Source organism: Tenrec ecaudatus, chromosome 1 (genome assembly GCF_050624435.1).
Source record: "Tenrec ecaudatus isolate mTenEca1 chromosome 1, mTenEca1.hap1, whole genome shotgun sequence".
Taxonomy (NCBI): domain Eukaryota; kingdom Metazoa; phylum Chordata; class Mammalia; order Afrosoricida; family Tenrecidae; genus Tenrec; species Tenrec ecaudatus.
In genome coordinates this window covers 199644076-199932433 of record NC_134530.1, presented here as the reverse complement: position 1 = coordinate 199932433, position 288358 = coordinate 199644076, and the positions used below count along the sequence as shown (strand labels likewise).

The following is a 288358-nucleotide window of genomic DNA, read 5'->3' as shown; positions in this document are numbered from 1 at the left end:
GTCTTTGGATCCAGTGGCATTGTAAGCTTCTCAGCACTGGCAGCAGTCTCCACGTGGCTTCTCCAGCACCCAGGGCTGCATCCGGGTAGGTTCATATGGCTTCTCCTCAGGGATTTCTCGCAGGAAGTCAGCACAGAGAGAAAAGTGTCTCCCACCTTCAAGGAGGAAAACTGCAGTTCCCAGAATTCTCAGGAGAAGGCCATGCCTCACTGACTTTTATGTCCCGATTGACAGACTGGACTCCACCCCTTCACTCTTAATCCTCTCCAGTACCAAAGTGACACCAGATTAAGTACCGGGCACAGGCTTCATGCTTGGTAACGTGGAAGATCACCAAAAGAACAATCTCCCCGTGAAAAGGATTGGTGCAGTGGCAGCAATAACAGGTTCAAACGGAACAGCAGGTAAGGAGGGTGCAGGACATGCTCAGACTTGCTCGAAGTCAAAAGCGACTGGATAGCGCCTAATAATAGTGGTATTTGAGATATTTCCTGGATAGTAAAAACAATTAAGGCACTCAGTGCTAAGCAAAAGAATGTAAATTCAACTTCACCCAAAGGCAAGTCAGAAAAAACGAACTGATGATTTACTCCGAAAAGCCAGTCGTTGAAAGCCCTGTGAAGCACAGTTTCACTCTGATACATGGGATCAGGCTAAGTCAACCGCAAGCAAGGATTTTGTTGAATGATGTTTTGGAAAACCACACTCAGCAAGTATGCAGTGATTAAGTCAATTGGTTAATCCCGGCATTCAATGGGATCACTATCAAAGATAGGTCATTATAAGGATTGTGTGACACAGGCAGAAAATGTGTTATCATCCTTAGTTTATAAAGAAACAAAAAGAATCTCAAAGAAGTTCATTTGTCAAAGGACACACAGACAGAAATAAAGCACGGACACACACCTAGGTCTTCCTAAAAAGGAGTCCTGGGTTCTTTTCACAGTGCCACATGATCCTTCCAAAGATGATGCTTTGCTAAATTCGCTATGGTTGATTTATCTGTCTTGCTTCGTTGTTTGGATTCATTAAGACTTTTCACAATGGTCTTGGACTTGCCTCCCATCACAACTGTTCTGATAAATTACACTAGGGTAAGTCAAGAAAAGGTTTACTGAAAGCCACATGTAGTTAAACATGTCTCTGAGTAGTAGATGTTGCAGACACATTCTCTCAGTAATACGTTCGGCTTAGTCTCATTGGTGTAGTTTCAAAAAGACCTTTCCAGGTTGCTGCAGGGCCAGTTAAATTCAATGCAGACAGAACACAGGTTATAGCTACTGCTTTGGGGGGTTCCAAAGTGATAATCTTATTGGATTTCCTCAGAAACACAGAGGTAGCTAAAAACAGGATTATCAGAGGGTCATATTTTATGGAAATTTTAAGCAAATTGATCACTGTATTGTAGGGGAAAGTTGCGGTGTGACTTTCTCCCCATTGTGACAATGGCCCTGCTCACTCGCAGAGGGGAGAGCAAGGGCTGTGCTGAGAAGTTCGCTGGGACACTTGTCCCTTCAGACTTCTTTTTGTTCACCAAAACTCAAAAAACATTGGAAAGGAATACAATTTAACAGTGCCACAAGTACTGTTCTGAGGTGTGGTAAATAAAAAGCGCATCATTCTCTGAGAAACGGTTAGAGAAATGGAACACTTGCCTCAAGAATGTATTGACTGATTCCTCTTTCTCCCCTGGCCCCCAATACGTAGTGGGGTGTGTGTGTGTGTGTGTGTGCTGTGCACACTATGGACCATTGCACGATGATCTGTGAGAGGCACAATCCACAGGAATTTCCAGGTAGACAGCATTACAAAAATGGTAAGCGATTGGTTCTGAAGCCAGGCTGCCAGGGTTTGAATTCTGTTTGTTACCTTAATCTAGATTACTGAGCTTCTCTGGACCTCAATTTGTTCATCTGCCAATAAGACTAACAATATTACCTCTCTCATAGGGTTCTTATAATGATCCAATTTTTTTCATTTTTCAGTCCATGTGCATACAGTGTTTGGCATGTCCCCTAAATATCAGCATGGTTACGTTATTATGTTGATCCATTTCTCCCCTTTAACTCCTTTATACGAATGGACCATCTCCATGTCCCTCTCTGGAACATTTGTGTGATTTCTAGTTTTTCCCCAAATTAAACTGATGCGGTGAACATGCCTCCTGGTTTGGTGTGGGAGTTTTCTGGACAGATGCACAAGGTCCATTCATGTGTTTGGATGAGTGATGGATAAACCCAGAACAAATTCAGTTCATCAGGAAAAATAATGTATTCGCTTAGATGGAGGATATATCAAGAAACAATGCCTTCACATTTTGATGTTTTTAGTTAATAAAGATTTTGTAGCGATACCTTTTGGCTATCCCCTCTTGGTGGTCTTGAATAAAGCCTTGACCAGGTGCAGCTTCACACTACGACCAGGAGGAGGAGAATTAAACCCTCCTCCAGACAGAATCTGGAACTAGCAAAGGGCTTGCACACAACGACCCAGTAATGTCAGTACGCCAGTATGGTAGAAGTGGGCCCCAGAAGCTCAGAATAGGCCTGCAAAAACAAAGCCAAACTCTCGCTCATCAAAGGAACTGTGACTTGGGAACAGAGGAGAGCCACCCCTGTGGGTTTCTGAGGCTGTAAGTCTTTACAGGAATAGAAAACCCCATCTCTCTCCTGAGGAGTGATTGGTAGATTTGAACTGCTGACCTTGTGGTTACTACTCCAACACGGTGTAACCCAGACCAACACCAGGACTCTCTGGCATTTGGAAGAAATTCTGTTAACATTTGCTTAATAAGCGATTGAATGAACACAGCTATATTGAGCATGTCTGGTTAGGCCAGTATTCTCCAGTATTCTTCAAGGAGGCAGAAAATATTACAACATGAAGGTTTTAACTCATCTTTTAAAATTTCTGTTTTGTTTTTTATAATACACATGATAAATCATAACTTTGGTACCTAAACATAATTTATGAGTAAATAAATATAAAACATTAGGACTACAGCGACAAGATGTTTTTCTTGACAGAGATGACAAAAAAAGAAGAGAAACCACTGGTTAAGAACAATTGAGCAGCAATGGCTTTCATGAGCTATGCACCCCATCAAATCTTCAATTCACCTTTGACGTTTCTCAAAATGTAGTGTGTACAAGTATAGCGAAGATGAAACATACAACTTTCCTCGAATTCTTTGGTGCTTCCTCCCCTCAACTATCATGATCCCAATTCTACCTTACAAATCCAGCTAGATCAGAGGATGTACACTGGTACAGACAGGAACTAGAAACATGGGGAATCCAGGACAGATGAATCTCTGAGGACCACTAATGAGAGTAGTGATACCAGGAGGGCCAAAGGAAGGTGGAGTAGAAAGGATTCACTGATGACAAGATCTACCTATAACCCCCTCCCTGGGGGATGGGCAACAGAAAAGTGGGTGAAGGGAGACGTTGGACTGTGTAAGACATGGCAAAATAATAATTTATGAATTACCAAGTGTTCATGATGGAGGGGTGGCGGGGAGGGAGGGGAATAGTGAGAAGCTGATACCAAGGGCTCAAGTAGAAAGAAAATGTTTTGAGAATGATGATGGCAACAAATGTACAAACATGCTTGACACAATGGAGGGTGGATGGATTGTGATAAGAGTTGTATGAGCCCCCAATAAAATTATTTTTAAAAGAAAAAACCATTTAGTGTGCACAATAGTCATTTGAATGACTTTTAAGAGTGCAGTTTGCAGGACCTCCACACCCAGATATACTGACTCGGTAGTTCTATTGTAAAATCCAGGAATTTTTATGTTCTAACAAAGCCAGGTCATTCCGCTGCTACAAGTGTTTTCAAAAGACACAGTGTCTTACAAAAACTACAGTGAACTGGAGAACTTCCACCGCCCTCCATAACCTTTGCCTTTCTAAAGTCGCACAGTATGAGTATGAGTAGTGGACTTTGAGAACTGAAAGGATCCGTATCCTCCCAGGGAGCTCACATGTTTAACACTTTGAAGAAAATATACAGTGAGAAGGACAATGGTAATGACATCAAAAGAAATACTGTGATGATTACTAGAAGTAGGAAGGGAAGGGAAATTGCTGGCTAGGGAGTAGGCATGTGTTAACTTGGAAGGAAAAGGCAAGATACAATAAGGGGGGATAGGAATCAGCCAACAAATGATGAGGGCAGGAGAATACACTGGGCGAAGTGCAAGAGTTTAAGGCAATGGAGCTAAATATTGTCATATGCACAATCTTCAGCAACGGTGACATGTGGATAGATGCATGGGTAGATAGAAAAGCTGTACAGATACGGGAGGCACAGTGCGAGTATGTCGTATATACCCTCTGTGTATACATATATATATAGACACAGAGGATATTTTTGTGTGTGTGCATGATGTAAATACGGTGGTGCATATAGGGCCAGTATTAAAAAAACTTCTTTGACATAAGCAAACATCTTGAGAGAATGAGTCATATGCCAATTGGGTCAATTGGCAAAGTAGAACCCACACAGACACAAAAAATGTTCTATATCCTACTTTAGTAAAAAGCAACTGAAGTCTTAAACGCTCATGAGTGTCCATCTACTATGCAACCAATCGCCTCTCTGTGTCCAGAGTGATTAAAATCAAAACCATTAGTCATATGGAGTAGCAGACCACACAAACAACTCTCTCCCCGACCCTGAGCTCAGAAGAACTAGACGACGTCTGGCTACCGCTACCAACTACTCAGAACAGATCGCTGTAGAAGATCCTGAATAGCGTGGAAGAAAACTATAGAACAAAACTCAAAATCATAACACAAAAGACCAAACGTACTGGTGAAGATAGAGGCTGGGTGGAACCAGTGAGACTCTGGTCTTTAGTCACCTTTACGTGAGGAACTTAACTCACTCTGGTGGCTCAATTCAGCCAAATGACAGACAAGTCTCTAGGGGACCAATAAAATGGAAACCTTAGAAAAATCAACCATTGGAGAGAAAAATGAAGCATTTCCTGAGGAACGAAGTTCAGAGAAGGAGGAACAGAAACAGGAAACACAGGGAGGAAATAGGACAAGTAATGTTACCTTCTGAGGATTGTAATCAGTGACATTGAACAAAATGTATAGGAATTCTTAGTGGAAAACTGATGTGCTCTGTAACATTTTGACCAACTTGCAACAAAGTTTTTGGCTTTGCTTTTTATTTAAAAGTTTTTACAATAATAAAAAGAATAATGGTGATGAGAACATTTTCTATTCTTTATAGAGTATCCCTTAATATATAGTAGTCTAGTCATCATAATAATCCTATAGGGTTGCTATCGGCAACCTCATTTCACAGAGGAGAGGATGGGTCTCAGGGAGGTTACCTAGATTTTCAGTGTATTCTCCTAAAAGCTTCTGGTTGCAGAAAAATCCCTGATTAGGACTTTTCAGAAACCCATTTTCCCACTAATGTGTGAACGAGTTAGGGATGTGATCTGGATCCTGCTTGTCATTGAGATTCACATCATTCAGAGCTGGCTGAGAAACAGGTTCTCATCATGACCAACTACTATCCTATCCCCATTTATAATGAGCTTGGGAAGTCCCAAGGTTGCTTATCTATACTCCATTGTGATAATCCACCCACAATGAAAGTTAATTAAGGATCAGGACACTTTTAAGTAAACCATTCCCAAGTACTTAACAGAAATTTTCACTTCCATGCCCTCAACTCCATTTGCAAAATGAGACGTTTGGCAAATATTTATTCGAACTTTCTCTCTCAGAAAGAAAACAATTATTATTTACCACAGTCGTCACAGACACATGAAGGTCGTTTGTTTAGGCTTCAGCGTCAGAACAGTGGCGCCCACCATTCCCAACGCCTCTCCTTTCCTCGTTGCTGTGGAGAGCATGCGCGAGGGCAGCATTTCCGCATCTGCAGGGCAGCGACGGTGATGTCCTTCTGCAAGCCGTGCCCCCCTTATTCTCGCCCTCCTTTTCTGGATGAGGATTCTTCCCGCATTGCCTCTAGCTCACCCTGCCCGCTCCTTTGAATTTCCTTTGCTCTCCTGGGAATACATACTGCCTTCCCTTCACTCAAGTTAATACTTGTCATCCTCCATCGTATTGTTCCATCTTCCCTACCCCCTCCTTCTCTCCCTCCCTTGGTAACCTCGAAAGGAAAAAGTATATATGGAATGCTTCTCAAATTTTGGTGTCATTCTTACACAGAAGTCATGCGAATATTCTCTGTGTCACTTCAGTTTCTGTCTCTGTGCTGCCAGAGCCAGCGGAAAGCCAACACTGTTATACAACATCTTGAGAAAACTGGGCTCTCACCACCCAACTAAAGCACTCACCCTCAGAAACCGCGTGAGATACTCTGTCTGCTACTCAGCTAGTAACTATCGCATGATCCAAAATACTTTAAAAATCTACTGAGTCACTATAAGTGACAGAGATTTGGAAATAACAAATACTGAAGTGTGAAAGGAGAATAATGCTGGCAATGTTGGCTAAGGTCATGTATCAACTTGGCTGGCCATGAGTCTCAGTGGTTTTGCAGTTAAGTAACTATTTAAATAGGCAGTCAAATAATACTAAAAGTTGGAAATTAGGTAATAATAAAATCTGGAAATTGTGTAATGATATAATTTGGCAGTTACGAAACAATGTAGGCATCTGCCATTTTGTGATCTGATGTGGTCATTCTCTAGTTTCATACTACCAACATGCAAACAATGTAACAACACGGTCTTCGTAATCTAATCATGTGGAGTACAAGAGAAAGAGTAAAAAGGGTGACAACATGAGCTAACTATGTAAGTGAGGAGTATATGTAAATGATTGTATGTTAACTTAAACATACAAATACATAACAACCCAGCCAAGGCTCACCTCTGAGACAGAGTACCCAGTTCACACCTTCAGAGATTAGTCCGAGCAGAGAACGTGGCCTGAGCATAAAAACAGTATTGTATAATTGTGCTTGATTGACGCCTATTTCTGTAGCAAGAGACCTAGTAGTGTTAGAGCTACACAGACGCCCATGAACCACAAGGTCTGCAGTTTGAAACCACCAGCTGCTCCTCAGGAGGAACATGAGGCTGTCTGCTCCTGCAAGGGCTTAAAATCTTTTCCCGTAACACAGTTTCAACTAAAGCCTTTTAAAAGACGCTGCTACTGTTAAGTGTTATAGAGACTGGTCCAACTCATAGCAACCTCATGGATAACAGAATAAAACATGACCCAGTCCTATGCCCTCCTCAGGATTGACTTTGTGTTTGAGCCCATTGTGTTAAGCTGCTTTGCCTAGAGAAACAAAACTACTGACAATCATATATGTATAAGTAAGAGCTATATATCCATAAATAATCGCATATCAGGAAAAGCTCCAAGGCCAGTCTGTGGTCCAATGCTAGCAGGAGCCCTCTGTAGACTCATGCTTCAGGCTGATGTCACAGAAAGATGAAGTGAGATGCATGAAAATCACAGGCCAGCGGGTGCAGTCACATGGATCTAACATCAGTGGAAATGTGGCAGGCTGCCAACAGCTCTCAGGGTTGGGTAATCCACATGTAGCTTCTCCTAGAGGCAAGCACAGAGTCCCAGCAAGCAAGAAGAAAGAGTCCCTAGTGTCTCACTTATAAAAATGCCACACCTCCCAAGAGGTATCGTCAGGCTCTGACGTGATGGACAATCTGGACTCCATTCCTGCACAATGCAAGTTGACATGAATCTATCACACTATTGCCGCAGCCACTGTGCCAATCCAAAGCCTGCCTCTTTTTCACTACCCCTCTACTAGACTAAGCATGATGTCCTTCTCTAGGGACTGGTCTCTCCTACAACATGTCTGAAGTACAGGATACAACATTCTCCATCCTCTCCCGTAAGGAGCATTCTGGCTGTACTTCTTCCAAGACAACTCTGCTTGTTTTTTTGGCAATCCATGGCACATAAAGATACCAAATTAAAACCAGAATCGTGAAAGCACAGACCCAGGGGGAACCTTATAAACTGCCTGGTACAAGCATATCGTTGCACAGATGAGGAAATCAAAGTCCGGAGGGGAAGCAGGTTTGGGCCACAGTTCCATAGCTCAGTGACTACAGAGCATCTATTGATCATTTCTTTGAAAAATGATCATGTATTTGCTTCACTTTGAAAGTCTTCGTTAATTTTTAACCTTAATGTGGTAGCTATATAATCATTTTGTCAATTTAAGAGGATTATGAGCAAAGGGGTAGAGTCTAGTCTGTCAATCGGGTCATAGCCAATGAGGCCTCTGTGTGGGCGTGGTCTTCTCCTGAGGATTCTGGGACCTCCTGTTTTTCCTCCTTGGAGGCAGGAGACATACTTTCTCTCTCGGCTCACTCCCTTGGAGACGCTCTACTGACAAGGCTGCCTCCCTGGGAGGCCTCCCTGAGGAGAAGCCATATGGACCTACCCTGATGCAACCTTGGGTGCTGGAGAAGCCATGTGGAGACCCCTGCTAGCACTGAGATGCTTACACTACTGGATCCACAAGACCTTCCACCCACTTGCCTGAGATCGTCCTGCATTCAGCATCAGTGCATGTGGTTTGTGAGTCTGAAGAGGACTTTATTGATTGGTATCAGACATATGGGCCAGTATTGGACTTATGGATTTAATCTGGACTGGGCTGGGATGTTTTCTCAATATTCAACTGCTTCTGTATATAAAGCTCTTTCTTATACACATATGAGTCTCTATGAATTTGTTTCTCTGGTCTACCCAGACTAATACACTTAGTTTGGGTGACAATTTTACTAATGCATTTTTCTACAGAAGTTACTCTACACAAAGCAGTCCTCAAAGAGCTTTATAACTTTATTGTACATGTTAAAAGTAAGCATTTTACAAGTGCAAATATTTAAAACGATTTACCAGTATTTGATGTTCATGCTTACCTGTGCAATGAAGCACTGCAAGGTGTAGACCATTCCAGTCCGTCTGTCAGAGGAGATGACACCAACATGACAGTCTATAAAATCAGCTTGTCCTGCATTTCAGCAGAAATATTTTATCAAAGAACCCCATCATGTAGTTAGTTATAACAACACAAGCATTTTTATAATCCCAGCTTATGTGTATAATTATAATTATGAGGCTAAAACTCTGTGTTAATTAACATGTTAAACCTTCTAGTGCACTCTGGTTAAATTTCTCATTATTATGTAATTGCAATGACGCCTTAATTATGTAGTTTCACATGTACATATGATAAGAATATGCTGTAGTTTTGTTGCTACCAGTGTGTAGTCACTAATTGTATCCAATTTTTGGTGTTTAATGGAATAAATTAATATTTGTGAGACTGGCCCCTAGAGCAGAACTTCACATTTGGTACAGTAGAGGCGCAAAGGAGAGGAAGGCCCTAACAGCGATGGATTGGCACCACGGCTGTAGCAATTGTCTCAAGCACGGGAGCAGTTGGCAGGGTGGCCCAAACATCGCAACAATTGGGAGGGTGGCCTAGGACGGGCAGTCTGTTGTACATAATGTAGCTATGGATCAAAGCTGACTCGATGGCACTTAAAAATCAATAAATTTTTTGAGAATGAAGTAGTAATTCAGCACAAAGAAGGGAAGCCGGAAGAGTTCCAATAAAATTATAATTTTTAAAAAGGAAATAATCTAAACAAGAATAATCATAATACTTAACCTGGCTGGCAAAGAGGGCTTGAGGTCAAGTTGGGTTGGTGTTTGGCTTGTTGTTCTTTTTCACGGACAGTTCTGATAGTTTTTTTCTCCTTCTTCCCACAGTATTGAGGCAATTTTCGTACCTCACTATAAGTCCATTATTTTCAGATATCTCATTACCACGTAACAAGTGGAGTCCCTCTCTTTTCTCATGTCTGCCTGTTTATACTCGCCAGACATCATTGTCCCATGGTTTGCGTAAATAGCATGCCTCTCTTGTTATTTAAGCATTTGTCTGCTAACCTAAAGGTTGATTGTTCCAATCCACCCGGCCAGTCTCTGAGAGAAAGACCTGGTGCTCTACTTCTTTAGAGATTATAGCCAAGAAATCCCTATGGATCAGTTCTACTTGATCATAGCAGGTCACTATGAGTCAAAAGTAACACGACAGCACCTACCACCGCCCATCTTATCTCTGTCTCCTAGTGTGATTTAGCTTTCCCACCTCCCCTTGCCTCTTCCTCATTATGGTCCAATCACTATTCTCAGGGAGAGATTCTCACTGAGGTAGAAAATAGTTCTTACTCATTGAAAGACCATGATCCAGTTAGGGAAGTTGGAAATTTGTATTCAGTCTTTGTCTCCAGGGTTCTCTGTGGGCTGGTAGCTAAATCAATGTACTGTCGAGATTGCTTTTGCACTGGGCCTCTTGCCCTAAATGAGTTTAAACCACTGCAAAATTGTCTTAATTGCTACAGTCAATGTTATTATGACTGTTCAGCAATGTGCATTTGTTTGCTTTGCAAAGGGCATTGGTAGTCTGTTAGTACATTAGCATCTTGTCTAATATTTTAAAGCATGGTTCCAGGGAAAACAACAAAAATTTGAAATTTGAAGTGCGTTCAGTCTAGGGAATGGGGATGCCAGGAATCAGGATGTGTAACTTCTATATGCTTACCGTATCTTATACTGAAAGAACTAAAGAAAACATTCAAGCCTCTAGCTGCAATATTGAAAAATTCTATGGGCAATATATTGAATGATGTAGGAAGCCCCAGAAGAAGGTGGAAAGAACACAGAATTGCTGTACCCAAGAGAACTAGCTTACCTTTCACCATTTGAAGAGGTAGCATATGAGCAAGAGCCAATGGTGCTTAATGGAAAAGTTAAAGCTGAAGATGTTAGCTACAAACAAAGCTCCAGGAATTGATGGAATACTGTTGGGAGCCGATGGCCATTAAGGCCCTGGTCTCAGCCACGTTGCAGAAACTTGGCTGCTTCCTAACAGCAAAGCTTTGTTTCCTGCCCAACTCCGCCCCCACATCCCAAGCTACGTGCTCAGTAGCACGGGCGGTTGTGATAGCTGACCTTGCTGCCATTGGTCAAAGTACTGAACACCCATTGAACTGCAGATATACCATATTAGAAACACAGTGATAAGTTCACCCGGTAAACCTTAATTTGCATGCGGACATCACCACGGACGCCTTTGAGAACTGTTGTGCACCCTTTTTACCTTATTAGGAATATGTGCCTGATTGGTTGTTATACAGTATGCTTCATTAGAATATGTGCCTCCCACTTCCTACCTGCTGCTGATTGGCTAACGTTGTTATGCTTCATTGTAATACACATATTGTATTGGATGCTATGCAGTATGCCTTATTAGAATATACACCTCCCAGTTCCTCTTTATTGTAGATATATACCCCGAGTTTTGACAAAATAAACGGGCTTGATCAGCACTTGTCTTGCTCCATGTCTCTGTGTCTTTCTTCCATCCAGGTTCGCTGCCCCTCCAGGTCACTGCGTGAGGGTCTCGCTGGACGAGACCCCCACAGAATACAAATTGAAACGTTTCAACAAATTGATGCAGCTCTGGAAGCACTCGCCCATCTATGCCATGAAATTTAGAAGGCAGCTACTGATCCAACTGACTAGTAGAGATCCATATTTTTACTCATTGCAAAAAAAATGTGACCCAATAGAATGCTCAAAATATATAATAATATCATTTATATCCATGCAAGTAAAATTTTGCTGTAGATCATCCAACAACAGTTGCCACGGTGCATTTACAGAAAGCTGCCAGAAGTTCAGGCCAGATTCAGAAGAGGAAAATATAAAAAGGAATATCATTGCTGATGTCAGATGGATTTGACTGAAGCAGAGAATAACAGAAAGATGTTTACGTGTGTGTTATTGACTAAGCAAAGGCATTTGATTGTATGGATCATAAGAAACTATGGACAGCCTTGAGAAGAATGGGATTTCCAGAACACTTCATTGTGCTCATGTAGAACCTGCACGTGGATCAAGAGGCAGGTTTGTGAACAGAACAGGGAATATTGCATGATTTAACATCACAAAAGGTGTGCATATTCCCAACATTCTCATTCAATTTATATGTTGAGCAAATAATCAGAGAAGCTGGAATATATGAAGAAGAATTCAGCACCAGGAATGGAAGAAAGTTTATTAAAAATCTGTGATAAGTAGATGACATAAGCATGCTTGCTTGCTGAAAGTGGGGACAACTTGAAACTTTTGCTGATGAAGTTCAAGGATCCATGCCTTTAGCACTGATTACAACTCAACTCAATGTAAAGAAAACCAAAATCCTTACAACTGGACCAGTATGTAACACGATAGATGGAGAAAGGACTGAAATTGCCAAGGATTTTTGCCTTGCTTGGATCCACAATCAATGTTCATGGAAGCAGCAGTTAAGAAATCAAACAACACATTACAAAGGGTAAATCTGCTGGATAAGATCTCTTGAAAGTATTGAAAATCAAGGACAAGGGTGTGCCTGACTCAAGACATGGTATTTTCTATTGCCTCATATGCATGTGATAACTGGAAATTTAATAAGGAAGACAGAAGAAGAATTGATGCATTTGAATTATGCGGCTGGTGAAGACTGGGGAAAGTACCATGGACTGTCAAAAGAACATAAAAAATCTATTCTGGAAGAAGTACAACCAGAATGCTCCTTAAAGGCAAAGATAGCAAGGCTTCATCTTATGTAATTGGACAGATTGTCAGGAAAGACCAGTTCCTGAAGAAAAGCATCATGCTTGCTAGAGTAGAGAGGCATCGAAATAAGAGGAAGGTGTTTGACAAGATGGCTTAACACAGTGGCTGTGAAAATGGACTCAAATATAAGAACAATTATAAAGATGGCACAGGACTGGGCAGTTCCATTCAGTTACCCATCGGGTCTTTAGGAGTCGGAAGTAACTCAATAGCACCCAAGGGCAACTACCACCGCCCATGCTCGTATACATGGACAGACCTTGCCTGTTGACACTTGGTCTTCACGTTAACATGTGGCCTTCTGTTTGGAATGAGAATTTCTACAATTCATCTCCCAGTTGAATTCCTGCCCCTCTAGTGACCTGGGACTTAATGTCAAACTTTACCTTGAACCAAGAGGATTTAGATTATCTACAAAGTATCCAAATACAGTCGCTACAACAATGGACTCAAACATGACCGTGATTGTTAGGATGGCCAGGGCTGGGAGACTCAATAACACCTAACAACAGGATGAACACAAAAAGCACATTTTGATTTGGGTTAGTCATGGAAGCTGTAATCCAGGGAGAAGGCAGTATACCCTTAGTGGTCTCACAAAAGATTTAGCATGTGATCTTATAAAAAAGAAGAGGTGTATAAACATTTATTGAATGTCCATTTGCTATCCATTAATTGTTTGAAATACTATATATGTAATTTTTTAATCCCGAAAAATTTCTATTAAAATAGATGCCATATGTTGTGTTCTTTTTGGAAGCGGATGCTGAGTCAGAGTCTGACAGGTAAGGTGCCTATTTAGGTGTGTCTTTAGGACTAAAATCTATGAGGAAAAATAGGGACAAAGTAAGACTACATAAAGAGGAATTTTAAAGTGTGATACAGACCCAATGACAGCATTGGCTGTCTCTGGAAGAATGTATCTGAAGTGTTATGCTAAGGTAGGCCAAGATGTCCAGGCCTGTATATTCTTGTTTGATTCAATCATGGGATATGAGCAATGTGGCCCTGGAGTACTGTTTCTCTGCAGTTATGGGTATATCCCAAGTGACTCACAGCTTCAAGTTGTTGCAAAAATCACATCCAGTGATCGGGGGCAGCAATCTTTGATTGAAAACTGATCAAGGGTGCTTTATCTCAATGCCATTACACAAGGTTTATTTATCATCATCTTAAAGATGAAGATGCAGTCACTGTTGTGGTTAGGTGCCATTGAGTGGGCTCCAACTCATAGTTGCCCGATGTATCATATCATATCAGATTAAAGCACTGCCTCGCATCAAAGAGTCAGAACAAAAAATTATATCGATGTGAATGAGGGTGAGGGGGGAGACCCAAAGCTCATTTGTAGACAATTGGACATCCCCTCACAGAAGGGTCGCAAGGAAGAGACGAGCCTGTCAGGGTGCAGTGGAGCTCCAATGAAACTTACAACTTTCCTCTAGTTCTTTACTGCTTCTTCTCCCCCCACTATCATGACCCAAACTCTACCTTACAAATCTGGCTAGACCAGAGCATGTACACTAGTACAGATAAGAGCTCACAACACAGGAAATACAGGACAGATAAACCCCTCAGGATCAATAATGAGTGTAGCGATACCAAGAGGGTAAGGAGAAGGTGGGGAGAGAAAGGGGGAACTGATCCCAATGATATACATATAACCCACCCACCCTCACAAGGGGGACAGGCAACAGAAAAGTGGGTGAAGGGAGACAGTGGTCGATGTAAGACATGAAAAATAATAATAATTTATAAATTCTCAAAGGTTCATGAGAGAAGTAGAGTGGGGAAGGGGGGAAATTAACTGATACCAAGGACTCAAGTAGAACGAAAATGTTTTGAAAATGATGATGGCAACATTTGTACAAATGTGCTCGACACAATGGATGGATGTATAGTTGTGATGAGCTGTACAAGTCCCCAGTAAAATGATTAAAAAACAACAACAAAAAAACCACAACCTGGCCCTGTGTCATTCTCACAATTGTTGTTCTTTTTGAGCCCCTGCTATGTCAATCCATTTTCTCAAGGATTTTCCTTTCTCTTTGCCACCCCTTTATAATTGTACTAAAGTCATGTCAGCATTTTCACAGTTGCTATTTGGCAGGACTTCTCCTAAGCACTTCGGTTTTGTTCTTGTGTAAATCTCAAAACCACCCTGTGGGATAGGGACCATTACAACCATCCTTTTAATAAATGAAGCAACTGGGCACAGAAAGAGTATTAAATACACCGGATAGCACAGCAAAAAATGGACGATCTAGGTTTCTAATACTGCATCGGATGCCAGAGATGATGAGCTTAACCACTGCACCACATGGCAGCTGTGAAAACTTGAAGCCAAGACTTTCTGCTAACCAATCCTGTTCGCTTCCCTTTATACTAAAATGGATTATTTAAGCTTGTGACTTTGATAATGTATTGGAGAGCTTGAGAAAGAGTAAATAAATAAAATCTTTACTCAAACTGAAACCTGAAAAAAGATTTAATGGTTCAGAAACCCCAGGCAGGCAGTTTTACCCTGTCCTATAAGGTCACTATCAGTCAGACTCGACTCACGGGCAGTGAGTTTGGAGTTTGAGCTTTATTTCCATGTGTGCAATCTTCAAAATCATTATCATGAATGAGCCGCCCTCCACCTCCTCCTGGCTTGCCTTCCAGGATATAATCACTAAGGAAATAATAACTTTTGGAGCAGATGTCAGTCTGGGATTAAAGATAAATTCATTAAATTCTGACTCTTATGTAAGCTCATTTTGATCCTGAACCAATCCCAAGTTTATGTTATGTTTTTTGACAGATTACACGAAATCAGAGTTTTCAGAGAACCTCAGCTGGTCTATGACGTTCGTATAGCTGAACCAGCATCATTTCCTGACTCTGTTGAAACTTATGGAATTTACATAAACGGGCATTTAATTTTAGCTCAGAAGAGAGCGAGGTATATTGAAGAGAATATTAATTTTTCTCAGCAGGAGTTTGTGAGTCTTTGGGCCTTAATGATCCTCTATGTGACTATAAATATGACCAGTAAGTTCTTGGCTGGAACAACACGCCACTCAAATAAGATACGCATCAGCCTTAACTGTTTCATCTGGGCCTGGGGCATATCCTCACCACAGAGTTGGAATTCTGAATTCAAAAGAGCATTTTGTTACAGCAAAGGAGGCAGGCGGAGACCAGCAGCAAAGGCAAGGAGACCAAGAGCCACAGCAAAAGAGCTGTGTGAGATTATGGGATAGTGGGGCGAGCAGTGAGCTGGCTTCGTGATCCACAGAGCAGTGGCCAAGGGACAAGGTGGCTGAGAGGCTGAGGGCCGGAGAGAAACTCGGCTGCTGCCTGTGAAAAGGTGTTGCTGGGGGCCAGTCACTATATTTAAACTGTTTACTGATTCTGACTGTGGCCACCCAGTAACTTCCCTAATCCCCCCCCCCCGCCCTAATTATCACCAAAAACCAATCCTGTTTGTGTGACGGTCTTTACCCTGACTGCTTTTAACCGTGTGCTGCTCCTCATTCTCCTCCGCTCTGGTCATATTGTGCGGACACCCCTTTATCATAGATTGCCATTGCCGTCACCCGAGTTAATACATAGCAACTTTCTAGCGAGCTATCTCCCCACCCATCCCACTCCGCCCCTGATAAACAAACACCGAATGATGTTTCTTTCTACGGGTGAAACTTTCTTTTCTTTCATAGTACTGGAGTGATACAGAATTTGTCCTTCTGTTGTTGACTCTCTTCACTCAGCACAGACGTTTCTCCAGATTCATCCATCTTGTGAAGGGCCTCGGGGAGTCTTTTAACCATATCCCGCTGTGTGTGTGCATCATAGTTTATTACTCATCGTTAATGGTTATCTCCATTGTTTTGTTATTGTAGTTGATGCTGCAATGAACATGGTGTGCATATGTCCATTCGTGTCCAAGCTCTCATTTCTCTAGAATGTACTCATACATCTAAGTGGATTACTGAATCAAATTGCTAAATCAGTTTCCAAGTCTTTGAGGAAGCCCCATAAGAGTTACATAGAGTTTGCTCCTTTTACAGCCCCACCAGCAGCGGCTGAATGTTCTAACCTGCCCTGCTTCCGCCAAGTTCAGGGAAACCGGGATAGCTGGATTTTCTCTTTTAAAGGTTAGCCTGAAATCTTTTAAACTGTACATTTAGTTGCCATCATCATTCTCAAAACATTTTCTTTCTACTTGAGTCCTTGGTATCAGCATCTCATTTTCCCCTCCCGAATCCCTCCCCCAAGAACTCTTGATAACTTATAAATTATTATTATTTTGTCATTTCCTACGCTGTCTGACATCTCCTTCATAGTAGGGGTGCTTATCAAGCATATTTGTACATATGTTTCCATCATCATTTTCTAAACATTTACTTTCTATTTGAGCCCTTGGTGTCAGCTCCTCATTTTTCCCTCCCTCCCCCTCCCACCCTCGTGACCCTTGATAAGTTATAAATTATCATTATTTTCATGTCTTACACCAACCACTGTCTCCCTTCCCCCAATTTCTGTTGTTTGGTTCAAGTTTATTGGGAGGCACACCAGAGGAAAGACCTACAAGCCACGGCCACCAGGAGTTCTGTGGAGCACAGTTCTAGTCTGCCACACGAAGGGACCTCAGTCACAGCCAATTCCATTGCAACTGCTGGTTTGCTTTGTTTTGTTTTGCTTTGCTTTGTTGTTTTGTCTTCGCTTTATTTTGTACTGTTTGATGCCACTATCAGAAAGGCTGAGGGATAAAAGCTCTATCCGTAGGAGAAAATATTTTTGTGGGTGAAAGTGAAGAATCGTCACAGGTGGTATAGTTCTGGCTGGCTGCCCATGGGCCCCAGCTTGCTGGTCCCCGTAGGCATTGGGATGGCAGTTCCCACACACCTGATCGGCTCTGCCGTGTGCAGCAGCTGTCGCACGCACTTGGTAGCTCTCCTCGGCAACAGCATACTGGCAAGGATGCACAGGCGGCTGGTACAGGAGAAGCATTAGTGCACAATACCTCACACACTTGAAACTTCCTGACAGAAACCCAATGTTTGCCATTGCTCTGCCTCTTGTAGAAAATCAGACATGCCTTATCTTCCCTGACAAGGGTTTCCTGAGCACCCGTCGAATTAATTTTTGTGCTTCATTAATCTTGTCATCAAGAACTCTCTAGGCAAACACATAAACCTAATCCTGGTATCAATTTTAATAACTCTTCTACACAGTAATTATTTATGAAATGCTCAACTCCTATAGAAATGTGTGTGTGTATGTATATGTGTGTATGCGGGGGGCAATGTTTACATTCTTATCTGTGTTAGCAGAGTCAATCCTTTTCTTTAAAAAAAAAATTAGCTAACCTGTAACCTGGAGGAAATGGTGATTCTCATCTTCATAGGGGCAATGAAAATGCCTTTTTGTGGGAGTGGGGAGATGACTCATAATTTTCTCCCCAGAAAGCATCACATGCTTAGTTCATAGTAAGAACTCAAGAAGCATAAATGGGATGAATGGATGGGTGAACAAACGGTACAGCAGTAGTCTTTGGAGTTGGGAAGTGATGCTTTCAAAGCCTATTTCCTAACTGATGTTCTGAACTTCTCCTAGCCTGGTGTCTTTGAACAAGCCACCTCTCTGCACCTCAATGTCCACAATGGTAGAGCAGGAATAAGAATAAGCCTCCAAGAGAGGGTGTGAAGATTAAGTAAAATATCCAATGCGTAGTACACAGTGGATACTCAATGGATACTCAATAAACAGTAACCACAGGCATATCTTCCAATATGAAATTGGAAATATGCATTGAAATGGTGGTGCTGGAAGAGAATATTGAAAGTATGATGGACTGCTAAAAGGACAAGCCGATCTGTCTTGGAAGCAGAAAGACCAGAGTGTTCCTTAGGGGCAAGGATGGCAAGACTTCATCTTACATACTGGACAGATTGTCAGGAGAGACCAGACCCTGAAGAAAGACATCATGCTTGGTAAAGTGGAGCGGGGTGGGGGCGGGGGTTGAAAAGAGGAAGACTGTTGAAAAGAGGAAGGCCGAATTGACACCATAGTGCCAGCAATGGACTCAGACGCAGAAGGACAGGGCTGGGAGGCGGAATTGTTTTGTTCTGTTGCGACCAGGGCTGCTATCAGTTGGAATCAACTGGAAAGCACCTCTCAACAAGGACAGCAAGGCGTATCTTCTTTGATTGCGCTTCAGAGACACTGCTTATTTTATATCTGTAAACTGAAGCTGTGTGGCTTGCACTAAGTAAGTCAATCAGCAGCAATTTTCCAATAGCATGTGGTCACTTCTTGCCTCTGTGACACATTTTGAAAATTCTCACAATATCTTAAACTTTGAAAGTATGTTATGACATGTACAATGTCATGGTTGGTGTTTGTTGTTGTTGTTGGGTCCCATCCAGTTGGTTCCAACTCTATTTACAACAAAATAAGACACTACCTGATCCTTCCCCATCCTCCCGACAGCTGTAATATGTGAGCCCATTGTTGCAGCCACTGTATCTATCAAGAGTCTTCCTCTTTCTTGCTGCCTGTCGACGTTACTAAGCATGATGTCTTTTTCCAGGGACCGCTGTCTCCTGAGAACATGGTCAAAGTAAAGGAGATATGTCTCGCCAATCTTGCTTCCAAGGACTGCTCTGGCTGCACTTCTTCCAAGACAGACTTACTTGTTCTTTTAGCAACCGTGGTACTTCGATTATTCTTCATCAGCACGATTCCAGTGCAGCCATGCTTCGCTGGTCTTCCTTGTGCTATGTCCAACTGTCCCATTGCTGTTGTTAGGTATTCTCGAGTCAGTTCCGACTCACAGTGACCCTATGTACAACAAAATGAAATGCCACCGGTTCTGCGTCGATCTCACAATTGTATACGTTGGAGCTGATTATGGTAGCCACAATTTAAATCCATCTGCTTGAGGATCTTCCCTCTACTTTACCAAGCATGATGTTCTTTTCCAAGGACTGCCCTATCCTGATAACATGTGTTAGACAGGGTTCTCTAGAGAGACAAAACCAGATTGCTAATACTTTTATATATATATATATATATATATAAAAGTATTAGCAATCTGGTTTTAGATAGATAGATAACACAAGAAATAAACAGTTAAATTATAAAGCAGTACAAATGGCTCAGGGCAACCCACTCCCGTGAGAAAGTTGGGAGACATTGGCAGTCCTTCAAGTCTGGAGGGCTGCCAGGTAGTCCTCTGTAGAGAGAATTCCAATTATCCAAGTACAGGCAGCAAACAGTCAGCCAGGTCACCAACAGTCAGCCAGATGACCAGGTCCGACAGTCCCCAGCTCAAGAAATGTATATTCCAGTAGCGTGGCGAAGCAGGTCTTGAGGAAACCTCAAATTACAGTGACACAGTCCACGGGTTAGGTGTCCCACAGGTAGTGTAGCTTGCAAATGGAGGCACAGAACGAGCAAGGCAGCCGCACACTGGTCCGATGATCAAAGAGCAAGAGACAAGAAAGGCGAGGCTCGCCGAGCCATTGAGCTCTCCGCCCTTCAATGAATCCCACATGTGTTTATCGGCCAGGTTGGCACAATAAACTAACTACCTCAAACATATGACCAAAGTAGGTGACACAGAGCCTTGCAACCTTTGCCTGTGAAGAGTATTCTGGCTTTGCTTCTTCCAAGACAAATGTGTTTGTTTTCTTGACAGTCCGTGGTACGTTTCATAGTCTCCACCAACACCATATTCTAATGCACTGATTCTTCCTCGGTCTTTCTTATTCAGTGTCCACCTTTCGCATGCAGATGAGGCCATGGGAAATGCCACAGCATGGTCAGGTGCACCTTAGTCCTCAGAGTAGCATCTTTGATTTTCAATATTCTGAAAGGTCTTATGCAGCAGATCTGCCTAATACATGTCTTTTGATCTCTTGGCTGCTACTTCTACGCGCATCCAAGTAACTCCATTAATTTCTCCCTTAATCATAATGTTACTTATTGATTGTGAAGATTTGGGTTTTCTTTACATTCAACTGTAGTCCATTCTGAAGGCTGCAGTTATCTACATCAGCAAGTGCTTCAAGTCCTCCTCACTTCGGACAGCAAGATTGTGTCAGCTGCGGACTGAAGGTTGTCAATAAGCCTTCCTTTAATCCTGATGCCACATTCTTCTTCATATAATCCAGCTTCTCCGATGATTTGCTCAGCACGCAGATGGAATAAATATGGTGAGAGGATACAATTCTGACACACACCGTTCCTGATTTTAAAGCACGAAGCATTCTCTTGTTCTGTTTGCACAAGTGCCTCTTGATCCATGTACAAGGTCTGTGGAAGCACAATGAAATGTTCTGGAATTCCAATTCCAATTCTGGAATTCCACAGTTTGTTATGATCCATACAGTCGAATGCCTTAGTATAGTCAATAAACCACAGATAAACAGCCTTTCTGGTAGTCTCGACTTTTAGCTAAGATCCTTTTGACATCAGCAATGATATCCCTGATTCTGCCTCTTCTTCTGAATCCGACCTACATTTCTGGCAGCTCCCTGTCAATGTATGCTACAACGGCAACCGTTGTTGGGTGATCTTCAGTACAATTTTACTTGTATGTGATATAAATTATATTGTTCTATAACTTGAGCATTCTGTTGGGTCACTTTTCTTTGGGATCAGTGCAAATACAGCTGTCTTCCGTCCGATGGGCCAATTGCTTGGTGTATGTGAGCAAATGCTTCCTGTGCCTCATCAGCTGGTTGCAACATTTTGTTGGTTTGCTGTCAGTTCCTGGAGCCTCGTTTCTGCCTAATGCCTTCAGTGCAGCTTGGACTTCTTCTTTCAGTGCCATTGGTTCTTTTTATTTTTTAATGTGGGGTTTTGCTTTAAAAATTTTTTAAGTTCTTGGCATATAATTCACATATCATACAATTTAATTGTTTAAACGTATTAAAACAAGTTGTCAATCATCACCACAATCAGTTTTAAGGCATTTTCTTTTTTATTGTAGGGGTAAGCATCCTTGGTTCTTAATCATATGCTACTTGTTGATATGACTGAATGGCTGCTGGCCTTTGTGGCGCAGCGACTCTGTGTCTTCCCATCTTCTTTGGATGCTTCCTGCACCATTCCATGTTTTCCCATGGAATCTTTCAACAGTGCAACATGAGACTTGATTTTAAAAATTTAAGATATGCTGAGCGTGCCTTTCATTTTTGGTTTTCTAACTCTAGGTCTTTTCACATTTCATTATAACACTTTCCCTTGTCTTCCAGCAGCTCTGTGAAATTTTCTGTTCCACTCTTTTACATGACAATTTCTTTAACTTGCTTTAGCTACTCTATGATTAAGAGCAAGTTCAAGGTCTCTTCTGATATCCACTTTGTTCAGAAACCTACAAAGGCATATCTACTCTGCCCTATAGTGTCACTGTAAAGTGGAATCAACTCAATGGCAGTGAGTTTGTGTTTTCTACCTCATCGAGGGTGACTAACCTCATACAATTCCTGTAGAGCTGAAAAAATGCAAATAATGTCACTGTCCAGGAGAGTTCACATCAACTGTTCTGTGGAGGTTGCTGCATCTAATACTAATGTTTGCAGAATGGTGATACTATTTCTAGTCACATTTTGAGAGAAAGTAATTATTCCTCAGGGTGTATTAATGTTTACCCACTAGTACTATCTACAAAAACATCTTTGGTGTATTTTTAGAGTGGACTCATTGCCAGAGATGAACATCAAGATTAGCTCGCTTTTGCTCTCTTTTTTTAAACAGCGGTCTCTCCATCCTTCATGACTACCACATCCCCACCATCCAGTCCAGCCACCTTCCAGTGTGCCTTCCTGGGCTGCTCACATCTCCCCAATCTCCTTACAGCTGGGATTTTAGCTTTATTTTGCCCCACCAATCAGGTGTGCTGGCATGAGACAAAAGACCAGCTTCACAACTTTTGCTGTTTCTGCTGGCACCACTGGAGTGCCAGTGACCAGTTTTTCCAGAGTATCTTCTTGGTCATGACAATTCCTGATGGCTCTGACCTTCTCACGCTGGCTTCCTGGGGCTGGCTGTTGAATTTGTCCCAGGTCCTGTAGCTGGCACATCAGTATCCCAGTTCAGTTACAGGTCTCATGATTGAAGAAGGGCAGTATGCCTCTCTGGTTCACCCAATGGATATCATTCAAGGGTGTTCCTGAAAGACTAACCCAAAGTCTGTTTCTTCAGACTTCTTAATGACCACATGACCACGTCCTGTAATTAAGCCCTTTCTGCTTAAACTAAGTAGAGTGAGTTATCCTCTTTGCAGCCAAGTCCTGAAAGAGCAGTCCTGAACTTCCAACTTTGGAAATTATCTTCTGCCTGAACTTGGTTGGGAGGTGTTTTCATTCGAGAGCTCCATAAACTATGGATCTAAAACTGTTCTAGACTCTGGGGATGCCTGATAAACAAGGGCTATGAGGTCCAGTACTCAAGAAGCAATCAAGAGTTCAGAGGAAGAAACAGAAACTAACCATAGAAACAAGATTATTTTGGAGATGAATGGAAGGAAGACATCTGAGCCTAAGAAGAAAGCCACTCGGGAAGAGAGGGAAGGGATGGGCCATGTCGAAAGAGTGACCAGAGAAGGTATCTCTGAACAAGTGGTAGAAGAGTGGCATGAGTAACAAGATGGCATCTGCCACGTGACACCCCCCACCCCCGGTAGGTAGGTCGAGTTTTTCAGTCGGTGGTAACAGAAAGAAAAGGGCAGAGAGGTGAGAATGAGCTGGTCATGTGCTAGAGGCAGACAATGGGCTAATATGATTAGAATTCAGTGAGCGCAGAGGAAAAGGGTAGGAGCTCAAGATGGATTTATGTGTGCCATTATTGATTCATTCGATCATTTATTCATTAATTGTTGAGACCTATATGCACCAGGTACAATTTTTAGTGTTTTAGTTGTAGCCATGAGTAAAAGAGACAAAATTATCTATTCTTGTGGGAGGAACAATGATTGAATAAGTAAAATACATATTATATTAGACCACTAATTCTAAACCAGGAATTATTTTGGGCCCCTTGGAGACACTCAACAATGGCTTAAGATATTTATTTTTTCCCCAGGGGGAAGGGTAAGCTACAGGACAGAGACCAGGGATGCTGTAAACCTTCTACAATGCACTGGGGCAGTACGGGGATTTACTGGATTTGGCTCTTGTAGTCCTAGTCTTTGTAACTACCACCAAAGAACTCTTTCCTGAGGGGTCCTAGTAAGAGAAGGTGTAGGAAGATGCTAATGGGGTCCATTGTGAGTGATGATTTGCAGGGCTGGTTAGCATTGTAACATCTTGGGACACTCACAGGGACCAGAGAGAGGTGCGCTTGCAGACACCAATAAGTAAAGGATCCGGGCCAAAGAACTGTGCCCTGGACACCCCTGAGCTGTATTGTGACCCATTAGCTTCTCCAATAAGGCCCAGGGATGTGAGTATGGTCTGTGAGTTGTGTGAGGCCATTTCAATGAAACTGTTACCCCAACGCAGAATGCCTTGGGAAGGATGGTAGGTGTTAGAATCGGTAAGGAGGTTGGAGGGTGAACCCCTGTTTCATAGGAATCTTCAGCGTTGGGCTGATGTAGACTTTGCGTCTCCTTCACCCCTGCAAAGTCAGAGGAAGTCAGACACTGCTTACTTGCCATATTTTTACAACAGGGAATCTCCCAATAACAGAGAATTGCCCCCATGATGCCAAAAGTGCCAAGATTGAGGAACCTGTATTAATTGATGAGAAAAGTTCTAGAGGGAAAAAAAGCAGAGACTGGGGTAGAAGATGCCGGAGTGGTGGGTGAGGCAGGCAGTCCGGGAAAGAACTCACTCAGACGATGACATGTGAACAAAATTCCAAAGGACACAAGGCTTCCCTGCCATATGGAGATCTACAGGAAGAACATTGTAGGGCAGGCAATGGCATATGCAAAGGCCCTGGAAGGAGGAGCCTGTTTGGCAAGTTCAAAAAGAGCAAGCTAAGTAAGAGGTGAAATTGAGAAGGTTACAGGGGCTGTGTCGAGTCCCAGCTTGTACTCTGAGTGACACAGAAAGCCATGAGCAAGCTTTAGGCATAGCAGAGACAGGAGTTCTGACGAGGGTTTTAAAAGCAGCACTTTAGCTGCCAGTTAGAGAATGATTCATAAGAGAGCAAGGAAGAACAATTAGGTGGCATTAAGTTGATTGCAAGAGAAAGGGAGGGTCAGAATAGCAGCCACCCAAAGATCTGAGCTACAGTGCACTGAGCTGGGGAGGAAGACTGACAGCAAGTCAGGCTCAGTGGGTTTTCCATGTTGAGTGTATTGACTCTGCAGTGCTTTCTGAATGCCCACGTGCAGATATCCCGGACTGTGAAATAGCTGAGCCTAGGGCTGACAGAAGCGGTTTGGACTGAATCTATGGCAATGGAGATGCATCCGACTGAATAGACAAAATAGATATTGGAGCCAACAACTGGATGTGTCCATCTGAAAGTTGCGAGGAAATCACCAAGGAAGTGAGTGAAGCAAAATCTGGGCATTAGAGAGGGAAGCAGGACCGGGACCAGCAGAAGAGTTATCAAAATGCTAGAAATGCAGGGTTGAATATTTTACTAGAAAAGACAACTTAGAAGCATAGCTCAGGATCCTCTTTTTCAATGTGTCATTTGAATTCACCTTCATCTATTCATCTTGTGGATTGATGCTCAAAAGTGAGTGTTGCTATAAATTTTTACAGAAACACTCAAACCAAGATATTTCAACTTTCCACTAAAATCATCTATACTAACGTTGCTTAAGAGCTCGTCAGCTGGACCATCTGCATATAAAATAACAGAGCAAAGGAAACTGAGGCCTAAGTGGCCTGAAGAATGCCGTATGCTCAAAGTCACACAGCTAATTAAGAGCATAATCAAAATTCAAAGCCACAGCTCCGATTTCTCTCTCCAGTGGACTTCCGGGTTTCTCACGCTGAGAAGTCCAGCTTAAAATACAGAAAAATGCTTCCAACGTAGTCCATTCAATTGGGGAAGAGCATTAGCTGTTTATGTACATTAATAGTCACAAAACTCATCCAACAGACTGCCTGTAGAATAAAGCAATGCACTGTTGTATGTGTAGAAGAATAAGAGGAATTCTGTGCACGGGACCCAAGAGAGAAGCCCCAACCCTATTTGGGGGGGGGGGCGCCTAAATGAATAAAATAAGCCTTCTCAGAAGTAGCCCTGTAGTTTAGCAGCTAAGAGTGAGTAAGGAAGTGAGCCAATACGAGGATGTAACTTGGTCAGCCCAAGATTCCGTTCTCACTCTTCAATAGCAAGCCAACATTGAGAAGGATGTCAATAGTTTCGGATTCTCACTCTGCAATAACAAGTCAATTGAGAAGGATGTTAATAGTTGCGGGAGGGAGAATGATTCTGGCCTGCGCATAGAGAGTAAACGAATCGATCTCTTTTTCCATGCACATCCTGTGTACACAGTTCCCTGCATCAGAGAACGGTGACGAGACTCTCAGAGCCCTACTGTACAAAAAGGAACCGAAACATCAGCCCGGGAAGAGTGGGCTGGTCTAGTTCGCCTGTGAGTCAGCGGTGGAAGATTCAGCCTTTTACTCGTGGCAGAACCACTGACCCTATGTCCCTTCTATTGCCAGGACGGCACCCAGGCCTGCCCCTGACTCGGGGGGAGCAGTGAGCCGCACAAGAGAGCTTGCACGCCAGCTGTGCATGACCCAGATGATGCCTCCAAGGAATGCCAAGCTGACAGCTGCAGGCTTCGCAGCCTCCACAGTCAGACATGCCTGGTTTCTTCCTCTTAGATGCCATTTGTCAACTGCTAGACCAAATGTGGATTGTTCGCCATTTTCTTCTTCTTTCTTTTTTAAATTAATTCTGGACCAAAACACCTGTAAAATGTTTCCTTTGGACGTGTTTTCAAAATGGATAGGGTTAAAAGTTGCTTTGTGAAACTCCATTTCCTTTCTTCTAAGGCAAAAAAAAAAAAAAGATTACACCAGGGACAGGACGTTTAGTTCAGTAGAAACCTGTTGAAAAGAGAGCTGCCAACAATAATAGCAGCTTCTGAAAAGGGTATAATCATCCATATTCCCTGGGAAGTGGAGTCCTTAAGTAACTTGAATCCTATATTTTTCTCCCATATGATAGAACTGATGCTTATTTTCTAAGTGACTCTTGGAAATGTCTTCATAAATTGTAACCATATTTCAAAAGTAAGTTCATATGCCATCTCTTCTCTGAGGTTCCCTTGACCACTCCTGGGCAAAGTTTGGGAATGTGTGTGTGTTCCTCTCTTATGCTGATGTCTAAATCTATCAGACCACGATTTCCTTAAATTCAAGGATTTACTTGCAATTCTATATCTTTCCTCATGGCATTTTTGCATCAAAATGACAAATATTGATATAAAGGTAGCTAGAAGGGAAACGTTGCTTAAAGGGATGTCTGTAGATGGTTAGTGTGTGTGTGTGTGTGTGTGTGTGTGTCTGTGATGTATAAATATGCCTCTGAAAGTGACTACCCGATGAGAGCATCAATGGCCATTCCAGGCCGTTGAAGGTGCTCAAGCAGAAAGTAGTCTGGTCTTGTTGTGCCTCCATGGACACTCCTCCTATAGCCAAGCCATTCCAGAAGCTTTTACTAATAACTCATCTTACATCTTCTAAAGAATACATCATAGAAGCCTCTCGCCCTGGCATTATCCCATCCTCATCTTACTTATTCATAAAAGCCAATAGTTCAGAAAGCCCATAAAGTGATGGGTACTTAGACTCTTTAATTCTCAAACCCAGGGTCAGAAAGTCAGTGCCAGTCTCGTGCTCACTTGTTTTATGCTCTCGGGCTCTCCAACCACATCGGCTGAGAATAATTATCTTGATGTTTACCACTGTGACTCTCCGTCTCTGGTCAAGGGGCATGGCGTTTTGGATGCTTCTACTCTTGTCCAATAATCTTATGTGGAGGGTTGGTGACAAAGAGTTGAAAATATACCCCTTGACTATTCCACACTTCCTGATTATCAGTATTCCTTAAGGTGGGACTACCAGTCACTAAATCACATGCACAAAACATTACTGAAAAGATCTATGACTAACAAGATGGAATGATATATTCAGAGTACAATATCAAGCATCAATGGGGTTCAGGGACAAAGTTGGAAAGAGTTTCAGATGGCACAAATCGCCCAGTGCCTCACTACTAACTAAAAAGATGACCATTTGAATCTACCAAAAGGTACCTCAAAATTAAAAAAAAAAATTTTTTAAGCTAGCAATCTTCTTAGACATGGAAAGCCATAGAGAAAGGTTTCCTCTACGAGTCTGGACCAGTTTAACAGCAAGTCGTTTGGTTTTTGGTTTATCCGTGACTCCCTCTATTTATTTATTTATCTCTCCCTTTATGCACATCACAGCTCATCATCCGGTGGCACTGTGGCTCAGGTGTTGAACTGCTAACCACAAAGGCAGCAGTAAAACTCCACCAGCTGCTCTGAGAGAGAAAGAGGAGCTGTCTGCTCTCACAAAGACTATGATCACAGAATAAGTTCACTCTGAATCAAAGCAACTCAGCTGGAGAGGGTTTGGATTGGATGGTTTAATCACAGCATGTATCAGAGGAATTCAGTCCCTATGTGTTTTGTATGCAGATGTATGTAAAGCACACAGCTAAAAGGATGGAAATTAATCAGGCCAAATAATAATTCAAGTTATATGAGAAACTACCTTTTTTCTTTCTTTTCGATTTACTGCTTTTAGAGAGAGATTGATTAAAAACAAAAATGCAGAACAGACCTGTCAAATGTCTCTTTTTCTCAGTTTTTCACAGTACAACTCTCCTTACGCTATTAATGTTCCTTTTTCAGTCAGAGTTTGTTCTTGTCAATACGAGGGTAAATACTTGGTATACTAAACTCTAAAGCATGATTACCACAAATTACTTAAAGTAGTTCCAGCTAATTGAAAATAAGCTTTCCATTTCAAAATCAGCTATAATGTTTCAAGAGCATCTTTTCAGTTAATGGGAAAATGCAATCTGCCTGGTATCTGATGAAAGTAGTTAATGTGGAAAAACCAATCAAGTCACACCCTTGGGAAAATAGCCCAACAAATGAGGGCAAAAACCACGATTGCTTCCGTCTGTAAAAAGACTTCTTTCATGAGATCAATGTCAAGTTCTTGCCCAGGCTACTGGGTGGAAGTCCTTAGACGATGACCCTCAATCACCCTGGTGGCTCAATGTTCAGCCACGCAGTACTCAATAGTCCAGTCTATAGAGAAACAGTAACATTAGGGAGGCACACACCTTAAAATAATCAACTACTTGAGATTTAAAAGGCAGCATTTACTCAAGGGCAAGGTTCACAGGTGTTGGAAAGAAAAAGCAATGAGAATAAGCCCAATGAAGAGGTGGGATAGGTGATGTTACATTACAGTGATTCTAAACAATGACTTACAATGTGTATGAGTTGTTGAATGAAAAAAAAACTGTTGATCCGGTCTGGAGACTTCACTCAATTCACGATAAAAAGTTAAAAATTACATTTTAAAAGGAGAATCAAAGTCAAAACAAGAGTGTCTCAAAAGCAGCCAAAGGGAAACACAGTTTGAGGGCAGGTCGTGTGGGCAGGGAAGTGGGACAGAGGGAGGTACTTGGGTGCTTACGCTATTGTCTAGGAATAATTTTTTTAAGTGTATACTAATCGGTTTGTGGGAACCCTTATGGGGTTCGGCTGCTAGCTGAAAGAGTGGCCGTTGAAACCTACCAGCCAGCCGAGGGAGAAAGCGGAGACGGTCTGCTCTCCTAAAGATGTACAGCATCAGGAGCCTTCGGAGGCAGCGCTGTCCTCTAGCATCTCTGTGACCTCTCGGGATGTTGACCTCACGGGACATCAAATGTTGTCTTTTGTAGCTTAGCGCTTCCATAGGGAATAGTTGATAGGTTGAACTAATTTGAATATTCAAGTTTGATTCTTCATAACACTATGATCTCACTCTTTGGTGGACAAAGAAATTGAGGCATCTCATGCATGTCAACGGCGATACAGAAGAAAGGGTACCACGATCTGTAACAGGCCACGGGAAGGGGTTCCAGGAGTCACCGGAGGTTCGATACTTTCCATGGAAGTTGGAAAAAGGGAATCAGCTGCCTTCGTTTTCTAACTGGAAATCACTGAGCAGGGCATGGAAAAACCCCACACCCAGCGACTCTACTGCCTTTCACCAGCCTTGCCGGCATCCTGGCAGACCGATTTGGAAACCATGATTAATCCCTTGGTAAAAAGAAAATAGGCTCTGGAGCCAGGAGAAGTCCAACCTGAGTCACTCCCAGGAGACTACCCCTTCGCGCCAATATAGCTCTGCCTCCTCCTCCTCCAGGCGCTGCCTCACTCGCCTGGTGTTTGCAGCAAACAGAAGCATCTCTCTGTTGTGACAAAGGAGACCAAAACGTTTCTGTAAGTAACTCACCATGACTGATGTCACCCAGTTAAATGTGCAGGCCACGTCGTCCTATGTAATTCAAATGAAACTGGCAGGAACACCACGCCGGTTGAAACTCACAAACTCAACCTACATGCTCATTTCTTCAAGCACGGTGGGGGGGCATTTGGCTGGATAGCATGTCTGGCTGGGGCTGCGGACGGCCTTGCCAGCATAGGCATGCCGTATTACTGGTGTCCCGGGCTGAAGGTGGCCCTAATCCCCTCATGCCCGTTTCGCTTGATTTACTTTCCTCCCAAATCTCATTGATTCGAGGTTCAGGGTAACTAATTTTGTGGATGATTCAAGACAATGGAGAAGATTTCAGGAAAGCACCAAAAGCAAATTTAAAGTTAATAATAATTATTATTATTATATTATATATCTTTAAACTCCTGCAACCACCCTGGTATCAGAAGTCTCCTACCAGCCACAGACACTGGCTCCCCACTTTGTCCAATTTCTAGCCCCTCCCCCTACCTTCTCTCGAATTAGAGACTGTGTCCTAGTACTCTTAAAACATTTCCCTCAACAAGGACACTCCTTTTCCTAAAAGCAATGTTAGGGTCAGGTGGTAAAATATATTTTCATACACACATATGTATAAGCATGCACAAACATCCAGACGTAATTATTTAAACACAGGATATCAGAGTTAAGTCCCCAAAGGGTGTGCCCATAGCCTAAAGGGGAGAATTGGAAAGAATGAGAGATGTTTGTTTGTTTGTTTGTTTGTTTGTTTTTATGCTTCGATTGCTAAATACGATGGCTGATTTGCCCTTACTTCTCTAGGATGTGATGTTCACTAGGCATATGAAAGGTTTTGGGTTTCTGTATGACAAGCTCTCTTAGGTGCACCTTAGACCCTTAGAAGCCTAGTTCTGCTTAAACACTGTGACAGCTCAGGATATGCTGGATCCATGTGCTATGGCCACTTACACACACACACACACACACACACACACACACACTTTTTGCCTCCTAGAACACATTTCCACCTTTCACCTCTGAATCAGACCCACTCTTCAAGGTTTTTCTTTATGAAGACTCACAGATTGTGACATTTTACTTTATTCTTTCTCTTACTCATTTCATTTACGTAGGCTTTTCCCCCCTAATAGAAAGCCAGTTGCCATTGAGTGAGCTCTGACTTAGGGAGCCCCCACGTGTGTCAGAGTGGAACTGTGCTCCGTGGGGCTTGCCATGGCTGATTGTTTGGTTTGCGTTGGTGTCGACGCGATGGCAGAGTGAGATGGGCTGATCATTCTTCCAAGGTGCCTCTGCGTGGACTTGAACCATCAACTTTTCATCCAACTGTCCAACGCATTGACCCAGGACACTGCTTTCTGAAAATTGAGATAAATTCTCTGAAATCATGCTTTTTTTTTTTTTTTTTTGGCTTCCCTCACATGAACTAGCCCAGTTCTAGGCATGCAACAGATGCTCGCCATATGACTGCTGAAATTGTGTGCTGAGCAAATGGTTTCTCCAGAACAAACCTCCGCCTGCCACTGAGACCTGAGGTTTGTTAGCATGTTTAAAAAGATAGAAATCTGTGCTGACCAGCTCCCCGCCCTCAGGAAGTCAGGGGCCAGGATGCAGTAGGATGTTTCTTAGCGGGTTAAAGAGACACTGAGTCTCTTAGATTGGAGCTATAAAATACCTGGGACCAAAAGTTGTCTTTAGTCTCCTGAGCTTTGGTGCAGGCGGGGCAAGCACAGCATATACTACAGCCCACTTAAGTGAATCTACCTCGCCAGGGGAGACCTGTAGTAGGCAGGGTCCCATGTAATCCCCTCCCCCATGGGCACAAATGTGGTGTGCAAGGAAAAGCCCTCGCCTCTGCTTTTGAGGGGGACATATGGTGTTTGCTGTGTGATTCTTACATGAAAAGTTACTTCCCGTGTGCTAAGGTGTGTTCAGCCTCTGATTTTGATGTTTATGGAGCAATTCATACTAGCTATTGGTGTCCTTTTGTGAATGGCCTCCGGGTTGCTTTGGAATGTGGTACAACCGGTGAGCAACAATCCGATTTGGGGTGTTACCTTGCAGTTATGGTGCGGGGGTGCAGGACGTGTCGTCAACGATTTGAATTAAACTAGTCTCAGCGCCACTACATCAGAGCACGACGGCTATAATGAAGGCTAACCACGAGCACTAATACGTTGCTTTGAAGGGTGCTCAGGAAACCAGGCTCCCCAGAAATGGGATTGTACCGGCAATTTAGGCAACTTCTAATCACAAATTCTTTATCTCTCATTTTGGTGACCTTGAGCCAGTCTTATAACTACCTCGGGCGTCATTTTCTAATCTAAAAAATAAGAAAAAGAAACACATGACCTGCACAGCTCACATAAGATTTGGGAGGATGAAATGGGATTGCCTCAATAAAGGAGAGCTGCAGAGGACGGTGCACAGACCAATCATTACTCTTAGGATGTTGCAGAGACCTCAAAATTAACTTGACTCTTTTTTCAATTAGGATAGATTTTAGACACAATTTTTTCTCCTGTTTATGATGAATTAATTTCTTATAAATGAATGCCACTATTTCTTTTTCCAAGAGCATATCGTTCTCCACAAAGGAATGTTTATTGTAGCCCTCTAACTTACAGAAAGATTAGCCACAGACAAAAAGGCCTCCCGCTTTTCTCTTCTCAGCCACGCTTGCTTTGCTGCGAGAGTGGCTACCGTAAGACAGTGAGGGCATGCAGAGGTCACCTTTGATGCTAACATCACGAAAATTATTACACTTTACTTTCCCTGGCAAAACATATTAGGAAAAGTGCTTCAGTTATGAGTAATTGTACTTAACACAAAATAATCATTGTTGTCAGAACTTCACAGTTACTTTGGAGAACCCTAGAATTTACAGCCCGCAAACAGCTTTCAACCTTAAATCAAAATGATCACATGAAGTCAGCTCTAAGCCAATCTGCAAGTAAGCTAAATAAAGAATATTTGTGCTGAACATCGCATCCGTTTAGAAGGATTTTCTGTATGGAATAAAAATGGCAGCAGATAGTGCTGATGCGCCAGATGAGGACTTAAGGGGCAAATAACTGTTAAGCTGGTGAAACAATAGAGGCTGAGAGAGTGCTAATGCACTGGGTGACACAGTGTGAAGGAGTTAGCAATGAACTTTACATTAAAAATGTTGAATGCATGCATATATCACCGTGAATATTTTCACCAAAAGAGAAAATATTTTAAACGATCGCTGTTCTAAGAGATTTTAAAAACATTTTATTATGAGCTCTTACAGATATTATTGCAATCCATAGGTCCATTAGATCAAGCATAATTGTACAATTGCTGCCATCATCATTTTCAATGCACTTTCTTTTCTTCTTGAATGTCTTGATATCAGCTCCCCCTTTATCCCCACCCCGCTCACCCTACCTTTTTAAAAATCTTCTTATGGCAAATTAGGTGAAGGCTTACCAAGCAGGTCATCTGCCTTCCATTCCACAATTCATAAACATTTTGTTTCTTCTTATTGATTGCAGTCCCCACAATGTGATAGCACTGATCCCACCTGCTCTCGGCGTCTGCTGTTTCCCTAACCCTTCTGGACTCTGTCCTGCAGTCAGTGCTGCCCTTGATCTCAAGGTTACGTACTCCCGAGTGTTGTTACTCACATAAGCTCGTTGCCATCGAGTCAGCTTTGACTCAGAGCTACCCTATAGGATAGGCAGAACTGCCCCTCTGGGTCTCTGAGATTGTAAATCCTCACAGGAGCAGCAAAGTCCCAGCTGTCTCCTGGGGAGCAGCTGGGGGTTCAAACCACTCATCTTTTGGTTGGCAATCCAATTTACAATCCATTACACTACCAGGGCTCCTTGTTCCCCACATAGACCTGTCTGTTTGACTGAAAATTGGGCCACAAGGATGAATTCACTTTCAGATTTGAAGGGTAACAAAGAGCCATCTTCTCATGAGCTTCATGTGTGTATGCAGCCTCTAAAGCTGGTCTATTATGAGTCTGTTTTGGCCTACATTTCCTCTCACACTACCCACCTGCTAATGTGATTCTTTTCAGAGCAGTTGCTACTGGTAGTGGTCTCCAGATGGCATCTAGTTCTTCTGGTCTCCGGGTTATGGAAACTGGTGTTTGTTTGCTGTTTGTCTAGCTTCCATGTGAAAGCTAGACAATGAGCAAGGAAGGTCCTAGAACAATTAATGTATTTCAATTCAGGTTTGGTGGAAAATATTGAAAGTATCATGGAATGCCAAAACAAACACATCTATCTTGAACAAAGTACAACCAGAATGCTTCTTGGAAGCAAGAATGTCAAAGGACACACCAGTAACTGGAAAAAGACATCATGCTTGGTAAAGTGTGAGGGTTAGCAAACAAAGAGGAAGACCCCCAAAGAAACAAATTGACACTGTGCCTGAAGCCACTGTGAGGGCGGCACATGACTAGGCAGTGTACTGCTCTGCTAAACATTGGGTCAGTATGAGTTGGAGTGAGGTAGTAAGTTTATTGTGCCAACCTGGCAGATAAACACATGTGGGGTAATTGAAGGGCGGAGGTATAAATGGCTCGGTGAGCCTCGCCTTTCTAATTCTCGGGTCTCTTGCTTTCTGATAGTCAAACCAGGGTGCAGCTGCCTTAGCCAGTTCCCTGCTTCAACTGGCAAGGCTCACTTCCTGCAAGGCATCCCCAAGGAGAAGTCGCATGGACCTATCCTGATGCAGCCATGGAAGCTGGAAGCAGCCGTGTGGAGACCCCAGTCAGCACTGAGATGATTACACATTCACTGACTCAGCTTTCCTCCTGCAGTCAGCATCATTGCGTGTGTTTTGTGAGATGGAGGAGGACTTTGTGGATTGGTGTCGGACATATGGGTTAATGGGTTAATGCTGGACTTGTGGGCTTGGGCAGCACTGGGTTGGAATATTTTCTTGATGCACACTTAACCTTTATATAAAACTCTCTCTTATACATGAGTTTCTGTGGATTTGGAGCCTAGTCACCGGTTGAGAACAACCTGTTGAACTAATTGTTTCCACGTGTTTTCAATTTTCATCACTCTTCTTTCTTCTCAGGAGAAAGAGGCCGCTTTCTACTCCAACTCACAGTTACAGTCTCTGAAACCCACAAAGGCAGATCTACCCTGTCTTTGAGAGTCACTCTGAACTGGAATCTACTCAAACAGTGAGTGAGTGAGTTTTCCTCTAGACAAGGAGAGAAAATAGTTGCATCTTAGAAATCCACTAATGAACCCCACCTCGTTGCAAGCCTACCTCTTTTTTGCTGCCCCTCTACTTTACCAAGCATGATGTCCTTCTCCAGGGATTTGTCTCTCCTGACAACATGTCCAAAGGACATGAGAAGCCTGGCCATCTTTGCCTTTAAGGAACATTCTAGCTGTACAGAAGACAGATTTGTTTGTTCTTTTGACAGTCCATGGTACTTTCAATATGCTGTGCCAAGCCTGCTCAACTATGCACACACTCTCCCTATTTGAAAAACATAACTCTTCAAAGCCCTAGTCTCCATCTCATTGTTTATAATTGATTGATATGAAGGACATTTGACAAAACTTTCTGGTATTCAAGATTCCTCAGGAGCTGCACCCACTTTTTCTTCTGTCTTCTCTCAAAGAAAGAATGATGTCTCCATGTCCCAGATGAGTTCTCGCTCTTGTGCTCTTGATACCACCCAACCGCCTTTACCAGGCCCTCACTTCCCGCAGGGAATCGCCATGAGCTGAATCTCTTCTATGCCATCTTTCTCCGTTGACTCCTTCTTGTTTGCCTAAAAGTTATTTAAATTTGCTTTGAAATAAGAATAACTATAAATATCGATGAGTTTGCCTTTAAATTGATGGAGATCTCAAAAGAGAGATCAATATTCCCTGTGCTATTGTCTACCTTCCTATTCTTTCTTTAATCCCTTGCTATTTGAATTCTGTCCCCTTACACTAGCCTATCTGGTGTCCATGGCCCCCTCAACTCTAGTCTCTTCATTGTCCTGTTGGTTTCACCAGACCTTAGTTTGGGAACCACTCTGCTTTTATGACATAAGTACACCTGGTGCCCTCGAACCAAGTCATTGATATTGAGGTTCTTCTTAAAATGCACTTTTTAAGAACTTTGGTTATTATTATTATTCCCATTAATTTAACAATTTATTCTGAAATGTCTTTTAAAGTATTAAGGACTTTTATTAAAAAAAGGAAATGACCATGGAAACATATTAAAAATATGTTCGATACAATTGATATATGGATTGTTGTAAGAGGCCCCAATAAAATGATTATTTTAAATGAATGCCTCATTCTTAACATTGCTCCACCAGAGTTCCTTATAGTGTAAGTGCCATGGTAGAAGTACACACCAGGTGTAAGTGGGACCAAAAATAAATAAAATAAGTATTTCTACGTAGAGGCATGAAAGGGAAGGGAACCAGAAAAGACTTTATGGAGACAGCCACTCTTGAATCCAGTTCCTCAGAGCAAAGTCTACTTCAAAGCTTTGCCCTAGTAACCAGTTTAATATTGGTTTCCCCAGAACTAAATCCAAGTCTTTTCCATTAGCCTCTTTTGCCCTTCATGTAAAAATCCTTCCCCACTCAGTGACCAAGCCCATACAAGACACTCAGAGGAGACAGGAACCCTGCTGGTGCTGTCTGTAAACGCTGATCTGCTCAGTGAAAAGTCAGCCCTTCAGGCTCACCAGCTGCTCTGCAAGAAGAGCCTCTGCTTCCGAAAAGTTGCATCGCTGCAGAAATCCTATATGGGGTCGCTATGAGTCAGAATCAGCTGGATGGCATTGGGCCTGGGGTATGAGTGATACAGGTAACATAAGTAAGTTAAGAATCCTTTCCCCGCCCCCCACCTCACAAGAGTCTCACAGTTTGAGAAAATGAAAAATTCAACTTTTAAGTACAACGTTAGTTGATAAAATCCTATGGTGCAGCTAATATTCCAAAAATTATGGGATGGGAGCCAGAAGTGGGTGAAGAAATTGATCAAAAAAGGGTTCTATCCTGGTCTACAGTGGCCTGCTACTTATAAGGTGAGCAGTTCAAGGCCAATAGCCACTCCAAGGGTGAACAATGAAGCCACCTGCTTTGGTAAAGAATTGTAGTCTTAGAAACCCCGGGAGACCATTTTCCCCTGATCTAGCAGGTGACTATGGGTCAGAATCAACTCAAGGACAGTGAATGTGTGTTTGCTTGGGGTATAGGTTGATAAATATTAAAATTGACTTTTTAATGCATCGTCTTTTATAGACTAATCTGCGTTTTCCAAAATTCCCTTTTCTGCATGTTTTCAGCTATGATGGGCCACAAGATATATTTTGTGTGGCACTTAGAGAGCACAGAAGTAAACCTGAAGTCATTTCAGCAACACATACATGCTGTTCACCTATTGGTTTGTCACGGTTAGTGAGACGATGGAAAAGCTTCTAACTATTTCACTTTCCCCTAGAACTTCAGTTTCTACAACTCCGGGGCCCGCTGTGTGTGTTTGATTCATTAAGGAAGAGCCCTGAGTTCTATAAAATACTCACATCCCTAAGGTCAGAGACAAATCAAAATTTAGTCATCCTCCTGGGTTCCAGCTTGTTCTTGCTCTCCTGTACTTGGCCATTCCTCTCCTTTCCTGACTGCACACCCTGCCCTGTGGACTTCAACCTCCAGCATCAGATGCAAGAACAACAGGCCTGCAGAATCTGATTAACCAGTTGCCACAGCTGCACAACTGAATAAGACCAAGTCCTTGTAGCCGACATACACACTTATTTCATAGTCATGCTCCATCACTGATTGAATCCTGGTTGACCTACTGAATGATGGGGGCACTGAGCTCATTATATTGAGCTCAATTTTTTTTAATGTATTCAAAAATTTCCTTACTGGAACTTTGTTTTATGTGGAAGAGTTTGGTAATAGAGTGTGTGCAAGATGCCGTGGACTCGCTGAAGGAGAAAAGGGAGGAAAGGAGCCTTTCTATTGACCCCTCTCCTCTCTCCTTCCTCACCCCCTCTTTGTGCTCACTCCCTCTAAATGCACATCTGCTTAATATTTTAATGCTTCTAAGGATTCACGCAAAATTTCAACTGGGGTCCCTGAGTCAGAATTGACTTCATGGCAGTGGATTTATTTTAGACTTAGGTTTGTTCTTCGGTTTTAACTCTCTGTCCAATAACACTTAGTGCTCCATAAACATCTCTGCCGCCCACTTTCTGGATTTCTAAACTCTCATATCCAAGAACCTTCTCCGCAGCCCAAATCTAAAAGGAGATGTTACTTTTCAGAACTCAACGTTAACCTTTTTTTTGCTTCTAATTTCTCTTTTAGTTTTTTTCGTGGTCACCATGCACAAGATCTAATGTTATCTATAACCCCACCTCTCCTTCTCGCCAGCCTTTGGCCATATCTTGTCAACTCCCTCTCCCTGGGTCTCCTTCACAAAGTTATTACATTACCTTCTCCTACCTTCCACTGTCGTGACCCTCGGAAGTCCATTTATGCTTGTAACAGTGTTTTTCTGAGTATCTGTGATGCCGAAAATGTTTAAGTTCTGGGTATACAGCATCTGTTATGAGTAAAACTCATGCCCTTGGACGTGAAGATCCCCAGAAAAGCTCTTCTTGCCTGTGAGCGGAGGTACGAATGCCAACAGGTGACCTTTGGGAGACTCTGGGAAAGGTGGCTTCCAGAGAGTGTCCCTCCCTAGAGATCATGCTGGGAGAACTGCTTTCCTGCACCATACTGCTTTTGGCTGAGAGGTGGGAGAACACAGCTTTGCTTTGCTTTCTTTGTTTTTGTTGTCGTTTGGGGTGTAAGTAGACCAATTATTCTTCTTTAAATTTCAAAATACAAAGAATGAAACAATGACTTAAAATTCCACCACCCAGAACTAACCACTTTTATGTTTCCAAGTGGATTCTTCAAGAGTAGAAGCCCTGGCGGTACAAACAATGAAGGCTCGCGGCTGCTGACCCAAACCTGAGAGGCCTGAAGTACTCCTGGGGGGCCTCCGGGGAAAGGCCGGGACCATTATCCCCTGAAATCAGGCATCAAAAACCCCGTGCAGCACACAGTTCCGCTCTGTCTGACTCGCGTGGTGTCATACATCAGGACTGACTTGAAGCCATCTATTATTTTTTTACTTTTCCTCACGAATATTTATAGCTTTAATTAAAAACAGAAAGAAAGAAAAAAAACCTCCACTGGGCAGAACTTTCATAGTACGCATTTTTCCTGCTAGGCAAGCATCAGTGTACCCGGTGGCATCGCCTGGGAAGGTTCTCTCTGGTCACAGTGGCTTTTCTCATAAAAGTAGTTTCACTCGAACCACTTTTTTGTGATGGCCGATTCAAGAGAACAGTGGGTGGCTATGAAGTTTTTGTTTCCTGCTCAGGAAAAGTGCCGCAGAAACTGTTGTGATGTTGAACACAGCTTACAGGGACAGCACTGTCAGGAAAACTCAAGTGCACGAGTGGTTTTCTCATCTCAAAAAAGGTGGAATGTCGACTGATGACAAGCCTTGTTCTGGACGTCCATCAATTTCCCAAACAGACGAGAATGTCGACTTGACTCATAGTGCATTTGGAGCTCAGTCCACTAGGTCAGACTGTTAATCAAGCTTTCTAATCCAGAGTTCTGAAAAGATGGTGAAACGGTGTGTGAAACAAAAGGTCTGATTTGTGGCAGTCAGGGGGCTGGTTTGCCACCACCACCACCACCACCACCAAGCTGCTAATGCAGCCATCTCAGTTCGCCAGGTTGGGGCCCCAAACAGCAGCCTTTCTTGTCCCATGGACCTTACTCACCTGACCCCTCTCCATGTGACTTCTTTTTGTTGCCAAGAATGAAGAGAGACATGAAAGGACAGTGATTTGACAATGTAGAAGAGGTGAAGGGAAAAATGAGGGAGGTGCTGTCAGTCATTCAAACAGATGAGTTTGAAAAATGTTTCCATGCATGGAATTACAAATCTGACAAATGTAATAGAGAGTACTTTGAAGGTGATAAGATTGTTTTATTTTAAAAATTTAATACATAATGTTGAAAACAAAATTCCAGTTTTGGGGGGTATTCCCTCACATACTTTGGATAAAACTCTAGTGCTGTTTTCTAATATGCTTATTTCATTTAATAATATATCGTGAACAACTTTCCTTACCAATAAATAGATTTCGGAACCCAGCTTTTTACTGGAAGTGTGCCATTCTATTATAGGAATACATCAAAATATACAAACATACTTCCCTTTCTGGTAACATTCAAGTTATTTCCAATTTCTACTACACAAACAACTTTGCAGTAAATATTATTGGATAAATCTTTCCTGCATCTGCACTATTCTCCTGATGATAAAATACCAGGGGAATTTCTGGATCTAAGAGGATGCTTATTGTCAAGGCTTTTGATATACGGCATGTCCTTTTCTCCGGATCATTTGAAGTCACTTGTGTTTAGCAACATGGCACTGAAATCTGGAGTCAGGAAGTGGCAGGACTACTCCTAGACAGTGCAATTCACCATCCACCTTCTGAGGATGTTAGAACTCGGAGTGCTAGCAGGTCAATTCCTTTCTTTAGTTTTATGTGTGTATATGTATATATAAATAATATTAGTTTGATTTATAGAGAGAATATACTTTGTGAGAATTTTACTTATTATTTTATAACATTAGTTAATTTGGTTCCGGGCATGTTTCTTTGGATTGATGTCTGATTTGCTGCTGCTGCTTGTGTGAGTGTATGTGTGAGCATGTGCGCGTGTGCTTGTGCGTGTGTGTGTGTGTGTGCGTGTGTGTGTGGCTGCTTTTTAAGAAGCCGGCGTCTTCTGCGGTCGTGCAACAAACTACGAATGTTTGTTATGTGGCGGTAGAGCAATAAACTTCCAGGAAACTCTTGGTAAGTAGAGTGCCTTGCACCCAACCAAAATCTGTATTCCCCACTGATCTTGCAGCTTGGTGTGGCCATCGGACTAGGTCTGGCCAGTGCGATGTAAGTTGAAGAGAATTACTTTTAGCTGTCTCCACTTCTCGCTGGATGGACTGCAGGCATGGCGGCAGTTGTGAGAGCGCCCATTTGACTCTACGAGGTGGAGCTACGGCAGAACCGAGCCAGAAAGAGCCTGGATCCTGCAACGTGAAGCCACCTCCTCAGCCCTAGTCTACCTAAGCTTGACGATGATGTGAGGAAGAAAGAAATGTCTCTTCTGTTGAAGACTGTCATTTTGGCCTTTGACCTGGTATCCTAATACAAAAGGAAGATTCGAGGGGCTTGGCCACTTATTTTCACTGTTACTAGGACATGCCAAGTACAAGATTCCAATGGTTACAGAGAATATTTTATTATTATTTTATTTTTTGGTTAGGTTAAATGACAAGGAAAATGACTGACAATCAAGTAAGTGAAAGTCAAATGATGTTATGAGGTAAATACATGTAATGTCTTTTATTGTATAATAAGCTTTCCCTTGGAATCAAAATTTCTGTTAAATAAAAGGAATCATGTATCTTATTGGTTTGAGGGTTTCTACACTGAAACAAGGTACCCCTGAGTTCTAATATGCTCAGAATCAATGGCCTTTATCTCATTTTTATTTAATTTTGTGATTCTACATACTTCCTCAATTACCTTGACATTCAGGAATATATATATATATATATATATATATATATATATATATATATATATATATATATATATATATATATATATATAGCTAAAGAAAGCTTTGAATTCTAAGATTGAACTTCTGAATTAAATTGTTTGTAGAAATATGTAAACACTTTCACTTTATAAATCCTAACTATAGTTTCATATGACCTCTCGGGCTAAGAAAATTCAGATGTAATCAACTAAACAAAAAGGTTGAGAGTACTCAGTAAACAGACGGCAATGGCCTTTTTATCACCCCTTTAAAAGTAAGAAAGGGGTCCTGGTGTCATCGTGGGTTCACAGTAGGCTGTTAAATGAAGGTCAGCCTTTAAACCCACCAGCTGCTCCGTGGGGAATAGATGAGGCTTTCTGCTCCTGTAAAGATTTGCAGTCTCAGAATCCCACAGGCGCAGTTCTGTCCTTGAAGGTTACTGTGAGTCAGAATTGACTGGGTGATGGTGATTTTTTGAGAATTTTAGAGGTGAGAAACATAAAGAAACAAGAAATCAAGCCACAAATGAATTCATTGTGGACCCAAGAGAGTTACAGTAATGGAGATTATTGATATTGGTTGCTGTTGAGTCCATTTTGACTCAAGAACCCCATGGGACAGAGTAGGTCTGGGATGGCACTGTAGGGCTTCACAGAGTGTGATCTTTATGGGAGCAGATTGCCTGTTTCCCCCTGGGGAGCCACTGTTGTTGTTAGGTACCATCCCGTTGGTTCTGGTTTATAGCAACCCTGTGTGCAATGAAACACTGCTAAGTCCTGTCCCATCCTCACATCTGTTCTTAAGTTTGAGCCCATCCATACAGCCACAATGTCAATCCATCTTGTCAAGGGCTTCCTCTTTTTCTCTGCTCCTCTGCTTTACCAAGCATGGTCTCCTTCTCCGGGGACTGTCTCTCCTGACAACATGCTCAAAGTACATGAGATGAAATCTCACCATTTTGTCTCTAAGGAGCATCCTGGCTACACTTCTTCCAGGGCAGGTTGGTTTGTTGCTTTGCCAATCTATGGTATTTTCAATATTCTTCGCAACACCATAATTACATGTATCTATTCTTCTTGAGTCTTCCTTCCTCCATGTCCAACTTTCACATGGATGTGAAGCATTTGAAAATACCATGGTTTGGGTTAGGCACATCTTAGTTCTCAAAGAAACAACTTTGCTTTTCAACACATTAATGAGGTATTGTGAAGCAAATCTACTAATGCAATTAACGTCATTAGATCTGCTGCTTTCAAGAGTGTGTTAGGCAGGGTTTCTCTAGAGAAACAAAACCAGGACACTTGTGATTTTATATATATATGGTTTATATAGCTATAAGGAATATAACAGCTAATTAGTCCACACAGCAGTACAGAGGGCTCCGTTCAACTCACTTTGGGGAAACAGTTAATATTCTGAAGGTCCTTCAACTCACATGGGCTGCTGTTCCAAGGTCAAGGAAGCAGACAGTGGAGTCTGCCCTCAAGCAAGACAAGCAGGGTGGGGCAGCAACACCAGCAGCACAGGAGCATAGCAGTGTGGTCCCGATAGATTCTCAAGAAGCTTGGCAAAGCAGGTCTCCATGATGCACAGCAAGCTCTAATGATGCACAGTAATTAGACATGATCCATGGGTTGGTTCAGCCCACAGTAGTGCAATGCACAGTTGAGGCAAAGGACTAGCTCAGGCACCAGAGCTCTGGTCCAATCACCAGGAAGAAAGGGGGAAGGGGGCCAGCCTTAGAAAGACCCCCTGTAATCAAGCTGCAACCTGATTAAACTCTGCCCACATGTTCCTACAGAAGCCTACTTGACAAAATAAATCCAAGTATCACACTGAGGATTGATTGTGGATCCAAGTAAGAGGAGATCCTTGACAGCTTCAACCTCTTCTCCATTTACCATGATGTTACCTATTGGTCCAATTGTGAGGATTTGAATTTTCTTTACATTGACTTGTAATTCATAGTAAAGACTGCGATCCTTGATCTTCATCAGTAAGTGCTTCAAGTCCTCCTCATTTTCAGTAAGCCAGGTTGTGTCATCTGTGTATTGCACATGGTTAATAAGCCTAACTCCAATGCTGATGCCTCATTCTTCTTCACATAATCCAGCTTCTCTGATTATTTCCTCAGCATATAGATTGAATAAATATGGTGAGAAGATATAACCCTGATGTACACCTTCCTTGATTTTAAACCATGCAGTAGTCCCTCGTTCTGTTTGCACAACTGCCTCTTGATCAGTGTGCAGTTTCTGAATAAGCATAATGTAGAGTTCTGGGTTTTCTATCTTCTCAAGGCTATCCATAGTTTGTTATGGTCCACAGAGTCGAATGCCTTAACATAGTCAATAAAACACAAGTAAACATCATTCTAGTATTCTCTGCTTTCAGTCAAGATACAGTTGACATCAGCAATTATATCCTTTGTTCCACGTCCTCTCCTGAATACAGCCTGTACGGCTGGCAGTCTCTATTAATGTACTGCTGCAACCATTGTTGGATGATGTTCACCAAAAATTCTACTTACATGTAATATTAATAATGTATAATTTGAGTATTCTGTTAGATCATCTTTCTTTGGAATAGGTACAAATATGGATCTCACACAGTCAGTTAGCCAAGCAAATCTTGGCTAGTCTTTCAAATCTTCTGGCATAGACAAGTGTGGTAGTTACATAATCTGTTCCCAGTTTCAGACTTGAGAGTGAAGGGGTGGAGTTTAGCCTGTCAATCAGGTTGCAGCTTAATGACCTCATTTGGAGCTGCTAAGGAGATAGCTTGCTGGGGGGCGGGACACTCACTCACTCCCCGAGAGACATTGCTGATGATGAGCTTGATGGACCTAGGGAAATGAAACCAGAGCCCTGGTAAGTAGAGGAGCCACATGGAGACCCCTGCCAGTACTGAGATGCTTCTACTGCCACTGGATCCACAAGACTTCCCACCAACTGGCCTGTGATCTTCCTGCATTTGGCATTATTGCAAGGCTGTGTGAGCCTAAAGAGGAAGTTATGGACTAGCATTGGACATATGGGCTAATATCAGACTTATGGACTTGATCTGGACTGGGCTGGGATGTTTTGTTAATATTCAATTGATCTTATATATAAAGTTCTTTCTTATACTCATATGAGTGTCTATGAATTTGTTTCTCTAGCCTACTTGGACTAACACAACAAGTGAGTGTTTCCACTGCTTCATCAGTTTGTTGAAGCATTTTAGTTGGAATTCCATCAATTCCCGGAGCTTTGTTTTATGCTAATGCTTTCAGTGAAGCTTAGATTTCTTCCTTTGTACCATTGGTTCTTGATCATATGCTACCACTTGAAATGGTTGAATACCAACAAGTTTTTTGGTACAGTGAATCTGTGGATTTATTCCATTTTCTTTTTTTCCCCATCTTCTTTTTATGTTTCCTCCACTGTTCAATATTTTTCCCACAGAATCTTTCAGTACTGCAATTCAAAGTTTGAATTTTTCTTGAGTTCTGTCAGTTTAAGATATACTGAGCATGTTCTTTCTTTTTGATTTTCTAACTCTAGATCTTTGCACATTTCATTATAATATTTCACTTTTCTTTCTTGAGCTGCCCTTTGAAATTTTCTATTCTGCTCTTATACTTCATAATTTCTTCCATGCTCCTCGATGCTTAAGAGCAAATTTCAGAGACTCGTTTGGAGCCCCTGGGAGGGTTCAAACTAACAACCTTTCAGTTAAAAGTCAGGTGTTTCACTGTTGCACCACCATCAAGGCTCCGTGATGGAGCATGTACATACATTAGTGTGTATATTAGAGCATAATATGCATCAGTGTATGCTGCCATGGATATGACATATTGTGTGCTATGTTACTTATGTTATACACACACATCCATGTGGGTATATACTTCTGTAGCACCCACTTCTTTCTTCCTCATAGCATGCCATTGCCCTTTGAGGAAAGGAAATTTTCCATGCCATGTTTCTTTAGTAGATGTATGTCTTCAGGGAAGTTAATGAAAGCAGAGTCTTCTTTGCCCACCACTGGTTCCACTCAAGAACCAAGTGTATGAGGAATCGGCCCGTCGGGCACGGTTCCTTGGCCTTTAACAGTGGAGAATGATACTGGACATAATAGTGGCTCCATCGATGAGAAGCTTCTGGAACACCCAAACTTCCAGCCCATTTCCAAGTCTGCTTTCCAACCTCAGTTCTAAGCACCACATCACCACCAATTCAACCATTCCCATAAATATTCTTTAGTTTAAATGAGTCAGAGTCAGATTCTGTTGCCTTCAGCTAAGAGACTCTCATCACCATATTACCTGGCCTCTCTTTCCTGTGGACTAATCCTTGTTAAAAATCTAAACAAATTAAGAAAATGCAAATGAAATCCTTTAATGGGTTTATAGCGCATAGTTTTTGAATGGATACAATTAAGTATATTTTAGTTTTCCCACATTGGTTTAAAGATGCATATATTTTCTTTCTGAAACTTTAAACATATACTCAAAACTTAGGTAAATTTTAAGCCCTGAAATATATATCTATCCATATACATATGAACACATATATACTAACTTTTATCTTCTTATGAATCAGCATATATTCTTTAAAATAATTAGCAGAGTCCTGTTTCATATTTGTCTTTACCATACTATGAACACAAAACCAAGCTGGAAGATAAGATAGTTGCTAAAATCATAACTGGGCACTTTTTAATGGAATGAATCATTTGCCTCTTATTTGCACAATTTTCCATTTACACATCAGCCAAGCAGAAACTATTGGTTGCTAAGCAACAGTTTTCCTCTCTAACCAGAAATAGAATACATAGGAGACCAATTTTAAAATATATATCATAAATATATATATGGATTTAAAGAGAGACATAGCTTCATAGTTGGCTGTTTGCCCAGGATGCCTGTCATGAATATTGTATTCATAATGACAGTTTATGAATTCTTAATATTTTTCATCCATGAAATTCTTTCTTTTGTAACTTTATCACCTGGTATGTTTCTCCCAGTATCTTCCTCGAAACCTAAAAACCCATAAAATGATGTAGAAACCTGACTTTTGAAGCAAGTATCTTTAAAAAAACCAAAAAACCTATTTGAACCAGACATTCAGGTTCCCATGAATCAAGTTCTTCTGAAAGTAGCATGAACATTCCTGTTTGATACTGGTCTCTCGGTTAAAACAAAATACTTCATGTTCTGGGAGAAGACATTCCGAGCGGTAACAGCGCTGGGGTAAGAGAAAAGACCAATCCTTTTTCACTGTATGTGCCAGGAACAGCTTGGTTTATTGCAAACCCTTAACCAAAGAGCTGGGAGGGTGATTCCCCAGAGGATTCCCCACATATTTGGGGTGCTCAGACTTACAGGGAAATGTATGCTTTAGTAGTTGCCGTGCGGTACTCGTTCCAAGTGCTGGGCTCTGGGTCTCCGCGCCTTACATGCGCTCACTTACATTAGCTTTCTGCCTTTGGCCGACAGGACCGAGGCTCCGGTGACTGGGCCAGAAAGCAGCCGAGCAGCGCAGGCACGGAGACCCCAGCGCTTCTTTACTTGGCTATTCCGCCTCATCAGATGGTTCGTTTATTGTCTCCAGATACACAGCATTATAAAAACATTTGACTGCTCAATTCTTAGTGCCTTTACACCTTTGGTGTTCTCAATTTTATATCAGAAGATACCAAGAAAGTTCTGCAGCTCAGTGGTTATATTCTTAGCTGTTCACTGAAAGGTGGAACCCACCAGCCACTGTGTGGGGAAAAGATGAGGCACCTTAGCAGCCTAGTGGGCAGCTCTCCTGGGTCGTCCAGGGCCACCGTTAGTCAGAATCCATTGGATGTCAATAGGCTTAGGCATTAAGAGCATAAGAGGACATCAACTGTGACGAGGGGAGACCGTAGGCCAACTTTAACCAACAGAGGAATGAAAGTGCAGCTGAACTTGCAGCCACGTGCTAGGCTCTCACAAAATAGATCTTGCACTGGCAGGAGGTTCTAAGGGATTTCTTGAAATAGTTACTTCTGGGAATTGGTTTTCCTTTAAATGCAAATTCCGTGACTTTTTTTTTAATTGACTTAGTATACCAGGAAAAAAAAATACTAAGAATAGAAGAGAGATGGTTTTCTTTTCTAGAACTTGGTAACAAATAGCCTTCCAATATAATCGTCTGCCCCTTTCAAGCTATTATTTAAGTTCCTAAAATGGTGTATTTTGATTCAAGCTATGATCTTCCCCCTTGCTATCCAGCTCAGTGGAGAAGAGGTGAATGCTACCAGCAATTCAGACAGAAGTCATTTTCTCCTCCAATCATTCCCCACAAAGAGGTAGATACGCTCAAACCCCTCCCTGTCTGGTGAGTCCCACCCGTAATGACTCTACCGGACTAGTTAGAGCTGCCCTGTGGGATTCCCAGGCTGGAGCTGTTTACAGGTGCAGAGAGCCTCCTCTTTCTCCTGCAGAGCAGCTGGTGGTTTCAAACGGTTTGGTTAGCAGCACGGCGCATAACCCACTGCGCTACCAGGCCTCCTAGAGCATTCAAAGTGAAGAGAACTCTCAACCAGACCAGAAGATGCCCAATGATACTTGACGGGCCACAAGGGTGCTGAATAAACTCTCGTGGAAGAAACAAAAATCACAGGTGCATTAGATGGTCTCTGTGAACCCTTTTTGCTGGTTCCTCTACGCGTTCACTTATTCTGTGTAAGAATCAAGATGCATGTGCCTGGTGCGGGAAGCAGATGCATAAACCTGTTGCTGCAGCTTAGTGTGAGAAGGGCAGAATGGGGTGACACAGACCATTTCAGAAAAGGGGAAACAGGAGGACTTCTATAACATGGTACATTGGAGTTAGGGCCTGAAGAATGAGTAGGAATCCTCCACAGAGAAAACGAGTCAGAGGTACTACGTGCAACGTGCTAGCAAGGTAAAGGCCACACTAATGCAAGAGTACTGAGAATTCCTGTACTGCAGATTAAGTCTGCCAGATAGGACGAGGTCAGGAGGTTCGCAGAATCTGGACTTTATCCTGAGAACAACCAGAAGTTGATGAAGCCTGTTATACTTGTCAATGTTATAAGCATTGAAAATGGACTTTAAAGACCGTCTTTAACACAGCTAAGGAAAACTGGGCGGAGAGAAGGCTGAAACCGTGGCTCTAACTCTCTCATTGCTGTCAAGCCAATGTAGACACCGCAGATATACTGAACCATGGCTGCACCTGCTAGTTTCCTCAACGTTTACAACAAGGAAGCAACAGTCACATCCAAAAGTCAGCGAACACATGCCATGCCTATTGTTCCGTCAGAAAAGCAACCTCCAGAAGAATGTAAGCTTTAGCTAATATCGGGCTCCAGCGGAGAGTACTCTGTGTGGAAGAGTCTATGAGCATGGCTCCCTTACTTCACAACAAGGGGTCAGGAGATACTGCTCCCCTCCAACAAAACAAAAGCAAACCCACTGTGGTGGAGTAGGTCTGACTCATAACAGTCCAGTCCCATAGAGCAGAACTTCCCGGAGCATTTCCAAGCTTGTAGCAGGGGCCTGGCCACGTAGTGTTCAGGAGTTGGGTTTCTAACACAAGGTTGCTCCATGAGAGAAGGATGAGGCTCTTTCTCCCGGAAAGAATTAGAACCTTGGGAACCCACAGGGGCAGTTCTACTCTGTCCTGTAGGGTCACTAGAGTGGCATTCAGCTAGATGGCAGTGAACTTGGCGTTTAAATCTTCATAAACACGGGCCACTATATGTTTTTCCTACAGAAAGCTAATGCGTTCAAACCACCATCTTTTCCGTTAGCAGCCAAGGGCTTAACCAGGGTGCAACCAGGATTCCTAGAGTTAATTCATCAAGAATAAGGAATCACAGAACTTAAACTAGTTGTCTATGAAAGAGGAGACTCGATTAGAAAGGGTGCCTGCCGAAGCAGATGTTTACCTTCTGTTCACTCTCCTTTATACTATTCAAATGTTTGTGTGTTTCAATTGTTTAAAACTTGTTTATGTCTGAGAGAGAAATGTGGGGAGGGGAAGGGGAGTGTTCTAGGGAAGAAAAACTAAAATCAAGTTCATTGCCATTGAGTCTACTCCAAAGCACACGGACTCTATAGGACAGAGTAGAACTGCCTTTGTGCGTGTCTGGAGCTGTAAATCTTTATGGGAGTAGAAAGTCTCAGCTTTTTCAGGTGGAGCTGCTGGTGAGATTGAACCAATATGCAATCCACTATATCACCTGGGCTCCTTAGCAGGGGCAAGAAACTCCATATTCAAATCCATAGACACAGAAGCTTAAGACACGTAAATCTTAGGTCAAAGACAAGGCAAAAGCCAATCATCCAGATGATGGAGACCGTCAGCACTATGTCTAAGGCGTCACAGTGACATGACCTAATAGGACCTGGAGCATAAATGAAACTGCCATAAATTCATGAGAGGCAGCAGATAAACTCCTCCCAGTTGTTGGCAGGACTACAGAATGAGGACAGGGACCATGATTGGGATACTGACATTATTGCAGATAGACAAGGTTTCACGATTGGTTCAGGGCCCTCAAACCAAGGCAGGCTGTCAGGGTATCCTTGTCGCTATGGGACCCTAGTACCCTGACTTCCATCAGGGGCACATCAAGGCTGGGCTGTCCCTCCCTTGACTGGCTAAAGAAATGGTAGTAATCAGCTTTGAAGCATACTCTGCCGAAGAGTAAAGTTCTTCACTTTGCCAGTGACTAGAACTTGGTGGAGATTCAATCTACGTGAAACTCAAAAATGCCTTTAGGATTCCGACTGTAAGCCATAGTCACCCACATATCTATCTGGTGCTTAGAATTTAAGCACTCAGTCAAGAGAGGAATAGGGAAAGGATGGGGAGGGGTGGGAATTTTGGGAAAGACTTCCACAGTGGAGGGACTGAGCATGTGGTTTAGCTCTTTGAACAAAAGCAAATATATTAAAGTATATAAGTTTTATTTCCTCAACAAAATACAAGATGTGAAAAAAAAGATGTGATGTTTCCAGAGCTATAAATATATTATAGAAAATGTCTTTTTTTAAATCCAAACAGCTATAGACTAAATCTCCTTTATTGAAAAGAACATCATATATATAAAAGATTATTACAAGAAAAATAACATTTTCTTGTGTTACTACCTAGAATTCCTCACATTGGTGCAAGAGGCAAAAAGAAGATCGATGCTTTCTTTCTCTTTCATCACGTTCTCCAATTGGGCATTACTAGATTGCCTCTACGATGAATCTTTTTCCCTCCTCTCTCAGAGGTGAGTCTCCAAAGGGATGTTTATTGCTCTTCGAGGTTCAGCCAGTCTACACTGAAATAATGAGGAAAATATTCTTTAACCCAGACACTAATTATAAACTAAAGCCTCCTAATGACTTCAATGGACTCAAAATCATTTGGGCGGGTGCAGTTCTTTTCTATAGATGCAGAAAACCTAAGTATCAAGAAATTTCAAGCCCTAAGTCATTAGTTAGTTGAGAAAAAACTGCTGAGCATATGATAGGTGTTGAATTAACAACTTGGCTGCTTTGTACGTCTTCGCTGTTTTTATGCAGAGTAAGGAAATTCCAAAGCACTTCCTGGAGTACATCATGTTCCATAGAGAAAACCATGGAGGGTGGCAAAAGAGAAAAAGGCCTCAATGAGCCGAATTGACCCAGGAGCTGCATCAGTGGGCTCAGGCATAGGGACAATTGTGAGGATGGCACAGGCCCTCACGGTGCTGTGTTCAGCTGTGCCAGAGGGTCACTGTGGGGCAGAACCTACACAATGGCACCTAATAACAACAGCATTAAAATGCTCTTGATGATGTAGAATGGATAAGCCCGCAGCGTGTAAGACTGTCTTGCAAATATTATGCTTTGTGACAATATTCCAGCTAAATATCTTAAAGCCACATGAAAATAGCAATGGCAGACGACACTCCAAAGAGTGTGCCCTCCTTTTTAAAATTAGCAAGCAATAATTTCTGAGATAAAGAAAATGAAAAACAACTTTAAAATATTTCTCATGGTAGAATCATCTATACAAAGCCAAACCCACTGCCATCTAGTCGGTTCCAATTCATGGTGACATATGGACAGGGTCAACAGTGTCCACAAGGTTCCTGGGACTGCAAATGCTAGGGAAGCAAACTTCCTCAGCTTTCCCCCAACGAGCAACTGTTGGGTTCAAAACTTCAACCCATAGGTTTGCAGCCCAACGCTTAACCAAGTGAGCTACCAAGGAGTCTTCTAGGCACAAAACATCACAGTATTATCAGCCTTTTCTCTTTTTGAACCAATGAAATATATGTATTAATGAGGCCATATTCCACAATGCTAAAAAATGTAGGGGTAATCCAGTTGCCATGAGCCCAAATCAATTTGACATCAATTGGTATATCCCCAAAAGAAAAATAAACTGTAGTCTCCACATGCAATCGAATATTATTCAACTCTAGAGCAAACTTAAATTCTGGCTATGTGCTACAAAAGAGCTTCGCTGGCATAGTGGTTACAAGTTGGGTGGTTAACCTTGAGGTCAGCAAGTAGAAACCACCAGCCACTCCGTGGGAGAAAGATGGAGCATTCAAATTTTATAAAGAGTTACAGTCTTGGAAACCCATCAGGGCTGTTATAGTATGTCCTATCTGGTCACTGTGATTCAGAATTGACTCCAACACTGTGAGCTTGGTTTGTTTGATTGATTGATTGAAATGTGGATCACTTGTGGTGCAATGCTTTCTAATTAATTGTGTGACTGAATACTTCTAGTCTTGATTCTAGTATCTTGACTAGGAAAGCATATTTTCCTTCTTGGGCCTAATTGCTTAAATGAATACAGATGGTATAATTTGACTGCTAACTGAAATATCAATGATTTGAGTCCACCAGCCACTTGGTGAGAGAGAAGCTCTACTGATCCGCCGTAAGATTTCAGCCTCAGAAACCCTGAGTGGGAGTCCTAATTTGTCCTACAGGAACACAATAAATTTTAATTCAACTTGGTGCTTATTTGTTCAATGATAAGTCCTATGAAAAACTATCTCTATAAATCCAAATGCCGAATACCAACAGGATTTCCCTTAAACATTGCTATCTTCACACATGGACAATCCCAGGATCAGGAAATCTTCTCTGGCCTGGGCGTTGGAGCACAGGTGATATTGAAATATATGCACATACACAGATAATATATATGGCCTCTAAGACCTAAAATATTTTTATCTCTTATCTGCCAGAAAAATAATCAAATCTGTCTTGAGAGAAATACGACCAGAAAGCCCCTTAGAAGCCAGAATGATGAGACTCTTGGCTATATTATTAGGTGGGATTAGTCCCACAAAAGGACATTGGGCTGAGGAAACAGAGGGTCAGCAAAAAGAGGAAGGCCGTTAGTGAGTAGGCTTGATGCAATGGCTGTAACAATGGGTTCGAACACAGGAAGGGTTTAAGTTTTAATGTGTATTAAACATAATTTAGTGTGTGTTATAAGGAAAGTGCAAAGTCCTGGAGTCAGAAAACAAAAGGATTGCATATACTTTTCATTAAAACATTTCTCAAGTATTTGTAATACTTGAAAATACCATGACTTAGGTCAGGCACACCTTCGATTTCAAAGTGACATTGTGTTAGTCCGGGTAGACTAGAGAAACCTATCCATAGAAACTCATAGGTGTATAAGAAAGAGTTTTATATAAAGGGTAATTGTACATTAAGAAAACATCTCAACCCATTCCAGTCCAAGCCCATAACTCCGATATTAGCCCATATATCTGATACCAATCTATAAAGTCCTCTGAAGAATCACGAAACACATGCAAAGCCACCGAACGCGGGGCAATCACAGGTCAGTGATTAAAAAGTCTTTGGATCCAGTGGCATTGTCAGCATCTCAGCGCTTGCAGGGGTCTCCACGTGGCTTCTCCAGCTCCCAGGGCAGCATCAGGGTAGGTCCATGTGGCTTCTCCTCAGCAATGTCTTGCAGGGAATCAGCCTTGTTAGTAGAGATTCTCCAAGGGAGTGAGTAGAGTGAGAAGGAGGAAATACAGGAGTTCCCAGAATTCTCAGGTGAAGGCCATGCCCACACCGAGGTCTCATTGGTTATATCTTGATTGACAGGCCAGACTTCACCCCTTCACGCATAATCCTCTCAAATTGACACCAGATTATGTAACTACCACAGGCAGCTTTACTTGTTAAAACTTGAACGAGGTCTTTTACAGCAGGTTTTCTCGGTGCATTAAGTGCATTTGATTTCTTAACTGCTGTTTCCATGAACATTGATTGTGGATCCAAGTAAAATTAGGTTCTTGAGAACTTCAACATTTCTTCATTTATACTAACGTTAACCAACGAGTGATCAATTCTGGTACAGTGATTCTACGTTTTCCTTCCATCTCCTTTTGTTGCTGCCTGTGTTGTTCAATATTTTATCCAAAGACTTCGTAAAATTCTACAGCTCAAGGTCTGAAGTTTTCCTTCAGTTCTTTCAGATTGAGAAATGCTGAGTGCTTTTCCTTTTTGGTTTTCTAAGTCCAGGACTTTGTACTTTCATTATTATACTTTAGTGATTATAATTTAAACCTTTTCAGAAAATCTGGATTAGAAAACCAAAAGGGAAGAAGATCTCCGCAAATCTGAAACTGAAAGAACTCAAGAAAAAAATTCAAGTCTTGAATTGTAATTATGAAAGATTCTTGTTGCAGGAAACATCTAGGGAAGACTACAGAGTCACTATACCAAAAAGAATTAGTTGACGGTTCACCATTTCAGGAAATATCATATGAACAAGAACCAATGATGCTGAAGGAAGAAGTTCAAACTACACTGAAAGCATTAGCCAAAACCAAGGCTCCAAGAATTAACGGAACACCTGCTTTCAGAAAGCTGAAGAACCGCTGGAAGCATTCACTTGTCTATACTAGGAAATTTGGAGAACAGCTGCTAGGGCAACTGGCTGGAAGAGATCTATATTTGTGTCCATTCCAAAGAAAGGTGACCCAACAGAATGCTCAAGCTATAGAACTTTATTATTGATATCACACACAAGTAAAATTTTGCTTACGGTCATCCAACAGTTGTAGCAGTCCATTGACAAGCGAAGTAGTTAGTTTATTGTGCCAACCTGGCCGATAAACACACGTGGGATTAATTGAAGAGCAGCGAGCTAAATGGCTCAGTGAGTCTCGCCTTTCTTGTCTCTTGCTCTTTGATCATCGGACCAGTGTGCGGCTGCCTTGCTTGTTCTGTGCCTCAATTTGCAAGCTACACTACTTGTGGGACACCTAACTCGTAAACTGTGTCACTGTAATTTGAGGTTCCTTAAAAACCTGCTTCACCACACCATTGGAATTTACATCTCTTGAGCTGGGGACTGTTGGACCCTGCCATCTGGCTGACTGTTGATGACCTGCCTTACTGTTTGCTGCCTGTGCCCAGATAGCCTGAATTGCTCTACAGAGGACTACCTGGTGACCCTCAAGACTTGAAGGACTGCCAGTGTCTCACAACTGTCTCATGGGAGTGAGTTGCACTGAGCCTTTGTACTGCTTTATAATTTCATTAACTGTTTATTTCTTATGTTATATATCTATCTATCTGTATAAATATATATATATAATTATTAGCATTCTGGTTTTGTTTCTCTAGAGAGCCCTGTCTAACACAACAGGGAACTGCCAGAATTTCAGGTTGAATTTAGAAGAAGACATGACAAGGGATATCATAGCTGATGTTAGATAGATCTTGGCTCAAAACAGACAACTAAAAAGATGTTTACTTGTGTTTCATTGACTGTGCAAAGGCATCAAGTGTGTGGACCACAATAAACTGTGGATGACCTTGAGAAGATTGAGAATTCCAGAACACTTCATTGTGCTCATTCGGAATTTGTACAGGGATCGAGGCGGTTGTGTGAACAAAACAAGGGACTACTGCATGGCTTAAAATCAGGAAAGGTCTGTGTCAGGGTTGTATCCTCTCAACCATACTTTTTGGATCTGTATGCTGAGCAAATCTTCAGAGAAGCTGGAAAATGTATCATAATGAAAATTGTATCATAAGGTTTGGAGAAAGGCTTATCAACAATCTGTGGTATACAGATGACACACCTTGCTCAGTAAAAATGAGGAGGAATTGATGCACTTGATGATGAAGATCAAAGATTGTGGCCTTCGGCCCAGCTATCAGTTGGAATGGTGTCTGGGTTTGTCTTCAAGCAAGCAGCCATCTAAGTGAGGTGTCAACCCAGTCCACACCACAGAAGCACACCAGCCCGAGTGAGCTGAAGACGACAACAAAATCAAATATGGTGAAGGGAAAGCATCAGAGTTTACATTGTGATCACCCATTTTTTTAGAAGCCTATGGAAGATAGCGAGCGGGATCCCAAAATCCATCTTCAGAGTGTCCAGGCAGATGAGCCTCTGGCAGAGCTCCTCTGGCCACAGGTAAGGACTCAAACAGCTTTATTATCAGAGGTCATTGCAAACTCGATTAAGGTGAGTTGAACTACGGCATAGTATGATACTTGGTCACTTGACCTCCCTCCTGATTGAACCTACATTTGTTCTAGACTTAAATATTTCTCACTTGTTCCATGGCAGAAATTTCTGCTCTGACTTTTTCAATATTATTGGTGGTCTTTTATGTCTTACTCCTTAATTTTTATATTATTATCTTTTCTATTTTGGTTTTTATTGTTTCTGTCAGGTGTCCCAGTTTATGAAGCACAAAAGGAGTGGATAGATAGAGACAATCACTAATGCAATTGGTTTATCAGAGATGGGGGTGGGGAGGGTGAGAGGAATTGAAAGCACACAATGAATGTGGGAGTGGGAATGAGAAAGCACTAGAACTGACTGTGACGATATATATACAACTCTTTTTTTTTTAATTATTTAATGATGGAAGTGTGTGCTATGTGAATTTTATATCAAGAAAACTCATAATAAATAAATAAACTAAAGCTGACCAATGGCTACCATGGATGAAGGAGGAAGAGGGTTTTTTTTAGGGACATTGAGTTTATGCTAATAGGGATAGAATCATTTCGAAAAGGATATCAACAATGGTTGCACAACAGGAAGAGTATAATTAATGGTCCTGAATTGTACATGTGGAAGTTGTTGGATTAGAGAATATTCTATTGTACATTTCTGGCACAATTTAAAAAAATAATTACATGAATAACAATGAGTACAAGGAAGAAGAAAATGTTCTAAAATTGATTGTGGTGATGATTGTACAACTCTTCTTGATCTGGTTGAACTATTGAATTGTATGATATATGAGTAATGTACAAAAACCTGGTGTTTTTTAATTTGTTTGTTTAAAAGGATAGTATCATTCAGCAAGGATTACAACTCAATGTAAGGAAGAACAAAGTCCTCACAAGTGGACCAACAGGAAACATCATGATAAATGCAGAAAAGGTTGAAGTTGTCAAGGATTTTGTCTTACTTCGGTCCACAATCAATGCTCATGGAAGCAGAGGTCAAGAGATCAAAAGACACATTGCATTAAATACATCTGCTGCACAAGACCTCTTTAAAGTATTGAAGAGCCAGGATGTTACTTTAAGGACTAAGGTGCACCTGACCCAATTCTCCATTGCATCACATACACGGGAAAATGGACATTGAACAAAGGCCATGTAAGAATAGAAGCATTTGAATTGTGGTGCTGGAGAAAAATATAGAAAATACCATGGACTGCTAAAAGACAAACATATCTGTATTGGAAGACATAAGGCCAGAGTGCTCCTTAGAGGCAAGGATGGCGAGACTCTTTGTCTTTCATACTTTGGACATATTGTCAGGATATACCAGTTCCTGGAGAAGGACATTATGTTTGGTAAAGTGGAAGGGGCAGTGAAAGAGAGGAAAGTTCTTGACAAGATGGATTGGCACAATGGTTGTATCAATGGGCTCAAGCACAGAGACAATTGTAAAGACGGCACAGGGCTATGCAGTGTTTCGTTCTGTTGTGCATAGATTCACTATGGGTCAGAGCCAACTAGATGGCACCTAATAACTTCACAGAAAAGCAAACCTTTACAGAAAGATTTGCCAAACTCTGATATACAACCTACACACTAAAACTTTGAAACACTCTTCCTGAATTATTTCAAATTCTATAAATAAATCAAAATCCAGTTTTTGCATAACCAATTATGTGACTGAGTTCTTCTAGTGATGGTTCTAGAACATCGACTGGAAAAACACATTTTTTTCCAAGGGCCTATTTGCTTAAACTATTTGTTTTTGGTAGGTGGCATCCAGTTGGTACCAACTCATAGGCACCCTATACACAACAGAATGAGTCCCATCCTATGTGTGAGCCCATTGTTCCAGCCACTCTGTCCATCCAAGCTATTGAAGAACTTCCTCTTTTCGCTGACCCTCTGCTTTACTAGGCAGGATGTCCTTTTCTGGGGACTAATCCCTCCTAATACCATGACCAAAGCATATGACAAAAGTCTCACCAGCCTGGCTTCTAAGGGACATTCTGGTTGTATTCCTTTCAAGACAGACTTGATTGTTCTTCTGGAAGTCAGTAGCATATTCAATAAACATCACAATTCAAAAGTATCATTTCTCTTCTGGCCTCCCTTATTCATGATCCAGTTTTCACATATATGTGAAGTGACTGAGAATACCAGGACTTAGGTTAGGCACACGTTAGACTTCAAAGTGACATGTTTACTTTTTAAAACATGAAGGAGGTCTTTAACAGTACATTTTCTCAATGCAATAATTGGTTTGACTTCTTAATTGCTGTCCCCATAAGCATTGATTAGTTGTTTGGGCTTAAGCAACATTAAACTCTTGACAACTTCAATATTTCTTCATTTATAAGTCTGTTGTTCTACGTTATTGTGGGAATGTATTTTTTCTTTGAGTGTATTCTATCCTGTAAGCTGCAGTCCTTGATCTTGATCAATGAGTGACGGAAGTGCTCTTCATGTTCACCAGCTAACAGTCCACAGGGAGAAGCCCCAAAGAGCCAAAGCCACAGCAGGGCTGCTTGCTTCCATGAAGCTTGGTCAGGGAAAGAGAGGGGGCAGCTTTTCAGGTGACGTATGTGGAAGTGGATGGCAGCATCCTTGTCTGTCCCAGGAGAGCCAAGGATGGCGCGTGGCCACACCCCGACCGAGATTGGGCCTTCAGGATCTCATCAACAAAACAAATAAGATGGCCTTGTTCACACCCAGTACTAAATGGAGTCTTAAAGTGGCCCTCAAAGAAACAACAGATGTGGCTTGGTCCACATAGTCCACCAAGAAAAGGTAGCAATTCTACCCGACAGGGTAAAGAATGCCCTCCAGAATGAGGCCATAGTCACAGATGTATGACGTCCTGAACCACAATAACCAAGGCTAGAAAGGCCCTGTCATTGACCAGAACTTGGTGGCATGGAGTTTTCCTTCCAGCACAATCACACATCATTTTTTTCTCTCTCTGAGATTTGACTCAAGAGCAACCATGTAGTCCCCTAAAGCCAACAGCCCTCTGAGTCATAAGGCAAAGAGTCCATCCCAGCTCTGGCCCAAGCAAAAACAAGAACACCGCAAACCAGAAAAACAACTCAAAACCTGTGAAAATAAGGTTGGTTGGTTTGTTTTCCTTCTTTTGGCCTCAAAACTCGTGTGTGTGTGTGTGTGTGTGTGTGTGTGTGTGTGTGTGTAAACACATGAACAGAACTCATGTGGGTTCTTTGTTTTCTGTATCCCAGCCAGTAAGAATATTTGTGCTTTTCTCTGTAGAAATATTCATGTGCTTGACTAATGAAGTCTTAATGGACACCCTGTATAAGGAACACTCAGCCCCTGCACATCCTACTTGCTGAAATCTCAATGAAAAACAATCCGGCATTCTGAAACACAGCTGATCGCAATGGTTAAAATAAGGAACTGCGGACCAGCCTACTGTTTAATTATGAAAGCAGAAGAGGAACCAGGCAGGTGCCACTACTTCAGACTCAACAACAGTCTTGCTCAGCAATACTCCCACATGGTCCAGCCCTCTGATTTTGATTGTTGGTGAACAGAGTAAACCTAATATTTTTCCCCAGTAAATGAGTGAGTATATTGTACCAATAATTTTTCATTTTAAGGATTGTGTTCAAAGAAGTAACATCAGGATTACAAACACAATAAATATAAAAAAAGCATTCCACACTTCGTTTTGAAGTACTCCACCCGTTAATATTGTGTTAGCTGTGATTCAGGAGACAGGCAGGCTCTCTACTTCCCATGGAGTTCCATCTCAGAAACACACAGGCTTTTCTCTGCCCCAAAGGGTCACGGTGAGTCAGAAACGACTTGATTGCACTGAGTTTGTTGCTATGAAGTCCACCTTGCCTCCTGGTGTCTCCATGGCTCCAATTTAAATAAATTTAGCTCAGAAAGTTGGTATTTTAGACCCTACGATTTACCAAACTCTCTGATAAGTACAAGGAGTCCTGGTGGTATGATGGGTCACTTGTTCAGCTGTCACCAGCCCTTCCTTGGGAGAAATGGGGGCTTTTCTAAAACTTCATAGCTTCAGAAAATCTATTTGAAGCACTGAGTCAGGATACAGTCGAAGATAGTGAGTGCTCACGATGGATACAAGGATCCCTGGTGCAGCAACGACTTAAGCATGGGGCTAGCATCAGTAACGTTGGTGGTTTGAACCCACTAGCAGCTCTGTGAGACAAAGATGAAGAGTTTGCTTCTGTAAAAACATGTCAGCCTCAGAAACCCTACTGAGCAGTGTTACGCTGTCCTCTAGGGTCACCATGACCATGGTTTTGCTTTTATGATGGGTACAGGAGCCCTGGTTAACATTGAAGGAAAAACGGGGAGGGGGTGTCATCTAGCAAGAACATTTCATGGTGTTCATGCAGAACCCATACATAGACCAAGACATAATCGTTTACATAGAACAAGTGACACTGAAATCAAGAAGGTATGAATCAGGATTGTATATTGTCAACATACTTATTCAATCTGAGCAAATAAGCCCAGAATCTGGACTCTATGAAGTAATTAGCAGCATCAGAATTGAGAGGAAGGCTCATTAACAATCTTCAATATGCAGATGACTCAGCCTTGCTTGCTGGTGAAGAGAAAAGCTTGCAGGCTTTAGTATGGATTGCAATTCAACATAAGACCAAAATCATGACAACTGGACCCATCAATAATAGAATAAACAGGGCTTGAAATTGTCAAGGATTTCACTTTATTCAGATACACAAAGTCCATGGAAGCAGTAGTCAAGAAAACAGACAACCCAGTGCAGGTGGGGAAATTAGTGTGAAATATCAAAACCTTGTCAGCGTCTTAGAAGCAATGGTGCCACTTCAAGAACTAGCGTTCACCTGGCCAAGACCTGGTATTTTCAATCACCTCGTGTGTTTGTGAAAGCTGGCTGCTGCGTCAGGAGGACCACAGAGGAATTCATGGATTTGAATTCCAGCACTGGAAACGAATATTGCCTGTACCATGGACTGACAGAGAACAAACGAATCATATGTTCCTTTGAAGCTAGGATTAGAGTTTTCCTAATGTACTTTGGGCATGTTATCAGAAGAGTCTGTCCCCAGAGAAGGGTATCATTCTTGGCAGAGGACTAGTGAAATAGAAGTTGACATAGTGGCTGCAACAATTAGGCTAAACGTAACAATTTTGAAGAAGGTACAACCACAACAAGCAAGAAAGTGGTATCCTAGGGCCAAGTCAAGGTTTATTACGGATGTTCTGGTTGCTAACTGTAAAACGTAATGGGCACTGTTTATCAAATAGCAGATCATGACCCATCATCTTAGAGATCTGACAAGCTTCTCCTCCCTCCACCTGCACCCCCACTAAAATAAAATAGAAAACATCAAAATTCCACCAAGGGTTACAAATTACAAATTGCGTGAAAGTTTACAGAGTACCCGTAAATTTGTATATATTTTATTTTATGTGACAACTTTCAAATTTTGATTATGACACATACACATCTAAATATATTCAGGCTCAACCTTTGCTGCAACAATTTGTACCCTAGTAACCCTTGTGGGTTTCTGAGACGGTAGCTTTTTACGGGAGTAGAGAGCTTCTTCTTTCTCCCCAGGAGCAGCTGGTGGTTTTGAACTGCTGACCTTGTGAAATGGGATTCCAAATAAACAACTTATTAAAAAGTATCTATACATGCAAGTTTTCAGAAAGTTTGGGGGATTTTTTTTATCTTTCTATTCTGTTTCCCACAGCCTTTCTGAAGCCCTCTCATATGTCCCAAAGAACGCTGTTGGGATGATAATTACATGCCCAGCTGCTTTGAGAGCGAGAGGTCTGAAGATCTGGTTCTGTGAAGATTAAGCAACCTAGAGGACCCCGTGGCAGGGCTCTACTCTGGAACACGGGCTCGTTATGAAGTGCAATCTATTTGACGACATCTAACAATAGCAACAACCGGTATGTTTCAAGTATTATGCAGGATGACGTGGTATATCATGGCATGACTTCGAACAATGCCTATATTTTGAAATTCTGTTTACCATCACTAGAAACCCACAAGGGTGTTCCAGCCTGCCCTATAGGTTGCTATGAGCCAGAACCAGCTGGACGGCGGTCCTATTTTGAAGGACACAATGAGGACAATGCAGACATGAGGTCAAACAGAATCCCGACCCCTGCCATGGAGTCAATTTCCACTCACAACGACCCTCTGGGACAGAAGACAGCTGCTCCATAGAGTTTCTGAGGCTGTAACTAAGCGCAGGGTTTCACAAGGGAGTCTTTGCTTGTTGTTCGATGCAATCACGTTGGTTCTGATGCAGAGCAATCCTATGATAACAGAAGGAAACACTGCCAGGGCCTCGCCAGCCTCACAATTGTTCTTGTGTTTGAAGCCCTGGTTGCAGCCACTGGGTCAATCTATCCTGTTGTCTCTTTTCTGCCGCTCCTGTGCGTTACCAAACACGACATCTCATCTTGGCTTAACTAGTGCAGATACATATTCTAACATGTAAAATAGAATCATTAGCCTGTGAATTCGTTCTAAGCATGAAGACACCCCACAGAGGTGCCCATCCACCAGGAGTGTGTGGCTGACCCCTGCTGTCAGGGGTCACAGCTTTGTGACAGGTCTTCTGTGACGCCACTAATGGCTGCAGTCTCTCACCCCTAGAGATCCAGTTAAGAGCTTACCCCCAGACCAACTGTCTGGAGACCTAGCTGTGGAACTTATGTGTGGCTGTTTCATTTTCACTTCAATAGAATGTGTTTACAGTGTTGAACTTAACATGAGGAGGAAAACTGAAAAGCCTCTTTGTTGATTCAGCTCCCTTTCAGGAGAAATTTTAAGTCATGCACATTTGCAGCGTACTGACCCATGCTGTGAGTAAGATGGCTTAAACCCAACCAGCAAACCCAAAGCCGATGAAGGTAGAGAGACCAAAACAAACACAATCTATCCAAACAGTTTTAAAATATCTACCACATCCTTCTTGGGGCATCTGAACCTCTTCGCTCCTGACCTTTCAGACACTGGAAGTGGAATTCCATGGCCTTGTTCTATCGATCACAAACACAGAAGAGTCCCTCTGGGCTCACACTCCAGAGACTTCTTGGGCCAGCAGACCGCTTCTTGGGAATTTGTTTGTTTGGTTGGTTTTTGCAGGTTCAGCAACATGGGAAAGACAAGGGTAGCGGCCCTTCCCATTCTGCAGGTCTCTGTGTCCTCACACCCAGGAGATGGCTCAAGAGGAGCTCAAGATGGGGGCGCTGCGGACCCCATGCCAGGCCGCCCCCATGCAGTCCACCGTGATCAACATCCAGAGTGAACCCCACGTGCCTGACCACGTCGTCTGGTCCCTCTTCAACACGCTCTTCCTCAACTGCTGCTGCCTGGGCTTCGTGGCCTATGTCTACTCTGTGAAGTCTAGGGGCCAGAAGATGGTGGGCAACATGATTGGGGCCCAGAGCCATGCGTCCGCTGCCAAGTACTTGAACATCTTCTCTACGGTCCTCGGCCTCCTGGGAATCCTCATCTTCGTCATTCTTCTTGCCACGGGCACAGGGATGAGTTTCCAAGTCCTGTCGCAGATGATGGGCCAGCAAGGCCACTAGCCATTGCACCAGGCTGTGTCCTGAACCTGCTGGACGACCTGACCCCTGGCCTGTCTGCTGCTGCTCCTGTCCACAGCCGCTTGTGCATGTATCCCCATCTCTCAGCAAGCTCAATAAAGCGCCCTGGTTTGTCAAAAAAGACAAGGGTAGCACAGTTCTGGGATTCAAGCCTTCCATCAGCGACCTAAGCTTAATTCCTGGTAAACACAGTTCTTGCCCCTCATGTGCAACCAACACCACACTGCCCGTGGAGGCTTTGTGAATTCAGAAGAATGGCCTGGAAATGTACTTCTGAAAAAAACTGCACCCCCAAACTCTCAAAATCACAGTGATCTAGCTGATCCTGTGCAGCAGGCTCCCCAGGAGCCAGTGCCAACTGCTCAGCAGCAAACAGTAACCACAAACTTCCGGGCACACAGTGATCTATCTTGGTAAAGGAGTCTGTGAAACCCTACCAGGAGATGTGTACAAGGAACATGGTTCAAGAAACATGCATGGCATCCGCCACTTAGCACGGGACGTCTTCAACACCTAGCTTCGAATGTGGCTTTGTGGAGGCCGTGATGTCGGTTTGTGCTCAGTTTGTCTCCCCATGTGGTTTGCAAACCAGCCAGGAGGAAGTCGGAGGCAGTGAGCAGTGTGGTCAATGTGGCGTTGAAAGAGCAGCGCTTTTCATTTTTAAGCTTGTCAAGAGCAACTCACTAATCTAAGGCAGCCATCTCCACGCTTTCATCCATTTGAGAAAGAGCTATTGAGAACAAAGTGTCCGGTGGGTGATAGGCTGTGTTCCGTGTTTAAAAACAGAAAAAGTCATACAGAACAACTATCTAAAAGAAACGCCTACAATGTAGAAACTCCTTAAAAATATGACCCTAAATCCTATATCTTTAAAGTAAATCAGTATGATATAAACATGGTATGTGGATTGGATCTCCATTGTTTAAAAAAATGGAGGCATGTAAATGTAAAAACAAACAAGTGTGGGTTTTTTGTTGTTGTTTTGTTTTATTAAGGGTCTGGGTTAGTCTGGGAATTTCGGGTATAACTGGAGTGGATGGCATCAAGGTTACAAACTGGGCTGCCAACTGCAAGGTCACCAGTTGGAAACCACTAGCCACTCTTCAAGAGAAGCATGAAGCTTTCTACTCCCGTAAAAAGCTACAGTCTCAGAAGCCAACAGAGGCGCTGCCACGCTGACCTATAGGATCACTGTGAGTCAGAATTGACTTGATGGGAAGGAGAGAGCAGAGCATAATTGGCATGCTATTGTTTCTCAACCCCAATGGTAGAAGTGGTCAAATTAGTAATTTTTCGTTAAAAAAATTAGAACGTGCCCAGTTAGCCTAAAACTAGACCGTAAAAGTAGACCATGATAAATATTATTTAAAGAAAAAAATAGAATGTCTTTAACTTGCTCTCTGGTAGCCCAGAAAACGAATAAATAAATAAATTGCTGGACATTGGGCAAGAGTACAGAAAAGCAAAAGCGAGGGAAAGTATCTAAAATAAGATATTTTTCTAGATTCTTGTTCAATTGTTTCTAAAAAGAAATTTCAAAATGTGTCTGGGTGCTTTGGAGGCCGGGTGCCCTGGCGGCACAATGTCTAAGTGTTCAGCTGCTATCTGAATGGCTGGAAGTTCCCCAGCAGACCTGTGGGAGCAAAGACCTGGGGATCTGCTCCCTTACAGGTCCCGGGCCCCCTTTTACAGTCTACACAACCCTGAGGGAGGAGCAGTTCCACTCTGTCCTGTGGGGTCGCACAACAATGTGAAGGCGATTTGTGTGCCCGTGTGGGTATGCAAAGCATCATTTTTGTTATAGATCCTTTATATAGATATATATTTAATATAAAATTGAACATATACGTAAAGAAAGGGTATATAACACACGTGACTTCTTTGTTCCATTACTTAGGAAATTTCAAGAACACTAGAAAAGTATTTTATAAATTACCAAGATAATATTCTGTGAAAGACAATATCTTATACAAGATATTATATTGTCTTCTACAAGACAAAAGAATACAGTAAGACCCAAAAAAGACAGAATCCGTGCATAGCAGACTTGTCAGGTAAGGGAAAGTCAAATAGTTTCTACTAAAAAGTGTGATAGAAAAGAGGTGAGGCTGCTCGCTCCCTGTCGATGGAGGGAAACGTGGGAGAAGCAGGTAGTCTTTCCCTTCAAGCTCCTCTTCTCCCCGGAGGCCACACTCACTGCCACTGAGCCACTGCGGACTCATGGGGAGCCTGTAGGACAGGGCAGACTGCCCCTGTGAGTTTCACCAGAACTAGAAACACTAGAAAGCCCCGTCTTTCTCCCAAGAAGCCGCAGGTGGTTTCCAACTGCTGGCCTTGGAGGTGACAGCCCACCTCATAACCGCTGGGCCACCAGGCCTGCCCTCTGCACCTCGCACTAAATCAATCAAAGCACTCCACAAACTCACCTGGAGCCCAACGCAGCACAGCTATGGCTCTAGAAGAGGTGGTAATTCCCTCCTTACACTGGAAACCACAAGTAGGAAACACGGTACAGAGGCTGCGGCTTCTTTTGAAGTCCTCCTCTTCATTCACAAGCTCAGCCAAGCAGGTCTTGTGCAACCCAAGAGCCCTGTGCGGGCAGGGAAAAGATGCTGACTTAGTAACTCAGAGAACCCCACTCTGGCTCCTGCATCTTCTGCTGCACAGTTTGGCATGACACTGTTAATTATCTGTAACAAGGTATCGAGGAAGACAAAATAAATTTAAGTAGGTAAGTGGGCTTAAGTAAGCAAATTGCCGAACAAGTTGTAATTGTTCACCTACGCATAGGCCTAAACGAAGGACAACTGTCAGACCTGCCCTGGCGTGTCCCAGACTGAACTGAGGTGAATGAAAGACGTCTAAGGCTACTGTAGCAGCCCTGTTGGCTATCATGCACTACACTCTGAGAAGCTCACCACAGGTCAAAGTCCAAACCTACCAGTTGTTTTGAGGGGGAAGGATGAGGTTGTCTACTCCCGTAAAGATTTAGAAACCCTACGGGGCAGGTCGACTCCGTCTTATTGGGTCTGAATTGACTCGATGGCAGTGAGTGAGCCTTCAATCTTGGCAGTTTAAATGCACCAACCACTCCTTGGGTGAAGGGAGAGGCTATCTGTACCAGTAGAGGTTTACGGCCTCAGAAACCCTAAGATCCCTCTGAATAGGAATCAACTTGATGGCAATGGCTGTTGTGGGGTACATGAAGCCTACCTAGGGTCCACAGGCACGCATAGTGTCAACAGAAGGTTCAAATCCTTAGTTTGTTGGAGGGGCTTGTGTTAGCCTGGGTAGGCTAGAGAAACAAATCCAGAGACACTCGTATGTGTATAAGAAAGAGCTTTATATACAAGAGCAATTGAATATTGAGAAAAATCCTACCCCAGTGCAGATAAAATCCATAAGTCTAATATTAGCCCCTATGTCTGATACCAGTCTGCAAATTGCTCTTCAGACTCTGACAACACATGCAAGGATGCCCAATGCAGGAAGATCACAGGCCAGTTGGTGGAAAGTCTGATGGATCCAGTGGCACTGTAAGCATCTCAGTGCTGGCGTGGGTCTCCAGGAGGTTCCTCCAGTTCCAGGGTTCTACCATAGTTCCACGTGTCTTGCCAATAGGAATATCTCACAGGGAGTGAAGCAGAGAGTGTCGCCCACCTCCAGGAAGGAATACAGGAGTTCCCAGAATCCTCAGGAGAAGGCCAGACCCACACAGAAGCTTCATTGACTATGGCCTGATGGACAGGCTAGACTTCACCCCTTCGCAAGTTGACAGGAGATTACGTAACTGTGCTGGCACCATGTTCCACAGAAGAGAGAGTCGTGCTGCCCTAGCATATGGTGCCCTATCCCAAAGGCCCTGCACGCAGTTCACAGAAGAAAGGGAAGGCAGAACTCCTCTGGGCCCTGTACTCTGCATTCCCAGTGAATCGCCTCCAGATCATCGAAGAAAGGGAGAACAGCAGTGTCGACGTCCTGAGATTTCCAGAGTGGGGAGTCACAAGTCTCTAATTCGGAGGTGAGATGACACAGACATTTGTTTAACCACATGGATTAGCACTTTTTTAAAAAGTCAGCCTTCTCCTGATTTTATCCCAGAGAGTAAGTCTGATTTGAGCAGATACTTCTCTAAGTAACTTTCTGGATAACGTCTGCAATAAACGAGGCAAGCCTACAACTGCGAGATTTTAAGAAAAGCTATCTAAAGAATGAAGATGATATAAAACAGATCCTATGTACCACCTGTTCCGATGTTAACTTGAAAATGTGTGGAGGGATACATAAGGTCGTGTGAAAGTCTTTTAAAGCTTTTTCTTCCTTTCCTGATTTTTAGAGTGAAATCGTTTTTGTTGACTGTGAATCAGATGAAGATTCAAGAGAAAATTAGTTTTCCTTTTAAAATGGATACACCTTTTGTTTCATGTCCTTTGTTGTAGTTCACCCAATATAACATCATGATCCCACTTCCTCCCTGTGTCTCCTGTTATTTCTCCTTCTGTTTTCTGAACTTGGTGCTTAGACAAATATTGCCCTTTTTATCTCAAATGGTCGGTTATCTTAAGGCCTGCATGCCTTCCTAGTTTTATTGTTCCCTTTACAGCTGTCTACTGTTTGGCTGAAATTTGAGCCATGGGGATACAGTTTCAGACCCGAAGGGTGATGACAGGCCATGGTCCTTGGGATTCTTTTTAAAGCTTTTGAGAGCAAAACATTGGAAGGAACTTAACCTAAGAAAAGGGGTGTCTGCCATGCCAGTTTACGCACATGGCTTCATGACAAGCACAAGTCTATGGGGGGAAAGGTGATGTTGTAAACAGTTTCCACTGTACAAGTCTGTGTGTGCCTGTCTGGGGAAGAATGCAGCCATATCACCCTGACCTGTATGGCACACAAATCAAAGCTACACATTTTAAAGCCGATTATGTAAGACGCAAATGAGGGTGAGGCGCTACCTTCATAAGGTGCTATCTCCAGAGCCACAGAGTGCTGGGAATATCTGAAGCCATAAGGTCGCCAGAGAGACCACATAAATTCCAGATCTTTTATGAGAGGCCTGAGGGACTTGCTGCAGCAGCTGAGAGTTAGGAAAGGCTTCAGTTCCCTGCAGGCCACCCAGGGTGTGGGCTCAGCATCTCATTCTACTGTTGTGAACCTACAGGAAACACAGGTAACACTTCAGTCAAAATGTCTAGAACCCATTAGATAAGAACTTCCTTTTGTCACTGTCTCCACTTCATCCTCCCCACTTCCCAACTGAAAGTAAGAACCTGAAGCCGGGAGAAGTGGAGTCTCAAAAATGCACTGCTATTGAGTCTGTTCTGATTCGTGTCAACCCTACAGGACAGGGAGAACTGCCCCTGTGGGTTTCCAAGACTAGAGCACTTTACATCAGTAGAAATCCAGCTTGTCTGGTCAGGCAATGAACACAGATCTTTGCCTTTCTGTCTCTACTCAGTGCTCCTAAATGCAAGCGCAGAATTCTAGCCACAGACTAGACACTGCTGCACATGCAGTGTCTCAGAAGGGTGCCACATTCTTCAACCATATTTTCCCCAGTTTGTTTTGTAAGTCACTTGGCTAAGACACAGAATGTGCTCAGATTCAGGCAGCAAGCTGATGTGAAGCTGTTACTGCCCCTGACTCACCAGGTGAGTCACTCTGCTTGGGTGACATCTCATCCTCCCACAGAACAAGCTCCCAGGGAGAAGGTGGCTGAGATATGTGCATATGGTGAATGAGAAACAAGGACACACTCTTCTTCTCCCTTATTGCCAGTGAAGTGTCCTTGTTTTGGATAGTGTCACCCATTGCAGAGATGTAAAGGACCCCATTGGATCACAGAGGCCCCAGTTGAAAAATGTGGGGGTGGGGTGGGGTGGATGACAAAAACCTCCTTTTTAAAAAAGAAACAATTTTATTGGGGGCCCTTACAGATCTTATAACAATTCATACATCCATTGTATCAAGCACCTTTGTACATATGTTGCCATCATCCTTTACAAAACATTTTCTTTCTATTTGAAACCTTGGCATCAGCTCCTCATTTTTTTCCCTTCCTCCCCCACCCTCCCACCCTCATGAACCCTTGATAAATTAGAAGTTATTATTAATAACTATTAAGTTAGAAAATATTATAAATTAAATTGTTACTATTATCATATCTTACACCATCCATTGTCTCCCTTCACTCATGTTTCTGTTGTTCATCACCCTGGGGTGTGGGGGGGCGGGGTTTTATGTCCATCACTGCGATGGGTTCTGCCTTTCTTCCCCACCTTCCCTCTACCCTCATGGTATCACAATTCCCATTATTGTTCCTGAAGGATTTATCTGTCCTGGATCCCGTGTGTCGAGAGCTCTGATCTGTACCAGTGTACATGCTCTGGTCTAGCATTTGTAAGTTAGAACTGGGATCATGATCGTGGAAGGAAGGAAGCATTAAATAACTAGTGGAATTTTGTATGTTTTGTCAGTGCTATACTGAACCCTGGCTGGCTCATCTCTTCCTTGTGACCCTTTTGTGAAGGGAGGTCCAATTGTGTACAAATGGGCTTTGAGCCTCCATTCCACATACTCCCCTTGTTCACAGTGATATGATTGTTTGCTTGGGGTCCTCTGATGCCTGATACCTGACTCTGTCACCACCTGGTGATCACGCAGGCTGGTGTGCTTCTTCCATTTTGTTGCTTTCAGGTTAGATGGCTGTTTATTTATCTTCAAGCTTTAAGACCCCAGATGCTATACCTTTTAATAGCCAGGCACCATTAGCTTTCTTCACCACATTTGCTTATGCACCCATTTTGTCTTCAACAATCATGTAGGAAAGGTAAACATCACAGAATGCCTGGAAAAACCTCTTGTTATGCTGAGACTGTCACTTAGGAATTATAGTCTTGGTTGGCAAAACAAAGATAGTGATTATTGTGAATTCCGTGTACTCATAAGAAAGATGCATTAGAGTATCCAACAAAAATTATCATGTATACACTCTACTAGATATAAAGCTTTACTTGTCATGTACTGTTTGTTATAGGTAGAAAATAGTCCCTAAATTCAACTATAATTTATAGAGGCATGTTTATTACATCTTAAACAGGATAAAGACAAAACACAACAATCCTCACAATTTTGTCTCGGTGTAAGCCCAGGTTGCACCCACCCCGTCAGTGCATCGCAGTAAGGACTTCCTCCTTTTTGCTGGCCCACTACCAAGCATGATGGCCTTCTTCTGGAACTGGTCCTTTCTGATAACATTTTCAACGTATGTGAGACCACGTCTCACTATCCTGGTGTCTAAGTAGCAAGCTCTAACTATACTTCTTCCAACATAAATTTATTCATTCTTCTTGTAGTCTATTACGTATTCAATATTTTTTGCCATAACTCAAATGCACCAATTATCCTCCAGGCTTCCTTATTCAATGTCCCACTTCTCATGCATGTGAACCGGTCAAACGTGCTATAGGTTGGGACAGGCAAACCTTAATGGGGCATTGTACCTTTAACCCCATTAAACAAGGTTTTGCGCGTGTGTTGATCTGCACAGTGCAATATGTGGTTTCATGTCTTGACTACTGCTACCGTGGGCATGGATTGTGAATCCCAGTGAAATGACATCCTTGCCAAACTTTTCTCTGTTTGTCATAATGTTATGTCCCGGTCCAGTTGTGAGGGTCTGAGTCTTCTCTTCATGGAGATACAATCCATACTGGAAGCGATAGTCTCTGATCCTCGCCGTTAAGTGCTTCAAGTCCTCTTCGCTGTTAGCAAAGAAGGTTGTGGTCTCTGCATACTGAAGGTAATTAATGAGCCTTCGTCCAATCTGGATGCCATGCTCTTTTTCATAGAGTCAAGCTTCTCCAATTATTTGCTCAGCACACAGATTGAATAAGTATGGTGAAAGGATACAAACCTGGCGTAGGTCTTTCCTGATTTGAAACCACATGGTCTCTGTCCCCTTGTTCTGTTTAGAGAGCTGCCTTTGGATCCATGTGCAGGTTTCACGTGAGCACAAGTTAGTGTTCTGAAATTCCCATTTGTTGCAATGTTCTTCTTGATGTCTTATGATTCACTCAGTCAAATGTCTTCCATAGTCAATAAAACACAGGGAAACATCTTTCTGGTGTTTTCTGCTTTCTGCCAGGATAGATTGGCAATGACATTCATTACTCTACATCCTTTTCTGAGTCAGACTTACATTTTTGGCAGTTCCCTGTGTTCTGCTGAAAACTTTTTTTTTCTTTGCAAACATTTAAAGATTATCTCCAGAAAGTTGTACTTGCATTTGATATTAGTCTATGAGGGATATCCCTCCCCCCAATTTGATTTTTTCCCAAAGCTGCGATTAAAATTTTTTTTATATAAAACAACTTTATCACTTTCAAAGTACTCTCCATTACACTTAATACATTTATAACCTGCGATTCCATTCTTGGAAACATTATTCAAACTCATTTGTTTGGCTGGCCGACAGCACCTCCCTCATTTTTTTCACCTTTTCTATGTCAAAACACTGTCTTTTCATGGTCCTCTTTATTTGCAGAAACCAAAAGAAGTTGCACAGAATGAGGTCAGGTGAGTCAGGTATGTGGGGCAAGAGAGGCATGCTGCTTTTTGCCAAAAACTGGCGCCCTGAGATGGCTGCTTGAGCAGGTGCATTATCTTAGTGGCAAAACCAGTCCCCCATCTGCCACAAATCAGGCCTTTTTTGTCACACACTTACACAATCTTTTCAGAACCTCTAAATAGAAAGCTTGATTAACAGACTGACCTGGTGGCATGAACTCCAAATGCACTACCCCCTCACATCACATCGGGGGATTTTTGTTTACAGGGGTGGGGAGGTAGGGTGGTTAATATTGTCTTGGAAGCAAGCACAAATATGGGTCTCTTCCAGCCAGTTGGTCAAAGAACTGTCTTCCAAATGGTGTAGCAAACACAGTGAGTACCTCTAGGGCTGCATCCACTGGTTGAAACATTTTCATTGGTATTCAGTCAACCCTCGCGGCCTTATTTTTTGCTAATACCTTCAGTGTTGTTTTGATGTTTTCCTTCAATACCATAGATTCTTGATCATGTGCTATGTCCTCAAATGGTTGGAGATTAACAAATTATTTTTTATACGATGAGTCTGTTTATTCTTTCCATCTTCTGTTACCCTACATATTGAATGCCTCACCTGGAGGGACTATATGCGTGGACTTCCCAGGTGGAATATATAGGAATCAAGTCAGCAAGGTATACATCACTCAATAACCCCCAAACTTGCTATGCTGAACTGAGACTCAGTCAGTCTCAATCTAATACTACATGCAACAAATTGAAAACTAGCATCTAAATTTACATCTATTTATAATTATGGGATGAAATTAAATCCCTAGGATATCTCAATTAGTCTTCAAGGATCATTTGAAAGTAACAAATATCATTCTGGCAACCTAATGTCACATTCTTCATAATATTGTTTATTTAGACTACTCAAAATTTCCATTTCCCCTTGAACTCTGCATTAGAATTCCAACTCTTCTGAGTTCTGACTTGTACCAGGAAATTAAGAAAACATCACAGCCCAGTCCATATCGAGTCCATAAGTCTGATATTACCCCATATGTTTCTAGTCCATAAATTCCTCTTTAGACTCACACAGCCATGCAATGATGCTGAATGCAGGAAGATCACAGGCCAGTGAGTGGAAAGTCTTGTGGATCCAGTAGTGGTGGAAGCTTCTAGCGCTTCCAGTGGTGGTGGAAGCATCTCAGCTCAGTCAACAGGAATGTCTCACAGGGAGTGTGTGCCCCACCTCCAGCGAGCTATTTATTTCTGTAGCACCTCCAAATGAGGTCTTCAAGCTGTGACCTGATTGACAGCATAAACTCCATCCCTTCACTCTTAATAGTCTCAAATTGACACCAGATTATGTAACAGCCACATATGGAAAAGTAATTCCAAGTTTTAAATACTTTTTAAGATTTTAGAATTAAAGGAAGATGCTTAGCATTGGTAACCATTAAATGTATCATGCACCAAGTATATTCATTAGAACAGAAGGATATGCCCACTAAGTGGGGTCTTGTGATCAACTAAGTTGGGAAACCCTGGGTCTCCCTCCTATCCAGCTCTTAAAAGAACAAAAGACACATTTACATATTAAAAGCCTACAGCAAATAGCAAACCAAAAAGCAAGTTCATTGTTATTAAGCCCATTCTGACTCACAGTGATGCTACGTAAGGTTTCTGAAGCTGTAATCTTTGTGGAAGCAAATTAACCTCATCTTTCTCATGGTTTGAACTGCCAACCTTCCAGCTAGCAGTCCACCATTTACCTGACAGCACCACCAGGGCTCCTCTGTACTAAATAACTCACTCATTGCCATTGAGTCAAGTCCAACTCACAGATAGGCCTATTTACCTTCGGAGCCCTGAACACTCCGTGGTCAAGTGTTTGGCTGTTGAGCAAAAAGGTGAGTCACTTGAAACTACCAGTTGATCCATGGATGGGAAGAAGATGTAGTGTGTGTGTGGGGGGGGGTCTTCATCCACAAAGATTATAGCCTTGGAAATCCTAGGGGGAAGTTCTGTCTTACACGGTCAGAACTGACTTCACAGCAATAGATTTGGGTTTAGTCTATTTACTTTAGTTTATTTATCAAAACCAAACTTTTGGAAATCCTGAAATTTTATTCATCTCTTTATGGAACATCTGTTAACAACACAAACACACAACATGCTTCAGGGAATCTGAACTAGACTAACCCCTTACCGTAACCAGAAACATCATTTTAAAATGGGGCCACGTGGAAAGGATGATAAATCCAGGGTGTGGTACAGCACCGATGAACCACATAATTATCTGCTAGCTCTTTAATGTTCCCTCCCTCACTATTAAGGTCGTTATTTGTGTTACTTCATTTATCATGTTAGATTTGTGTATGTTCATTTGTATATTTTTTAATCTTTTTATTGGGGCTCATAAGGCTCTTATCACAGTCTGTACATACATCAATTGAGCAAAGCACCCTTATACATTTCTTGCACTCATCATTCTCATAATTCACCTTCCACTTGGGTTCCTGGAATCAGCTCGGTTTCCCTTTTTTTCCCCTGTCCCCCTCCCTCCCTGATCCCACCCCTGGTCCCTTGATAGTTTATAAATAATTATATCTTATCTTACACTCCCCGGCGTCTCCCCTCACCCGCCTCCCCCTTGCCAATCTCCCATAGAGGAGGTTACACATAGATCTCCGAGATCGGTTCTCCCTTTCTACACCCCCTTCCCTCCTGGTGTCGCCACTCCCACCGCTGGTGTTGAGGGGTTCGTCTGTCCTAGATTCCCTGTGGCTCCAGATCCCCACTGCACCGCTGTACATCCTCTGGGCTTGAAAGCAAACAAGCGGCCATCTAGCCCAGAAGCAACCAAGCCCACACGGAAGCAGCACACCAACATAGGCGATCGTGAAGGGCAGGGGAGACCAGGTCTCCAACAACAAAGGTGGGGTGGTGGTGAGAATCACATCACCGAGAAAGAGGGAGAGTGCGTGATGGGGACCCAATGCCCATCTGGAGACAGCTGGACACCCCTTCCAGAGGGGTAGTGTGGAGGAGATGGGCCACTCAGGGTTCAGTGTAGCAACAATGAAACTAAAAACCTTCCTCTAGTTCCTGAACGCTTCCTCCCCTCCCAATCATCATGACCCCAATTCTACCTTGCCTTGCAGACCTGGTCATTTGTATTTTTAAGAGTGTTCAGCACATGAAAGTCAAGCTAGATAACCCTGCAGAAACAGTAACAGGAGTACTGGTTCCCTGAGGGTTCAGGAAGAGAGGGGGCGGGGGGAAGGGGACAGGGAGCTGATTGCATTGATGATTGTATAACTCCACTCAATGGCATTGAACAACAGAATTGTATGTAAATGGATATATTGGATTGTCTAAGATATGTCAATAAAACTATTATTAAAATAAAATAATAAAAATTTAATTGAAATGTGAATTTATTATTTTAATTCAAATAATAACATTTTAATTAAATGTAAAAGAAAGCCTATGATCATCCTTCATAAAACATCTTCAGATCTGAAGAATCTACCAATTCCCTTCACTATCTCTGTCCAGTCACGCACAAGGTCACTATCTTTATTTTTTAAACTTTCTCTTGGAATGATAGGATACTGCATCTCAGATTTTCCTGTTAATCTCTCCCTTGTAAAACTGGACATTTTCCATCCACAGAGACTTTAAAAATAATATAATCTAAAGAAAAACTTAATCTTATTTATTTTTAAAAGCTTAATCTTATTTGGGGGGGGGGGTGGAATCCCCTTCTGTGGCTGCAAATTCCCTTTAAAGCAAACTAAAATTCTAAAAAATAACAAGTAAGAGCCACTGTTTCTGCCCACCTGCATTTCTTTTGTTGTTTACCCCATGCCCTTCTTAGCCCCCTCTGCACCATAATCTACTAGGAATTCATCAGATACATTTTTTATTCTGCACATGCTTTCTAAAATGTCCTTCCCCTAACCACCAGGTAAGGAGCCCTTGTGGCACTTCCGGGTAAACATTGGGCTGTTACCTGGAAGGTCAGCAGCTCAACAGGATTATTAAATCCATAAAGATGTATAGCCCCTAAGGTCAATAAGAGTCAAAACTAACTCAATAGCAGTGAGTTTTGTTTCTCTTTGTTTATCCACGAGGTAAGAAGTATTGGGCTGCTAACCTCAAGGTCAGTGGTTTAGTTCCTGGAAATATTTATAGTCTAGAAACCCAAAGGAGCAATTTTGTTTGTGCTCTAGGTTCCATATGAGTTGGAATTGACTTGATGACAGTGAAGATACATCAGACAGACTCATACCATCTTCAAGTCTACGGCCAAACCCTACCGCTTCTGGAGGCTTTCCATGATGACTGCCCTCACGATGCATGGATTCATTTGCCTGACTGCCCTAGCACTTAGAAGGGGCCCTGATGGTGTAGTGGGCTACGCGTGGAGTTACTAGCCACAAAATCAGTGGTTCAAACCCACCGACGGCTCTGTAGGATTTAAAGTCTCAGAAACCCAAAGGAGTAGCTCTCCCCTGTCTTAAGGGTCCCTGTGAGTCAAAATTGGTGCAGTAGTAGTGGGGTTACTGTTTGCTTTTTAAAAAATTTATAGTACTTGGAACATGATCATTTATAACATGATCACATAGATTCCGTATTATTGCCCACCTTGGCACAAGGAAGTAATTAATAAAAAAGCAGACACAATAACTGAATGTGCTCAGCAGGTAGTCCAAAGGTTGGACGTTCAAGTCCACCTAGAGGCACCTTGAAAAAAAGGCCTGGAGAGCTCCTTCAGAAACAGCCATTGAACCCTGACAGAGAACATCTCCGCTCAGAGTCACATGAGGTTAATGCTTTGCTTTCTTTTTTCGGGGGGGTGGGAGGTGGGGTGGGGATTGTTATTGTTGTTTTAGGTTTCTTTTTGGCGTTGTGTTTACTTGTGTGTGTTTTTTTCAGTAAAGGAAACCACCAGGTTTTTTCTGATGTATTCTATGGAAGCAACAATTTTTCATTCTTACCTTTGCAACAATGTGTCAAATATAGCAATGAGTGTGGTCATAGGGCAGGACTGGGCCGCTTCATTGTGTTGTACACACGTCACTAAGAGTCAGAATCAACTCAATGGTGTCTAACAACAACCGTCTATTTTCTACCTTCTAATCTTATGTTTTTCTTAAGAACCTCTCTAAGTCTCTCCTGTTCAAAGGCGGATCCCACGCAGTTATTCTCGGGAACCTCAAGGTCTTTCCGTGGGCTAAAGCTAGAAAGCATTTTATTCCAAAACACATCTTAAGTTTTGATATTTCTTCCCACAAAAGCTTTTCTTTTCAGAATAAAACCATGAGAAATTGAAATGAGAATTGTAGTGAAGGAATAAAGCCATAATATTAGGGATACGTTCTGATTTCTAAAACAATTACTTCTTCCAGTAGTAGCACAAGAGTCTCCAGAGCTGTGAATTACTTTGACTAGGTTACTATATTACTTTAGAGAGCTCTTCATTAAGGAAACAAGTCTCAGGCACTGGGGAGAATAAACTCCTTTAAATGTTGAAGGATTTAAGATACCTTCAAAGAAAACCCTTTTTTAGTACCTTTGTAGTCTACCTAATAACTCATACTTGAACACAAATGATTAATAACCTAAAGATATTCCTATACTTCCCCAAAGAGTAGTAGAAATGACTATTGTAAAATTACAGCCTGCTACGCGAGTTGTTATGGGAGAAGCTGAGAATGGCAAGAGGTAATTACCTCCGCATTCTGCAGTGAGGAACCTGGTACTGTGTACTCTCACCGGGCTTAGTAAATAAACCAGATTCTTTTACTATGAAACCCTTACCCCCAGCCTCTACATGACAAGGACAAATAATGAAAGGATGTTTAAAATACTCCGGGAAAAACAGTGGGATGGGAGGAGAGTGAACAAAAGGAAGCCGCCAACCCACCGCCAGTGAGTAGCCTGCGAACCGTGTGGTCGTTGTTAGGTACCATCCGGTTGTTTCTGACCCACGGCGACCCTCTGCACAGCAGAATGAAACAGCGCCTCGTCCTGTGCCATCCTCAAAATTTTCCCAGGTTGGAGTCCTTTGTTGCAGCCACGGTGTCTGGCCATCTTGTTGACGGCCTTCTCTTTTTCACTTCTCCTCTCCCTCACCAACCATGACGTCTTTCTCCAGGGACTGACCTCTCCTATTGTGGCAAAAGTATGTAAGACATCAATTGATGTATGGATTGTTGTGAGAGCTGTGAGAACCCCCAATAAAATGGTCTTAATTAAAAATCATGTAAGACATAGTGTCACCAAGCTTTCCTCTAAGGAGGACTCTGGCTGGGCTTCTCCTAAAACAGACTTGTTTGTCCTCTTTTAAAAAATCATTTTATTAAGGGCTCATACAACTCTTATCACAACAATCCATACATACATCAATTGTGTAAAGCACATCTGTACATTCATTGCCCTCATCATTCTCAAAACATTTGCTCTGCACTTAAGCCCCTGGCATCAGCTCCTCATTTTTGCTCCCTCCCTCCCCATTCCCCCCTCTCTCATGAACCCTTGATAATTTTAAAATTATTATTTTGTCATATCTTACACTGTCCGACATCTCCCCTCACCCACTTTTCTGTTGTCCATCACCCAGGGAGGAGGTTATATGTAGATCCTTGTAACTGGTTCCCCCTTTCCAACCCACCCTCCCGGTATCACCACTCGCATCACTGGTCCTGATGGGATCATCCACCCTGGATTCCCTGTGTTTCCAGTTCCTATCTGTACTAGTGTACATCCTCTGGTCTAACCAGATTTGTAAGGTAGAATTGGGATCATGAGAGTGGAGGAGGAGGAAGCATTTATGAACTAGAGGAAGGTTATATGTTTCATTGTTGCTACATTGCACCCTGACTGGCTCATCTCCTCCCCGAGGCCCTTCTGTAAGGGGATCTCCAGTGGCCTACACATGGGCTTTGGGTCTCCACTCCGCACTCCTCCCCTCATTCACTATGATATTTTTTGTTCTGTTGATGCCTAATACTTGATCCCTTCGACACCTCGTGATCGCACAGGCTGGTGTGCTTCTTCCACATGGCCTTTATTGCTTTTGAGCCAGATGGCCGCTTGTATACCTTCAAGAATTTAAGACCTCAGATGCTATATCTTTTGATAGCCAGGCACCATCAGCTTTCATCACCACATTTGCTTAGTCACCTGATTTGTCTTCAGCGATTGTGTCGGGAAGATGAGCATCATAGAATGTAAGTTTAATAGAACAAAGTATTCTTTCATTGAGGGATTACTTGAGTGGAGGCCCAATGTCCATCTGTACCTTAAAACTAAACCTATAAATATATGCATATAAATATATTTCCCCAGCCTCATATGTAAATATATGTACCTGACTTTGCTTAGACTTCTCTAAATGCCTTTTGTCTCCTAGCTCTTTCCTCTGTTTCCTTTGACTTTCCTCTTGACCCACTCTCATGCTGTCTTCATTTGGGTTTCAGTAATTCCTCTTGGTTACATTACCCCTGATCACGCCCTACCAGGCTGACTACACCATCCTCACCACCAATTTGGATCACTTGTTGTTCCCTTGTCCCTGGGTTTGTCAACACTACTACCTCCCCACCCCACCTTCCCCTCACCCATGTCCCCCTGGAACTGTAGGTATCATTGTTTTCTCCTCCAGATTGTTCATCCAACCTATCTTATTTAGACAGACCTGCGGAAATAATAACATGCACATAAACAAGACAGAGAAAAACCAAGTAACAAAATAAAACCAAAAAACAACAAACCAATGACAAACACACACACATACACACACACACACACACACACACAACAAGAAAGAAAAGCTTGTAGTTAGTTCAAGGACTGTTTGTTTGCCTTTAGGAGTGTTTTCCAGTCCGGTCTGTTGGGGCACTAAGCCCTGCCCCCAAAGTCTATTTTTGGTATTCCCTGGGGACTTCGTTGCTCTGTTCCCCTTGCTGTTCTGTTGCACCCCCTTAGTGTTTTGCCTTAGTGTGGTGGGATCAGATCAGGCGGAATTCTCAGACTGTGTCTCCAGTGTCATCCCTTGTAGGGCTATGGGTCAATGAGGGATGTCATGTCTCATAGTGGAGCTGGCCATGTGGTCTTCTCTGTGGATTGGCTGCTCTGAGTGGGAATATTGTCCTCAAGGCTTGGTGGGCCAGGATGTGCTCCACTCTCTCTTCCTCCCGTTTCATTTGCTCCCATGTGCTCTGAATAGACATGTCCCTCTCCCAGAGCTGCAGATTCAGTGCTGTCCTCTGAAATAAATTCTTCTGGAGGGAGGGGCAGGTATCCACATAGTTGGGATTGAGGCCAGACTTCTCCACTGGTTCCCTACTCCACGCCGGCATGTTACATTCACATCTTGGAACACTGGGTTGAAGTCTGGTCCCTCATTTCCTGTGGAGATATGAACAATACCCTCCCCTTGAGTGGGTTAGTGCCCTGTGCCCCTGCTACCCATTTCTTTTTTTTTCCTTTCCCCACCTCATTTTTAGTTGGCTACCATATGTATCCCTGGATTAGGTCTGCTCCCTGCCATACTACCTGGTCCTCACCCCAGGAATATTCGTTTGCAGCACCTTTTTCCCTATGCCCCTTTTGCTTTGCTTTTTTTAAAGCTTACCTCAGCAGACTCATGTTGTACTTGTCCCTTTGTTCTTCCCATGCAGCAGTGTGCTTCATACGTTCATCACTGCTTTTTAGCTATGCGTAGTACTCCATTGTGTGTATATACCATACCTTTTAAATCCACTCATCGGTTAATGGAAACTTGACTTGTTTCCAACTCCTTGCAATTGTGAACTGTGCCGCAATGAACATTGGAGCTCAGATGTCTGGCCGTGGTTTGTTTCTTGCCTCTTCTGGGTATATGCCCAGTAGGGGGATAGCTGGGTCATATGGTAACTCGATTTCCATCTGTTTTAGATATCTCCAGATCGATTTCTAGAGTGGTTTTATATACCTACAGGTCCACCAGCAGTGGATGAGAGTTCCTGTCTCCCCCCAGCTCCTCCAACACTTGTTGCTTTCTGATTTTTGAATTGGGCCACCTTGGAGGGTGTTAGGTGGTACCTCATTGTTGTTTTGTTTGTCCTTTTGGTAGTTGATGGTGCTTTCAATATTCTTTGTCAGCAACACCATCCAAACACATTGATTCTTCTTTGTTCTTTCTTATGCAATACCTAACTTTCCACTTGCATAGGAGGTGATTGAAAATTCCATGGCTTGGGTCAGGAACACCTTACTGCTCAAGGTAACACCCTTGCTTTTCAACATTCTAAAGAAATCTTGTGCAACATCTCCTCAATGCAAGGTGTTGGTCTCTTGACTGCTGTCTCATGGGCATTGATTGTGGATCTAGGCAAGGTCGGAGAAACTGGTTTGTATGGAAAAGATGTGGCATCAAGATTAAAGGAAAGCTCCTTAGCAACCTGTGATAGGTAGATGACCCAACTTTGCTTGCTGAAAGGGAAGGGGACTCTTGCAACACTTGCTGATGAAAATAAAATATTTCAGCCTTCAGTTGAGATTACAACTCAATGTAAAAAACCATATCTATGAGGACGCTTCAAAAATTATGGATAATTTGAATTAATAGATAATGGAATTTTTTAGATCAAGGAAAATTTTGAAATCCCCTTATATTGCTAGGACTAACCTCTGAGGTGCTTCTGGGTGGGCTTGAACCACCAACTTTTTGTTTAGCAGTCAATAGCGTTAACCACTTACATCAGGCAGGGATTCAGTCCAATAAAAACTGTTCAACTCATGAAGTGTCCTAATCCTTTAGTAACTTGGTTTTCGTCCACTTTAAGTAGAACACAGTAAGCGAACATGATTCTTTGGTGTCTTTGAGCATTCTTTAACTTATATTTAACTAGCTTCTGTGATGTAGATCCTCAAAGAAATTCAATCTAATTATAGGGTATATCTATGTTACTATCCCTTTGGGTAAAAATGCATCGCATTTCATAAACGTAATGAAACCAATTGGAATTGGTGTCACATAAAGCGATCATTCAGAAATTTCTAATTGGTGGTGATGTGGTCAATTACTGGAGCCAAAGTCTCAGTAGCAATTTGGTATCTTTTAAAAGTACGTATAAATAAAGGACTTTTTCTTTTCGCTTAACATGCAAATTAGATATGCATAGATCCTTACCAGGAAGAGTGCAGACAATAAAAGCTTAATGATTCAGCAAACCTTAAATCATTTGACACTATATTCAGAGTTAATGTAGAAAAAATTCAATTGACATGACCTCATTAAGAACGAAGAAAATTTTAATACTCTAAAGAATAAAATTCTTCCCAAATTTTCTATGCACTTGATATAAAGTAAAGCACTTGCTAATGTTCAATTCGCCTAATTTCCTTAAGGCCAAGATAAAGGGACGAAAGCCAGGTATGTGGTGAGACAGAAGATGAGCCATGGTGTTTATCCCCCAGAGGGAAACTCCAAGCAGAACAGGACCTTCTCTCCTTCCCACCACAGAGGCTCCCACCAAACCCAACCCATCAACATGGACACTTTCCCAACTCATAGTGACCTTACAGGACAGGGCAGGGCTGCTTCCCAGCCTTTTCAGCATAATAAATACTCAAGAGGAAGCAGAGAGATTGGAACGTTCTTTCATTGCAGATGGGAATGTAAAATTGTATAACCACTATGGAAATCACCTGGAACTTCCTTAAATTGATGCAAATACAAATGCCTTATGATCCAGCAGTCTCTCCACTGGGCATATACCCTAAGGAAACAAAGAATGCATCACAAACGGACATAGGCACCCTGATGATTATTGCAGCAATTTTCATAATAGCAAAAACATGAAAACGGCTCAAACCACCACTATAGAGGGATGGATAAACAAACTCTGCTACGTTCATGCAGTGGAATATTATGCATCAATAAAAATGTGACAGCCCTCTTAAAACATCACAAGACATGAATAAAACTAGATAACATTATGCTTAGCAAATCTTAGTCAATCTTATAAAGATCAATACTTAATAACATCATTATTATAAGGAAAGCAAAGAAAAAGAAATGTGGTTTTTACACCAAAAGATAGGACTTTGATGAGTATGAGGAGGCCTGTGGTGGAGGTGGGAAAGGGGAAAGGGGGAGAATAGGGAATTATAGCGGGAGGGAGGGAGGGAAAAAACAAGGAGAACTATATTTAAGGGTACGGGGAATTAACGGGATATTATTACTGATTTGTTGAGTTGGGATGTGTAACTATATACTATATGTACCCCTCACACCTAATTACTGGTCTGAGTGACTTTTAAAAAAGAAGAAAAATAAAACTGAAATGGACTTGGGATCTTTAGTAACATACAAATTCATTTCAAATATACAGGAAAAATAGACCAAATGTTTATGGAAGCAAGCAGTGAGAAGCTGGTGGCTTTGAACTGTCTGAGCTGCCCACATGTAAACCCCTGTGCCCCAGGGAGCCTCTTAGAATGGGCCTTGAATCTGAACCACCAGAGATCTAGAGTAAAGGGAGGGTGGAATTGGGAATCCTAAATTCCCCTGTCGCCCTTCAGTATATTGGCAACCACTTTGAGAAAGAAAAATGAAACTAGCCAAGAAAATCAGACATCTTTAGTCGAAGTGGAATTATTCCCTCTGGCATTGAAATGCCTCCATAGCAACGTCCTTTCTGCCTTGTCTAATCCTTTGTGACTGCTGCTTCTCCACTGCCTATCTTCACTGTTTGGAGACGTCCAGTTGACGGAACGCGCTGCAAGGGGAACAGGTGTTTATGACATTAAAGCATCCGCCACGTCTCGATGTCTGGGGGCGGGTGAACACGTATCATTGAAGGGCCCAGGCAGCTGGTAGATACTGTAAAGATTCACATCACGCAAGCAAAAAGCTACACTGTGATTCGTTGTCAAGTGAGTGTTGCTGGTGACAGGCTCAGGTCCTGAGAGGAGGGAGAGTTCATCTGTGCTGGAGTCACTGGGGTCTTAATAAATAAGTAAATATGCTCATATTTAATCACCACTTACTAGGTACCCAATATGAGCAGGCTTTAAAAAATTCATGGGAAAATTCCTCCTTTATAACCCTGTGCAGTAATAGTGTTCCCATTTCAAAGATTAGAAAACAGAGTTGCCAAGAGGGCAGGAGACTTCCCTTCCTATGTCGAGTGAGAGAGCCAGGTTTGGAGCCAGCCCTTCAGTCCAACTCGCTTTCTATTAACGAAGCCTGCTTTCGAGCAGAGGCAAGATGCTAACCGGGTCTTGAAGAGCGAGGAAAAAGTTTGAGGAGAGAGATGTGGATCCATAGGGTAAGATACATTGTTACTAAGATACATTGTCACAACTGTTTTTTCTTTCACATTTGTCTCTCCAATAAGACATTATAAAAGAGAGGAATTGGAAATAGCAAATTCCCCTTGCTAATTCTGATGCTGACGGGTCTAACTTCGGAGAAGCGCGGTCAGGAGGGATTATTCTCAAGAGTTGGAACCTTAATTAACAATTTATGACTTCTTGTCTTCAGCCGTAGAACTGAAAACCCAGTACTAGAGTCTTGTAAAATTTCTTATTTTCTTAATTTACTTCACTCTCACCTGCTTCGGACAATAGGAAGCCTTTTAGAAGATGGGAGAAATAAGGTTGCGGCCGTACTGGTCTGTCCGGTCTAGTTTTTCTTTGCAGTGAGTGGTCTCTTGACTATCTATGACACAATGATCAGCTTACCCTAGCAACAGTTGCCAACTAAACCGATTTGACTGCATGAGGTGACTTTCATTCACATTTTGATGGCGAGCAACAAAAGCTTTCCTTCTGGATTGAGCTCCATAGATTGTGCCACGTGACTCCATTGTTATTTAAATAGGAAACCCTGATGACACTGGCATTGAATGCAAAGATTAGAGGTTCAAACCCACCTGTCGCTCCTCAGGAGGAAGATGAGGCAGGCTGCTCTTATAAAGATACACAGCCTAGGAAACCCTGAATAGGGTCACTATGAGCCAGAATAGATCGGATGGCAGTAAATTTGTTTCTGGATTTTGTTTAAATACTGATTTCAGTATTTACATTAAAAATCCTTTGCCTAAGTATACACATTCATGCCATTGAATTGATTCTAGTTCATAGCAATCCTACAGGACAGAGTAAAATTGCTTCATAGGATTTCTGAAGCGATACATCCTTATGGAAGCAAACTATCTTGTTTTTATTCTAAGGATCAGCTGGTGGGTTTGAACCACCGACCTATCAGTTAGCAGCCCAACTCCTAACCCACTGCAACCCTAGGATCCTTTGGCTTAGTATAAAGGCTGCTTATGTCATGTCTTCCTCATTCTAAGAAATCAAGTTGATTTTCAAAAGTATTATTGACTGAAGGCTTTTGGGAAGTTTAGGTGGCACATTGTTGTTGCTGTTAGGTGCCATCTCATCGAGATCCAATGGACAACAGAACGAACCATCTCCCAGTCCCACTCCATCCTCACTTGTTATGTCTGAGCCCATTGCTGCCGTCACTATGTCAATCCATCTTGCTAAGAGGTTCTTTTTGTCCTCTGCCCCTCCCCTTTACCAAGAATGATATCCTCTCTAGGTCTCTCCTGATAACGTGCCCAAAGTATGTGACATGAAGCCTTGCCGTCTGTGCCTTTAAGCAGTACTCTGGCCGTGCTTCTTCCAAGACAGGCTTATGTGCTTTCCTGGCAGTCCATATTACTTTCAATAGTCTTCAGTATTATTCACTAACACCACGGTGTGTCTTCTGTCTTTCTTATTCAATGCCCAACTTTCACATGCACAGGGGGCCATTGAAAATACCATGGCATGAGTCAGACACACCTTAGTAATCAAAGAAACATCCTTGCTTTCCAACACTGTAGAGAGGCATGTGCAGCAGATTTACCTACAGGAAGAATGTCTGAATGACATGCAAAGTTATCATTCTTAACAAACTGTGAAAGGGCAAGAAACTACTAGGGGATTCAGTTGTTGGAAAAGGAGGAAACGTTATAAAAATATTAGTAGTGATTCCCTTCGAAAACTAGTCAAAAACCTTTAGCAAAATAGCCTACTTGGTTAATGAAATTGCTAGTAAGGATATTTCAGAAACAAAGTAAGCGAAGGAACCCAAATTCACTGCCACCAAGTGGATTGAAACTCATAACAACCCTAAATGACAGAGTAGAACTGCTCTCTAGGGTTTTTGAGACTATAAATTTGTAAAGGAGTAGACAGCCTCCTCTTTCTCCTGAGAAGCAACTAGTGGGTTTGAACTGCTGACCTTGTGATTAGCAGCCCAGTGTTCTACTATGCCACCAGGGGTCCTGGATCTAAAGTACATATTATAAACCCTGAATTTTAAAAAAGGCGTGTATGCACAGTTTACCACGGTCTGATTAAAAGTCTCTAAGGAAGCCATATCTGGAAAATAAAGATTTCTCTCTGAAAGAAGTTACTAAGAATACAATTTTGTAGAAGGGACAATACATTTTCAATGTGCAACATTTTAACATATAATTTCTAATGATCAACTTAAAAAATTATTGCAGACATTTTAAGAATTTTGCCAATATTTCTTGTACCTCTTTTGAGACCACCACTTTCTGGGTTCTACTCTTAAAACATCATTATAATGTGCCCTAAGAATATTTTTAAATGCAAAAAAAAAAAGGAGAGAGATAAGTTGAGGGAATATCATTGACAGCAAAGAATGACAGAAGTATATGAAACAGACAAGTCAGTCATGGGGGAAATTACTAGGTTGAAGAAGGCAATGCACATATAGAGATTGTAGAAAGTTCTTCAGAAATAATGTAATCTGCTTATGCATCCACTTTGTCTTCAGCAATCGTGTCGGGAAGATGAGCATCATGGAATGCCAGGTTAATAGAACAAAGTGTTCTTGTGTTGAGGGAGTACTTGAATAGAGGCCTAATGTTCATCTGCTACCTTAATATTAAACATATAAATATATGTACATAGATCTATTTCCCCATTGTCATAAAGCTGATGGTGCCCGTCTATCAAAACATACAGCGTCTGGGGTCTAAAGGCTTGAGATAAATAAGTGGCAATCGAGCTGAGAAGCAACAAAGCCCACAAGGAAGAAGCACACCAGCCTGTGTGATCACAAGGTGTTGATAGAATCAGGTATCAGGCATCAAAGACCCAGAACAAAAAATCAAATCATTGTGAATGAGGGGGAGGGAGGAGTGGAGACGCAAAGCCCATCTGTAGGAAATTAGACATCCCCTTACAGAAAAGTCACGGGGAGGAGACGAGCCAGTCAGGGTGCATCAATGAAACATACAACTCTCTTCGAGTTCTTTAATGCTTCCCCCCCCCCCCACTATCATGACCCCAATTCTACCTTACAAATCTGGCGAGACCAGAAGATGAACACAGGTACAGATAAGAGCTGGAAACGCAGGGAATCCAGGACAGATAAACCCCTCAGGACCAATATTGAGAGTAGGCATACCAAGAGAGGAAGGGGAAGGGGGGGGGGGAGACAAAGAGGGAACCAATCACAATGACCTATCTATAACCCCAATGATCTATCTATAACGCCCTCGCAGGGGGTGGACAACAGAAAAGTGGGTAAGGGAAGACATCTGTCAGTGTCTAAGACATGAAAAATTTTTAAATAAATTATCAAGGTTTCATGAGGGAGGGAGGGTTGAGGAGGGAGGGGAGAAAATGAGAAGCTGATACCAAGGGCTCAAGTAGAAAGAAAATGTTTTGAAAATGAAGACGGCAACAAATGTACAAATGTGCTTGACACAATGGATGGATGGATGGATGGAGTTGTACAAGCCTCCAATAAAATGATTTTTTTTCACTGACAAAGAAATGTATTTTTGCAGGACATTCTATTAGAAATGATTTTTAAAAATATAATCTGGCATTGCTTTGTTGTTAGGAGCCATCCAGTCAGTTCGGTGCCATCAGACTCAGTGACCCTCGAGATCAGAGGTCATAGATTGAAACACTGCCTGGTCTGGTTCCGCCCTCACCGTCATTGCTGTGTTTGAGACCATTGGTATAACCCTGTGTCAATCCATCTCCTTCAGGGGTCTCCTCTTCTTACCTGGTCTTCTACTTTGGCAAGTATGATGTGCTTTTACAGGTTTTGGTTCGTCCTAATAACATGTCCAGAAAGGTGAGACCAAGTCTTGCCATCCTTCCTTCTAAGCAGCATTCTGGCTGCATGTCTAAGAACAATCTGCTCAGTCTTCTGACAGCTCAGGATATAGCCAATATTCTTCACCGTAATGTAAGGGCATCAGTTCCCATCCAGGTTTCTTATTTTCTTCAGACTTTACATGTATATGAGGCAACTGAAAGCACCTTACATTGGGACAGGCACACTTTAGTCCTCAAAGTGACACCTTTGCTTTTTAATACTTTGGCGAGGTCTTTTGCGCCGTTTCCCCAATGCGCCACATCATTTGATTTCTTGCCTGCTGTTGCTTCCACGGTCATCACTTGCGGATCCAAGTAACATGAAATTCTTGACATCTCGCATCTTTTCTCCATTTATCATAATGTTGCCTATCGGTTCAGTTGTATGCATTTTTTGTTTTCTTTATGTTGAAGTGTAACACATAGGAAGGTTTGTTTTAGGGTAAAAAGAGACCCCACATTCAAGTGTACTTTACAGAGACCATTTAACGAAGTCTTAAACAGGACAAAGAGAAGACAAAAACAAATGGTCTGGATGAGAGAGAGCACCAGCATGAGGCCATAACAGTGACCAAGAGATTCAAATCACCATGACCACTTAAATAGGACATGTGAATGAAGGGAGTTCTCACACAGTTATGGTGAGACTACGGAAGCCAGGAAGGGACCATGATTGGGATACACACTATCACAGATTAGAAAAGATTGTGCGATTGGTGCAGGGCCCTCCTATCACCTGACCAGAGTATGACTCTACCCTCATTTCCCACAAGGGCACACATGTGCACATTGTTGAGACTAGCGTGGCCCTCCCGGGGCTGCTCAAGGGAGTAACAGAAAACACCCTTGGTGGAAGCGTTTTGCATCACCAGGGAACGGTCAGAAAGACGCCAGTGGAGGCTGGATTGATGTGCAGATGTGAAATAAAGGGCTCCAATTATAACTATAGCTTTCTGCAAACCCAGTACTCAGAACGTAAAGTAATGGGGCTAGAGTTTCTGATCTTCATCAGGACGTGCTTCAAATTCCTTGCTTTCGGGCAAGCAAGGTCTTATCATCTGCATATGGCAAGTTGTTAATTCGCCATCCTCCAATCCTGAGGCCATGTTCTTCTTCATATAGTCCAGCTTCTCTGTTTGCTCAGCCTGCAGATTGAACAAGTATGATGAAAGGGTGCAATGCTAAAAGGGGAACCGATTACAAGAATCTATGAATAGCCTCCTCCCTGGAGGATGGACAGCAGAGAAGAGGGCGGGGAAGATGGCAGACAGTGTAACATATGACAAAATAATAATAATTTATGAATTATGAAGGGTTCATGAGGGAGGAGGGAGTGGGGAGGGAGGGGGAAAATGAGCAGCGATATTAAAGGCTAAAGTAGAAGGCAAATGTTTTGAGAATGATGATGGCAACAAATGTACATATGTGCTTGACAAAATGGATGTATGTATGGGTTGTGATAAGAATTGTACAAGCCCCCAATAAAATGATTTAAATTAAAAAAATAAAGAAAAGACACAACGCTAATGGACACCTTTCCTGATTTTAAACCACATGTTCCTTTGTTCTGTTTGAATGATTGCCCTTTAATCTATGTACAGGTTCCACGAGCACAAGTAAATGTTCTAGAACTCCTATTCTTTGCAATGTTCTTATAAGTTTCCTTTGCAAGGTCAATGAAGCACAAATAATATTACATGAATATTAATAGGATATTATAGGAAATATAAAGGGCATTTAATTATTATAGGAATATAACAGGAATATATTAGAAATTTCATATTATAGGAATATAATAGGATATTATAGGAAAGCATGGGACAATATGCATGTGCTTACAAGAAAGACAAATTCATATAATTCATAAACATCTTTCTGATATTCTGTTTTCAAACAACATCCATCTAATCTCAGTAATGAGATCCTTCATTCCATTTCCATTTCTGGCTTCAATTTCTGGCAATTGCCTGTCTGTATCGCTGTAGCCATTTTAAAATTATTTTCAGCAAAATTTTACCTTCATGTGATGTTAGTGATATTGTTTCATATTCTCTGCATTCTGTTGGGTCACCTTTCTTTGAAATGACAGAAATCTGGATCTCTTCCAGGCGGTTGGCCAGATAGCCAGCTTCCAAAATTCTTGACCTAGCCACACAGGTACTTTCAGCATTGCACCCACTTGTTGACATGGTACTCGGTCACTCTTTGGCACCTGGGTGTCCACTAATGCTTCCACTGCAGTTTAGACTTCTTTCTTCAGTGCCATTCCTTCCAGGTTGCATGCGACCTCCCGAAATGACTGAATGACAATTCTTTTTGGTACAGTGACCAGTGTATTTCTTATATAATCATTTGATGTTGTCTGCATCATTCAGTATTTTGCCCATAGAATTCTTCAATATTGCAACTCAATGCTTGACATTTTCTTCAGGTCTTTCAGCTTGAGAAATTCCGTGTGTGTTCTTCTATTTTCTAACTTCAAGTCTTTGTGAAATCTCAGTATTATTGTTCCTTGTCTGCTGAGTCACCCTTACAACCCTTCTCTGCAGGTGTTTTACTTCATCATTTCTTCCTTTACTGGATGCTCTCTGGCAAGTTTCAATCACTTCTGGCATCTATTTTGGCCTTTGCTTTCTCGCCTCTTTTAAATGACTGTTTTTTGGTTGCTTCTGGCTACAGGCATGAATGTGCATTTCATGAAATCTACTCCTGAGAAGGACTCCCAATTCAGGAGAGTCAACTTTAAAGGCAGAGTAAGTACTTCGGGACCGGCGTTTGCTGGTGTGGCTTGACTCGAAACAAGAAGCTACTGCAGGCATCCATTAACAATTAGAACATGAGATGTCAAAAATATGCGACTAGAAAAGTCGGGTGTTGTCAAAAATGAAGTGGAAAACGTAAAGATAGCTACCCGAGGCATTAATGATCTGAATGGACTGATTTGGGCCATTTGGGGTCAGAAAGTCATATGGTCTACCTTGCAAGGAATGAGAAGAGAAGTTGAAGGACAGTATCATATTCATTGTCAAAAAGATTGTTTCAAGACCTATCTGGAACTACATGACTGAGTGATAGGATAATATCCAGATGGTCACAAGAAAGCCCAACTCATATAGTTTTTGTTGAAATTTTTGCACCAAATACTAATGTCAAAGATGAAGAAATGTATAATGTGAACAGGCGCCCTGGTGGGGAAGTGGGTTACCTGTTGGGCTATTGCCAAGCTCCTCCCGTGAAGATTTCCATCCTCAGAAATGCTAGTGAGCTCTCCTCTGACCTGTAGGAGTCAGAATTGATTCTACGGTAGTTAAGAAGGGGAACGATCACACCAGGGAGATGTGTACTCCTAGAACAATCAATCAAGTTATCAACTTGAGGCAGTGAGTTTGTGCTTTGAAGGACAATCCATCACGCAAAACCAAGAGCAGCCTTTTTCCTGAAACAAAGCTCAGAAGGCAGAACAGGACAGGGGGGAAAAAGCGGAACGGAGATGGGAAGAAGTGGGAGAAACACTGTAACAATTTGAGGCTTCAAACAACTGAAAGTAAAATGCAGTTGAAAGGAAAACGAATTTGCTTCAGGACCAGTGGTGAGAGTGGCGATAACATGGGGAGAGTGGAGGGAAGGTGGGGTAGAAAGGGGAACCAATTACACGGCTCGCTATATAAAATCCCCTCCCTGGAGGACAGACAACAAAAAAGTGGGTGAAGGGAGATGTTAGTGTAAGACATGATAAAATAATAATTTATAAATTAATAAGAGTTTTTGAGGGAGGGGGTGGTGGGGAGTGATGGGAAAAAAATGAGGAGGTGATACCAAGGGCTCAAGTAGAAAGCAAATGTTTTGAGAATGATGAGGACAATAAATGTACCAATGTGCTTGACACAATGAATGTATGTATGGACTGTGATAAGAGTTGTACGATCCCCCAATAAAATGATTTTTAAAAAGAAAACGGATTTTCTGTTAACTGTCACCCATGTCTTAACAAAGTTTTTTTAATGTGTTGACTCTAATCACACTGTAGCTTTAAGAAAAGTGTTGCCTGTGAAGTCACAAAGTAAGGGCAGCACAGTAAGTGGAACTCTGTGTCCAGCAGGTCACAGAGTCCAGTGTGCCTCTAAGTAGGCAACACACACCCTCTCACTGTAAGGATAAAGCCTATGGTATTAAATGTACTAAGTTTTATTTGCAATAAAAGACAAAAGTAGTGTCATTTACTAACAACAGGACAAAATATGAGAACAGAGGCAATACCTGTTTGTTTTCTCCATAAGGAAGACGGAAAAATCAAAGATATCTTACTTCCTGTTTCCTCCTGTAATTGAACTTAAATAAATAAAAAGGAAAGAAGTACCTGGCCCAAGACTTCAGAATAAAACATTGTAAAGCTTGTACTGCAGATGAACTTCCCCCACCCAAAATAATTTTTCCTGCTCCCTGAAATATAAACTAAGTCATTGACAAAAGCTCCCGGGAACATCTACAAATTAAACAGACAGAGCAGGTACAAACAAGGCTAGGCCAAGCGTGACTGTAAGGATTCTCCAAAAATCCTGATGAGCTCAGAGAACATTAACTTGAACATCTTTGCCAAACTCATTCGAGTACAACTTTACTTTACTCAATGCCCTCCTTCAGTCAAGGTAGCTTTTCTTGGGGTTCTTTGGGGCCACATGAAGTTGGTGCCAGATCTCAGCATAAATAAATCAAGCTTCACTTCAACAGGTTTGCCTCCTGGGGATGGGGTGAGGTGTGCTGGTGGATAAATAAGTCCAGGACCTTGTCTGAAAGTCCCAGGAGGTTAGGAGAGGGACTGCCAATTCTCAAGGCTATTTCCATTTTAAGAGGGCGACACCTGGAAAGACTGATTCAGGACTTCAAGGAGAGCAGTGCAGTGGGAACAAAACACCGGAGATGAAAAGTAGAAGGACACACGGCTTTGTAACAGCCATCTTGCTATGCGTTCTCTGACCCCTCCAACTGTTTTTTCCTAGTTATTGAAGGCTCTCATTTAAACCATACACATTGTACACACACACCCTTCCCCCCTTCCCAGTCCCCACCTACACACACACACACACACACACCCCTTTACACCCTTACCAGTCCCCACCTCCCTACCCCCAAGAGAAAGGCTGACAGGCAACTACACACTCCATTATAAAGTCCGACTGTGGGCAACTCTAGGCAGGGGGCACGTGGCGGTTGCCTAGGTGAAAGTCTGAAGCCCAGAAATCTAATCTCCCACACGCGGTCTCTCTGGCTATTGTGCCCTTAGGGGAAGGGAGGGCAGGTGAGGGTGGCTGGAACGGCCAGAGAGGATGACAGGAGGGTGCAGGGCGAGGGACAGGGCGGCCCGATCAGTTCCAGGAGCGCCCAAAGCGCGGCTGCTCTTCCTGGAATCACCTTGCGCTGACCTAATTGAAGCAAGAAGGGTAGAACTCAGAGAGCGGAGAAGGGCGGGCGGTGGGCGGGGCTCTGGTGGGGGCGGGGCCTCCCCGCGATCGCTCTTTGATTCGCGGACTGAGCGAGCCGGAAGCGGCCGGGAGGCGTTGGCGGCGGCGGTGCACGTGGTGACGTGCGAGGGGGTGCGGTGTGAGCGCGCGGCGGCGGCGGCAGTGTCTCCGGGCGCGAGTGGAGGTCAGAAGCCGGGAGGCGTCGCGCGCGTTCCCTCGTCTTGCTGCCGAGCCAGCGGACCATCGCGTGTTCGCGAACCGTCGGTGGTGCTCCGGCCTGCGAGCACCGGCCGCTCGTCTTCCCGCTGCCCCCCGCCCGCCGCCTCGAGCCTCTTTCCGTTGGGCCGATTCCCGCCCGCTTCCTCCTGCTCCCCATCGAAGCTCCCGAGATGAATTTTTCCATCTCTACCGAGCGGAACCAGGTAACCCGCGCTGCTTCTGCCAGCCGCAGGGCAGGGGGTGGTGCGGGCTGTCGGGGGAGGTGGTGAGGCTCGGCGCGGGGCCCAAGTCCCGGAGGAAGGGCGCCCCAAGCTGCCGCCGCTCCCCGGGGCGAGGAGCCGCGCCGCGCTGCCATGGTTGCTGAGGCACGGTGGCGGCGGCGGGGCGCCGGACGTGTGTCCCTTCTCCCCGAGGGGCCAGGGCCAGCCGAGCGGGGCCGGGGCCTGCACGCCCGCGGGCTGAGAGGACCGCGGGAAGCGCCCTTGTCCGGGTGGGACCCCCGAGTCCCGGAGGACCCTCCGGTGGGACTGCCCGGGAGCCAGCCCCGGCGCCACCGCGGGCTCTCGGGCCGAGAGCTCGGGGGGCCCGCGCCCGCGATCGCCTCGGCCGCGGGGTCCTTTGTTCCCGCTCCACGTTGCCCGCTTTTCTTGCCAAGCGCGGGGAGCAGGGGGCGGGAGGAGGGGGAGCGGACGCTGCCCGGGCGCGTCGGCGTTGAGTGACTGCGCAGCCGGCCAATGGGCGCGGAGGTGTGTGGCGCCGCGGGCGACCGGCCCAGCTGCACTGAGGACGGCCCGCGCCGGCCTGGCACTCTGTCCCTCCGGAGCTCTCGCCACGGACGGGCTAGCCAAATGCCAGAGAGGTTTGCTCGCCACCCACACCCAACACACACGCGCGCGCGCACACACCGCAAGATGTGCAGGTGGTTGGAAGGTGTCAGGCAGGATCAGACGGAGTTCCACAACACTTAGATGGATATATACACGTCTATGTTCTAATATGTAGCAGCCCTCTCTATTGGAGCTAGCTGACATTCCAGACGCGGTACATACAGTAAGTAGAAATCATACACTTACAAGGGCACACTTTTGTTACCAGTGGAGGATTAGCGCACACCCAGGCAGAAAGCTGTCTGAGGACTTGTGGTGATCGCCTTTAATAACTGCCGGATGAAGCTCCCGGTATTTAAAAGAGCTAATGACTTCATTTTGTAGTAAAGGGAAATGCTGCTGGCAGATGTTTGCAAGACACGGGCCTAGTGGCAAATGCCAGCCTTTATCTTTGAAAGCCAGTTTCTGTCTTGGAAGAAGTACAGCCAGATGCTCCTCCAGGAGCACTGGTGGAGAAGTTTTGTTCCACATACTGGGGGCATGTTGCCAGGAGGGACCAGCCCCTGGAGAAGGACATCATGCTTGGTAAGTAAAATAGAAGGTCATTGAAAATGAGACAGACCCTCACCAAGCGCTGGAATGTCACGGTGGGCACAAACATGGTCAGGATGGTGCAGCACTGGGCAGGCTTTCTTTCTGTTGCTCGTCGGAAGTGACCTACAAATGACAGTAGTTCTCTTGTAACGGAGCCAATGTGGTGTGGACCAGACTACCACAGGCCATATTTTCTTTTGCCAAATATAGCACCAACTATTGATTTGTTATTAGTTCCTTGCGACCCCTTGTGTACAAAAGTAGAATTACTAAGGTTTTCAAGGCTGTGGTCTTTCAGAAGCAAATTGCTTGGGATAACAATACTAATGAAGATTTTAGGCATAATGCTACTGGACCTTGTCTTAAAGGTGCTAAAGAGGAGTTTGTAAATTTAGAGATTAGAATAACAATGGCCATTAAAAGAGAAGTGAGCCTTACACTTTAACACCAATAGGCAGACTGCATGTCAAATGTGTAGAATTTGTTAGCTAGAGGTAAACCGGATTTAAACCACGGACCCAAAAGACCTGGAATGGTTCCTCCATTTACCTAGTAACTGGAACCTCTGGGTGGCTAGTAGGTAAACACTAGTTTATGTACCCACTGTCTTAATTTGCACTTTTATTTTTTGTAACTTTTTCTGAAAGCAAATCATTTCCGGTGAATGTAAAATGCTTTCTTTTATGGAGAACTATAAATTTTTATAAATCTTGGCGTTAAGATGAAGTACCGATTAAAATTTCAGTATGACTGTAGTTAAACCCTACACATAGTTGGAATTCTTAATGTTTGGGAAGCCCCCCATGTGTTTTAAAGAGTGTAAATTAAATAAAATATGTGGAAAATAAAAATGGTTAAAACAAGTTAATAAAATAAAAGTATTCAAAAATTAAAATTAAGAGTAAAAGCTGCAGGAGCAACATCTGTCTTACTGATTCAGTTGATACATTGAGAAATTTAGCAAGTTAGTAGCAGAGTACTTAAAAAAATCTTTTACTTTTTTAAGGGTATAGATTGAGGTGGTATCAAGAATGATTTCTAAATTTCATCAGAACCACACGAAATAGTTTTTTGGGGTTCTAAAATTTGGTAGTGATTTAACAATAATGCCCCACATTAAGCTACTGTATCTTAAATCCTCACTCCTTAGTTAATCCTGGATGTGCACCTAAGAGGTGCTTGAGAGAACAGGAAGAAACTGTTCACTCCTGTGAGACTGACTCTCAGGCTCCTAAGCTCTGTGAAGCACTTCTGCTCTCCCACCAAGTCCACTGGAAGCCGTGGCAGTGATTTTGATGTGGGAAGCATGAGCGTTCTGGGTCTTCCATTGGTGTGCTTCTGTGTTGTACCCAGTCCCCTGGCCCAAAGGTACCCAAACTTATTTGACCTACTGCTCCCCTTTAGAAGCAAACAGGTACTTATTTAGCACCCCGCTCGCTCCCTTCAGGTTGATATCACCCATGTGGACTACACTGCCTTGAACCGTCCCTGCTGTTTCACTAGTAGTACACTCTGCTTCCTGACTTAGAAATCCCTCATCTGCTTTTCATACTTGGATTGTTTAAACTTTAATATTAGTCTCTTGCACTTTATAATCGTAAAACGAAGATGCCTTCATTTTGGAGAATATGTTGCATTTTAAAAGTTCACATTAACTTAATGTCATGTAGATCAACTAGAGGACAGTGAGTTGGACTTGGGTTAAGTTTTAAGGTCAAGTTGGGTTGTACTGATCCCACCACCTACTGCCATCTAGTGAATTCAGATTCCTAATGGCTTTATATGACAGTGTTTCTGAGATGACAGCTTTACTGGAGTTGTTAACTTCATCTTTTTTCCCCAAAGAGCAGCTAATGGGTTTGAACCACTTAACCCTGTGGGTAGTAGCTCAGTGCTTAGCCCCCTAGGCCACCAGTGCATCCTTATACTGATTAGTAGATTATAAAGAGATTAGTCTGTAAGCTCTTCAAGTACAAAAGTCAGCAACACCATGTACTAAATGTAGTGGGACTTACCCTATTGAATAACTTACACCGTTTTAACAAATTTGCATGCCAAGAATTGCTCTTGACAGTTCCCCATTTTTTTTCTCCAAAACTAGTATTTTTAACTATCAATTTTTAATTCAAAATAACTCAGCAATTATGAGGTGGATTTTTTTAATTGTGGGAAAATTCCATTATCTTTTAATTCTATTTTTTCACAAATATTTTTAAGGTCTTACATAGATGTCACTTTAAATTCATGGTTAGATTATAAGCCATGTCCAAGTAAATAATGTATGTCTGGTCAAAGTTTAAAGTATTTATAAATCTCTAAAATTTTATATTTGGCTTTTAAAGGACACCTTTGTGCTTAGGTTTCTCCCATTTCAGCCTCCTTATACAAGCACCTTAGAAAGCTGGAGGCATTTCAGAAGCTGAACTTTTGGGTGGTCTCTTTAGCTACTGTATTCTTTCAATATCCATAGAATTGTGTGTGTTTGAAAGCATTTGTTGTTAGCTAATTTCTTTTAAGAACAGCTGAGGTACTCTCGGTGCAGTGTGGAGCCTCTGAAAGAGGCTAACCCAAGTACTTAACCCAAATGTTCCCTGTTTTCTGAAAGTTTGCACCACATGTTTTCATGAAAGACCTGTTAGGAGCTGTATTTGCTAATGAAAAATCTGAAGAGGATTTTCACTTTCATGTAAAAAGGCAAAATGAAACCAGGGTTCAGCGGTAAGACACCATGGCTTTGAGCTGTCTCTGAACAGTGTGTGTTAGTTGTTAGTTTGGGTTTCCTGTAACTTCCTTGGTGTGATCTGGAGGGTTGTTTTGTTTTGGGAAACACTCAAAAGTTTTCATAAGAATAATCTACTTTTAGCTAACAATTATGCTGTAGTTTTGTTGCAGGGGTTAGCATTGACAATTATCCTAAACCGAGTCAGAATAACTTATAGTATATACTCGAGTATAAGCCGAGTTTTTCTGCACATTTTAAATGCAGTTTTTATGGTAAAATTAGGTGCCTTGGTGGATATTCGGGTCAGCTTATACTCGAGTATATACGGTAGGCTTCCTTGAAGTGAAACGTTAAGGAGAAATCCTTTAGGATTTAAGCAGCAGTGCTTATAGATTTGTGCTTGTATCAAACATGACACAATAGACATATTCCTTAGAACTGGAACTGTTGCCCTAGGTAGGTTCTGACATAACTGGTAGACTTGAAGATTTGCTTTGACGTAGAATGGTTCCATTGGTGCTGTATTACTTTATAGGGTCACTGAGTCAGAATCAACTTGATGGCAATGAGTAATAGAAAAAAACAATCATCTAAACTAGAGGGATCCATCTGTTTTGTTTATTCTGTTCATTTAAGCAAATTACTCATCCCTGCACTCAAAAATTTTAGGCTAGTTACGGGATGAGATGGAATGGATGCCAAGATGAACAAAATGAGGCTTTGTCTTAAAGGAGCCCTGAGTCAAGGTGGATCCACAGATCCACATTGTATAGCACTGGAGAGACCTACTGGCAAACCTATACATTTGGGGGAAATGGGGGATATGAACGAACTAATGTCCAACTGAGAGGATTAAGCAGAGGCACTGGGGAGCAGGTAAGGTTGTGTTTGGCAAGAGATGAGTTAAGGCATTCTTGGGTAGAGAGGACCATTTGAATAGACACTGAGGCACTGGGAATTAGAGAACACATTTTAGGGAATAGTACATCTCGTTGCACTGTAACATTGTCTATAAGTCTAGGAAAAGTGCTAAAAGTTCATGCTTGCTGGCTGGCGGACTTCCCTAACTCTATTTGAGCAGATTTTACAAACAAATAACATGTTTACGTATTAGTTGAACAGGAATAGCAAAGAATATTAGAACTAACCACTATTTATATGTGTATTGTATTTTACCTCTTTTATCTTCTACTTAAACAATGAAAGTTACTAGCTCCTCCTCTCCAGGAGAGGGTTTTTTATTCCCTTCCCGCCCCCTTTTATTTGTATCACCTGAGTAGTTACAAGCTAAGTGAAAAATGGTTATGTATTATCCTTCGTAGGTTGTTTTTGTTCCTGCCAGTGGAACAATTTTTGCCTTCATGATCTTCACAGTCTTTGATTGTGAAAATCTAATTTAAATGGTCATTGTTGCAGATTATGCTGCATGACTACCACAGAAGAAACTCGTGTCTCTAGCTTTGAAGGACTTGATTACATCATCTTCAAGCCTGATAGTTTTGGAGTCACCATTAGAAATTAAGACACATCCGCCTTCATTGTCTTCATAGCTGAACGAAGTACTACATTTTAACACTCCTGTGTCCTTGGATTATTTAAGATTTCCCAGAATTTTATTTCTCACCAGTATAGCAGGTAAGTGAATATTCATCGCCACATCTAACACTGTGACTCGGTATTTTAAAGACATTGCTGAGGATAATGGAAACCTTTTGAGTCAGTCCTTTTCATTGTGTGTGGTGGACAGAGTAATTACCACCACCGTTCTACCCGTGAGTGATTTTGAATTAAAATAAAGCAATTATTTTAAGTTGAAATCTGTCACTTTTCATCAATGATTTATAAGTAGACATCTGAAGGTTAAATTTTACTTTGATATGCAGAAAAGCCAGCTGTGTACATCAGCCAGCTTGTTGGAGGGTTCTTTGCCCTTGGCCTTTCCCAGCCTGGCGATAAGAGCCACCAATTTGGGGCCTTGATCACTCTCACCAGCTAGTTAGAGCTCCTTTGTCTTCAAGTTGACATGTGTAAGGGCAGCAATGGTATTTGGCAGAATGGGCAGTCACTTAGTGGGATGTCTCCTTTGCTGGCAGGTGTTTGGTGGCCCAGGGCCTGAGTGAACTGCTTAAGGACAGGTGGCAGTTTCAGTCACTAGTGGAGAATCACCTGCTGCCACTGCCTGGGGCCATCGGACAAAGCATGCGAGGTCCCTCTTGGGATAGATGTCTTGGCCCATGTCAGAATTCTTGGGCCTTTTCTCAAACAAAAGGTTCACCACCACCTTGGACTAATGCTGCTTGACCACAGGGGCCAGAGCTGCTGCCTTCCTCCTGGCCTCTTTCCTTTTGGCATCTTGGGTGGCTGGACTAGAGCTATAGAAACATTTTTAAAATTTCTATTAACAAAGTGGCAAAAGCGAACAATAAATACCCGATTTTATTATATAACTTTAAAGATAAAGGTGTTTGAAGTAAGTGCAACCTGGAACGGGAAGAGAATTTGTTTTATCCTTTTGATTTCCATATGTAATCCTTTATTTTCCAAAGAATTTATAAACATAATCTTGGCAGACATGGTAGCACCAAATAACAATAACTTTTTAAAAAGTATTTAGGCAGGGAAGGTTCTGAAGTTGGACAATTTTCTACATATAAATCTCAATTCTTTTATGCTGAGAAATCGTCTAATTGAGGGCCATGTAAACAAACTAGAAGAGTAAGATTGGCTGGAGGAGAAAACAACGGGTTTCCGGGAGGACATAGAAGAGGGGAGGCAGGGGAAGAAGGGGGTTGGCAACAAACCCAGGGATTAGGGAACAAGTGATCTAAAATCGATGGTGAGGAGGGCATAGAATGTCTTATGGTGCTTGATCAAGAGCAATCTAGCTGAAACCCAAATGAAGGCCGAACATGATAGTGGGACAAGAAGAAAGTAAAAGGAAATAGAAGAAAGACCTAGGAGGCAAAGGACATTTTTAGAGATCTAAATACAGGCATGTACATATGTAAATTTATTAATTATGACAGGGAAATAGATCTCCATGCATATATTTATAGGTTAAGTAGTAAGGCAGCAGATGGACGTTGGGCCTCTACTCAAGTACTCCCTCAAGACAAGAACACTTTGGTCTAATAACCCGGCATTCTGTGATGCTCACCTTCCTGACATGATCCCTGAAGACAAAATGGGTGCATAAGCAAATGTGGTGATGTTGTCCAGCTATCAAAAGATACAACATCTGGGGTCTTAAAGACTTGAAGATAAACAAGCGGCCATTGAGCTGAAAAGCAACCAAGCTGTGGTCTATGAGGTGTTGATGAGATCAGGTATCAAGCATCAAAGACGCAGAACAAAAAATGATCATTGTGAATGAGGGGGAGGGCAAAGTAGAGATCCAAAGTCCCTCTGTAGACAATTGGACACCCCCTTACAAAAGAGTCACAAGGAAGAGACAAACCAGTCAGGGTGCAGTATAGCACAGATGAAGCATAACAACTTTCCTCTAGTTCTTTAATGCTTCTCCCCCCACTATCATGACTCCAATTCTACCTTACAAATCCAGCTAGACCAGAGCACGTACACGGGTACAAATGAAAGCTGGAAATCCAGGGCAGAGAAACCCTTCAGGATCAATAATGAGAGTAGCAATACCAGGAGGGTAAGGGGAAAATGGATGGTGAAAGGAGAAACTGATGACAGTGATCTACATATAATCCCCTCCCAGGGGGGTGGACAACAGAAAAGAGGGTGTAGAGAGACAGTGCTCTGTGTAAGACATGAAATAAATAAATTATCAAGTTTTCATGAGGGAGGGAGGGTGGGGGAGAGTGGGGAAAATGAGTTGATACCAAGGGCTCACATAGAAAATGTTTTGGAAATGATGATGGCAACAAATGTACAAGACTTGAGCATTTGTTGCCATTATTTTGGGTTCATAACAATTTCTTGTATTCGTAAAGTGGGCTTTGAGGATAAAGATACTATATTGCTTTTTGAAAAATAATCTTTAAAGCTTCTGCTTACCAGTACAACCATTCAACTTTCCTTCCTCTGTTTAGCCAAATTTTAAGGAAACATGATTCCCAATGGATATTTGATGTTTGAAGATGAGAATTTCATCGAGTCTTCTGTTGCCAAACTAAATGCCCTGAGGAAAAGTGGACAGTTCTGTGATGTTCGACTTCAGGTATTTACATTTTATTTGGAAACATAATAGAATCTTTTATCCACAGATTATTTCTATTTAACTTATTTACTCTTTTCTAAATTGATTGCCAATTGAATCCATTCAACTCATGGCAACCTACTTTTGTCAAGAAAACTTTGTTCCGTGAAGTTTTCAGTGGCTGATTACTTAAAGTGGATCAGCAGGCCTCTCTAGTGAGATGCCTCTGGGTGGACTCAAACTGCCACCTGTGGATAAGTGGCCTAGCCTTTCGCCTATTTCTACCACCCAGAGGACTCCTTTCTAGTCTCATAGTAGGCATTTAATGAAACTATTAAAGAAGTGCTCTTTATCTGGGAATTAAGGCCGTGGATTCAGAAATCATAGTTAGAGAAATAAGAGTTCATAATTCTTCTAATTTTAGTTCTTCACACTTTCAGGTTTGTGGCCATGAGATGTTGGCTCACAGAGCAGTCCTGGCTTGTTGCAGTCCATATTTATTTGAAATTTTTAATAGTGACAGTGATCCTCATGGAGTTTCTCATGTTAAATTCGATGATCTCAACCCAGATGCTGTTGAAGTCTTGTTGAATTATGCATACACTGCTCAGTAAGTACTGCGATCACTACTGGTTCCCTTTACTTGTGAGGACTACGTTCCCAGACACCCTGCCCGTCCCCCACTCCCTGTGAATGCCCCATAGTGCGAAACCTTATATAGTGGTTTTGTATTGTACTTTATCACATCTGTGATAAAGTGTGAATACGTGCTACTTGAACACAAGCACTGCAAAACGGGGGCGGTTGACCTGAAGGGACTACTAAGTGAGCAACGGTTGAGTAACATTTGCAGTGTGGGCAAGCTGGACAGAGGGATCATTCATGCCCCGGGGTGGGAACAGACAGAGCTACTCAGAATGGCGCACAATTTTAAAATTGGGAATGATTTGTGTCTGGAATTTTCTACTTAATGTTTTCGGACCATGGTTGACCTCAGGCAACAGAAACCCAGGACAGTGAAACTAGATGGATAATCAGGAGGACTATAAGTCTTCATGTCTTCAGTAACAAAGTGGGGGTTTTTTGGTTTGTTTTGCTTTAATAGGTTGAAAGCTGATAAGGAGTTAGTAAAAGATGTTTATTCTGCAGCCAAAAAACTGAAGATGGACCGAGTAAAGCAGGTAGAGTGCCCGAAGTGATGCCCAGGGATTGCTGTGGTTGGGAGTGGGCTTACTGAATGCAGAATTTGTAAAAATGTTTTGTGGCAAGAGCTTGCAATTGTTCTTTTCTCTGGGGAAAAAACCCCGTAGCACTCACGTATGTCTCATTTTATCCGCCGATGGTCTTCTGTTTCCAGTACGTTGCATATGTGTTTTAACTTTAATTCCTTTTTGGTCATAGGAATGTAGCAAAATTGAACTTTTCAAAGGTAATTTGAGCTGATGGCGTGCTGTTCCAATAGTCATCCATGACAGAATGGTTGTGGCTCTCTGGGATAACATGAATTGAGATTTTTATTTCGCTACCTCCCCAAAAATTATTCACCAAGCTTATGCCCTCAGTTACCTGTTTCACACTTCTGGGGTTCTCTTTAAGTATTCCTTCTAGAATTTAACACCAGTGAGAAGTGCTTAATTATTCATGAGGGAAAGGGGCATTTTATCCTCTGCCAACCATAGGCCACCACCCAGCTGCCTGCTTGTGCAAATAAAATTTTATTATAATGTAGCCATTGCACATTTTCTTTCCTATGGGCTCGGACTGCTTTCTGGCGTCAGTGACATTGAATAGTTGCAACAGGGACAGTGTGGTCCCAAAGCCTAAACTATCTGGCCCTGTAAGTAAGTAAGTGTTCGCTGGCCTTTGCCTGATTGTCAGGTCTCGGCTTGAACTAGTACAGTTGCTGTCTTTTCGAAATTGTTACCTACTTAATCTTGTTCTTGGCTCCAGCCAAATGCAGTTGTTTGCATCTTCCCTCCCTCTCTGCACCCAGTAATCACCGTCTCTCCTATAAAACCTGGTTCAGGTCATTTCCTTTTGTGGCATTCTTTATCATTTGTCCATGCGTTTACTAGCACTACCAAACTTATTTTATGGCCTTGATTTTTGGTTTTTAGTTAACGTTTTATCTCTCTACATAATACGTACATAGCGGATCTATAATGGTAATTGAAGCAAGTGTACATAATTGTTGGCACTTGTGAATGTCTTTTCCCAGGTTTGTGGTGATTATTTGCTATCAAGAATGGATGTTACCAGCTGCATCTCTTACCGAAATTTTGCCAGTTGTATGGGAGATGGCCGCTTGTTGAACAAGGTTGACGCTTACCTTCAGGAGCATTTGTTAGAGATTTCCGAAGAGGAAGAGTTTCTTAAGCTTCCACGGCTAAAGGTGCGGGAAAGAATTTCCTCTCCCCAGATTTAGCCAGGACACACTTTGTTTCAAGCAAATTAAGAACTTTTTCAGAAATTACATCGACTTGACACCATTTTTTTTAAACGGGACTGGTGGCGTTCTGCCTGCTGGTGGTTTACTCTCTGTTTTTGCGTTTGTGTGTAATGGTTTCCATAACACGATAGGAGAGATGCAACTGGGCATGGATGAGAACTTTTTAAGAAATTGAGATTTAAGCTTGTAGTCAGGTTAAATATTGATACATGTTTGCTGTTTTCCCCCAATTCTAGTTGGAGGTAATGCTTGAAGATAACGTGTGCTTGCCCAGCAATGGCAAATTGTACACAAAGGTAATCAACTGGGTGCAGCGTAGCATCTGGGAGAATGGAGACAGTCTGGAAGAGCTGATGGAAGAGGTTAGTCTCTAAGTAAATGGGCTTCGACAATTCTTACACATTATGTTGCTATAACATGAAGGATTCCCTTTCACTTTTATTTTGTGACCATGACCCTAAAGCATCTAAATTTTGCTGTAGGTACCCCTAAGCTGAGAAACAGGGGGGGTGTCCAGGTGAGCTGAATGAACTGTTCAGTTTGCTCTTCTGCTTTTCTTTCCTTCCTTTTTTTTAAAAATTATTTCTTTGCTTATTATGTGCTGTCAACTTTCTTTAAAGTAGCATGTAATTTGCGTTAGAAATGGGAGGTGGTACTGAAATTTTCTATAGATTCTTAATTTTTCTTCACAGGTTTTTGCTTTAAATTTGACCAAGTAGGTAAAAGCTTCTAATGGTTGTTCCTCCCCATTGATTTATCTCCCCATAGGTTTATTAACAAAACTAGGATACCCACGACTGAAGAGACCAGAAGGAACCTCAAGTGTCTTGACACGTAAAGAAGCAGCAGTCCTGCCCCAGTTCTCCTAAGAAAAACCCGTTGTGGGCAGAGAGCGATGATGATTTAATGGTGTTTACTCCTTTACAGGATTCTTATCTTTAAAGCTTTGTGTTTTTCAATGGTGTTATTCATACATATAGTCACTGATTTAACTTGGGCTACTTTAAAAAAAAAATGCCCAAGAGAAAAGATGGTTGGAGAAATGGTGGGAACGAAAATGAGCCATCGGAGCTGGGAAGTGACTGAGAAATTCATCACTCTACTTCCAAGCCTCTCCGAAGGCTAAACACATACCAGATCTGTTACGCCTTTAAAACATTGTCACTGTCTTCTAAAAGGCCAAAAGATGATCGCCAGATGCCATTTCCCACTTCATTTGCAGATGCACTGCCCCTGTGCGTGCATCTCTGAAGGGGAATATTTCTACAGTTTGTTTGCATTTTTGCATTGTTTTCCTTTGTTTTTCTTGACATTGCCTATTCTGCCCAGGAGAATCTATTTATGCAAACCAGACCATTTATCTTCAACAGTGTAAACCATATTCAGTATTTTATTGTAAATATGCATATTCTTTAAGAATCCTTATACATTGTACCTAGTGCGCTTTTTTCCTTTTCACTGTTATATTGTAGAAATGATGAAAAAAATGGAGATTTCTTTCAAGCCCATCAAGCCAAGGACTCTGCAGCCAGTATTACAAGAGTTTGTATTTGATGTTGTGTTTTGTGTTTAAACTTTTACCGCTGTGACACGTATTTTTCTCTGCTCCGTGATCCTGCCCGAGTGAGATGTCAAGAAGCTCCCTGGAGGTGACCTTGAGGCGTTTGTGTATCTGCATACTAGTGGAGTAGCCATGGAGACAGCAGCCACATGGGTGTTCTGTTGCTGTTTTGCAGGTTCAAACCTTGTACTACTCAGCTGATCACAAGCTGCTTGATGGGAATCTCCTAGATGGACAGGCTGAGGTGTTTGGCAGTGATGATGACCACATTCAGTTTGTGCAGGTACACATTGCACAGTCTGAGGTAACCTCAGGTTAAGACTTGGTTAGAGAATTTTGTAGCATACTTAAATTTTCCTTTAACAAAGGAAAGTGGAAGAATTTCATTGGTATAACTTGGACAGAAACATTTTCAAGAGAAACAAGTATGTATCTCTCATAGGCTTACTAGCCATTTTGCCACATGCCAAATATATATATATATATATTACCTCAACAAAATAGGGAACTTCATTTAGATGTTTTTCCTCATAAAACAAGATTACAAGAGTAGGTTTTAAAACCGACCAATAAGATAAAGCCATGCAGATTTTATTTTAGGGTTTTATACCAATAAATTAGTGTGCAGCAGAGATGACCGTTAGGCGTAATTTGTGAAAGGCACAGGGTGACTACTAACATGAGATGGTGTGTCGAACACGACAGATGAACAGGTGTGCTTGTAGTGGTCACATAGCAGGCATCCTTTGTGTCTGTCTCAACATGGTCTCTGTGTTGATGCAGATTGAAGGGTGTTCGTCTCGTGGAATTAGAAGGTCAGCGGTGTGCACAGTATCTGTATGGGGATCTTACCAGGTGTAAGCTTTATATGGTGGGCCACGACAGTATCTGCAGGCTCAGAAGAGGTTTGGGTTTGACTTCTTTGAGAACTGTGTACATTTTTTTTAACATTTCTACCCTGAATTTTTAACTTTTATTATTTTCAACCTACAAAGGTTGAGCATCTGATTCAGGTAGCAGTCCATGAAGTCAGCTTTGAGGAATGAAAAATATGCAGAAGACATTCTGCTTGTGTGACCTACTTATTAGGAATAGGTAAAACAGTAGCAACTTACAACAGGGGATCAATCTCCAAAAGACGACGAGAGGGCCTTGCCGGGCCAAGGGAGAGAAGGGACATTTCTCAGAGGTGACATTGAGGCAGCCGTAGGCTTTCGGAAAATTTGCATGACAGACGGAGGGATGCTCGGAAGAGTATCTGTGCAAGGAGTATAGACCTAGAAGTGCAGGGAGCCAGACTAAAAAGTCAGTCAGTGTGACCTGAATAGGACCGAACTTCGGTTATACAGGTGAATTTCATTACGAATACATACATATCACAGCTTTATGGCAATGCTAAACAAAACTGCAGTCCAGCAACAGGAAGACTGGTTATATTACGATACTGGCATACCCGGCGTGTTGCCCTTCGTGGACACCGGGTTTACATGTTAAAAAGTTTATGGTGCTCCTGCATCAGGCACGTCCATTTGGGTCATTTTTCCGACTATGCTGACTTCTTGTCTCTTAACATTTTGTTGAGTCATGCAACATTTCAGACTTTTTCATAAGGTTCTTGGCACACTTGACAGATGACAAAGCCCATTGCCATCAAATCGATCCTAGTCATTGTGACCTTACAGGACAGCTATTAGCTGCCCCGTAGAGTTTCGGAGAGAGTCAGTCTTTTAGAACACCCGACTATTAAATCTTCATGCTATGGAGCAGCTGGTGGATTTGAATCACTGACCTTTAAGTACGCAGCTCAAACCTTCCCCCATCGAGGCTCTTCTAATAGACTACAGATCAGGGTGGACGTGACTTTGTATGCACAGGGGAACCACAAAATGGTCCCGACCCGCTTTATCACAGTGGTCTGGAACTGAACACACAAAACCTCAAGTCTGCCTGTGTTTCTGTCCACAAAGACCTGGATATTCACAGATGATCATGCTTATACAAATACTTATTTGGTGGCAGTCTCTGGGTAATAAGATTGCATATTTCTTCATTGTCTTTATGAACATAATTGAACCCTTCCTACTTCTATAACCAATTCAAGGCGGGCTGTACCTTGTGGATTAGCCTTAGCAATAACCTGTGATGAACCAAAACTGAAGGGCCTAATTGTGCTAAAGAAGATGAGTTCTAGGCATTTCTTTTCATAGATGGAGTTAATTTGCCTTAGTGATTGCTTAAGAGGGAGATTGTGAAAAAAAGAATGGGTCAGATTCTAACACCTACGACTCATTAGAAGCCTCTCTAAGCTACGGTGAATAAAGACCATGGCGTGACAAGGATGAAGATCCAGACACTAGGCCTCAGGTGGAAGAGGCAACTTTGAAAGTTCGGGGGACAGGAACAGAACTGTGCTGTGAAAGCAACCTGGCAGAGGAGGACGCTGTACGAGAGTGAACCCATCAGTTGTCAGAACTCTCTGGGAGATCACATCAGACAAAGTTGGGCTCTCTCTCTCTTACATGTGGTTTCAGGAGGTCACTTGGTAGCCATTAATGGTGTTAATTTCTAGAAAATCATGTGGTTAAGAAACCCCTTATTTGGGATTATGGCTGACAAGACAGCCTCCACAGATGACAACGGGAAAAGAAGTGTGAGCCAGAGAGGCGGAGTAGGAGAAACTGCTATACAGGAAACATTCCTGTGTATCGTGTTTGAAACTGTTTCAGGAAAACAAAGCGCACCGCCTCAATAGCAACCCTATAGAACTGGGTCGAACTGCCCTTGTGAGTTTCTGAGATGTAGCACCGAAAGCCGCGTCTGCCTATGAAGCGGCTGGTAGTTCCCAGCTGCTGCTGACCTTGCAGCTGGCAGCCCGGTGTGGATCCATTATGGCACCAGGGCTCCTTGGAGGAATAGGTAGGATTTAGCATTTTAATGTAAACCTCTCTGGTTACATAACTCATCTTCATTTGCTAGCGTTTTTCTACATTTCGTTTTCATTCAATTATAGCCATTACAACAGTGATCTCTTAATGGACGGATCATTGAGTTGGGGTGCTTAGACCTCTTCTTTCCACGCATTGGGTTATGGGGTGTATGTACCTCGTGGGAGTGGAGCGAGGGCGGGGAGGATTTAGACTCCGGAATTCCTAAACTTTATTGTAAGTATATGGTGTCAGACAATGTCTGCTGTGTCTGTCCACTCGGAGTTTCAGTTTATAGAATGGATAGGTGATGTCTCCCTTTAAAATGGGTGATATAAATAAGTGCCCAACAGTAAGGGCCTACTAAACATCTAAATAGAATTTAATGGTAGCCATTAGCATGGAACATTCCCTGTCTTTTCTTAAAAGTAATCAACACCTACTGTGTCACCACACTGGTTTGACCTAAGCTTTTGATTTTTGTTTTCTTTACAAGATCGTCGGGGAGCTTCCCAAGTCTTTTCCCGTGTTGTTCTATGACCTTTCCTTCTCTTAGAAGTCGAAAATCACCACAGAGACCTCCTCCCTGTCCATGTGGCTCTGGGACTTAAAGCAGACTTGGCGGGGTACAGGAGACGTACTATCAGTTCTTCTGACAGCTTCTCTCAGGATAGTCTTAACTCTTCCCACTCTGGGACTGGTGTGTGGCCAAAAGAACTGGAAGAACCAATCTATGTAAGAACACAGTGTAGTTCTCTTAGGATAATTGGGCAGTTTGTTGGTTTGCTCATTCCTTCCTCGTTCACTATTCCTGTTGGTTCTGGGTCTCTGAGTGCTTGGTATTTTTTAAGTATTACCAGTTGGTTGCTGATTGTTCCTTGTGTGTGGATAGACTCTGCTAAATCCACTCTGTAGCTTGAAGGTCCCTCTAAAGAAATAGACCTTGAAGTGTTTCTTGTAATTTCTGAGATTTTTTTCTCGTGGGATACTTGAAGAGAGACTGGATGAATCTGAGTCTCATTGTTTGGGTTGGTATTGAATGAAAAACACCAGGCTATGTGGATTGTGTGGCAGTTTCTTGAAGGCAGTAGGTAATTGCTCTTTTTTTCTTTAGTTAATACATGCTATTATGAATTTATAGCATCTTTTGGACGTTTCTATGCCAAATTCTTATGTGAGCGTAAGTGGATTGTGACCTTTTTTACCCATTGAAACATGTTTTTTGTATTGTTTTCTGACCAGACAATTTGTGTTGGGATAGTTTTGAGTGGAGAACGAAGTACATAGGCCAATATTTTTTGTCTATTGGAAACTGTTGGTTTGTGTGCTGTTAATGCTGTGCCTAGATGGATGTTGTGTTTTTCAATGCTGTGGAATAGTCAGAAACAGGTGCGTCAGTGTATGGTCTTTGGCTAGGTTTCTGTAGCTGCCTTTTGATTTTGCAGAAAAAGCCACCCCGTGAGAATGGCCATAAGCAGATAAGTAGCAGCTCCACTGGATGTCTCTCTTCTCCAAACGCTACAGTGCAAAGCCCTAAGCATGAGTGGAAAATCGTTGCTTCGGAAAAGACTTCAAGTAAGTGCTCAGAACTTGCCCAATCAATGGTTCCGCTCCATTGTTAACAAGGAGAATTGAGCGGAACCATTTACGGGGAAATGGCTATTTAAGGAGGGAAGACTGAGAAGTGGTTAACTTTGGGGAACAATGGCAGTCAGGGATCTGAAGAAATGGCTATTTGAGGAGGGAAAACTGAGACGTGATTAACTCTGGGGAACAATGGCCGTCAGGGGTCTGAAGAAAGTGGACTCCGTTTCATGTTCACACCCTAACTAACCAAAAGTAACGATAATTGCATCTCGAACCGTAACTCTGTCCTTACAGATAACACTTACTTGTGCCTGGCTGTGCTGGATGGTACATTCTGTGTAATTTTCCTTCACGGACGAAACAGCCCACAGAGCTCACCAACAAGTACCCCGAGACTAATTAAGAGTTTAAGCTTTGAGATGCAACCAGACGACCTCATCGAGAAGCCCATGTCTCCCATGCAGTATGCGCGATCAGGCCTGGGCACCGCCGAGATGAATGGCAAACTTATTGCTGCAGGTAAGAGCTGCGGGGTGAGGAGTTTCTTCCTGAAAGTCTTGCAGTGACTGAGCTTGATGTTGGGTATTTGCACTCAGCTTTGTGCTGCTGTCCGCGTGGCCAGTGTGAAGCCACCAGCAGCAGCTCTGCGGGAGAGACTGGACTCTGCTCAGGAAACCCATGAGGGGTCTCTGAGTCTGCAGTGCCTAAAGGCCAGTGGGTTGGGTTTGGGTTTGGGGTGATGTGCACGCTATTAGCACGCAGATTACGTAAACCATTGGGGGTCAGGAACCATTATCTCGGCTTACTCTTGGTTCTTTTCCCAGGTGGCTACAACCGAGAGGAATGTCTTCGAACCGTTGAATGCTATGACCCACACACAGATCAGTGGACCTTTCTTGCTCCCATGAGAACACCAAGAGCCCGATTCCAAATGGCTGTGCTCATGGTGAGTCTTACTAAGTTGCAACTCATATTTAACTTCGTCATAACTTCAGAAAGGCGGGAATTCTAATCTACCTGTGCCCACAGGGCCAGCTGTATGTGGTCGGTGGATCGAATGGCCACTCAGACGACCTAAGCTGTGGAGAAATGTATGACCCAAACATAGATGACTGGACACCTGTCCCAGAATTGAGGAGTAACCGTTGTAATGCAGGTAACAGTACTTGCTTCTGAGCCACGTAGTACTGAAATGTCATTTCCTACCTATAACATCATTTTCTGCTCACTTAGGTGTATGTGCTCTGAATGGGAAGTTATACATTGTTGGTGGCTCTGATCCATATGGTCAAAAAGGTCTCAAAAACTGTGATGTGTTTGATCCTTTAACAAAGTCATGGACAAGCTGTGCTCCGCTCAACATTCGTAAGCTGGTTTTTGCTTGTTTTTTCCCCACTGCCCCAATTGTTTGTTTTTTAACTAAGATCCCTTAAACTGTCAGTATGTGTAGTATGTGCACAGTTTTAAGAGCTCTAATTAGTACCATGTTTTGATTTGCCTTAATTTGTAGGTAGACACCAGTCTGCAGTCTGTGAGCTTGGTGGCTATTTGTACATTATTGGGGGTGCAGAGTCCTGGAATTGCTTGAACACAGTAGAACGTTACAATCCTGAAAATAACACCTGGACTTTGATCGCACCCATGAACGTGGCTAGGCGAGGAGCTGGAGTAGCTGTTCTTGATGGTAAGTTATTCGGGATTTTGCAGAGGTAAAGTTGGTGCTAAGAGTTCATTCTTAATTTTAAGAAAATGCCAATTAGAATAACTATAGTTGGTCCTTAACTTACAGCATATCCCACTTTACAACCTTGGGTAGTTAAAAATTTTTTTATATTGTAGTTAATCTGCATTGCATGTAATGCTGCAGCATGTGATTTTCAGGTGTCCGCTTAACAGATGCCAAGTCTTACTGTCTTAAAATACTGTCATAATTTAGCAGGTAATGAACATTAAAAACAAAAGGGATTTTACTTACATCAGAATCATTGGAATGAAACCCTTTTGGGGATTTTTCTGTATATGAATTGAGAACTAGCCATTTCTGCTGACGAGTGATCTCTATTTCTTCTATGGTGACGGGTGATCTCTGTTGCCCATTAGAAGTCTTTTTAGAGACTTACTACATGAATCATTGCTTAAATCTATGAATGAATTCCATAGGAAGTATCTTTGGAACAAGCATAATTGAATTCCAAGGGTTTTTCCCATCTTATTCACTGTATCTCAAAAAACTAGTCAAGCACTGGTTGAAACCATTCTACTAGCTGCCAGCCACAAGGTTGGTTTGCTTCATGGAGAGATTTTACTGCCTTGGAAACACTGAATCAGAAATTGACCTTGATAGTTATTTGGGGGTGGGAAGTTTGGTATCCCAACTTCAAGTCTACTTTTTGAAAGAATAAGTAGACATTTCTATTTAACCAGTGATTTTAGCAAGAGCCTGGTGTCCAAGGTGTTTTTGGATTTTTTTCTTAGTATATTCAGCATTGCTCTAGATGTACACTCTCTCGTCTCTATTTAAGGAAAACTGTTTGTCGGCGGTGGCTTTGATGGTTCTCATGCCATCAGTTGTGTGGAGATGTATGATCCAACTCGAAATGAATGGAAGATGGTTGGAAACATGACTTCACCAAGGAGCAATGCGGGGATCGCAACTGTCGGGAATACCATTTACGCAGTAGGAGGGTTTGACGGCAATGGATTTCTGAATACAGTGGAAGTCTACAACGTGCGCTCAAATGAGTGGAGCCCTGGACGAAGGTTCTCCAGTTCCACCAAAACCTGACCCTTGCAAACTAACAGGCTTAGTGGTGTGATTGTGTTTAGTAAAAGGTACATTTGTGAATACGGAGGGTGGGTGGGTAGAGATGTTGCTAACAGCAACACAAAGCTTTTGCATATTGCATATTATTAAACGTGCTGTACATACTTCTTGTGTTTATTTGGAAAGGAATGCAAAGATGAAGGTCTGTTTTGTGTCTTTTTAGAACTTTGGTTCCTTGGAAGTTGATATTGTAAACAAATAAACTAAGAATTGGGCATGTGGTTTTAAGATGTCCCCTATCCACATTTGTTTTGCCAGTTTGCACATTAAGTTACTTCCCTCCAACATGTAGGGTGCAGGTGGGTTTGGATTTTAATATATAGTAGTTTGGATCTTTAAAGGCCCCTTTTCAATAACTGGAACAGTCTGTAACCAAAAAAAAAAAAAGACCATTTAACTAGATGACAATGATTTTATTAAAGAAAGCTACCTACCTACCGATATTTAATCTTATGATTGCCTTTTTGTAGCTTTTTTTATTCTTCGCATACTTTACCTGTTGAAGGACAAATGTTAACAGCCTCAAAGTAGATTAAGTGGGTTCTGCCTTCTGAAGGCCAACAATGCACACCGACAGGCTTGTTGCTGGCTTCCAGGAGACCAGTGTCAGTGCTGACTTGAATGGCAGTACTCAACAGCACCAGCTGTGATGTTTGATATTGTAAACACTCGATTTTAAATATCTCGACGAGGGTTATGTTTTACATAACGAGAAGTACATCTAAGCCTGTTTCTACCATGAACATGTAACTGGTAGAAGTCCTTGATTGGTTTCCAATTTTCTGTTCAACTGGGTTAATATTGGTTGGGATGGTTTGGTGTCCCATTAACTTAGGTGTGCACATACGGATGCTTTAAAGATCCTTTGCAAGAATTCCTTGCTGCACCAATGTTTTTGTGAACTTGTTCAAGAATTTGGGGGAAGCCACACTGCCCCAGTAAGGTATTTGGTAGTTTCCTTTGGCATTCAGAGATGTGATTTTTCTCCCCTCCTTACAGACAAAACAGGAGTGTAATCATCCAGCGGGGGTTAAGTGGATACTGTGGGTAGGAAGGAAATTAGGTGTTTTTCCCACCATGTGTCAGTTTCAAAGAACCGCTCTGTTCCTGACTGTCCATCTAAAATTCTGGACAATATCTGGGTTAGCAAGATTCCATTTAGCTAGTGTGACTTTATCACATGGATCTGGTGTAATGTCCCATTTACCACCCTATGGGATTCTGTAAAAAATTGTCATGTTTCAAGCTATAAGGGACATCCTTACTGCAAGTACAAGGGGACTTCAAACAGTCCGTGGGAATGCTAAACTAGCTACGAACAGGCCAGTTTTCATGAGCATGTTGGCCATGAAGGGTAAGCAGTGCTCTGGCCAGCTGCTACTGCAGATCCGTGTCTTAGTAATTGTCTTCTTTGGAGAGGGAGAGGTGTGTTGTGGAACATTTACTATAAACACAAATACTTTGGTTAATTTTAATAGTGCATGAAGTATTTTATTTCATGGGATAGCAGAAAACCTTTTAATATGTTTGGTTCTACTCAAGGCTGTTTTATTTTTTTATTAAAAGATTAGGCTGCTTTAACAAAGTTCTGATTTCTGACCTAGTTGTGCCTACTTAGCCATTGCTCAAAAGCATTAGCATTCTCTCATGATGGATCATTCAGCAGGACAGAATTGAAGTCTTGCTCAAAGATTGTCTTCCTAAAACAAGAAATGTGTCAGAATTCCCCCACTGCTCCTTAAAAGACTAAAGCTGTGTGTGTTATGTAGGCAAAATAATCTGATAAGTAACAATGGGAAATTATTCAGGAGGAAGAATTTTTCTTTTTTCTTAAGAACAAGTTGCCAAGAAAGATACCTTGATTTCTCGTCATTTAAATTTCCCTAATGTGCCAGTCCGATCACGTAAAGCTCATGTACAGGAATGATCTGCGAAGATGAGCAGCAGTTACAGTTCAGAACACGCACTGTACAGATTTTGGGAAGGATAGGGGAGTTAGCATGATAGGATTTTACAGATGTCTTCCAGAATAGCATGAATAAAAATCCCCAGATTTACTTCATAGGCTACCACTCACTAGCTACAATTTGCTACGAAATTTCCCATTTAAATAAAGCGTCAGGCTCAGGCCTGTTCAAATCCTCTTAAAGGACTGGTTCTGCCATGGTCCATATGAAATACAAGATCACAAAAATGCATTTAAATATGGTGGCAATAAAAATTCCACAAAGTGCAATTAAAAGGTAATGGTATTTCTCTATGAACTTTTTGAAGCTCCCTCATAAGGTAGATGTTCTGGAAGACGACTTTTAAAAAATTTGAGCTAGGTCACACCAGTTTGCAAACCTGGATCAAAGCAAAACATTCCTGTCAAAATTAGAAGATTCCCTTCGCGCTTTAGTAAAACGAATGCTCCTAAACCTTCAGGAACCCAAATTCTCGAGCCGATCTCTCGGGCTCCTAGAGAAGAGTCTCATGTGGGCACGATCCAGAAAGGGTATTTAATAACCATGACCTTAATGAATAGATTTTCATGCAAAACCTGCTTGTGTCAAAAGTATGCTTCTGGGAGTCCGTTTCAAATGCATTCACCGGTTCTAACCATTTGGTGTGTACTTTGGTGTGTACTTTAGAGGTGTGCACTGCAATGGTTTTTATTGACAAAAATAGGTCACCAGCTGTGGGGGGGCGAAGGGGAAGGTTGGCCTGTAAATCCTATCCCAACTCAAAAGGATTGGAAGCACTACCTCAAGGGCAGCTGTATTTGGTTAATTCCTAGCAAATGCCCTCTTACGAGGTAAAAACCCTCTGGCCCCCGTCGTCGGGAAGCTGGAATAGAAACATGACCGGCTGCTGTTGACCAAACGTGAAAGACCTGTGTACTTAATGCAACCTTAAGATGATCAAGGACATCTTCAGATTTGTGTCCCCTTGACTCGTGTGTGGCAAGTGTAGGCTCACCGTGTAGTGAAAATGTACCTACCTGTTAAGTTAGGGCAAGCGCGTGTAAAAGTTGGAAAAGGTTTGTGTGAATTGGTGCCAAATACCGCACTACGGATCACTGCTGGAACAAGCCCTCAGGGTGCTTTTCGTGGGGTCAACTGTGGCTCTTTCCATTAATCCCTGGTTCAGAGCATGTTTATGACAGCTTTTGCCCCAAATAGCTATATATAAAGAATGAAGATTTTAAAACCTTAAGTTCCTCACCGAAGGATTTGATCATTTTCCCTTCTAAGCAATGATTTTGCCAACTGAAGTTTATGCTCCTTAGGAAAACGTCGGTCCAGTGGGAGAAGCTAGACAAGGGAGTCAGAGGCAAAGGAATCCTCCACCCTATGACGATGAGAACAAACCGGATTTAAAAATTAAGGTCAGAAAAGATGGCACGAGGAAGAGTATTAAAAGACATGGAAAACAGCAAAATGCAGTTTTCAAAAGCAAGCACAGGAAGAGGGAAACAAACATCGGACATGGCAAGTGAACAGGACAAAGAGTAGAACAGCTAAGACCACTTTTCTCACCCTGGGGTCGAACGACCCTTTCACAGGGGCAGGTCACCCGATTGATAGCAACAAAAGGACAGTTAGGAAGTAGCAATGAAAATAATTTTATGGTTCGGGAGGGGGAGGTCACCACAACATGAGGAACTGTATTAAAGGGTCGCAAAATTAGGAAGGTTGAGAACCACTAATCTTAAGAAAATGTTTTTGAACGTTCTCTTTAAAATGAAAAACATGTTGGCGCTGTTATGCGTTGGCTGCTTAACCACAGGCTGGCAGTTCAAGTCTAACAGCTAGCTCGCTGCTCTGTGGGAAGAGGCAGGTCATCTGCCCCTGTACACATCTCATCCCAGAAAGCCCATGCAGGCTCGCTGTGAAACAGCGGCTCAGGTATTCAGGTATGCATAACTAAGAATGGCTGAAATAAAATACACAAAGCTAGACACACTAAGTTAAAATGAAACCCATGTGCTTATGTGAGCACGCGAAAAAACCCAGCTGACAGAACTGAAAAAACAAACGCGCATAAAGTAAGGGTTGGGGTATGGGAAGGAGGTGACAAAGCAGAGCACAGAGGGAAACACAACAAACCCAACAGCCGAAGCCGCTGAGGGATGCGGGTTCTCTGGGGGTGGTAGTGGGTGCTTTGGTGGCTCCTCGGGGAAGCAGCCACAGGCAGAGAGCAAGCAGGGCTCCTCTCCCAGCTGTGTCTTTCACTCAGAAGCTCCTCTCCTTGGATTTGAGTCCACGTGTGGAGGTGGCAGCCGTGGCTCCCTAACTTGTCCAGCATAGAGTTCAGTGAGCATTCTAACCACAGGTACACATTTACTAGAAAGGGCCACGTTTATATTCTTACTTTGTTCACTTCAAAAGCACAATTTGAAATTTAAATGAAAAAAAAAGCTTATTGAAAATAAGTTATTTATTACTTTTTAAAAAATATATAAATGAACGAATGTTTACAAGAGAATGCCAACTTGGATTTAATCTAAATTGTTAACAAAAACATAATATTACTAAACACCAGTTGGGTTTCATCTAATGTATTAACAAAAGTATAATATTCTAATGGCTTCTACTGTAACTCAGTAAGTCAATCAAGCACTTGGTTTTAATCAGGAGCAAACAGACATCAGTCACTACTGCCTAATCCCACGAATACATGTGGCTTCACATTTTAAAGGGAACCTCGACCTTGGGGGTCTTAAACCCTATCTCCCAGTTAGAAATGCCCTGAATAATGACAGGTCCAGAGACAGGGAAGGTGTAACAAACTACAGGAGAAATCAAGTCTACTTGGTGGTGGAGGTGGGGTGGGGCACACAGTTTCTACCAGGTTATATGGAAAACAATTTGCCTCCCCCACCCCACCAAAAACAAACAAACAAACCAGCTCACGGTTAAGATTCTAGTTGTGGAACATGGCAAATATAGTCATGTCCTAATCCCTTGAGTTTGGGGCTCGCTCGAGCTGAGAGAGATGCTAACACTGGCCCGGGTCGTCTTCAGATGCACGGCTGGCTTCCGCCCCGAGTCCTTGAGAAAGCTGGCTCTGCTTGCCCCTTCAAGGACGCCAGCTCGACACAGAGAATAGAGGGCGAGAGGGATTGTCAATTCCGAGGCGTTTGATCTACAACTGATCCCACAATTAATGTAGGTGGCTTTTTTGTTTTCTCCTATTCTTCCTCCCCCCCCTCCACTCCCCCCCTGCAAAAAAAGAAAACCTCAAGGAGGCTATCACATTTTTGTACCAAAGATACATTTTTGGTCACCATTCACTTGGATTTGGCTAATGTGTTCTTTTTGGAGACAAATTCAGTTCCTTTACGATGAACATGTAAGGGCCTACAGTTGAGCAGATCTCTCTTCACACCATCCCTGGTTTTGGGCCTTCATGAAGACAGATGCATGGCACTGCTGCATGGTGTATTCCAGCTCGACCAGCTGGCGGCATCCAATGGTCAATTTTTCTCTGTGGTTAAAAAAGAAAAGTCAAATAATTGTAAGAGGGTTGATCAAATAAATCTTAAAACAAGAGAGTAACTGATTTTAAATGCATCATTTGATATGTGAGGAATAAAAATACCAACAAGAATAGTTTCTTCACAGATAAACCAACATGGGAGGGAAAGCACTTACTTGCATAGATCTGTGTCGAGGATCTCAGTGTCAGTTTTAGAATTCAGGAATAAAGGAATCCCTTGGCAGACCTGATGCTGACCAGCAAAACTTAAAAATAGACCTTGGCATGGTGCGCTGGGTTGGACCATTTCCGTTTACTCTCGGAGGGTTCTCCCAGGAGGAGATGGGCTGATGTTAAGATGCTCTTATAGATAGTGTCTTTATCTGACTTTGGGAGTTAAAGAAGAGGTGTGACTCAAGAGATATGAAGAAAAGATGCTTCCTGACAGGAACATATATTCAAGAAGGAATGAGAAGTCGACAGAACTTCACTCAGTGCATTAAAAAGGTTACTGGCTGAACTGCAAATTATAAAGGAGCCCACACTTACTGGTTGGATGGAGGCATAGAAACCCAAAGACCTTGGCCCCTGCTATTCAGATCTGGATCTGAATTCGTCTTCACGTTAGAATAAGCGACCATTTGAGTTCAGGAAGGTAGTGTATACCACAGGCCAAGGCTGAGAGTTAGGAAAGAGGGAGGAATGGAAATAGAAAATGGCAAAAATGGAATAAAAGGGGATTGCAACAGGTAGGTTGAATTAGAACATGTTGATATGTATAAATGTAATTAATGGGGTGCATGAATACAAAACTATGATCTAAATATAAACATTTACCTAATTATAATTATAAAAATATAAACCTTTACCTAATTACCAAGCTATAAAAAGGTAGGGCGGTGAGCTGGGCTAAGTTAACATTCATTGATAACCACAAACCAGGAGTAGAGGAGGGAGCAATGTCTAAGTATGCTAATCCTGCTTCACAATCCAACCTATGGCAAAGTCTTATCAGGCCTTCCTATAGCGAACATGCGGCCTGAACTGTACGAGAAAATACCCACGTTTTCAAGGATTTCATTTTACTTGGGTTTGCAATCAATGCTCACAGAAGCAGCCCTCAGGAAATCAAATGACATTACCTTGGGCAAGCCTACTGCAGCAAACTTCCTTCAAATGTTAATGAGCAAAGATGCCAGTCTGAGTGCAAAGGTGCACCCGCCATGCCACGGTATTTACTCTCCCTCACCTGCCAGGAGCAGAGAAGAAAGGCTGCCTAGGGCTTGGGAAGAACTGCCTAGGTGCACCACACAAGCAAGGGCAGCGAGACTGCATCTCCCACCAGTCCCCAGGAAAGGGCATCAGGCTTGGTCAACTAGAAGGTTAGGGGAAAAGACAATGACCCTCTCTCTACAAAACAGACTGACACAGGTGCAGGACCAGAAGTGTGACATCCCACTGTCTGGAGGCTCACTATGCAGGCAAACTAATTGGGCAGCACCTAACAACAACAATAGCAAGTCCCCTGTTGAACGCAGGACAGCCAGAGTATTGGAATGGGGCCAGCTGCCCAGCTCTGCCTGCCAGTCTTGCACTTGGGCTCAGGCCACTTGCTGACAGGCACTCATAACTTCTACATTTCTTAGTATTCTAATTGCTGGGAAGTTCTTCCTTTATCTGGGGCCTGTTATAACCGTCTACCTGACTCTACCATCGGCTTGAATGAACATACATGCACTCTCTAGCCTTGACCCATCTGATAAAAGTCTTTTTATATCTCTCATCGTGCTCCTCTTTCTGGTGAGGTTTTTGCAAAATGATAGCCACTTGTTCATTCAAAAATAAGTTATGTGCTATTTATACCCTCACGTGAAAGTTATAAATCACACTCCCTAGGCAATCAATTAACCTATCGTGAGAACTGATGATTTCATAGTTACCCGAGAAGGATATCCTGTTGGTAGAGGGGCAGCGAGAGGGGAAGGCCCTCAGGGAGATGGACGGACACCGGGCTGCAAACACGGGCTCACGCAGAGCAACAAGTGTGAGGACGGGGCGGAGGACAGGCGGGGGCGTGCCGTTTGGCACAGGGTTGCTGTGGGTCAGCCGACCTGACGGCACCTCCAGTCCAGGGCAGAACTGGCCGTCCTCAACACAGAAGGAAAACTAATGAAGTGACAGACAGCTGTCTGGTGCACTGCAAACCCAGCGAGTGTCCATGACCACGGGCAAGGACACCATGCAACTTCCTGTCCTGCTGCTCGGCCGGCCTCTGCATGCACAGCCCTGCTGGGCCGTCAAAGGACTGAATGGGACAAGCTCAACGTCATGGATACTTCCAGCACATTTTAAAGTTAGAGTTCTTTAAATAGAAGGTGGTTTCCCTTTTATTGTTTCACTTATGGGTTAGGGTATAGTTAGAAAGCTGCTTATTTTCTGATTCAGCAATTTACATACAGAGAGTTGAACAACATTGATTGTGGCAACATTCTCCCTATTTTCACTTGGGGCTCACCTGGCCCTCTCTCTACCTTCCTAACTCTAAGCAAGTGCTGTCCTCGGGGTCCTAGGTGGGTTCTGAGGAGCACGTTCCTCTTGGGGTTATTGGTCACTTCCTAAGCCTGACTTGTACGTGGGTGAAAGAAGATACCCAGGAGTAGCCTCGGCTTTAAGTTCAAAGGTATCTAAGGGCCACAATCTCCTTCAGGCCAATGAATCTGGTCATTTTTTATCAATCTGGATTTTGTTGTAAATTTTAGAACTCAATCTGGCACCTGCGACTGTGCCTCCTGGTCAGAGAGGTTAGTGGTGATGGCTGAGCACTGTCTGGTTCTTCTGGAGGCTGTGGTTCATTGTCCTTTATTCTAATTGTTTCCTTAAGTCCTTGGTTTTCTTCGCTCCTCTGTGCCCCCAAATGGAAAGAGACCAAGAGGTTGCATGCTTTGAAGATCTCAGTCACTCCTCATCAAAGTAGAACATTTGCCTTTGTGGCCTGTGCTCTGCTAGTTGGCCTAGATGTCCCCAAGTCCATGGCCCCTAGACTTGAAGCCTAGTTACTCATTCTTGGGAGTAGTTTGGCTATGGCTGAGAGGCTTTTATGACTATGGACCCCACTCACTCTCTTATATTTATGGGTACATCTGCAGCTTGTCCAAATATACAGGGAGACTTCAAAAAGTTGATGGGAAATTTACTAGTTTTGAATTCCATTTTTTCAATTACTCTTTGAAGCCCCCTTTTGTGTAGGATCATTTGCTGCCAATTCCAAGTATATGCATGAGTGTGCTCCCATCTGCCCTCCTCTTTCTGGCTAGCTTACTTCACTGCCTGGGGAGCCACGTGTACACTGTCTGCTGTGACAGCTATTGGAGGGCTGTCTGCGTGGTTCCTCCATGTCCGTGTCCTCCTTCCCTTGCCTGGGCTCTCCTGTGCGGCCTCCCCCATGCTGTGTCTTCTTGCCCTTTACCAAAGTAATCAAGTGTCTACTACCCAGTTAATGGTTTTCTCTCTCACCCCCTCCAATCTCTGGCAACCGCCAGGATGGTTTCTTTCTGTACGTAAACATTTTCTTGAATATGCAGAATATTGGTTTGACAGAGTATTTGTCTTTTCATGACTGACCAATTTAACTCAGTTCAATGCTCTGACTCTAAGGAAACTTGACATCTATAAAAGAATGTGAGCCTGTCACGACTGCTGGAATAGGGGGATTTGCTGCTCCTTTTTTTTTAGTGTCCTGACGTGTAAAACACCTGGTCTGTGGCCCTTCTTGTCTTTCCAAACTCACTGCTATTCGCCATGAGGGGCAGCACAGCCTGAACAGCGAGAGTGGCATCAACAAGGGCCTTCCCCTGAACTACACTCAACAACGGGGCCAGGGCAGCATGGCTCGAAACTGTGTCTGTGAAGTCTATATGCTGTTATTTTAGGTTTTACGTGTCTGGTTTGGTATATTTTTGGTGTGAGAATGTTAAAAAAAATTCTCCACCCAAATTAATAGTAATTGTATCTTCCCTTTATACTGCTCTGACTTAATTTTTTTTCATAAGAATGCTCTACTTTTTGGACAGTGAGATAATTTGAAGATGCAGACTTTTAAAAAAAGAATAAATGGCCATTTAAGGAGCATATAATGGTCTCTCCACATTCAGAACTACGATTCAAATATTCTGGGAAACCATTATTCCAAAGGGTCAATGCAAACCAAGCAAACCCCACTATCCATGACAATGAGAGAAGAACTAGATAGTGCCTGGCTGCCACAATCAACTGCTCCAAAAGGGAGCACTACAGTAAGTCCTTGATAGGGTGTGAGAAAAATGTAGAACTGAAAAAAAAAAAAACCAACCCCAAAACAAAAAACAGTCTTCTTGGTGGAATAAAGATGGGTAGAAGCCCTAAGACTATGATCCTTAGACACTCCCCTTCAAGCCCAGAACTCAACACTCAGCCATACAGTAAACATACTGACATGGCATATAGTAACACCAGCAAGGTCTGAACTCTTTTGCAAAATCAACCAATATAAGATCATGCATCCACATGCAATGATACAAAATGCAGGAAGATCACAGCCAGTGGGTGAACCGTCTTTGTGATCCAGTGATGGTGGAAGCATCACAGGGCTGTGGCAGCTTTCAACACAGCTCGCCCACAAGAAGGTGAAGACAGAGACAAGGGAGGTTGCCAGGACGAGTACCATCAGGCTGTGACCTGACTGACAGGCCAGACTCCACCCCTACACTTCTGTACCTTCAAGTTGATATGAAATTAGTGTAACTACCACAGATTGTTGATCTTTAAAGTCATGTTTTGAGTGATGTTTACACAACTGTGTCTATGAAGTTAAAATTTTAATTGGTGGATTTTATTGTAAATAAACTACTGCTGGTGCTTAGGTTAAAAAAAAATCAAAAGTACAGCAGGATACACCTGAGAAAGGCAGGAAGGGCTGTGGCAGAGGGCGGAGAGGAAACAGGAAGGACAGGGAGAAGGGAAGAATGCTGTCACATTGTGAGACGGCAATGGGTGCCACAAAACAAGGTAGTATGAATTATTAAAGGGAAAACCAATTTTCTCTCCACTCATAATAAAAAGCTATAAAACAAATAGGTATTCCTTTTATCTCAAGGCTGACAGCAGCATTAAAGGATTATCTGTAAAACAACGAAACGTGACGGGTGGTCAACATGAAATCTAAGTAACACAACACGTCAAAGAAAAGCTGAGGGCGCCAGAAAGCTGAACACAAGGAAGTTACTAGAAACGGTTCTTAAAATGGACCTAGAGGTTTCTCCTTCAACTCAATTCTATGAATAATTATTATTATTGAATTAGGTGAAGGTTTATAGAGGAGTACAGTCAGTCTGACATTCAACAATTCATATACACTTTGCTTTAACTCCTCCGCTGCAATGTCCTCAATCTATCATCACATCCCTACTTCTGCCCTGTGCGTTCTGTTCTCATCACCCCTCCTCCTTTCTTAAACTGAGCGCTGTCCTCAGGAAAATGCTTCCCTTCTGATTTTAAATGGCAGATTAGACCAACACAGTTAGTTCCTGACCTCAAGCGTGACTGAGAGACACACTCTTGTGCGTCCCACTAGTTTTTATCCAACCAGTAAGCCTGGTCTCTTGTATGATTTTAAATTCTGTTCCACATGTATCTCCTACTTTATTCAGAACCTTCTAATACAATCATTTTCATTTTAAGAAACGCTTTTTGATAAATAATACTATTTAATCTCATGACATTTCAGAAAAAAAATGCCAATAGATGAACTCAACATACTACATAAAGAAGCCATACACCAAGATCAAATAATTCCATTTACTGTATGTATTCAAGAATGAGGTGACCCGAATATCAGCCGAGGCACCTAATTTTACCACAAAAGCTACCTAAAAAAATGTGCTGATAAACTTGGCTTACACACAAGTATATATGGTAGTGAAATGTACACAGCAGGTAAATTCATAAGAACAGAAAGCAGGATGCCAGGAGTTCAGAGTAAAGAAGGATGGGGAAGGGCTACTAATGGATACAGGCTTTCCTTTTAGATGATGAGAAAATTTTAGAATAAGATAAGAGGTGGTGATAATACCATACATTGAACATACTGAATACCACTGAATTTAATAATAGGTAATTTTATGTGAATCTTACCTCAATGTTGAAAAGTACTAAATTTACTTCATACAATTATCTAGCTACCACAAATTAACGAGGTCAAATTTATGGCACATTACATAGCATTACAATGTGTAAATTGGGTTTTTGGTCCCCCGCCCTACCAAGGCTTTTTTGGTGAGTTGTGTTATTACATTAACACAGTGGCTCTCAGGCTCTAGTGGGCTGTGACACTTTGTTGAAACACAGATTGTGGGGTTTCTAACTCAGTACATTGCTTGTGCTTGTTGGCTTCAAATGTTCGCAATAAACTATATTTTAATCTGAGTCATTCTCAATCTAGTGGTTTGATAGCATGAAAGTAATTTATCTGGCTAGAGTTTTATCAATAGAAGCACCTTGGTAGTTAACGTTCTAACTAGTTGCTCACAAAATTTTACAGCCACATAAGCAAATTTGCAAGGTAAACACAGCAAAAGTTAGGAAAGATGACAAGGAGAAATCTGTCAGTCAGCAAAGTGCCACTATGATTGCTGAATAATTAATACTGATAATGCTGATTAATGTCGCTATATATTGTTAGTTTCCACAAAAGAGAACCATTTCAACTACTTTGACTGATCATACATGATTAATATTTTTAGAAACATATCATCAGTCTCCAAATAATTCTAAATGAAGCAACACTTTCTGAAATTAATATTATTAAATAGAGTGCAATAGTGGGTTCTTTTTATCGCTCTTTTACTGCACTCTTCTGATGCATCAGTTACTCTTCCCTTGGTTTCCCAGGAAACGGACAATGTAAGAAAAAATATATATTTTGGTCTTTTTTTAAGCTTTATCTTTTTAAATAGCACAAAAATTACTGTCTTAAAAAAAACGTTTTAATAGGGGCGCATTAAACTCTTATCACAACCCATACATACATCAATTGTGTAATACACATCTGTTCATTACCCTCATCATTTTCAAAGCACTTGCTCTCCACTTAAGCCCTTTGCATCGGGTCCTCTTTTTTTTCCCATCCCTCCCCTCATGAGCCCTTGATGATTTATAAATTATTATTTTGCCATATCTCGCACTGTCCGACATCTCCCTTCACCCCCTTTTCTGTTGTTTGTCCCCCAGGGAGGAGGTCACATGTAGATCCTTGTAATCGGTTCTCTCTTTCCAACCCACTCACCCTCTACCCTCCCAGTATCGCCCCTCACACCCCTGGTCCTGGAGGTATCATCCGCCCTGGATTTCCTGTGCCTCCAGCTCCTATCTGCAGCAGCGTACATGCTCTGCTCTATCCAGACTTGCAAAGTAAAATTTGGATCATGATAGGGGATGGGTGGGTGGAGGAAGAATTTAGGAACTAGAGGAAAGCTGTATTCTTCATCAGTGCTACATCGTACCCTGACTGACTCATATCCTCCCCTAGACCCCTCTACAAACGGCTCTCCAGTGGCAGACAAATGGGCTTTGGGTCTCCACTATGCACTTCCCCCTTCATTCACTATGGTTAAGATATTTTGTTCTGATGATGCCTTATACCTGATACCTTCAACATCTCGTGATCGCACAGGCTGGTGTGCTTCTTCCACGTGGGCTTTGTTGCTTCTGAGCTAGATGGCCACTTGTTTACCTTCAAGCCTTTAAGACCCCAGACACTCTCTCTTTTGATAGCCGGACACCATCAGCTTTCTTCGCCACATTTGCTTATGCACCTGTTTGTCCTCAGCGATCCTATCATGGAGGTGTGCACCCAATGATATGATTTTTTGTTCTTTGATGCCTGATAACTGATCCCTTCGGAACCACGTGATCACACAGGCTGGTGTGCATCTTGCTTCTGAACTAGATGGCCACTTGTTTATCTTAAAGCCTTTAAGACCCCAGATGCTGTATCTTTTGATAGCCGGGCACCATCAGCTAAAACTTACTGTCTTTTGTTGAAATAAAAATGTTAAAAAATTCCAGGCATATATCTTTAAAAGAAGTAAACCTGAAATATGACCACAGTTATATAGCACAGGAGAGTTGGCAAGTCTATCTCAGTATCAGATAAAGTTAACTTTAAAGCAAAAAGTATTACTAGAGAAAACGATAAAATGTTCAATTTACCAAAGGGGGAAAAAACCTATACAGATTAGTTATCAAAAGAAATATAGAAATATAGAGAAGCAGAAAGTCTCATCTTTCTCCCACCGACTGCCTGGTGGTTTCAAACTGCTGACCTTGTGGTTAGCAGACCAATGCATAACACACTATGCCACCAGGGCTCCTAATGGATACAGTAAGTAAAGTAGATTTTAAAAGTCATCACGAATACAGATGACTTCAACTATAAATTTGATTTGATACATATGAAATCTCTGCACACAACTGGAAAATACACATTCATCGATTATTGGCTATAAAACTGATACAAACAAATTAAGACTTGGTTATATATATATATACACACACACACATTTATACCTCAAAGCAAGTTCAATTATGTTTAAAAAGAACATGAAAGGGAAACAAAAATCTCATACATTTTTAGAAAATGTAAATAATCATGTATTTTTAAAAATCATGTATTAAAGAAATAAAAATATAAATAAGATTCTATTGAGAATTGAATGATAAAAATGTCTTACTATAGTGTATAGCTAAATAAGCACATATATTTAAAATAGAAAAGAAATCAAATAAAAAACTACATCAGCAGCTAATCCAATATTTATTACAATAGTTGCATATAAAGTAGGACTTACCGATATTCATTCTGTGAAACACAGTCATAAAGTTCTCGGGCAGTAAATATGACACTTTGATTTAACTGAAACAAACAAAATACAGTTATGTAAAACAATATTAAACCAAGAGTGGAGTGAGCACAGTTGTTACTGGGTACTTTGAAGCCAATTGTGAGGCAGAGACCTTCCTTCTGTGACAAAGCGGCACTGCTGGCTAGGACTGAACCCAGCAACGTATTGATTAGCAGCTACACACCTAATCGTGCACCACCAGCTCCCTATATCACCCTATGAAGGTATTTAAATTATACGTTATCCTGCCACATATAATTTCAAAGGGTTTTTGGTAGTTTCATTATCATCTCATAGATCGTGACTTAAGATGTTTTCAACCTAAGGTCATCAAATGTCAACACATGCAAGATGTTAAGTCAGAGAATGATGGGGACAGCTTGTCCTCAATCAACTGTTTAAGTATGCTATAAAAATAAAATAACTCATTAGATCTTAAAAATTAAAATAAAATTTATTTCCTAAAACATAGTTTAAAAAATCACTATCAAATTAATAAATTCTTAAGTATACTGCATGAGCATACATGTCATAAATTTGAAAATATAAAAATAATCTAGTGTATTTTTAGTTTTAAAGCAATCATCTACATACATGGATCTGTTTATCTCAGAAACTTGGATAGAAACATGATTGTCTCCAGGAAAGAGTAGATAACTTGTTTCCTTTATTACTAATAAAGGGAAAGTACAGTACAAATTCATGACACATCATAGGCTCTACACCAAAAGATCTTGTTTCATCATATTCATTCATTTTGATTATGCCATTTCAAATTTTTCATTCTGACTCACAGGGAGCCTACAGGACCTGGTACAGCTGTCCTGTAAGGTTCTCAAGACTGTGCTTTATGGGAGCAGGCTGCCACAGGTTGGTCCTGTGGTGAGGCTGCTGGGCCTGAACTTCTGAGCGTTCAGTTAGCAGTGCACTTAGTGAGCCTAGGAGGACATTCTACATCCTCCTGCCACATGCCATCTCTATGCTTTAGTGCACAATTTTAGCACCTAAACAGCCAAAAGATGACTTCGTTAGTAAACAGTTAGAGTTGTGATTATATAGTTCTACTATTTACAATGAGTACTGAATATCAGAAATGTTTCCATTAACCTATTTTTCCATTCTTGAAAATTCAACAATAGAATATTTAGGTTGCATATAAAAATAACTGAAGTTCTCAGATTATCTTACCACTTTCATGACATGAAACAATTAACTCAAATTACTAAAAGGTGTAGAAGGAAAATTCTGCAAAAAGAAATGATTTTAAAACCTGGGAAATGGACACACATATTGTCATAAATGGTAAGTTTGCTAGTTTCTCCTAATAGCGTGAAGCATCAAACCCAAACAGACACATGTCCTAGATTTTCCAGGATGTGACTTTAAAATTGTCGTATTGTTTCCACAAATATACTTTTATTATTAGACATAATGTTCAGTTTCATTCAGAAAGTATGTTGAAATAAATATACCAATCATCTCAAAAAGGAAATCTTCTTATAAAGTGGCAAGGTTTATTTTGTAAGGCACACAGAAACACTATTCTATGCTCCGCATATTGAATTCTATTATAGTGAATTAATATTAATACAACTATGGGCAAACAGTTATGTTAACAGTAATTATATTAATTCACTATGAATACTAAGAATATTTTTTGCTTAAGAATGAGTAATATTTTCTGGTCATTTACTTTGGGTCGTGTAGTACGTGGAGTACTTTAAATACATTAATTCATTTAGTGTTTACAAATCACAGTCTTCATGATTCATCTATTTTTGGATCTCCCACATTAAGTCAACGAATGTTAAATAGTCTTTCTAAATCATATAGAGTTAACATAGTATCTGAACACAGGCAGTTTGACTTAAAATCAAACTTAATCACTACCTTCATAATGGAAAATTTCTTATATATAAAAGTTAATGAAGAGCTAACCAGGAATAAAAGTAGAGACAACAGAAAAGTAGGTGAGGGAGACGTCAGACAGTGTAAGATATGACAAAATAATTTATAAATTATAAAGGGCTCATGGGAAAGGGGGAGCGGGCTGGGAGGGGGAAAATGAGGAGCTGACACCAAGGGCTCAAGTGGAAAGTGAATGTTTTGAGCGGCTTACGTGGAGAGCAAATGTTTGGGAATGATGAGGGCAACAAAAGTATAAATGTGCTTGGCAGTGGATTTATGTATGGATTGTGATAAAGAATTGTATGAGCCCCCAATAAAATGATTTTTTAAAAAGAAAAGCAAAAAAACGAAACAAGTAGAGAAAATGTATTTAAAGAGCACTGATTTCATAATAAATGGTATACCTAAACATACCAAACTCCTCCATTTAATCAAACCCATTGCTTCAGACTCATAGCAACTCCACATTACAGAGTAGAATTGCTCCATAGGGTTTTCTGGTTACAAACTTTGTAAAAACCGATTGCTGATGTCATTCTTCCAATCCACCTCTGGGTTGGAACCACCAACTCTCAGGTTGATAGAGGTGGGCAAGTTTGCACTGCCCACAAATAGGAACTCATTTGTTCATTTGGAGCTTTGCAAAATAAACAATCAAAATAGGAGCATACAGAACACATAGGCAAATGGAAATCAAAAACCAATAGAAAACTTTCCTTAGTCTGTAGGGATGAAGAAAGCATACAGGCCAATTTTTAAATGCACTGGAGCCTCATGACAGCTCTAACTCCAGGGTCTATCTGCTGCCATACCCAAAGGAAACCAAACTCACTTCCCACATGCAAGCTGCTGTTATGGAGAAAACAGAATTACAGCTCTCCTTTCCAGCAGTCAAGGGTTCTCCAGCCGAGCTCCTTCTTCCTCCCCAGGGGCCACTTGGGCCTGAGGGCTGGGGGGAGGAGTAGGACATTTTCAGTTGTCACAGTGAGCAGGGAAGCTCCTGGTACTTAGTACTGGAGGACCAGGGAGGTTTAAACATCCTGCAGTGATCACACGGGAAGAAATGCCTGTCGGGATGCCACTGTCAAGACTGTCAATGACAAGCACTCCGCAGGCGAAACTGCCTTGCAATACAGCACTACTGCATGCTTTTCTTGGCAAACTTTATGGAATCAAAGAACTTTATTTAAGTAACATTTTATTACGTTTCAGAACTCCTACTGCTTATTTATATTAAAACGTGATTGTCTTAGAAATGAAGCAAACACTTAAAAATATTTCTCTTACCTCAGTCTTGATTAGAAAGTTATAGAGCATCTCAACATCTTGATGAGTACTGCTGGGGGCCAAAATCCTAAAAAATAAAATTTTAAAGTGCAGGAGAATAAATGATTTAAGAAAAAAAAACTGGACCTTAGACTTTTTCCCAAAAACATATCCATACTCTAAGAAATAACTTAATTCATTATCAGCTTATGTCTATGCTTACAACCCTTTTTTACTTTTTTTGTCAATTAAAGTTGCGAAACCACAATCGTAATTCAAAAGAGATCAACTTAATAAAATACTTTCTTATTTAAGTGATACTTATTCAGGGGCTTCAAAAAGTTTGTGGACAGGGGAACAATTAGGGAATTAAAATCAACACCGAGGAGGGCAGAGAGATACTGGGGGTGTTGGAGCAACAGCTATGTAGCTAAGAGATATTACGAAGAGGCAGAAGAAGGGTGAGCGTGACGGCGGGGCAGGAAGCCGGTGAAAGGAAAGGAAAGGTCTAGGAAGCAAAGCTACTGTTTATAGAGCTCTAAACATAGTGTACATATGCAAAATACATTAATTCATAAAAATAGAGGTATTCACATTTATGCATATTATTTATATGGCAATACACTGAGGTAATGGACGAACTTCGGGCCTCTGCTCAAGCCCTGCCTCGAGGCAAGAACACTTTGTTCTAACAACCTGGCCTTCTGTGATGCTCACTCTCCCAGCAGACCCCTAAAGACAAAACGGGTACACAAGCAATGTGGTGAAGAAAGCGAATGATGCCCACCTCTCAAAGATATAGTGTCTGGGGTCTTAAACAAGCGAAGCAACAAGCGCACATGGAAGAAGCACATCAGACTATGCAATCATACGTGTCTGGGATTGGGCAAGGGGCATGAGACCCAAAACAAGAAAACAACAACGAAAACACATATTATCTTGGCAGAGAACCAAAACCCATCTGTAGATAATTGGACATCTCTTCATAGAAGGGTCACAGGAAGGGATTAGTCAATGAGTGCAGTACAGTACCAAAGCAACACGCACTATTCCTCTGGTTCCTTGAGGCTTCCTCACCCCTCACTATCAAGACCCCAGTCCTGCTTTTCACTGCGGGCTAGGCTGGAGCATGCACACAGTTACAGATAAGAGCTCAGGACACACGGAATCCAGGTCAGATAAACCCCTAAGGGACCGAAATGGGAGTACCAATACCAGGAGGGTGGGGAGCAGGTAGAGAAGAGGGGAAGAAGGGGAAACCAAATGCAATGATTAACACATAACCATATCCCTCCTTCCCGACCCAAGGGGGTAAAAAAAAAAGAAACCATGGGGGAAGGGAGACAGCGGTTAGTGTAAGATGTGAAAATAATAATTTATACCTTATCAAGGCGTCATGGGGGGTGGGGGGGGGAGAAGAGGCACTGATACCAAGGGCTCATGTACAAAGAAAATGTTTACAAAATAATGATGGCAACATACGTACAAATATGCATATATTTGAAACAGTTGAAATATGGATTATTTTAAGCCTTTGAAGAGGTCCCAATAAAATGATCTTTAAAAAGGAAAAAGAGCTTGTGGAAAAGTGGAATTACATGATAATGAAAAGCTTCCCTGAACTTTCTGAAGCCCTCTCAGACATGATCCACTAATTACCATCCATCAACATTCTTCTATGTGAAATTATAAATCCCATTTTACAGTGCAAGGCCACAGGCTCCTCAAAGACAGACAGACACGTGATACACACTCACACTCATGGTCTTTTAAGCTGTGAATAATGTCTGAAGATTTCCCACAGAAATGTATAAAGGAATCCTGACAATAAAAGACTTCCTGACTAAATCCAAATACTATCTTACTCCATAAAAAAAAAATCAGTAATTTCACTCACTTCATGTTTTAAAGTTATTAGAAATGTGATTCACAAAAATATGATAAAAATAATGAAAAATAAAAGCAAAAAAGGAAGAATTTATAATTCTATTAGCATCCAAGTATTCATTTTAACCTTGAGTACTACTTCTTAATCCATTCAGGACTACAAAGATTGTTTTTCTTTTGAAAGAAGTAAAAAGTTTCTACAGTATAGTGGATATAAGCATTGCCTTTTCAAGTGAGTGTCACTAAATGACCCAGCTGGAGTTACTTAATTTCCATGTGATCTATATTTTGTCAGTTAAAAGAATATGTTAATAGTTGGGAGTTCAAGAACTAAATGAATTCACCTAAGAGAATCCTTATAATAATGAATGGCATCTAGCAAGTGCTATGTCATGTGCTGATTCTACTAGTAGCCACCACTGACATCATCATCTGATTGTTTCACACCACACAGTGATGACACCAAATCAAACTCACTTCCATCGAGTCAATGCGCCTTCAAGACACTCTATACCACAGAACAGGGTAGAACCGTTCCCTTTGTGTTTCTGAGACTGTAACCGGTTACAGGAGTAGAAAGCGCCATCTCTCTTCGGAGGAGCAGCTTTGTGGTTTCAAACTGCTCACCTTGCAGACTGCAGCCCAACAGGTAACCACTGCACCGCCAGGGCTCCTCAAGTGATGGCACGGGTAATGAGAAGCCAAGCTACCTTAGCTAAGTGTAAAATTCCAGGTGGCTGTGAATGCCACTATTTAGATCTTTAAGTGCTCACCAACTCTTGATGCCGTCAGGCTTTCAGTAGAGTTAACTGATTTCAGTAATTTTAATTAGATCTGGAGACAACCTTTTCTTATATTTGTGGGAGAGTTTTCGTTGTTTCATATTTCATATATTTTTATTTCTTCAAGTTTTGTATTAGGGGTGACCCTGAATCAAAAAACACAATTGAGTCCCATCATCACCACAATCATCTCTCACTGCAGAAATGGCTGTACGAGATAACTGATCAAATGAGGATTATTGCTTCTCATTTCAACCAGACTTGTTGACCTTGATCTAGATAGTCAGCGGTCTGCCAATAATGCTTGAGATATGTTACTTAACAGACCATGCCCGGTTATGGGGGAGGGGAAGCAAACTAGGCCATATGATGTATACTTCTCAATTTCATCCCCAGGACCAGCACAGAAGCACATGCACCCAGGCCTCCTGAGCACACAGGGCCAGGCACCCTTGAAAAACGCTGTGTGCTTCCTTGTCACAGGCTCTCCTCCTCCAGGAGTCAGCGTGCCTGTGTTGGTTCTTTCAGTTCCTTTGACCCTGGTTGCGTCATCCCTCAGAAATGAACAGTGAGTGCCAAACAGGTAGGAAGCCAATCCAGTCATGAGGTCATTCACTGACATAGATGTAGTTATTCTTGGGCTCGGGATGCATTTCCTTTGTGGTGTCAAAAATACCCTGCACTCACAAACCTTGGAACAGGTCCATAATTCCATCAGCTTTGGAGGTCTTAGCCAGACAGTCACCGACCACTCTAAACTCCAGCTTGACCCAGAGGAGCTGGTAGACGAGTAGGGGCAAAATCAAAAGAGGGTACACAAAGAACAAACCTCATGCTAGGTCCCTGAAAAGCAGTGCCAGACCGGGGTCCTCTCATTCACACCACTCAGGAATAGCTGCTGTCGTCTCTGAGGGCAAGGCTGAGAGGCTGGGTGGGGAATTATTGGATGACACTGTCCAGGCTACCAGGCCCAAAGGACAGGACTCCCTGGCTGCTTGGGGCTAGGAGCCACACAGTCCATAATACACTTGTGTAGCTTATCTATGGTGATTGCTTCTTGGCCTGACCTGCTTGATGGACACTATCAACCTCTTAGAGATAGCCGTGGCCACTCCAGCTACAAAATGTCCTTGGCGAAGGACACAGCAGCATCTGTCATGTTTAAAAAGGCAGCTGCAGTGGGCTGTGGCGAGGACAAGACAGGAGCCGGCTTTGAATCTATGGGTCTGGGCTGAGAGACAATGTATACATACATCTTCAAAATGCAGTGTGAAGTTTTTAAATGGGCATATATATTTTAGATTATTTTTTAAGTCTACATAAGAATATCCGCTCTATGGAAAATGTTTCTTCGTCTAACTTGTAATTTTTAAATATAAATAATATCCTAACAACAATAAAAACCCAAGGCCAGTACATTTGGCAGGTGGTAGTGGGAAGGGCAATAAATAATTTGCTTAAGTAAATGAAAACAAAGCTATCTAGATAAGCTCAATCAATCCTGAGAGAAGAAACAGGAAAAAACCAATTACTGTGTTCTAACTCTGGGACCTAGTGTAAATAAACTAATGATCTGCACCTATTCTTTCTGTGCGTGCCTGGAGGGAGGAGGAAATGTGGGGTAGAAAGGGGGGACTGATTACCAGAATCTACGCATAGCCTCCTTCCTCTCTGGGGGATGGACAGCAGAGAAGGGGGGGGAGGTGAGAAGTCAGATAGTGTAACATATGACAAAATAATAATAAATTATGAATTATGAAGGGTTCATGAGGTAGGGGAAGTGGGGAGGGAGGGAGAAAATGAGCAGCTGATATTAAGGGCTCAAGTAGAAGGCAAATGTTTTGAGAATGAAGATGGCAACAAATGTACATGTGCTTGACACAATGGATGGATGTATGGATTGTGGTAAGAATTGTACGAGCCCCCAATAAAATGATTTTAAAAAATAATCCAAACTGTATATGGTATGAGAGGTTAAGGAATTTAAATGAGATGTTAAGAACCCCATTAATTCCAACAGATCAAAAAATATGTATTTCATTGAAGGAAAAAAATTTTCCTCTCCTGAAACACTTTATAAAAGCTTGGTTTTAGGTAAATTAGTTGCTCATTTTAGTAACAATTCATTTCCAACTAAGAAAAATAGAAAATAATTAATATTATCCTGTCTTCCCAATTAGTGAAGAAATGCTAGTTTTTAAAAGCCTTATCTTGGTCTTCTGATTTTTAATCAAGAGTTATACAATGATTACTACAATTCACTTTAGAAATATTTTCACCAAAGAGGATTTCTCCTACCCACTTGCAATCATTTTCTGTCCCAGCCTCGACTCTAGGCAATATCTTATTATTCTCTGTCTACAAAGTTGCCTTACTCTAGACTAAGTTGCTTTCTTGGTCTTATCGGTCTCTTATCACAAACCAAAACAAACATCAACCACAAAAAAACCAAACCCATTCCAACTCATAGTGACCCTCCCTTACTCCACATCGTTTACCCACAAAGCAGCAGATGGGTTTGAACCATTAACATTTTGGTTGACAGGAGAGCTTAACGATTGTGCTGCCGAAGCATCAGAAGCACAATCCTAACTGTAAATAGTACAGTATCATACAGAGAGAAACACTGACAGGCATTACCTTTCAAGATACTGGTGGAGTTAGGAAAATTAACAAGCTACCTACTAAAGATGGCCAAATCCTAACACCAACCATGCCCAACACCAGCAAGGTGATTCTGACTCACAGTGACCTTGTGAAGGTTTGCAAGACTGTAAATCTTTGTGGGGAGGCGTTAAGGGGTAGCCAGCCTCATCTTTCTCCCAAAGAGAGGCCAGTAAGTTTCAATTGCGGACCCTGCAGTTAGCAAACCAATTTCCTAAACCACAGTGATATCCGGGATCTTCCTATATAACAAGTGTCCTTATTTTCACTTTCCGTCGGTCTTTGAGGCCTATTCTAAGCCAAGGAGCCCTGGGAGTGTGTGGTTACAACTGGGGCTGCTCACGGAAGTCGGCCGTTGGTAAAAACCGGCTGCTCTGAGGACACTCTCCTAGAGTTAGTCTCACCAACTCCCGGGGGCAGTTAACCCTGTCCTGCAGGTCACTGCGTAGGCATGGACTTGGTGGCAGTGAATGGGGGTTTGAATGATACGTGAAGCCTGGCTCCAAGGGACGTTGGGATGTATTGGTGAACAAAGAGGCAAAGATCTAGACTAGATTCAAGCACCACTGAAGGGCAGGCCCTATGGGAGGAAAGTCTTGATTTGACAGAGAGAGACTTTGAAGGAAGAACATTATCGGATTCTTGTCATCTGACACTCTCTTCCTCCCACTTTTACATTGCAACGCTAAAGCAAAATACGAAACACAGGATCTTATCATTCCTGTAAATCACTATTACAAATGTTAATATTTATTTAATAAGTATCACGGGATTATACTCTATTGCAGAAAGATAAAGAACTTTTATAATCAGAAAACTCTGTTATTTTTTACAACTAGGATAGAAAGGAGGGAAAATAAGGAGAGCTGATACCAAAGGTTCAAACAGAAAGAAAATGTTTTGAAAATGATGACAGTAACACATGTACAAATGTGTTTGATATAATTGATGTATGGATTGCTATAAGAGCTGTAGCAGCCCCAATAAATTGGTTTCTTTTCTTAAGAATATGTTTAAAAACACTTGACAAAAAATAAAACCTTTGGAAAGAAAAAAAGGCAGAAAATATTAAAAACAAGAACAAATTAAAAAACTAAGATAAACATTAGAAGATCATTGCCAACTTTTAATTTTAAATTCTGAAAAAGTATCTTGTGGTAACAGCCTAAATAGATTATAATTTTTATTAAATACACTTAATTTCAGGTTGAATTGCCATACATCCGATGAATTCTATGTTCAAGAGATTAGAATTAGGTCCGGTATAAAAGTTGCAAAATTTTACTTACTAGACTATGGCTTGTTGAAAATACATACAAATAAATAAAAGAGAGAGAAACATTTATGGCCTTTCGTACCCTGGTAACGCCCCACACAAACATTCTTTAGAGGTCAGGCTTCTCCAGGCTTTCTCATTATTTTCTCTTACACCAGTATGAGGACAAAAGACTCTTAGAATGCAAGTCCTTCACTAGAATGAAATCAGCCGCCTTCAGTGGCAACATTTTACAAGAATGAGGAATAAAAGAATTTGCCACTGGAAGCAAGCAAGCTTTTCAGAAAATAGCCACTTTAATTATAAATATATCTACATTTGTTCATCAACGGAAATGCGTAACAAAAAACAAGTATTTATCAAATGCATGTTACTTGCTCAAATGCATAATGAGTTATAGAAAATAAAACTCTATGTCATGATTCCCTATTTTCAAGTTAATAAATTTGACATTTTATTTTAGAGTTTGGGAATCACAAGTGCGGAATAAACATCTGAAATAAGGTTTAATGCATAGCTCACAAATTATTTAGCAACAAAATTTCTTACCAATGTGTTTCCTTTAAAGCAGCATCAACAATAAAACAAACGTTATAATGAACACTTACCAGAGTTTAACACTGCTTTTCATATATCATCTCCAATACTTTGAATAAGTCTGAATTTACTTACGTAACCTTGACCAAGTTAGTTAACTTTTCTATACTGTAGTTTTTCAAGTGAGAAATGAAGATAAAGTAGTAGCTATCTTTCAAGTTACAAGGCCTGGCACAGTACACGCTCACTAAATATCAGCTATTATGATAATCAGCTTTCAGATATAAAAACAATGGTTCAAAGAAACTTCTTCAGATTACACAGGGAGCTGTTGTCTGTATCAACTCTGTTTGATTTTGACAGCTGATGCTTTTTCCACTGATAATAGGGTAAATATCACCATCTTCTTGTCTCTACATGATTTTATAAAACAGAAGGAAGTGCTTTTAGAATAAAGTATTAATTTTATATATGCAGGAAAAAAACCTTTCAATTTGTCTTTTATCCAATGCTCTGGCAAGTAACTTTGTATATTTCACTAAATTTAATACTAGTCCTACCTTTCTTGAAGCCATAAAGCAAGGAAACACAATCAGTCTTCACTAGAAGTCTTGATTCTCAGTCACACAGGCATTCTGAGCTTCCTACGTCTCTATGCCAGTTTCCCACAGTTTTGTTTTATACAAACAGGCACGTGCACACACACAGGTACTTTGAAAGCTATGTATGTAAACTGTTTTACAAAACCAGATTATCACCTTCAAAGTACTGTCCATTACACTTAATACATTTGTCAAATCTGTTCTCTTAAATCAGCCATCACAAAAAACAAAGTTTGAGCGAAACGCTTGTACAGAAAATTTCAGTGAGGTCAGAGAGAATCTTTCCAGGTCACACCACTAGGTGCACTAACTCATAGCGAGATTCTTGACATTTACCTAGTGGGAAAAATGGGTACTATGCAAGCTCTGTCCAGAACTTTTTTCATTTTTTTATATATCAAACTCACTGCCATAATATTGACTCACAATGACCCCTCTGTGGGTTTCCCAAGACTGTTTATGTAATTAGAAAGTCCAGTCTTTCTCCCTTGGAGCTGTTGGTACTTTAGGACTGCTGACCATGTGGGTTGCAACCCAACCATGGCCATTATACGCTCTATATGAAATACAAGAACTCTTGATGGGCTTATTACACAAGTGATTATTTAAGCAAAAGAACTCAACAGAGTGCCTAGAACATGCCATACACTAAATAAATGTTAGGTTACTTACAATCAAGCTTCTTTTATTATTATTATTAAAAGTATAAAGCAACATAGAGAACACAAAGAGAAACGAGACTGATCCTGCTTCATTGGGTGCACAATGTCGGAGCAGACATAAAAAAAGATGTGTGGTCATAATTATAAGAAGCAATATTTACTAAGACTCCTCCAGGTTCAATTCCAACAAATCACAATAGAGGATTGTAAACACAATTCTTCATGGGTTACCGTATACACTCAAATATAAGCCAACCTGAATTTCCAGAGGCACCTAACTTTACCACAAAAACTGTATTAAAAATGTGCTGAAAACTTGGCTTATACACGAGTATGTACGGTAATCAGGAAAAGTATGTGGCAAGGTAGCTTTTAGCAATGTCTCATGTAGTAACCAAGGAGGCTTTTGAATGGGGTCTGGACAAATGACGAAATCAACTTAGCTTAATTGCAATGCATGCGTGCTGTTAGGAGCCACCCGGTTAGTTTTGATTCATACCAATCCTACAAATCTGACGCACAGCAGAAGTAAACACTGTCCAGTCCTGAGCCATCTTCCTCATCGGTGCTGTTTGAACCACAGCAGTAGCCACTGTGTTGATCCATCTTGCTAAACGGTCTCTCTCTGGTCCACTGGCTCTCCACTCACAGTCACATGCTGAGTGGCTTTCCACCTGAAGGCTCACCTTCGGGCACTGTATCAGACATGCTTCATTGCCATTTGAAAAGAAGTTTCAGTGGTTCATTTTTCAGAAATGAAACCACCTCTTCCTCCTGTTAAGTCTCCAGGCTCTGCTTCAGCTTTTTTTACTATGAGTGACCCTGTTAGGTCTGATGTCAGAGTTTCTGGTATCACAGCAGTATACAAGCACCACAGTAATGACAAGCAAATAAGTGGTGATCAAAAGCCAAAACTGATGTTAGAAGCAGAGATATAGAGCCCTGACTGCCAAATTGCACAGGCTGTACTTGAATCAGTAGATAAAGAAAATGAGTTTTTGAACAAAAAGATTCAAATGAAACAACTGAATTTGGTATTAGGAGATTAACTTGATGGATTGTTCAGATGCACTGAAGACAGGGAGATGAAATAGAAAAGTATCACAAGGGTGCAAGTATTAAGGAGTCATGTTAGATCAGAAGTTCTGCACGCAGTACGAAGGAAGACAGAGAACCTGCAGAAGTAGCTATGGGTCGAGAATACTCTGTGGTACTGCTGAAGTACTAACAACCAGAACAATGATCATGTTCTCCTGATGATCACAGCACACAGGGAGTATGCTTCCGAAAAGGGCATACATCCAGAATCTGGAACCAAGCTAGCATCGTTGAAGTTTGTGTGAAATATCAGGAATATTAACAATAAAACAACAGCACCAGTAAATATTATTATATACTAACTCCCAAGTCCTGCTCTAAACAGTAAGGAGCCCTAATGGTGCTGCTGGATAAGCGACGGCCTGCTAATTGCAAGGTAGGTGGTTTAAATCCACCAGATGCTCAACAAAAGAAGAATGAGGCTGCTTCCATAAAGAAAGCAGCCTTGGGAATTCTATGCAGGGTTGCTGTCAGGATTGACACCATGGCAGTGGTTTGAGTTTCTAAACTGTTTTACATATATTTTCTCCTTGCAGTAACCCGATGCATTTTGACTCATAGAAGCTTACCTAGGGTTTCTGAGACTACTTAGCTTTCCATAAGCAGACAAGCCTTATCTTTTGCCTGTTCAACAGCTGGTGGATTTGAACCACCAACTCTGTGGTTCACAGCCAACACCAGCCCCCAATACCACCAGGGCTCTTTAAAGGGCGCAGTCTCTTCATTTGGAAAATGGATCATTATCTCTTTGAGTAGGTAGTGTTGATTCCCTCTATTTCAGAGTAGGAGACTGAGGGGCAGGGTAACATGCTCCAGGTCGGGACACTAGGAAGTGGCAGAGGTCCAACTGGCAAGCGAGCACGCCGACTCCAACGTCCATGTTCCTCACCAGTACACAAACTCTCTCTACACACAGCAGACGAGGTTACTACCCACCCAGAGATGGTTTGCAAAGGTCACCAACAGGATCGAATCGCAGCCATCAGGCTACATCTCGTTACAGGAATGTAACTATAACGACAGCCATGGAAAAACTGGAAAACTACCTACTTGTGTCTCAGTATTTTGAGATACCTGTAACTGCTTGACATATAAACAAAAAGGAATCTGCAAAAAGTTTAGAAAAAGCAATTAAAGAACAAAAAATTCCCTGTATAAAGGAAAGGTGCCCTGATTATAGGCAGTGCTGGGTTAAGGATATTTGATTTGTAGAACCTATACTTTAAAACGATTGGAAAAATGCTACATGCAACTAATTCTTCACCCCTTCTCCTGCCGCATGTCGGCTTTAAGCACTGAAAAGGCTCTTGCACTAACCAAAAAAAGAGCAAAAAGAACCCCACTGCCACGGAGTCGATTCCAACACACGGTGACCCTACCCTAGGTTTCCAAGACTGTAAATCTTGACAGGAGCAGACAGCCCCATCTTTCTCTCACAGAATGAGTGGGTTCTAACTGCTGGCCTCGTGATTAGCAGCTCAGGGAGGACCCTACCATGCCACCAAAGCTCCTATCTTGTACCACAGTAAAATAATAAGCATCTGCACCTGTACTGACTGACCCAAACGACTCTTAAACAACATTTAGAAACACATCTCATTCCTAAACTGGGATGCTTGCATTTGGTAAATACAGCTCTAGGGTTAGAGAGGAGGGTATTGTTAAGCTTGAGGTCACTCTCAGTACTGAGTTAGAACATTTCTGATAGTAATGCGCTTTGCAATACTTACGATACTTACGATCCCTTAGGAGTTACTCAGGAGCCCTGGTGTCGGGCTGCTACCCGCTGGGCTGCTAACCAAAGGTCAGCGGTTTGAAACTACTAGCTTGCTTCTTGGGAGAAAGATGGGGCTTTCTACTCCCATAAAGAGTTCGAGTCTCTGAAACCCACAGGGGCAGTTCTACCCTGCCCCTAAGGTCAGCGCCACTTAGTGGCCGTGGGCCTGAAGTGTTGTCTTAAGGGTTCACTCAACGGGACCACTTGAGTTCAGTGGAAGCTATTGACCTCGATGTAAATAAGTGGCATTCTCTTAGGCTGATTCCAAGTGTACTTACTATGAGTCTGATAGATTTTTAGCAAACCAGTAAAATAAAATCCCTAAAGTTGCAGATTCAGGGCCCAGGTATTGTACCAATGACACCCAACCATGGTGGGAAAATGCGAAGCTGCTAGGCAGTTTCTCTCCCTAATATATTTATTTGAGCCTTCAATTAAAGATTGCTCATAATGTGTTAATCCTTGTTCAATATGGGAACATGCTAAAAAAACAAACCATAAACAGAGCCAAGTAATCGTATAAGCAAATGGGTAGCTACTCGTGAAACTGGTCAACAACGGCTGCCAACATGAGGGGAACAAAGTGGCTGAGAAAAGGGACAGATACAAGAATCTTCATTGTCTTTTTACATCTTTCAATTAGTTCTAAACAATGGGCTACATATATTTTTAAACAATGTTTAAAATTGTGTAGCTGGGGAAAGAGGAATGATGAATCAGAAAATGAATGAGGCCCTCCATGCAGACTGCAGTATGGGGGTTACGAGAGGTGGAGAGAACAAAGGAGCAGTCCAGGGTTCTCTAAGGCTTGCTTTAAACCCTTCCCCCGAGGACGGGCTGCTAGGTTGGAACTGCTGACCTTGCATCTGAAGTTCAACAAGTAAACCACTGTACCACTACACAGAAACAATTGAGACACAAACCAAAATCATTGCCAATGAGTCGATTCCAAGTCATGGCAATCCCCATGACACAGACCCCCCCCTCGTATGCTTTCCCAGGCTTTCAAGTGTGTGGAGGCAGACTGCTGTATCTTTCTCCCACTGGGAGCATGGGGCTGGCTTCAAACGGTCCCTTTAGTAGATGACCTCTTTAACCGCTGCCCTGCAGGGCTCACAAAAGAAATACAGCCAGATCACTCAACTATCTTTAACAGAATCATTTAGTAATACGAAAAACAATACTGTTTTGATATACTTCTCCAAACAGCATCTATTTATTAGGAATCAATGTACCAGTAGGACGTAGGGGGCTGCAGCTGCACGAGCTAGGGGAGCTAGAGTAGATCTATGAGACGCAGTGCTGGCTGAGCAGCATGGTCTAGACTGCCCACTACCACCACACAGCCCCCCTGCAGGGGAGGGGCAGGCCCTGGACTTCAGGCAGTACACAGAGAGGTGTGGCTGGCCAGCAGTGGGGAGAGAATCCCAGGTGGATTCAAACCCCCTTTGCCACTTACTGACCAGCTGCCCCCCCCACCCCGAGTTCTTATCAGTGTTTGTGCTGGGTCTGTAAGGTCTGGTGCTCAGTCTGTTATCTTCCCTTTCTCCTATTTGATTCGTTTACAAGGGATTACAGCCTGGGGGAGTGAATTAGACATCAGAAACAGCAACTAATCCATTTAGCGATCTACCTTGTTCTTAATAGAACTCTGCTGCTAATTCATTTAATGATACTGGGATTGTTACTGAGTGCATTTATGGGGATTAGTCTGTAACAATAGATATAGGTGAGTGTGCTGTTTACAACCCAGAAAATGTGTATGTGTCACACACACACATATTTAAAATGTCTAATATATTTAAAATCAAGTGTCTGAAAATATTTCTAAACCTTGCAATTTTAGTAGTTAATTGTTGCTAATAAGTATTGAATAAGCAAACCTTTTTATGTCTAACACCCCCTGCTGGAAATTAATGAAAACAAAGCAAAACAAAAACAGGTTCTAAGGAAACTGTTACAAGAGGTTGGATTAGTTTAAGTGTGGGGCCCTGGCCACTTAGGTGCAAACTGAGGAAAGGCTGTTCAGGGCTTTTACCAAGTACCCCCACAAATAAAAGGGGAATCACTGGTTTGGTCAATCATACGAATACTGTAGATTGAGAGCACTATAAACTTGTGAAGATGTCAGGGCTTTTTACAGCGAAGACTCCAGGGTCGAGACATCTTTCCTAACTTACTCCAGAGCAAATGCTAGACAACAGGTGAGCCATCCACATTTCTCATTCCTGCAGTTATAACAGAAAGAGTAAATTTATTGACGGGGAATACTTTTTAATCAAGTTTTTTTTCATTTTCTGAATCAAGCATTCTAAAAAAATTATACCGGTAATAATCGGTAATTTTTACTGGGTACTCTTGTTCGATTCCTCAAGTGGGAAATACCTCAATTCTAGGCTTCACACAAGAAAGAAATTCATGCTGAAGCTGGGTTTGTGATCCAAGTGAGTTTTTATAAATGATAGAAGTTTCAAGTTTTACAGTTAACTGAACTCAGGACCGCACCCTCGTGTGCCCTGGGGGTGCGCCCTGGGGGTGCGGGGAAGGGGAGGGAGAGAGACCACAATACGGCTGAGCAGAAGGAAGGGGAATACTTTGGAAAAGACGTCCTAAGAGTCTTTAGCTGGTCTGAAAAGCCTCACAAAACATGAAGTTGGACCTTATATTGGCTAATGATGGACTTCCCACTACAGGCTGGATTTCTGGTCCTCTGTAGTGGCCCGCCCCCTTCAGGTAGGCAAATTCTGGCACCGTAACAGTCCAATACACCACACCACATGCTACACTCTTGTCTCAGACCCAAAACTCAAGAGTCACTGCTGTTAATGTCACTCTGAAAGCCTTAGCCAGAGGAGCAACTAGGCTCCAGGACAGGCATGGCACGCTTTCAGCAGCCAACTCCATGCAGGGGTGTGCAAGCCCCGGTTACCGGTAAGCACATACGTCACAGAAAGGGGTTATCGAGGTGTATGTTCTTCAGAGGAAAGGATAACACCTCTGGTTCCAGGCTGAAAATTATTCATTTCTTTAGACATAACTTATATAACATGTTAAACAGTTTCAAAGCTAACTGTAAAATGAAGTCACCTGGAGTGTGGAAAAACACCTTTGAATAAGTTCCATTTCCAGAAATTCTTATCTAATAGCTTTAAGGTAGGCGTCCCCTTATAATTTTTAAGTTCTTAGGGGGTTATATAGCTAACATCAGAATTGAAAATCCCTTAGACCAGTTTGGTCTTCAGTCTTAAAACGGCATAGAATCACCGTAAGACTTTTAAAATGTAAAATATGGGGCCGTGCCTCTAGATAGAATTCCCGATTCAGTAGGTCTGGATAGAGTCCAAGAAAAGACCTGCATTTTAAACAAGTTTTCAGGTAGTGTTGGTGCTGGTGCTACTACAGATTATGGCCTTGGAACCTATGCCGCTTGCACATTAGAATCTGCTGGAGAAAAATTAACAAGCCAGATTGGCAGGCCCATTCCAGACCAATGAATTGTATCAGAATCTCTGGAAGGCATGTTTTAAAACTAAACATAGGGTGGGTTTCTTTATAAGAGAGTTTTACACAGCTAAATACATAGTGATTTTGCGAGAAAGTAGTACAGGTAAGCAGTATTTCCAAAGCTATTTTGAAGACAAACCCTCTGTCAAGGAACAAACCGTAGCTTACAGGACAAAGTAGCAACTGCTGTGAGTGGCCTAGGAGACACTGTCCCTCACCTTGTTCAAGATGCATCTCTGGCCAAACTTCCTAACTCAACTGCATCTGCAGCTATTAAAATGCTGAAAACTCGATCGCCCTGGTCTTTTTTAACACGACTGTACTATTTCTATGGGCACCCTGAAGCCAAATGTCACACCTTACTTATCTTTGAATTCCCTAGTGTTTAATATGGTGCTCAATAGTAGCTGGGTCTCAAGAAACATTTGTTGAGTAAATACACATTTATATTCATATTTTCTAGAGAAAAGGTAACTATAGCAACTATAGCTTTTATGCAACTGGAACTGAGCAGTGGTTTTTATATAGTAAATATCAGAGCTGAACAGCTCTCTCTCCTAATAACACTACCTTAAATTATAAAGGGATCATTTGCACTTAGAGATGACTATTTAACATGCTTCATGATATGTCATCTTTCAATTCATTAATAACTTCAAAGGGATAAAAGGCCTTTCAGAGTTTTTTGCCTTGGTGGTGCTGAGGGTTAAGTGCTGGGCTGCGAACCGCAGTGCGTAGTAAGGTCAAGGAAAATCCCTGGGTGGTATGAATGGTTTACGCTCAACTACTGATGAAAAGGCTGACATTCTCAACCCTCCCACAGCAGCACTGTGGAAGGCGGCGGCCCTTGGGATATGTGTCCCTGAAAAGCAGACACGGACACCCAGGAGCTCAGTGCTGCTCTCATGCGTGGCCACCACGGACTGCGACTGACTCGAGAGCAAGGAGCTTGGTTTTCAATAACGTGCAACTGTGCCTAAGAGAAAATCATTCGTGTTAACAAACAGTGACGTTTATTTGCTTTAAACGTCAATGAAAGTTACTTTCACATTTATTTGTTCAACAACTGATTACTGTCTATTACATGTCTATCACATGCCAGGCACCGTCAGGGAACTATAGTTACACAATAAAGGAAACAACATTCCTTGTGTGGCTTACAATCACGCATGTTTTTTCTAGGACAAAAGGCAAATTGGAAACATGTTTGTATTGCAGTTTAAACCAGAAAGTGATTATTGCAGGGAAGGAGGAAATACATGAATCTAAAAGGCGCTCCTTTATAAAAGTTGTTGGAAGATTTTCAGCAAGCTTAGAAAATAACAGGTACCGTAAATACTTGTGTGTAAGCCGAGCTTTTCAGCACATTTTTAATGCAGTGTTTGTGATAAAATTAGGTGTCTTGGATGATATTCATATCGGGTTATACTTAAGTACATATGGTAAATGAAAATTTCAAAATAATACAGTGTTTACCTTTGAATTCCTTCGAGAATATCCTTCACAGCTGCCATTAACTTTTGAAGACATATAAATGCTTCTTCAAATGATGCTATGTTTGATGTAGTCAGAGCTGAATTAGAGCCCAATCTTTGAAAAACATCTGTGCTAAAGTACAAAAAAAAAAACCGCAGTCATAGGTACACATACATATTTATTGAAATATACTGTATAATATTTGTACACTTCCATTGCCAGTTTATAAAATAAAGCAGGATTTATTTTAGTATGCTGATCCATTTAAATTAGAATAAAATAGAGTCCAGGTTCAGAGATATGCAAAGGATCAAAGTCAGAAACTCTTCAGGTCTAATATAAAATAAAATGTACTTTCAGAGCTGTCTAAATTACCTTTCACTCCAGGAAACCATAGGAGACAAGAGGGAAAGTAACAAAAATCAATTTACATTCAACTCAGTACTCCAGAATATGAAACAAACTAAAAACTAGACATTAAATCATTTGTTGAAACAGGAAGTTATAAACATGTATCCAATTTTCACCCTAGTAATTCTATGTCTAGAAATCTATTACAAGTTACTAATAATTATTCACATTACAGTAACCATTTCATAGCAACCTGCATGCTCAGGAATGTGCGGTTCCTGGTGTAGGGAGCCCAGAAACCCCAGGCAGCCTACTGCCTAACAGACTGCAACACTGCCCGGTCCGCACCGTGCTCCTGAGCTCTGCTGGGCTGCAGCCCACTGCTGCAGACCACTGACAGAACATTGGAACAATCGTTAAAATGATGTTCATGGCATCTACAATTAAAAAACAACAACAATGAAAAGACTGAAAACCTACACGACAAAAACCCACGGCCATAGACTCTATTTCAATTGGACAGAATAGAATGGCAAAGGGTTTTCCAAAGCTGTGATTGTGTACTGGAACAGACAGCCTCATCTTTTTCCTATGGGTTGCTTGGTGGACTTGAATGCCAAGCTTCTGGTTAGCAAATGCTCAGTCAAGCAGCCAAGTGCTTAACCAACTACACTATGTATGAGCATAAAATGTGAACCATGTTGACTATGGTTACCTTTAAGTGATAACATTTATTCTTAAACCATTATTTTCTTATTATGGTAAAATACACTTACCATTTTATAAACTTTAAAGCATGTGACTCAATGACATTCAGTTAGTATACAATGTTGAGAAACCGCCACTGTGTCGTTCCATTTCATTATCTCAAAAAGAAATTTCAGATTTCGTAAACAATGACCTTCTATTTTCCTCTCCCTCAAATTTTGGGCAACCTTAAATCTGCTTTCTGCCTCTGGATTTGTACATTCTGGACAGCTCATATAAATGGATTCAAACAATGTGTGATTTTTGTGTGTGTCTGGATTCATTCACTTAGCATATGATCACTGTTCATCCACATTATACCATGCACCTGTATTTCACTGTTTCATGCCTGTAGTGTGTAACATTTAAAGACATAACATTTTGTTTATCCCTCATCAACTATTGTGAACATGAATATCTACTTTCAATTCTTTCAGTATGTACTCAGGTGTGCAAATGAGGGGTTATACTAATTCTAAGCTTCATTTTTCAAAATACAACCAGACTGTACTCCACAACATCTGTGCCATTTTTTGTTTCCTACAAACAATCTATAAGTCTGCCAATGTCTTCACATTCTTATAGAAACTTACTATTAGTGGCATTCTAATGAAAATGAGTGTGATTCTTGTTTTTTATTCCCTTTCCTTAATGACTAGTTCCACTGTCAGTCTGCCAGTTTGTTGGCCTGTGGTGGCCTGTGTTGCTCTGATGCTGTTAGTTATGTCACTGGCACCTCAAAGACCATCAGGGTCACCTGGTGAACAGGTTTTAGTGGAGCTTCCAGACTAAGACAGAATAAAAAGGCCTGGTGATCTAATTATGACAACTAGTCAATGAAATGCCTATAGATTATAGCAACACTGGAAGATAAAGTATGGTGCCTACAACCACCAACTCATGCATCTTAACAATCATGAAGAATGGGCAGCAGTTCATTCTGTTTTACATGTATCATGTGAGCTGGAGCCATCTGAGCCACAAGAAAAAGTAACTAATGGCACTGAGAAGCTATTATTCATGAGTTTGCTGGCCATCTATATATTCCCTTTTAGAGAAATTCCTATCAAAATCCTTTGCCCACTTTGAGTTATTTCACATTTTGTTCTTGAGTTCTTTGTATACTCTGAATACTAGATATATGATTTACAAATACAGTGAAATGAGAGAATTCAATAGGGCTGTCTCGATATCCCAAGTCTTGTGAGTTTCTGCCTTTGACTAGATACAGTATTATCTTCTATCACTCATTTCAGTGGAAAATATTTGTTTTGAGCATAGATATGTATATTTCTATTCATGCCCCAGTTCTTATTTTTCTAAGATAGATACCTAGGGGCTGCTCAAAGAAGCACTGGTGGCATAGTGGTTACATGCTGGGCTGCAAGCCAAATGGTTAGCAGTTCAAAACCACCAACAGCTCTGAGGGAAAAAGACCAGGCTGTCTACTCCAGTAGGTATAGTCTTGGGAGGACGGGGTCCCTGTGAGTCAGCATTGGCTAGATGGCCCTGAGTTTTGAGTGGGATGACTGAATCAACTAATATTTCTATTTCAAACTCTTTAAGCGAGTGCGATACCATTTTCCACCGTGGTTACACCATTTAACAGTCCACAAGCAGTTTATGGAAGTACTTTTCTCTCCACACCCATGCCAGTATTTGATGTCTTCGTTCTATTGAACTGTGGCTGGGTATGATGGTACCTCTTTGTTGTTTTGCCTCGCATCGTCAAATGTCTGAAAATCACTATCACTTCCATGTGTTTCTTGGCTGGCTGAACGTCATTTGGTGCATGTCTGTTCTGTACATTTTGTTTTATTTCTTATGGTTTATGGCACATAATCCATATATCATATAATTCAATGGTTCAATATCAAGAAGATATACATGATTTATATAATTACCACCATCAATTTTCAAACATTTTCTCTTGAATTCATTGATATTAACTCCCCAATTTCCCCCCACTACCTCCTCGGCCACACTCCCAAGAAATCATTAATCCAGTTATGATCTCTATAAATTTTCCTATAAATTATAGATTCACCAATAACTAGATTTCATATATAGAAAAACATAACAAAACCCCTAATATAATAATAATAGTAATATATAATAAGAATAATAAGGGCTTTTGGGGGATAGAGGGAAGGAAGGAGGGAAAGGATAGAGGGGCGCTGATAGAGTTCAAAAAGAATGAAAATGTTTGGAAACTGATGTGGTAGCAACTGTGAAATTAGGCTTGACTCAATTGAACCATGTGTTATACATATCTGTAAGAACTCCCAGTAAAATGATCACTTAAAATAACAAAACAGGAAAAGTATCATTTAAGAGGTAGAAATTTTCAAAAATTAAAACTTTAAAATGGGTCCAAAGGGAGATCAAATGATAAGGTGTTAAATTTTAATATAAATAGACCTGCCATAATCCACTTTGCAATGTACTATTAGAATCCCTGGTCTATGATCGTTAAGTTTCTGTTTTTAAATTAAGTTGTTTGCCTTCAGTTCGTTACAGTATTGAAGTTTTCTATATATTTTACACATTAGTCCTTTTTCAGCTATGTCATTGCCAATTGTTTTTCTCCAATCTGAAAGTTCTTTCCAATTTCTTGGAGAATTCTCTTGATGCATACAATTGCTTAAGTTTTAAATCATCTGTTTCATCTACTTTACCTTCTGCTATTTGTGTTTTCTTGACAGCTTCACTAATCTACTTACACCATTAATTCTGTCCATCACTAATCCATTCTTAGTACTTAAGATCAATGTATGTTTGTTGAATAAATTACTGAATATTTAACACAATTGATCTTCTGGAGTTGCTCTTACCTTTTATATTCTTACCTTTTATATTCTAGAATACCTAATCCTCATTTTGATTGAAAAACTCAGGAATATCTCAAATGTTTTGATGTGTGGCCTTAGCACAATAAACTTAAAACCCCACCCTACACACACTAATCTGCTAACCACAAGGTCAGAGGTTCAAATCCATCAGTCGCTCGGTGGGAGAAAGCTGAGGTTACTTACTCCCATATATACTGAAAGTCTCAGAAACCAAAGGGCCAGCTCTCCTCTATGTTATAGGGTAGTTGTGAGTTGGGATTGATTCAGTGGGATTTTGGGTTTCCAAAAGACTGTCTGTTTACATGTCCATGCCTACATATATCAATGTTCGAAACAGTTTTAGGATAGATAAAACTATAATGGACAGCCGAGATGGTAATTCACTCAGGAGTGGACAGAGAACTATCCTTAAAGAACAAAGTAAAAAAGTGTCTGTAAACCAGATGAAAAATACATACAACAGTTCTGTCAACGGAGTCTCTGAAGCCAGGAATGAGAATGTCCTGGGTACCTTTACCTTCCTTTGATGATAAAATACAGGTTGTAAGAAACAGAAAGTTAAGTATAGTTAATTTCAAATATGAAACTTCACTTTTTCAGAAGTAGTTTCGAGTTAGTTTCATTCTCTGTAAACAACATTACAGAGCAATATAAAGGAACTGTCAGTGGTTGTGGTTATTAGTTGGCTCTGCCTCATAGGGATCTTACGTATAAGGAAACAAAGTCTTGCTGGTGCTATGGCAGCTTCAGGGCCAATGGTATGTTGTAAGTGTAATATGGTGGCTATTAGACCACTCCACCTCAATAAGGTTTCCCCTCATTTTTGCTGACCTTCTACTTTATCAAATACGATGCCCTTTATTTGTACAAGGAGTCCTGGAGGTGTCGTGGTTGGGTAACATTGGGCAGCTAAACAAAGCGAACAATTCGAAACTACCAGGCACTCTGAGGGAGAAAGACAGGGCTTTCTAGTCCCATAAAGAGTTACAGTGTTGGAAACCCAGTGGCAGACCTACCCTGTCTTAGAGGGAGGCTACGTATGAGTCAGCAATGACTAGATGGCAGTCGTTTGCTTTGTTTGAGTTACTTGTACAAGGGGGCTTTACTTGCGTGAGTGATACATGTGCAAAGGAAGACACTTCACTTGATCTTAGCCAAAAGGCCGAGAAGCAGTAACAATTTTTTAAAAATAAGTGCACTGCAGTCTTGGTATCCTGCTTCTAAGGAACACACTGGATGTATTTCTTCCAAGAGTGATTTGTCTATGCTAGCAGTTTGCACTACACTCAAAATTCTTTGCCAACACAATTCAATTACAATCAATTCTTTTGTTTTTAATTATACAACTCTTGCATGCCTATGAGGTGACTTAAAGGATCATGACTTGGGTCAGGTGCACCTTAATTATCAAAGTAAAACTGAAACTTTTAAAAACTTTAAATAGATCTCTTGCAGCAATTTGTTCAGTGCAATATGTTGTTTGATTTCTTGATTGCTGTTTCCATCAAACTTTTGAAAATAGCACCTTTATCTCCATTTAAGATGCCAATAATCGGGCCTGGTTTGAGAATTTTGTTTTCTTCATTTTTCAGATGTAATCCATCCTGAAGAGCATGGTCTTTTAGCATGATTGGTAAGCACTGCAAATCTGCTTCATTTTTAGGAAGCACGGTGGTGTCATCTTATTTAAGTTGATGAGTATTCTTGCATTCCTGATGCCACATTCTTCCAAAGTCCAGCTTCTAGGGTTATTTTTTCGGCATAACGTGACATATGCTGCTCTGCCACACACCTTTTCTAACTGTGAACCTTACAGTGTCTGCTTGCTGTCTGAACTGTCTTTTAACCTTGTACAGGTGCTGCACAACTTCAGGGACGTATTCTGAACTCTTACTTTAGTTAATGTACAAGTTATTTAATAACCACAAAAAGGGAAATCCTTAATAAATGATGGGGTGTTTATATTCTTTACTTTCACCTTTTATTCAAAAATCAAAATTATATGTTTTTCCCCATAATCCATAAAACAGTTAACTTATATAATAAAGTCTAAAAAAAAAAAAAACAAGAAAGAAAGAAAGGCTAACCCAGAACTTAATTAAGAAAACTTACAGGGCTCTAAAATTAAAAACTAGAGGAGTCCCCAACTCACATGCTCAGATCGCTTGTGCTGCTTTGAAAGACAACGAACTAATGAGAGTCATTTACTAACATCAGGCACTAAGCATAAGACCTAATCTATGATAACAGAACAAAATCAAACAAAGTAAACACAAATAAAAATAAGACATTATCAAGTGTTGGGGAAAAAAGGGAACCTTTTAAAAAAGTAAAATGCATTGAGCAGTCTGGACAGGTAGTGGGGAAATTAGGAAATTTGCTCAAAGCATTGTATAATAAATGTATTGTTTGTATTTTAAAAGAAAACGAGCACTTTGGAGCATAAAATGACATGTACTACACAACAGATAATGACTAGCTTAAAGTGAGATTATTTTTAAGTTTCTATTATTTAACTTGAATAAGAATTTTAAATTTCATATTTCTAACTAGTATCTTATATACCACAGCTATAAGATACATAAAATACTTGTTTTCTAAATGAATGGAAGAGTAAAATATATTAGATATCACATATCAGATAGTTATCTTAATAGTGGTAATTTCTGTCTGACACATATGATAACTTTCTGCTACGTAACAATACATGGAAATTGGAAAAAATAAATAAAACCTTTATTTTATATAAAAATTAAAATAGGTAAACATTGTCTGCTTTGGTTCTTATGTCAAGCATAGCTACTTACATTAAGTCCGATAAGCTATAAAATAACCTGATAAAACTACAAACTTCTTAAATTATAGCCACGGATTAAAAAATGGTGGCCATATGGGTTAGGTATTGAGTTGCTAACTGCAAGTTTGGTAGTTCAAACATACCGGCCACTCCTTCAAGAAAGATGAGGCTGTGTGTGTCTAAAATGATGTACAGCAGAGGTTCTCAACCTGTGAGACGTGACCCCTTCAGGGGTCAAACGACCCTTTCACAGGGGTCGCCCGATTCATAACAGTAGTAAAATTGCAGTGATAAAGTAGCAACGAAAATAATTTTATGGCTGGGGGGGCCACCGCAACATGAGGAACTGCATTAAAGGGTCTCAGCACCAGGAAGGTTGAGAACCACTGATTTACAGTCTGAAGTCCCTAAAGAGTAGTTCTAGTCTGTCTTACAGGGTTACGATAAGATGAAATCAAGTTGATGGCAGTGGTTATTTTGGTCTGGTTTGGTTTTCGAAGCCAATTCAGAATAACAGATATTGAAAGGGAGGACCGCTGTTCTCATGACCATTCAGAACACACTGAAACACCAAAACCCAACACCATCAAGCACACTCAACTCACAGCAACCTTGAATGGGATCTCCTGGGCTCTGTAAATCCTTACAGGAGACAGCTTCGTCTTTCTGCTGAGGAACCGTCAGTGGCTTTGAACTGCCAACCTTGCGAGATCAGCCAACAAGGTCTTCAAGGCTCCTTTGGAAAACATTAACTCACTCAAAAGCAACTTCAAATATAATCCTTAGTTCAGAAGAGGCGCACTGGACCTTCGAACCATAATCACACTACAAAGTTTGCTTTCAAATTAATTCTATAAAAATTATGAACCTGGAAAAAAAGTGATCATATCTTGGGGGAAGGGAAGAGTGCCTTCGAAGAATAAGATGCTTCAAGTGATTTTTCAGCTATTCTAGTACTCTATTTGAAGAACTACTCAAAAATGGTCTCCCTCTCTTAATTTTACCAAGACCATATATAATGGTTTAGGTACATTAAAAAAAATTTTTTAATCTTCTTGCATCAAACTGTTATGTGGCCAATTCAGGTCATTTTCTTTCATTCTGACAAGTCATGAAGGCAGTACTGCTCAAGTTCGGTTTCATAGGTAAATCACCTGAGGCATTTTTTTTTTTAATGACTTGATCCAGACTTGTATGTCCTACTGGTCTAGAACATCTAGGGCTTGCTTTTAGGGATATAAAAATATTGAAACTGCCCAAGTAACTCTGTATTCTCCAGGTAAGAATCATTGTTTCTAACGATCCAATTTAACACAAAGGCCTTTCGTCATAAGGGAATCCACGACACTGAACTCACAACCAAAACACAATATCCTTAAAAAGAAAACAAAAAAACCAAACTCATCACTGTAGACTTCAATACGCTCTGGAGATTCAATACCTGTTCTGATATATTGTAATCCAAACATTCTCTAGGATAGACCAGATTTCTTGATTCCGGTTGGACTGGGGAAGCTGAGAATCTGAGAAAAGTGTGGTTTCCGGATTGCCAGGCTTCATCGAAGTCGCTTCCTGCTGCTGACTCAGCGTGCTTTCTGAAGGCTTTGGCTTAAGTTTTGCCTTGACCTGAGGAAACAAGAATCACATAAAATGCTGCCAGTCCTTCAAGAGCAAGTGAGCAATCAGTATGCCAACTGTGCTTACAAACGTTCTAGCTTTCAGGGGAAGTGTTGGCTGTTCTTTGTCATTAGCATGAACAGAATGTTCCCAGAAAAGCATCAAACAAGGAATGCTATTTTCCTTTTCCATTTAAATCAAACAGTATTTTCTGTTGCTTAGAATAGTGACCAATCTAATGTAATGCCAACTAAAAAAATACTGTGTGAAATACATAGTATTGAACTAAACAGAGGGTACACAAGATGCAAAGATAAATACCATATACACTTGTGTATAAGCTGCGTTTTCCAGAACGTTTTAAATGCAGTTTTTTGTGGTAAAATTAGGTGCCTCAGCTGATACTGGGGTCAGCTTGTACTCGGGTATATACAGTATGACACAGGCAAGCCCCCAAGTACTTTATAATCCAATCAAAAGAATGAAAATACAAAAGGATGTTAAAAGGGGGGGGGCTTAAACCTTGTTATGGCAATAGTGGACAACCAAGCTTTTCCATTAGGTAGTCATACATTCTAAACTGTACTTTAAGAGACTAAGACACACTTGGAAAAGAGAGTGGGGGCAGGAATATTGGCTAGAAGGCTACTGAAATAATCTAAGAAAGAGACTCGCAAAAACTTGAAATCAGCAGGAAAAGGCAATGGAATAAAAAGAGTATGTATTTAAGAACGATCAAAAAGTCTAACTACACTAAGGGCTCAAGTAGAAACAAATGCTTTGAAAATGACAATGGCAACGAATGTACAAATGTGCTTGACACAATGGATGGCTCACTGGATTGTGATAACAGCTGTAGAAGCTGCCCCCCAAAAATGATAAAAAATAAAAATAAATTAAAAGTCTAACTACTGACGTGGACAAGGACTGGTTTCTGAAAGTGAGAGAAAGCTGAAGATGTTTTACATACAGCTGCTGGTGTGTATGTGTGTACATGTCCATGCAGTTTGTCTGAAAAAGACTGGGCCCCTTCATTACTTATCCAGGGAAATGCTTTATTCAGTAAAAACCCAAGCACACGAATAATGTGACTATATCTCAAATGTATATACATGAATGTATTAGATTCTATTTTAATGTGTTATGCTGACTGTAATTTTCAACAGCACACTACACTATGCATTGCTGACGAGGGATAAATGAATGCACTGAACACATTAGATACTGTCATGTTAAGTACTTAAGGTATAATCTTCTATGCTTATACTTTATGGACCCCTCCTTGTAAAGCAAAAAAAAAATGAAGAATGTTTAAACAGAATGTAAGTTTGGTTTTAGGTATACTGATTTTGAGGAATAAAAGGAAATCTAGGCTAAGACAGCTAGCAGGTACCGAGACGTATAGTTCTGCAGCATCAAAGCTATCGTTGGGAATCCTCCGCATAGACAAGCCTTAGACATAGATGGGAGGAGAAAAGAGAACAAATTATGCAAAAGAGAAGACAATTTGAAGGAGAGGAAAGCAGAAAAGCATAAAGAAAAATTAGAGTCAAAAGTATAGAGTGGCGATAGAAACTGAGGGAGGCAACAAGTACCGTACTTAGGAAAGGCTGAGAAGTGGGGAGAGAGAGAAAGGTGGATTTGATCACTGGGAAACAAATGATAATAGTCTCTTTTAATAGTATGCAATATAAATTTATAAAGGATAAAGGAAGCAGCACAGAAACAGATAAAAATAGTTATAGATTCACCTTTTAAGTAAAATAAAGAGCATGGCCAATGAACAGCATTTAAGAACAGGGAAGATTTGAGCCAATTGGAAGGCAGAGTAAGGCTGTACTATTGATTCAAACAATTCAAAAAAAGTTTCAACTTGGAGGAAGAACATGAATTTAGGAGAAAAAATGTCATAGAATGGAAGGAATTTTAACTCTAAGTTTAAAACTTAGGTTTTAGTTTGGCTCTATAGTAATTTACTTTATGAGCTTAAATAAATCACATTATTTCTCAAGGCTTAAGATTCCTTGTTAACAAAAGGAAGATTTCAAAAGTCTAGATTTATGGGTTGTTAGTATCATTGATTATTCATGCTTATTCAATTTTTTCTAAGTTTATTTCCAATATTATCATTTTCAAGCATTTGCTATATACAGGATCTATTCTGATAATTCCACATTTAATAGCTTATTCAATCTTAACACTCACCCTATGAAATAAGTATTAAGATGATGAACATTATGTAACTGGGAAACTGAGGAATGGAGAGGTTAAGGCCGTGAAACTAGTAAGTGGCAGTAAAAGGATTTGAGCTTCAGAACATAAATTAAGCCTGGGCTCGTTTAATCGCCTGCACTGTCTCACTGATGTAATCATGAAAGCAGACACAGCTCTGCCAATTAGGACAGCCAACAATGACACACAAGCACTGGAGAGGCCACCAGGTAGTAATCCCTGCCTCAAACAGGGAATGTGTGGGATGAAAGTAGTAAGATCTCTGTGCAACTGGAGAAATATTATTATCCTATCTTTTGGAGCAGGAAGAATAAACGGGCTAACTGTTCCCGTTTTTTTCCCTTTTACATTAATATGAACTTAATAAATACAAATTAATGGAAAGACATTTTTTCTGAGATAAACATTTCTAAATTATCACGTTTAAAATGAAATCTAACATATGCCCAACTCTTTTCCTCAACTCCCAAACACTAGTGTATAAAGCAGTACAGCCAGATTCCTTTACCAAGTGCATAGGTGTACTTATTCTGTGGTAAGCAGTAAATGCTTTAGAAACAGGAACCTGGTTCATTCTCATGGCAATCCCACCACAGAGGCTGAGGCTCGAAACAGGTCAATAACAAACTGAGTCAGGCTGTGGATGCTGAGACACATAATTTTAATGCTTACTAGCATGACTGGTTTTAATTATTCTATTATCTTGGCAAAGAAATTCCTTTTTCTTGGTCCCTAGAAGGCTAATAAAAAAGAAATGTATATATCATTTTTCTATCCTCTGCCATTGATATAAAATCGTGGAAAATAGCAATGCTTGTTAATCCTTCCACTTAAGTTCTTCATAAGCAAGTAACTACTAATTTCTCCTTCCCTAATTTTCTTTACATGATAACTGAACAATGAATTTAAAAACGAAAACAAATAGTCTAGCTCTTTTGTTGTTTTTAAATGTCTTCTTTTAAGGAAACATGACTTGGTGTTTAGGACCAAAGTGAATGCATTCTACAAACCACGTGCTACTGATGGGCTCGGAAAGGAACGCACAGGCCCTAAGTACACGGAACTCTCCCGCAGGCATAGCAGGCTCGTTTCAGCAAGCAGAGGGTTCAGGGCTCACCTTTCCTCAAACATTGCTTAAGCTGCAATCCCTGAAATCCTTTGAATGGACCATTTGGTGAGTGAACAAGTAATGCTGAGCCAACAGCCGTGAAAAACCACTAAAAACACGTGGCCAGTTTAGTTCTTCATAAAGAAATGAGAATATGAGATATAAATTAACTTCTTATAAATTAAGTTGTGATAGTTTCTTGAGCTGTTTCTGGCACATAAAATTCTCAGAACATTTTACATTCTGAAATTAAAAGACTGAGAAATAGAGCAGAATTGAATCTAAATTTCACAAAGGCCAATTAAGGAGTAAAAAAGAAACCAGTGTTAAGAATTACATGAGACTTGGTTAAAAAAAACCAACTGGAAGGTCTTTAAATTAATTGAATTGCTGTATTAGAACAATGATCGTTGCCTGATTAAAAATACTGTGGTACCAATGACAAAATTTGAATTCATTAAGGTTTGAAAGGGACTTGGCCTCTGAATATTGGGGAAGGGAAAAAATAAGTCCTCTTTTCTGATACATGACATCCCTTGGTTGGGAGCACTGGAGAACGGTCAGAGAATAATGTATAACTTTCTGCTCTATAACATAAGAACATAAAATCCCAACACCTGCTGTGATATTGCTTCCCTACTCAGATGAGTGTATTTTCTAACTCATTAAAATAGTTGATTGCCCTTCTCCATATTTACTTATTAAAGACAAAATTGAGTTCAAATAAAATATCTTTTTTTAATTCACATATCTACCATTTCTTTTTGTTTAATTTTTTAATCATTTTATTAGGGGCTCATACTACTCTTCACAATCCATACATACATCAATTGTGTAAAGCACATTTGTACATTCATTGCCCTCATCATTCTCAAAACATCTGCTCTCCACCCAAGCCCCTGGCATCAGCTCATTTTTCCCGTCCCTCCCCGCCCCCCCCATGAACCCTTGATACTTTACAAATTATTATTTTGTCATATCTTGCCATGTCCAACATCTCCCTTCACCCACTTTTCTGTTGTCTGTCCCCCAGGGAGCAGGTCACATGTAGATCCTTGTAACTGGTTCCCCCTTTCCCACCCACCCTCCCAGTATCACCACTCACACCACTGGTCCTAAAGGGATCATCCGCCCTGGATTCCATTTCCAGTTCCTATCTGTACCAGTGTATATCCTCTGGTCTAGCCATATTTGTAAGGCAGAATTGGGATCATGATAGTGGGGGGTGGGAGGGGAACATTTAGGAACTAGAGGAAAGTTGTGTTTCATTGCTGCTACATCACACCCTGGCTGGTGCGTCTCCTCCCCAAGACCCTTCTGCAAGGGGATGTTCAGATGGGCTTTGGGTCTCCACTCCGCACTCCCCCCATCATTCACAATATGATTTTTTGTTCTGATGATGCCTGATACCTGATTCCTTCGACACCTCGTGATCAAATAGGCTGGTGTGCTTCCTCCATGTGGGCTTTGTTGCTTCTGAGCTGGATGGCCACTTGTTTACCTTCAAGCCTTTAAGACCCCAGACACTGTATCTTTTAATAGCCAGGCACCATCAGTTTTCTTCGCCACATTTGCTTATGCACCCATTTGTTTTCAGCGATCATATCATGGAGGTGAGCACACAGTATGATTTTTTTGTTCTTTGATGCCTGATAACTGATCCCTTCAGTACCTCAGAATCACACAGGCTGGTGTGCTTCTTCCATGTGGGCTTTGTTGCCTCTGAGCTAGATGGCTGCTTGTTTACCTTCAAGTCTTTAAGACCTCAGATGCTATATCTTTTGATAGCCAGGAACTATCAGCTTTCTCACATTTGCTTACTCGCCAGCTTTGTCTTCAGCGATTGTGTCGAGAAGGTGAGCATCATAGAATGCCAATTTAATAGAATAAAGTATTCTTGCATTGAGGGAGTACTTGAGTGGTGGCCCAATGTCTTTCTGCTACCTTACTACTAAGTCTTTAAATATATGCACATCGATCTATTTCCCCATCCATATATATATACACACACACATATATATGTACATGCCTTTACTTAGACCTCTATAAATGCCCTTTGCCTCCTAGCTCTTTTCTCTATTTCCTCTTACTTTCCTCTTGTCCCACTATCATGCTCACTCTTCATTTGGATTTCAGTAATCCCTCTCAATTATATTACCCTTGATCACACTTGACCAGGCCGCCTATACCCTCTCCTCACCACCGATTTGGATCACTTGTTGTTCCCTTGTCCCTGGGTTTGTCAACACCACTATCTTTCCCACCGCCCTCTCTCCCATGTCCCCCAGGAACTGTCGGTTCCGTTTTCTCCTCCAGATTGTTCATCCAGCCTATCTTATTTAGACAGACCTGCAGAGATGATAACATGCACAAAAACAAGACAGAGCACAACCAAGCAACAATATACAACAAAGCAACAACAAACCAAAGACAAATACTGTTGTCTTCTAACTATGCTTTGGAGTGCCTGTAATTGTTGTTGCTGTCGAGTCAGTTGCCACTGAGTCCACGCTGACTTGTCATTTCAATGGGTAGCTTACCTCTGGGATGATTTGCAGCAGTTTGTCCACTTGAGCAAATGCTTGTGGAAGAATACCATCATAATTTGACCTTGTACTGAAAGCATGTAACAAAGTTTTGGAATCCTGAAGCAGGAATTTCACTGTTGCAAAATCCAATGTACTATCAGCTAGATGAAGAAAATTGAGACAGGAAAAAATATGTAAAACTGAACAACAAGGTTTTTGAAAAACTAATAAGCTTGTATTTATGCTTGGGTGCACACACATCAAATTTATCCTACTTTTAAAAAGCAACAATTAAGCAGAATTCATTACAAATATGACCACACTACTCAAGGACTAGTTAACTAGCAACAATGTTGCAAATGGTAACCTTGTAGTTGATTTGAGTAATTCTATAATCAGAAGCTGTAAATTTCCCGAACCAGGTCAATTTACAGTAAAAGCACAGTGGATAAGACACATTCTAATGGAAACCACAGGTAACACGCAGGACCTCTCACAAGGAGTACTCAGTAGTCAGGCAGAGGCACGTCATCGACAAAACACTGCGCCTACGGTGGGTGAGTGCTGCCATCGCAACTCTGTCCAAAACGATGACCCCGTATCTTCAGATAACTTTCACAAAGTATCAGCCCCCCAAATTTAAGTCAAGCACATTAATCTTTTAACACTTAGGGGTGTACATGGAAATTTTAACTACACCCTCCTTGCTTTCACTGACAAAATTGGGTCTCTGGTACGCTGTTTTTTTCCGTTCTCTTTCTACATTCAGCAGAGCAAGATTACATTCTGCCTTCACCCATGGAGCCTGTCAAAGGCAAAACTACCAATTTTAACTTGCTTCATGATCCCTCTCAGCTGGTGATGTAAAGTGCAATGGTTAAAAACTAGTCAGTGGCACTCCCAACTTCAAGTGTTCTTCAGGGCACATGCCGTACTTGCCATTACGTATGCCTCAGTTATCATGTCATGATTTACCTTCATATTCTGGTTCACACTAAGTATAAGGAAGATAATGTGCAGTCTCTCTTTGCAGAATACAACTTTACCAGGAAATAAATAATCTGGAGAACAGTGGGAGGAGAAAATCAAGCACAATTCTTTTTCTTTAAAAATTTTTTGAGATGATCTTTATAGTTTTAAAATGGAACAAATTTCTCCCAAGGAAATTAAATTACCTAAATTCTCAAACTAGTTAGGACAGGGTAGCAATTATTTCATACTTTTAAACTGATGAACAATAAAGTAACTTTGTAATGTCACAAATCTATAGAAAAAAAACAACTTTCCACCGTTAAGGCAGAATGCCAATGGAAGAGTTTTTAATGGGCTTGATAACACTGATTCGTGTTCACTTTCCTTTTGTTTTAATGTTCACAGTTTCAGAGACTACTAAGATTTTGAAACACCATTATCACTCTTCACTAGCACTAAGGGGATTTTGTGTGTAGGTTGTTTTACCGTCCTCTGAACCACTTTTATAAAAAGCACTTGACTGTCAAATATTCTGAGTTCAAATAAAAAGTATCTATTAATAATCATTTTATAATAGAAATTCAAAGCTAATATATTAAAGCAAACCTCTGGCTTCGCCTTCAAAAATAAAAAATAAAGTGAAAGGAAAATTCATTTCCTTTCAGAAATGCTTTTAGTTATTTTCAAAGTCAATGAGGAGTTAATAATCCTTTGAATTAAAAAAAAAGTAATACATAGGATTGAAAACAAACATGATAAATATCCTGAGATATTATTCTGAAGGTGTTTCTCCAATATAGTTTCTGCTCTAATTCAATCCTTGAATTAACTTTTTATTTCTACCTTACAAAAATGCTCTCCTAAGATTACGTAGAATAAGTAACTGTTTATGAAGAAAGAATGAACAAACAGAATGAACAAACTGTCTTGAATTAAGTACAGCCAGATGCTCATTACCAGCAAAAATGGTGAGACTTTGGCTCACGCACTTCAGACACAGGATCAGGAAGGACCAAATCCTTGGGGGACATCATACTTGTAGAGGGTCCGTGAAAAGAGAAAGAGCCTCAACAAGAGGGATGGGCACAGGGGGTATAACTATGGGCTCAGATAGGACTGTACTGGTAGCCAAGATAGGGCAGTACTTCTTCCTGCCGTACACAGAGTTGCTGATTCAGAGTTCACTTACCAATACCTAACAATAACAAGAAGATCCAGAAAAAAGCAGCAAAATCATCAATTCAGTCCACAGATACAAGACATCTACATGACTAAAGCAGGTTAACCATTACTTAAACAAAAGTTACTACGAGAAACAAAATTTGCTACTAATTATATTCTATACACTTCTTAATGGACTGATAAAAGGTTACACATTTGGTTTACAAAAGCACTTTAACATCTGAGAATACTATTAATAGTCAGCAAAACAGAAAACCAGTATTTTCCTAATTTAAGTTAGTTTAGAGCAGAAGATATGTCCATTATTCCATTATATTCTATTTACAAGTCAAAAATATTAGGCGTCAGATTCTGAATCAATGATCAATAATTTATATAAAAAATGAATTTTTAAATAGCTTCTTAGCAGAAGGAACAGTCACCACCTCTTCACTTTTCTCCTGATTGCCAATTACAGCTGCCTCCTACCACCATCCTCAGAACGCACTGCGGGTGCATTGGGGCTGACTCGGCGACCCCCGTAGGTTTCCCAGACTGCAACCATGGATGGGAGGAGACGGCTCCGTCTTTCTGCTGTGTAGCGGGTACTGGTCTGGACTACCAACTGACTAAAGGGATCATAGCCCAACGTGTAAATGCTACCTCACCAGGGCTCCATGTAAAAAGTAAAAGCAGACAATGGAATGTGGCAACCAGATACTGCACTTAAAATAAAAAATTTCTTTGCAACCATATAAGGTAAGTTAAAAAAAAAAGCATTGCCATAAATCATTGAAACTATTATTAGACAAAACCATCAAAATGAGGAGTTACTGCTTTCTATGTTTCCCATATAGGTCTATATACTACAAAAGGTCCTATCTCCATCTAGCCTTTCGGTAAGCAGTTGAGCACTTAAGCCAAAAAGAAAACAGGTCATTGCACATTAGGAGTTTGAAAAAGTCAAGAACTAATTGGACATACTCATAATGGTCATACTTAAGTTTCAAAAAGAGACGCTGGAGTGGAAGCCCAGTGAGGAAGCACCTAGGTGCTACAGGAAAGAGCAGCAACTGAAACCAACCAGCCTGCTCCACCGGACAGCGATGTGGCAGTCTCGACTTCTATAAAGACTGTAGCCTTGGAAATACTGTAGGGCAGCTCTACCCTGTTCTATTTGGTCTCTAGGAGTCAAAATTGACTCAATAACAAAAAGTTTTGCTTCCAACTCATAGAGCAAAACAAATACACCTGTTTGATTTCATACAAACAACACAGGCTTTAATATTATTAGGTGAGTTTCTCCTTTTTATTCTAAGCTAAGAGACTCCCCCATCCCCTGCCAATCCTATACAGAATCTCAACATAAAAACAGACCAAAGAGAGTTGCTTTGGCTAAAGGTGGGTTAAAGGCCGAAGGTCCACTATTCCCAGATGCAGGACCGTGAACTGCTTGACAAGACTCTTGTGAGCCCGGTCGGGAAAGGCCCACTAAGTAACTGGGTGGCGTCACACAGACAGGATGTACGGGACTCAACATGGGGATTGGTCAGGTTTGCCATTCTGCTGAGTCGTGTCTCAGAAGCAGGAATGCATCCTTTGGCTTGAAGATTCCTGCGGGCTGTTCCTTCTCAACCTGTGACACTGATGTAGTGGTGAACTGGCAACAGCAAACACACCACCACCAAAACAAGGCACAGCAGTGTTTCCCAGTCCGTGGACTGAGAAAGCTGAGTAGGGTACTTTTTTAGGCACATAATGTGGGGAGATGACTCATGCAAGTGCCTTTGACCCATGGCTTATGGTCAATGGAGTACCCTTTGGGCATTTCAAGGGTACTCCATTCACCATTTCTCAGAAGCACTAAAAGAGCATCAGCACTTTGCAAAAGCAGTTAAGAGGGCCAGAAACCACATACCTAGGAAACTGAGTACCAGAGACCGGCAGGTGTGCCTATGGGCACAGCTGAAGACTCGGTTGACCTAAAGAGAGTATCCTGGGCATTTCTGAGCTTCAATTCCAACCTATTAACTTCCCTAGTAAACCCTATAATTATGAGCATTCTCAGTGACAACTGCAATGAATTATCGTACCCAGCAGCAAAGTGGACAGTGTTCTGGAAGGGATGGTTGGTGTCCTGACTGGTAAAAGAGGTAGAGGATATTTAGGCATGTCTGACTTCTACCCCGAGGAAGGAGCTTTGGGCTAATGTTGAGTTGTGAAGTTCGACGAGGTCAGATGCCTTATATCAGGCTCCCTATCAACCTCTGTATCCCAGTCACTGGTAGCCCAAGAGGCACTTCAAGAATCGGTGAGCTTTGTACAACACAGTTTAAACACCGACTCATGGGGTCTTTCTCAGTCCTAACAATCACCACAGCCCAAGGTTTCCTATTTCGTATCCATTCAGTTTTCATGACAATCTCACTATCCGATTTTTAAAATGCACAAAATGTGTTCAATGTTGTATGTTAAATATTTTAAGAAAAATTTTAAAGGCAGATTTACATAAATACAAACAACATATTCACAATATCCAGGAACACCAACAATTATATCATTTATAATCACCAAGTCTATAAACTGCATCCCTGTCAACCAGTCGTCACAAGTCCTCTTTTGATGCTAGAAATATCACTGATTAAGAACTAATTTCCAAATTTATTCATTCACCTTCACATCTCATAGAATATATGTTAGTCTGATTTAATATTTTAGTGCAATGCTAATTGGCTCTTATGACACAGCACTGGCTTGATGCGCGTCCTCATGAGATCACTGAAGATGTGGATGCTACAGCAAAGTGTGGTGACGACACTAGATGGTGTCTGGCTATCAGAAGCCAGCATCTGGGGTCTTAAGGCCTTGTGTTAAAACAAATAGCCCTCTGAATGAGCTATCAACCAAGTCCACCTAAAAGCAGCATCCCAGCCTGTGTGATCCAAAGACTGCAGTGAACAAAATCCAAATCTGAAAGAAGGAATGGTTTCAGAGCTTAAATTGTGCAGGAATTTTACAGGATGCTATGGTAGACAGTAGAAACCCAAATCCATTTGCAGGGTGCCCGTACTGATGAGCCTCTGATGCATCCTGATGGCCTTAGTTGAGGGATGTGAATAGCATTGGACCAGAGATCACGGTCAAGTAGATTATGGCTGATACAATTGGATGTAAACACAATACCTTATCATTTTATTTCCCTTTTGTCCCATTTTAAAGTTGCTTCAGTTTTCAGTATTTTATCCTTTCTTTTTGGATGAGGTTTTTCTAGGTTTTATCTAGTTATCATTGTTCAATTTTTTTTTGTTTGCTTCATACAGGAATTAAAGGACAGGTGGATCTGTAGAGATTACCTGTATTGATAATTGTCTGGGGAAAGGGCTGCAAAGGATGGGGAGAAATGGAGACCTGATGACAGTGAGAATAAGGAGGTTTCTGAAATTTTGGTGATTGCAAAAATCTTCTTAATGCAGTTAAACAACTTAATTGTATATCCCTAGCTAATTATTTAATTATGTACCCCTAAAATATAATAAACAAAAGATTCATACCTTTACATAGATTTTCATATAGGCTCTCAACGATTAAAAGTAAGTTGTTTTCCATAATTAATCCAAATACAGCTAACCAATGTTTCTTAAAACACTGAAATAAATGTACTAAAGTCCATGGTGGCTTCAAGTACAGCATCTAAAAATATTGGGGGTGAGGGGTGGGAGAAACACAGAAATATTAGTATCTATGAGTTTAATATTTCTATCATTAAAAATTATTTATCTAAGATTTCCTACATGTTTTTAAGTAAAATATAATTAGTTCATTTTGAATTTAAGATACTTTATTGAAAACTAATCATAACCTTAAAATGCCAGTTCATTGCGAATTACCTGTGTACACTTCAATATTAGCATTAACCCTAACTGTTACAGAAGCTCTATGTACAAAAAATAAAAAGCATAGATTTAATCAAAGGAAACACTGTTCTAACCAGCAAGGTCTCAAAAGCTACTTTTTATCATGTTAATTTCTATGAAGAAATCAATCTATTTCACAAAACAGTGGAGTCGAGGAGCTATCTGCATAGAAAAATAGTTAAATATAATTGCCATACTTTTGTAGATATGTTTTTAAAAAAACAGATTATTTATTTCTATCTGATGGCAATGCTTCCTTTTCTGAATGATTCTTATGCAGTGACTTTCCTTAACCATACTATGAAACATCCAACCGGTATCAACTTCTGGATCACTTTTCATGATCCTGTTTCCAAAGTGACAGTAACAAACATTAACTATAATACTGGCAAATATTAGAACCATACTGAAATATAAACCTTAATTAATGTGGAACACTATTTCTCTATGAACATGAACAGCGAACAAAAACAGTACACTCTCTATTATTAAACTCAGTATTTCATTGATGGCAGAAATACTAATCTACAGAAAATAAAAATCTCTTGCTACCATGATTAAATGTACTTATTCTGATTTTTCTATATATCTTATATTTACACGGCATGAGCTAAAATATATGCTGTATCTGCTCATGTATAAGCTGAGTCTTTCACATTTTTTATGCAGTTTTGTGGTAAAATTAGGTGCCTTGGCTAATATTTAGGTCAGCTTATACTTGATATATACAGTTATAGTCATAAACATATTCTATCACATTCAAGATGTCCTCAATTTAAACATTTTGATTCAAATAAAACCAAAGAACTTTTATTGAATTCAATTTAAATATATTCTCCTTGCCAAAACAAAATTCCCATATTATTTTCCAACTTAAAGCAACTTAGTAAAAAAAAAAAATATGTCTTTAAAAAATCCCTATCTTAAATGGCAATTACCTCCCATGATATGGTCAGCCTGTCACTCTTACTCCAGTCACATTCCTGCTCTGATGTAAGGGGAGTTTTTTGGGGTGTGGCCTGCATCATCTCTATTTTACAAGACATAGCAGAGGGGAGACCTCAGTACAACACAGAGGGAAGAAACTGGCACAGAGCTTGTCCTTTGGACTAGAGATGGGTGATTGGAGGACTCAGGGTGGAGGGGTGTGTGTGTGTCCTATGCTGAGATTATAGAACGATATTGAATGGAAACAAGGGCCTTCCCCCAGGTCCACTGGAACTGGCTAGCTCCTAGAGCTTGTCCTTCTTATCTCCTAAACTGTGGTACAATAAATTTCTGCTTGCGAAAGCCATCCACTTGTGATATTTCGTTAGAACCAAGTGCCATTTGTAAGTACTGTTTGCTCTGTGGACCACATAGTCTGTTGGAACTACTCAGTTCTATCCTTGTAGCACAACATAGAGTACAGTATGTAATATAGTTGAGTCAATGCAAACTTAACTTACAAAAATAAGCAGTGGGTTGGATTTGGGCCCAGTGATTTGTCCATCTATCTAAACATTTTTCAGCATCAATTTTTGTCTTCCTACAGACTAAATCTCACACCACAGCTAAAAGGTTTTTAAAAGATCAGCTCATGATTCCTGACTTCACTTCAAACATCAGAGTGACAGTCTAGAGCTGTGGTTCCCAACCTTCCTCATGCAGTGACCCTTTAATACGGTTCTTCATGTTGTCGTGACCCCCCCCAACCATAATGATTTTTGTTGCGACTTCATAACTGTACTTTTGCTACTGTTGTGAACCGAACGACCCCTGTGAAAGGGTCACTCGACCCCCAAAGGGGTCAAAACCCACAGGTTAAGAACCATTGGTTTAAATCCTTATACTGTTCATTGGCACCCAGTCAATTCTAACTTACAACAAACCATTAGGACAGAAAAACTAACCCCAAGGGTCCAAGGCTATAGGCCAGGGGTCCTCAGTGTTTTTAAGCAGGGGGCCAGTTCACTGTCCCTTAGACCCATAGGAGGGCAGGACTATAGTTTTTATTAAAAAAACTATTAATAAATTCCTATGCACACTGCGTATCTTATTTTGAAGTAAAAAATGGAGCAAAAACACCTGGTGGGCCAGATAAATGTCCTCGGCGGGCTGTATGTGGCCACAGATTGAGGACCCCTGCATAGGCTCTGCAGAAGACACCTGCCACATCTTACACCCACAGAAACTGGTGGGTTCTGAGCCAGGGACCTATCGGTTAGCAGCTGAGCGCTTAACGACTGTGACATCAAGGGTCATTATACAACAGGTCTTCAAGAGTTCATGAAAATGAGAATTATGCGGGGGTGGGGAGAATTGGCACCAAAATAATTTTTATGTCTGAACTGGATCTAGCTGGAGGCACCTAGAAAAATAAAACATTGGTTTGAAATGAGTGTGTGTCAGAGCAATGTGAACTCTGCTAAAATTGAAGTAAAAGCAAGCCTCAAATTTATGGTGATGTTTGGGTGGGAGAATGGTAAAATTACTGATGCTTTATGAAAAGTTTATGGGGACAAGGCCCCAAAGAACTCAGCAGTTCGTTCCCATCACCAGCCAGTCCTGGGGCTTTGTGGTTCGGCTCAAGGGAGAGTCCATCTGGGACACGGGGGTACATGGTGGGCATGCCTACACAGTAGGGTATGCTGGGCCCCTCTAGGGTTTCCCATATGGGCTCCAATAAACTTCTTTCCTTTTGCTTAAAAAAAGAAAAGAAAAGGAATCAGCAGTTTCCAAACAGGTAACTCATTTTAAGATTGGATAATATGGTGTTGAAGCCAACAAGGGCAAACTCACTGCCACCCAGCCATTGCCGATTCCTAACGACCCGAGAGGGCAGGGTAGAAGGGTCGGGGAGTTTCCAAGAACTGTGGCTCTTAGAGTAAAAAGCCCCGTCTTCCGCCCTGGGGCAGATGACCCACAGCATTTTTCAAGGAAACAACATTGTTCTTTCTGTAACTCAAGTGAACCTACAGTGAGCAGAAAGAACATGGGCCAGTACCATAGACACTGTACTTGGTTCCACTTACACAATTCTACATAAAAAATTTTTTTACATCAAGTTGAGCAAGCCCCTGCCCAATGGATGCCAAAACTGTGGCAACTAGATGAGCTGTCACGAACAGAGCTTTCTATGGGAATTTTAAACAAGTGGGATCAAGATCCCGAGGTATTGTTCAAAGAATTGTTAACATGGTTTTTATCAGCATTATCCTGAGGACAAAGCACCATGAAAGCAACACTACCTAGAGGTGGAAGTGGTCCAGTCACAGGAAAAGCAGAATGGTTATGAACAAAGGCTATGGTACAGAGTTTGAGGATGCTAAAGGCGTTTTGCTTGCAGATTTTCAGACGGGCCAAAAAATATTAATGCATGCTTGCTATGAAAGTTCTTTGACAAAACTGGTCAAAACTTTATTAGAAAACACTCCGGTGACAAGAGGAAAGTAAAAGGAAGTAGAGGAAAGAACTAGGAGGCAAAAGACTTTTATAAAGGTATACAGATGTATTTACATACATATGTAAATATATTTTATATAGCCATAGGGATACAGGTCTATGTAAATATATTTATAAGTATTAAGGTAGCAGATGGACATTGGGCCTCTACTCTCTCAACGCAAGAACACTTTGTTCTAATAACCTGGCATATTGTCATGCTCACTTTCCCTAAAGGTTCACTGAAGCAAAATGGGGAGGTAAGCAAATGTGGTGAAGAAAACTGATGGAGCCCAGCCATTAAGAGATATAGCATGTGGGGTCTTAAAGGTTAAAGAAGCAGCCATCTAGCTGAGAAGCAACAAAGCTCACCTGGAAGAAGCACACCAGAGTGTGTGATCATGAGATGTTGGCTGAACCGGGTTAGTAGGCATCCAAAGACCCCAAACAAGCAATTATCTTGATGTGAACAAGGGGGGTCAGGTGGACACACAAAGCCCATCATCTGTAGACAATTGATACCCCCTCACAGAAGGGTCACAAGGAAGGATTCACCAGGGTGCAGTACAGCACCGATGAAACACACAACATTCCTCTAGTTCCTGAATGCTTCCTCCCCATCAACAATCATGACACAGTTCTACCTTACAGATAAGGCTAGACCAGAATATGCACATTGTTACACGTAAGAGCTCTCCGCACATGGAATCCAGGGCAGAAGAGCCCCCCAGGAACAGTCAGAGTGGCGATACCATGAGGGGGAAAGGGGAGGAAATAATAAAAAAAGAAAGAAAACACCCAAGAAAGCTTCCTCAGAGAATTGTTCTCCACCACAGCAATGCACCTATTCATGTTCCTCACCAAATTTAAGAGTAATTTTACGAGAGTGTGAATGGGAAATCATTAGGCATCCATTTACCTTATTGCCTGGTCTTGGCTAAAGGGGCTCCATTTTGAATCCGGTGCCTTCAGCTTGGCTCTCAGAATTCACCTCTCATAGACCTCCCTTTCACTGACCTCCCTCTCACTGATCTCCCCCTCCCCTGCTCAACCTTCAAATTCCTGGAGCCGGCTCCTCCCAGAGCCAGAATGTTTTCTGAAGATAAGTACACTCCACTCTAGCCGTCCTTGGCATATAGATAAGGTCAAAGACCTTCTCCCTTCTGAAGCACCTGTGTGCACAGATCCTCCCGTTTGGACCCTTCCCAGCTGTGCCTGCCAGCAGGGGTCTAAAGACGCAGCCCAAATTTCCCAAAGTGCGGTTTCAAAGGCTCAATTCCCTGAGTTGCTGAATCCGCTCACAAGCCTTCCAAAAAAGCCTGCTTCTAAATTTTGCCGATTGGATCTTTGGTTCTGTTTCGCGCCCCAAAATTCCTTACACTTATAGTCTTGATTTGGTTCCTTCTGACTTCATTTCCTAATCTTAAAAAAAAAAAAACACCTTTAAAGGGCAATGCAGGGACAGTGAAATATTTAACACTGCTCTTCTAACCAACGTCTCTAACTCCCACCAAATGACCACTTCCTGCATGGCTCTGGTAAGAAGATGGGTGAAGAAACTGACAGGACTGTGAATAGGATGTGCAGGAAAGCCATCCTGCTGCCTATAATGAGCCCTTTGAGAAGCAGGGGAAAGGGTCTCACTACTAGCAAGAGCTAGGAGTGGTGCTCGGACACGAGTGCCTTACACATTCAACCTCCTGGGTACAGAAGAGAGCTATACCACCGAAGGAGCAGCAGCTACAGCATGGAACAGAGGGGTGGGGGGTTCTCAATCTGAGGAGCAAGCAAAATTGAGTATGTCTGTGCAGTGGGGTGTGTCTGAACACTGTGGGGAAGCTGGGCTTGCTGACCCTTGGAAGTGGGCACATAATTCAGGGAGCTGTGGTTGCAGACTCATGGAGCTGAAGCTGAATGCCCTTGGACTGAGGATCCAGTGGAGTGGAATGCCCCTGTGGCATTTATAACCAGACCTGAAAGAACTGGGAACATGTCGTGATAAACAAATAATCTGAGCATTTCTCAGTGGCGCTGCGAAGTGTGAGCTTTTAAATAAACCCTTTGGTCACTAACTTTGTCTGTGGGGTCAGTGTAACCATTGCAATAGATAGTAAAAACTAGAAAGGTAAAGTAGAGAACACTAATTAGAACAACTCAGACACCCACTTAATAATCTAAAACAGGCAACACTGATAATATTAAATTCCCAGGGCTCTCAATTCTTTAAAACCAAAACTGAACTAAACCTACCGCCATGGAAGTGATTCCAATGCACAGTGACCCTTATCTATATTTATAGGGCTTCTGAGAGTACATCTTCATGGAATACACAGTCTCGTTCTCATGCGGAGTAGCTGGTGGGTTTGAACCTTGGACCTTGTAGTTAGAAGCCTATGCGTAACCAGCCAACACCAGGGATCCTTCCTATCAATTCCAAGAAATTTTTGAAGACCCCTCACATAATCATAATCTGGCCCCTTATTTCTTTGAATCTTTACTCTGCTCCTCCTTCACTCATTCCAACCATTATTTTGTCTTTACTCACAAGTTACCGTCTCAGTGAACCTATTATCCACCTCAAACCACTTACTCCTTTCCTTGTTTGTTTTACGCCGAATACTTATCAGCATCTAGCACACGTTATCATTTATTTTTTCATTATAAGGGGGCTTTTAAAAGTTCATGAAAATACTGAAATACAATGGACGTTTTCCTAGACGATTTTGAAGCCACCTCAGATATCCAAAATCCTTAGGACACGTTGGTGTTGAGTTAGGTGCCATCCAGACGGCTTTAACCCACTACAACACTAAACACAACAGAACGAACAGAACACTGGATGGTCCTGCGCCATCCTCACTATTGTTCCTATCCTGAACCCATTGATGGAGCTGTGTCATCCATCTCGAAGGTCTTCCTCTCTTTCGCTGCCCTTCCACTTGACCAAATTTTTCACTAGCTCCAAAATTCAAATGCATAGATTCTTCTATAGTCTTCCGTATTCAATGGCCAACTTTCACATGTGCATGACAGAACAGAGAAGACCATGGCTGTGCCAGGAGCCCCTTAGTCTTCAAAGTAATTTCCTTGCTCTTCACTATTCTAAAGATGTCCTGTACAGATTTCCCTACTGCAATACGTCTTTTGATCTCTTGACTGCTGTGAGCACTGATTGTGGAACCAAGTATGGTGAAATCCTAGACAACTTCAACATTTTCTCCATTTATCATGATGTTTCCTACTGGTCCAACTGGATCTATGAGTGTTCCGGAATCCCCATTCTTCTCAAAGTCATCCATCCAGTTTCTTATGTTCCACACAGTTGATGCCTTTGCATAGTCAACGAGATACAAGTAAACACCTCTGTGGTCATCTCTACTTTCAGTCAAGATCCCCCTGACATCAGCAATGCTATCCTTTGTTCCACATCCTCTTATGTATCCAGCCTGCATTTCTGGAAGCTCCCACTCAATGTGCTGTTGCAATTGTGGAAGGATGATCTGGTACAAAAGTTTACTTGTATGCGCTATTGAGTATTGTCCTACAATGTGGGCATTTTGTTGGGTCACTTTTCTTTGGAATGAACATGGATATGGATTTCTTCCAGTCAGCTGGCCAAGTGGCTGTCTTCCCACTAGCATAGACCAGTGAGTGCTTAGCATAGACCACTGAGTGCTTAGCATGGACCAGTGAGTGCTTCCAGGGCCTGCCTCTTCAGCTTTCTGAAACATTTCTATGGGTGTTCCACCAAGTCTTGGAGCCTTGTTTTTGACTAGTGCAGCCTGAACTTCTTCCTTTAGCACTAATATAATTATTGTTCAATACAACTAAGGCTCAATTTTTTATGCACCAACCATAAAATCTAGTGATGAAGGTTCTTGCTCAAAGGCTACCTCCTGAAAAGGTGGTCTGTTGACTAGATCTTTTGGAGACAGTGACCCTGTATATTTGCCATCTTCTCTTGATGCTTCCTGCATCACTCAGTAGTTTGCCTCTAGAGTTATACCTCAATGCTTAAATGATTTCTTGAGGCCTTTCAGTTTCAGATATGTATCGCATGTTCTTCCCTTATGGTTTTCTCATCCTAGGTCCTTGCACATATCGTTATAATACTCGGCTTTGTCTTCTCGGGGTACCCTTTGACCTTTTCCTTGATGTCATCCTTTCTCCCATTTCCTTTAGCTACTCCATGATTAACAGCACTGTCCAGTCTCTTCTGACATCCACTAGGATCTTTTCCTGTCTTTTTAATGACCTTTTGCTTTCTTCATGATTCATGGTCTTCATGTCCTCCCACAGCTCATCAGGTCATTAGTGTTCAAGGCATCCTATTTATTCTTGAGATGTTCTCAAAATTCAGATGGGGTAGACTTGGGTCAAACTTTGACTCCTGTGGACTGTTTTCTTAATTTTCTTCAGCTTTATCCTGAACTTACATCTGAGAAATTGATATTCTGTTCCACAGTTAAACCCTGGTCTGGTTTCAGCTGCTGATGTTGAGCTTCTCCACTGCGTCTTCCCACATATATAGTCAATTTGATTTCTATACATTTCATCAGGGGAAATTCACGTGTAAAGCTGTCTTTTGTGTTCTTGAAAAAGGTATTTGCTATAAATAAGTAGTTGGCTTTTCAAAATTCTATCATACGAACTCAGCTTCATTTCTATTACCAAGCACATATTTTCTTTTTTAAAATGGTTTAATATTGTTTTTTAAAAATAAATCATTTTATTGGGGCCCATACAACTCTTATCGCAATCCATACATACATCAATTGAGTAAAGCACCCTTATGCATTCCTTGCCCTCATCATTCTCAAAATTCGCCTTCTGTTGGGGGAGGTCAGCCACTCACAGCCATCCTCCCAGATGCAGCAGCCCCACTCCCTGCTGTTGAAGACAATGGATGCCTGCAGACATCTATTTGGTTCCAGTAGGTGGGGTTTACACCCTACTGATAATGGTCCCTATGGAGATCTAGGGAATAGATCAAAGTTAAGCCGCCATCCTAAACCTAGGATCGGCCCATCTTGTCACATGTATAACCCCAATCCCTCCCCCTCCTATTGCATGTATGTCCCTAGACCAACCCCCTCTCATTACTGTATTACCTATAGGACAGCCCCTTCCAGTGAGGTATGTCCTCACCTGTATTTAGGGGGCTACCATTAAACTCTCTCTCATCCTCCACGTGGACCATCAAGTGGGGCTGAGGTGAGCATGCTACCATGAAGAGTGTCTGACTCCATTTATTTCAATACTTCACTTCTATCTCTCATGCTCTCTATAACTTTACTATGATCATTACTTATTATCGCTGTACAATTGCGCCTATCAGACCCGTAATGTGTTAGTGGCTGGCTTCCCCTGACAGCCTTCCACTTGGTTTACTAGAATCAGCTCATTTTCCTTTTTTCCCTCCCCTCCCCTCCCCACTCCTTCTCTCATGAACCCTTAATAATTTATAAATTATTTTTTTATCTTGTCTTACACTGCCCAGCGTCTCCCCTCACTCACCTTCCTGTTACCCATCCCCCAGAGATGAGGTTACATGTAGCTCCAAGAGATCGGTTCTCCCTTTCTACACTCACTTCCCTCCGGTTGTTGCCACTCCCACCGCTGGTCCTGAGCAGTTCATCAGTCCTAGATTCTCTGTGTTTCCAGATCCCTACTGCACCGCTGTGCATCCTCTAGTCTAACCAGGTTCGCAAGATAGATTTGAGACATGATAATTGTGGGGGAGGAAGTGTTCAAGAACTAAAGGTTTTGAGTTTCATTGTTGCTATACTGAACCCGGAGTGACTCATCTCCCCACTACCCCTCTGCAAGGGATGTCCAGCTGTCTACAGATGGGCATTGGGTCCCCATCACGCACTCCCCCTCATTCACGGTGATGTGATTCCCCGCCTCCCACGCCTTTGTTGTTTGAAACCTGGTCCCTTCAGTCCTTAATGATCACACATGTTGGTGTGCTGCTTCCATGTGAGCTTTGTTGCTTCTGGGCTAGATGGTTGCTTGTTTACTTTCAAGCCTTTAAGTCCCCAGACGCTATAGCTAGGCACCATCAACCTTCTTCACCACACTTTCTTATGCACACATTCGTCTTCAGCATTTATGTGGGGAAGGTGATCACACAATGATGATTTTTGCTCTTTGGTATCTACTACCTGGTCCCTTCAACACCTTGTATTTGCTTAGGTTTCTTCTCTGTGGGCTTCGTGGCTTCCGAGCTAGATGGTCGCTTGGTTGTCTTCAAGCCTTAAAGACCCCAGATGCTTTATCGTTTTGATAGCTGGGCACCATCAGTTTTCTTCACGTTTGCTTATGCACACGTCTGTCTTCAGTGATCATGTCGGTAAGGTGGGTATCATGGAATGACCATTTAGCTGAGCAAGGTGCTATTGTATTGAGGGAGTGTGCGAGGTCCAATGTCCACCTGCTACCCTACTACTGAACCTATAAATATATGCACATAGGTCTATTTCCCCCATAATCATAAATATATTTATATACGTACATGTTTGTATTCAGGCTTCGATGTATGCCCTTTGCTTCCTACTCCTTTCCTCACGCTTTCCTCCATCCCACCTTTATTCTGGTTTTAGTAATTCCTCTCAGTTACCTTGCCCTTGGTCACTCCCTATCAGTCCTCCCATTCCCTCTCTGGCACTGGTTTTGAACCACTTGTTTTCCCTTGTCCGTGTGTTGGCCAACACCTCCTCCCTTCCCCTACCTCCCACACTCTCATGTCCCTCCAGGGCCGTTGGTCCCGTTTTCTTCTGCTCACATTGTTTGTCCAGCCTGTCTTACTTAGGTGGACTTGCAGATATAGTAATATGACCAAGCACATATTTTCAACGACTTTTCCTTCTTCTTTGTTTCCATATTTTGCATTCCAATTATCATTGCATGTTGATTGCATGTTCGATCAATTTCTGGCTGAAGTCGTTGGTAGAATTCTTCATTACTAACTTGGTGCATAAAAAGTTGAACAGTAACTTAAAGATGGGATTTGAAGGTGGATTGATAGAGTCCAACCACAGGTAGCACTATACTTCATTATGGATTTAGCAAGATCCTTTATGACAATGAATGGCACACCGTTCCTCTGGATTGTGTTATTCCAGGCATAGTAAAGATTTATATGTTTTTTTCTTATTCAAATTGTCCAGTACCAGTCCATTCCAGCTCACTAATGTCTAGGATATCAATCACCATGCATTCCATTTCAATTTTGACCAATTCAAATTTGCCTAAGTTCATACTTCACATATTCCAAATTGTAATCATCAGAAGATTTATACAGCTGTTTTGCGTCATGCCCCATTGCAAATGAATATTCTGAAGACTATAATCTTACAGCTTTTGTCTGACGCATGTCACTATTGTTGACTCTTCTCCACGAAATCAGCTCCTCTTCAGTCACATTTTGAGTGCCCTCAAACCTGAGGGGCCTATCTGCCGCAGTGTCTCTGGAAATGTTCTGCTTCTTTTGTTTAGTCTTAATAGTAACTGAAAATGCTTCAAAGCTTTGTGTAAGGTTTTCAGCAGCTTCTTCCTTAGAAGTGGGATCCCAAAGCCTTCTTCATTGTCTGTTCTTAGTCTGGAAGCTCTGCTGAAACCTGTTCACTTAAGGTGACCCTGCTGGCATTTGAAATACCAGTGACATAGCTTCCAGCATGAAAGCAATGCACATGCCACCAAGGTTCAACAAATTGACAAACAAGTGGTGACCTTAGTACATAAACCCCATGCAGATCTCCACTTCTAACACACAGCAGACACACCATAAATATTTGATGAATGATGAATAACAAAACTTAGCCCTAAGCTTTAAGTAACTATCATTTCCCAAAAATATCTTCAATCTTCAAGAAAAGATGAATGAAATTATTACAATGAAACTTATAGTATTTTATACAAGTCGCTGACTCACTCACTGCCAGCCATCAAGTCAATGCTGGCGCAGATGACCCCTGGAACTGTTTGTGGTGAGGAGCCGTTAGTGGTTTTGAGCTGCCGGCTCTGAAGATTTTGGCACAACACCTGAACACTACACCTCCAGAGCTCCTTTTTAGACAAGGAAGACAATAAACCTTCATTAACAAGAAACTGTCCACTACAGAGTTGAGATACTTACCTCCATCCAGAGATTTCCAAAAGCAATTTTCATTTCAGTTTCTAATATTGAAGATAAAGCCATTCCAAGAGATTTTTCCAACTCAGCTATGATGCTTCCAAGTACAACAGAGAGTCCAGAACCTGTCGGTTCCTCTTCAGAGCTCTTTTTCACGGGCGTTGCTTTCGAAAATCAAAGAGTTACAGGATTTATTCAAGGGATTAGGATGAAATATTTTAGATGTAAAATTAGTATTTGGCCATAAACAGCAAATATTTTAATATGTAATTCATGTTAACTGCCTACAAAATAACTAGTCCTAAAAAAAATAACTAGTCCTTTCTTTTGAAAATGTTAAGGAGCATTCAGGAACCCCCATGGTGTAGTAGTTATATATTAGACTGCTAACTGCAAGAAACATGTATTTCTATAGTGCTTCACATGCAGCATAAATATATTACTTTAGCAAACCCTGTATCTCTTCTGTAAAGCATTTAAAATATTTTAATAAATTAGTACATGATATTAAAATAAATTTTATTTTTAACTAAATTTTAGTGTTTCTATTATAAAAAATTACAAGACTGGTTTAGATTCATTTACAACAGAAATTATGGACTAACAACTACAGATCAAGAAGTAGTTTCCTCCCCCAAATAATGTATTCTTGTAATCTCAACAAACATCTATAAATTATTTTTAAAGGCCCAAATCTCTGGCTTAACCATCTTGGTTTAAAAAGTAATAATATAGTATAATTGGCAAGCTAAAAGCACAGTACTTTTAGAAATTCATAAACTATTCTGTTACTCTTTCTAAATGCCATATGCATATTTTGATCAAAGATATTTCATCACTTAAGAGGGCAAATGAAGTAATATATATATGACGTGTGTGTGTGTGTGTGTGTGTGTGTGTGTGTGAATGACTGCCAAAAAGAACTATGGCAGAGTTGATTCCAACTCACAGTGATGCTGTAGGATACCAGGATAGAACAGAACTGCTCCATAAGGTTTCGAGGCAAAAACTTTTGCAGGAAGTAGACCACCTCCTCTATCTACTACAGAATGGCTGCTGGGTCCCAAGGACCATTTCCTTACTAGCCTAACACTTAGCCCACTGTGCCGCCAGGGTTGCTTGGATATGTAGGCACTTGCAAACACACAAAAGTACGTGGCACTAGAGGGAGGCTTCAGTAATTCTTCCCACACAAAGGAAGATGGGGGCTTTTCAAATGGTACCAGATTTGATGTACTGTTGCATCACATAAGAGTATTCAATAGAAAAGAAAATAAACAATGCTAGTGCCTTTGTCTTTCTAAACTATAATTTAAAAATAAATAATAGGGTATAAACATAAAAACCAAAAATTATCTCCATCTCAAATGAGCATTTCCTATAGCTACTATTATTTTAAGTTTTATTCAGCATTGTAGAAAGTAACATGGAAATATTAATTATAAAATGTAAAAATGTGTGTGAATATGAGCAAAATTCCAATCTAATTTGTAAAAGTACACATTGGAGGCAATAATGTTAATTATTTTTTTATTATCATTATACTTTTCATTTATTTTTCTCTTTACAAGTCACATATTCCAAACTTACTATTTTTAATACACAAGGTAAATTTTACTAATTCTAAATGTTACCAACATTAGTGAATAAAGACAAATATCTAATTATTCACATAAGAATACTACCTTTCAATTGCTGCTTAGAAATACAAGGCTGATGACACCCATCTGTGACCATAAATAAGCTTAATAACTCTGAATTCAATTCTTCTTTACTGAGTGACTTCACACCACTTATAATACCCTTGTTTCTTAAATTTCTATCATCCCTAAAGTTGGGAGGGTTTGGAGAAAAAAAAATTTTTATTATTAAGATAAACCAGATGGCAATACACATAACTCATCAGAAAGTATTGGTACTTTGTTTACAAATTTAGAAAACATAACAATTTATGAAATAGAGAAAATAAAGGAATTAGCATACAGTATGCTCACAGGAACAATAATAGTTAACACTGTGTGTTTTCCTGGTCTGAGGCACTGTTCTAAGCAATAATCTAGTAATTCTCACAACAAATTGCTGAGATTAAGAGGTGAATTTTTTTCCCATTTCACAGACAGGAAAGTATAAGTGATGTTAAATAACTCGTCTAAAGTTACACTTGATATGTGGGAGCTGGATAAGAATACAGAAAATAGGTTCAGAGAGCCACTCTAAGCAGGCAATCTCAAAATTCCTTCACTGAGCATAACATAATTTGTGTGAATTTAAGGTTAAAATAAAAAAGTCAGTCAGAATAGAGCACAGTGCGTAAGACTACCTTATGAGATTACAGAGAAATAGGCATTAGTAAATGGAATGATATTTAAAGAGTTGAATGAAGGGAAGTGGTATGATCATATATCTGTTTGTTAAATTATTATTTTAGAGTCTAGCAAACTCCAATGTCTTTGTGAATGGGAGAATAATTTATGAGACTAACATTCCCATAGATCACAACATGGATAAAAATTTAAAATAAGCATCAACTATAAGTGAAAATTACCTTCAAGACACACAAACTTCCCCATGAATATTGTAAATTTGTCTATTTTCCTGGGAAGGATTCCCCCAGGCCCCAAAGCTTAGAGCAAGAAAAAGGCACAGCCTGGGGGCCTGAGAGGTCAGAAGGCAATGTCCAGGCCTGGGCAGAGCGGCTAGTTGGCTGTGGAAGGACTTGAAGAAAGGAAGAAACCAAAGAGCGGGTGAGCTCCACAATCTGCATATCCACTCTGCTCGAAAAGACAAGGAAAAACAACACACTGGCAGAAGACAAAGCAATCTCTAGAAGCAGAGGCAGATGTGACACAGATAGTAAAGGTACTGACAGGAAGTATCATAAAAATTTCATTAATATGTGAAAGGCTCTAAAGGAAAATCATTCACTTAATTTCAATAGAGAGATGAAAATGCTAAGAAGCAAATGGAAGTGTTAGGAAAAAGGTGAAAACAAACAACACAGTACAATAAAAAGACCTTGAACTGGCTCCTCAGTGGGCTCCCCATAGATGAGAAAAGAATCAATGGACTAGAAGACAGGTCATCAGAAATTACCTCAACTGAAACAGAACCAGAACGCAGGTAGCAAGCAGCCAGGGAAACTCCCATAGCCCTCCCTTAGCCCAGTGCCTAACTAGGAAAGAACTAAGGAGCTAGGAACCTGAGCAGTCCAGTGTTGGCAGTTTGAGAGGTGGGTTTGGGAACCCCAGTGGAGACAGGGTCAGTGTTTCTGGCCCCTGAAAAGTGGCTGACTTAGGGTACATACACCACAGGGCCTGCCTGCCTCCGGGTTAAGGGATGCTGGAAGAGACTACAGAAGAACAGGAATATCAGAAAACAGGCTTCACTGAGGGCCATCTTGAAGGCTGGGGGTGATGGTTAGGTGCTGTCAAGTCAATTTCAATTCATAGCAACCCCAAATGACTGGGCAGAATTGGGTTTTCTAGGCTTTAATCTTTACAGGTTTCGATAATCAGATCGGTCTTTTTCCTACAGACTGGCTGCATTGACTTGAACTGCTATCTTTTCCATTGGTAACTGAATGCTCAATTATTTCATCACCGAAGATCCTGCAGGCTGGTTACTATAATAAAACTCTCTAACTCCAGAAAGACAAAAGAGAAAATGAAGGAAGAGAAAGAAAGACCGGGAATTCTCCAAAGTTAAAGGGAGGCACCCAACTATAAATCCAAGAAGCTCAAAGCACACAATGTGGTATAAAGCCCTCCTCCTCCCAAGGCTATCCCGCTACAATTAAAAAAGCAAAACACCTAAGCAGGTTCTTTTTAAATAGCAAAATACTATTTTTAAAGTAGATTGTGATCAGGTAAAGCTTTTTAAAAGAAGTATAAATAAGTGAAAATGGTAATAATCGCATATCACTAAATACAGAAATATGCTAGAGAAGGGAGAAAAGCAAAAACAAATGGAATAGAAAACAATGAGGGAACTGTCTAATGTTAAAATGTTCTATACATATAGAGGTCAGCTAGGATAATGAAGAAACAACTATACGCTGCCTATTAAAAAACCTACTTTAAATATAAAGACATCACAGGTCAAAAGTAAAAGGATGAAAAAAAATACACTCCATTTAAACACAAGCCAAAGAAAGCCTAGCTATGGCCACTGCTCCCAAGTTGCTTCTATCTCATAGTAACACTATAGTACAAAGTAGACCTGCCGGAAGATCGCACAATTATAAATCTTATAGGGCTTCCAAGACTGTAAATCTTTATGGAAGCAGACTGCCTCATCTTCTGTCCCCCTCGGCCCTTGGCCCACCCCTTAGCAAAAAAAGCAGCTGTAGGGTTTGAACCACCAACCTTTTGGTTAGCTTAACACACCAAACCACCAAGATTCCCCGTACTAGCTAAACCCAAAGCCCACTGTCATCCAGGCGATCCTAACTCAGAGCAACCTTATAGGAAGGAAGGGAACTGCCCCATAGGGTGTCCAGGGCTGTCAATAATCACAGAAGTCAACAGTCTCATCTTTCAGAGTGACACATGCATTTGAATCGCCAACCTTTCAGCTTTCTCAGCTCAACACTTTAACCTGACATACCTCCAGGGCCTCTTGGATTAGCTGCAGTAACACCAAATAAGGAGGACTACAGAACCAGGTATATCAACAAAGAGGGCAATTATATAAGGAGAATAGGTCAATTTCCCATGAAGACAATCATAAACAATCCAGAGTAGATTACAAAACAGAACTGACAGAAGAACTAGATAAATCCACAATTACAGCTCAAGATTTTAGTTCTCTTTTCTTAATAACCATAGAATAAGGAGAAAATCAGTACACATGAGACCTAAACTTTGAATCCCAATGTATACATTCTTTTGAAGTATTCATCAAGATAGACCATATTCTAGGCCACATAACAAACTTTTGAGAAATTTAAAAAACTGTAAGAGCCACCAATAAAATGATTGAAAATTTTTTGAAAGAGCAGAAATCATAGAATACATCCTCAGGCCAACAAATAATAAACCACCAATCAACAATAGGAAATTATCTGGTTAATTTACCAGCAGTGGAGTTAAACAATAAATGTATAAATCACACACACACACTGAATTGAATAAAAGTCAAAAGACAAAGTACCAAAATTCATAAGGTAGAAGAAAAGTCATGCTTAGAGAATATTTGTAATAATCTCAAATCGAAAACTTAAGCAGCTAGCTTTAAAAAGATAAAAGGCACAGAGGCTGCAAGGACACTTTCCAGGGTTAGGGAAGTGTTTTCTATATATTGAGAGGGTCATGGGACGCACAAGTGTATCCATTTCTCAACACTGTACAATTGAGATTTGAGTATTCCATGTATGTATTTTTCCCTCTAAAATACATGGATATGCATGAAAATAATCAAGTGAGAGAGGCAGAATCCTAAAAAGTGTTGTAGTTTAGTGCTTAGGGCTTTATTAGGTCTTCTATTCAATTTGGTTATTATTGAAATTCCCTGTAATAAATATTTACACAAAATTAAAAATCACCAGTCTCGCTTTTTGAGACTAAATGAAGAACAGTAAGTGTGGAAGTAGATAACATATTTTTCCTAGAGTAAAACAATGCAGCTTGACATAGGGTGGTGGCAGAAGAAGCAGAGACGACCACAAAAACATTTTGAGAAATTGAATCAGCTGGACTTGCTAATTTACAGGATACACATGATAAGGGAAGCCAGGAAATAAAAATGACCCCCAGGTTTCTAGCTTTAGCAAAGAGGTAGAAGGTGCTACTTATTACTCAGACCAAGAACAGTTTACTTTCAGGGAAAATCAAGATTTTGCCTTTGGAGATGATAGGATTCAGGTCTATAAAACATCCAAGTACAGATATAAGTGGCTAAAGATACTAACTAGTCTCCAGCTCAGAAGAGAGAGATGGATTCAAGACTAATTACCCTGAGATACCTTTAAACTTAGCACCATATTCTAGGTACTAGTTCATGCTTCTAATCACCTAATATATACCATCTAATTTAAGACACACAATAATCTAGTAAGGCAGGTATGGCTAGTCTTACTATTTTTTCCTCATGAGGAAATGAAGTCTCTTGCCCAAAGCTAGAGTTGGCAAATGGTAGAGGCAAGACTACACCCAGCAGTCTAATCTACAGCGCTCCTAGAACACAACCACAACACACACTAATCACCCTCTCTAAAAAAATCAATTTCTTGCCAAATGACAAGAAAGGATCAGATTTTGACTCCAGAATGGTGTTATTAGGATTGACTTCCCCACCTTTTCCAGCAATTCTCTAATTATTGTATGAAGGTGGAGCTTTGGCTTCACCTTATTTTAGATGTAGATCTCATTACTGTATGCTCATGCAATGTAAGAATGTCAGCACAATTGAGTATGCTCCCTAGAAGACTTAGAAGAGTGTATGAGGGGCTTCAAAAAGTTTGTGGAAAGGTTCCATTATCTTTTAATTACACTTTTAACCAATTTTTTAAAAAAGCTCTTTTTGTGAATTGGTGAAGTTCCACTGAGCAGATCAGTTTCCTATTCAACAATTCATACCCACTTTGTTTCTTCTCTTTCACTGCAATCTCTCCATGCATAACCTCTTCCTGTTTCCATTCTTTAACACTTGTGAACTTTACCCTTGGGAAAATGCTGCCCTTCGTACCTCAAATGGTTGATTATTCTAAGGGGTGCTTACCTCCTTAATGTCACTGTTTCCCTGACAAGGCTGAACATTGAGCTCTGAAGACCTGAAAGGTGACTAAAGGGCAGTGTCGAGCTCTCAGTCTCTATCTGACCAGTTATCCTAGCTTTTTTTAATGATTTTGGGATTTGTTCCACATTTTTCTACCACTCAATCCAGGACCTTCTAATATGATCCTTTTAAGAGCTGCTGGTAGTGGGCGCTGATCATAAACTAGTCCTCCTGGGTCTCCAAGTCACGTAGACTGATGCTCTTATGGACCATTAGTCCATCAGACCTACTGCGTCCATGTCCTCCAGTTGGTATCACTCTTTCCTCCAGATGGGAAGTGATCAATTGTTATACCTTAGATGACCGCTCATGAACTTTTAAGAACCCAGTCACTACCCACCCAACAGGATATAACACTTTGTAGAATAAGTTATGCCAATTGATTTTGATGTTCCTTGAGATCATGGTCCTGAGCCCCCAAGCCCTGTTCCATGAATGTTTTGAAGCCCCCTCATGTGTGTGTTGATATGTTGGATACAATATGATTTTTGAAATTACTTTGGAGTAAATTGATACAGCTAAAAGATAAACCAAAAGAATGAAATGACTGAAACTCACGTGCAGAGAATAACTTGAGAACAAGGGAACAATTCCTGATATTGAAGACAGCATTTTAATACCCGATCATCATTGTTCTCATCACTCAATCCATCTGTAAGATTAACAAAATAGATATTAATAGGCAAGTAGAATCTTCAGTTATCCCAAGTAGAATTTTGAATGTATTTACAAATCAAAAAGGCCTAAAAGGAAAGAAAAAAACTGTTTAAATAAAACGAGAAAAATTTGACAAAGCAACGCAATGTGTTTCAAACTCTAAATTTGTGGATTTAATCATATACTAAACCTTACTTCTGAAACGAAGCAGTCCTAAAATGAAATCGTTCTGAACTCTTTAAAACGAAAAAATGTAGTCAGTAGATGAGAAACTAGAACCTAAAAGTTGCAAGTTCAAGGTTTTTATTTTACTACAAAGAATTTATTTTTATTTATTTCTTTTATTTTAATGCAAGTTCAGGTTTAAATACATACAATTAGGCTGTACCTAAAACTACCTCTATATACTATCATTAATATAACCTGGTTCTTATGTCTGCTGTCCCTTTATCTCTAAATCAATAAAAATTAAAAAGACAGAGAAACAGTAAAATGACATCTTGAAAGAGAAAAAAAATGATTTACGGAACTTTCCAAGCCTTGATTCCCTTAGGAGCCCCCATAGTGCACTGTTTATGCGATGGGCTGCTAAACCACACGATCCACAGTGTGAAACCGCCAGCTGTCCTACAGGACAAAGGTGAAGCTTTCTACTCCAGCAGAAAGAACTGTAGTCTCAGAAGCCCACTGGCACAGTTCTACCCTGCCCTACAGGGTCGCCATGAGTCAGAATCAACCTGCTGGCAGTGAGTCTGATCCTTATTTTTAGTACATGCTAGTAAAAGTTCAATTTTTGTGAAAATAATGTCTTTCTTGTAGATCCTGTTACCTTCCTGAGAACCACTTAAGGCATTTGGACCTGCAGAACTTTATGGATTACTAGGCAATGAGCCTGGATCTCAACTTTGTTTCCAGTTTACTCTATTTTCCATCTCAGATTTTAGCCTATATTACATAGCTCACTTCCCTTACCATTCAATTTGGAAAACTCAGCCACTCAACCAACATATTCAAAAAGAAGCCAATGTGTGCCATGTCCATGGGCTAATCAAGCAGCAAGCAGCAAAGACAAATTCTTCAGGAGTCTCTAGTCACTCAAACTCACCGCCATCAAGTCAAATCTGACTCATAAGAAGGTTATGAAGTAGAAACGCCGCCTGTGGGTTTCCAGAGACTATACATCTTTATGGGAGCAGAAAACCTCCTCTTTCTCCTACAGGGAGGCTGTTGAGTTTGACCTGCTGACCATGTAGTTAGCAGCCCAACACATAACCTATTATGCCACCAGGGCTCCTAAGAGTCTTTAATCAACAACAACTCACTGCCAAAGTCAATTTTGACTCATATAACAACCCTAAGGACAGGGTAGAAATGTGGTGGGTTTCTGAGACTATATAACCCAGAAAGGAAGTAGAAAGACTCACCTTTCTGCCACAGAAAGTCTGGTGGTTTCCAACTGTTAACTTCATTGTTATCAGCCCAATACATAACCCATTACACTACCGGAACTCCTTAGAAGCTCTTATGGGGAAGTCTAAATAGAATTCAAGTAATGAGCCTAAGAGACTTGTACCCAAGAACCTTAATCAGAAGACTTAAATATGAAGGGGTACCCCAAAGAATCGGGTTTTTAAAATCAAAGCTATGTATTCTAAGGTGTTTTTTTAAACAAAACAACCTTATCACTTTCAAAATAATCTCCATTATACTTACCATATATACGCGTGTATAAGCCGAGTTTTTCAGCACATTTTCAATGCAGTTTTGGGGGTAAAATTAGTTGCTTGTCTGAGACTTAGGTCAGCTTATGCTCTAGTATATAAGGTAATACATTTGTCAAATCTGTGATTCCATTCTTGGACACTGTTTTCAAACTCATCTGTCTGAATAGCTGATAGGACTTCCCTCGTTTTTTTTTCTTCACCTCTTCTACTTCATCCTATCACTGTGCTTTCATGTCCCACTTCACTCATGGAAACAAAAATAAGTTGCACAGAGCCAAGTCAGGTGAGTAAGGTGTATAAGGCAAGAGAGGCATGCTGTTTTTTTACCAAAAACTGGCACACTCAGACAGCTACATGAGCAGGTTCATTATTAAGGTGGTAAAACCAGTCCCTTGTCTGGCACAAATCAGGCCTTTGTCCTCACACTGTTAAAATGCTATCTTTTCAGAACCTCCAAACCAGTGGTTCTCAACTTCCTAATGACGTGACCCTTTAATACAGTTCATCATGTTGTGGTGACTCCCAACCATGAAATTACTCATTGCTACTTCATAACCGTAATTTTGCTACTGTAATGAATCATAATGTAAATCCATGATATGCAGGATGTACATAATTAAACATACTTAAAGCATAGTGATTAATCACAAAACTATGTAATTATATATTGTAAAATATTTATGTGTTTTCCGATGGTCTTAGGCAACCCCTGTAAAAGCGTCATTTGACCCCCAAAGGGGTCCAACCCACAGTGGAGAACCACTGCTCTAAACAGTAAGCTTGATTAATAGTCTGCTCTGGTGGAATGAATTCCATATGCATATCCCGCCTCACATAAAAAAACAAACGAGCCCCATCTTGATCTTTGATTTCACTTGATGAGCTTTTGAGGGGCAAGGTAACGATGACGTCTTCTACTGGATTGAATGATGTTCCTTTCTGGGTTGCAAAAGTAGCACCATGTCTCATCACCAGTAATGACCTTGGGAAAAAAGGCTGGGAAAAAAAGCTTCACAGCTGTTCTTTCAGAGCCCAATGCTTCCGCTCAATGCTTTTTTTCCTAGTCAATTAGAACCCAAGGCACAAATTTCACGACCCTTCTCATTCTATTAGTTCAGATAGACTAGAGAAACAAATCGAGGGAGACTTATGTGTACAAAAGCTTTATATAAAAGAGTAATTGTGGGGAGAGCGGGGAGGGAGGGGGAAAAAAAAGAGGACCCGATGTGGAGGGCTTAAGTGGAGAGCATGCTTTGAGAGTGATTAGGGCAAAGAATGTATGGATGTGCTTTATACAATTGATGTATGTATATGTGTGGATTGTGATGAGTTGTATGAGCCCCTAATAAAATGTAATAAAATAAAAAAAAAGAAAATGACTAGGGCAAAGAATGTACAGATGTGCTTTATACAAATGATGTATGTAAATGTATGGATTGTGATAAGAGTTGTATGAGCCCCTAATAAAATGTTTAAAATAAATAAATAAAAGAGTAATTATATATTAAGAAAATATTGCAGCCCATTCCAGATCAAGTCCTTAAGTCCAATATTAGCCCATATGTCCAATACACATCTGTACATTCCTCTTTAGCCTCATGCAATATAAGCAATGATGCCGAGTGCGGGAAGATCACAGGCCAGTGAGTGGAAAGTCTTGCGGATCCAGTGGCGATAGAAGCATCTTAGCACCGGCATGGGTCTCCATGTGGCCCCTCCAGCTCCCAGGGCTCTGGCTGCCAACAGCGTAGCTCCATGTGTCTTCCCAGCAGGAATGTCTCACGAGGAGATGAAGCAGAGACAGACTGTGTGTCCCACCTCCAGGGAGAAAGGCAAGTTTCCAGAATCCTCAGAAGGCTATGCCCACACAGAGGCCTGATTGGCTATGACCTGATTGACAGGCTAGACTCCACCACTTCACAAGCTGACAGCAAAGATTATGTAACTGCCACACATTCCCACACCTTTGGTTAAAATTCACTGAATCTATGTGCAAGATAGTCCAGATAACCTCCCCATTTCTTCAGTTGTCCGTTGCTGGTCTACGAGCACAAGTGTATGAATTTTGAGAACTTTTTCATCTGTTCAGGAAACTGACGGACATCCAGAAAAAGGTCTGTCATCAATTGTCATTTCACCTTTTTTGAAACAAGAAATCCACTCGTACACTTGAGTTTTTCCCATAGCACTGTCCTTGTATGCTGTGTTCAACATCCAAACAGTTTCTGTGTCATTTCCTCCCCCAGAGCAGGAAACAAAAATTTCATAGCCACAAGCTGTTCTCATTAAGTTCGCCATCAAAAAAACCCAAAAACAAAACGAGGTCTGAGTGAAAAATTTTTTATGAAAATATTCACTGTGACCAGTGAGAACCTTTCCAGGTGACGCCACTGGGAACACTAACTCAAAGAGAATTGTTCTATGCTCATCGAGCGAGGAAAATGCTTATTACAAAAGCTCCGTTTGGGTAGAGTACCCCTCATAGTATTGGTTTTCCTTCTTTCAGCTAAAAGAGTAAATACCACTATAACAAAATAGCTACTGAAAACGTTAGTTAAATTTAAACCATTCAATTCAGCATACAAGAGGTATAAAGGTCTGATGACCAGATCAAGATCATCAGTATTAGCACTTTTCCTAAGATGTACTGAAAACATGCTTATGAGTTATTTAGTTATTCAAGAAATAATTTGGAGACATCAGCACAAATACTCCTCAGACGTAAGCAAATACCTTCCAACACTAGTCACATAGATGTGAAGGCTTATGACCATCGGTCGTCTCATGGAACAACTTAACTGGCATATCGTAGTTCCAAAAACCATGCTCTGAATCCCGCTGAAGTGAGTTGCCAAGAGCAAAACAGAAAGAAGACTATTCAAAGTTCAAAGAAGACCAGTCTACACCAGTCATACCCTCATCTACTCTGAAACCAGAAGCACTAGCTGGTGCTATTTTAACTACTGTTCACTCTAACCAGGGGCACAATAGTTGCTGGTCCCGAAAACAGTGTGCGGGGGAGGGATATGGTGTAAATCTCAAATTCAGATTTAAAAGTAGCAGCAATAAAAACAGTAACGTCAGACAAACTGGAAGGAGACTAGAAGACTAAGACCCCAAGACACTCTTTAGAGCCATGAACCAAGGCTAATCCTGAGACTACCTTTCAGCAATTTAGCAACAAGACACACAAATGGAAGGGCATTGCCTAGAAGGCCTCCAGCCAATCTCATGGTCATTTAGTCAATTTCAATGAAGAGCAAGCCTATATCGTGTTTCTAGAGTTGCAAATCTTTCTAGAAGCAGAAAGCCTCATCTTTCTCCTGCTAAGGGTCTGGTGAGTTTGAACCACTAAATTTGCAGTGATCAGTCCTTTGCAGTGATCAGTCCAACACTTACCTTCATCCATACTATCAATACCTAAATAAAAATATCAGGATGAGGACAAAGTCAGTAATTACCTTGGAAATATAGCAGATTCGGTTCCAGACCACCAAAATAAAGCAAATGTCACAAAATAAAGCAGCTTGCATGAATTTTTTGGTTTCCAAGTACATATAAAAGTTATGTTTAAATCCTTACTACTTTCCCAAACAAAAAAGAAACTAATGTTTACACTAAACTCTTATTTAAGAATGTAATATAGCCAATAAAATGTTTGAAATACTGTGACAATTATCTATATGGCAGAGACATGAAGTGAGCACATGCTATTTAAAACAAACAAACAAACATGGGGCCGGCCCCAGTACCAACTATATGGGCAGCCCCCCACCCCCACCCCCTTGGAAGAATGCACTTCAGAGGACAGCATGGGGGCTACAGTTTGGGGAGAGGGGCACATCACATTAGAGCACATGGGAGAAACACAAAGGGATGGAGAGGGAGGGGAGGACATCCTGGCCCACCAAGCCCCAAGGACGATACTACAGCTCAGAGCAGACAACACACAAAGAGGACCTTAGGGCCAGCCCCACCACAAGACACGACATTCCCTCACTAAACCATAGTTCTGCGGAGGACAATACTGGAGACACAGTGCGGAAACTGTGCACAATCTGACTCCATTACTCTGTGGCGAAACACTAAGGGCATGCAACAGAGCAGCTACGGCAGAAAAGAGATGAAATCCCTGGGAAATACCAAAATTAGACACTGTAAACAGAATGTGGCATCCTAGCAGACTCAACCAGAAAACACTCATAAAGGCAGACCTTTAACTATTTATAGGGCTTTCCATTTTTGTCAGTGGGATCTTTTTGTTATGTTTTGTTTTTGCTTTCTGCTGTTTTGTTTGTCTTAACTTCCTTTGTTATTTTTAGCTTTGCCGGGTTTTTGCATTTATTAATGTATCTTCATGCCTATCTAAATATAGGAGGGATAAATAATTTGGAGATGAAAAGAATGGGACCAATGGTTACAAGGGGATACAGGAGAAGAAAAGGTGGGAGAAAGGCAGGGGTGGGAGAACCAACCCAAGGACAAGGGAACAACAAGTAAATTAAAATCAATGGAGAGAAGGGTGTAGGATGCCTAGTGGGGCTTAATAAAGGGGAATGTGGCAGCGAGGAATTACTAAACCCGAATGAAGGCCAAACATGATGGTGGGACAAGAGTAAAGTAAAAATAAATAGAAGAAAGAACCAGAAGGCAAAGGACATTTATAGAGATCTAAATACAGGCAAGTACATATGTAAATGTATATATAACAAAAGGGAAACAGAACTATGTACTCATATCTATATGTTAAGAATTAAGCCTGCAGATGGACATTGGGCCTCCACTCAAGAACACTTTGTTCTAACAATCCGGCATTCTGTGATGCTCACCTACCTGACACAATCACAGAAGAAAAAATGGGTGCATAAGTAAATGTGGTGAAGAAAGCTGATGGTGCCCGGCTATCGAAAGATAAACAAGAGGTCATCTAGCTCAGAAGCAATAACGTCCACATGGAAGAAGCTCACCAGCCTCTCTGATCATGAGGTGTTGGTGGGAACAGGTACCAGGCATCTAAGACCCAGAACAAAATCATACCCAAGGTGAAAGGGTGAGGGGCAGGGACATGGAGTAGAGACCTAATGCCCATCTGTAGACAACTGGACATCCCCCTACAGAGGGGTTACAGGGAAGAAATGAGCCAGTCAGGGTGCAGTATAGCACCGATGAAATACACAATGTTCCTCCTTCCCCCCCTATCATGACCTCAATTCTACCTTACAAATCGCATTAGACCAGAACATGCACACTGCTACAGATAACAGCCTGCAACACAAGGCATCCAGGCTAGATAAACCCCCCAGGGCCAACAGTGAGAGTAGAAATACTAGGAGCAATTGGGGAGGGTGGGGGGAGAAAGGGAGGAATTGACAATGATCAACTCAGGGGCACGAACAACAGAAAAGTGGGTGAGGTGCCACGGAGGACGGCAAGGGGAAGGAGGGGGAAGAAAGGGGAAGGTGATATCAGGGGCTCAAGTGGGAAGAGAATCCTTTGAAAATGATGATGGCAGCACATGTGCAAATGTGCTTGACATAATGGATGAATGTAGGGAATGTAAAAGATTTAAGAACCCCCAATAAAAGTATTTAATTAAATTTAAAAAAACAAACACAGGGCAGCCACAAAAATCTGGGAAGCACAGTAAGATAAGGGATATCTGGATATCCGGAACAGAAATATAATTTAAAAGGACGTTGATACATTGTGGTAAATATAACTAATATAATTGAACAATTTGCTTGGAAATTATCAAATAAGAAAAGTAATTGTTCTTCGGGGGCTGTTGTGGTTGGGCTTTTTTGTTTTGGTGTGTGTGTGTGTGTGTGTGTGTGTGTGTGTGTGTTTTCCAGGTTATGAAATCCAGGTTAGGTAAATCTATAGAGATAGCACCTGGATTAATGGCTTACAGGGCTCTGGGAGCAGACGTTGGAGGGAAATGTGGAGCTAATCACAATGAGTGCAAGAAGAAAGAAAAAATTCTAGAACTGACTGTGGAATGATTGTACAACTCTTTATTAATATGGCTGACTACTGAAATATATGATATGTGAATTATATATCAAGTAAAACTGTGTTAAAAATAGACCTAGATCATTCACAGGCCTCATTATTCAGCAAAGGCATTTAAAAACATGAATTCAAAGTACTGTACTATAAACAACTATATATAATGACATAAGCACGCTCTACAAATTAGAAATATAGACTCCAAACACTGTAGAAAAGCAAGGAAATCAAAATCCCCAAACCAAACCTAATACATTATCTCCAATCCATGTTTATGCCCTGCTAGTTTATAGATTCCAATGCTCACAAATTTATAGTTTTACAATGTTATCAATTAATCCATCACACTCAAATAGGTCTAATTTATCAGAATGCACTCTGAGAGAAAAATACTTACAAAACTTTTGAGATGCAAGTTGTATTGATTGACCCCATAGCTTTCTGTCTGGACTTTTGAGGCTGTCATTGATGAAATGAACTGCAGGGACAGCTTTATGCTGGGCATGTTTCAGTAGCTTGCCTGCTTTCATGCGATCCAGTTCTTGCACAACCACCCAGGGAATTACCAACACCAATCTGTCAAAGCCTGAAAATAGAAAAGCTCTCTCAGAAGTCAACCACCATTTCTTGAGCTACTAAATCAGTTAAGAAAGTTGAAAGCTTTAAAGAACATAACCCTTATCGTTAAAAAAAAAACAAAAAACCACACTACAGAATTCTTTTTTTTTTTTTTTCAGGGTCAGGCCAACGAGGCTTGCTTTTATTGAGTGACTGTCAATAGAACTCCCAAGGCCACTATACAGAGAAGAGAGGGGGGAGTTTATTTCTTGGTCTCTTCCCCCTTGGACAGAGTCTTGATGAGCTCTTCTTTCTTGGCCTGGAGTCGCTCCTCTGGGTGCTTGTGTACTTCCCTGGTCTTAGACCTGCAAGCTTCAGCCTGGTCAGCCAGGAGCTTCTTGAGAGCCTGTCCGCCTTCAGCTTGTGGATGTGCTCCATGAGAATCTGCTGGTTCTTAAACACGTTCCCCTTCCCCTTCAGGCACAAGCTGCGATACCTACGGCAGTCAATCTTCTTTGACTCCCAGTGTGTCTCCTGAGCAGCCGGCGCAGAATCCCCATCCTCATCCCTGTGACCTTCTCAGGCACACGAGCATTGGCATTACCCTTTCGCTTACCTGTGCCCATATGCCTGCCCTGGTGGCACCGGCCCGAGAACGGACGGTCACTTTCATCAGTTTGATCAGATAAGGCCATCTCTGACCAGTTTCCGGATGTGTTGATGGGAGCTGGCATCGGCATGTCACTGGTGTTGTCGGGGTCCGACCAGACTTTCTTCTTGTCACAGCGAAGGGCGCTGGAGGCGAGCTCTTCTGAAGCAGAGCCTACTTTACAGGAGGGAGCGACTGGACGGCCCCTTCGGCAGTGGAAAACCTGATGGCCACGCGCTGCCAGTTTGGGGAACCGCGACCTCATCCCTGGCCCAGTCCACGTGGGGCTGCCCTGCTCCCGGCCCTGAGTTCCAGGGTGCTCCCTGCATCCTTGCTAGGCCGAGGCCTAGTGTGCTCCAACTGGCCGCTTCAGGACTGCGGCCATCTCATCCCATTTCTTGGGTCACGGCACCAAGTCCCACAGTGTTGCCCGCCCAGTTCTACAGAATGCACTTAAGTGAGACACTACAGAAAAAGTGTGAAAATTAAAAATAGGACATAAGTACCAAGCGATTGTTATCAAAATAAATATTACTGGAAGTCAGAGGAGAGTAGGTTAAGACTGCTAGGTTAAACTGTGGAGACGCTTACTTAATCGGACGTTGTTTAACCGATATTTGCTTGATAGCATATCCAAATGTGAATACTACAGTACTGTTAATATAAAATATCAGCTCAAGTGGGAAAAAAAAACAATATATTTTATAAATACCTGGTATTTCTGTTGTCTTCAACATCCTAACAAATTTGAGATGATTCATCAGAATATTTGTGTCAATAACAATTAGAAGGCTTTTGTTTGAAGCAGTATTTTCTAGAGAAAAAGGACAAATTATGAATTTAATATTTGGTCATTCCAAGATACAGAGAGACCTGTGAGAGCTGGAACCTAAGGGAATGCCTTGTTATTGCAGGTTTCACAGTCGCCGATCTTTGACACGGTGAGATCCTATCAGTTTGCTTCTTTGAAAGAAAGATATCTGAGTTTTCCTTTCCTGACAGATTTCTACCAGACACAGGTTAAAGTTTTCACAGGTGTTTGCACTTGATGACAGATATAAAGTAACTAAAAATTTACTATGGAACTTTAAATAATATGTTATAGATTAGCTCTTTATTCAATGAAAATTATTCTTACACCAGTTCTTGTGAAAGGACTGAAGTCTTTAATTACCCACTAATAGAATACTAGGAATTAATGGCTTATGGGTAGATTTGAAATCATAAACTACTTGCCCAGCACTGTATTTCTAAGCCTGGTCTTGAATTACCAGTATCTGTACACTCAAGAACTGTAAGCTAATCTTAAAATAGCCTGAGTAAAATATAATTAAAAACATAAATGTAGATAAAGCAAAGGAAACAAAATGCTGACAACATATTTACTCCTTAGGGCTTTGTGAGGATCAGATAAGCTAATGCAAATGGAAAAATAGTATAATGAATTTTAGATAAGCTCTATAATCATCTTTTCCCAAGAGGATGAAAATTTGACTATACAAAAAAAAAAAGAAATCCATAAAGATAACAATTGCCTCACACAGTTGAAATTGTTGAAAGTTAGGATGGCAAGAAGAACAGATACAATGCTTAATTTCAACTACTGCTCCTTGGTAAGACAAGAAAAGTCATATCCAAGGGCCTTCTATGTTGAAATATATAACACAAATGATGGCAAGTCAAAATACTGTACCTGGTTCTTAGCTAAAGGAACAGGTTTTATTATTTTTCATCTAAATAAGAAATATTAAAAATTAACTCAAAGGAGATGATAAATATTAGCATTTAAGGTATACCAGCAGAAGAATGTACATCGTCTTCTACCAAGTCAATTTCCATGCTCATTAACTCTCCAGAGGGCGGGATCACAGGTAAATCCACACTTTTTCCCACACGCGCAGCATGAAGCTCTTCTACTATCTGCATCTAAATCATAAAAGATTCAGAGTAAAAATACTGTCGTTATTTACTGGAAATTAAAAAAGAAATCACTTAAGATGAGCTGAGTTTGTAGAGAGAAAATCTTTTACAGCAATGTATAATCAGGATGGTAAAAGAAAATTGATTTATAAACATGTACATACATGATTTTGAAAACAGTTCTCTTATTACTTCTGTGGCCTTAGGCCAACTATTTAACTAATTGTGGTCTCTGTTCATCTGTAAAATAAAAATATTAATATCTAGATCCTTTTTATACTTTGAGATGATTAATGAATAGGTTATGCGAATGACCACAAATTGAGCCTCATCCCTGCAGACCTTCAAAATAGATTCACTCTCATTCCCTTTCTCACTTCAAAAGGCTTTAGTATTCAAAGTTTCAGAAATATGAGTCATTTCTAAATATATTTTCTTGACACCAAGGTTTAGAAAATTTAAAAAATTGAGAACTAAATCTTCATATCCTTTTAACTTCAGAGTGATTCTCTGATTTATATAGATGTGGGAAAGGGGCACTGACCCATAAGACAGAAAGTGACAACTTCCTGTCACAAAGAAAGAATTACTATCATTTTAAAACTTCCTTTTATATAAAGGTAAGTAGTATTCTACGAATCTAATATACTTCCAGATAAGAGAGCACACTGGAAAACGAAACAGCATGCTTTTACAAGAGCACATAGTTTATCTTATCGCTGACTGCAGAAGTTAGGTTACAAGTGTGTTATTATGCTGTTTTAGCAATTCTAGGAATCTGCACACAAACTCATGATAAGTTTACATCACATTTTAGATAACTTGTTGGCCCACAGGCTCCCTGCTCTCCATTTAAAACAAGTTTTTAACCAAGTAAAATTGAGATGGATGTGGAGACTTTAATAACAAGTTCATCCAAACAAATAAAACAGATGAATTTATTATAAACAAGAGTGGAAAAGATGGCCAAATAAACTAGATGGCGCTTAAAAAACTTATATGTTCATTTTTTAAAAACCTGTTATTTTCATATCAAAAATTTTAAGTATTTTTATATTACAAATAGAAAGTTTCATTAAAGCTATCAGTAACCTCTTGATCTGTATCTTGAATACTTTCTGGAGAGGCCGAAGAACATGGTGCATCAACACTCTGAAATGAAAAATAATTTATTAAGAATGAAGCAAGATTTTTAAACTCAGCACTAATAACATTTGGGGTCAAGTAATTCTCTGCCGTGTAGGCTATCATGTGCATTTAGATGGTCACCAGTATCCCTGGCCTCTCTCCTGTAGGGGTCATTAGCATGACCCCCAACCTCTCACAGCCCCCGGCCCCGCCCCACAACTGAGAGCCTTGACAACGAAATGTCTCCAGACATGGACAATGTCCCTCAAGTGGCAAATGTGCTTCCACATGACAGTTAATCACCTAGAATAGTAAAAAACCTCATCCTTCTGCCATGGAGTGGTATGAGCCCTTTCTAGTGTTATGTTGCCACCTTTTCAGAGTTACCGATTAACTACTAGGAGTGAGCTAATGGGAATAGCAAAGGGCTATCAGTAACAAAGGTCATATGGTTTTTATCTACTTAAGTGATTATTCCAAACTGAAAATCTGATTCTATTAAATATTCTGATTATGTCTCAGTGGCTCTGCATCATCCGCAGGCTATAAAATAAAGCACTTATATTACCCATGAGGTATATAAAATGGTCAACTGTCTGGACCCTATCTCTCCAAAATCTTCCCTTATAGATTCTCTACAAATGTCAACTCTTGTCAGGTTCAACAATTTCTAAGTGTCCAGCAGAGCCAAACACAAGCTTCCATGCCACTGTATCATTCCACACTCTGGCACCTGATTCCTCCTCTAACTCAGCAAATCCTTCTGAACTTAACCGCTCATATTACCACCACAAGAAATTCTTAGGAATCTAGTATTTATTTATTCATTCACAATATTGCAAAAATAGTTGTTCACTAATCAGATTTCTTGGGAACTTTACCAGGTCACTTTGTTCCTCTCTGAATCCCTGGTACCTAAGAAAAGTACCTGTGTGCTTGGTAAGTGAATGAATTCTCACCTCACAGACAGGGCTCTGTGTATCACAAGGTTTTAAAACTCCCGAAACAAAAGTGTTTATTTCTCTTTACAAAAGCATAACCACTTTACTCTCTTAACAGGATTACTAAATCAGGAAAATACAATCATTTCTGCTATCAGGATAATAATTGTCTCTTGACGAGTTAGTGAAACAACAACCAAACATGGTGTTCAGACAACTGCTGTCAATAATGTCCCCAAAATACGAATAACACTTACTGTTTTTATGTTGACATTATTTTAGATCAAATATAGTCCCGATCAAAGGCAACGTTAAAAAGTGTTTTAAGTGCAATAACTTGATAAGTAGTCATGCAAAAAACTATTTCCCCTATGACTTAATCTTGTGCAGTAATTAATTCTACATCGCCTGGTGGTTAAGAGGTCAAAAGAAACCCTAAAATGCAGGAGAAATTTCTCAAGTTCTTCCTTAAACAGTGTACGGGAAGAACCAAGGAACGATACAATAATTATATGACAACATTCTGGCAACATCTAGCTTATGTCTTCTGTTCTAATCTCTCGAATTGGTTATACCTGAAAGAAAAACTAGAGGTCTTTTCCTCTTTGAAAGATGTAACAAGAATGAACTCAGTATCTTACCTCTTCAATCCCCTCAAGTTCATTTGAACTAAAGGCATTTTCTCTCATACTTACAACTCTGCTGGCCTCTCAAATTATGCTCCCTCCATTTGTCCTAAGAATTATCTTAATTGTACAATCTACAGTCTCAATACCTAGAAACAGGTGGGCTCAGTCACTCCTGTGTATGTGACACTAGGTCTACGTTTCAGAAGTCTGAGGTCCTAAAGTTCTGAATACTAATCCTCTTTAAGAGCATTTATTTGCCAAAGAAACGATGGTAGGAAGACTTAAACCATAATGCTAATTTATGACATAATTCAGAGCAAAATGTACCGAATGTTTTATGCTTCGATTTGTGCACATGCAGTTTCCTCTGCCTGGGCTATTCCTGCTCCTCTCATCCTATGTACTCGGCCTCACCTGGCTGCGAGCTCCTTGTTCTTCATTTCTCAGATGATCCCAAGGGGGTGCTCTCCACTGGGGGTAAACCACACTTTGTGATAATGCAATGCTTACTTATCTCTCTCATCTACGAATATCTGCTTATTTGTTCCTCTTCGGATTTATAGATATCTATGTAAACAAGTGTGCATGTGCACCTTATAAACCGTCTTATCACAGGCTCTGGCACTTAACACTTTCTAAGAAACTATGTTGAGAACATTCAACCTGACAGTTTCCTAGACCAGGGCTGGGGAAGAGCCTAAAAGACTGTTACAACGACGTTTCAAAGCACTACCTACAACTCTTTATTCTCACAGGTTTACATAAGCCTTTGGACTACAGGTGCTTGAAGAGAGCCAGCACGTCTTCTTTAAGACAACTAGGTTTTAAAAGCATAAAATAAGGAATTAAACCCAAACTACTGGAACCCGTTGCTAAAAGCTGCCGCCCTCATTGTCTACTCCCTTACCTGGGGCAGATTTTCACTAGCTCTTGAATCGTTAGGTTCCTGATGCTGATGATATTTTCCTTTCCAATCAGGAGAAGGCTTATCCGTATTATCTGAAAGTAAATCTTCAATTTTGTGCCTTGTCAAATATGGTGGAACTTCGGAGCTTTCTGGGTTTTCTTCCTTCTGATTTGTCTTTGACTTGTCGGCAACTATACTGAACACGTTTTCTTCTACAAGTTTCTGAAGAGTCGCACGAGATTTTATGGGGATTTTAAAGCTGATCTTTCTTCGTCTAGGCTCAAGCACTTTGTTGGAATTAGAATCCTGAGAAAATTCCTTTTTCTTGTCTTTCTCCAAGACGCAGCTTTCTGAGCTGTCTCTAAACTCACGGCATCCTTCGGTCTTGAGTTCCTGGCTAAGTAAAGGAGCCCACTTTTTTTCAGTCATCTGACTTTTGACTGTAGCTGTCACATCTTTTGCAATCTTTGGACTTCCAAGGTTTTTAAGTTCAAGTTTATCCTGAACATTTGTAAACTTGGTGTTCTTAAGTTTAAAATTTATGCATTTACTTATATTTGCTCTAGTTCCATTTGAAGTAGGGTTTTGTGAAATAATCTGATTATCATTGGAGCATGATGTTTCTTGGAGCTGAACAGGTCCTTGAGATAAACTGGTTCTTGATCTCTTTCTTAAAATATCAGATATTACACTGAATCTGTAAAATAGCACAGAAACCTAGATTATATGACATATATACATAATGTTGCTCTGTATTTTGAAGAGGACATGACACAACTGGACTGATACTAACTTCAGAAAAAGTAAGAAATGGCGACGTTAAAAATAAGTGGAAACAAAGCAACAAAAAGAAAACAAAACCAATGACAAAAAAGAGAAACGCCTGTAAATAGTTCAAGTCTGTTTGTTGACCTTGGATAGTGTTCTTTAATTTTCTCTTTAATGCTCTGTCTTGTTTTTGTGCATATTATTATCTCTGCAGGTCTACCTAGATAAGAAAGCAGGATAAACAATCTGGAGGAGAAAACAAGGGGACCGATGGTTCCAGGTTGACATGAGAGAGGGGAAGGTAGGGGAAAGGAAGTGGTGTTAACAAACCCAGGGACAAGGGAACAAGTGATCCAAAATTGGTGGTGTAAGGGTATAAGAGGCCTGGTAGGGCTTGATCAAGGGCAACGCAACCAAGAGGAATTACTCAAACCCAAACGATGGTTAAGCATGATGGTGGGACAGGATGAGAGAAAAGGGAAATAGAGGCAAGAACTAGGAGGCAAAGGGTGTTTATAGGTCTAAATACAGGCATGTGCATATGTAAATATATTTATATATGAGGATGGGGAAATAGATCTATGTCCATATATTTATAGGTTTAGTAGTAAGGTAGCAGATGAACATTGGGCCTCTACTCAAGTACTCCCTCAATGCAAGAAGAGTTTGTTCTATAAAACTGGAATTCTGTGATGCTCACCTTCCTGACACGATTGCTGAAGAAAAAGCGGGTACATAAGCAAATGTGGTGAAGAAAGCTGATGGTATCCGGTTATCAAAAGATACAGCACCTGGGGCCTTAAATGCTTGAAGGTAAACAAGCAACCATCTAGCTCAGAAGCAAGAAAGCCCACATGGAAGAAGCACACCAGCTTGTGTGATCATGAGGTGTCAATAGATCAGGCATCAAAGAACAAACAAAAATCTTATCATTGTAAATAAGGGGCAGTGCAGAGTGGGGACCCAAAGCCCCATCTGTAGGCAACTGGACACCCCCTACAGAAGGATCGCAGGGAGGAGACGAGTCAGTCAGCATGCAGTATAGCAACAATTAAGCATACAACTTTCCTCTACTTCCTAAATGCTCCCCCCCTCCCCCTACTATCATGATCTACCTTATAAATCTGGCTAGACCACTGGTACAGATAGGAACTAGAAACACAGGGAATCCAGGGCGGATGATCCCTTCAGGACCAGTGCTGAGAGTGGCGATACTGGGAGGGTGGAGGGAGAGCGGTGAGGAAAGGGGAAATCGATTACAAGGATCTATATATAACCTCCTCCCTGGGGGATGGAAACAGAAAAGTTGGTGAAGGGAGACATCAGACAGTGACATGACAACATAATAATAATTTATAAATTATCAAGCACTCATGAGGGACAGGGTGGGAAGGGAGAGGATAAAACAAGAAGCTGATGTCAAGGACTCAAGTAGAAAGCAAATGTTTTGAGAATGATGAGGGTAACAAATGTGCTTTACACAATAGATGAATATATGAATTGTGATGAGTTGCAAGAGCCCCCAATAACATGATTTTTTTTTAAAAGTGGAAAAGATTACTCAACAAACAATTTTGAAATAAATGGTTATTTAGGACAAAAAATGTATAGCTGTATACTTTAGCATACCATAAATTCCAAATTAATGGATTAAACATGTGTCAATGACTATTATTGCTGCTACATTGGGCAGCACTAATAATATTAAGCCATTAAAAATCCAAATGAAAAAAGTTACCATGTGATTTCTTAAGGGAGCACTTTTGCAAGTATGAGTAATGTAATCACATATGAAAATAGCAATAGTACATATGTGACTATTTACTTTAAAACTTCAGCCCAATGATGGAAACAGATTGAGGTAGCAATTGTACATTCTACTTGACATGTCTGAAATTTGGAATTATAGTATATATGTATTAAATCCCAACTCACAATTTTTTAAAAGTCAACCTATTAAAAATACAATTTTTAAAACTCAGAGATATTTGACCGTTTACTAGCCTCAAAACATTATAAGCCCATCTAAGACTAAGACTCCTGAATAGGACTGAAAGTCAATGAAAGAGAAAATAGAACTGGCTAATAAACACTTGGGGAAAAATAAAGTTTTACTTCCATAATAATAGAAGCTAGTTATAGCAGCAACATACCACTATCTTCTTTTGCACCAGCAAACGCGTTTTAAATAGCATTAAACATTGGCCAATAAAGCTCAACACCAAACCAATTCCAATGATTTGAACCTCTGTGTGTAACAGAGTAAACTGTTCTGTAGGATTTTCTTGGCTTTACAGAACTAAATCCTCAGGCCTTCCCTATACAGCACTGGGTGAACGTGAACCACCAACCTTTGAGTTAGTAGTATCTGAGGTTAAACTGCTTGTACCATACAAAGGCGTTCAATACTGGCAAAGGGCGGCAAAGCAGGTTCTCTCATATGCTGCTGGTGGAAATGCAAAATTATATAACTGTTCCAGAAAGAAATGTGGCAATGGAAGTTAGGAGTTCTAAAAATGTTCATATTCTTTAACTTGTCAGTATTCCTTTATTAGAAATCTATGCCAAAGTTTAACAAATCAGAATTATATAAAAAGAAATTCAGTACAGAATTATATATAATAGCAAGAACTCCAGTACAAACTAATTTAAAGGTTTTTAAAAAGCAAAGGAAACAATCAAGTGTTCATAAAAGATGTGATTAGGTCAATTTCCAGTATATGCAGTTGGCTCCATTTCGTGATCTGGTGCAATCACCCTTCCCATGTATATTGTAAATCCGAACCTCTTTGTATTCATGATGCAGAGCTGGTGCAGGTGTATTTTGAGCCACAGCCCTGTGGGCATGACCCAAGTCAAACTCGTAAAAGTCCTACCTATCCCACCCTTACTCTGATATATGTGGTATTTCCTTGAGGGTGTGACCTATATTCAATACAGATCTGTCTGTCTAGAGAAGGACAGAGGAGAAACAGAGACAGAGAGGCCAATGTTCTGGTAAGGCTGAAGATCCCGCAGCTGGCTTATTATTGGACCTCCAGCACCTGGAACTTGAGATAGGAGCATTTCATGGATCAACCTGTTTATTTTGGAACTCACCAGCTTCCTCAGCCTTGTGAGCCAAAAGTCTTGATGTCTGACGTACGGTCACATGAGTTAGGAAAAACCTCTGTCTGGCCTGATCCTTGACCAACATATCTGGGATTTGCCACTGCCACAACTGTGTGAGCCACAAAGTAAGTTGTATGTCCTTACATGGGATTAAAAAAGTTCATATAAAAAGTCCATTATCTTTCATCCCATTTTTCCATGACCTTCTTGAAAACCTCGTGATGTGGGTGTCTGTCACTAGCTTTGCCTCCCGAAGACAACAGGATGGCCATTTCTAATTATGTCTATAAAATGTTTTCAACCCAATGACTATATAGTCTTATATTAAAGAGAAAGCAAGCTGGAAGTTTTAACTGGATCTTAAATATTCTCAGAATATTTTCATACTCCTATTTTATACAGGCTTCGCACAAAGCATAACTATAGTCTTAAGAATTTCAACAAAAATATCCTATCAATGTGAACGAGGGGAAGGGTGGAGTGGAGATACAAAGCTCATCTATAGACGATTGGACATCTCCTTACAGAAGGGACCCAGGAAGAGATGAGCCAGTCAGGGTGCAGTATAATGCAGATAAAACATACAACTTTCCTCCAGTTCTTTAATGCTTCCCCCCCCCGCCCCCCACTATCATGACCCCAATTCTACCTAACAAATCCAGCGAGACCCAGCCATGTACATGGGTACAGATCAGAGCTGGAAACACAGGGAATCCAGGACAGATGAACCTCTCAGGACCAATAATGAGAGTAGCAATTCCAGGAGGGGAAGAGGAAGGGGCGGTAGGCAGGAAGGGGGAACAGATCACAATGATCGACATATAACACAGCCTCTCTGGGCGACGGACAACAGAAAAGTGAGTGAAAGGAGACATTGGTCGGTATCAGACATGAAAAAAATAATAATGTATAAATTATCAAGGGATCATGAGGGAGGGAGAGTAGGAGGGGGGGAAATGAACCGATACCAAGGGTTCAAGGAGAAAGAAAATGTGAAAATGATGGTAGCATATGTATAAATATGCTTGACACAAAGGATGGATGTAATGGATTGTGATAAGAGCTGTAGTAGCCCCCAACAAAGGATGGATGTAATGGATTGTGATAAGAGCTGTAGTAGCCCCCAATAAAATAAGCTTAGATTTTAAAGGCACAGATTTATGTTAAACACACATCAACTACTTCGTATCCTGAACATCAAAGTTAAAAATCATAATTCTACTCATGTGGAATAGTACAATCCTTGATGGAATTTCAGAACTAGAAAAACATAAAATTTTGTCAAAAATTTCACTCCAATTAAATTATTTTAATAACATCAACTCAACTCATTAGCATACAATCCATTGTGACTCTTAGTGATCCCATAGAACAGGGGTCCTCAAACTACAGCCCGCACCACACACAGCCCGCCAAGGACATTTATCCAGCCTGCCAGGTGTTTTTGCCGCTGCTGCCTGTCCTGCTTAGCAGCCGACTCATCCAGTTGTATAGGAATATGTTCATAGTTTTTTTTTAAACTATAATCCGGCCCTCCAATGGTCTGAGGGACAGTGAACTGGCCTTCCATCTAAAAAGTTTGAGGACCCCTGCTAGCAAGGTAGAACTGTCCCTTTGTGTTCCCAACACTGTAACTCTTTTGTTTTTTCCTGCTTTGAAATAATTTTTATTGTGAACTAGCTGGGGTTTTATACTTGACATTATTAATTTTCTAGTCAGCAATGTAAGTCTTTTATCAATCCCTAGTAACTTGTAACTCTCCATCTCCTATAACCCCCTCTGAGATAACAATTGTGCTACCACACATGGGCAGTGGGCTCTTTAGAGGCAAGAAGAGCAACACTTCTTCAGACACAGTGTGGGCATATTGTCGAGAGGAGCCAGTCCATGGGAAGGACAACAGACGTGGTAGAGAAGCAGAACAGCACCAAAGAGTAAAGTGCTCACCGAGAGGGATGACACAATGGCTTCAACCATGGTCACAAGCACAGGAGCAATCCTGACGATGGTGCGACATTGTGCGGGGTGGGTTTCCTTGTTGTTCAAAGGATGCTACGGTTGGCCCACTTGATGGTATCTACCAAGCACACTGAGAAGAATGCCTTCACCTCTCTGGAACCAAGGTTGAGAAGAAGTGAAGGTTTGGGGCCCTGCTCTCAATCCTTTACGATTGATTGAATGGGAACTGAAAGGAAAAGCAGCATCCTGCCTCAATCAAATTCTTCAAATGTGGAATTTGAGCATTCCTCAAATGGAAATTTCTCAATCTCTCTTGACCTGCTGTACTCTCTGTGATGGGACACTATCTATGAGAGTGCCACAAAGTCTTGTCAATACAGCGAAGATTCAAATTTGCTCACCTACCACTACTGAAGAAACGGGAAAATTCTAGCAACCACTCCATTTTGAAATGAACCAACCATGTAGTCACAAAGCATAGATAATTTATGATTTCGGAACGAGAAATCTGGGAACAGAGAGGAAGGGAAAAAGAAGTTACAAAATACAGTCTTGATGACAGAAAGATCTGGAAATCACAGGATAGATTTTCCAAGGACAATGATTTCTTCACCACATACCTTTTTTTAACAACACAATGAGCAGTCATGCACGTAGACGTGTACTGACGAAATTCACAGAAATCAAATCGGTTACATTTGTGGGAAGTGTTTTACAGAGGAAAAAAGAGACTCTAATCCCAAATATAAATTAAGGAAGATATTTACTCAGTCTTTAAGGACACAAGGCAACCCACAGCCAGAACCACATGATCTGGATGAGGGATGCCATTAACATGAATCAGTCATGATGGAATCTGAGGATTCATAATCAGGATGTTAACTTCATTTAGGCCTGCAATACAGGAAACTATCACAAATTCATGACTGGTAGCTGCTCATTAATTGCAAAAGGAGAAAGACTATGGACCCTATAACAAGGCAAAATAGGGTCACATACTTTATGTTCCATAGAGCTTAGAAGACTTGTCCTTCCCAGGACTACACAACCTCTATTACCACCAAGGACACACCCAGGCATGTCCCTGGTAGGGATTGATCAATGGCAATGTAACCGAGAAATTACTGAAACCCAAATGAAGGCTGACTGAACATGATAGTGGGACAAGAGTAAAGTAAAATGAAATAGAGGAAAGAATTAGGAGTCAAAGGGAATTTATAGAGTTCTAAATACAGGCATGTACATATGTAAATATATTAATATAGGATGATGGGGAAATAGATTTACGTGCATATATTTATAGGTTTTGTATTAAGGTAGCGGATGGGCATTGGGCCTCCACTCAACGCATGTACACTTTGTTCTATTAAATTGGCATTCCATGATGCTCACCTTCCCGACATGATCACTGAAGTCAAAATGGGCACATAAGCAAATGTGGTGAAGAAAGCTGATGGTGCCCAGTTATCAAAGGATATAGCACCTGGGGTTTTAAAGGCTTGAAGATAAACAAGAGGCCATCTAGCTCAGAAGCAACAAAGCCCACATGGAAGAAGCACACCAGCCTGTGCGATCACGAAGTGTCGAAGGGGTCAAGTATCAGGCATCAAAGGACAAAAAATCCTAACATTGTAAATGAGGGGGAGTGCAGATCGGGGACCGAAAGCTCAACTGTAGGCAACTGGTCGTCCCCTTACAGAAAGGTCTCAGAGAGAAGCCTAGTTAGTCAGAGTGCAGTGTAACAAGTATGAAACACAACTTTCCTCTAGCTCTTACCTATCATGATCCCAATTCTACCTGACAAATCCTGCTAGACAGAAGATGTACACTGGTACAGACAGGAACCTGAAACACAGGGAATTCAGGACAGATGATCTGATCCCTTCAGGACCAGTGGTGAGAGTGGTGACAGCGGTTGGTGGAGGGTAGGTAGGGTTTAAAGGGGGAACCAATTATAAGGGTCTACATATAACCTCCTCCCTGTGGGATGGACAACAGAAAAGCAGGTGAAGGGAGAAATCAGACAGTGTAAGATATGACAAAATAATCATTTATAAATTATCATGGGTTCATGAGGGAGAAGCAGAGAAGGAGGGAACAAAATGAGGAGCTGATACCAAGGGCTCCAGTAGAAAGCAAATGTTTTGAGAATGATGAGGGCAACAATTGTACAAATGTGCTTGACAATGTATGTATGGATGGATCGTGATAAGAGATGTACGAGCCCCCAATAAAATGATAAAAAAAAGGACAATGATGTTAGAAAGAATTTATCACAAAACAGATCAAAGCAACAAGGAATCTTCTCAGAAGGATAAAATTCCAAGACAAACAGAAATCAATTCAGAAGCAGCTGAATTTGTCTGTTTTTCAGGAAACAATAATTTGCTTGGGAAGAACTTTGACTTAAAGATATAAGGTATTTTAATTCATTCCATAATCCCTATTTTTAAGGAAACCTGGATCTTACCAAGTAAACTGCTATCACAGTAGATATTTAAGAACCTAATTTACCCTCAGCTGGTTGCAAGTAGGTCTTTCACCTCAAAGTTCACTGAAATTTTTATCAAAAAAAACTGCATAAATTAACAAAAAATAACTTTCACTGTTCATCATTATTCCCCAACTTCTCTTACTGTAGCCACTTTCTGATTGACAGGCACAGTATTCGAACTCTCTCAATGCAATGCGCTGCACAATCTCATCAGAGGCACTATGGAACCAGTTTAGATAAAACACGTATCTCTTCCATCAGAATATGGTGCCAAAATGATATGCCAAAGTCAAATCAAAGTTAAAATAGACATTTTGGTCAACTTTTAAATTATTTCATACCTATTCTTACACTTAAGGTAACATTAGACAATTCAATAGTCATAATGAAGGTACTAGAGTATTTATTTACACGCAAAGCAACACTAAGAATGTTCAGAAAGATTTTTCCCAGCATAACTAGTTAGAGTCACAATTCTAAGGCGAAACATACCAAAGAAAAGAAGAATTTACCTTTTGAGTTCTTGTCTTCTTTTAGGATCAGAATAGAGAATACCTGTTTGATCTGGTTTCTGAAATAAAAAACATCATTTATAAAACACAAATTGTGTAAGTACAGGTAAGGGAATGGAAGGCAGTATTTTTCCCATCCCCATATGTTGGCAATAAGTTTGGCATAATAATTTACTTAATCCTTCCGATTAACTTGTGATAGAAATTTGTATATCTACATTTTGCAGCTAAAAACAGTAAATTATCTTGTGGTTAGTACCCCAACACTTAATCTACTACACACCTACTCACTGCCATCAAGTCATTTCAGTCTCACAGCGACCTCCTGTGGGTTTCTGAGACTGTCACTGTTTACAGGAACTGCCGACCGTACAGACTCCCGACCAACACATAACCTCTGCACCACCAGAACTCCACAGAGCTAAGTATCTAGCTCAATGTCACAGGTACTCAGTAGCCAGTAGCCTTATAATGATTAGAAGCTAGACCTGTCTGATTCTTTTCTACTCTACCATCGCATCTCTCAAGTACTCAGGAGATAAAGGAGTAACCTCAAGAAAGACAAGAAAGATATAGTCTCTGTCCTAAAGAGCTTAAATCAAAATACCCACTGCAAGCAAATTGAGTTCGACTTTTAAGAATCCTATGGATTCATCTTTTCTCCCAGAGGCGGTGGATTTGAACTACCAACCCTGCCTGAAATTAGTAATCCAATGTCTAAACAACAGCACCATGAGAGCTCCTTTGAAAGAGCTGAATGGTGTTACTGTGATGCCAGTTGGGTTCAGAAAATCCTCCAGGCTCATATAGATAACATGAAAGGGCACTTTGGACAATTAACTAGTCAAAGGATGTGCCTAATCAGTAAACTGGAAAAGAACACTCCCACCTTATTCCCTGCCAGCCCTTCTTTTTGAAGATATTTGCCAGCTACAGACCCTGATCCTTAATAGGTTCCAACCGGGTCTGGGAGCATGCTCTAAGAAAGTGATTCTGGCCTCAAACTCTTGAACATGAAGACTCAAGCCAAGGAACCAGAATTCATCAGAACTACATAATGTGACGGAGTAATTTTGAAACCCTTAATCCAATATCCTTTTTCTATGGACTCCCAGCTTGGTCTCACCCCTCCAATGTTTAACCTAAATCATATTTAAATCTACATCTTCCATCTTGATAATCTTGGTCATCAATACTCCATCCCAAGACCCTTCTTCAAAGAGTAGCTTTTTCCTACTTAAACCAGGCACAAGAGCATGCGCATACAGCAGGGCCCTATAACTCATCACTGGAGGGACACACTTAAATCAGACCCACCACCCTCCCATAGTCTATTATTCAACCCAGTGGTTCTTGTGGAGAACATCTGGGGAAATGACTCAACAGCCAATCTTCTGTTAATGGACAAAACCTGGTTAGAGGGTAGCAAGGGTGGTAAAGAGTCTGAATCCCACAAGTCTATGAGGCTAAGCGACCTTGGTATGCCAAATCCAGGGACCCCATGCTGCAGACATTAAAATCCCCTTTCTGTTTCTGTTGCACCTAGTGTCTGCTTGATTTCAATTGACTGAGAATGGCAGGCACCAGTAGGTGGGCAACAATTTCGGAAGCAAAGACTTTATAGACCACTTCCCATGCCGATCTGTAACGCAGCCTCGTTCATAACGCAGCCTTTCATGATTAATGCATAGCACTTCCTCAAGGTTTTACAGGTGTGTAATACCCCCTTGTCCCATAGGCTTAAAAACTCAATCTCTTTGTTCAGAAAGGCAATGCTGTGAAAGTGAGTTTGTTCTAAGAAATAAAAACTTTGCTACGCACATCTGCCAGCCTGTAAGTTATTCGTAACTGAGAGTAGGTGGAGACCCACCAAGTCTAATAAAACTGGTATGATAAAGAGTCTGGTAAGAAAAGATTGAAGGAGTTTATCTTCCTTCCATTCACAATCAATTCTCTTAAGATTACTACATGAGAGCTCTTTAATGTTTTGAAAGGAAGGATGTCACACTTTGAGGTATAAGGTGTGCCTAACTGAGGCCATGGTGTTTTTAACTGCTTCTACGCATGTAAAAATTGAACACTGAAGAGGAAGAAGAACTGATACATTTGAATTACAGTGCTGGTGAAGAATATTGCAAATACCATGGACTGCTAAAAGAACAGATCAATCTGTCTTAGAAAAACCAGAATGCTCCTTAAAAGGGAGGATGGCAAGACTCTCTCGAATATGGACATATTACAGGAAAGATCCGTTCCTGGAATAGGACATCATGCTTGGTAAAGTAGAACAGCAAAAAGAGCAAGACCCTTGACAAGATGGATCAACAGTGGCTGCAGCGATAGGCTCAAGCCTAACAATTGGATGGTGCAGGCGCTGGCTGTGCTTCTTGCTGTTGTACATAGTGTCACTGTGAGTCAGAACCGACTTAAAGGCACCTAACAACAAATGAGGGCTAAATAAAGATAAACACAAATAACCAACTGAATACGAACATGACTACGTGTCAAAGAGGCAATGTTACCTAACACCTCAAGACAGCAGCAGTCTAGAGGGAAAAAGTGAACAAAATATTCAATAATGAGAAGGATATTCTAGGCTAAGAATGCTTAGCCAGTCTAAGAAGGTAGAGATGATACACATCAAGTAAGCAGAAAGAATATTAGAGCCAAATTAGAAAAACACAGGAACGCTTTCATGGAAGGAGGGGGAAAATTAACTCTGACCAAATTTATGGGAGTCTTGAATGACGAACTAAAGTTAGAGAAGAAAAAAATATATTGGGAGGAAACGTGAAATCTAGGAACCATACATACTCGTGTAAAAGCTTTCAGCACATTTTTTTGTGCTGAAAAACTAGGGTTCGGCTTATACACAAGTCAGTGGTAAGCCCTGCCCAAGGTAATGGGACAAGCACTGGTTATCTCGTAGATGATTGCCGTTTCTCCGTTGTTCAAAGGCCCCGACACTGCAGGGCTTTGAATGTTCCTTTATTCACATCAAACCAATCAGCCTATGACATGGACGGCTCCATTTCGCAGAAGCACCCGTAGTGATTCACTTATGCCAGCAGCTGAGTGGTAAGGATGTGTCTGTGGCTGCGCTCCGTCTCTCCCCTCTGTTCTCTGTGTTAATTCACATCCTGCATCCCCCACCCCCCAGCCCGCACGGACTCCCCCAACTCTTCCTGGCTAACACGTAGAGTGGGGGGAGTTATTACCATGAACTTTCTTTTTCAAAGTCTTGTTTTTTTATCCTATTAGAAATGGATACTCCCCCTCTCACTCCTCTCCTACTTCCACCTCCATCAAGAGGGGCTGAGAGGGGCTCCGCAGAATCCAGCCCAGGAGAGTTGCTCAGAGGGAAATTCAACGCCACTGGATCGCATGAGGTGCATCATAAAGATAAGTAGGCACAGATCCACGGGATTTTGAGGGGCTGGGGGCTTTTGGCTTACCTCAGTGGAAGCCGGCTGGGGTTCGACCCTAGTCCAGCTGCCGGATCTGCCCAAGCCGGGACCATTTGGAGCCTGTAGCAGGGCTTGGTCTCAGCACAGCCAGTTTTCCCCTACCTGCCTCAGGGCAGGGACAGGACGCTTGCAGATCCATCGGCAGGGATCGGGGTTCAACTACATTGTTGCTTCTGTTTGCATCTCTGCTCTATATTCCCACACAGCCTTGGAGGGCTGCGCAGGGGCTTTTTTAAGGCACAGCCGCAGCCGCGCCGCATGGTCTGAGCAGGGACTAAACCCAAAGCCCTACAGCTCCACAGGCAGGGATCAAGCTTCGGCTACACTGCGGGCGTCTGTTAACATCTCTGCTCTCTGTCCCCCCACTTCTCTGGGGGCTGCTGAGCAGTTTTCTTGTGATCCTTTTGGGGCTCAGCTGCGAACTACCGCTGGGGCTTGGGGCAGGGAGTAAGCCCTTGCAGATCCACAGGCAGGGAGTGGGACTCAGCTACATAGTTTCTTTTGCTTCCCTCGCTCCCCTGTACCCCTGCACAGTCTAGTCTCACTTTTTTATTTTTCTCCCCCCCCCCCTTGTTCCTGCCCTGCTCTCTCACACTCCATTGTGGACTTACAGGCACTCCCATTGCCCTAGGGCATTTGCGCCTGGGTCACGCCCAGCTAGGTGAGCTCCACCCTGCATAGCTAGCCCAAGGCTAGGGTAAGGCCTGCTTGCTCTCCAGGGGATACTCCTCAGACTTCTCACCAGGGAGTTCCTGCCTGTGTACCTGGGGACATAAGGCAGCTCAGGCAACACTTATCACTATTCAAACCAATAGCGGGAACTTCAGCCCAGCCTCTTCATCACTGGGGCAGGCAGTCGACCTGCCATCTGGGGCACTCCCCTGATAGGGAAGCCACAGGAAGATAAAGTGGTAGGTTAATCCCATAGCAAAATCAGCTGTAGGCAGATCGAAGAAGCATTCCTGTAAGTCTTCCAGAGAGAGACTAGAAAATGGCACCTGGCCCCTCAAAAACAACTCAACGCAAACAGCCATCACCCCCAACGACCTCAACGAAAAAATAGGAGAAACAAAAGACGAAGGCAGAAGATGTCCTGAACATAGCAACATACATAGAAGAAGCAGACATTGAGATGCCATAAAAAAAAACTCTCAGAATGCTGCTTGGAGCCATGCAGGATATGAGGGAAACAATACAGGAAAAGGATGAAACAATAGAGGAGATAAAAGACATACACCAAAGGAAAATACAGGAGATTAAGAAGCAGATAACGAAAAACAATAGCAAAATCGTGTTCCTTGAGAATCGATTGGAGGAGAGAACCGCATCAGTGGCGTGGAGGACAGCAAAGCAGACTTTAATAAACGTGAACAAAAATCTAATAAGAGCATCAGAGAAGCCGAAGAAAACCTAAGAGCTATGTCTGATGCTATGAAGTGGAACAACATTAGAATTATTGGCCTACCGGAGGAAGACACAACAAAGAAGTCATCTGCAACAATAGCGAGAGAATTCTTGGAGGAAAACTTCCCCAGCCTAATGAATGAAAACCAAGCAACCAACCAAGAGGCTGAAAGAACACCAGCACGACAGGACCCCAAGAAGAAATCACCAAGGCACATAATAGTTAAACTATCCAACTTTGAGGAAAAGGAGAAAATCATGAGAGCAGCTAGGGAAAAGCAAGCAATCACATATAAAGGTTCCCACATAAGGATATGCTCAGACCTATCAGCAGAAACTATGAAAAAAGGAGAGAGTGGAGTAACATATTCCAAAAATTGAAAGAAAACGACGCAAATCCAAGAATACCCTACCCAGCCAAATTATCGATCAAGATCGATGGAGAAGTAAAAGTCTTCCCAGACAAGGAAAAACTCAAAAAATACGTTACAACAAACCCAGCCTTACAAAAGAGCCTCGCCGACTCAGTATGGGCAGAAGAACAACACTCACCAAGCACAAATAAGAGACCAACACATAGAACAACCTCACCCAGAGCACAACAAAGAGAAAACAGACGCCAAGATAGCAATGGCTTAAGGATGGAAAGAAGTCAAGAATGATACACACACACTAATGAGAAAGGAAAGTAGGAAAACTCCCAACACAAAAGGTATAAAATGGCATCACAGAGTCCGCACATGGAGATAATAACCCTGAATATCAATGGCCTGAACTCAGGCATTAAAAGACTGAGACACATCGCTTCTCAGCCTTTTGGCTAAGATCAAGTGTAGTAAAAGACTTAGACTAGCAGAATGGCTTAGAAAACACAACCCATCAATTTGCTGCCTACAGGAGACACATCTCAAGGCTACAGACAAAAATAGGCTGAGAATCAAAGGCTGGAGAAGGACCTACCAAGCAAACAGCAACACAAAAAAAGCAGGGGTTGCAATCCTTATCTCGGATAAAATTGACCTCAAAGTGCAAACCATAAAAAGAGATAAGGAGGGACACTATATAATGCTCAAGGGAATCATAGACAATGAACCACTAAGCATTGTAAACATATATTCCCCGAATGAGAGACCATATTCCCCGAATGAGAGACCAGCTCAATACGTCAACCAAACACTCCAAAAGATTAAGAAAGAAATCACAGACTCAACAATTATAGTGGGCGACTTCAACACACCACTCACTGAGAAAGATAGATCACAGGGAAAGAAACTCAACAAGGAGACTAGAGAGCTAAACTCCACAATTAGACAATTTGACCTAATAGATATTTACAGAGCTTTTCATCCAAATATAAAAAATTTCACATTCTTTTCAAGTCCCCATGGCACATATTCAAAGACAGACCACATGCTGGGGCATAAGGCAAATCTACATAAATTTAAGCACATTGAAATAATACAGACCTCTCTCTCTGACCACCGTGCCATAAGACTGGAAATCAACAAAAGGAAGACAAAGAAAATAAGAGCAAATAATTGGAGGATGAGTAACTCTCTATAGCAAAAGGAGTGCATACTGGCGCAGATCAGAGACGAAATCAGGAAATTTCTAGAAACCAACGAAAATGAGCACACGACGTACCAAAACTTATGGGACACAGCAAAGACAGTCATCAGAGGAAGGTTCATAGCAATACAAGCACACCTAAGAAAAGGAGAGACTCATGACGGGTACACTGATGCAAAATTTACAAAAACTAGAGCTGAGTCAGCAGGACAACCCTACTACTAGCAAAAGAAAAGAAATTATAAAAATCAGGGCTGAGATTCAGGAGAGGGAAAATAAAAAAACTATGGAAAAAATTAATATCACTAAAAGTTGGTTCTTTGAAAGGATAAACAGGATCGATAGACCATTGGCAAACCTAACCAAAGAAAGGAGGGAACAAATCTCAATAGCAAGAATTAGGGAATGAAAGAGGGGTCATTACAACAGACCCTAATGAAATCAAAAGGATAGTTACACAATACTATGAAGGACTGTACTCCAATGAATTCAACAATTTGGAAGACATGGACAAATTCCTGGAAAAACAATCCCTCCCTAGACTCTCCTCGGTGGACATCAAGAATCTCAACAGACCCATCGCAATAGAAGAAATAGAAAAGGTTATCAAGGGATTACCAACAAAAAAATCCCCTGGACCAGATGGATACACAGGAGAATTCTATCAAGCATTCAGGGAAGAACTAATACCAATCCAACACAAACTTTTCCAGAACACAGAAAAAGATGGCAAACTCCCAAACTCCTTCTATGAAGCTAGTATAACTCTGATACCCAAACCGGGCAAGGATCCCACAAGAATCGAGAACTACAGACTGATATCCCTAATGAACATTGATGCAAAAATCCTTAACAAAATACTAGCCAACAGAATACAAAAGTATGTAAAACAGATAATTCACCATGACCAAGTGGTATTCATACCAGGGATGCAGGGATGGTTCAACATACGAAAGACCATTAGTATTATTTGTCACATTGACATGAAAAAGTATAAGAATCACATAATATCAACAGACGCAGAAAAAGCATTCGACAACATCCAACACCAATTCCTGTTTAAGACACTAGCGAAGATAGGAATGGAAGGAAAGTTCCTCAAGACAATACAAGCTATATATGAAAAACCAACAGCCAAAGTGGTAGTCAATGGAGAAAAGACTAACACAATCCCACTGAAAAAGGGGACCAGACAAGGATGCCCCTTGCCCCCACTCGTATTTAATATCGTGCTGGAGGTTTTAGCTAACAGCATAAGGCAAAGAAGTGACATCAAAGGTATTCGTCTGGGGAAGGAAGAGGTGAAACTATCGTTATTTGCAGATGATATGATTTTATATATTGAAAATCCCAAAAGTTCCACAAGGGGAGTACTGGAAGCAATAGAGGAGTTTCGCAGAGTGGCAGGATACAAGATCAACAAACAGAAGTCCATCGGACTGTTATACACATCAGATAAGACCACAGAAGAAGAGATCAAAAAGGTGGTACCCTTCACAATGGCCAAACACAAATTGAAATATCTAGGGATACACCTGACTGAAAAAACAAAAGATCTATATAGGGAAAACTATAGAACACTATTACAAGAAACCAAGAGCGACCTCAACAAATGGAAGAATATTCCATGCTCTTGGATTGGGAGACTTAATATAGTTAAGATGTCAGTTCTGCCAAAAGCACTATATAAGTTTAATGCTATCCCGATACAATTACCATCATCTTTCTTCAAAGAAATGGAAAAAACTGATTACCAACTTCATATGGAGAGGGAGGAAGCCCAGAATTAGCAGAGAACTCCTCAAGAACAAGGACACCGTGGGCCGGCTTGCTTTATGCAGCCACAGTTCTCAAAACTGCATGGTATTGGTACAATGACAAATAATCAGACCAATGGAAAAGAACTGAAAACCCAGAAATAAAAGCATCAGCATACACACAGCTGATCTTTGACAAGGGCCCCAAAAATATCAAATGGGAAGCAGATGCCCTCTTTAACAAGTGGTGCTGGAAAAAATGGATATCAACATGCAGAAAAATGAAGCAAGACCCTTATCTCACTCCATGCACAAGAATAAACTCAAGGTGGATCACAGACCTTGAAGTTAAACCCCAAACTATTAGGGCCATCAATGAGGAAATTGGGACCAACCTGAGAACTTTGGCGCAGGGAATACACAGGCTATCAGAAAGGTGGGCAAAGGACTTGAACAGAAATTTTACAGGGACAGAAAGCTGAATGGCCAACAAACATATGAGAAAATGTTCCCGATCTTTAGTCATAAGAGAAATGCAAATTAAAACAACAATGAGGTACCACCTGACACCCTCAAAGGTAGCCCAATTCAAAAAATCAGAAAGCAACAAGTGTTGGAGGGGCTATGGGGAGACAGGAACTCTCATCCACTGCTGGTGGGCCTGTAAGTATGTACAGCCACTATGGAAATCAATCTGGCGAAACCTAAAACAGATGGAAATACAGTTACCATATGACCCAGCAATCCCCCTACTGGGCATATACCCAGAAGAGGCAAGAAACAAACCAAGACCAGACATCTGTGCTCCAATGTTCATTGTGGCACAGTTCACAATTGCAAGGAGTTGGAAGCAACCCAAATTTCCATCAACTGACGATTGGATTAAAAAACTGTGGTATATACATACAATGGAGTACTACGCATCACTAAAAAGCAGTGATGAACATATGAGGCACATAGCGACATGGGAAGAACTGGAGGAAATCATGCTAAGCGAGGTAAGTCACGCACAAAAGGACAAGTACAACATGAGCCCGCTGAGGTAAGAATTAAAAACTTTTTTAAAAAGCAAAAGGGGTATAGGGGGAAAAGCTACTGTATACAAACATTTTAGGGGTGAAGACTGTGTAGTATGGAAGGGACCAGACCAAAACCAGGGATGCACATGGTAGACAATGGTGGAGGAGGGAGGGAAAGGAAAACAAAAGGATGAATATAAGGAAGAAAAGGGGAGCGGGGACATGGGGCACTAACCCACCCAAGGGGAGGGTATTGTTTATATCTCCACAGGGAAAGTGGGACCAGACTTCAACCCAGTGCCGCAAGGTGTGAATGCAATATCCCGGTATGGAGTAGGAAACCAGTGGAGAGGTCTGGGAGGCTGGCCCCAGCACCATAAATGAAGTGGATTCCTGCCCCTCCCCCGAAAAGAATTTGTTCCAAAGGACGACATTGACTCTGCAGCTCCGGGAGATGAACATATCTGATCAGAGCACACGGGAGCAGATGAAGGGGCAGGAGGAGAGAGTGGAGCACAGCCTGGCCCACCAGGCCATGAGGATGATGTTCCTGAGTAGAGCAGCCAGTCCACAGAGAGAACAACATGGCTGGCCCTACTATGAGAAATAATGCCAATCAGTGACTAAGGGCGATACAGGGGACTGCACCGGAGACACAGTGTGGGAATTTCACCTGACTTGATCCCACCACACCGAGGCAAATCACAGGGGGAGTGCAGCGGAACAGCAAGGGAATGGAGTGGCAAGGTCCCCAGGGAATGCTGAAAGTGGACCTTGGGGCCAGGGTGTGATGCCCCAACAGACTGGACTGGAAAACGCTCCTAAGGGCCAGCAAACGATCCCTGAACTAACTACAAGCTTTACTCATGTGAACTGTTTTGTTCTGTTCTTTGTCAGTGGTTTGTTTCTATTGTTTGTTGTCTGGTTGGATACTGTTGCTTTGTTTTCCTGTCTTGTTTTCGTGCATGTTAGTGTCTCCACAGGTCTGTCTGAATAGGACAGGCTGGATGAACTATCTGGAGGAAAAACAACGGGACCGACAGTTCCGGGGGGACTTGGGGTGGGGGTAGGGGGGGTAAGGAAGTGGTGTTAACAAACACAGGGACAAGGGAAAAACATGGGACCCAAAATGGTAGAGAGGGGGGAGTGGCAGGCCTGGTGGGGAACGATCAAGGGTAAGGTTGCTTAGAGAAGAGGTATACTCTAGCCCAGGTGGCGACGAAGCACGGTAGTGGGGCAGGAGGAAAGTCAAGGTAGATGGAGGAAAGAGCTAAGAGTCAAAGGGCATTTATGGAGGTCTAGAAAAAGACATGTACATGCAAATATATATAGGAGGATGGGGAAATAGATCTATGTGTCTATATTTATAGGTTAAGTATTAAGGTGGCGGAAGGACCTTGGGCCTCTACTCAAACACTCCCTCAATGCATGAATACTTTCTTTTATTAAATTGGAACTCCATGATGCTCACTCTCCCGACACAACTGCTGGAGCCAAAGTGGGTGAACAACTAAATGTGGTGAAGAAAGCTGATGGTGCCCGGCTACAAAAGAGATAGTGTCTGGGGTCTTAAAGGCTTGAAGATAAACAAGCGGCCATCGAGCTCAGAAGCAACAAAGTCCACATGGAAGAACACACCAGCCTGTGTGATCGAGTGGTCCCGAAGGGATCAGTTACCAGGCACCAAAGAACAAAAAATCCTATCATTGACTGCACACCTCCATGATAGGATCGCTGAAGACAAATGGGTGCATAAGCAAATGTGGTGAAGAAAGCTGATGGTGCCCGGCTATCAAAAGAGATAGTGTCTGGGGTCTTAAAGGCTTGAAGGTGAATAAGCGGCCATCTAGCTCAGAAGCAAAAAAGCCCACATGGAAGAAGCACACCGGCCAGTGCGATCACGAGGTGCCAAGGGACCAGGTATAAGGCATCATGCAAAAAAAAAAAGATATTAGTGTGTGTATGTATCTGTATATACGTGTATATGTATATATGTATGTGTATATATGTATATATATATCATATTAAATGAAGGGGGAAGTGCAGAGTGGAGACCCAAGGCCCAAGTGTCAGCCAATGGAGATCCCCTCATAGAAGGGTTTAGGAGAGGAGATGGGTTAATTAGGGTACGAGGTAGTACCGATGAAGAACACAGCTTTCCCTCAGATCCTGGATGCTTCCTCCCCCAAACTACCATGATCCGAATTCTACCTTGCAGGGCTGGCTAGGGCAGAGGCTGTACACTGGTACATATGAGGGCTGGAGACACAGGGAATCCAGGGTGGATGATACCTTCAGGACCAAGAGTGTGAGGGACGATGCTGGGAGAGTGGAGGGTGAGTGGGTTGGAAAGGGGGAACTGATTACAAGGATCCACATGTGACCTCTTCCCTGGGAGAGGGACAGCAGAGAAGGGGGGGAGGGGAGACTCCGGATAGGGCAAGATATGACAAAATAACGATGTATAAATTACCAAGGGCACATGAGGGAGGGGGGAGAGGGGAGGGAGGGGAAAAAAAAAGAGGACCTGATGCAACGGGCTTAAGTGGAGAGCAAATGCTTTGAGAATGATTGGGGCAGGGAATGTATGGATGTGCTTTATACAATTGAAGTATGTATATGTATGGGTTGTGATAAGAGTTGTATGAGTCCCTACTAAAATGTAAAAAAAGAAACGAGGAGAAAAAAAATGATTAGGGAAAAGAATGTACAGATGTGCTTTATACAATTGATGTATGTATATGTATGGACTGTGATAAGAATTGTATGAGCCCCAATAAATTGTTAAAAAAAAAAAAAAAGAAATGGATACTCTTGAACCAAAACAAAAATGCTGGTCATATGAGGCTGGTTTCAAAATGAAGGTTTTGTCAAGAGCAGGAGAGAGCAATAATAGTATTGCAAGTAGGGAATTCTGTGTTGACAAAAAGTAACTGAGGGAGTGGTGGAAAATGGAGGCTGATTTGGAACAGATTCCAAAAGCTAAAATAGCTCATCGAGGGTTAACGTCTTTTTACAGGGCTCTAGAGTGTGAATTGCATAAATGGGTTATGGAGTGTCGTCAAAATGGTTACTGTGTAACCCGCATGGGAATCCGCATACGTGCTCTACAAATGGCTAAGGATGACAAATATAAAGCATCAGGCATTGAAAAATTTGCTGCGACAGCAGGATGGTGTACCTGCTTCATGAATAGGTTTGGCCTACTATGTTTGAGACAAAGAACAAAGATTTCCCAGAAATTGACAGAAGACCTTGAAGAAAAAATTATGTCATTCAAGTCATTTATTATAAAACAAAGAAGGATTTATAATTATGACCTGGCAGATATTGGGAATATGGATGAAACTGCCATGACTTTTGATCTTCCAAGCAACAGAACTGTGGCAAGTTTAGGAGAAAAAACATTTTTCCCAAAACCACAGGAAGTGAAAAAAAAACAACCACTTAACAGTTGTTGTATCATGTTTGGCTAATAGAACTAAGCTGCGTCCTGTGATTATTTTTAAAAGAAAGACCTTGCCTAAAAATAATAATTTCCCACCAACAATTACTGTGGAGCACATGTTAAAGGCTGGATGAAGACGGAACAAAAAAATGGCTGGAAGAAATTTGGAAGTGACGACGAGGAGGAGCCTTAAAGAAAAAGCCATCGTTACTTGTTTGGGATATGTTCAGAGCCCACCTAGCTGATGACATATTGCAAAATCTAGTAAAGTTACTTTAGACGTTATTCCAGGTAGGCTAACATCTGTACTGCGGTCTCTGGATGTATCTTTGAATAAGCCTTTTAAAGACCGTGCGCGAAGGATGTGGCATGAATGGATGTCATCTGGTCAAGCCCAACTAACAAAAGGAGGAAGTCAATGAAGCCTGACATAGATTTAATAGCAAAGTGGGTTCGAGATGCATGGGAAGACATTCCAGAAGACATGGTGCGACGTGCCTTCCAGAAATGTAGTATTAGTAATGCTATGGATGGCAGTGAAGACTGTGCTGTGTGTGAAAATGACAGCAGTGATGATGGCAATCTCAGTGAGGACAGCGTCTATGATGACCTCACACCAGCAGAAGCTCTGCATTGGGATACAGATGATGATGAGGAATCCAGTTTTGAAGGATTTTAACTGTACATTTTGGCTTGGTTGCTGATTGAGCTCAGGGAATAGTACTCTGTTTTTGTTGAACCTATTTTCCACTTACTGTGCTGGTTTACTAATATTAAATGACTTGTCCTTTTATTTATGTTTTCTATTTAAAATAAATATTTAAATAAATTATCCCACTGATGTCTCAAATTTTATTTTCATTTGTTTTGATTATTGAAACTCACCAATAGCTTCTGCATTTTCCACCCTAGGCTTATACTCGAATCAATCAGTTTTTCTGGTTTCCCAGGTAATAATTAGGTACCTCGGCTTATACTCAGGTCAGCTTATATTCGAGTATATATGGTACTCACCAGTTTTCTCTTCTCGGAAGAAACTGATCTTACAGAGGAAGTCGAACTAGCAGAACCTGAAGTGTTTTCCTCGTTCTTATCCTAAGAATGCCATTTGGAAAGGAGGGAAAAAAGGGGGTGGGGGAACAAAAAAAATCACAAAATAAGGTATACGACGATAACAGCATTTAATCATTATAAATCAATGTTTCCTCTACATCAATTAACATATTTCAGAGGGGAGTGATGTCAAAGACACACAAATGTTGGCAGGATATGAAAGGGAAACCGGTATTGCAGAGAGGAGGCCAACTCAGATAACTGCCATGAGAGGTGGCATTTTCATGATGGGATTCAGTCTGCAATAAGCCATTATGAATTCAATTTTGTCCCCCATAAAAAAATTCATATGGTGAATTCCCAACTCCTGGAACCATTCGAGATAGGATCTTTGAAGATGTTATCAGCTAAATTTACAAGAAGAATTTAACTTGTGGTTTAGTGATTAAAAGGGGCCCTGGAAGCATAGGTTACACGTGGGGCCGATAACCACCAGCCACTTTGAAGGAGAAGTCTTTCTACTCCTGTAGATTTACAGCTATATTCTGTCCCACTAGGTTGCTATGAGTAGAAATCGATTCAATGTCAGTGAGTGTGGTTTTTCGGGTAGAGGTTAAGCACCAAGCCACCAACCAAAAGGTCAGCAGTTCAAACCCATCAGCTGCTCAACAAGAGAAAGATGAAGCAGTCTGCTTCTCTAAAGATTTACAACCTTGGCGCCCTGTAGAACAGTACTATTCTATTTGCTATGATCACTGATTAGGAGTGTACTTGGTAGCCCTGGGTTTTCTGAAACTTGAATAGGGTGAGTCCTAATACAATCTGAGTCTTGTCTTATAAAAGAGAAAACACACAAATGACAGGGGGAATCCATGTAAAGATGCCCCCAAACCAAACTGGCTGCCATCGAGCCAACTCTGACTCATAGCGACCCTAAAGGACAGAGCAGAACTGTCCCTGTGGGTTTCCACGCCTGTAAATCGTTGAGACAGACCGCCTCATCTTTCCCCACTGTGCATTCAAGCAGCAGAGACTGTGGTTAGCAGTCCAATGCTTAACCCACTACCCCACTGGGGCTCCTGTGCCACACGCGAAGTGGGAAAGGACTAGAAGGGATTTTCACCAAGAGCAGAAAAGACTAGGTTCTATCAACACCTTGAATTCTGTGAAACTACAAATTTATGCTCATGCACAGCATCTCATATACGGTAGTTGGTTATGACAGCACTGAAAAATGAATACAAAAGAAAAGCCATGGGAAGGAGGGGGGAAATGAGGAGCTGATGCCAGGGGCTTAAGTGGAGAGCAAAGGTTTTGAGAATGATGAGGGCAATGAATGTACAAATGTGCTTTACACAATTGATGTATGTATGGATTGTGATAAAGAGTTGCATCAGCCCCTAATAAAATGATTTAAAAAAAGAAGAAAAACCATATATCCTGTTTGTTTTCAGAATTGTTTAAATTCAGTAGATGCAGATTTAGGATCTACAAAGGAATGCTGATATATGTCCAATGGTTAAATGCTCAGCTGCTAACCCTAAGGTCGTCAGTTCAGAGCCCCACTGTGGCTCTGGGGGACAAAAACACTGTATCTGCTCCAAGATTCTACAGCCTGAGTCAGTTCTAGTCCATCACATAGGGTCACCATGAGTTGGCATGAACTCAACAGCACACAACAACTGGGCGGTCTCAAACTGTCCACTCATTTTTCATGCACATTCTGAGTGTCTATCCTATAGCAAGGAGGCCCTAACGGCGTAGTGCTGCAATCTGCAAGGTTTGTAGTTCAAAACCACCAGCTGCTCCACAGGGAAAAGATGGGGCTTTCTACTCCAGTAAAGAATTAAGTCTTAGAATCCCAGAGTTCTACCCTATCTTGTAAAGTTGCAATTAGTCAGTTTCAACTTGATGGTAATGAGTTTGTTTTGTTTTGTTTTTTAATTCATTGGGAGGTAGTGACTTTTTTGTATACTGTACCAAAATCATTCTAGACAATGGGGATAGAGCACTAAATAAAGAATGAAAGGCGGAGAGGGGGGAGCCAACAAAACTCATGGGCGTACAGGAATTCATAAACTGTATTTAGTATGTTAGTTGATGCGGGGCGAGGGGGATTAAAGAGGGACAGAAGAGATGGAAGCTGGGGTGAATGGTAGGGGGAATCAAAATGACATTAAGTCTCCTGTGATAAACTGACATCTAAATGGAGACCAGTGGTGCAATCAGCTCCTTTATGTAACTTTTTCCTTAGTTCTCTGGAAAAACAGCTTTAGATTTTTCACCTTAAAACCTGAGGAGTTACCTCTGCCCTACTTTTTTACCTCAGAGAATGTGTTACTTTCATCTTGGTTAGTTAGCATTTCCTGAGTAAGTAGTACACAACTCAGGTTGGATACTTTTTGTTTGGCCCTGGGCAGCTGTGAATGGTATGCACCTTGCAAGGACTGAGTAATAAACACGTAAGATTCGTACAGTCCATTATGTAAAGTGATGGGAGTCAATCAAGTGGTGATCGGTAATTTTGTTTCCGACCACTAGCTGGGGGCCATCTCTTGAAATTGACAGGGAATTGTGTATAAATGCAGCCAACCCATAGAAGTTTGTCAGATGGAAAGAAAAAAAGAACTGGCAAAGCATAAGCAAAAGGGTGGGGGGGAAGACAAGAGAAAGGAGGCAAAAGAACCTCCTAAGAGAACTGAAAATCAAGTCAAAAGGCTATATAACAAACACTGACAAAAAAACACAAACACTGAACGGAGTGAGAATCCCAGAAGGGGTTCTATGGCAGAAGTGGCCAGAATCGCCCACAAAAGGGCTTGCAGCATAGTTGACGGTGACAGATGGGTGAGCCAAGAGGGCCCTGTCCTCATCCTACCAGAAGTCTGTCCTCTGGGGGCCAAAGGAAAGGATGCATGGCAAAGAGCTGAAAAAGCTGACCTACACTTTAGAAGGGAAGAATACACACCAGGGGGAGCCTTTGCCTGCACGTTTGTGAATCTGAGCTTTGTTGTAGTCCTGATACCCAGTTGTACCCTGCGCTTCCTTAAGAAACCACTTAACTAATGCCTACGTATGTACAAATATGCTTGATACAATCGATGTGGGGACTGTTAAGAGCCCCCAATAAAATAATCTTTAGGAAAATAATTTTAAAATAAAAATTAAATTTAAAAAATTAAACCACTTAACTATAAATGTAGTCTGTAGAGTTCCGTGTGGCTGCTACAAGCCCAGAAAGGCAGTAGAGGGTACTGTGAGTGAGAGAGTTGGTGTCCTATTTGGTAAAATGTCTGGAGAGTGGATGAATGTCTAACCACCATCTCATTAGGATCAATCTTGGGTTAATCATGATTCACATTATTCCATGAAACTGGACAGGTTCTAACAGTATATTCCCATCATTTTACAACACCCAAACAAGTGATTCATAGCAACACCATAGGAAGTATAACTGCCCCTAATGTCAGACAGCAACTCTATGGGAGTAGAAAACCTCATCTTTTTCCCTCAGAGTGGCTGGTGGTCACGACTGCAGATCTTGTCGTGAGCATACCAATGCATAACCCACTATACTACCAGGGTTCCTCCTGGAGGTAAATTAGCAATCAGAAGGTTAGTACATAATCAAAGAATAAAGGCAAAAACATCCAATGATCTCTATAATACTTTAAATTATGAAAAATGCATTTGAATCCTAAGTGATCTTGGTCAGTAATAAAATATGAACACATGATTCTAACAATGAACTATTCAGACTATTCAGAAGATTTTTTACGTTTTATATTTAGTTTTACCATCACATTGATGTCTTGAGGACAAAACCCATTTAAACTAATGAATTATTCTAAATTTCATCTATTAAGGCACTTCCTAAGACAGAATGCCGAAAGCAAGAGAAAGAAAGGAACATGAAGAACATGTCTTTCCTGCTCCAAGATCCCCTCCCATAGGAACACCATTGTGATCAACCAGAGCGCAATCCTACCGTTAGCTGTGGGGGGGGGGGGGAGGGAGGCAAACACTGAGAAAGTGAGGAAGATGGCCTAAAACTGAGTTATTTCTACGAATGGGGGAGTTTGGGGACTTGGAATTGAAGTGAAGAATATCAACACAAGCTATTTAACTCCCTGAGTCTTAGAGTGTCTGAGAAATTGGGAGAGCAATACCTCCCTTCTGGAGTTGTGAGGAAGAGCTATAATAACGCAAGTAAGGAATGGAAAACCAATGACGCTTCCCAGACCCAAAGGGCAAAACAGAATACTCACATGTCTCTTAAAAACTGAGGTATATTTAGGGTTTGTTGAATATTAAAAAAACTAATTGTTAAATTGTTTTTTTAAAAAATGTGAAATTTCTTGTGCTCACTTCGCATTACATAGATTAAAATTGGAACAAAAGAGATTAGCATGGCCCCCGGTTAAGGATGAAACGCAAATTCGTGAATTGTTCCCTCGTATATGAGTACAAGATTGAAGAAAATGTTCGAAAATGGATGGCGGTGACTCTACAATTCTCCTTGATATGAATGAACTATTGGTATGTAAACTATATGTAAATAAAACCGTTTTTAAAAATTCCTTACTTCTTTATCAACATTGGGCGATGAGGAGGTGGCTTTTCTCCGAGACTTTTCTTTTTTCCCACAAGATTCTTTGTTGAACATTTTTAAAGCTAAAAGAAACGTGAAAAAATAGATTACGGCTTATCATTTCAGCTTCTAAGCATTTGAGTTCTTTATTATTTCCTCAAGGTTTGGGGCCTTTAAACCACCAATATGGCCATGCTTATTAGACCAGTCTAGACAGTGTGGCCCCAGGAAGATTAGATATGGAAAAATGTTTACACAAAAAGGGGGAGAGTTTACCTGAGGTGCCCTTATAAGGGCAGTTACATTAAGGGCAGTTAACCACGCTTCCTGTCGGACCAATAGACTTCTGTCTTTACTGAAAACTGTACCGATAATACCTGGAAAAACAATCACAGTGATTAATCCTCTGCCATAGAATCAATTCCCTCAGAATCTAGTCCCAGAGATCCTCATAGCAGACAGCTTCACCTTTCTGGTGGGTTTTAAATTGTCAACCTTGCAATTATCACCCCATGCCTAGCCATCCGGGTTCCCACCTGATGATGTGTCTGTGTCTTTGTATTAAGAAAACCCTGCTGGATAATGATCCAGAGCAAACCTGGGAAATCAGTATTCGGTTTTAAAGCATTTGGGGTAAGGTCGTTCTGTTTTTCCTCGAGCTCTGACTCACGAGAAGCCGATGCTTTGGTCTGCTGACTCACAAGGACAGCAGTTCAAAGACATCAGCTGCTCAGCAAGAGAAAGCTGAATTTTCTACTCCGGTTAAGAGTTACAGTCTTGAAAATGCAAAAGGGCATTTTCACCGTCTTCTAGGTTCACTATGAGTTGACACAGACTTGATGGCAGTGAGTACGGACCAAAGGGTAATGTTTACATTCCCGAGACTTGTAAAGTTTTTCAGAAGCAGGCTGATACTACTCAGATTGCATGTCCATGGTCCCATATTTTTTTTTCTTTTTACTGCCTATACCAAATAAAATCCCTTTTCTTCACTACTATAATTTCATGGCTCTTAATTGCATGTACTTTGGACATTTATCAGGAGAGACTGGACCCTGGAAAAAGACATTCTACTCAGGAAAGTACAAGGTCGGTGAAAAAGGGGAAGGCCAGACCCTCATTGGGATGAATTGTCACAGCAGCTCAAAGTGAGCTCAAACTGGTTGAGCGTGGTTTGGAACCTGGCACTGTTGCTTGCTGTTGTACACACAGGATGGAATCACCCTGGACAACACCGAAGAGCAACAAAATAACTTACACCTAAGAACAACAACATACCTTTGTGGGGGTGGGGGGCCCCACAGACCATAAAAAGTCTCGCAGCTGCCTCCACCATCTCCACTCCCATTTCCCACATCATTAGTTTCTTAAAACTCAGTCTGATCAACCTTCCCCGTTTCACATGTTAGCTTCTGAAGAACTTCTCAGAGTATAAGGGCCAAAACTCTAGAATGAATTCAAGTTCCTTTCACGACCAACTTAACCGACCCCTCCCCAATTATGCTTCACTTCCAACTACTTCCTCTTAACAATAAATGCTGGGACCACATTTAAACTTGTACTTTTGGGAATATATTCTCATCATATCTTCAACTGTACAAGCAATGGCACCTCTAAGACCCAGTTTAAATCTCAGTGAAGCTCTCCCTAACACTAACAAACTCGAATCTCTGAGCTCTAGAACAATTGGGAATTAAACAGACCCCTAAGATGGGTACTTCCTAACCACCTTTCTTCATGATGAACGCTTCCCTGAAGTGCAAGCCTGACTTCTGAATCCCAAAGGGGCTTCCCTCGCCGTTGATACCTAAAATTCGTACAATTCAAAAAAGCCGGGAAACTCAAATTTTCCTCCTGCCTGCCCCAGTGGATTTAAACAACAAACGACTGCACGAATGGGACTTGAGCACAAGGAGAGCTTGGAAGGAAAAGAAAAAGCAGACTTACTGGCGTACTCCTTGGGGAATGGGAATCTAGTGCCCCGAAAGTCTGCACACGCCGAACTCCGGCCAGGGAAGAAAAATAACCCCGTGCGGTGCTGACGGCCCTGGGAATGCTCAAGCTAAAGCAAATCTGCAAATGGTGAAAAACAGCGTCCGGGCCACAGTGTGGACCGAGGGTCTGAAGTGAAGTCCCGAAGTCCAAACCAGTCGGACTGGAGAAAGAGCTCGACCGAGGCTCTTGTTTAATAAACAGTTAGGTACAAACCACGCTGCTGCCCAGCCCTTAGGAACCAGTCACAGACCAAACCCCAAAGCGGAACAAAATGCAGCGCCAGGGGCAGGCAAAATACCGAACCACACCTCCTAGCAGCCAGGTAGACGACGGATCCGCCCACAGGGTCGCTCCGCCCAGGCAAGAGTGACTTAAATCGTCCCCAAACGGGCCGCCCAGGCGCCCACTGGGCTAGCTGGAGCTGGCGAGGGACCCTATCCAGGGAAACTTCAAAGCACCCCCAAATTCCTTACCTTAAGAGCGTAGCCCGCGGTGGCAACTTCGGAGGCCCAAGCCGCGAGTGGACAACCCCGCCCCCAGCCCGATGCCCTCTGGGAAATGTAGTTTGCTCTCTACTCCAGCTACCCCGCCGAACGCCTCCGTCGGCTTGGGTTTGCATTTACTTCCTCCTAGCGGAGGTCCGGCCCCGCCCCCAAGAGGCCCAGTGAATTCTGGGTATTGTAGTTTCGGTTAGATTCCGTGGTTGATGGGTGGAGCGGAGGCTCGTCGTGGACACGGAACTTTCTTACCTCATTGGACGCCATCCCGGATACGCTTCTGCGTAGTCTGTAGTGGCGTCGTAACGCCTCGAGGAAAGGGAATCGACGGGGCTGTGAATTGCTGCCTCTGGCCTTTATTTTTCTGCTGGCAAGATTTAGTCCTGTTTCCTCGTTTTGTCTTTTTGTCTTTTTGTTTGTTTGTGTGTTTGTTGTCGGTTGCACGCATTCAAACCCTCGTCCCCGCCCCCATTTGTTTTCCCCACTCCCCTGGGCATTCACGCCAGTTGACGCGCCTCGCCGGGAGCCCCCTCCTGGTCCCGGGCGGGCCGAGCACGGAGGCGGTAACTATGGAGAATATGGCGGAGGAGGAGCTGCTGCCCCTGGAGAAGGAGGAGGCAGAGGTGGCCCAGCTCCCGGGTCCGACCCCGGCCGCGGACTCGGCCCCGGCCCCGGGCCCAGCGCCAGCCCCGATGCCAGCCTCGGCTCCGACCCCGGCCTCGGCTCCAGCCGCAGCCCCCGCCCTGGCCCAGGCTCCGGCCCTGTCCCCGTCCCTAGCCTCGGCCCCCGAGGAGGCTCACGGCAGTAAGTGCAGCAGACCCACATCCTCCTGCCGCCCGAAACGCCAGCAAGTGCGCCTTGCTGGGGAGAAGGGAGGCCGGTCCCCCCGGGGCGGGGGCGGGGGCTGGGTGTCGGGGCAAGCGTGGGTCCGAGGCGGGAGGAGGCATTTCCATCAGCCTCGGGGAGAGCGTCGTAGGGACGTGGGGAAGACACGGGGCTGGCGGGTGCAAGGAAATTAAGAGGTCGAAGGCGTCTTGGCCATGAGGGCATTGCCTCCATACAAAATAGGAATTTACACGTAATTTGATACGAAGCCCTTTAAAAAGGTGACCTAATCCAGAGGTGTCCATTGCCTGTCAAACTTGTGACGCTACATAGACATGGTTGTTTGCCCCATTCATAAAGATTGCTTCCAAAAAGAATTTGAAGCTGGGGAATAGTTTTTAAAAGAGTAGACTACAGGGATTGTGATAAGAACTGTATGTATGAGTCTCCAATACAATGATTTTTTAAAAAGAGTAGACTAAATCATGGATTATATCTTGCCCCGCACAAAAATATCGCTTACATTGTGTTGAAGGCTGCTGTTACATGCAGAGCTGAGATTGTGCTTCTGAAAGTGTTTGCATGCATTTTTCTGTGATTTATTGGACCTGTACGTATCTTAAAAACGGATGCTTTTGAAAACCTGCTTTGAAGGATCTTCTGAACACTTGTAACCGTAAGGTCCAAAAAAGGACTAACCACAGGGCTTTTTGGTTTGTTTTCGTTTTTTAATTTCATAGTCCATCAATTGACCTTTGTGCTCTCTTAAAAGCTCTCGGATTCATTGTCCTCTCTACTTCCCAGCCATTTGTAAGTTCAGTGTTGACAAAACAGACAGGGTCGCTTACAATTATTTAGCAGTTTTAAATCAAAATATAAATTGTTATAAAAGTAAGTCAAATTGGACTTCTCCTTCTCATCTAACATCAGGATTGGCATATGATAAAGCTGGTGGCTTCTTTATCCTGGACCACAGTAGGGTAGAGGTGGAGGAACACATCCTCCAGAGCAAATTAAGTGGCCACTGCACCTCAGTTTCAGAAGTCAGTTCAATAACTTTAGGGAAATGCATGCCTCCTCCTCCACCCCAATCCCTGTCATTAAGAATATGCTAAGCATATTTTGGAAAGGTTTATTCATATATTGTAAATGTGTAATTTGTAGAATGTGTAAATGAAAAATCTGAAGAGGTATTAGAATATGTAGTGATTGAGAACTCTGATATGCAATGGAACAAAATTATATATATATTAATCACCATTTTAAATTATGTTTAGATGGTCTAATTAGCCCTTTGAAATCAGTCATAACTATGCAAGATGAAGATGGCATATCTGAAATAGAATTGAGGATTAAGGGAAAAGTAACAGAAGAAACTATAAAAGAACCTAGCATCTTGGACTCGTCTGATTTAGCAGGAGGTTTGCCTATTAAATTGTGGGTTATTAGTGTGTTACGAAAACGGGTTCTGTGATTGAAGGACAGACCGTCTGTGTGCCATCTTGAGCCAGAAGTGATTTTTAATGTTTTAGATCTTTTGAGATTTTGTTTGTTTTTCAATAGTGGATGGTAAGATTTTCCTTCTATTTACCAGCTTTTCTCTTGGTGCTATTTGATAGAATTATTTTAATCAGTACATCTTTATGTAGTGATGTACCGTGTCTCTCGTTTCCCCGCCCCAGATTTTTGAACAGAGGATGCCAAGTAGGTGTTGTGGTTACAAATTAAATTTGGTTGGTTTGTGTATACCTGAATTCATTGCCTGGATCTGTCTGACCTTGCAATAAGAAGTTTTTTAATGATGAGGGCAAAAACTTTGCCCTTCAGAAATTGTATCTCAGTATAGTCATTTGAAAAAGAGCCCGGTTTCTCGGTGGTTACATGTTGGGCTGCTAGCTGCAAGGGCAGAAGTTCAAAACCACCAGCCGGTGCACAGGGAAAAGATGGGGCTTTCTACTCATAAAAAGTGACAGTCTCTTCCTATAAGCATGCACCTCTATTCAGGGTTCTCAAAAACAAAGAAAAGGCAAGTTTAAATCCCATTCTGTTAATACAATCAAACTTCCTGAAGAAATACTCATCCTGATTTTCTGTACGTTTCCTTCCAGTCACTGTCGTACTCCCATCCAGCTCACTGTTTCCTTAGGGGCTTCCAGGGACCTATTAATAGGCTGTAGTGTTTTCTCGACCACTTGTTTATCTTGAGCAAGTACTCTTTCCCTTCTGCATTATCTGAGTTTACCTTCTGGGTTCTTCCTCTACATTCCATATAATGCTCACATCCTTCCATCTTGCACTTCCAGATTAGATCTATTTCTTCTCAAGTGGGTTCAGCAGCGTGATCATGCGTCCCCCTCCTCTTAAAGAATCAGTTGTGTTTAGGCAAGAATGGGTCTTTTTCCTTTTTTAAATTGGGCTTTCTTACCCAACTTAAAAAAAAACCCACTTTAGGAACATGTATTCATGTCTGTTTCTCCATTAAGAATTCCTCCTGAACTCCAAAACCAAAATTTTCAGCAACCTACTAGTCATAGTAGTTGTTAGGTGCTGAATCATCTCCAACTTAATAGTGATCTTGAATGTAATAGAACAAAACACGGCCTGGTCCTCTGCCAGCCTCCAAATCATTGGTGTGTGAGAGTCCATTATTGCAGCTACTATGTCCATCTAGCCTGAGGATCATCTGGGTGTGGTTTTTTTGTTTGTTGTTGTTTTGGTTTTTTGCTGATCCTCTACCAACATGATGCCTCTCCACTGATTGGTGTCTTCTGATAGTGTGCCCAGAGTAAGCAAGATAAGCCTCTCCATCATTCTCTCGAAGACATTTTCTGGCTATACTAACTTTTAGTTAGACTAGTTCGTTCTGCTGGCAGACCAGATTTGGTGCGTCTCTTCTTCGGTCTTTTTCATTGTCCAACTTCTGCATGTATTGAGACCATTAAAAATACCAAACCATGCTATTTTCAAAATAGTCCTAACCCTCAAAAAGTGACATCTTTGCTTTTTGACACTTTAGAGAAGTCACTTACTGAGCATTACTACATACACATTCTCCATCAAACACACTGATGAAACTACATTCACTTTCTCTTCTTTCCACCATGTGTTTCCTTCATTAGTTCCGTCACTCAATATACATTCAAAAGTTTAGATGTTTTACTTTACTCTTCACACTTCTCAAACCCCAAATCCTGTTGCTTTTTTCTTTACCGTGTATTCTGTACTTTGCCATGAGTAAGTTTTTAATCTCTATAATTGATTTTCCCACCATCCTCGTATCAGTTAACCATGTTATAGTAACTTGTGTGTTTCTATGTAGCTGGAAGCTATACCATGGATGTTTCAAATACCAGCACAGTCATAGTGGATGAGTTTCAGTCAGATGAAGACAGACTTGGAAGAAAGGACTAGTGGTCTACTTAGGAAAAACCAGCCAGTGATCCTGTGGATCAGAATCTACTAGAATCATGCATCCAGACATATCAAAGGTTATAAAGATAACACAGGACCTAACTATGTTTTATTCTGTGGTGGTTGCCATGAATCAGAGCCAACTTAATAGCAATTAGCAATAATAATTCCTGCTGAAAGAAATACTCTCCTGGAATGCATTTAAATTAAAATATCCACTTCTTAAGAAACCTGCAAAGATTTACTGCCTCAAGAATAAAGTCCAAGCAAACTTGATGTATGCTTTCAATGGTAGAAACTACATTCTTGGCAGAATATTTTTTTCACCTACTCTTTGCTCCAAGCAGACTATACTTAAGCCAGTATGGGGAAGAGGGGTAGTTAGCCCTGCTTTCATACCTCCTTTGTTCATGAGAGTACTTCAGTTTATCAAACCTGGCCACTAAATCTCTGCTTACCGAATCTATTTGTATCCTAACTCTCAATCATGTACCACTTCTCCAGTAAAAACATTCTCAGACAGACTTGTTGGAATTAATTAATTCTGAATTAAATAATCCCTGCATTATGTTACCTTTACCTCTAGTATTCATTTCAACTTGCTTATTGCGTTCAAATCATTTCAACTTTCAGCCACATTGTTTTGTAGTTAAAAGTTAATGTATTCATTTCTCCCACCTGATTGAGAGTTTTTTGATGACAAAAACACATGGCTTTTTGTTTCTTATTTCCGTATTCTGTAGCGAGGAGAAGCAATTCTTGTGGAATTACATAACAATTTTAAATAACAATGGAGCTTTTGCTCAGACTTCCTACATTCTGAAACACTATTTTTTAAACGGAGATGAAGCAGCTTCTCATCTGAGTACTAAGATAATATGCTGTGAGGAACAGAAGTATAAACTTCTGCGTGATATAATCTAATAAAAATGATGGTGGCAGACAAATTGTAAAAGCACAGTTTTCTGACTCTTAAAATTGTCTTTTCTTCCAGAGAGACACATCTCAATTCAAAGAGAACTTGCTGATCTGGAGAAGTTAGCTTTTATAACTGAAGGGGATTTTGATTCTGCAAGTTCATTGAATGCAGATAACCTTGATACAGGTATTCTGTGTTTGTTTTTATGTGGTAATAGTTTGTCATTTTTCAACTCATGAAAACATGTTCCCAAGAACAGGTATTGTTTATTTCCAGTGAACTAGAACAGAAAATTTGAAAATTATTTAGAAAGTTGATAGCCTTTTCTTTTCAATGGTGCTTTGAAAATACGAGGAGTTCTTCCCCTCCCCAAAAAAAATGGAAGTTGTTTTTTTTTATCCTCCAAAGGTATGTATTTAAATATTTTTTTTACAAAACCTTATTACCCTTAAAGTACTCTCCATTACACTTAATACATTTGTCAAATTTGCGATTCCATTCTTGGAAACATTTTCAAACTCATCTGTTTGGATGACTGACAGCACCTCCCTCGTTTTTTTCCTTCACCTCTCCTATGTCATCAAATTGCTGTCCTTTCATGTCCCTCTTCATTCACAGAAACAAAAAGCAGTCACTGGGAGTGATCTCAGGTGAGTAAGGTACATGGGGCAAGAGAGGCATGCTGGTTTTTGCCATAACTGGCACACTGAGATGGCTGTGTGAGCAGGTGCACTGTTGAGGTGGTAAAACCAGTCCTCCGTCTACCACAAATCAGGCATTTTTTGTTGCACATTATTACACATTCTTTTCAGAACCTCCAAATAGAAAGCTTGATTAAAAATCTGGACAGGTGGAATGAACTCCTCCAAATGTACTATGAGTCAACATTTTTGTCCATTTGGGAAGTTGATGGATATCCAGAATGAGGTTTGCCATCAATGGACATTTCACCTTTTTTGAAAGGAAAAAACACTTGAGTTTTTCCCATATCGCTGTCCTTGTGAACTGTGTTCCACCTCACAACAGTTTCTGCAGCATTTTTCCCAAGCAATGAATTAGATTTGTAGTAGAAAACAAATGATTTCTTTAAAAAAACATTTTATTGAGAGTTATTACAGACATTCCATAGTTGAATCCCATCAAGCAGTATGTACAATTCCTACCACAATCAGTTTCCAAACATTCTCTTCCTCCTTGAACTCCTTGACATCAGCCCTTTTACTTCACCCCCATCCCCCCTCTGGACCCTCCAGAAATCCTTACTCCTTGCTGTCCCTATAGGTTTTTCAATCCCAGGTTTCATATACTGACAAAGAGACAAACATGAAAGTTCAAAAGGGTCACCCCAATAACAAAGCACAAAAGATAAACAATATTAACAAACAAGCACAGAAACGGTTGAAAACCAGATCAGGCCTAACGTGCATCAGAGTGGGGAATCAGCTGACAAGGTTTCAATCGTTTAAGTCAGATTTCTCATCTTGATCTTGTAGAGTCGTCTCCACTGCACTGTTTGCTCATCAGTCCCTTGCCATCTATTATGGTTAGAGGGCGGTCACTGGAGGCTGCTTCCAGTGTAGGCCCCACAAAAGGAGTTCGGCCTCCAACGACCTTCCATAGCCTTCTACACACCAAATTCTCCGTTTAGGCTCTGATACTGTTCCCTCCCTCAGCTTCAGACTCTGTGATTTACAATACGTAAGTCACTCATGCTGGTGTGCTTCTTCTATATGGACGTAGTGGACACATCACTTAGCTGTCTGCATGTTGAGAAACAAGCCTTCAAGACCCCAGACACTATTTTAGCTGGTGGCTGAACACCATCTCGTTTCTTCATCACACTTTTTATAGCACCAATATTTTCTATGTTCCCTTATGGGTGAGTATCAAGCAAGGTCGTGATATGAGAACTAATTACATTGAAGCTAGGATTTTGTGTGGGCCCAAAATCCATTCTTGGATCTTTGGTTATTGTGGGGGACCAGCCTCCACCACCGAATGGGTCCTAGGGGGCGGTTGTATCGAACGGTAAATTTATTGACGAAAATCAGACAAGGTATGCAAGGACTCACCTCTGCCTTGGAAAGTGGAACCAGAGAGTGGGAGAATGTATTGTCGCTCAAGCTGACATAATCTCGGGCATGCAAGCCACATCCTACACACACTGTAACAGGAAGGGGATGTGCCAGGGGCACCATGATCGGAAGACGCATCTGTAAACAAAGTGGGCAGGTTCTAGAGTTAAGATGGCGACTTAACCTCAGTCATCTCTGAGCTGACTTGACGATTCTCATCAGAAGCAATGGGCCATACTTAGGGTGGGCTGCTCTGATTGCTCTTGGTAGCAGATGGCCTTCCAGCAGATAGCTTGCAAATGTACAGTAGCCACCATGTGCTTGCAAGCAGCACCTGAAAATTGGCGTTATTACGGGGAACATCAACTTTAGTTAAGAGAATGTCACTGGACTGTATCTCCAACTCTCAAGTGTGAAGGCCACCCTCCACCAGAATCTGCCGCCCAGACTCCTGGAAGATGAGCGGAGTATTTGTCTACATACACACTCTTCCCGGTTCTCAGTTTCCTACAGTTTATTTATCTGCCTTTGCTCCCTTTCAGAATTATTGTTGTTTAAAGTTATTAGTTTTTTTCTGTGAAATGCCCTATATGAATATCTTCCTATAAAGTTTTCATTTTTATAGCAAAGTGACCACAAATCACCATTGTTTGGCCACATACCATTTCTTTGAACTATACTTTTCTCTCTATTTTTTCTACTACTGCATATACTCGAATATAAGCTGACCCGAATATAACCCGAGGTACCTAATTATTACCTGGGAAACCAGAAAAACTGATTGACTTGAGTATAAGCCCAGGGTAGGAAATTCAGGATGTGAATTAACACAGACCAGAAGGGAGAGACGGAGCGCAGCCACAGACACATCCTTACCAGTTCAGCTGCTGGCGTAAGTGAATCACTACGAGTGCTTCTGCGAATTGGAGCCGTCCACATCATATGACGGCTCTGATTGGTTAGATTTGAGTAAACATTCAAAGCCCTGCAGTGTCAGCAGGACTTTGAATGAACAGCAGAGGAATGGCAATCACCCGTGAGATGTTACACCTCACTGGGGTACCACTGATCCCGTGTATAAGCCAAACCCCAGTTTTTCAGCACATTTTTTGTGCTGAAAAACTCAGCTTATACACAAGTATATACGGTAGGTCTTTTTCATTCAATAATAGGGTATTTAAATAGATGTTAAAGCTAATGGAATTGCTCCACAAACTTTTTGAAGCTCCTTTGCAAATATTTCTCTGCTACTCTATCTCTAGAGTGATTTTCAGAATGAAAATAAGTATAGTAAGTCTATGAACAGTAATTAAAGTATTCATTCATTCAGGTATTATTTTCAAACATCTTAGCCTCAACTTCCTCTTCTCCAATTCTTTTTACTCATGTATCCTACCCCAACAAGTTTTAAAATAAAGGAGACCTTAAACCATTGATGCTGCTAATTTTTAACCATCCGCATGGTCCCTCATGTACTTCCTTTCTATCCATCTTCTATTGTATGATGCCTTACAATAATCAGTTTGGAAATCCTCTGGCTTCCTTGTGCCTCAACCTTTCCAACATACATGGGAGGCAAATGCCCCACCGAATTAAAAATCATGCTTCTTTCTACTGCATATTTGCTCTGGAGCAATAGAAGTTGAACAAGAAAAATATACTATATGCTGATTGTAGATCTCAAATGGGTATTCATCACTACCTGTCAAGTCTATATTTCTCTTTTATCCACTCTTTGGGACAATTACTTTATACCTTCTACTCCTGCTCATACTCCCCAGCCACTCCGCAGGAGACAAATGAGGCTTTCTACTCCTGAAATGAGTCACAGTCATGGAAATCCACAGGGGCAGGTCTATCCTGTCCTCTAGGGTTGCTTTGAGTTGGAATCAACCTAATGGCAGTGTGACATTTTTTATTTTGTTTAGTTAGGCATTGCATGAAAGAGCCCCGGTGCTTCTGTGGGAAAAACACTGGGCTGCTAACCACAGGGTGCACAGTCAAACCTACGAGCTGCTACTCTGTAGGAGAAAGAAGGGACTGTGCTGCTATAAAGATTCACAAGCTCAGCCACCCTATGTAGAGAGGGTCCTTCAGAGTCAGAGTCAAATAGGTGGCAATGGTTATTTCAGAGATACAGACTTCTCCCTGAAGTTACACTAAACCTTGAAGGAGGATGGGCCACTAGTTAGATCCTACAGGTGAATCCAGGCAGGAATAGCTAGTGTATAGTCTGGGCTTCATTGGTTCTTTGTCTTTTTCAGGAAACAAACAGACCTGTCCTTTGTGCCCTAAGGAAAAATTAAGAGCTTGTAATAGTCATAAACTTCGTCGTCATCTTCAGAATTTACACTGGAAAGTCTCAGTTGAATATGAAGGTTGGTATTTTTTGTGATTGCTAAAACGTGATTTAAATCTAACATTTTGTTTGGGTTTGGGATTTTTTTTAGCATAATCAAATACTTTCAGTTTAAAATTAGGAAGGATCTATTAACCCCTCTTTTTTTGTGTGTTTAATTTTTAAAAGCCTGATTCTCAAGGCAATAGATAAATGTATAGTTAGTGCAGCCAGCATGTACAAGGGGGCTTCAAAAAGCTCATGGGAAAATTTCATTATATTTTATTTCCATTTTGCTATGCGCATTTCGGAGCCCATCATAGTAAGCATCTGCTCTGTACTGGGTATTCTGCTCATTCTTCAAGTTGTCCAAGTTTATTGTAATAGATTAATAAATTATACTTACCTTTTCCAGAACTATTGCCATATTAAACATTTTTGAAGGTACTGTGTATTAAATCTAGTAAAATGAGAACAAAATGATAAATATGAATATTGGAAACAGGATAAAATCTTTTTTCATATGATGCCTATAAGAAAACTACTAGACATAAGTATAATGAAAGCAAGATGAGAAGAATAGTCTACATTAATTCATAAAAATAGAGATATTGACGTGTGTGTGTTAAGTATTAACGTAGCTGACGAACATTTGGGCCTCTTTTCAAGTATACTTCCTCAATACAAAAAACACTTTGTTCTAATAATCCAGCATTCTATGCTGGTCACCTTCCCTGATATGATTTGCTGAAGGCAAAGTGGGTGCATAAGCAAAAATGTTGAAGAGGGCAGATGGTGCCAGCTATCAAAAGATGTAGCGTCTGGGGTCTTAAAGGCTTGAAGGTAAACAAGCGACTATCTAGCTCAGAAGCAACAAAACCCACATGGAAGCACACCAGCCTGTGCGATCACGAGGTGTCCATGTGATCAGGTCAGTGCAGAGACCCAAAACCCTTCTGTAGACAATGGGACATCCCGTCACCGAAGAGTCACAAGGAAGGGATGAGTCAACCAGGGTGCAGTGTGCCACTGATGAAACACAATCTTCCTCTGGTTCTTGCTCCAAGTCCTGCTTTGCACTGCAGGCTAGACCGGAGCATGTACACAGGTACAGAAGAGAGAAGAGCTCCTGACACATGGAATTCAGGAACAGGAGTGGAGTGGGAGTGGCGGTTCCAGGAGGGTATGAGAAGGTGGGGAGAGCAGTGTGAGAGGGAGGGGGGACCTACTGCAATGATCAGCACATAACCACACCCCTCCCCACAAGGGGCTCGAACAACAGAAACCATGGGGGAAGGGAGACTGGTTGGCGTAAGATATGGAAATAATGTTAATTTATAATTTATCAAGGGGTCACGGGGCATAGGGAGGAGAAGAAAGGGGGGCTGATATCAAGAGCTCTAATAAAAAGTGAATGTTTAGAAAATAATGATGGCAACATTTGTACAAATATGCTTGATATAATTGATGTATGGGATTGTTAGGAGATGTAAGAGCACCCAATAAAATGATCTTTTAATTAAAAAAAGATGAATAGTCATAATCATAGCCTTCATGGTTGAAATATGTATTTAGAAAAAATACACCATTTACATTAATGTCACAATAATACAATTTGGGGGGGAAACTTAAGATCCATATAAAGAAAAAACAAAGTTAAAGGACAAAAAAATTCCTAAATCTTACCAAGTTCAAAACGACCTAAATAAAAACAGATTTGTAAAAATGTTAGTTGCCCTGAATTGAATATATATGGAGTTCAAAGTAAAATCTCATGTTGAAAAATAGTTTGGAGCTGCATGAAACTTCTAACCACACCTATCTACTCAAAACTAATTATATTGTATCCTATCTAGTACAGAGCCCTAACGCCATAGTGGCGACTTATTGGGCTGCAGTTTGAAACCACCAGCTGCTCCAAGGGAGTCAGAGGAGACTTTCTGCCCCTGTAGAGGTGCATTCTCGGCCCACAGAGGCGCCTCTGCCCTGTCCTCAAGAGTCTCTGTGAGTTGGCTTTGATTTTATGGCTGGAGAGAGTTCTGCTCTGCCTAGTTTCTCCTTCCTGAACAGCCAAAAACAAGATGTAAAAAGGAACTAAGCCAGAAAATCAAGTATGTCATTTCATATTAATAAAAATGGACTTGATGACATAGGATTAAACCAGTAAATTTACAAGATCCAATAAGGAACTGAAATAAATGCCTGTGTGTACAGGAATTTATCATAAGACAAAGGTTGCATCTCATTTTGGTGGGAAAAATACTAATTCTGTTATAAATTGTTATCCATCTTGAAAAAAATAACCCTATTCTCACCCTATATTTAAAGCAAGTTCCTTATAAATTATAAAATTACATTTTGGGTAGTTTCTATCCTAAGATGGGGAATTTACAACCGAGACAGGAAACCCAAAACTATAAGAAAATCGAGACTCTTAGACATTCAGAAAATTAACAACCTTTGAATGACCCGAGAAACCACACATTTGAAAAATGTTAGGAAAACAAATAGGCAGTGAATGAGGGTAGATGCCAGATAAATGGTTACTGTCATCGACAAAGAGCTTTGCAAACTGATTAAAAAGGAAAGGTTGCCCAATAAAGCAGTGGGCAAAGGATATAAATGGCAGTCATAAGGAATGCATTATCAAATGGCCAGTCAATGTTTTAAAATTTATTTTTACAGTTTTATTGACATATAATTCATGTACCATAAATGTAATGGTTTAAATATCTTTTTTAAAGTTGTGCAATCTAAACATTTTCAAAGATGCCAATCTTTAGTAAGGAGCGTCTACTTCTGAACTACCAAATTGGCAAAAGGTAAAAAGAGGTTTTGTAATATTTTGATGAGCAAAAAACGAACCCAAAACCATTAACTGTCAACCTTAAATATATGGATACTTATGTTTATACTTATGCTTGATTTATAGCATAAACCAAACCAAAACCTACCGCCATTGAATCAGCTCCAGCTCATGGCAACCCTACACCAAGTTCCCAAGACCGTAAACCTCTTTAGGAACAGATAGCTGCACCTTGCTCCCACAGGTTAGTTGGTTTGTTTGACCCGCTAACTTTGTGGTTAGCAGCCTCATGCATACCCAACAGCACCACCAGGGCTCCATTAGGGAAAGGGGGTTGAGACTAACTCAGATGCTACATTGTTATTTATGTTTTAAGTGTGTGTGTGTGTGTGTGTGTGTGTAAATGATTATTTTTTAAATAAGCATAGGTCCTTACTAGATGTTTTTGAAAAAAACCGAACTCACTGCCTGTATCAGTACCAGCAAAAATTTATGGAATTTAAGAATGATGTACAAGCTCATCATTCTCCTTCCGAGCAGCTGGTAGAGTTGAACCACTGGCTTAAAAGTTAGCAGGCCAGTACTTAATCCACAGTCCCACTCCACTAGGGCATATTCCCTCATAGATTCTATATGTATGGCACTGAGCTCAGTCTGATCTGTGATAGCCCCGTTCCGCATCATCCTGATAATTGCCAGTCTGAGTCCACCATGGCAGCTGTTGTGCCAACCCTTCTCACTGAAAGTCTTCTCTGCCCTGTTCACCCTTTATTTCCTCACACGTGATGTTCTGTTGACCTCTCCTGATGATGTGTTCCAAGAAATGTGGTCAAGCGATGTTATTTTATAACCTGAGAAACTTTCGTGGGCTAATTTTTGAAAGCAAATGGCTATGTGATATCTTTTCTAGGTGGAATCTTTTAGTCTAGCTCTGCTACTGTGTCCATACTTGAAATACTGGTGTCATCACTTCTAACAATGTAGTAACACAAGCCACCACAGTACAACAAACCGACAAACGGCTGATAAGAGATCCTTAACAATTGGCAGTTAGAAATTGGGTCTGAATTTCCAGTGTAAGTTTGTAAATAGAGACATATTTGGGGATTCTTTCTTTGGGGGAATAGGATGGCAAGGAGTTAAAAATACCCAGAAATTGAGACTAGCACATAGCACACCAAGCCTAAGGAATCTATAGGGGCGCTTCCAAAAGTTTGTGTAAAAAATAGAACGAGAAGATAGGGGCTTTTTCCAAAAAAATTTTAAGCTCCCTTATATACATTTTTCAAGATAAGTAATAAATGGAGAAAATATAAGAGTCAAGGATTTCAGTTTACTTAGCTCCACAATCAACTTCTATGGAAGTAGCAAACAAGATATCAAACAACATATTGCATTGGGCAAATCTGCAAACAAAAACCCTACGATGTCACTTGGAGTACTAAGTTATGCTGATCTAAGCCATATTATTTTCAGTTGTTTCACGTGCATGGAAAAGAAAGACCATAAAAGAATTGATGCATTTTAATAATGCTGTTGGCAAAGAATAAAGTACCAATGACTGCCAGCAGAACAAAGAAATCTGTCTTAAAAGAAGTAGTACAGCCAAGAATGCTCCTTAGAACGTCTGATGGGGATACTTGCATGCGCTTTGCACTTGTTATCAGCCGAGAGCAGTCTCTGCAGAAGCTCGTTTTTGGAAAAGGAGAGCACTGGTGAGAAAGAAGTGCCTCAACAAGATAGATCAATACAATGGCTGAGCCTGTGGACTTAGGCCTGGCACTAAAGATGCTGCTGGTACAGGACTGGGCAGTATTTAGTGTGTTGTTGAGAGGATTACTGTAATTGAAACTGATTCAGTGGCACCTTACAGCAACAAAACATGGAAGAGGATATGTAAAAAAAACATTAACAAGGGTGGTAAGACAATGAAGAAACAACAAAAGAAGGCATATTGTGAAAACTGTACCATAAAGCAAAGAAAAAGAAGCTGAAGACAAGGTCATGTTGGCAGAAACATGATAAAACCAAGAATACTGGCAGAATCAGAATTTGAATTATTATGTATTTTCTTGTTTTATACTTGTAGTAAAAAAATTTTCTAGTTATATAACGTGTAAGTATCTTAAATAATCAAGTAAATAAATGACATAAAATAAGAATAACCAATTAAGTAAAATTTGCTAATAAATTTTGTAGGGCTTAGATTAGTAGTATGGAATAAGTAAATAGTGAACAATGATAAAACACAACTATTCTTTATTCTAGGTTACAGGATGTGCATCTGTCATTTACCTTGTCGACCAGTAAAACCAAACATTATTGGAGAACAGGTAATCAGAAATTAGATTGAGAACAAAATTCTTTTTAATTTAACCCTCTTTAAAGGAAGTATATATATATATATTTTTTTTTTTAACTTTTTAAAGATTGTCATTGCGGCCTACTTTAAGAATCTCATTTTATGCATCAATTTACAATCATCCTCATGTTTTTAGAGTTTTATTTTACAAAGAACAGAATCAGGAACTTCCCGAAACCTTTACAACATCTTTAGAAATACATATATTCATTTTTAAAAGATGTTTGATGTTTGGAGCAAATAACGCCTAAAATATTCTTATTGAGATTCTTCTAAATGTGTTAGTAAATGTGCTAGCTTAATGGTTCTCACCACTAAGGTTGCTTTGAGCTCTCCAGGGAAAATATATAAACTGCTCTGAAAAAATGAGTCCTGAGCTGCAGTTATGACAGAGCCTGGTTCATCGAACTACTCAAGAGCTTTTGAATTGATGGCTGCTGTCCAAGAAGGAACTCAGTGATATATTCTTGGCAGTCTTTACCTGTTATACAGTCCTAAAAGAAGTAGAAACTCTAAAAGAAAAAGGCATCAAAACTGATACTGTTCTTTTGGGGAGTCATAGAAAGCCCCTGGAATAATAGTTTTGCTCCCAAATTATGAACAAGTTAGAATCTTTTATTGGCAGAATATTCTGTTTCATCTCCAACATTCTGTAGAATGCTAGATATATCACTCTAATTTTCAGAAGAATAGATAAAATTCATGTTACCCATCATTAAATATAGTTAATACAAACTTAGAATAATTTATATTTAAAACAAGTAATAAACGCTCAAAGTTTACCACTCTCTAATCATTTTCCCTCCATATACTATCAATATACGCTTATTAACAGTAATGTGCAGTATATATGTCCAAAAGCTGCATAATGGTGTATTTTTAAAAAGAAAGAAAATTATTCTAAAATTGATTGGGGTAATCATTGTATAATTCTTGATATGATTGAACTATTGAATTGTATGATATGTGGATTATGTGCTAATAAAACTAAAGAATTAAAAACCAGAAAGCACAACTCATTGTCTACCAGTCAACTAACTCTGACCCATAGTGATCCTATAAGATGGGGTGGAATGGTCCCTGTGAGTTTCTGCAAGTATAAATTTTGGCTGGCGTAGAAAACCACATTTTTTCCTGTAGAACAGCTGGAAAGATTGTTTGAACTGCTGACTTTGTGGATAATAACCCAGTGGGCTACATTACCAAGGCTGCTCTATAATGGTGTCATGCTCAGCCACTTTTCCTAAATTCTCATTTAGTGATATCACTTGTTTTGCTCACTTGAAATTATTCACAATGTAGCTTGAAATAAGCCACAGTAGAAGTATTTTATCATAGAAATCTATGAATGATACAAATCAGGGTTTTATTTTTTAGAGAGACAGCTGATAAACAATTTACCACAGGCTAGCATTACATCATTTTAAATTGCAGCTTATAAACAGTAGTGTAAAGTTATATGCAGATTAGAAAAAGTAGTAGGGGAAACTTTTGCCTATTTTAAAATAAGATGTAAAAGTCTTATGTAAGTATAATTGTAAAAGGAAAAATACCTTCTAACTCACATGGCCAAATTAACATATCCTAATATGCTTAAATTTGAAACTTAAGTAAAATTCCATTCATGTGTTAGTAACTCTTTAATGTAAATAACTCTGTTTGATAGATATCCAGTAAAATGGGCGCCCATTATCATTGTATCATTTGTTCAGCAACAATTACTCGAAGGACCGATATGTTAGGACATATTAGGCGCCATGTGAATAAAGGAGAGACAAAATCCAGGTATTTTGCTGGTAAGTTGAGCAATCTTAATAATAATGTTAATAATGAAATTCTGAAAAAATGGTTCTTTACCCACATTAGGCAGATAATCCTTTAACATATAATATATAATCATTAATATAAATTTAACCAAATCATTTCATTGGCTATTCTTTTATTTTAGGTTTGTTTTTCTTCTAGTGAAACATAAAAATTCTTACTTTATTTTTGTATAACATGATGATTCAAATGTTCTCAAAAATACATATATTTTTGAGTGATAAAAAAATTTTAAGTGGTAATATTAAGAATATTTAAGTGGTATATAGATAGATTGATGAAAGATGATAAATATATACTGATTTCCATAAAAAATAAAATATATTGCTTCCTAATGACACCTCCTACATTGTTAACTGTGTTATACTAGCTATTGAAAAACCCAGGAAAAGGAAGGTAGAAATAAATAAATACCATTTATTATGTCAAGTTATTACTAATAACTTGCTATTACTTTGGTAGCCTTTCACAAGAATTAAACATTGAATTCTTAATAGCCTAAGACCTTAATTATATGCAGTGAATTCACTTATCTATTATGCATCTAGATGGTACTATATACGATTCTTTTGAGAATTAAAAAAAACAATGAATAATTTTCTGTAGAACTTAATTTTCTCAGAGAACCTTGTATTAGATAGGTTGACCTTTTGAGATTTGTGATGTGCCTCTGTGGCGGGTTTAGAAAGATATACAACAGAACACTGAGAATGGTACCTAGCATGGTAATTAATGAAAAGTGGTTTTATCGTTATTGATCATTCTAATTATAGTATTACCAAGAAATCCAAAAGTTCAAAAATAAAGTGTCTCAATTATTTCTCCCTATGTATGTTTCATTTGTTATATATTTAAAATACAGTGGGGAGGGAGGGAAAAAAGAGGAGCCAATACCAAGGACTCAAATATCAAGTGAATGTTTAGAAAATACTGATGGCAACATGTAAAATATACTTTATGAATTGTTATAAGAGTTCTAAGAGCCCCCAATAAAGTAATCTTTAAAAGGTGACTAAAGTAATTTAATTAAGTACATCCATAAACCCATCAGTTTATTTGTTTGGGGCTTATATGCTAAGTTATTATATAATACACATTATATGTAGAATGTTCTTCCATGATCTCATTTGAATGCAATTTATTATTTTAAATTACATTCAGGAGATATTCTGAAGTTCAACATGTTCAGTAAATATACTGATTCTTAACCAGCCATGAAGAAACACAATTTCCTCACGTAGATTCTAAATCAGAACAACGCTATACAGAATTCCCAAGGCCACACATCTTCTACAGGAGCTAGGAGAGCCTCAACTTGTTGCTCGGTCAGAGACTACCAACACTGCGGTTAGCAGTCTAATGCTTAACTAACAGTGCCCTCAGGACGTTTCATAAGAAATAATTTTTCTAGTGACTGTTAAAATAAGGAACTCTGGAGGCATAATGAATTAAACACGTTGGACTGCTAACCCAAGAGCAGCAGTTCAAAACCACCAGCTGCTCCTTGGGAGAAAGAAGAGTCTTTATAGTGAAGCTTGCTAATCACAGAAACCCACAGTGGCAGCTCTGCTCCGTCTCATAAGGTCACTATAAATTGGAATCCACTCAGTGGCAGAGTTTATGGGACAATAAAATATATTTAGCAGTTAGCCTATACTAGTGCAATGTAGTGTTATATGACTTATAAAGATATGTTAGGATATTTTGCTATCTTAAGTTGATCATTAATATCATTGTGCATATGTATTAATGTGGTAGGCAGTTGAGTTAAAGTTAATAAATTTGTTCACAGGAAATCTGTTGGGGTTTTTTGTATGTGAGTGATTGTATTAACACAAAGTATTATAAAAGTAATTCTTCAAAGTATATATTGTTTTCCATGTTTAAGATTATTTTTTTATTTCCTCAGAAATCTTTTTTTCTTTTCTCCATCTTAGCTTCTGCTGCTAAACCACCTAATGAAATTTTGAAAGAGGCAGACACAGATGTGCAAGTTTGCCCTAACTATTCCATACCTCAGAAAACAGATTCTTATTTTAATCCCAAAATGAAACTAAATCGGTAAGAAATTATAAAAAAGGGTAATGGGATAGTTCAGATCACTTTATCCTTTATGTTCATATGTACTCAGACCTGAAACAGAATGAAAATAATCTTAGCATCAATGATCTCAAGAGTAATTGATCTTTTTTAAATCAAATCAATTTCTTTCTCAGAGCTAGCAAGCTAGTTTTTGTGGACAAGTTTTAATACTTATAAAATCATTATTGTGAATGGTGGTGACACATAACTTCATAATTTGTGGTAAGAGAATGACTTCATTATTTCATAAATTTTTAGTTCTTACGCTATAGAATTAGAAATGCGTTGATAGATCTCATTATAAAATACTATGTAACAGTAACTAGGGATACCAATTCTGGCTATTTCCACAGGAAATGACCTGCAATATAGAGTCCATGATTCAGTAAACTCATTTCACCTTCTTTTAGACAGCTAATATTCTGTACGTTGGCTGCTTTGGCTGGAGAACGAAACCCTCTAGAGTGTCTAGATGCCTTTGGAGCCACTGGTAAGTTCACAAAGCAAACATTTCTGAAAATCTCATTTATGAGAATTTGTTCAGCATGTTGTCCTGGAGAATTTGCATAGATGCCATATCTAGCAGAACATTTTTATTTTTAAAATGTGAAGGTTTAAGATGAATAATTTTAGAGTATGAAAAGCATAGTTTTAGCTATTCATCACTTTCAGAAATTATCATCAACTCATGCTCACTTTTGTTACTTCTCTTCCCTCATACACTTTTCCTAATTTATCCGTTCCCATTATTTTTATATAAATTATCTAGGATTCATGAGGGAGGGGGAACGGGGAGGGAGGGGGAAAATGAGCTGATGCCAGGGGTTTAGTAGAGAGCAAATGTTTTGAGAATGATGAGGGCAATGAATGTACAGATGTGCTTTACACAATTGATGTATGTATGGATTGTGGTAAGAGTTGTATGAGCCCCTAATAAAATGATTTTTTTTTTAGTTCAAGGATCATTTGTTGGCCTTTAGGAGTGTTTCCCAGTCCAGACTGTTGGGAATAAAATTATTTTTATAAAAATAAAAAGCACTCTAATACATTTTTTTTTTTAAAAAACCCTCACTCACTGCCTTCAAGATAATTACTACTCTGTCCGTACAGGACCGAATGGAACTCCTCCTGTGAGTTTCTGAGACTAAATCTTTTCCAAATGGCTTAATGTTGTGTGTCATTAAGATTTACAATCTCAGAAACCCACATAGACAGTTCTGATCTGTCCCATAGGTGTGCTGAGTGGAAACTGACTTAATAGCGGTGAAAAACTATATACGACTATAAAAATAGCATGGAAAGGATATCTCCCTCAAATCAAGAGGGAGACAAAGAGTCACCATCATCAGCACCAGCTCCCCAAGGCCAATTCTTACAGAGTTCAGACAAGCTCCACCCTGCGGCCCTCTTTCCTTGTTCTGACACCATCCTTTCAACCCTATAGAAATCTACATCTCAGCTGGATTTGATAATTCATTGCAGTGGCCACACAGAACTTAGAGATCATACTCACAATTATGGGCTTTATTTGGGAAGTTACTAAGTTAGAATCAGAAATGTTGAGGACAGATTCCTGCCAATGTGCACAGCCTCTTTAAAGCATTTGTGGCCGAGGAACACCTTGCTCCCTGGTATGTGGCCTCTCAGTCAGTTGGCCTGCCTTCTGCTTGCAGGCACTCTCTACTGTGTTATGGCTCTTGGTTTTGCTGCATCCACTTCTGTCTGTCTTTGGATTGAGGAGGTCTAGAGGGTAGGGATCTTGGACGGGCTTCACACCTGGATCTTATTTCTTGATGGTAATATGATCTCTAGCTGTGAGATAGCTCATTTTAAACCAAGTGCAGAGGCAATCTGACCAACTCCCCTAGTTAGAGTGCTAGGCTTTTACCATCCCATTTAGCCTTGCTAATAATCATAACTAAGCCATATAATTGCATCATTATCTCCCCTGTTCTACCATGATACATCAAAAAAAATTATTTGATGGGAGTTACAAAGACTATGGCTACAAGAGCCATTTTAAATAATTCATTCACTGCAATGCAATAGGAAAACTAGAAAGTTCATGGGAAAATTCCATTATATTTTAAATCCCTTTTCCACAAACTTTTGAAGCCTCCTGGTAAATCTATAAATTGTTGGATATGCCTCCTAATTCTCTTTTTAATCTGTCTCCTTTCTACCCTTATTTCTTGACTTACCGGTTGTTTGTCTATAGAATTTCTCATAGTGTAAACATTCCTCCATCTTTTATATTTCCCAAATTGGAAGTTAGGTACTCAGGTTTTATCAGCTATATATAGATAAAGATGTGGTTGTGGGAGGAACAGTAGTGGTTTACTTCATTCAGAAAGCAGCTGGTCTCTATTCCGCTCACATTGTTTGGTGATGTTATTGCCTAGCCATTAGGTGATGGGGTAAAGTTAAACTTTTAAAGATTGAGAACTTTTTCCAAAATAAGTGCAGAAAATATAAGAGGTCTTTTACATGATCACTGAAGACAAATGGGTGCATAAGCAAATGTGAAGAAAGCTGATGGTGCCCGGCTATCAAAAGATATAGTGTCTGGGGTCTTAAAGGCTTGAAGATAAACAAGCAGCCATCTAGCTGAGAAGCAAAGAAGCACACCAGCCTGTGTGATCACAAGATGTCAATAGGATCACGTATCAGGCATCAAAGAACAAAAAAATTATATCATTGTGAATGAGGGGGAGTGCGGAGTGGAGACCCAAATCCCATCTGTAGGCAACTGGACAGCCCCTTACAGATGGGTAGCGGGGAGGAGATGAGCCAGTCAGGGTGCAGTGTAGCACTGATGAAGGATACTACTTTCCTCTAGTTCCTTAATGCCGCTCCCCCCTCCACCCCCCACCTGTCAAATCTTGATCCCAGTTCTACCTTACAAATCCAGCTAGACCAGAAGATGTACACTGGTACAGAACAGAGCTGGAAACACAGGGAATCCAGGACAGATAAAGTCCTCAGAACCAATAATGAGAGTAGCAATACCAGGAGGGGAAGAGGAAAGTGGGGGAGAAAGGTGAAACAGATCACAGTGCTCTGACTATAACCCCCTCCCAGGGGGATGGAAAGCAGGAAAGTGTGTGAAGGGAGACATCGGGTCAGTGTAAGACATGCAATAATAATGATTTATAAATTTATCAAAGGTTCAAGAGGGAGGGGGAAAATGAGCTGATACCATGGGTTCAAGTAGAAAGAAAATGTTTTGAGAATGATGATGGCAACAGATTTACAAATGTGCTTGACACAATGGATGTATGTACGAATTGTACTAAGAGTTGTATGAGCCCCCATTAAAATGAATTTAAACATAAATAAAGGATTGCAGACTAGGAAGCCATTTTAGGACAAGTTCTATTCTGTCCGAGGGGCACTATGAGTCAAAAATTATCACCACAGCCCCAAAGAAATAACCCAATGTATGATAATGTGGAGCTTAACTAGAGTAATACATGCAAAAGGTTAGAGGAGCACCTGGCACACAGCATAAAGTATTAGATGTCATCGTCATCATATATTACCACTGCTGTGCCACTGTCGTCATCAGTGATGTCTCTGTCAATATAATAAAAGTGACGAGAGAATTCTTATAAGCATCACAGCCACTTAACAATGAAATTTGAATCGTTTTCAATTTTGCCCCGCTTTTATCCCTGTATTCACTAAATCACTTGGAATGTTCTGATTGCTTTTAGATTGTGACTCAGTGCTATCAGACAGCATTATAAAGTCCATGCTTACAGGTGTAGTTCGGTTAAAATGTAACGCCTTATCACTTGATCTCCCTTTTGACCCATTGTAAAGTTGTTTCCGTTTTTAATATTTTCTGCTTTCTTTTTGACTGAGTTTTTTCTGTTTTGGCTAATCATTGTTGCTTTTTATACCTGTGCTTGTTTGCCTCCTGTTTGTATTTTGTATGGTTTCCTATCTGTGAAATCCAGGATATGGTAGGTAGGTCAGTAACAACAGTAACTGGATTGTTAATTGTCTAGGGACATGGAAGGGGAGGAGGGGAGGAAATAAGGAGTTAACAATAATGGGTACGATAGGAAATAGTTCTAAAGTTGATTGTGGTGGTGATGATAGATCTTAATACGATTGAATGATTAAATTGTTTGATATATAAAATATATACCAACAAAACTTTAAAAAATATAATAGATATGAAAAAAATATGTATGCCACCTTTTCTATTCATATCCACCAATTTAATTCTTTTTGACAAGACCTGCAGTAATTTAAACTGGTAATCCTCCCACTCATTTCTGTCCTCCTATCTCTCTTGCATGCTTTTTTGCCAAAGCAATCTCTTCACTGAAGAATTTCTTTGGCAAAACACGCCATTCCTCTTTATTACCTAAAGACCATACTTTGCAGACTGCAATTTAATGGCCTTCATAATCTAATCCCATCCTGTTTACCCAAATTTATTTCCCAGGCACAACCTTTTTCTCTGCTTTTTAAAATCTGAAATCATTAAAACTTATGGCAGGTCTTTTCATCTTTTTTTAAAATTTGTTTTATTAAAAATTTTTAACTGATTTTATTGTTGATTTGCTCTTACAACTCTTGTAACAATCCATACATCAATTGTATCAAGCATATTTGTACATATGTAGCCATCATTATTTTCTATTGAACCCTTAGTATAAGCTCCTCCCCCCCAGCCCCTCACCTCTCACCCTCGTGGCCGCTTCATAAATTATAAATTATTATTATTTTCATATCTTACACCGACTGCTGTCTTCTTTTCCCCATGGTTTCTGTTGTTTGTCCCCCTTTAGCGTGAGGTGGGGGTGGTTATGTGTCTATCATCGTGATTGGTTTCCCCTTCCTCCCTTCCTCTCTACACCTTCCCCCTGCCCGCTCATCATCATTTTTTTTTTTAATGTACCTATTTTAGTCTGGGTCAACGAGAGAAACAAATCCAGAGATACACATAAGTGTATAGGAAAGAGTATATAGAGTATAATTGTACATTAAGAAAACATCCCAGCCCAGTTCACATCAAGTCCTTAAGTCCGATATTATCCCATATATCCAATACTAGTCCATAAATTCCTCTTTAGACTCAACACAGCCATGCAATAATGCAGGAAGATCAAAGGCCAGTGGGTAGAAGGTCTTGTGGATCCAGTGGCAGTAGAGGCATCTCAGTGCTGGTGTGCGTCCCAAAATGGCTCCTACAGCTCCCAGGGCTCTGGCTGCATCATTGTAGCTCCATGTGGCTTGTTGTCAAGAATGTCTGGCAGGGAGTGAGCCTTTTTACTGCCTCCTACTAGGCTATTTATCTCCTCCAAATGAGATCATCAAGCTGCGACCTGATTGATAGGCTAACCGCCACTCCTTCACTCTTAGATCTCAAATTAACGAGATTATGTAACTACCACATACTTTTACAAACGTGGTGTATCACAGTTATTTTACATGTTTTTCCATCCTTAAAATGAAAATATTAGAAATTAACTGATAGACTTATTAGAATGTGAAAAAATAGAATATCAGTAGCACATTATAGGTATTTACTGTTTATGTAGCACATGTACAGAAAAGATGTTCAAGATTTATAACAATCCATATTTAATGAGCTAGTGTTACCTTCTCTCATTTTGTGGCAAATGCTTATTATAACTCTGTTCTAGTAGGCATGGAAACCTGCAAGAAGGGCTTTTTCTAATTTGATGTATTTTTGATCATACGATGACTTATGTAAAGTTTATTTTTACATTTAACTGTGATAATGTTTGAGAAACATTTAACCTACAAAACTTGTCTTCAAATTTTGTTGCGTGCATATAGCTACAAAAAAAGGAATTTCAATTTGCCATTCTCCCTTTAAACCAAGTAGCTTTCCACTTTTAGTTATATTATAAATTGGGTTGCTTTTTAAAATTTGTTTTAAAAGCTATTCCATTATACAAAGGGGAAAAAAACCCTATTGTTCCACAGAATAACATGTAGATATTTTATTTTAACTAGAATCATTTAATTTTTATGTATATTAACAAAAATAGTTTAGCCACAGTTTTTGCAAAAGACATTTGAGAGCAATTTTCGTTTTACAGAATATACAGAAATTTTCCATGTGCCCCCTCTACCCCTACACACTGTGTCCCCTATGAACATCTTGCATTTGTATGAGAGGTGTGTTACAGTTGATGAACCAGTATTGATACTTTATTATGAAAGTCCGTAGCTTACATTAGATTTCACTCGTGGTAACGTATAGTGTATAGATTTTGTCAAACGCATAATACCATCTGTGTTTTCAGTATCATATAAAATAGTTTCATTGCTCTAAAAATGCTTTGAGTTCCACTTAGGAAAGTCCATGAAAACATCTTCTCCTGGGACTCCAGTTCATACATACTAAAGCCCACTGCCACGGAGTCCATTCTGACTCAGAGTGACCCTATATTGGGTTTCTGAGACTGTACGTCTTTATGGAAGCAAACCCATGAAATAACTGGTGGGGTTAAACTGAACCTTGCATTTAACAGCATAGCACCACTAGGGCTCCTGGATCCTGTATGCACGATTTGTTCCAAACATGTCTCTCTGATCAGTGGATAGCTGGAGACTAGTGCTTGCAGTAATATATTCGTCTTAGTCTCTCTAGGATGCCATTAGATAAAAGGTTCAATCAAAACAGCTTCCAAGGGGATCTGATGGGCCAGTTTAATTCAAGACAGAGCAGCTCAGAAGATTGTGGCAGCAGTTTTGAGGGAATTCCAAGAAAGGGTCATTTGGGCAGGTTTTCTCAAAAGATACTGGATAATCGTGAAGACTTATTAGGAAGAATTTATAAGAAAATTGATAACTATATGGATAAGAAAATGGTGTCCGAGAATTGTTTTTCTGTCAGCAATTACCTGCTCATTTTTCCAGAGTAGCAAGGGCTGTCCGTCAAGAATTTTATTGGGAAATCTTACCCTTCAGCCCTTTAGACTTGTTTTTGTTCTCCATGTTCAAAGAACATTGCAAAGGAACATGATTTGAGTCCCTCCAGAATACAAAAATTGCCTTTTTGACACTTATACTGAAGAGTGTAGAGTTCTTAGGGGAAGGGTTAGAGATAGGGGAACACTACCTTAAAAGTGTATAGCCCTTAATGTGTCAAGAAACAATAGCTTATGTATGATACTTACCTTCCTGACTCCATCACCAAAGACGGGTGTGTAAGCAAATGTGAAGAAAGCTGATGGTGCCCAGCTATTAAAAGATACAGTGTCTGGGGTCTTAAACAAGTGGCCATCTAGCAGGAAAGCAACAAGCCCACATGGAAGGAGCATACCAGCCTGTGTGATCAGGGGTTGTCGATGGGAAAAGGTATCAGAAATTCAGAAACACACAAACAAATCTGTGTGAAGGGAACCTCATTAGTCATGTTAGATTTGCATAAGTTCATTTATATATTTAAGATTGAGAGTATGAGGAAAGTGGTAGGGGGGATAAGGGAGAATAGGAACTGATAAGCACTGATGACTGTATAACCTCACTTGATGGGATCAAACAACAGAATTGGGAAAGAGAAAAAAAAAGGTCCCTGAGGTGGGTGGGTAAGGTTGATAGTGGGAGGGGATAAAGGGGAGCTGTTGTCAAGGAGTTCAAAAAGAAAGAAAATGGTTTGAAACTGATGGTGGTAGCAATTATATAAAACTGCTTGAGGTGATGGAACTATGGAATGTTGTGACATTTGTGAGAGCTCCCAATAAAAGGGATTTAAAAACAAAAAGAAAATAATATTTTGATATTTTTGGTTATAAAAAGTTCCTAAGGTTTTGTAGCAATACTTTCTGATTTACTCTCATCCTTCGTTTCTCTCTTCCTCCTAATCTGGAAATCTCTGAGCTTTTAAATGTTTTGTGCTTTTGCCTTTTCCAGAATGTTTTTTGTTTGAAAATGATAAAGTATGTAGCTTTTTCAAGCTGGATTCTTTCACGTTATAAAGATGAGAGAGAGCGTGCGCACATGCGCGCACACTTAGAGCAAGTCTTGAAATCAAAGTCCTCTAGCTCATCTTCAGTATCATATTGACTTTTCTGCCTTTTGCCATTCTATATAAACTGTTAATTTATATCCACAAAACGTTTTGATTGTGTTGAATTTATACATTAGAAGGAACTGACACCTTAAAAATATTGAGTCTTATTCATTAACCTACCACCTGTCTGTCAGTGTGCCATACTGTGGTGGCTTGCATGTTGCTATGATGTTAGAAGCTAGGCCACCAGCAATTTAAATACCAGCAGGATCACTCATGGTGGACAGGTTCCAGTTGAGCTTCCAGACAGAGATAGACTAGGAAGAAAGGCCTGGCAATCTACTTCTGAAAATTAGCCAGTATAATCATTAAGGATCACTGTGGAATATTGTCCAATATGGTGCTGCAAGATGAGTCACTCATGTTTAAATACTCTATATAATAGCCGCAACCATGGATTCAGCTTTTGGAATAATTTGTTTGACATGCATACCAACTTCTTGAAGTTGGTGTAGGACCAGGCATTGTTTCATGTATGTTATATGTAAGTTTATCAGGAATTGGAGCCAAGTCAGCAGCAACTAACAGCACATGCACATGAAATATCTCCCATTTATAAATAAATCTTTGTTGCCTTTCATCAGTCTTGCTCCTGTAGATCATATAACATTTTAGATATATCCCAGAACATTTCAGTATTTGTATCAATATAAATGGTGTTGCAATTTTTAAATTCCAATTCCAAAATTTATTGTTACCACTTTTCCTGAAATTTTGTGGTAAGAAAATAAAATCAGAATTACTTAAGAAAATATTGCGCCATGAGAGAGGAGGGAAAGGGGAGGGAGGGGGAAAAAAAAAGAGGACCTGATGCAAGGGGCTTAAGTGGAGAGCAAATGCCTTGAGAATGTTTGGGGCAGGGAATGTATGGATGTGCTTTATACAATTGATGTATGTATATGTATGGATGGTGATAAGAGTTGTATGAGTCCCTAATAAAATGTAAAAAAAGAAAAGAGGAGAAAAAAATGATTAGGGCAAAGACTGTACAGATGTGCTTTATACAATTGATGTATGTATATGTATGAACTGTGATAAGAATTGTATGAGCAAAAAAAAAAAGAATTGTATGAGCCCCTAATAAATTGTTAAAATGAAAAAAAAAGAAAATATTGCGCTTTTGAAACAATTTGTTTTTGTCATTTAAAAAGTTATGTTTTTTATTATCATTATATTTTTACGATTTAATTCTACAGTTTAAAAACTCATTTTCTTCCCCATTTCTCTTAAGGGATAATGGGATTACAGTGGGCAAAGCATCTCGGAAATGCTGTAAAGGTTACAATTAATGATTTGAATGAAAACTCAGTGACTCTGATTCAGGAAAACTGCCATTTAAACAAGTTGAAAGTAGTGGTGGACAGTAAAGAAGAGGAGGCATGCGATGCTGTTCCTGAAGAAGGAGAGGAGAACCGGGGCAATGTCAAGGTGACCAAGCTGGATGCCAATGTACTGATGCATTTGAGAGCTTTTGATTTCATGTAAGTGAACAGAATTTACTTTGCCACGTTCTACAAAGAGCTACTTAAAAAAAACAATAATTAAGCTATTTTTTTGTTTTTTTTTTTAGTTTACTTAGTTAATAGTGATTTATTTATCCTGTTTCTTTCCTTTCCATACAAAGTTTTTAGTTTTTCCACTTTATGAAAAATTGAGGTGGGATTTAGATCAGAATTGCATTGAATTTGTAAAGTAATTTTTGTAATATTGATGTTTTCACAATATTTAATCTACCTATAGAAGATCATAGTAACTTACTCCATTGGTGTAGGTTCCTTTCACTTTCTTGAAGGAGCATTTTGTAGTTTTCTTTGTTTAAGTCTTGTTTCTCTAGTGAGATTTATTCCTAAACATTTATCTTTTGTGTAGTTATTATAAATGATATTGTTCTTTTAATGTCTTTTTCTGTGGTATCATCCTTTAATATGAAAGAATTCAACTGGTTTCTTTATGTCGATCTTATAGCCTGCCACGCTACCAAATTCTTCAATTGCTTAGTTTAAGCAATTGTTTAATTGAATCTTGGGGGATTTCTATACAATAGGATTATGTCATCTCCAAATAAAGAGACTTGTACTTCTTCTGTGCCTATGTGCATACCTTTAATTTCTTTTTGATATCTTAGGGCTCTAGCTAAAACTTCCAGAATTATATTAAATAAAAGTAGTGATAAAGGGCAACTTTGCCTAGTTCTCAATTGAAAAAGAAATGATTTCAATTTCTCTTCACTAAGTGAGATGCAGGCTATTGATTTCACATATATGGCTTTTATTACAACAGAACCAAATGAGATAAAAAATATAATCACACGTTATTATGAAAAATTACCACCACCACCCCACTCCCCACTATCATGATCCCAATTCTACCTTAAAAATCAAGCTAGACCAGAGGATGTACACAGGTACAGATAAGAACTGGAAACACAGGGAATCCAGGACAGATAAACCCCTCTGGACCAATAATGAGAGTAGTGATACCAGGAGGGGAAGGGAAAGAGGGGGAAGGGAGAACTGCTCACAATGAATGATCTACATATAACCTGCTCCCTGGGGGATGGACAACAGAAAAGTGGGTGAAGAGAGACATCAGTTCAGTGTAAGACGTGACAAAATAATAATAATGTATGAATTTTCAAGGGTTCGGGAGGGAGTGGAAAAATGAGCTGATACCAACGGCTCAAGTAGAAAGAAAATGTTTTGAAAATGATGATGGCAACAAATGTACCGATGGATGGATGATTGGATGGATGGATGGTGATAAGAATTGAATGAGCCCCCAATAAAATGATTTTTAGAAGAAAAATTATATTCCAACAAATTAAAAAATGTTAAAGAAATGGATACATTTCTAGGAATGCATATTTACTAAAATTACCACAATTATGTAGAAAAATCTCATGAAGCCTATAACACGAGAAGAAATAAATCTAATCCTAAAAAACTCCAAACCCAACGAATCTTTGCATGTCTGACTTAAAGTAATGTGATCAACTTATTATTTTAAAAACAAAATTTTTTCTCTAAAATAGGTTTATCAAATAATTTTGAATCCACAGAATATTATTAGTAGTAATAATTACAGTAATATAGTCATTAATATCTATGTATTCTTTCTGATTCTAGACACCTAGACCCTTTTGGAACATCAGTGAACTATCTAGATTCTGCTTTCAGAAATATAAGAAATCTTGGCATAGTGTCAGTGACTTCTACAGATATCAGTTCTCTGTATGCCAAGGCTCAGCATGTTGCCCGACGTCATTATGGCTGTAACATTGTCCGAACCGAGTATTATAAGGAACTAGCAGCCAGAATTGTCGTAGCTGCAGTGGCAAGGTACCATAGTGCTAACATGTACCTCGTGTGTTTCGGTATATGATAAAAGAATATTGGCAGAAGAGCTTATCTCATTTTTCAGGCAATGCTTAAGATATAATTCTTGTATTTATATCTATAATCTCAATCTGTTTGGAAATACTGTGTTTTAACATAGACTTGTATTTAAAAGCTACACCTAAACAGTGTATTCTCGAATGTAAAATGTTACATAAAAATAAAGTATCAAGAAAGAAAAGATAAAACAAAATATTGTCAAGCATTTCGTTCTGGCAATGTGTAGGGTAGAGGTGAGATCACAATAAAGGAAAAGCAAACAATTGTGTTCTGATTTAGAACAAGCACTTGTCCTTCTATTACATCTTTATTTACCAAGTTTGGTTAAAACGATGGCCCATCCACTTGATTTCAGAAACTCATACTGTCCAAAGATAAAGTTTTCTGGTTCTCAACAAAACTTCTAAGCAATTGAAGATTTGAATAGACGTTTTTGAGCACTCATTTTTGTATAACATTACGCTAAAAGATCAGAAGAACAGCATGGCTCGATATTTTTAAAGGGTTTATGATCTAGTCTGAGCATTCAGAAAATTTTGGCATTTGTGTGCAGGAACATCTAGACAGGTTGTCATTTTCTTCCTCAATGTTTTAATTCCATTATAGTCCTAGGAACTATTGTTTAGGCAACTGTAGAGACCAGTAAACACACATGAAATGTAAATGATGGATAGTTAGCCAGCTCACTCACCAACCCCAATATTAATTTTACATCATTGATGTGAAATTCCTGCCTCACCATAAGTGTAGATAATTAAACTTCCTAAACCTTCTGGATTGTTCTTAATTAATTGAAAATTCTTGTTAGGTGTTGTATTAGTCTGGGTACTTTAGAGAAACAAATCCACAAAAACTCATGTATGACAGAGTTTTATATAAAAGTTAGGCGTGCATAAAGAAAACATCCCAACCCAGTGCTGCCCAAGTCCACACGTCCCACATTAACCCATATGTCCAACACCAATCCACAAAGTCCTCCTCCGTCCGTCTCACAAAACAGACGCAATGATGCCAACTGCAGGAGGAAAGCCGAGTTAGTGGACGTGTAAGCATCTCAGCGTTGGCAGGGGTCTCCACACGGCTGCTCCAGCACCCAGGGCTGCACCGGGGTAGGTCCATGCGGCTTTTCTTGGGGATGCCTTGCAGGAAGTGAGCCTTACAAATTGAATCAGGGAACTGGCTAAGGCAGCTGCACCCTGGTCTGACTTACAAGAGACCCAAGGACTATAAAGGCGAGGCTTACCGAGCCATTTATCCCTCCACCCTTCAATTAATCCCATATGTGTTTATCGGCTAGGTTGGCACAACAAACTAACTCAGGTGTGTACATACCAGGGATTTATTATACCAAAGCTTAAAATGTTTATAATGTACCTTCAAATTATATATATCGACTAAGTTTAGTGTATGAGTAGAAAGAGAACACTATGTAAGTGGGGGGAGTGGAACTTAGTCACAAAAGTTTGTAAAAGTGATCTCAAGGTTTTTGTCCATCTATTAACTGAATAGTTCAGCAGTTACCTTTCTTATCTTGCTTGTGTTTAGTAGTCATTAAAATATATCATTTAGCAGAAAATTTCAGAGAAAAATGATTAAAAGGAAAATGCTGATGGTGCTGACGAGAAACCAAGGGAGGATGAGAACCAGAGACAGTACTATTGAGGGCAGTGCTTACTCACGGAAGACTCTTGTTTCCCATGCTTCGATGTGTAACGTTACTGTCATACTCTTTGCTCTTTTCATAAGAGCGCTAGTACTAAGCATTGAATTTTCTTTGATTTTGTTGTAGTTCGCTCCAGATGGGTATTGTCAATATAATGCCAAACAAGGGATAATTATGTCCCCAAAAATAACTTTAAAACTTTTTTACAGAGCTGCAGCCCGATGTAACAAAGGAATAGAAGTACTGTTTGCAGTAGCTCTGGAACATTTTGTGTTAGTTGTTGTGAGAGTTTTGAGGGGGCCTACCTCAGCCGACGAAACAGCCAAGAAGATTCAGTACCTTATCCATTGTCAGTGGTGTGAAGAGAGAATTTTCCAGAAGGATGGTAATATGGTAGAAGGTAATTTGAATTTCTCTTCACTGTTTACTATATGCATTAGCCTCTAATGAATAAGTGTTTCTCATATCCCTAATTATACGTATTGCTGTCCTTTGATTTTGAGGATTACAGTGCTAACATTGTTATTTCCTAAACTGGATTTCCTTTCGTCAACAGACAAGACGTCCGTGTGAGTGTACTAAAGTTATTCATTCATGCTATTCAGTTTATGCTCTGTAGCCCTGCACTCTACTGGAACATCTAGAAATAACTTAGTTTCTACTGTCACTAATTTTTGGAAGATAAGTCATATGACCTCTTTATCTAGGCTGTTCCAGTCCTTGAATTTCACTTTATAAAAATTATTTCCATGCTTCTGGATGAATATAAAATCTATCAGTTATAAAGTTCATTCAGTAAACATTTATTGAGCCTCTACTATATGCCAGGCCTTAATATACAAAGAAAAGGATGTGGTTTATATCTTCAAAATCTATTTTGTTTTGCTTGGAAATAAAAACACTTACTCGTTTTTTATTAAGTTTCTAGAAATTTTTCAAAATAAATTTTCAGAACTATATAAGAAAGTTTAGCCTCTGATATTAATTCTAATTTTTTGTTTTTCTTTTATATATTTACACCTTTTTTCTCTTTTTAAGATGGCCATGCAAAAATTTTGTTGTAAAATTCATCAAACTTTTCCTTTCTTTAGGTATTTTGGGTTTTACCTGTTACTGCTTCCTTATTTTACCCAAGAATTTTCTCATGTTTTATTGAATGTATTTGTTTATAGATTTTCTATTCTGTTTTAGTGGACAGTATAATATCTACCTTATTTTCATAGATTTCATACAACTGTTTTGATGACAAAGGATTTTTAGTGTTGTTTAATAATTGTCTAGTGAGTTAATCCCTCCTGGAAACTTGGTTTGTAAGGTTTTCTTAGATTTATTTTATTGATCAGCTGCTATTTTATTTTGATGATCTTAAATTAGGAAGGCTAGAAATTGTTGCGCTTTGCAGCTTTTCTGTCTAAGGCCATGGTATTTTTTCAAGTACTTTCAGTACTTGACTGAAATTAAATTGACAGTGGTAATAGAAAGTATCCTTGTCCTTTACTTTTTGAAGGAAGCCTGGTAATACACTGGGCTGAGTATCAGACTACTAACCAGAGAAGACTGGCAGTTAAAATCCACCAGCTGCTCCTAGGGAGCGAGATGAAGCACTCTACTTCTGGGAATGCCATGCAGCGAAATTCTGCTCTGCACTGTAGGCCCCTGGGACTTGGATTTGACACAAAGGCTGTGGGTTTGAATTTTTTAGCACTCTTTAAGACTTCTACTGGCTTTTCATCTGAAATAACTATTACTGATCATGCTACGATGCTTCCCGATGTTAGGGAAGCGTCCTTCACTTTCACTTTGAAATGGCTAGGTGGGTTTTCTTCTTGGACCTACTGATTTCATTAATTGTAATAAAATTACGCAATATTGAACCATCTTAGACTTCGTTGAACATTCTCTACTTTGTCAGCAGCTATATTTTACTAAGTTACTGGATGCTAATAGTTAAATTTTAAAAGGACTTTTGTTTCAAGATTCATAAATAAGATAGTGTGTAGTTTTAGTGTCTGGTATCAATGTTATATTCCCTTCAAAAAAATATGAAACTTCTTTTTCCAGTTGTTAAGAACAGTTTGACTAGCACTAGATTTATTTATTTGTTTAGCAACTGTCGCCAAACTTTTCTAATTTATTTACTTGAAGTTGAGCCAAGTTATGCCTACTGCTTCTTTTTAATGCCTGTGGCGTTTTCAGAGACAATATGTACTTTCAAATCTTGAGTCTTTGCAGGGTTCACCACCACCAGTTAATGGGTGTTTTGCTGATTGCCACTTCACCCATTTTAAGCTTAGTAGGCTTTTTCAGGTCTGTTACATCAGTTATCCTTCTGTGTATCTTATTTCACACCTCTAAAACTATTGATATTTCTCATCTGTTGATTGCTACTACATTTTATATATCATTCAAGTGTGATTTTTTTAATTGAATACTTTTATTGGGGGCTCGTACATCGTTTATCACAACCCATACATTTTTCCAGTGTGTCAAGCACATTTGCACATATGCTGTCATCATCATTTTCAAAGCATTCTTTTCCCACTTGAGCCCGATAACAGCTCCTCACATCTTCCCCCTCCCCACCCCACGCCCGCCCTCCCTCACTGACCCTTGATTAGTTTTAGATATTTTTTCCATACCTTACATCATCTCCACTTTTCCATTGTTCGTCCCCCTGGGCAGGGGTTATAGGTTGATCCTTGTGATCTATTCCTCCTTTCTCCCCCACCCTCCCTTAATCCTCCTGGTATCTCTACGCTCATTGTTGGCCCTGAGGGGTTTATCTATACTGGATTCTCTGTGTTCCAGGCTCTTATCTGTACTTGGGTGCATTTTCTATTCTAATCCAATGTGTAAGGTAGAAATGAAGTCATGATAGTGGGGGGGGGGGGGGAGGAAGCACCAAAGAACTAGGGGAAAATTGTGGGTTTCATTGGTGCTATACTGCACCCTGACTGGCTCATCTCTTTCCTGTGACCCTTTTGTGAGGGGATGTCCAATTGTCTACAGATGGGCGTTGGGTCTCCACTCCATGTGCGTCCTTCCCCCATTCACCTTTAGTATGATTTTTGTTCTGGGTCTTAGATGCTTGATACCGGATACCATTGACACCTCATGATCATACAGGCTGGTGCGTTTCTTCCATGTGGGTTCTGTTGCTTCTGAGGTAGATGGCCTCTTGTTTATCTTCAAGCCTTTAAGACCCCAGACACTATATCTTTTGATAGCCGGGCACCGTCAGCTTTCTTCACCACATTTGCTTATGCACCCGCTTTTTCTTCAACAATCATGTCGGGAAGGTGAGCATCATAGAATACTGGATTGTTCAAATAAAGTGTTCTTATGTTAAAGGTGTACTTGAGTTCAGGCCCAATGTCCATCTGCAGTCTTAATTCTTAACGCATAGATATGAGTGCATAGTTCTATTTCCTTCTCGTTTTTTATATATAGTTACGTGTGTACATGCCTGTAGTATTTACACCTCTATAAATGCCCTTTGCCTCCTGGTTCTTTCCACTTATCCCATCATCTTGTTCAGTCTTCATTTGGGTTTAGTAATTCCTCACTGCTACATTGCCCTTGATTAAGCCCCAGTAGGCATCCTACTTCCTTCTCTTCATTGATTTTAGTTCACTTGTTGTTCCCTTGTCCCTAGATTGGTTCCCACCCCTCCCTTCCTTTTTCCCAACTCCCCTTCTCCCATATCCCCCTGGAACCATTGGTCCCGCTCTTTTCATCTCTGAATTATTTATCCCGCCTATCTTACCTAGATAGACATGCAGAGACATTAATAAGCATAAAGACCAGGAAAAGCTAAACAAAACAATAAAGGAAGTAAAGACCAGCAAAACTATAACAGCAACAACAAAAAGAAAGCCACTGACAAAATTGGGAAGTCTGTAAATAGTCCAAGGTCTGTCTGTTGGCCCTTACCCCTTTGCTGTAACTCTAGTTCTCCTTGTTTGCTGTGATTTTAATCAAGAGATAGAAACAATAAAATATGTGTTTAATCTAGTGTATTTAACTGGAAGCCTAAGAATAATTTTTAACTCCTCATCAGGAATTGCTTCTTAGCCTATGTTCCAATGACATGGAAATACTGTCTTAGTCATTACTTGTATAAGACTTTTCACTTTAATTTTTGCTGCACCAAAACCAAAATCATTGTCATCAAGTCATTTCAACTCACAACGACCCTACAGGACAGAGTAGATCTGCCCCAAGAGCTCTTCAAGGCTATAAATGTGCAGAGACGCAAATGCCTCACCTTTCTCCCACAGAGAAGCTGGTGAGCTCAAACCGCCAACCCTTCAGTTCACAGCTAACATGCTACCTGTGATTTGAAATGAAAGGCTTGGTCTTTCAGAGAGGGAATTTGCTAATGCTTACCTGTAGCTAAAATATCCTCACAGAAAGGCCTGGGTAAAGATACATTTGCTTGATGGGAGCAATTTGCAGTTTGCATCAAAATACAAACTGAATAATACAGGTGCATGTGTGTGCTGCTTACCTTGGTTACGTGGATGTAACTGACAGAACCATCAAGTATCATAAATTGAATAATGACTGCATCTAAGTATTTTAATTCACCTTCTAATGGCTCAAGGGGAAGTCTTTCTGCGTATACTCATATATAATGACTGAGGAACAAAACCATCACACACAAAAACCCAACTTAACAGTTGGGTTTCATTCTGATTTCTCTGTCCTGTCTGTTCTGACTTAAGTTGAATGCTCATTTTTTCTTCATTATTATTACTGCATTTGTTGTTCATATCTTTATAACCTTGTTTTGAACATCTGTGAGCATCTGAGAATGATAACATGAGCAAATTATGAACTGCAACATTGTATTGAGTATATATTATTAATGACGAGACAAACAAAATCAGTCATAAGTGCAGTTCATCTTCAACTAAATATTTTGTAAATCAGAGATTACTTGTATTCAGGATAAGCACACTCTTCTTTTAAGATTTAAAATTAAATAATCCTGAAAAATATGCCTAGGGAAATGCAGTAGAGGTACCCTCAAAGGGAATCATCTGAGTGAGAGCTCACAAGAGGGAATTATGCCATTTAACTGTGTTGAATAACAGTAACGTTAGTCAGACAGGAAAAGCTGTCGACCTATCCCTACCATCGCAATCCTAGATTGTCAGACTTGGGAGTTCCTGGATCTGGTCAGCCTCCAAGAGAGCGATGATCAGCTCAGGAATGGCCTGTGGTGAGAGAATTGCAGAGGGTCAGATTTTAAATGACTGTTTGGGACCTTAGATGAACTAAACAGTCACATACTGTGATATGGTTCTATTTTGAAGACAAAAAAATGGTGCTTGTGCCTGTAGTTTCCCTTTGCTTGTGCCAGGTCTCTCCCAGGTCTTTAAACTGAATTCTTGTATATCCATACAATGCACTTTCTCAGCCATAAAAATGGCAAAAAAACAGGTGCATACAACAAATATATAAATCTCCAAAAAATTAATAAGAGCCAAGTACAAATTTATTCTTACATATATAAGAAAATATGCCTTTAGGTTAGAAAGCAGACCTTGATTATCTGGTTTTAGGACTAAAAATAGACATTAACTAGGAAGAAGGAGTACAAGGGAACCTTTAGTCAGGTAAATATTGACTAAGGTAGTGGTTACATGTATATTTGTCAAAATCCATGGGCTTATTGACCTAAAAAGTATACTTTTTTATACATTATAAATAATAGCCCAGTCAACCTACTTCATAGTTGGATAGATTAAATATTTGGAATGCATATATAATGCTTAGCATGATACCTGGCACATAGTAGATCCTCATATATAGTAGCTGAAAATTATTAGCATTAATATAATAATTATTACTAATATCATAGTCATTTCTCCTTTGATTTCTTTTTATAATCATCTTACAGAAAACCCATACAGGCAGCTACCTTGTAACTGCCATGGAAGCATGCCTGGAAAGACAGCGATAGAACTTGGACCTCTTTGGTATGTATGCAAGTATATAACAACATGTTCAAAATTATTTATGGATTGATTTATTAATTGCTGAATTTCAGTTATGTCTGACACTAGCCAAGCAAATTAAGATTCGATTTTACGTCTCTGTAAATTATGATTCCTTTCCCAGCATGAGGTCAAGCTGTTACCTGTCTTCAGATTTTTCTCTATCATTCTCCTAAAAGGTTTACTCCATCCATCTTGTTAGGGTAGAGACTACTTTGAGGACGTAGCTCTTCCACATTGATATTTTGAGTGTCTTCTAATATGAAGGCCTCTTCGAAGAGTGTTCCAGTACTATTCATAAGGTTTTCCATAACTAATTTTTCAGAAGTGGCACATCAAAAGTTATGTGGAAGGTATAAAGACTGATATCTTAGTCATTAGTTTCTGAAGTGGATTGGTATTGACCATTTGGAGCCCTTTGGGTCTATGCCAAGAATGACAGATTGGAGAGGAATTCTATCACATTCATTTATTCTGCAAGACAACGCTGTTGTGATAGGATTGTATTCATATGCCAGCAAGGAAAGCCAGTTAATGAGACTGTTACTCAAATTGATACATCCACAACTAAAGCCAAAAATGAAGAAATGACCATTTCTTTCACTGTCCCCATAGAAATTGATCAACCATATAATCAACATACATTGATAACTACTGGTGATTGAAATATGAAAGTTGGGAACAAAGGGGAAGGGTTGGTAGTTGGAAGATAATGATTTTGGTGATAGAAACAGACCTAATGATAGAATTTTTAAAGCACTTTTATTGATAAATCTCGTATCATACAATTCAGTGGTTTAAATATGTTTAAAAGGTTTGTACGGTCATTGCCACATCAAATATAGAATTTTTTTTTGTTTTTTTACTTCATTCTTATATTCATTATTATTAGCTCTCAATTATCCCCCAGCCTTCCCTTTCAAAACCCCAAAGTCTCTATGGATTCACGTAGCCTGGATTTAATATAAAGAAAACTTTACCCCAAAAAAAGGGCAAAAAAAGAACCTCCATCCAAGAGAACTAGAACAAATTAAAAATGGGTCAAAAATTAAAACAAATAATTTTGAACTGTGTTAAATATTAACCTAACTATAGCTACAGTAATCTACCAGATTATTCACATCCGTGATCAAAGGTCTGAGGGACTTCTATAGAAGCTTAATCCATGCGGGGAATCCATGCGGGGAATACACTTTTATGTCATCCACAGCCTTCTGCAAACTGAGTACTCTTGAATTTAAGCTTTAATATAATTCCTTTTTCTGATACTGGATATTATTATGTACAGTCCTTGGGTCACCTCAAGTCATATGCTACTTCTGTGTGGACTTGCTGACCACCTCACTTAGATGGTTGCTTAATTTAGGACAAGCCTTTAAGAACCCAAATCTTACTCTTTCTGTTAGCCAGGAAAAACAAATGATAGAATTTTGCAAGATCCACAACATAGCCACTTGAAAAGACAAAGTAAAATCGTATAATGGAATATGTAAAGGCCTAGAATTAGAAAAACAAGAACATGCTAAGCATTTCTCAAACTGAAAGAACTGACTAGAAAAGTCAGGCCTTGAGATGCACCTACTAGAACACTGCAGGAAGTATCAAAAGAATGTGGAAGGATGGTGGGGGAGAGAGTCACATATATGGAGGGTATAACTGATATTGTTGATTGCATTTCTTGAGGTAGGCTGTGAAAATACGTTTTTCTTTAAAAGCCAAAAAAGAAATTTTGTGCAGATTCCTTATTCCTCAAACTTAAATAGTAATCTGAGTGGCGGCATAAAAAGGAAAAAAAAAACTGAAATGGACTTGGAGTCTTTAGTGACAAACAAGCCTCAGTACCAAGAACTGATTACAGTCATTTATTTCAGGAGGTAGCATGTAATCAAGAACTGATGGCCCTGAAGAAGATGTTTAAGCTGAAGTGAAGGCATTGGGGAAAAACAGGCTCTAAGAATTAGTGAAATACCAATTTAAATGTGTCAACAAACAGATACACTTAGTGGCACTTACTTGTCTATGCCAAAAGCAGGTACCTGTGGGTCCCATAATAAACTATGGATACTATAGTGAAGATTGAGAAGACCAGAACAATTCATTGCTCCTGCAGAACCTCTACGTAGACCAAAGGGCAGTCATTTTAACAGGACAACGGGTGGTTGTGTGGTTTAAACTCAGGAAAGGTGTCCATAAAGGTGGTATCCTTTCACCTTACTTTCTCAATCTATGTGCTGAGCAAATCCAAAATGCTGAACTTTCTGAGGAAAATCTCAGCATCAGATTAGAGGAAGATTCAGTAACATCCCATGACCTGAAGATAAACACAATCTTGCTTGATTGTGTGTGAGGAAGACTTGAAGTACTTACTGATGAAGATAAAAATTAACAGCCTTTAGTTTGGAATCCACCTCAATATAAGCCAAAACCACACTCACTACCTTTGAGTCAAACCCAACTCCTGGGGACACTACCAGACACAGTAGAATTGCCCTTGTGAGATCTGAGATTATAAATCAGTGGTTCTCAACCTTCCTAATGCTGTGACCCTTTATTCAGTTCCTCATGTTGTGGTGACCCCCCAACCATAAATTATTTTCATTGCTACTTCGTAACTGTAATTTTGCTACTGTTAAGAATCAGGTGACCCCTATGAAGGGATCGTTTGACACCCCCCCCCCCAAAAGGGGTTGCGACCCCACAGATTGAGAACTGTTGCTGTAAAACTTTTCAGGAACAGAAAGCCTCGTCTCTGCTCACATGAAGCAGTTGTGGGTTCATACTGCTGACCTGTGTGTAGCAGCAAAACTTGTAACCCACACCGACACCAGGGCTTCCACCTCAGAGTAAAGGAACTAAAAATCCTCAACTGGATCAATAGACAACATCATGATAAACAAATAATGTTATCGAGGATTTTCTTTTTTTTGATTGTTTGAATATGTCACATTTTATCAATCTATAGATAGGTATTTGAATTGTTTCTATATCTGGCCTATTATAAGTAATGCTTCAATAACACTAATGTACAAAAAGGAATCCCTATTTCCTGAAGGAGAAATCGGGCTTTCTGTGACCATAAATAAAGAGTTAGTCTTGAAGATTCAGAAGCATTTCTGCCCTATCCTGTGGGGCCATGATGAATTAGGCATAGAGTCAATGGCAGTGAGTGAGAATGCATGGGAAACCTGGATAGGAAGAGCAGAGAAGAATTGATGCATTTAAATTCTAGTGTTGGTGAAGAATATTGACAGTACCAGGAGTTTCCAGGAGGAAGAGGAAGTGTAGCCAGTATGGAGACAGTACAATCAGAATGGCCCTGAGAAGTTGGGATGAGAATTTCTCTCACGTTCTTTGGCCATGTCACCAGGAGGGACCAGCCTCTGGAGACAGACATCATGCTTGGCAAAACAGAAAATGAGGGGGAGCCATCAAATAGATACATTGAGTTGACCCGGTGCCTGCAAACGGTGGCTCAAACGTAGCAATTGTGAGCACTGCGCGGGGCCAGGAAATGACAGCACTTACAAACAGCCATGTGCTGGCAATTGAGGTGAGAGGTACGGCTTGCACACAAGCCAGGTAATTCACTGATAAATAATGAGATCCTTAGAGTCTGGGTTGCCGTGGGAACTTTTTATAAAACGTCCATCTTAACATATATCCATATGTGCTTGACACGATAGATGTATGGATCGTGATAAGAGCTGTAAGAGTCCCCATTAAGATCATTTTTTCTTAAAAGGGAAAAAACCTGCCATCAGATACAAAAGAGCTGTGAGGAATCATTTTAAGTGGGCCACCCTTGCAGTCACCTTTGTTTTAGGCCAAGCTGTTTATGAGAGACCATGACAAACATTTCATGCATAAAGGAGCTTCTGAGGGTTTCAGGAAAACACCGAACGGTCATGTGTGCCTTTGAAATGTTAGTTACAAGTTATTCAATGTTAGTGATTTTTAATCCAGATTCTTGAGGTTTCTAGAGATTTCTTATAGGATATTTGAGATTCCTAAGAACATTGTGACAAGAACCATTACAAGTTTCTGCTCCGACACTTTACCAAGGGTGGTAGCTTAACTATGTTCTAAACATAGAAATTGACACAGCGGTAATTTTGTGTAGCTGCCTATTATAGAATCTTCAGCACATGTGAATACCCTTAAGGAATAAGTGAATTAGCCAGATTAAAAAGTAAACTGACAGCCTACAGAATAGAAGAAAATATTTGGAAACTATATAGCTGACAAGGGCTTAATACCCAAAGGATATGAGAGGGCCTCAAATTTTTCATTGAAAAGTAGAATGTAAAGATAATAGAATTTTTGCATAAATTTCTTGAATCACTCATAAAAAACTACAGGTCAATAACGAAATTAAAAGCAATTTTACTTAAAAATTGGCAAAATTACTTAACTAGCTAGTTCTCAAAACTAAATGTACAAGTGGCCAGTAAGTACATAAGATGTCACCCAGAACAAAGAATCATATCCATGTATTTGTACATCAGTGTTTATTGCAGCATTATTCATAATAGCCAAAAAGTGGAGAAAATTCAAATATCTATCCTTAGGTAAATTAATAAAATAGAATACTAAGCATTCCACAATAAAAAGAATGTGCTTATAACATGCTACAACATGGATAAGCCCTCACAGCATATGCTTAGTGAAATGTTATTAAGATAAATGTTATTTTATCCCTTTTACAATCTCAGCTCACTGCCGAGTCTTTTCTGACTCAGCAAATCTATAGCACCAGGTAGAAACCCCCTCTGTCGGTTTCACACAACCTGCTTACAGGCGTAGAAAGCCCCCAGAGCAGTGGTTCCCAACCTTCCCCATGCTGCGACCCTTTCAGACAGTTCCTCATGTGGTGGTGACCCCCCAACCATAAAATCATTTTCCTTGCTACTTCATCACTGTGATTTTGCTACTGTTATGAATCTGGCCACCCCTATGAAAGGGTCGTTCAACTTCCCAAAGGGGTCGTGACCCACAGGTTGAGAACTGCTGCTCTAGATTCTCCCCAGGAGCTGCTTGGTGATTTTGAACTGCTGACCTCACAGCAGTTCAACTCATGACCACTATGCCAGTAGGGCTCCTATGCGATCCCTAGAATGCCCCGAAGCTGACAGCCTCCAGATTGCTTTGATCCAGTCCTCTTTACGAATTTGTAGGTCAGCTGGCACAGTTGGCTCGGCTTTGCCTTTTCTGTAGTGCAAGCAAAGACCAAGTCTTGTCAGTGATTTAAAAGCTGCGCGTGCAGCACGGTAGTGATTGTTTCAAAGTGAGAATGAATTTACATAACATTACAGGGCAAATCACTGTCATGTCAATGGTTGGAAGTTGACAACCCAGGGACTGCCTGTACATAAAGACTGAAGTAAGATTAGTACTTACTGGGAAAGGAGAATAAGCAATTATAGCTTAATGGGTACTGAACTTTTATTTGAGGTGATGAAAAAGTTTTGTAATTAATGTCACTGAATTTACACACTTTTAAAAAATCATTTTATTGGGGGCTTGTACAGCTCTGATCACAATCTATACATACATCCATTGTGTCAAGCACATTTGTACATTTGTTGCCATCATCATTCTCAAAGCATTTGCTTTCAACTTGAGCCCATGGTATCAGCTCATTATTTCTCCTCCTTCCCTCGTCAACCCTTGAAACTTATAAATTCTTATCATTTTGTCATGTCTTACACTGTCTGACATCTCCCTTCACCCACTTTTTTGTTTTCCATCCCCCAGGGTTCTATATAGGTCATTGTGATTAGTTCCCATTTTCTCCCCTAATTTCCCCTTCCTCTCCTGGTGTAGCTACTGTCAATATTAGCCCTGAGGAGTTTATCTGTCCTGGATTTCCTGTGTTTCCAGCTCTGATCTGTACCAGTGTACATCCTCTGGTCTAGCCGAATTTGTAAGGCAGAATTGGGATCATGATAGTGGTAGGGAGGAAGTATTAAAGAACTAGAGAAAAGTTGTTTGTTTCATCGGTGCTACACTGCACCCTGACTGGCTCATCTCCTCTCCATGACTCTTCTGAAAGGTGATGTTCAGTTGCCTACATGCAAATGGGCTTTGTGTCCCCATTCGACTCCCCCTCATTCACAATGATATGATTTTTTGTTCTTTGATGCCTGATACTTGATCCTATGGATACACACAGGCTGGTGTGCTTCTTCCGTGTGGGCTTTGTTGCTTCTCAGCTACATGGGCACTTGTAGGCCTTCAAGACCCCAGACACTTGTAGGCACTTAAGGCCTTTAAGATCCCTGACACTATCTTTTGATAGCCAGGCTCCATCAACTTTCTTCACTACATTGTTTATGAACCTTCTTTGTCTTCAACAATCATGTTGGGAAGATGAGCATCATGGAATGCCAGTTTAATAGAACAAAGTGTTCTTGTGTTGAGGAACTACTTGAGCAGAGGCCCAATGTACATCTGCTACCTTAATACTTAACATATAAATATATGTACATAGGTCTATTTCGCTATCATTATATATATACATATGTACATGCCTGTATTTAAAGACCTCTATAAATGCTCTTTGCCTCCTAGTTCCTTCCTCTATTGCCTTTTTACTTTGCTCTTTTCCCACTATCATGTTCTCTTTTCCCACTATCATGTTCAGCCTTCATTTGGATTTCAGTAATTCCTCTCGGTTACATTGTCCTTGATCAAGCCCTACCATGACCCCTACACCCTCCTTACTTTTGATTTTGGATTACTTGTCGTTCCCTTGTCCCTGGGATTAACACCCACTTCCTTTCCCTCACCTCCCACCTCCCGCCTCCCATGTCCTCCTGGAACTGTCCGTCCTGTTTTCTCCTCCAGCTTGTTTATCCCACCTATCATCTAGATAGACATGCAGAGATAATAATGTACACAAAAACAAGACAGAGCAAAATAAAGCAATCAAACAAAACAACAAAAAAGCCTGTAAATGGTTCCAGGTCTATGTTGACCTTTGAGGCTCCAGAATGAGGCCAGAAGTAGACATACAGGTAGCAGCGGAGAACGGGTGGGGGCTGCCAATGCGCCCTGTAGCCTGGAGCTGACCCTCAACAGCTTAGCCCGAAAAGTCAAGTTAGTAGGGCTTGAGATATGTCCTAGAAGGACCACCACAAGTTGGAGTGGGAGGAATAGGGAAAGGACTTCTTAACGTTTCCTTTCCCTCAGGCACTATATCCTACTTGAGCCACCTACTTGTTAAATTATGGAAGTTGTTTTTGATATTTCTGAAACACAGTTCTTGATATATTTTCTTCTTCAGGTCAAGTTCCCTTTTTAACACTGGATTCCTCAAAAGAATGTTACTTCAATCTCTTCACCACGGCTTAGATGACATTCAGACCCTAATAAAAACATTAATCTTTGAATCTGAGTGTCCTCCTCAAAGTCACTTTTCGGGTCATCCATCTTCAATTGCCAACAAACAAGGTATATATTAGGTTATAAGATATTTACCAAAGATAATTAAGCCTTTTTATATTTATTTGATTGGAAAATTTTTTAAAATGTAGTTATAAATAGAGCAAAACCAAGCGTTTCAGAGGCTTATATTTATGGGAGCAGACAGCCTCATTTTTTTCAACTTAAGCCACTTGTGCATGTGAACTGCCAATCTTGGGGTTAACAGTCCAGTGGTTACCTGCAGCACCAAGGTATGCTTTAAATTAATTCCCTCTAATATGTCTACTTTTTTACTAAAAAAAAAAAACCAAAAAAACAGCTTTTTTCAATTTTGTGCTCTGGGGCCTGAAAGAGTAAATTTATTAAGTATTCTTTATGCTTCATTTCACCAAATCAAAGAAAACAAAATTCCCTTATAACTTTATTACCCTATACCCATTTTCTAAGAAGAAAAATCTTACATAATTTCTAGAATATTGTGACCACAAGTTTGGTAATGTTCATTGAGACATGGTAAATTAATTGACATTTATCACCCATTAGGCTTTTTTTCCCTTTATGTTCTCTTTAGTATAAGTAGGCTTTTGATTCTTCTCTGGCTATTGATTCAAGGACAGGCCTATTAAATATTTGAGCTTTTGTTTTTGTAGATGTAGTTTAGAAGTAACTCTCTTAGAAACTACTGCTACTTGAGAGGGTTTAAAACGTAGTTTAAAAATAAGTAATTCGTGCTCGCTTCGGCAGCACATATACTAAAATTGGAACGATACAGAGAAGATTAGCATGGCCCCTGCGCAAGGATGACACGCAAATTCATGAAGCGTTCCATATTTTTTAAAAAAATAAAAATAAGTAATTCTTATCTATTTTGATCACACATTCTTTTGTATTTTCATAAAGGAAGTATGGATATAATTTCATAAAATTGTATTAAAAATTTGAATTGTTGCTAAATGTCACTTTTATTAAATCTTTTGTTATTACCTTTTAATTTTTTAGAAGAATATGGTGTATGTACTAAAGCGACCGATGATACCTCAACTGATAATTACATTGCGCAAGGTATGCATTTCAGTGCAAACATGCACAGCTATGTCTATATACCAGTACATACATGCATGTTTCAACATAGAAAGAGAGCGGAAGATAGAAAGACAGGAGACTGCCATGGTGGCCAACTTAAAGAAACATTTGTTACACTGACATTATCACACTAAAACTTGTTTTTCTTATGTGCATAGTCCAAAATTTCTATTACCATGGTCTTTGTTCCTATCTCAATATGGGATGATTCTCCTGTCAGATCTTGAAAAGACCCGGTGATCACATTCGCCTTCTAAATACGTTTACTGAAGCTAATGTTGGTTTTCTTAAAGAACTACGATTTGGCTGCAATAGCCCCGACTGGTTTCCTGTTAGGATACTTTATAGGATACATTGACCAAAATTTACTGGCTTACCTCTTTTCACTTAAATTGAAAGACTCACAGTTCTAAAAGTAGAAGGAAATTGTATCATGCATTGTTTCTTTTATTAGTTTCTGTGGCCACTCTTGAGCTGTTTGTGTTGTTTTTTTTTATAATCATTTCATTGGGGGCTCATACAACTCATCGCAATCCATACATACATCTGTTGTGTAGAGCACATTTGTCCATTCATTGCCCTCATCATTCTTAAAACATTTGCCCTCCACTTAAGCCCCTGGCTTCTACAACATGGAATTCTTGAGATATTAAGCAATAGGGTGGTCTCAAGGGTGTAAAATAGTAAAAAAAAATACATGGTGAGTGGAATCTAGACTAAGAATTAAGATCGGAAAAATGAGGAGCCGATACCAAGGGCTCAAGTGGAATGAACCTATTTTGAAAATGATGATGGCAACAAATGTAAAAATATGCTTGTCACATGGATATATGTATAGATTGTGATGAGTTATACAAACCCTCAATAAAATTATTTTTAAAAATTAAGATTGGATAGATAGGTTGAATTTTTGTTGTCAAGGAAATTTCCTTGAAACAGTAGTTATTAACGTATATTTTTGTTTCTGTTGACAATGTTAATTTTTGTGTATATTTCAGGAAAGAGAAAAAGTCATGAAGTTATCACAAACTTAGCCAAGAAGCAAAAGGCTGATATCAGTAGTGAACATCCCCCCTTTTATTACAACATCCACAGACACAGCATTAAAGGAATGAACATGCCAAAGTAAGACAGCCAGTGAATGCGAAGTGTATGTTTTATATTTTATTAATTTGTGATTTCAATGAAATACAAGAACTTTCTTTCTTTCCTTCACTGTACAGGTTAAAGAAGTTCTTGTGCTATCTTTCTCAAGCAGGCTTTCGAGTAAGCCGAACTCATTTTGACCCAATGGGTGTTCGTACAGATGCACCTCTGATGCAGTTTAAATCTATCCTTTTAAAGTACAGCACCCCAACCTACACTGGAGGACAATCGGAGGGTCTTGTCCAGTCAGCGCCTGAAGCTACAGTAGCTGACAGAGTCGAAGTGGCAGTGAACGATAAAGCAGAAGCAAGCAACTGCAGAAGATGGTAAATGAAGAGGAGTTAATTCCTAGGTAGCGGCATAGATGACCTGCGTGTTCTCAATGCCAATCAGCTGTAGTGCTTTTTCTATACTTGCAGTTCAGTAGTGTGAAAATAAAAACAGTGCTGTTTTCACTCAGCAAATTAGCAGTTTCTAACTTAGCTGGTTTGGGAGCTATGCTTTCCCAAGTTTTTATTTTAAAGAAAATTTTAAAATTTTAATGAAAACATTTCATATATTGAACCAAGTTTCTGAGCTCACCCTATTGCTTAATAACTCAGAATTTCATGTTGTAGAAGCCATCTTTTAAACCACTCCTTCCTGATTTTATTTTTACACTTTTCTATTTATAAGTACAAAATGAACCCAGAAACCTTTTAGATATAAAAATGACCCTGAATAGACAACAGCATTTTTCCAGCTCACTTGTGTATCTCAGTTAAAATAATGTGCCAGTTTTAAGAAACCCTACCTCTGCACATTGATCTTTTAAGTTATTATTATACAAGTTAAATTTTATCTACCTAAGATAGAAATAATACTTTTCTTAACAGATTTTCAGTCTAAATAGATAGACTTGCATAGCAAAATTTTATCAAAGTAAATTGAGACCCGTGTTCATAAATGCTGAATATTCTGAAGAGATCTTGTAGTAAACTGGCTGGGTGACTTTGAGTGCCACAGTTAACCCACACACACCATTCATCCTCCTGGTTGTGCTCTCTCTCACATGACGTTGTGAGGGGGTTTTTGTCTGATATTTGTGTGTCTGTGTGCGCATGTTAATTTTTTTGTATAAGTAGCCCGTGCTAACATGACGATAAAAATTAGCTGAACAAAGTTTTTGTTTCTACCAATAAATATTATTGTTCTTTCATTTGGTATAATATTACGGATGAAAGGGTTTGGTATGAACTTTAGGTTGTTACCTCAAGGGTTTCAATCCCTGTTTTTACACTGAGGAATTTCTTAGAGAAAACAATTTTTATAGCAATTAAACTTGGAGAATGAGGGATGATGGGTTATAATGAAAGAGTTCAAATGTGTTATATTAGGAAAAAAGCACTTCTGTGACATATACAAAAGAAGCTAGGGGTGGGCAGTATAGATCAATGCAGGATATTTAGAAATAAAAGGAAATAAGTTATTTCCAAGCTGTTTTATGCGCCAGCTAATGCAATGCATTTTAAGAAAATTAAGGAATAGATGAAGCGAAAATTAGTGTATACAATGACCATAAAGTCCCACTTTCGATGGTTATGATTGTAATCTACAAGTGAGCAGAAAAAAATCTTTCGTTATTGTTTTGTTCAGTATAGTTATAAAGAAAAGCTGTTATCAATCCAGAAGTCAAATCGGCACTTGGATCATCATTTTAGAACCTATATATTTTAGAACATATTCTTAAATACCAATTATAAATGTTGCTAAATGGTTATCAATGACTTAACTTATGTATTAATGCCACACAGGTAATTTCTCAGGAAAAACTTGGTAAGTAGTTAGGTACGCTGACATATTGCATCAACCTAAAGAAAGAAATACTTTAAGACGCCACCTAGTCCTACATTAGCCTTGTTCCTGTTATCAATCAGTTGGGTAGCTGGCGAATGGCTGGCCATGTTGTAATGGTGGCATCATTTGTATCCTCTGTTAACACCAGTTTTGCTGGTGTAGATTTTGCTGGTTGCTGACATCACAGCAGTGGTACATTCAGGAAATGGGACAATTAACCAAGGGGTAGAGTTAGGTTATAACTCCATGAACTCCCTGACTCACATAAGGCAAATTAGTGATGTTCTGCTTCACAGAAATTGGAATTATAGCTGGTTAGGACCAAAGAGTCTTGGGGGAGAAAAGACTGGGCTTTCTACTCCCATAAACCGTTTCCGTTTCGGAAACCCACATGGAGTCACTGTACGTCAGCACTGACTATGGCAATAAGATACGTAGGAGACCAAAACGTCTAGGAATTTATAGCCCCATTGACATATTCTTTCACAGAAGACTAAGAAGAAGCAATACAAGTGTAAGTCAACAAGTATTCCTACAAAATCATAAACATCTTTATTAAAATACCAAAGTGTGAACCGACTGTTTTAGAATATGTCTCCCATATAGTTCTGTACACTTCTGAAGATGGCCCCAAGAAATCTGCACACTTCAGCTCACGCCACATCACAACAGCAATTTCGGCATTCTTGAGGGACTCGGATGGTTGCCCTTTGCAATGTTCTTAGGGCTGCAGGAAACAAAAGAGCTGAAGGGAAGAGATGAAAGCAATAGGGTGACTGGGTTATATTATATATATTATCATGATGGGGAAAATTCCCTAGTGTAATTCTCATCAATGGTCAGTTTTCTTAAAACTTCTTCCTAGAGTGGCCACAATCATCCTGTCCATTTGAGAGGATCTCTCAAGATTATCCTTTGGCGGTTTAAGACTTGTGGGGGTTTGGGGATTCATGAGGGAAGGAGGGTCGGGGAGAGGGAAATGAACTGATATCAAGGGCTCAAGTAGAAAGAAAATACTTTGAAAATGATGGCAAAAAATTCAAATGATGGCAAAATATGCGTAACTGTGCTTCACACGATGGATGTATGGATTGTGATAAGAGCTGTAAGAGCCCTCAATAAAATAATTTTTTTTAAACTATCCTTTGAAATCTTAACAGTGGCCGTAACCTTGAATTTAACTGGCCCAGCAGACCCTTTCGGATTAGACCTTTAATTTGAAGGTCCCCTAAGGAGATGAAGACAAATATGTTACCAAGAGAACTTACCTGCAGACAGACATGTTTAAATATTGTGTTTGCAATACACCTGTTTATGTATGAACCGGAAGCCTAGATTGGTATTAAATACTATAATTAATAAAAGTAAATTATTTTGTATTTAAAGGGATTCTTTTGGAATAAATAGTAGTATAACTTGAGAATTTCTCCCCAATTATAATCACAATCTGACTAGCATGTCCAATTAATAAATCAAATCCTAACATGTAGAGAACATTTTATTACACAAGGTTTCTAGCTTTACATTTCCAAACATGTAAGCAACTATTGGAGAATTTTCTTTGACAGAGAACTGCCAGATTATTAAAGGCCTTTCATTTTTGCAATCTCAATGGGTCTAAGGAGGCTTGGTGGAGTGGTTGGTTACATGCTGGTCTGCCTACTGCAAGGTCAGTAGTTGGAAACTACCAGTAGCCACAGGGGTGTGAGATGAGGCTTTCTGTTGTAAAGAGTCATAGTCTTGGAGAGGACAGAGCTGCCCATGGGTTTCCAAGATTAACTCTTACCGGAGTAGAGTGGCTGATGGTTTTAAACTGGTGACTTTGTGGTTAACAGCCCAAAGTATAACCACTGTGCCAGCAGGGCTCCTGCTCTGGGTTGAATAGTGGCCTACAAAAAGATGTCTGCCCAAGAATGTCAGAATGTGACCTTACCTCAGGATGAACTTCTTTGCAGAATAATTTGAGATGAGATTATCCTGAATTAGGATGGGCCCTAGTTCTAATGCTGAATGTTCAAGGGAAGAGATGACAGAAAGCGGGCAAGGCCCTTTGAAGATGAAGGCAGTTTGTTGGAGTCATGTGTCCACAAACTAAGGAATGCCAAGAATCACCAGCAGTAACCAAAGGTTCAGAGAAAGCCATGGAACCAAATCTCCCTTAAAGTCTAGGTGGAACCTTGCCAACACTGATTTCAGACTTCTGAGCTCTTAAGTGGTTATAAGAAAACAAAATTGTAATTTTTAGCAAAACTAGGAAACTAATACAGAAGTAAACATCTAATCCTATCACCACTGATGTGAACTTGAATTTTTTGATGCCTTTATTTATTTATTTCCAATTGCTCCAATTTTGAGATATCTCTTGTATATTTTTATTAGGTTGTCATTTTTTATTTATTTTAAAAAAGATCATTTGGGGCTCTTACAGCTCTCATAACAATCTAGACATCAATTGTATCAAGCATATTTGTACATATGTTGCATCATCATTTTCTAAACATTTTCTATTGAAGGAGCCCTTGATATCAGCTCTAGGTTGTCATTTTTAAAATTCTGGTATTATTTATCAGATTTGTAATTTGCAGGTGTGTTCTCACATTCTGTAGATTGCCTCTACTTTCTTAAAAACCGATTTTTGATGAACAAAAATCTATTTTGATTTAGCCCAATGTGATCTATTTCTTCTTGGTTGTTCTTGAAGTAATTTATGTGAAAATCTATTGACAAACATGAGATCCTGAATACCCTCATTTTCTTCTACGGCTTACTGTCATAGCTTATTTGGGTCATTTAAATCACAATCCAAGGCACAGGCCCAACTTCATTCTACGTATAAAAACCGAATCGTCCCATTGCCAATTATTGAAGAAACCACTCTTTGTCTATGGAATCAACTTGGCATTCGGATCCAAATTCAGCAAGCCTTAGAATATGGATTTATTTTAAATTTCCATTTTCCTTCAGTGGTCTGTGTGTCAGTCTTGGACTAAGATGGTAGTTCTCATTGCTGTACTTTAAAGTGTGCTTGAAATCTAGCTGCAGGAGTCCTGCTTTGTTTTCATTTTGGCTGGCTATTCAGGAGCTCTGCGATACATTTGTGTTTATGGTTGAGTATTTTAATGCTGTGAAAATAATGAAGCTTCCTAGGTTATTTTGGATAGTGCCAGTTTAATATCTTCCAATCCATGAACATAGAATATTTATTTTTCTTTTAGCCATCTGAAAGTTTTGGAGCAAGTCTTAACTTCCTTGGTAAAAAAAAAAATTTTTTTTTACTGATTAAAAAGCAGGCTTTATTGGGGACAAGCGGACGGGTTCAAGAGTCCACAGTAAAGTGAAGCTGTGGAAGCCGCCCGGTAAAATTTTTTTATTGTTATTAAAAGATCATTCTGGGGGCTCTTACAGCTCTCCTTGGTTAAGTGTACACATTTTCCTAATTTCCTTTTCAGATTGCTTATGTATAGAAATAACCGAATTTTAATCATTGGCTGAATTTATTAGGTCTAGCTTTCTTGTGGGATTTTTTCTTTCATTTTATTGGGAGCTTATACAACTCTTACCACAATCCATACAAACATCAATTGTGTAAAGCACATTTGTACATTCATTACCCTCATCATTCTCAAAACAGTTGCCCTCCACTTAAGCCCCTGGCATCAGCTCATTTTCCCCCTCCCTCATGAACCCTTGATAATTTAAAATTTTTATCTTACACTGACGTCTCCCTTCACCCACTTTTCTGTTGTCCATCCCCAGAGGAGGTTATATGTAGATCCCTGTAATCGGTTCCCCTCCTCCCACCCCATCTTCCCGGTATTGCCACTGTCACCACTGGTCCTGAAGGGATCATCCGCCCTGGATTCCCCGTTGTCAGTTCCATCGGTACCATCTGTATATCCTCTGGTCTAGCCAGATTTGTAAGGTAGAATTTGGGTCATGATAGTGGGGGGGGTGGGGGAGAAAGCATTTAAGAACTAGAGGAAAGTTTGTTCGTTGACATATTGCACCGACTGGCTCATCTGCTCCCGGCCCTTCCCTAAGGGGATGTCCAGTTGCCTACAGATGGGTCTTGGGTCCCAAACTACACTCCCCCTCATTCATAATTATTTGTTCTTTGATGCCCCATACCTGATCCCTTTGACACCTCGTGATCACACAGGCTGTTGTGCTTCCATGTGGGCTTTGTTGCTTCTCAGATGGCCGCTTGTTTACAAGTCTTTAGGACCCTAGACGCTATTATCTTTTAATAACCACGTCAGCTTCACATTTGCTTATACGTCACTTTGTCTTTAGCAGTTGTGTCAAGGTGAGCATCGTGGAATGCCAGGTTAATAGAACAAAATATTGCATTGAGGGAGTACTTGAGTGGAGGCCCAATGTCCATCTGCTACCTTAATACTAAACCTATAAGTATAATGCACATAGATCTATTTCCCCATCATATATTTATGTATGTAGATGCCTTTATTTAGGCCTCTAAAAATGCCCTTTGCCTCCTAGCTCTTTATTCTATTTCATTTTACTTTCCTCTTGTCTCTTGTGTGAATTTTCATACATAGAATCATGTTACCTGTGAGTAGAATGTTTTGACTTCTAGTTTGGATGCCATTGATTTTTAATTATTTTATTGGGGGTCTTACTGCTAGCTAACAATCCATAATTCAATTGTATCTAGCACATTTGTACATTACCATTTTCAAAATAATTTAAGCCGTTGGTATCAACTCATTTCCCCCCCCCTCCCGAGCCCTTAATTTTTTTAATTGCCTAATTGCTCTGGCTAACCTCCCAGTCTTATTCAGCATACCAGTGGTGAAAGTGGGCATCCTTGTCTTGTTTCTGGATCTTAGTAGGCCTTGTGAGAAATTTCCCTTGTATTTCTTGCTGTTTTCTTTTTAAATCATTTTATTGGGGCCTCTTATGGCTCATCACAATCCATACATCCATCCATTGTCAAGCATATTTGTACACGTTGCCTTCATTTTCTAAACATCTTTCTACTTGACCCAGTATTTTCTAAACCCCTCCGCCCTTTATTTTGTTTAAAATAACCAGAAAAATGTGTGCCAACTCAGCAGTTTCTAGATGGACAATCCATTGACATTTGCGTGGTCTTTGCCTTGTGCTTCCTCCATTAACATAAAGTCCCTGTTCCATGTTTCCAGTCTAATCTTCTGAGTTACTTTTGTCAGTTTGGTCCCATTTAGTATTTAAACCAGCATAATCATGAACATAGACCTAATCTTGTTCCCTTTCTAATAGTGATTAAGCTAAAGTGTTTCTTGGTTCTAAGATGTCGAGATCATTTTTTTAAAGATTACAATAATTCTAAGGATTCAACCAGCCTCGGTGGAGTCCACAATAATTTAAATTTTTATTTTACATTTTCTCCCTCTGACCAGACTTCTTTTATAGGAGAAAGATGAGGCTTTTTACTTCCACAAAGAGACTGTAAGTCTCAGAAACCCACAGGGGCAGTTCTCTATCCCATCAGTTTGCTTTGAGTTGGAATCAAGTTTTCTTCTGTGGGACCTGTTTAAAATGGAAATGGTATCAGGCTCCATCTAGCTCTTCTGGTCTCGGGGCAAAGGCGGCAATTAGCCACACATTCTACCTTATATTCTTGAAGCTCCTACTTCTGTTTGCTCCAGGCTAATGGAGACGAGTTTTAAGACTCCCTGGCACTCCATATGAAACCAAGAGACAGAATAGAAACGGTAAACACATTGATAGACCGATTATCAGGGATGTTCCATTAAACTATGACCCTGAATCTCCACACCAGGGATCCAAATCCCATGAGATTTTTGGTTGTGCACAGGTAACAGCATTTTTTTTTCTTTCTTCATTATTCTAATCTACCACTCAACATTTACCAATAAACTTGACAGGCATACAGCTTATTGACAGGTGTCACAGTAACTGACCCTCACTCAAAAGCACTCTGGTGGCGGGCAGGGTGGGTTAGAAGATGGGTTGCTAACCCCAGGCAGCAGTTTCAAGCTACCAGCTGCTACAGATGAGGCTGTTATGTTCCTATCGTTTCAGAAGCCCAAACGGTTTCTGTGGGGTCCTTTAAGGTCGCTATGAGTTAGAATTGTGTCCGTAGAATTGTCTGTGAACCTCAATGTGATTTTTCCATCACCATTCATCCTTTCTCCTTCCCTAGTAACTAGTACGTTTTGGTGCCTTTGATGGTCCTTTTGTTGACACGTCTGCTCTAGTCATTGACTTCTTTTACTCAACAAATATTCTATGGAGCCCTGATGGGGTAGCAAGTTAAGGCTGGGCTGCTAACCCAAAGTCCCGAGCCACTCAGAAGAAGCCTAAGGCTGTCTGCTTCCTTAAAAGATTTACTCTCAGAAGATAGGGTAGTACCAATCTGGTCACTGACTTGGAAGTGACTTGAATTTTGGTTGATAACACATAACCACTGTAAATTGGTACATTTTGTTTATCCATCCATCCAGATGGACACTTGTTTCCACCTTTTGACTTGTGAATAAAAATTCAAAAAATTTACTGTCGTTGAATCAACACAGATTCATAAAGACGCCCTGTGAGATTCCAAGACTAACAGTCTACTGGAGTAGAAAAGCCCAGTCTTTGATCTGCCAACGATGGGGATCACAGCCCAAAGCATGGCTACTGTACGACCAGGGCTCCATAAAACCTGGTATACCGGTCTCTGAGCTTTGCTTTCAAGTTTCTGGGGGTAATACAAGGGGTTCCAGTTCACACATACCCAGGTTTATCCTAAACAAAGCATGCCTTTCTTTGTAATCAGTGCATGGCTGCAAACAAATTCTCTCTGTAAAGCACTTGTCCAAGTCTACTCAAAAAAAAAAAACCACCACACATTTCGTGCCACATAAAAGTGAATAAAGTCTTACCTACCTATCAAGTTTTGAACAAAACTCAAGTGGACACCTTCCCAAATGCCGCATTTAGGAAGGGCAGGTGACCCCAAGAATTTTAAGTTCAGAAGGTACGACAACTATTTGGGGACACTCTAGAAAGGTAATCTTGGTGGATTTTCTGAAATGGCACAAAATCATCACAAGGACTTCCTAGGTAATAAATGTTAAGAAATTTGATTTTTTTTTTAAATCACAATGCACCTCCTATTTTGAGGGTAGCATGAGAATTCTTTGGGAAATATGGTCTACCAAAAAGCCATATTTGTACCTTCAAGCATTTTTGTTCTCAAAACTCAAGAAAATATAAAAGAAGATCAGGAAGGGGGAAATGGGGAGCTGATATCAAGGGCTCAACTAGAAAGCAAATGTGGAGGATGATGGCAACAAATGTACAAATGTGCCTGACACAATGAATGTGTATGTATGGAATGTTATAAGAGTTGTATGAGCCCCCAATAAAATATGGCGACCCCCAACCATAAAATCATCTTCCTTGCTACTTGTAATTTTGCGAGTTATGAATCAGGCGACCCCTGTGAAAGTAGTTCAATGCCCAAAAGGGTCGAAGACCCACAGGTTGAGAACCGATACCTTAGAGGATGTGAAGAACCAGTGGCTTCAATTGTCAATATTTTAAACAAATGTTTCCACGACTTTGTCAAAATATTTTTTGACTTGGTCTCAAATACTGAGAAGTGGAATGGGGCGCACATGCTAATTCTTAGAGTGACTGCTACAGTATTTCACACCACTTTTCCACCAATTAAAAAACCAAAACTGCCTTCTAGTCAATTCCAAGGCACAGCAACCCTGTAAGTGTTGCCAGCATAGGCAATTGTCACCGGAGCCCACAGCCCCATCCTGCTCCCAACAAGTAGCAGCTGTTGAGTTTGAATGGCCAACCACAAAATTAGCATCCCAACTTTGTACCTCCAAGGCTCCTTAGCAATGGCCAAGGGTGTTAATGTCCCCATAACCTCATCAGCACTTAT

The 288358-nt window shown here is 40.7% G+C and overlaps 3 protein-coding genes, 2 non-coding genes and 2 pseudogenes across 6 annotated transcripts; 5 read left to right on the top strand and 2 right to left on the bottom strand.

Moving 5' to 3' along the window:
• Positions 1–6161: 6161 nt before the first annotated feature.
• On the bottom strand, positions 6162–6266 carry LOC142438282 (U6 spliceosomal RNA). The gene has a single exon (XR_012782687.1). It is a non-coding gene; the product is annotated as a U6 spliceosomal RNA (small nuclear RNA).
• Positions 6267–63492: 57226 nt separating this feature from the next.
• Positions 63493–63867, top strand: LOC142439271 (interferon-induced transmembrane protein 1 pseudogene; annotated as a pseudogene).
• A 30384-nt stretch (positions 63868–94251) lies between these two features.
• On the top strand, positions 94252–114417 carry IVNS1ABP (influenza virus NS1A binding protein). The gene is made up of 15 exons (XM_075528399.1): positions 94252–94519; positions 99876–100094; positions 102518–102645; positions 103065–103234; positions 103730–103805; positions 104843–105016; positions 105310–105435; positions 106810–106917; positions 111004–111133; positions 111440–111664; positions 111970–112091; positions 112175–112301; positions 112379–112510; positions 112656–112829; positions 113668–114417. The coding sequence occupies exons 3-15, from the start codon at positions 102535–102537 to the stop codon at positions 113928–113930; spliced, it is 1938 nt and encodes a 645-aa protein (XP_075384514.1). The 5' UTR covers positions 94252–94519; positions 99876–100094; positions 102518–102534; the 3' UTR covers positions 113931–114417.
• A 4001-nt stretch (positions 114418–118418) lies between these two features.
• SWT1 (SWT1 RNA endoribonuclease homolog) lies at positions 118419–231270 on the bottom strand. The gene is made up of 20 exons (XM_075528386.1): positions 231163–231270; positions 228971–229071; positions 228689–228777; positions 224065–224145; positions 210387–210445; positions 201543–202239; positions 199030–199089; positions 197814–197943; positions 196730–196831; positions 195208–195396; positions 186979–187072; positions 181332–181474; positions 179650–179810; positions 167724–167862; positions 162052–162200; positions 155996–156180; positions 147808–147939; positions 131564–131630; positions 128315–128379; positions 118419–119441 (listed from the first exon to the last, which is right to left on the bottom strand). The coding sequence occupies exons 3-20, from the start codon at positions 228767–228769 to the stop codon at positions 119315–119317; spliced, it is 2661 nt and encodes an 886-aa protein (XP_075384501.1). The 5' UTR covers positions 228770–228777; positions 228971–229071; positions 231163–231270; the 3' UTR covers positions 118419–119314.
• Positions 228464–228564, top strand: LOC142438271 (U6 spliceosomal RNA; annotated as a pseudogene).
• A 197-nt stretch (positions 231271–231467) lies between the features above and the next one.
• On the top strand, positions 231468–282761 carry TRMT1L (tRNA methyltransferase 1L). Of its 2 annotated transcripts, XM_075528359.1 has the most exons (15): positions 231468–231990; positions 236417–236527; positions 240681–240794; positions 245829–245893; positions 247589–247718; positions 249684–249807; positions 250239–250318; positions 259125–259374; positions 261019–261231; positions 263161–263351; positions 268860–268938; positions 276242–276408; positions 277381–277443; positions 278463–278589; positions 278688–282759. In XM_075528359.1, exons 1-15 carry the CDS (start codon positions 231756–231758, stop codon positions 278938–278940), a joined length of 2202 nt encoding a protein of 733 aa, XP_075384474.1. In that variant the 5' UTR covers positions 231468–231755; the 3' UTR covers positions 278941–282759. The 2 variants fall into 2 exon arrangements, with proteins under 2 accessions (XP_075384474.1, XP_075384482.1); XM_075528367.1 differs by lacking the exons at positions 231468–231990; positions 236417–236527; positions 240681–240794 and adding an exon at positions 243735–243804 and having other exon boundaries at positions 278688–282761.
• LOC142438133 (U6 spliceosomal RNA) lies at positions 277110–277216 on the top strand. Its single transcript, XR_012782563.1, has one exon. It is a non-coding gene; the product is annotated as a U6 spliceosomal RNA (small nuclear RNA).
• Positions 282762–288358: the final 5597 nt, after the last annotated feature.

Bases quoted from the DNA above. Each gene is read 5' to 3' on its own strand.
- IVNS1ABP (XM_075528399.1), top strand. From the start codon at position 102,535: ATGATTCCCAATGGATATTTGATGTTTGAAGATGAGAATTTCATCGAG. The intron at 111,134-111,439 runs GTAAGTGCTCAG...CTGTCCTTACAG, and splicing joins TGCTTCGGAAAAGACTTCAA to ATAACACTTACTTGTGCCTG. The intron at 112,092-112,174 runs GTGAGTCTTACT...CTGTGCCCACAG, and splicing joins TCCAAATGGCTGTGCTCATG to GGCCAGCTGTATGTGGTCGG.
- SWT1 (XM_075528386.1), bottom strand. From the start codon at position 228,769: ATGTTCAACAAAGAATCTTGTGGGAAAAAAGAAAAGTCTCGGAGAAAA. The intron at 197,944-199,029 runs GTTACTGATAGC...TTTATGATTTAG, and splicing joins TTCAAGATACAGATCAAGAG to ATGCAGATAGTAGAAGAGCT. The intron at 179,811-181,331 runs GTAGTATTCTTA...GATTTTCGAAAG, and splicing joins TTCTAAGCAGCAATTGAAAG to CAACGCCCGTGAAAAAGAGC.
- TRMT1L (XM_075528359.1), top strand. From the start codon at position 231,756: ATGGAGAATATGGCGGAGGAGGAGCTGCTGCCCCTGGAGAAGGAGGAG. The intron at 247,719-249,683 runs GTAAGTTGAGCA...TCTCCATCTTAG, and splicing joins AAAATCCAGGTATTTTGCTG to CTTCTGCTGCTAAACCACCT. The intron at 278,590-278,687 runs GTAAGACAGCCA...TTCACTGTACAG, and splicing joins AAAGGAATGAACATGCCAAA to GTTAAAGAAGTTCTTGTGCT.